The sequence below is a fragment of the Oryctolagus cuniculus genome, chromosome 6 (assembly GCF_051225735.1).
Source record: "Oryctolagus cuniculus isolate XC-2025 breed Fujian yellow rabbit chromosome 6, ASM5122573v1, whole genome shotgun sequence".
NCBI classification, from domain to species: domain Eukaryota; kingdom Metazoa; phylum Chordata; class Mammalia; order Lagomorpha; family Leporidae; genus Oryctolagus; species Oryctolagus cuniculus.
Genome location: NC_142872.1, coordinates 4579744 through 4861457, shown reverse-complemented (window position 1 = coordinate 4861457; position 281714 = coordinate 4579744). Strand labels below are relative to the sequence as shown.

The window sequence follows — 281714 nt, the reverse complement described above, 5'->3', positions numbered from 1 at the left end:
GTTGCCCACAGGTGCTTACAAGCCCTATCAATCAGGCAAACCGAATCCGGGTCCTCTCTTCGCCATGTTGTGAGGAGGTTTTTAGGCGCTGATGCGTGCCTGTGTTCGGTGCCCTGCAGCACATGCTCTGCTCTGCTAGAACTGCCTGCAGATGCTTACAAGCCCTACCAATCAGGCAAACCGAATCCAAGCCCCCTCATTGCCGTCTTGTGGGGAGACTTATTGGTGTTGATAACGTACCTGTCTTCGGTGACCTGCAGCTGCCCACAGGTGCTTATCGTCTTACTAATCAGGCAGACCGAATCCAAGTTCTCTCATTGCCGTGTTGTGGGGAGGCCTTATTTTTCTCTATTTCTCTATCTCCGGGCATTCCTACTTCTCCTATTTTACTTCTATCTGCCAGCATTCCTATTTCTCTCATTTTACTTCTAAACTTCTGTTTCTCTTATCCCAGCGGCTTCCCGGTGCTCGCCCCGAGGCAGCTTCTCGGCGCCTCACCTCGAGGCGGCTTCCCGGGTTTGCGCGCACTCCGCGGTCTCCGTGCCCCTTCGCGCCCGCACCACGGCCTTCATGCTAGCCCCACGTTCTCTCTATTAGCGCCCCGTGCGCTCTCCCCATTCGTGCCCCGCGCGCTCTCTCTGCGCGGCAGCTTCTGCGAATCACACAGCCTAGCTCACGTTTCCGCCACCGGTATTCAGTCTAAGTTCCCCGGGCTAACCTGGCGAACGCAACCTAGCTCACGTCTGCGCCTTTCGGTTTGGCTTCCCGTCTTTTGCTCCCTGGGCTAATCTGACAGATTCCAACCTGGCTTACTCGTCTCCGCCTCTGGTTTTAGCTCTTTGCCTTTTGCTCTCCGGGCTGACTTGAATCCCAAGCTAGCTTACATCTTCCCTCAGCCTGCCCCCGCGGCTTCATCCTAACATTTTTCTCTACCCGGTATGTTTCCTAACTTTTCTTCCAACAATATTCCCCTCTCCTTTCTCCTGGCTTCTCCCCACAGTCTGTATCCGAGTCTGTTTGTTCTAGCTTTCACTTTCGCTTTCAATCTCCTAGCTTCCTCCCGTAGTCTGTATCCGAGTCTATGCCTAGGCTTTCGATAGCTTCTTCTGGCACCTTTTCCGTCCGGCTTTTCCCTAGGCTCTTTGCTAGTCTCTCTCTCGGCATTTTCCCACTTCTTCCCACTTCTTCCCTCCTAGGTTTCCTATCCGAGTCATGGCACCATTATGTCGCTCCCCCTCTTTGTGGAGGAATGACACTAAACCCTGCCTAGGCTTCATATCCGAGTCACGGCACCATTATGTCGCTCCCCGTCTTCGTGGAGGAACGACACTAAACCCTGCCTAGGCTTCATATCCGAGTCACGGCACCATTATGTCGCTCCCCGTCTTCGTGGAGGAACGACACAGGACCCTGCGCTGTTCTTTTGTCTGCTCGGCCCTCCCCGGGTTTGCTGCTGGTTCTTCCCGGGTTGGCTACCGTCCCTTCCACCTCTGTGGAAGGGCGGTTCCCCCTGCCACTTTCCCCACTTCCGCGGGGGAGCGGCACACCGCCGGCCGGCTCTCTCGGGGGCTGCACAGGTGTTCCTTCAGATAGATGTTCCTGGTGCATGTTGTCTCTCTCCTCCTTTATAGTCCTCTTCCACCAATCCCAACTCTGCTACCCACACGCCGAGTACGCTGCTCTCCTCCAATCAGGAGCAGGTCCTGCTGTTTATTGGTTGAACTGGAGGCAGCTGTGTAGAAGCTGTTTCCTCCTCTCCCAGCGCCATATTGTGGGAGAGCAGATGCATAGAATAAGTCTTAATTCCAGTAACAGTCTAGTCCGAGTTGCTCCCCACAGCCGGGAGCATTGCTGCTTGACTGGCAGGGGTACCCAGGTGGCCCCGCACATCTTTCCCTGCGCCGTGCCCCTCCCTTCTCTAGCTGTTCAGGCCTGAGACCATTCTGGGGAGGAGGTGCCCAGCGTTGGGTGAGGGGGGCCTCACCTCAGAGGTGCATCTGGGAGGTCAGACCCCGAACAGGCTGAGGACGGTGTCTGTGGAGGGCTGTAGGCTGCCACAGGAAGCCAGGCCTGAGCCGGGTCATGGTCGCAGCCCAGAGGAGCTGCACCACAGCAAGAGGTGCCCAGTGCTGGTCTCAGAGCTTGCACAGTGTGAAGAAGACCCTGCTGCAACCGTGGGGTGGGATGTCGGCAACTGGCCTTCAGATGGTTCAGGAGGAAAACTCTCGGTACAGGCCACACTTCTCTAACAAGGGCCAAAATGGCCCTGCACTCTCAGTACAGGCCACACTTCTCTAACAAGGGCCAAAATGGCCCTGTACTCTCTGGGCAGGCCACACTTCTCTAACAAGGGCAAAAATGGCCCTGTACTCTCAGTACAGGCCACACTTCTCTAACAAGGGCAAAATGGCCCTGCACTCTCAGTACAGGCCACACTTCTCTAACAAGGGCCAAAATGGCCCTGTACTCTCTGGGCAGGCCACACTTCTCTAACAAGGGCCAAAATGGCCCTGCACTCTCTGGGACTGCCACGTGTCCCACACCATTGAGCTCGTGGATGCCACCCCGTGCTCCAGCTTAAAATCTTAAATGATTCTGTGGGTAATGCTAATTGCACTGCTGATGCAGTTCTCTGAATTACTCAGACAACAACGTCTGTTTTAAGAGAAAGTGTTCTAGACTCTCTGGAGTACACTGGGGCAGATTTCTTCCATGATAAACATCACAGGTTAGTGGATCAGTCTTAATTTCTCTTTGCTTTAGAATAAAGGTGTACATGAGCATCTTTCATAATAACCCCATAAATCTACTTTTGGTGTTTTTTTCTTAATAATATTTGAAGAAAGTTTTTTGAAATGCTTGTAGTAGTACCATAATCAACTTTCTTAAAAAAAGATTTATTTATTAATTTGAAAGTCAGAGTTACACAGAGAGAGAAGGAGACGCACAGAGAGAGAGAGAGAGAGGCCTTTCATCTGCTGGTTCACTCCCCAGATGGCCACAACTGCCGGAGCTGTGCTGATCCAATCTGAAGCCAAGAGCCAGGAGCTTCTTCTGGATCTCCCATGCAGGTGCAGTGTCCCAAGGACTTGGGCCATCTTCTACTGTTTTCCCAGGCCATAGCAGAGAGCTGGATCGGAAGTGGAGCAGCTGGAACTTGAACCGGTGCCCATTTGGGATGCCAGCACTACAGGCGGCAGTTTTACTCCCTATGCCACAGTACCAGCCCCCATAATCAACTATTTATTTGTGTTACTTTGCCCATGCTTTTTTTTTTCTTCATAACACATAACATACCAATCTATAAATGTTGTGAGTGTAATAACAACCTATAATCAGTTCATGCCCAACTTTCTTAATTTTGTACATTAAAAATGCTATAAATCCCACTTAGGGCTAACATTACAGACTACTTTTTAAAAAAAATTTAGTGCTATCCTCCCCAAAGTAGGGGAATTTGGGGTTTGTTTTTCTCCAGTTTCCTGTATTTGAAACACTAGAGTGTGGTCTGAAACAGCCGTGGCGTCAGCGCACCTGTGTCTTCACAGTGCCTTGCAGCAGCATCCCTCCACAAACATCTTCTTCACAGACAGAGAGCAGTTTCCTTGTGTTCACGTTTCTAACAGGCAGCGACGGTCCTTTGGGGTGGAGGTCTGAACTGGTGATTTATTTGAGTTCTGTAATTCTCCAGGAAGCATTACAGCCCTGTTGGTGAGTCGTTAGAATGAATGCCCTCTTTATGAGAGAAATCATACTTTCTGGTTAGAATGGGGCTATGTGCTACCCAGCCTGGTTGACTGCTGACTGCTTCAATCTGCTTTGTGAAGTCCTCACGAAGCATCCTCCCTGCCCAGTTTCATGCTGGCGTCTGAAGAGCCTCAGGTGCTCAAAGGTGGTGCTTCAAGGGAACCTTGACAACAACGTCTGTTTTAAGAGAAAGTCTAGAACTCTGGAGTCAAGGGCACCTTCAAGGGGAGGGGGTAAAGAGGACTGGGAGAGGCATTGGATGACCTAGAATGGATCCAGTTCTCCTCATTCCCTCACTGAGCAAATACAGCTGGGATAATATGTGATTGACTTAATAAGCTTCTGTGTTGGACTTGACTTGTAGGAAGTACTCCATGGCTGAGGAAAGGGCCCCTGAGCTAGTGTCAGTTATAAATGGGAATTGGCCATGCTGAAATACAGTAACTGGACAAAGCCATTTGAGTGGGAGAATATGTGACCCGCAGCTAGCTACAGAAGAGCAAGATCAGAGAAAATGGCAGAGTCGTCTCCCAAACTAGCAAAAGTGTTCAGAGTCAACTTTTGCAGACTTCAGAAAGTAACCAAAAGTGTTTCAGCATCCTAGAGTGTGTTTCTTCAAGAAAAACAGCAAAATCTAGGTAAAACCATTGAGGTCTGTGGCATTCAGACTTGCTCCATTTCTAGCTTTCCTCTCCAGTTGCACAGCAGCCTTGAAAAGCACCTGTCTTAAAAAAAAAAAAAAAAGAAAAGAAAAGAAAAGAAAAGAAAAGAAAAAGAAAAAAGCACTTGCCTGCTATTACGGTGAAACTGGCAGCCTGGTAGCCCCCAGGAGAGCCATAACATAGTTAGGCCTCCTTCAAAGACTCATGCCCAAAGAACTGATGTTACTGGACCTGTCTGGTTGTTCCCAAGAAGGCCTCACTAACAAGACTTTCTTGGTCTGACATGACTCAGCATGGAGTTCACCTAGTGGGAAAGGCATTTGTGAGCATTCCGGCACACTGGGTTCTAGTCCCGGTCGGGGAGCTGGATTCTGTCCCGGTTGCCCCTCTTCCAGGCCAGCTCTCTGCTGTGGCCAGGGAGTGCAGTGGAGGATGGCTCAAGTCCTTGGGCCCTGCACCCCATGGGAGACCAGGATAAGTACCTGGCTCCTGCCATCGGATCGGCGTGGTGCGCTGGTTGCAGCACGCTGGCCTTGGCGGCCATTGGAGGGTGAACCAATGGCAAAGGAAGACCTTTCTCTCTGTCTCTCTCTCTCACTGTCCACTCTGCCTGTCAAAAAAAAAAAAAAAAAAAAAACACAAAACACAAAACAGAGACAATTCTTTAACCTGAGGGCTCCCAGAGGGGATAAATAACAGTTGGGGTAAACAATAGGCTAATCAAAAACTTAAAAGGAAAAGATTAGGAATAAGATACTTTAGAGATTTTGAAAAATTCTTAGTACTAGAGATTTAGGAGGTCACGTACATGCTTAGGGCTGTGCATGACCAGGACTCCATCCTCAGGAAAGACCTGGGAAATATCTGGCTCTCACTTCCGGATGACCTATGCAGGAAGGAAGTGAAGGCTAAGGCAGAGTTGTTAATTACCTGGCTGAGTGTGGAAGGCGGGTGTCATCGTGGACACCAATTCCTTGGCAAAGGCTGAGAGAATTATTGCTCCCAGCACTTAAATAAATCTGTAGCCAGTTATTATCTGACTACTCAGCTCACTGATCAGACTTCAGTGGCCACAAATGGCACAGGCTATAAACTTTATCAGAGTATTTTAGAAAAGTCACTAAAGAAACAACAATAGAGCAACAAACCTGGCAAGGGAAGAGAATCTGACTTCCAGAGTTTGCAGAATATATTATTTAGACATGCAGATTTGAACAAAAAAGATTATGACATGCTAAGAAACAAAATATGCCCCTAAATGAGGAGAGCAATTAGGAACGGCCTTTAGGATGCCTCTTAGGATGCCCATATCCCACACTGGAGCACCTGATTTCTAGTTCCAGCTTCCTACTTGTGTATTTCCTGGGGGCAGTAGGCGATGTCTCAAGTCCTTTTGTCCCTGCCATCCGTGTAGGAGACCTGAGTTCTGGGCTCCTGGTTTTGGCCTGATCCAACCCTGATTGTTGTGGGCATTTTGAGGAGTGAGCAGGCAGAGGGAAGGTTTCTCTCTTTCTGTCCCACCCTCCACCTTTTTCAGAATGAATGAATAAGTAAAAATAAATAAATAAAAAACAGCTAATAAGAACTGTGCCTGAAGAAGGTCCCATGTTGAAATTATTAGAGAAATACTTTTTATCAGATCTCAGCTGATAAACACATATAAAGATGCTCAGCGTAATCAGTGGCAAGAAAACGCAAACCAGAATCACGGTGAATTACACATCAGACCTACTCAGATGACACGGTAGACAGACAGCTAATAACACGTGTTGGTGAGGACCTGGAGAAAGTGGAACCTCACACGTTGGTGGGAAAGAAAATGGTGCAGCTGATTCAGAGGATAGTTGGAAGTTCCTCAACGCTTCCCAAGGTTACCCTGTAATATTTCATGATTGGGGTACTACATCAAACAGATCGGAAGGATATAGTATCTGTCCTTTAGGAATAAACAGCTAAAACCTGGCGTGGGTTATGGGATAGCCAAAAGAAAAGGAATTGGGCATACATCAGGAGGAAGAGGGAAGAATAATAGGAATTTTCTTCATGAAACTTGATTTAAGAAGAATGACTATTTTGATAAATTTAGCTAAACATGTTTCCCTGGATTCCAGAACTCAAAGCATGTTTTAAATGTATAATTCAGCTATTGTTTGATTAAAATGGGTTGTGGCGCTGGACTGGACAGTGTTATTTTAATGTTTTCTACAGCAAAAATATTTTTCAATTTATGTATCGAACAGTTCAATGGGCTTTTAAATTATGACCCATTTTTAAGTTGGAGCTCTCTGTGCAGTGATTTCTCCACAGTTGTCCATAAAATGGTTTTACTGAAAAATAAAACTAAGGTTTATTGCTTTATGCTATAATAAAGATATTGGTACTTCAAAAACCAATTCCAACAATGCCACTGCTTGGTGTATACTCAGGAGGACTGAACCTGTGTGTTGATCTAGAACTTTTTACTGAATGTTCATGGCAGCGTTGTACTCAGTAGCCACAAGGTAGAACTCCCCAGCTGTGCATCGGCTGATGAACGGATGAACGAAATGTGGCCCGTCCATACAATGCAGTGTTACTGGGCTGTAAAAAGGAATGAAATATTGATGCGTGACACATTGTGGATGAACCGTGAAAACATTACACTAACTGAATGAAACTAGACACAGAAGGCTATACATCGTGTCGTTATGTCTGCAGGAAATGTCCAGGGTGGACAGATCTACAGAAACAGGAATTAGTTAGTAGTGTGGCCAGGGGTTGGGGTTCTCATGGACATACGATTTCTTTCTGGGGTGATTAAAATGTTCTGGGGTCAGATGGTGGTGATGGTTGCATAACTTTATGAACACAACACCCTCCAAATTGTATGTTTTAAAAGGTTGAATTCTAGGATTTGTGAATTATAGTTCAATAAAAAATAAAATAAGCCACAGCCTGTTTGGACCATACTAAAACTATTTTAATGTGAATATGGGAAATTCTGGTTTTAAATATGACCCTGTGAAGAGGAAGAGTAGTAAAGGAGAAGAGTATTCAGTGCATATCATTTAGGTACGAAGCATTGTGCTGGGTGCTGAGGACATTGAGGGATGCCTTAAAGGGTCGGTGTAGAAAGTCTAACAAGTATGAGTCACAACACAAATCAGGTCGTGCTGTCCAAGAAAACACGGGTAATGAAATGAAAAGACAAGTCACAACCTAGAAGAAATAAATCACATATCTTGTACGACCCTTGTATGCTTACTATATGAAGAGCTCTCAAAATTAAAAAATCAGAAAAAAAACAATTTAAAAATGACAAAAGATAAACACATGCTTCACCACAGAAGATACACAGATGAAAAGACGATCAACTTGACTGATGTCATTGAGGAAATGCAAATGGAAACCACAGTGTGATGTCAGGACAGATGTTGGAATGGCCCTCAGTCCAAGGGCTGACAAATGCCTCTTCCCCAAAACATCCATGTCCTGAACCATGGATCCTGCCACTGTTACCTTATGTGAAGAGAAAATAAGAGGCGCACTGGGTCTTTGATGATGCGAAGAATCAAGGTGGGGAGATTGCCCAGGGAGACCTTAGCTGCGATCACAAGTGCTTTTGAAAGAGAGGCATAGGCTGATGTCACCGACTGGAAGAGGTGGCAGTGTGACCCCAGGAGCAGGGCCGGGGTGCTGCAGCCACGGCCTTGGAAGGCTGAAAGAGGCGAAGATGGTCTCTCAGAGGACATGTGGCCACCAATACCTTAATTCTGGGCGAATAGTGCCAGGCTTGAGGCGACAGAGTGTGAGAGGATGTGTTCCTGTTCTCTTGGGCACCACGCGGCCGTATTTGAGAGAAGCCCTGGGACCTGATACACTGCCCATGCCTAGTGGGAGCCGGGGTGAGGAGGAGCTGGAACACTCACATCCTGCTGGTAGGTGTGCAACATGGAATAAACAATTTGGAAAATAGTGGCAGTTTTTTAAAAAAGCTCGACACACAGCTATTATATGATCCAGCCATCCCAGTCCTAGTTTTTTACTCCAAATGCATGAAAACAAATAACCTCAAAAGACCTGTACATGAATATTGGCAGCACATAGTCAAACTGGAAATAAATGTTTATCAACAGGTGATTATACAAACAAATGGGCTATACTATTCAGATACACAAATAATTGAAATACTGGTGCACACCACAATGTGTATGAGTCTCACAATAATTAGCTGGGGAAAAGGAGTGTATGATCCTTTTAATGTAGAATTCCATTAACTGCAAACTCATTGATAGTGACAGAAGGCAGGTCAGCGGGTGCTTGCTTAGGGGAGGGTGTGGGGCAAAGGGTGCTTGAGGTGATGATACCGATTGTGGTGATGGTTTCACAGGTAAATATATGTGAATTCTTCATCCCATAGTTTTAAGTGTGTACAATTTACTGGATATTATGCATCAATAAAATGGCTAAAAAATTTCAACGGTATCAAAAAGACACCCACAGGGAGCTGTGTGGTGTGGACAACAGGCACCCTGGTGCTTCTGAGGTTCCAGAGGTCTCGGACTTGCTCATTCAGCCTGGTTCTCTCAACACTTTCATTCTAGGAATGAAGCCTGCTTTGAGCCGGGGTCAGAGGTCGGAGCCCTGACATTCCGGAAACCAGTCATGCTCACAACACTGGTCTGATGGCTTCAGACAACCTAGGATGCTCAGATTCCACCTACCCACTGGCCTACACAAGCAAGCCCAGGCCCTGCCAGTATTTGCAGAGCAGTGACCTAGAGAGGAAAAGCATGCAGGTAAGTGACGTCAGAGCTGGAGTGGTGTAGGCCCAAAACTTGGGCAAGGGCAGGTGGATTCAGGGCCACAGCACACAGCAGTGGAGAGGCAGGGAAGGCTGTCAGTGAAAACAGCCCCTTCCACCTGGGGGCTGGTCTCTGTGTCTCTGTGGTGGGATAGGGCAGAAGAATCGCAGGTGCCTGGAACATTTGAGGAGGGCTGGGTCAGGGAGTTGCCGGCCAAACTGAAAGGAAACCAGCACAGAGCAGTGGTTTGCCCAGTGGGGTTTGCACACCCAGGAATGTATATGATGATTTATTTTTCCTTTGAATAAGAAAGAAAATTAAACTTTAGTCATATTAACTATGTGGGTAATATTATTAGATATATTTATTTTGAACACATATGAGAGCTTATGTAATTTTTAAATTAATTGAACATGCAGTCAAAATCATTTGGAGCCTCTCTCTTCTTCTCACAACAGAGTTGCTTTCTGTGTAGGACCCACACTGGCCAAGAGGCAGCTCTGATCTAGGTCTAGCCCACCCGAGTCCAGAATTAATGGGAGAGAAACTCCCTGTTTTCCCTGTGATCATGACTTCTGCGGTTGTTTCTATCAGGGATGAGGAAGTGTGCATTCAAGAATAAATCCGAGAAAGAAGGAAGTGGAGAGAGAGAGAGAGAGAGAGAGAGAGGACATCCTTGCATCCAGATGTGCACGAGGTGAGTTTTGCTCTGCTGAAGCTGCCATGCTGGACCATGAAATGAATCCCAGTCAGTGTAAAAGGATTAGCAGTGTACAAGGTACGTCCTCTGACTGCAAGAGAATTAAGTTAGAAATCAGTAAGAAAAAGATACCTGAAAAATCCCAACCCCAGGGAAGGCAGCAGCCCTGCTCTCAGAGCAGGAGGCAGACAGCTGTTCCTCCTGCTCTTTTCTTCCGGGAGGCACTGATCCCGAAGCACCTCACATCCTGCTCATCATCCCGTACACCCCGATCCAGTTGGCAAAGGACAGTGAGATTCTGGCGATTGGCTGGTTTCAAGAGGGGCCCATCCTCTCTGAAACCATTAAAGTTGCAAGGGAGGGAGGGGAAATGGGAGGGAGGAGGAGCGAGGGAAAGCTGAGTAGGCGCAGCGCCCCAGTATGATAGACTGCTTGTGTTTCAGGCTGATCAGTCATCTGAAACACTTTTTGAGTAGACGAAAGCCTGAAAGATTGTGAGGGAACAAGTGTGTGTGAATTTGTGTTTTCCTGTATTTATTTACATGTAGAAGGAATAGATACCACTTAATTAGTGAATCTTTTTTTTTTTTTTTGACAGGCAGAGTGGACAGTGAGAGAGAGAGAGACAGAGAGAAAGGTCTTCCTTTTGCCGTTGGTTCACCCTCCAATGGCTGCTGCGGCTGGCGCACCGCACTGATCCGATGGCAGGAGCCAGGTGCTTCTCCTGGTCTCCCATGGGGTGCAGGGCCCAAGGACTTGGGCCATCCTCCACTGCACTCCCTGGCCACAGCAGAGAGCTGGCCTGGAAGAGGGGCAACCGGGACAGAATCCGGCACCCCGACCGGGACTAGAACCCGGTGTGCCGGCGCCGCAAGGCGGAGGATTAGCCTAGTGAGCCGCAGCGCTGGCCCTAATTAGTGACTCTTTATACATGGATTTCTTTGCATATGGATGCTGAACTTGAAAGATAATTCAGATAGTTCAGTTTGACCCTAAATGAGAAGTTCCTACTAATTTCATCAAAAAGACAAGTACGGAGAGATTTTAACAAGCCAGTAATCTCAACATACTTATTCACAGAAATAACAAGGATTTTAAAATAATACACGGAACCATCCAGTGTAACTCTGACAACGGTCTTGAAATGGTGATTCACACTTGCTCAGAGGCAGCACGTCCTGCATTCGTGGTGAAAGGAAAGGCCACCAAAACACACCAAACACAGGAGTAAGGGAAAAGGTTTATTGTCGGGTGGGGGGACCCGACAGGCCGCCTCCCCGTGCATGAGAGAACACAACCTGTGCTGGGAGAGCAGGTAAGAAAGTGGAAGCAGCAAATCCTGTTAGGGTGGGGGGAGCCGATGCTTGTGATTGGACCGTTTGGTCACCTGACTTCTAGTGGGCCAGGCTGGGCTTGGGAAGATGGTACCATCTTCTAACACCTGGGAGGGGTTTGTTGGGGAGCACTGGATTAACATTGCGATCTGCATGTCATCATGATTATGGGAAATGATTTTATCTCTTGTAGACTAGTAAGTGAGGTAACTGGCCTGGTTCTGGTCATGACACAAGGACTCTGACCCACAGTCGGATGACATGCTTCACAGACGTCAGGTCCGGTGTGTTGATGGCTCTGTTGAGAGCTTCCACATCCTTACTGGGTTCCTGCTGGTTCTGTCAGTTACCCCAGGAGGAGTTTGAGCATCTCCCACCGTGTTCTGGCTTCTCGTCTCCCTTTCAGTGATGTCCGTCTTTGCCGCGTGTTTTGGATCTCAGCAGAAGCAAGTATATTTCAGCTGGTATCTTCTTGATGAACTGGCCCCTGTCGAGTCCTGATCGCCACTGGAGAGAAGCCTTGCCACTTCCTCCGTGGGGGTGGCTCTGCAGAATGATGGCCTTCATTGTGACATGGCTGTCGGAACAGTCACACAGGACAAGTACATTTGCCTCCTGTTCGGTTTGCCACTCTGAGCAAGCCCAGATGTAATGGAGCTGTGTGCGTCTTGATCTGTGCCCCCCAGGCCTGCCCACGGGAGGGGACCATGGGACCTAACTAAAGGCTGTTGTTTTTGTTTTTAGATTTATTTATTTATTTGAAACTCAGAATTACAGAGAGGGACAGACAATGAGGGAGCTCTTCCATCTGCTGGTTCACTCCCCAAGTGGCCACAGCAGCCAGCGCTGGGCCAGGCTAAAGCCAGGATCCAGGGTCTGGGGGTTTCTTCTGGGTTTCCCATGTCGGTGGCAGGGGCCATCCTCTGCTGTTTTCCCAGGCCATTAGCAGGGAGCTGGACTGGAAGTGGAGCAGCTGCACCTGCTGTGCCGCAACGCTGGCCCAAGGCCATAGTTTCACCAGCTTCTCTTCCCAGGAGCAAGTACCTCCTCTCGGGCTCACACTCTGCAGCTGCCCACTCCGCAGCGGGGTGCTGGATGGGCCGCAGGTGCTCCAGCAGCCCTTACAGCCCCAGCACACTGCCACCACATGGTTTGTCTTTTCCGACTTTTATTTTTCTTGCTTGAAAACTGGGAATGACAACAGCTTCTCTAAGGCCGGGAGCTGTGAGGGTCAGATGGGAGAATGTACCTCGAATGCTCTGGCAAGTGTCTTGCTGAAAGAGAGCAGCATGAGGCTATTAGAAGTGTCTGTGGTGTCCACACCATGAGCTTGATCCATGCAGAGAGCCAGGACAGTCCCAACAAGGTATTTTTTTTTTTTAAATATAGATCTTCAAAGATTGGGAACATTTCTAAAATCATTTGGAGGGAAAAAGAATGAAGATCCAGGCCAAGAGTGATTGACATAAAAGAAATGGTGGAACCTTATAGAAGCTGTCCAGAAAGAGGACTTGGATAGAAAGGCCATGACCGTAGCTATCTTATTATTTGTTTCAACTCATCAGACAAGCTTTAGTTTGATGAGTGTAACTTCTTCACTTTAGAGGCAGCGAAATATCTGTTAGCATTCAGGGCACTTCCTGGCATTCTCTGAATTACCCTGAGAACCCACAAATCACGCTGATGTGTCCCCAGAGCATTTACTTAAAAGAGCAGAGAGAGAGTACAGGATAATTTAGTGGATGCAGCGCCACAGGCAGTTTCCTGAGACACGCATTCCTTGCTGTGTATGCTCGACCCCTCTTCATCACCAGGAACCCAGGTGCCGGTTGCATGATTCGCTGGCAGCTCAGAGGACGGGCCGGCAGACTGGCGACGCTCTGTCTGGTGCGCCAGGATCTGATTCAGTCCGAATGCGGAGGTGCATACTATTTAGCTTTACGAGGTATTATTTTGATTTGTAAAACTGGTTACCCTCTTCAGCTCTAGGCTATTGTGCGTTTACGTTCTTCTCAACAAATGAATCAGTACTTTCTGCAAAAGGTCTGACAAATGCTGTGACTGCATGGGTTAGGAGATGCCAACAAAGGCACTGGACTATAAACCACCCTAAATACAACTTACATATTAAAATGAAACATGCTTTAGGCTTCTACTTAACTGACAAATGTTAGTAGTCTCCTTCTAGGTCTCTATTGGAAGTTAAGCCTGGTAATGCAAATTCATTGGTCAATTTTAATTCCCCTCGAACAGCCCTATTATTCCCTGATGTCGTGCACTGTTGCTAACTGAGACTGTATGTCAGCCCCTGTTGTGTGAGGGATCCTGGCTCTGACAAATGGGACAGTTGCCCTCTGGGGCAGTAAAATGCATTCAAGCGTTGCCAGGTCCCTTCAGGTGCTTGACAAGTTGAACCATGACTCATTGTGCTTTTTACTTAAAGAGGGAGAACATTTTTGTTAAACCAGACAAATTTCTTTCCACCTTTTGCATTTGATCGTTAAAATACTTATTGGGAACGTTCAACAAAAATAACCACGGTTTTTATTTTTCCTGGTATACCTACATCTCAGTAAGTACAGCAGTTGTTTGGAGGTACGCAAACGGTGTCTTCCAACTCAAAGTGGAGAGCGGGATTCAAACTGGCGCTAGCATCAAGACAGAAAAGCTCGGGCGAAGGCAGTGAGCTGGCGCAGGATTCTTCTGAACAAGTGTTCTTTATTGTTGCCTCCAGCTTCTTCTAATTTGCACACCTTGCTCTGCAAAAATAAACAAACTCAGGAAACAAAAACAAAAAAAGCAGAGCGAGAGAGAGGAGAGTGCTGGCACATTTAGTTGGCATAAATCCCACTCATGTTGGGTGCTTTTGAGGCAGTTCTTTTTTTTTTTTTTTTTTTTTTTTTGACAGACAGAGTGGACAGTGAGAGAGAGAGACAGAGAGAAAGGTCTTCCTTTGCCGTTGGTTCACCCTCCAATGGCCACCGCGGCCAGCGCGCTGCGGCCGGCGCACCGCGCTGATCCGATGGCAGGAGCCAGGAGCCAGGTGCTTTTCCTGGTCTCCCATGGGGTGCAGGGCCCAAGCACTTGGGCCATCCTCCACTGCACTCCCTGGCCACAGCAGAGGGCTGGCCTGGAAGAGGGGCAACCGGGACAGAATCCGGCGCCCCGACCGGGACTAGAACCCGGTGTGCCGGCGCCGCTAGGCGGAGGATTAGCCTAGTGAGCCGCGGCGCCGGCCTTGAGGCAGTTCTTTACTGCCTTCAGAGGATTTTCTTCCCTGACCAACCCCTCCAGGAGCTGTTTTTTTTTTTTTTTTTTTTTTTTTTTTTAACAGGCAGAGTGGACAGTGAGAGAGAGAGACAGAGAGAAAGGTCTTCCTTTGCCGTTGGTTCACCCTCCAATGGCCGCCACGGCCGGCACGCTGCAGCCAGCGCACTGCGCTGATCCGATGGCAGGAGCCAGGTACTTCTCCTGGTCTCCCATGGGGTGCAGGGCCCAAGGACTTGGGCCATCCTCCACTGCACTCCCTGGCCACAGCAGAGAGCTGGCCTGGAAGAGGGGCAACCGGGACAGAATCCAGCTCCCTGACCGGGACTAGAACCCGGTGTGCCGGTGCCGTAGGCGGAGGATTAGCCTATTGAGCCGCGGCGCCGGCTCAGGAGCTGTCTTAGCACCCATCCCCTGCCCCCCAGCACCTGCCTTCCTCTCCCTGAGCCTCAGAGCCCCAGGCTGTTGGGGCCAGGGTGATGAGTGAAGAGTGCCTGGCACCCTGCCTGCAAGCCCACTCCTTGCTTTATTTCTCATTTGCTTTTCAAAAGCTCCAGACAAATGGAATGAAATTCAAGGACACTTTGACTGACACAGACTCAGCTTAATAGTCTACAGTCTATGACCTCCTTCTTGCCCCTCCCCCAGGTACCCTATGTGGAGTCCCCTCAGCCATGGCAGGTATGTCCTGGGCATAGCACCCTCTCATACTGGTTGATGAGGAGTAAATAATAGGACAGGGACAGGCCAGTCGGAATCCTCAGAGATCATAAACAGACCCTGAGAGATGGCCAGTATTTCCAAGGACCACTTATGCCCTCTCTTGGCCACTTAACAAACAGGCTCTGGAGACCTCATAGGGGTGTCAGGGTGTCCCCTGCTGGGGGCATCTCTTCTGGCAGACTTGGGGGTCTGTGTCTCTCGCTGCACCTCCCAATTATGGGCCCTGCCACCGTCGTCTGCTGCTGCTGTTGCAGTACTGGCCGGAGTCCGCAGCTCCAACCGCTCAGGTCTGTGTCTGCTCCCCCAAGAAATATGGCAGCTTCTTATTTTTGCTGGAATTTGTAGAAACGGTGACCTCCAAGGCCCCTGGAAAGGGAAGGAAGAAGCAAACGTGAGGTAACCCTCCAGGAGCCCTGAGGGAAGGGGAGAAGGGCTACATACACGATGTCATTTTCGGATGTTGTTGCATCTGGCCAGTGGACCTGACTGAGCACTCTGAACTTCTTGCAAATGGGGTTGCTCCAATGTCAGTTCCCGGATTGGCTCACGTAGAATACATAATTAGCATACATCTCGACCAATTGGGGAGAACTTCTTGAGAAACATAAAACATATGCTTGGTGCCAGCGCCGTGGCGCACTAGGTTAATCCTCCACCTGCGGCGCCGCCATCCTATATGTGTGCCAGTTCTAGTCCCGGTTGTTCCTCTTCCAGTCCCGCTCTCTGCTGTGGCCCGGGAAGGCAGTGGAGGATGGCCTAATGCTTAGGCCCCTGCACCTGCATGGGAGACCAGGAAGAAGCACCTGGCTCCTGGCTTCAGATCACCATAGCTCCGGCCGTTGCATTTGTTTGGGGAGTGAAGCAACGGAGGGAAGACCTTTCTCTCTGTCTCTCTCTCACTGACTGTAACTCTACCTGTCAAATAAATAAATAAAATCTTTAAAAAAATAAACATACGCTTGAGAAACATAAATGTCCAAGTCAGGCAGCATGGACAGGCATCCCTCTGGGGCAGACAGCAGTCCAGGGCAGGAAGCCCCTTCAGGACAGGCACCCACCTAGCCCCTCGCCACCCTCCCAGCCCCCTGCTGCAGAGCTTTCTCCGCTTTGTACATTAAACGTCCTTCCCTGTGCTCAATCCTTCCCCGTCTGCGTGCCTCACGCTTCAGGGTCACAAGACAGAGAACCCGGCAGAGAAGAGCAGCAGCCACCTGGAGGAGCGCTGCTCAGTGGATCCTGCAGAGAAGGGAGGTTGGGATCCAGAGGCTGCAGCGCGCCACGAACCGCAGGGAGATTCTGTGACCCTGGGAGTTGGCACACACAGAGGAGACGCTGTGGCCCAGCAGAGGGGAGGGGCTGACACAGAGCTGAAGGATCCAGCACCGAGAACCTGCTGCGTCTCTCGGGGACGGGATGCAGACCCGAGACGGAAGATCTCACTGCGGACCGGAGTGATTGAGGCTCTGCCTGCCCCTGCTCCTGCCTGTGCTCTTGCCTGTTCCCCAGACACCTTGTTCTCCGTTGTAGTGCCCACCGCTCACAACGCCAGGTCCCTGCCCGCCCGCCGGTTAAACGCGCCCGTCTAAGACTCAGTCAGGCTCGCCGAGAAAGGCTGGATCAGCCCGCTCTGTGCTGACTCAGCTTCCTTTCGCGGGCTCGGCCTGTCGCTCAGACAGGCGGGAAGTCTTGGAAGAGCTGGAGGTCTCGGGCCAGGGCAGCACTCTGGGGTTACTGAAGACTCCGGGACAGGACCCCAGACGCCAACAGCCCCTCAGAGCGCTGGGCTGACACGGCGACCTGTCTGCAGGGGCTGGAGATGGCAGGCCGGGCAGCTCCTCCCCGGGATCCGAAGCCTCCCCGCCTGGACCTGGACTCCAGCCGCCCATCAGGGGTCAGGCTGCAGTCTGGAGTCTGGAACCCGCGCCCGGCCCAAGCCACTCGGCCTCCTCCACGCTGCCTCCTCTTGTCCGCCGTGCCCCACAGCCGCTGACTGCCCTTGCTGTACACGGCCTGTGAGAGACCAAGGACCAGAGGAGAAGCCCCCTGCTCTCCTCGAGAGACTGAAAAGGGCCCTGGCCAGACGCACCTCACTGCCCCGGCTCTGGGGGCACAGGTGCTTCTGCAGGACGAGTTCTTCACCTGGTCAGCCTGAGATGCTAGGCAAACGCTCCAAGAACACGCCCCAACAAGGTCCGAGAGCACGTTAGAGTCTTCTAAACACTGTCCCCCCCCCCCCACCTCAGTCTTACACTGAGATCAGAGGGGGCCCAACAGGGAGGAGAGCGGAGAAGAAAGGCTGCGGCCCCACCCCCTGACAGATGCCGAGGCCTCCAGGGTGCCTTAATTGTGATCAAATGGTAAGTTTCAGAAAGGTGTGTCCACAGTTCCACCATCAATGGAGGCCACTCCTGCAGGGGGAACCACTGGAGAGCTGGCTGCGTTCAGAGTCCACGGTCTCCGGGTCAGTTCCCCTCTCCCAGACTGGAGACCTGCTTCGGAGTGCCAGCCTGATGAGGACAGCCTGTTTCCATGGGCTCCCTCTCCCTCTTCCTGGGCCCTCTTTTCCTGTAGAGATGAAGGAATTCTATCTCTAGTTCAATTCAGAGAGAGGGAGGGACCAGGAAACGTGGGCCTTAAGGCAGTTGCCCTCCAAAATGTTCAAATACCTTTCCAAACTCTGAGTAAATCAAAAGGACGCGTGTTAGATGAGTCGATGCTGTGCTGGTTGGCTGATGGAAGCCTCTGACACGACTGAACTGAGTCTTTGACTTTGGGATTTCCGCTTGGATCCCTGGAGCCCTCCAAGGAGGAGACTCTCAGTTGGGAAAGGCAACTCATACTGTGCTTCTGTTAGGGTCTAAAACCTCTCCCATCTCTAAAGATGCGGCAGCAAATTGAGTTCTGTCTAGACTGGATTCTAAATGAAAGGACCTTAAGCTCCCATAGTTCCAAAAAATGTGTATTTCTTTCTAAAAGGAAAAGAGCCTCTGAGCTGAGTTTTCTGCAGGCTCTGGGGCAAAGGTCTTCCGGAGACTCCGGCCTCCACTCTCCTTGTCAAATGTACTCTGCTTGTTAGGATACGGCTAAGTCCCAAACACAGGTGTTAGGATTCGGCTAAGTCCCAAACACAGGTGTTAGGATATGGCTAAGTCCCAAACACAGGTGTCAGCATTGAGTAGAAGGGAAAGCTGCAGCCCTCCTCATGCACTTGCTTGTTCCGCAGCCTCACGGTCCAGAGCACCTGTTGCTGAAAGGCTTCGGGAACAAAGCCGTCTGACTGTGGCTTACAGGACATCTGGCCCTGGGTGCCACAAGGGAAATGTGAACGTTGTCCTCCGGACTGCCCTTCTGTGCTGCCTCTAAAACCAGCAACATGGTTTCTTGCTTGGGGTGGTTGAGAAACTTGCCTCTTGGGTTTTTCTCTCTCAGACTCAGGTCCTTCTCTTTGCTGCTAGGGTTAAGAGCCTTTCTCTCTCTCTCTCTCTCTCTCTCTCTCTCTCTCTCTCTGATTGCCCTGTTTAAATCGGTCATGAGTGTTTGAGGTTGCTGTGTGATTGGACATTGGTTTCATGCACCTTTAACCTGAGTGCCTGGAGTCGGGGTAATGGTGCATGGGGCAAGTGTTTTGCTATATCAGATTTTTCTTCTTGTTGTGGAGATTTTAAAAGATTGTTGCAGATTCAAGAGGCCAAAAATAGGAAAAACTGCAGCTACTGCCTCTACTTGTCACATTTCCCATTCAGTCGGTAACTCTGTCACTTCTACTCAGCCCCTTCCTCTTTCATGGTTCTGACTTTGTAATCATCCCATAACTTGGATGATTCCATATGCTCTTAAATTCTGTGTGGGAGAGGTTAGTTGTTTTTTTCTTTTCTTTCTTTTTTCTTTTTCTTTTTTTTTTTTTTTTGACAGGCAGAGTGGACAGTGAGAGAGAGAGACAGAAAGGTCTTCCTTTTCCATTGGTTCACCCCTCAATGGCTGCTGCGGCCAGTGTACCGCGCTGATCTGAACCCAGGAGCCAGGTGCTTCTCCTGGTCTCCCATGCGGGTGCAGGGCCCAAGGACTTGGGCCATCCTCCACTGCACTCCCTGGCCACAGCAGAGAGCTGGCCTGGAAGAGGGGCAACCGGGACAGAATCTGGCGCCCCGACCGGGACTAGAACCCTGTGTGCTGGTGCCGCAGGCGGAGGATTAGCCTATTGAGCCGTGGCGCTGGCCGAGCGATTAGGTTTTAAAGGTCCTGTAACTACAATTAAATCTGGGCTACAGGCCGGCGCCGCGGCTCAATAGGCTAATCTTCCGCCTAGCGGCGCCGGCACACCGGGTTCTAGTCCCGGTCGGGGCACCGGATTCTGTCCCGGTTGCCCCTCTTCCAGGCCAGCCCTCTGCTGTGGCCAGGGAGTGCAGTGGAGGATGGCCCAGGTGCTTGGGCCCTGCACCCCCATGGGAGACCAGGAAAAGCACCTGGCTCCTGGCTCCTGCCATCGGATCAGCGCGGTGCGCCAGCCGCAGCGCGCCGGCCGCGGTGGCCATTGGAGGGTGAACCAACGGCAAAGGAAGACCTTTCTCTCTGTCTCTCTCTCTCACTGTCCACTCTGCCTGTCAAAAAAAAAAAAAAAAAAAATCTGGGCTACAACTGGTTGACTGAATGGATGGATACCTATTTTGACCAGATATTTTATGTCCTCTTGGCATCTTTGATGAGCTTTCTGAAAATCAAGATTCTAAATTCTTCAGATTTTGATGTTTTCAGTTGACACCCTGGAAATGTCCAAGGTTATGTCTCTTATCTTATAGAGATAATGACTAATTAGGCTGTCTGGATTATGTTAAAGATAGTATCAAGATGTAAAATGAGGCTAAACTTTAAGTTATGCTAATATAAAAATGTTACTGATATAATTGTCCCAAAGATTATATAAAAGCCATATAATGTTCGATGATCCTGTTGCTCATTAATGTGACTATGGCTGTTTAAAATCTCTCACCATCCATGGTGTTGTACTCTTCCCTGAAGGGACAATCAGATTTAAAAACAGCCTCCAAATCTGGAAAACATCATGCTGAGTGAATTAAGACAGTCCCAAAGGGACAAATATCATATGTTCTCCCTGATCGGTGACAACTAACCAAGCACAAAAAAGGAAACCTGTTGAAGTGAAATGGACACTATGAGAAACAGTGACTTGATCAGCCCTTGTCCCAACTGTTGAGGTTCTATTTAATACTTTATCCCTTTTAGTATTTTTTTTTTTTGGTTCTACTTAATACTATTGGTTGACTCTGTAATTAACACAATTATTCTTAGGTATTTAAATTTAACTGAAAAGTGATCTCTGTTAAATAAGAGAGGGAGGAGATGTACAATTTGGGACATGCTCAAGCTGACTGCCCCAAATGGTGGAGTTAGAAATGTGACAGGGGATTCCAATACAATCCCATCAAGGTTGCACGTACCAATGCCATCTCACTAGTCCAAGTGATCAATTTCTGTTCACAATTGATCATACTGATAGGTATAAGAGTCAAAAGGATCACATAAACAAGACTAGTGTCTGCTAATACTAACTGATAGAATAAAAAAGGAAAAGAACAATCCAACATGGGAAGCGGGATACACAGCTGACTCATAGAATAGCAGATGTCCTAAACAGCACTCTGGCCTCAGAATCAGCCCTTAAGGTATTTGGATCTGGCTGAAGAGCCCATGAGAGTATTTTAGGCATGAAAAGCCAAGACACTCTGGCAAAAACAAAACAAAACAACACCTAAATGAAAGATCTCTGCGAGTGAGATCCCAGTAGAAAGAACGGGCCGTCAAAGAAGGAGGTACCTTTCTCTGAAGGGAGGAGAGAACTTCCACTTTGACTATGACCTTGTGTAAATATGATCAAAGTTGGTGAACTCAAAAGGCTTCCTTCCATAGCCTTGGCAACTCATGACAAGAGCCTAGGGTGATTACTGACACCATAAACAAGAGTGTCAATTTATTAAGTCAGCAACAGGGTCACTGTGCACTTACTCCTCATGTAGGATCTCTGTCCTTAATATGTTGTACAATGTGAATTAATGCTATAACTAGTACTGAAACAGTATTTTACACTTTATTTTCTGTGTGGGTGCAAACTGTTGAAATCTTTACTTAATATATACTGAATTGATCTGTATATAAAGATAATTGAAAATGAGTCTTGGCTGGCACCACAGCTCACTAGGCTAATCCTCCGCCTTGCGGCGCCAGCACACTGGGTTCTAGTCCCAGTCGGGGTGCCGGATTCTGTCCCGGTTGCCCCTCTTCCAGGCCAGCTCTCTGCTGTGGCCAGGGAGTGCAGTGGAGGATGGCCCAAGTGCTTGGGCCCTGCACCCCATGGGAGACCAGGAGAAGTACCTGGCTCCTGCCATCAGATCAGCGCAGTGCACCAGCCGCAGCACGCCGGCCGCAGCGGCCATTGGAGGGTGAACCATCGGCAAAGGAGGACCTTTCTCTCTGTCTCTCTCTCTCACTGTCCACTCTGCCTGTCAAAAAAAAAAAAAAAAAAAAAAAAAAGAAAGAAAGAAAGAAAAGAAAAAGAAAAAGAAAATGAATCTTGATGTGAATGGAATGGGAGATGGGAGGGTTGTGGGTGGGAGTGAAGTTATGGGGGGGAAGCTATTGTAATCCATAAACTGTACTTTTGAAATTTATATTTACTAAATAAAAGTTAACAAAAAAAAAACAGCCTCTAACAATGCCTTGCATACAGGTTTTCTGGTAACTTTAAGATCAATGGATTGACTGGCATTTTGGACAGGAGACATAAAAACTTGGCTGTGAACAGTGTTCTCCGTTGTGCTCCACCAAGGCGATTTCATAACTTCCTGAAGGAGAAGGGCTACAAAGTCCCAACGTCCCAGACTCAGCTCTGCCAGCCCTCTGTAAACTAGGTCTGAGTTTATTTGCAGGAACCAGTAAGTAGGAAAGAAAGTGGAGAAAGCTATAAGCATGAGAGTTTATTCTTGGTGATAGAAGGTTCAGAAAGAGGATTTTGATGCAAAGAACTTTGGATCGAAAGGTGAAATGAGAGAGCAAGCATGTTGTAGGAGGTTTGTGGAAGCTGAATGTTCTGTAAAAGGAGGATAGACGAGGTGAGGAGGAGAGGCAAGTCCTGGAACGAGGGACCTGCAGAGCGGGATGTGCAATGGCTGCCCTAGAAAGGACCTCTGGGAGTCCTCCTCTTTCCCGGGTCCAAGTGCCCAACCGGCGAAGCTGACGAGGGCCCTCGAGCTGAGCAGAAGCAAGAGGGTCAACGCTACACAGACCCCAAGTGTGCTTCCCAGGCCTCCGTGCCTGCATGGCCGGCATCTGGAGGGAGAGGCACTTTCTCACGGCAAACAGGTGATATCTCAGAGCTCTTCAAGAGATGTGATTGCTAATCTCAGTGTTTCTTTCCCAGGAGTGGCCTTTATGTGCGGAAAGGATGTGGAAAAAGGACCGATGAGAGAGCTGAGGGAGACCGATAGCCAGACCTTGCAACCAAATCCATGGTGCAGAGAGATCAATGGCCAGACCTTGCAACCAAATCCATGGTGCAGAGAGATCAATGGCCAGACCTTGCAACCAAATCCATGGTGCAGAGAGATCAATGGCCAGACCTTGCAACCAAATCCATGGTGCAGAGAGATCAATGGCCAGACCTTGCAACCAAATCCATGGTGCAGAGAGATCAATGGCCAGACCTTGCAACCAAATCCATGGTGCAGAGAGATCAATGGCCAGACCTTGCAACCAAATCCATGGTGCAGAGAGATCAATGGCCAGACCTTGCAACCAAATCCATGGTGCAGAGAGATCAATGGCCAGAACTTGCAACCAAATCCATGGCACAGGGAGCTCCCCTCCCTGGAGCAAGAGAAACACCTTTAATCTGGGAGGACTCCTTGCGAGGGGTAGGGCCCCAATAGTCCCCTGATGCAGTGGACACTCTGCGAGGAACACGCTCTTCAACCTTCAGGGTAAGTGCGGTTTAAGGAATTTTCCTGATTCCCACAAGTTAATCTGAAGTCAAGGCTCAATTCTCAGTCATCTTATGGGTAAATGTTTTACATCACTGAGAAATTTCGACAGATTTCTGGGTGGACAGAAAATGATGATGGACTAAAGAGAGAAACTGCAGCTTCCACAGAAAATTTAGCTTTAGATGGCCGGCGCTGCGGCTCACTAGGCTAATCCTTTGCCTTGCGTTGCCGGCACACCGGGTTTGAGTCCCGGTCGGGGCGCCGGATTCTGTCCCGGTTGACCCTCTTCCAGGCCAGCTCTCTGCTGTGGCCAGGGAGTGCAGTGGAGGATGGCCCAAGTCCTTGGGCCCTGCACTCCATGGGAGACCAGGAGAAGCACCTGGCTCCTGCCATCGTATCAGCGCGGTGCACCGGCTGCAGTGCGCTGGCCGCAGTGGCCATTGGAGGGTGAACCAACGGCAAAGGAGGACCTTACTCTCTGTCTCTCTCTCTCTCACTGTCCACTCTGCCTGTCAAAAAAAAAAATTCAGCTTTAGAAAAGTTGAAGTGATATTGTTTTGTGGAGCAGGGTTGTTGACTGGCTCGCCTCCTATACATAATCCTAGAACACCTATGGTTGGAGTTCATGGTTCTGACTTGTGTCTGCAGGAACCTACTGCTTGAGAGCGGCAGACCAGCTGCACTGAGAGAAAGATTGTCTTCAGTGCTCTTGGAAGAAACAGCTGCAAAGCCATTCCAGCAGCAGACACCTGGGAACTGGAAGAGGTGGGCATAGGATGGATGGCTTGGTTGCAGATTGTTGGTAACACACCAGTGTCTGTGACCAAGGTTCCTTTGTTCCTTTCTTAGAACAGTGTGTGTGTGTGTGTGTGTGTGTGTCTGCCACAGTGTGGGTGGTGCCGGGAGTGGCAAGCCCACCAGGCAGGGTCCTGGGGCTGGAATGTGCCACAGGGTCCCAGGGAAGTGAGGCGGCCTCGTGCTCACCTTATTCCTTGGAGGGGAAGATCAAGGGACAAGATGAGCATTTGTGAAATCAAGTTCCTTTGTGGCTACACACAGAGGATCATGGGAGGGAGAGACACTGAGTCACGTGGCCACTTTGTGCTTCCTCTGCAGCACCTGGTAACAGCACGCAACAACACATACAGGGGGCCAGGAAGGACAAGGCAGTAGGAGCCATCTACTGGAGGCAGAACTTCTTGTGGCTAGTACTGCAGGCGCAGGGGTCTGTACAGTCCCCCTTGGAGTCCAGCATAATGTACTGAGGGATACAATGAAAGGCCACCCCTCTGATGGTCATGGCCCTCAGTGTTCCTTCTTCTCTTGCTCTTGGAAGCCCTGAATCTCATTCCTTGTCTCTTAAATCTTCCAGCTCGACACATGTGCTCTTGTTCAGTCAATCAGGCTTCAGATGGTCATGCATTCAGATGGAACCTCGCGTGGAAACTCCTTCTACCAGGGACCCCTGGATAGGCCTCTGGGAGGGTCCCGACTGCCACCCCTCAACACCACCCCTTTCAGCATGAAACAGTAGGAGCCATGGCTGCCCTTTTACTAAGGACAGTTAGGGTTACCTCTTCGGAGGGACTCCAGGGACCCTGGAAAGGAAAGGGGGTAACGCACATGACGTAATCCTGCAGGGGCCCTGAGGGAGGAGGAGAACGGAGAAACATGCAATTTTCAGATGTTTTAGTAACTGCCACGGGACCAGATTGAGCACTCTGCAAACTTCTGTGCAAGGCAGGCTCCTACACTGTCAGTTCCCTGATTATTCAGTAGACTACCTCAGTGGCATCCCCGTCAACCAACCAGGGAGAACGTCCTGCTTTGGAAGCATAAATGTGGGAGCCTGGCAGTCTTGAGCAGCAGCTCCAGGCAGGCAGCTCTCTGGGCAGGCCCTTCTGGCTGCCACAAGGCTTTCTGCTACTTCCAACAAAAGCCCACGTTGCTCATCTGTGTGCCTCATTCTCTGTGGTCACGAGACAGCCAGGCAGAGAGGAGAAGCTGCAACACAGAAGGCTGCAACACTCTGAGGAACCCAGCAGAGGAGCAGCTGTGACCCCACAGGAGAGGAGAGGCTGCAACACACAGAGCTGCAATGCAGGTCAAAATAGCAGAGGTCAAAAAGCTGTAACACAGGAGCTGTGCCATCCCCAAAGAATCCAGCAAAAGGACGGATCTGTCACACTTCTTGGGGACAAGACACAGAGCCAAGTGATTGGAGCTACAGAGTCCTGCCGCTCTACAACACTTCTGCCAGGATGTCTGCCCAGCAACTGCCCATCCAGCCTCGGACCCTCTCTGCCCTTGCTACTGATCCTTGCAGCCAAAGATGACCATTTCAAAAACAGCCTTTGCAACCCTCCTCACTTTGCCTTTAAGAACTTCCCCTTGCCTCCTTGAATATGTAACTAGTGTACCGGGCATATGGGTTCCCAGTGCTGGGCCCACCCTGAGTGAGTGTACCGGGCATGTGTGTTCCCAGTGCAGTGCCCGCCCTGAGTGAGTGTACCGGGCATGTGTGTTCCCAGTGCAGTGCCCGCCCTGAGTGAGTGTACCGGGCATGTGTGTTCCCAGTGCAGTGCCCGCCCTGAGTGAGTGTACCGGGCATGTGTGTTCCCAGTGCAGTGCCCGCCCTGAGTGAGTGTACCGGGCATGTGTGTTCCCAGTGCAGTGCCCGCCCTGAGTGAGTGTACCGGGCATGTGTGTTCCCAGTGCTGGGCCCACCCTGAGTGAGTGTACCGGGCATATGGGTTCCCAGTGCTGGGCCCACCCTGAGTGAGTGTACTGGGCATATGGGTTCCCAGTGCTGAGCCCACCCTGAGTGAAATCATTTTCATTGGAGAATCTCTCTTCCTTTGCTATTGAGGCTTTTACAGGAATTTTAGTTTCACAGCAAAATTGAGAAAAAGTAGATACTCCACACGCCTCCTGCCCACACATGGCATAGCTGCCCGTCGTCAGCATTCCCCACACGGAAGTTCCAGGACAGTGAGGCTACTCTGCATGAAACCGTGATGGTGGACACCTGTAAATCTGTCCCAGCCCAGAGAGGGAACCCTAAGGTGAACTATGGGCTCTGGTTGATTCAGCTGTGTCAGCATGGGGTCACCAGTTGTCACACATGTGTCACTCTGGTGGGGGACATTGATAGCAGAGGTTATGTATATGGGGGGCAGTGGGTATATGGGGAATCTGTACTTCCTGTTCAGTTTTGCTGTGCACCTAAAAGTGCTTAAAAAGAAAGGAATGGAGTCTGTTAAAAACACAAAGCCCCACTTAGAATGGCCAACATAAAAAATGATGACAATACAAATGGTGGTGAAGATGTGCAAGAACTGACACTCACATGGAGCTGGTGGGAGTGGAAAAGGGGCAGGTACTCTGCAAATAGTTCATCAGCTTCTTAGAAAACGAAACCCACAGCTACCACCAAGTAGTCAGGCTCCTCACAGAGAGATGCCAAGTGCATTCACAACACAGAAGCTTACACGTGAATGTTCATACCAGTTTCACGCACAACAGCCCCAAACTGGAATCAGCTGATATCCTTCAGAGAGTGACCAGCTAAACTGTGCCACATCTGTGCCATACCATGCGCTCTGCAGTGGAAGGCGGCAGTGCCAGGACACATAACAACCTGGAAACATCTCCAGAGAATTGTGCTGGGTGCTAACAGCCAATCCCAGGATGTTGTCTCCTTGTGATTCCATTGACCTGATGTGTTTACAGGACGGGACAATAGGTTAGTGGTTGCCGGGGGCTAAGGAGAGTGGTATTGGGAGGGGAATGGGTGTGTTTATAAAAGGGCTACCTAAGGGATCCCAGCCCTCACGGGAATGATGGGAATGCTCCGTGGTTGGACTGTCTCAGTGTCAGTATCCCAGGAGTGCCACTGTATACTACCATCTGGTAAGATGTCACCATCAGGAGAGACTGAAAGGTTAAAAGGTACCTATTGCAACTGCTTATGAATTAGTTATTTTAAAACAAAGTTTAAATTTTAAAAGAAGTTATTATGTCATACGGTCTTCTATATTATTTACTTTTTGTTCTAATAGAGATCAGCTTGTCCCTTTAGTAGGCTTGAAACCACCCGAGAGCAGGGGCCTCCCTCTGAGCTTGCTTCCTGGGTGCTGTTTGGCATCAGATAGCGCTTGGACAGCGTCTGCTGAGGCTGTACTGTTGAATGAATGCTGTCTTGTTCCTGGGATAGACAGATACAAATAAGCACAAGGCTTGATCTCACTGATGGAGGGAATCTGCCTAATATCCATGCCATAGCGCTGCTACCAAGGGAAGGACACAGCAACCCAGCAGCCACTGCAGCCAGGCAAACCCCACCCACTGGAATGTTGCAAGAAGAAGAAATGAGGTAGGGTATGTCTCCATACTGTCTGTCCTGCTTGGAGAAGCAGTGGAGGGGCTTCTCACGTAACCTAACAAAGTAAGAGAGTTCACAAAGCTCCATTTACAAATTTAGAACAGAGAATAGCAGCTGTGGTGTCAGCTCTCACTGAGCTGCTCTGCAGCTTCTAAATGCGAGAATGACAGACCCCGTGTGCCTGGTCTGGGATCAGCCCCCAGGGGCTCCTGAGCTGATATGAACCAGAATGTTCTTAGGACTCAATACAGTTTCCTTTGATTCATGTTTCTAAAGCTCAGTTTAGGGAAACCAGGTTTATGTTTTGCTGTTCTTTGTTATTTTTACCTCCTGTTGCTTAGCTTTTAGTTTTTGTATATGTCTGCATTAAATCTTAGTATCTCAATACTAATAAAAGTAAAAACACTAATTGGGCCCTAAAATAAAGTAATGAGCAATGGCAATAAACCCATTACAAAGTTCAAAGATGTGGTGACCAGTTCTATGGGTGGCTAACTTGTCATATAATTAGATGGAAATTTATAACTCAGATATTAATTTGTGCTTCATTAAGTGACCCATATAATAGGACATAAAGCACGATGGTGACCTCACAGAGCTGCAGGCACATAAAAACAAACGCGTCCCTGCAGCAGGAGCTTTAGTGGGCGTGTCCACGTGCTGTGGGAACACAGGAAAGGCGGAGCATCACTAGCCATGTACTGGCTAGTTTCAGACAGTCCTAGAATCCTTTGCTTTTCAAAAGATCTGAGCTTATTTCTCAGTTCCAAAGTTGTTTATTTATGCATGAGAAACTATAGGAAACCATGTAGCTTCAAAATTTAGGATGTGAGATTTGCAGTATTTCTGCTAGCATGACCAACCTGTCCGAAGTCCAGCCATTTCCGGGTACTGCCCAGAGAATCGGGTGGAGTGAAGAGCCCAGTCTTTTTATCCAGATCTTGCGTTCAAATCCCAGCTCTGCTACTTATTAACTGCTCAACCATAGTCAGGTTATCTAAAGTCTCCGGACGTCACTTTCCCCGGTTGTTAAGATGGAAGAAACAGTAGTAATATACCCATCACACACTAATTTTTAAAACCAACCATGAATCTAAATGGTGTAGCATTTATTGCATTGTATCCATGCTCTATTACTTTCAAACATTGGTACGACTTTTGACTTTTGTATGAAATTTATAGTACGATAATTATAATCCACAATTTGATTCTCCATCTATAGGTTGAGTTTCAAGTTTCTCAAGTAGTTCATGCAACTTTTTTTTTTTTTTTTTTTTGACAGGCAGAGTGGACAGTGAGAGAGAGACAGAGAGAAAGGTCTTCCTTTGCCGTTGGTTCACCCTCCAGTGGCCGGCGCGGCCGGCGCGCTGCAGCCAGCGCACCGCGCTGATCCGATGGCAGGAGCCAGGAGCCAGGTGCTTTTCCTGGTCTCCCATGGGGTGCAGGGCCCAAGCACCTGGGCCATCCTCCACTGCACTCCCTGGCCACAGCAGAGGGCTGGCCTGGAAGAGGGGCAACCGGGACAGAATCCGGTGCCCCAACCGGGACTAGAACCTGGTGTGCCAGCGCCGCTAGGCGGAGGATTAGCCTAGTGAGCCGCGGCGCCGGCCCAGTTCATGCAACTTTTTAAGGCCCCATGCAAATGTCTGGATCACAAGGCTATATGCATGTTTGATAAAGAACAAAAGAACTGTTTTTTGTAGCAGTTGGAATCCACAATGAATTCAGGTGACTCCAAGAAGCTTTTTTTCCCCCTTTTTTCTTTTTTTGACAGGCAGAGTGGACAGTGAGAGAAAGAGACAGAGAGAAAGGTCTTCCTTTGCCGTTGGTTCACCCCCCAGTGGCCGCTGCAGCCAGCACACCGCGCTGATCCGAAGCCAGGAGCCAGGTACTTATCCTGGTCTCCCATGGGGTGCAGGGCCCAAGCACTTGGGCCATCCTCCACTGCACTCCCAGGCCACAGCAGAGAGCTGGCCTGGAAAAGGAGCAACCGGGACTAGAACCCAGTGTGCCGGCACCGCAGGCAGAGGATTAGCCTAGTGAGCTGCAGCACCGGCCTCCAGGAAGCTTTTAAAAGGAACCATTGAAACACTCGTGGGAGGGTATAGGGAAGCCACAGGAGGCTGAGCAGCAGCTCCCAGGGTGAGCAGCAGTGGGCAGCCATTGGGCAAGAGGAGGGAGCAGCGCCGGAATGCAGAGAGGGCTGCACTAGGGCCCTGTTACCCTTGTAGGGTTATGGCAACATGGCAAGAGATCTAGGGAAAAGGACACCTTGATCTCAATTTCCTCTCTCCCTGTGATTGCCTTTGGGGTCCCCACATTGACCAAACCCAACAGACAGAGACCAAGGGAATCTTTGAGGCCAGGCATACAGGTCAGCTTTCCAGGGCTCAGAGCAAGGCCCATGAAAGAAAACCAGTACAGAAATCCTATCGTAATGACAATGGAATGAAAACAGATTCAAGAGCTGCTGACAACTCGTCTGTAACTGACTTCTGAGACTGAATTCAAATCCACAGGAAAACAGCCGCACAAGCTGAGAAGCGTCCAGGAAGCGCTCCCTCCCAGTGCTCACTGCCAGACCCGGGTCACAGGGCGTCTTCTTCAAGACGTGCATCCAGGAGCAAGGCACACTTCATGAGGAGGATTTCCCTGGAGGGCAGAGAAACTCCTGGGCAGATGAGCTTCATTCCTACTGTCGACAGGATAAAAAAAGAAAAAAACAACATCTGGGTTGTTTGTAACTCCCATCTTTCCAGATGGGAGATTTATTGCAGTTACCCTGTTTCTTCTCTGACCGTTGTTCAGTGGGCGCATGTAGCATGGATGTCTTAATCTGCAAGCATAAGTTTACAAGATCACATGTGGAAATGCTGAGTTTGATCTGGATGTGCTACTTAGATGAGGGTATAGGGTTTATTCCTTGGGGGGAAGGAATAAGTGAATTCCATATGAGATGAATATATGAAAGTAAGGAAACATGTGAACTTGTAGAGTCCAAGGGGTGGACTGAGGCAGCCACTATGGACGGCCTACCAAGAACCTCTCACAAACCTCTTTGCCTTGCCTTTCTCTACTAAAGAGATGGAAAATCTGGAACACACACCTTCCCAGACTTCCTTGCAGCTCTAGATAGCACAGCCATGGACACTGCAATACAGAACGAGGTCTTTAGGGATAGCTCCCTTTCCTTATTTTTCTTTCTTTCTTTTCTTTTTCTTTTTTTTTTTTTTTTTTTTTTTTTTTGGACAGGCAGAGTGGACAGTGAGAGAGAGACAGAGAGAAAGGTCTTCCTTTGCCGTTGGTTCACCCTCCAATGGCCGCCGCGGCCAGCGCACCGTGCTGATCCGATGGCAGGAGCCAGGTGCTTCTCCTGGTCTCCCATGGGGTGCAGGGCCCAAGCACCTGGGCCATCCTCCACTGCACTCCCTGGCCACAGCAGAGAGCTGGTCTGGAAGAGGGGCAACCGGGACAGAATCCGGCGCCCCGACCGGGACTAGAACCTGGTATGCCGGTGCCGCAGGCGGAGGATTAGCCTATTGAGCCACGGCGCTGGCCCTTATTTTTCTCTATAATGTAAATACAATGCCTAAAGTCGGAGCAGTCATCTCCTGATGATGATGAACTCTGCATACTAAAGATTATGCAGCAAGATAGATGGCTTCTTGATTATAACTTCACAAGATTTTCAGTCATTGTAATCATAACTGATACAGACTTACTCTCCATGTAATATCCAGCTGAATGGCATAACAGCTCTTTGAAAGTTATATTGTGTCTTGGACAATAATTCTTTTTGTTGTATTCGTAACTTTTTCATACCAAAACACACAAAGTAGACATACCCTAAGAAGTGACATTTGATTTTACAGTTTCAGGCAAAGAAACAGATAAACGCTTAAGAGAATTATAAATCAGAGACTATGGGTCAGATATGAATTGTGCACAATGTTGGAAAGGTTAAACTCATTAAAATATGTGAAGTATGTAGGACAGTGCCTATCACATAACAACACAGGCAAAGCCATCTTCTTGGGTCCCCTAGGTCCCAGGGCATACAAGGGTCCTGCACTTGGCTTAACACTCTGCTGGTTTAATGTTCTGCTGCTACTGTCTTAAATAATTTTATCATTGACTCTGTGGACCATAAATAAACTCTAATGGAGCAACAGAGCGTGCACCTGCGCAGGGAGCTGCCTGCAACGTCTGTGTCTTCCGCTCCTCGCGGCCTTGCTTGCAGATCGCGTCCATGATGCCCCGCAGGCACAGAAGAGTGGTCGACCCACGATGCGTGAAAGTTGAGCAAGAACAAAGCAAGCATGTTGTATCTACAACTGAGTGAATGGAGGTATCGACAGACCCAGGGAGCCTGGTGTTCTGTTTGAACAAAAACTTGCTTCAAATACAGAAAGACGGCAAAGTTGTTCCCTGTATTAGGTAATCACTTACATGGACAGTTATGACGTGGCAAGATGGGGAAGGAAGGATGCCCGTAATTCATTTCCCTTTTGGTCCTCCCTCCTCACAGTAAGGTGAAGATAGAGAGTATTGGTAGGATACACATGTACCCAGAAGCAAAACAACACCGGGGAGTCTTGTGCACTGTTTATCCACTGTTGTGGTAAGAAAAAAAATACATCTGCCTATACTGGGTACAAAAATACTGTTTGTGAAATTTCAGTGACCCTATACGTAAGTTAAATGTTAAACTGGCATCACAGAATGTAAAAATGAATGGTAAATTCATGGTAATTTAAAGTTTCAGTTTTTACTCAGAATGATATTAAATGGAAATTTTAAAACACAGAATAAGTTGAAAAAGGGACCACAGAAGAAAAAAGCTTTATATTTTAGTGCCTTCAATATCAGTCTTTTCTGTTTTTTTTTTAAACCAGAAGTCTGCATTGTCATTTTATATTGTGCTGCAAATGATGTAGTTAGCTGTGAACACGATGTGCATTTACACACAACACATGAACTGTCAGGATTAACCTGCTATCATAAATACTAATTGTGTATCTAATTAGCAATAATGCCCTCCAATAGAGGGCCCTTTAATAGAGAGAAAGAAGAGAACACAGCTTTGTTAAGAGAGTCTGTCCTGGCTGTAGTATATAATTTAGCCAAAGATCCAGGCCCTGCAACATCTGATGCAAAAACAGTTTTGCTCCCCAATCTAACGCTGGTACAAGGAGAAGGGCAGAGGCAAGAGCCCTGGTTGAAGCCACCATGGGGCCTGGGGAGGGCTGGCTGTGCAACAGGGAAAGTCCCTTTCCCTGACGGTCCGTGGATGTGGCTTCAGAGAAGATGCAACTCAACGGTTGCTGCCCTCTCTCAGCCTGTTGTCTTCCATTGCCCTGCGGCAGAGGTCGAGGGTGGCATGGTACTGGCAGAGGCACCCAGGCCTCTCAGTTGGATGAGGGGCAGATTCCATGCCCAGATCTATGACTCTTGGTTCCACGGCTTTCATTCATAGCCCTTGGAATTGAACTTCCCAAGTTTACTAAGGAGTCACATGGTCATGGAACCCTAAGTGTGTGTCATCCAACTTGATTGCTCAACCTCCTTAACTCTCCAGAATCCACACCAACGTAAAGTGCTCCGAGAAAAACGGCGCAGCTCCCAGAAGACAGCCCCAGTCCCCACTGAGCTTCTGGGAGGTCGCAAGGGAAGAAAGCAGAAACAGAGGTCATGGAAATCACGGGGCAAAGCCTGAACCCCAAGGAGCAGAAGCTGGCGCAGTGGCCGGCAGACGGAGGACTGCCGAGGCATAGGGGCCTTGCCATCGCTGTCCTGCAGCAGTGGGTACACGCTGTGGTCCTGGGACTGTCCTGCTCTTCTCTTTCCCAAATGGGAGCTGTGAGGGAGCTGTTCTCTCCTCTCCTGCTGGTATGTTTGATGGGGTTAAACATGAAGAGTTACATTTGAAGAAGGGATGGGTGTCACCCAGGGAACCCCAGAGGTAGAGCTGGTTGAAGCACGTGGTTGAAGCTCTGGAATTAGCTTCCCTTGGGGGTTGGCATGAACCAGCTGTTGTCCTGAAGAGTCCTGGGAGAATCTACTGATGTCCTGGCCACAGGTGCTGCCGCCTGACCGCCCCCACCCCCAGCTTCGTCGCCGGCTGCATCGGCCCCTTCAGAGTTTACAGAGTTCTGAGGCCAAGCCTTGCCCTTTCCCCACAGGGAGAGGCCCCATCCCCAAGCCTGATGCAGAAGCACTGCTGGTGGCATCCCTGTGTCTGGGTGTCACGGAGTCCTTGTTGGAAACAGCTCCTTCGGTGTCTGCCTGCAGCTGCTCTATGCTGAGACTCAAACCCAGCTGGTCTGTGGGGTGGCCTAAAGGGGCACCCCCAAACTGCCCTGTTTCCTTACAACATCCCCTTTTCCTGGGGAGGTGGGCACCCGGCCTCCCTTCTTTTTCAGCCAAGAAGCAAAGCAACCTTGCCTGAGACAGGCCCGCCCTCCAGCTCAGCCGACAAGCCGGGTCCTGCCCGCACCCCAGCCGTGAGTCACTGCAGTCTGTGCCCCCAAGGTGGTGGCGGGACAGAGCAGAAAACCAAAAGGACAGGAAGCTGACTCGGCCCTGACGTTGAGGGTATGACGTTAGATGTTCATAGCAAACGAGTGTTATGGAGGCCCCACACAAGGATTTCAGAAATTCTACATCAAAATAAACTTACCTTTCTAATTCCATTTACTACAAATATGTCCTCCCGTATTAACGAGCAGGGGTAAATAAGTCCCAGAAAAAATGAGATTTTTCTTAATTTCACTTGAGGCCCAAAGTTGAGGACAGATAGCAGGTGATTCGTGTTTTAAAAAGAGACTCAGACCACGTTCCTAGGACAGGCCAAGAGGTGACCACCCCCACCCTCCCAGAGTGACCAGCTCCGGGGTCAGTGTGAGCTTCAACTGAGGAACTCCTGAGTCGGAGGGCGCCGAGCTCCGTGCTGTGGCCCTGGCCTGCCGGTGGACAAGCGGGAGGGTGCGACCCCGGCCCCCACAGCCCAGGAAGGGGCTCCGGAAACCTGCGGGAGCCGCGGCGGGGCAGGCAGTGCTGGACGCGTGACTCCCGGGCAGATGGCGTCTGGCGGCCTGACTCCCGTCCGGGCACCTCCGAGGGCCGGAGGCCAGGGCCGCTCTGCGTCCCTCAGGCGCCTGCGAGGGCGGCAGGCGTGAGCAGCTCCCGGGGGGCGGCAGAGCGGGTCGGACACACAGCGTCCCCCGGAGACCCCGGAGAGGCGGGGGCCACGCAGCCCGCAGCCCTCGCCCTCGCCCTGCCTCCACGGCCCTGAGGCCTCCGCGGGGCGCAGGGCGTGAGCAGCTCCCGGGGGGCGGCAGAGCGGGTCGGACACACAGCGTCCCCCGGAGACCCCGGAGAGGCGGGGGCCACGCAGGGGGGCGGCAGAGCGGGTCGGACACACAGCGTCCCCCGGAGACCCCGGAGAGGCGGGGGCCACGCAGCCCGCAGCCCTGCCTCCTCGGCCCTCAGGCCTCCGCGGGGCGCAGGGCGTGAGCGCGGGAACGCGCGGGAGCCGAGCGGGGCCCCCCGAGGACCGCAGCAGGCCCAGCCCGCCCTGCCCACGCTGGTCCGCGGCCGGCGCGGCGGCGCCCGGAGAGCCCCAGGCGTGCGGCTTTGTCACCCTGGACCGCTCAGCGTTCGGGGCATCCCTGGGACTTGCTTCCGCTGCCATTGAAGGCGGCCTGAGGCCGGACGGCGAGATTGCCCCGCGGCCTCCCTCTCCCGCCCACACGGCCGTTCTCTCTCGGGTCGGGGTCGCTGTCGGCAGGCCCCAGCCCGGCGGGCCGCCTCGTGCTTTCCACAGAGCGCAACCAGATCGATTCTACCTCAGGGAGCCACCGCTCTGAAGAGCACGGAGTGGTTTTAGCTCGGCCTTCTGCAGCATTTTCCAGGTAATTTCATATTTTTGGAACGTTGTAATGAGTTTATAAGCATATCCAATAAAAGTATCTAGAGTCCCAACACCTCTTCTCACTTAGCAACAATGAAGTGCCCAGACTTCAGAGCTTATTCCTTTCACTTATATTCTAAGAACCAGAGAACCAGTCGAACTTTTTAAAGTCTCACGATAGTTTCATTCTGACTTTGTGATAACTCAGTGTAATGGATTTTTTTTTTTTTTTGGCCAGGCAGAGTTAGACAGTGAGAGAGAGAGACGGAGAGAGAGTTGTAGACAGTGAGAGAGAGATGGAGAGAAAGGTCTTCCTTCCGTTGGTTCACCTCCCAAATGGCTGCTGCAGCCTGAGCTATGCCGATCCGAAGGCAGGAGCCAGGTGCTTCTCCTGGTCTCCCATGGGGTGCAGGGCCCAAGCACCTGGGCCATCCTCCACTGCACTCCCTGGCCACAGCAGAGAGCTGGCCTGGAAGAGGGGCAACCGGGACAGAATCCGGCGCCCCGACCGGGGCTAGAACCCAGCGCCCATATGGGATGCTGGCTCCGCAGGCGGAGGATTAGCCAAGTGAGCCAGGCTCCGGCCAGTGTAATTGATTTTTACTAATTAGAACTTAAGTAATGTTTTGCTCTGTGAAGCTCAGGGCTTTCTTGATTAAAAAGGCAATTTTAGTCCAAAGCTGATCACTTCTTTATTTGTCATCAAGAGCTCGTAAATGAACAATGTATCCCACGAGGCTTCATGAATTATTATTTTATTACTTTTCATTACGCAATTTGTTTAATGGTAGTTCATTTTCCCCTTCTGGATTGTACATGCTACATGGAGAGTAACTTGGTTTGGAAGGTAATTTCTGATTCAGAATTCTTACTTGGCAGAATAGCTGGTTCACGACAGGGTTCAGTTGTGAGATTTTATCAGGACGGAGTCAGGGCAGAGTTAAGAAAGCACAGTAGTGCTAATTCATCGGCGAGATGGTTCTGTGGAACTGTAGTTCTGTAAAAACAAATATAGTTTCAATGTCCAAGAAGAGGAAAACTGTTAAAGGACCCCTGGTTCCTCTCCAGCGACGCATGAGTATTAAACAGTGTCCCTGCACCGGCCTGTGTTTAGGAACCTGTCTTGTTCTGTTCACTGTGTGTAGGGTACAGTGCAGAAAGGCGGCAGTTTTAACTTTGTTGTGTTCGAGTGTGTGGCCACATGTCTTTCAGCACAGAGATCTGGGCTCCTTCCCCAGTTGCCTTTGGCAGTAAAACCAGCAGCGATGCTCTTCGTGACCTCATTCTGGAATTCGGCTTGAGTGACCAGTTTCAGTCAAGCTGAAAATAATGCCCCTTTGTCTCCTGGGGAACAAATGGCGACAGACCGGCTCTTTCTGCACAGCTCATCTGACTGGCTGTGCTTGAAAGCTTTGGAAAAGTGGGGAATACAATTTGAGGAGCTAGTTGTGTGTGAAAAATCTTAATGAACTCAGTCACCTTGTAATTTAATGGCCAGCAAGCAGCTGTCAGAACAGATTAGCTGTTCAATCTCAGATACTGGCTGCCTTGACCTTAATTTGCACATTTTAAAACCCGGATTTTGCAGAATGCAGTGACTTTCTGAGCCAAGCCAGGAGTCTGGGCACCACCTGGTTCCCGCTGGCCAGCCAGCCAGGCTGCACAGTGGAAGCTCGCTAGGTCACTGGTGGGACAGCCAAGGTGGCACTGCTCTCCTTCGTCCTGCGCAGTGTTATTAGATTGAACCTGTGGTGTACAGTGAGCAGCAGCTTGTTGGTCACTTTCGTTCTCTGAGAAGCTGAATTAGCATTCGTCTGTCAGCACTGATGGTGTTCCTCAGTTTTACTGTTTCTGAATGCAGAAATGGCAGCGGTGCAGGGATAAAGAAGACCACGGATACAACAGCACAGACACTAAACAGTGTTGGGAAGGAACTGTGGGGAGCCGAGGGGAGCCGTGTGTGGTGGACGCGGGCAGAGGCTGCTGGTGGCCTCCGGAATGGGAGCAGAGTCTGCTCAGGGCCTGTGGTGCCAGCCAGCTCCTGGCAGCTGGGGAGGCCAGGCTGGGTGTATTCCTTCTGGGGAATGAACCCCACCCCCAATCTGTCAGCTGCCATCTGTGTTTGGTGGTGAGGAGCCGTCTGTAGCCTAACCGCGGAGAAGGGGCCAGGATCCCTCCCTCCAGGGACTCGTCATCCCAGCTCTGTCACACTCACATGCCCCTCGGCCACCCCTGCTTTATTTAAGTCACAATTACTTGGGATCTTTGTCTTAATAGCAGATTGTATCCTAAATGAACGCAGCATACAGGGACAATTGACAGGAGTGGGCGAAGTTCCTGAGGCAGTCGAATGCAGACTTCAGGAAACAGTGTGCACAGTGAAGCACAACAAAGCAGGAGTGCATTGCGCCCCTCGGGTACTCATACTGATGTCACTGACGGGCCGTGCGGCTCCGGCTCTCAGCTGTTTTCTAAGGGCTGAACTCCAGGACGGCTGTTGCACTGCCTCACACCGTACACTTGGCCTGCCCCAGGCCAGGCTGTTCAGAGGTAGCTCTGCCCGAAGCTCCCGGCCTATGCCTTTGGGTCCTTCATTATTGCCTGATGAATTGATTGTGAGACCAGAAACACAAAACCAAGGGGCCACAAGAGAAGGAATGTGAGGACACACAGGAAGGAAATTGCCCCAGAGGGGTGGGTGCAGGACCATCCCTGGCTCTGTGGAGTCCTGTGCTGCACAGCTGTTGGGAGCCTGTAGTTGTTGAAGGAGTCTGATGCTCCACCAGCAGATGTTACCGTTCCTTTCCCCAATGTGCACACAGGTGCAGTGTGGCTGGCATTGGTCTATAGGAGGGGTTGGCATGGCTGGTGCTAACGACCGAGGGTGGGCGCTTTCCTGGGAATGGAGAGAGAGAATGTGGCATCTCTGGGAAAAGGTAAAGATAAGTGAGGGCTTGCAGTACTGAGAGGGCCCAAGTTGCACAGCCCAAAAGGGGGCAGCCTCTGTATCTTGCGAAAGCCCTGGGGGCGGGGGTGGCGTCACTCAGAGGAAATGGCAGTGCCGTGGAATAGACAGTGTGTGGTGTTCCCTGTGGAGATCGCGCGCTGGCTACTCAGGTCCAGTGGGGCTGGGAAGTCGTGCTTTGCTTAGCGCACACTTTGTAATCAATTGTCAGATTGTCAGAAGGATGACATTTCACAATAAAACTGGGGTTAGAAGCTTCCTCTTTGAAAGCTGGAAAATGGCAATGTTGATCTCAAGCGCCTTTTTGGAAATCATCAGATCTGAGTAGAGGCAGCCTCCTTTTTAAATTTGAAAGGCAGAGAGACAAAGAGAGGAGAGAGAGGGAGAGAGAGAAAGCACTCCCATGTACTGGTTCACTTCCCACATGCTTGGTTGGGAGCTGGAAACTCAACCCAGCTCTCCCACGTGGGTGGCAGGAACGCGCTTAGTGAGTCATCACCACTGCCTCCCAGGGTCCACAGAGTAGGAGCTGGAGCCGGGTGTTGAGCTCAAATGTGGGACACAGGCATTAAAATCCTGCCCCCAAGACGCTGCTCTTCTGGCTACCCCAGTTCCCAGCTCCACCTGGCCTGCCCCATGACTCTTCCTACCTGGCTTCCTTAGGCACCCGACTGCTGCATTTGGAATGGGGACATCATTTCCCCAACATGGACACAGTGTATTGTTTGCAAAATGTGTGCTTTATAAGCATTCATTGAAGAAAGGATGAACTAGCCAGTCAACAGATGGGTGGATGGGTGGGTGGATCCTGCCTGAGGCTCTAGAATAAGCTGTGGACCTGGGATGTGATCACTGGCCTGGGTCTTGGCTTTAGGCTGGGAGACAGGTGAACCATCTGAGCCAGATGTCCAGAATCCTCCTCCAGGGAAGTGGCTTCTGCAATTGTTCCTGATGACTGCTGAACACAGCCTTCCTCCTCCTCCTCCAATTATTTAAAACAGAGAGAGAGAGAGAGAGAGAGAGAGAGAGACCTTCCATCTACTGGTTCATTCCCCAAATTGGGGCTGGGACAGGCTGAAGCCTGGAGCCTGGATTTTCATCCAGGTTTCCCACACGAGTGCAGTGGCCCAAGGACTCGGACCATCTGCTGCTGCTTTCTGCAGCTGGGACTTAAAATGGCATGCGTGTGGGGTGTCATCATTGCAGGTGGTTGCTTAACCTGCTGTGCCACCATGCCAGTCCCTTGGCTCTGCATTCTTATTTTTTTTTTAAGATTTTATTTATTTATTTGAGAGGTAGAGTTACAGACAATGAGAGGAGAGACAGAGAGAGAGGTCTTCCTTCCACTGGTTCACTCCCCAATTGGCAGCAATGGCCGGAGCTGTGCTTATCCGAAGCCAGGGGACAGGAGCTTCTTCCAGGTCTGCCACACGGTTGCAGGGGTCCAAGCACTTGGGCCATCTTCTACTTCTTTCCCAGGCCATAGCAGAGAGCTAGATGGGAAGAGGAGCAGCCAGGACTAGAACCGGGGCCCATATGGGATGCTGGCACCGCAGGCAGAAGATTAACCTACTGTGCCATGTCGTCCGCTGCATTCTTATCAAAAGTTGTTTTCCCACTGCCTGCAGTCCCGTATGCAGGGCCCATCCATGCGAGGCGCTTCCTGGGCCCTTCTGTCTGTGTCTCTTTGAAAAGCTGCTTTACACGCTTTGTTCAAGACAAGATGACTTTTCCTGTTGGCCTGATTTTGCTTCCTGCTTTTCCAACAAGTCTGTGATTTCAGTTATTTCCTCAGGAAACTGTGTTTAATTCCAAATGAAACACTTAAGTGTTTTATCTGGACACAACACACAAAGTATGCCAAATACACTGACTTTATTTACTAGGCATTTAGGAAAAGAGCTGGTACAGGAGAACCGGAAAGAAAAGCAAGAAAGGAGGGAGCAGCTGAGGTGGTTGTGTGACCTGGGCAGGAGCAAAGGGGACTTGAGGGAATTGTGACCTACGCTGGCAAGTGGTAGCATGGATTCCAAACACACACGAAAAAGTAAGCACCAGGCTCCCAGCTGCACTGACTTCAGGCGCTTCTCTCCACACCTGAAAGAAATCAAGGAGGCATGGAGGTGTGCAGGGAAGTGGGACTTACTGAGGGAAAAAGTACACACTCAAGAACTAAGTGTGGGCAAGCTTGAGAGAGGGAGAGAACAAGTAGGCCAAAGAGAAGCCTTCCTCAACAAGGTTCGGGAAGTCTAGGAGGTGGTTCTGGGGTGGAGCTTAATTGAATACTCAAAGGGGGCAGATATTTTGTGGCGGGGCTGAGTACCACCCATTTCTCTCTTGGAAATATTGAAGTGTTATGGAGTCAGGTGCATGAGGGGAGTGGGAGTGCCCCCCTTGGTAATTTTGTTATAATGACATTTTAATGACCTATGATAACACATCCTGCAGCCATGCTGGTACTGGTTCTGTGTTTGCAACGTCACAGAACTTGTGGGTCTCACTGCATGGAAGAGGGGTGGAGAAAGAGACGCCAGGGTGCTCAGGAAGGAAAGGGAGTTTGGATGACGCAGATGGAGCTGTCCCAGGGCCTGGCTGGGCTGTCGCACTGGGGGTCCTGCCACTGTGTGGCTCTCTCGGGCTGTCCAGCCCAACCCCTTTCCCTAGCTACCTGCCTGCCCCCATCAAACCCATGCTTTTGGGCAGAGGCCTCTCTGATTCTGGTTTTATTATTCTGCCATTTTGCTTGTTCCCAACTGCGATTCTGCTCCTGTTTGTGGTAGTTGGAACAAGAAGAAATCTCCCAGAGTTCTACAGGCAGCTTCTTGGATAAGGCAGAAGGGATGTCGGAGGCCCCCCAAAAGGAAGTGGTGGCTAAAGGAGTGTTGGCAGCATTCTGGCTGCCTCAGTGTCCCAAGTGCCACACACATGGCCTCGAAGAGCTCCTAACAGCTCCCTCAGTGCAACGCAAGAAGCGCTTCTTGCTCTCACCTCAAGTGCACATTTTCTGAGCTTTTTGCTAAAGCCCAACCTTTAAGGGAGAGCTCTCCTGCCCTGTAACTGTACTGTCTGGTGTGTCTGTGTCCTGGCTGTGGAGAGGCCGGGATGTGCTTGGAGGAAGCTGGGGAGGGACCACAGGTGAATCAGGTGATGACGTGACTCCATCCAGAATCTAGGCCTTGAGGGAGATAAAATTTATACATTTTACTCATCCATTTATCCCTCATTCATTTATCCATTATCCATAAGGCATTTTTTTGTGTTTTGTTTGTTTGTTTGTTTGTTTTGACAGGCAGAGTAGACAGTGAGAGAGAGAAACAGAGAGAAAGGTCTTCCTTTTCCATTGGTTCACCCCCCAGTGGCCGCTGCGGCCGGCACACTGCACTGATCCGAAGGCAGGAGCCAGGTGCTTCTCCTGGTCTCCCATGGGGTGCAGGGCCCAAGCACCTGGGCCATCCTCCACTGCACTCCCTGGCCACAGCAGAGAGCTGGCCTGGAAGAGGGGCAACCGGGACAGAATCCGGCGCCCCGACCGGGACTAGAACCCGGTGTGCCGGCGCCGCAAGGCGGAGGATTAGCCTAGTGAGCCGCGGCGCCGGCTATTGCTCCACTTCTAATCCAGCTCCCTGCTAATGGCCTGGGGAAGCAGGAGAGGGTGGCCCAAATGTTTGGGACCCTGGACCCATGTAGAGACCATGATGAAGTTCCTGGCTTCGGCCTGGCACAGCACTGGCTGTTGCAGCCATTTGGGGAGTGAGTCAGCAGATGAAAGATATTCTCTCTCTCTCTCTCTGTAACTCTGCCTTTCAAATAAATAAATCTTTAAACAAACAAAAGAAGACATCTCAGTTTTACTAAAGATCAAGGGAGAGGCTCACTGAAATAAGAGAGAGTATGTTGCACACAAGGTAGCAAAAATATTTTTAAAAAATATTTATTTATTTATTTATTTGAAAGGCAGAGTTACCGAGAGAGAGAGGAAGAGACAGAGACAGGGAAATCTTCCATTTGCTGCCTCACTCCCCAAAAGACTGCAATGGCCAGGGCTGAGTCAGGCAGAAGTCAGGATCCTGGAACGCCATCTGGATCTCCCATGTGGGTGCAGGGGCCCAAGCACTTGGGCCATCTTCCGCTGCTTTCCCAGGCAGATTAGCAGGGACCTGGATGGGAAGTGGAGCAGCTGGGACTCAAACCGGTGCTCATATGGGATGCTGGCATTGCAGGCAGGAGCTTGACCCATGTGCCACAACACCATCCCTGAGTTAGGAAAATTAGCAGGAGCTGGTGAGGAGGGAAAAGTGCCAGAGACTGGTTGTTATTAACAGTGCACACATCCCCTGTCTTGGGTACATTTAGACTCTGACTCACATGCACGCGGGGTTTACAGGGTGAGGACTGTGTTTGGGGAATCAGGCGGGGTTTCCTCTGGTAGAGAGGCATCAGAGGCGAAGGTGAGGAAGACCGGAAGTGAGGTTTCAGAAGATGCTGACTGTGGACACAAGGGTGTTGGAGGCGGGGCGGGGATCGCTGGCCATGAGTAGTAGAGTGCACACAAGAGGATGAGGGCCTGAGGAGGGGCAGCCAGCCCAGGCCAGGGGAACTCCCCCGCCCCTCCGGAGGTCAGGTCAACAGCGAATGCTCAGGGTCAGGACAGTCGCATGCCAGGGCTTAGTGGGTCGAGGTGAGTGCAGTCCCCTGCATTAGGCTGTGAGGTAGCTGAGGCTCATATTCAGCTCTTCTTCCCTTTGGTCAAACATCTCAGGCCTTCCTGCTCCCCTGGATTCCCAGAACCCCAGACCGCAGGGCCTTGGCACCCCGGCCTCCCTCCAGCAGGAAGTTGTGGGCAGGGCTGGGATTCTCCTGCCTTAGATCCTGTTCCAGCCTCTCTGGCCTGGGTATGTCAGGGAGCATTCATTTGCCCTGCGCTTCATCCAGCCATTAAAGAAGATAATAAACTAGCCCACACTACAATATACAACATGGGACGTTGCTGGTGCCAGCTGTGAACCCGGGAATGCATTAGTGACAGGGCAACTCTGGGGTGGGGCGGTGTGGAGAGCTTTTGGAAAGCCGACTTCCAGGTCTGTCCAATCACACGGCACAGGCAGCCACCTTGCCCAGTGGCATAAAGCAGGCTCCTGGGGACCTAGATGAGGTGAGAGGTTAACAGGCTTGCTCGAGGTCTCTGGGCTGGAGTGTAGGGGAGCATTTCAGAATCTGGTCTTGACTCACCGGCGGTTGCTCTGTGCATCCTTCCTCCCCACTGATGGATGTAGCAGCCTGGCAGGCACTTTGCTCAGTGGGGGGAAGGTGAAGACGGCCAGTGAGGTTTTGTCGCACGGGCGCTGCATGCTGTGATACAGGAAGGTAGGAAGTGCCACGAGAACCTGGGCGGAGTCACTGGGTTGGCTGGGCCGAGGGTGCGGCCATCTTCTAGGGGAAGAACTCTGACTGCAGTGCTGAAAACCAGCAGGAGAGTTATAGGTGGGGATGGGAGAAAACAGTTTTTGGGAAATGATTAAGCATTTGGGTTGAAGTCCTAGCAATGGTTTGGGTCTTTGTCCCCCAGTCCCCAAAGTCTTATTAATGGTGTTGAGAGAGGAAACCCAACTGTGGTTGAGTCTAAAGAGGCAGGGCCTTTGGGAATTGATTGATAGGTCGTTGGGGGGGGGGGGCTCCATGATTGACTGCTGGTGACTACCAGGGGAGAGAGAGGCTGTGTAGACACAGACACACACACTCCCTGGCTCTTGCCATGTGATGTCCTGTGTTGCCTTGTGCTCAGCCAGCAAGAAGGCCCTCACCAGAGGCTGGACCACTGGGGTGCATCTGACCCTGTACCATGAACCTCCAGAACCAGGAGCCAACATAACCCAGTTTCCTGGAAAAGATGCTGAACGTCTTTGTGCCTTAATGAGGGTAATGATGGTTTCATTCAGAGCTCTGGGAGAAGGGGATGGGGAACTGCAGGGGAAGCCTCCAGATGGGGCTCACAGACGCCGTGGAGGGGGCAGTTGTCATCGTGACTGACAGCCAGTGGTTGTCGTGGCTGAAGGTGAGTGGCTGTTGTCAGCATGATGGGCGGGGCAGGTGTTGTGGTGCTGCAGGTTAAAGCTGCTGCTAGCGACACTTTTATCTCATACTGGAGTGCTGGTTTGAGCCCAGGGCTGCCCTGCCTTGAAGCAGCAGATGGTGGCTCAAGTACTGGGGTCCCTGCCACCCACGTGGGAAACCCAGATGGAGCTCCTGGTTCCTGGCTTTGGCCTGACCCAGCCTTGACTGTTGAGGATATTTGGGGAGTGAAGTAGTGGATGGAAGCATTCTCTCTCTGTTTGCTTCCATATCTCTTTGTTTTTCTGCCTCCCAAATAAACAAAAATAAATAAGTGAAGATTGAAAAAGGAAAACACCTAGAGTTTTCATTTATAATCTAATATACCACTTTTTAAAAAATAAAAGCTCCTGAATAAGCTTTCTGTTCACAAACACCAACCAGAGATATTGAAAAAAAGTCACATTGGCACGATGGATTGTGCGCCTAAATTAGAAAGAATGCTTTATAGTCGTTTCCAGAGAGTATATATGTTACTAGTGTACCTCACATACACACATGATGTGTTCCTCTTATATGCGGTAATAACAGTAGGTTCTCAGTATTCACACACGTGTGTATTCCGTTTTCCTCCAGAGGAGAAGCAACTGTGGGCACGCACAGCTCTTGGGGCTGGATGTGCTTGTGTGACAGTCATCCATGCAGAGGACAAAGGGACTGAAGTCTAATTGCCTGCCGAATAAATAAATAAACAGATGAAGTGCTGTGTGCCTAGTGAAAGTAAACATTGGCCCTGACACCATGTGCTTGCTGGGCGTCGGCTGGGGTGAGCAGGCAGCTCTGCTCCTAGCATCCGCCTCCAGCGGGCAGGGGCCTCCCTGGTCCTGAGCCAGGGCTGGGAAGGGCCATGTGGATCACAATAGGGTGGAAAGTGACGCCTAGCTTCCGATGGTCCCTTTAAGTCAGCTGGAAGAGCGTGAGCTCTCCTCGGCTGTGCTTGGTTTCTCAGGCGTAGGCACGCTCCCCTGAGCACTGCCCAGACACGGTCCAGCATGTGTGAATGCAGAGACACGTATGCTTGTCTGGGGCTGCACCCTGTCCAGGTTGCCGCACAGTAGCAGATTTCCAAGGGGAGGGAACCGCAGAGCCAGGGCCACACCGCTTAGCATCGGCCATCCTTGAGAGAGTGTGGCTCTGACGGTCTTTGGGAAGACGCAAAATGCCTCAGAATAGTGGTGTTAGCCTGGGACAAGTGCCAAGATTCCGAGTGTTTATTAAGGCATCAAATCGAAACATCAATGGCAAAAGCCAACTGGGAGCAATGACCATTTAACTGACACACTCTGGGGGGAGTTCAGGAAGAAGCAGGCCGGGCATGGCTGGAGAAGAGTGAGGCTCCCACACAGTGCAGAGGCTGAGCTTTGGGGATCATCCGGGCACAGCCTCTTCCTCTCTCGGGCTGACCCACTCGGCCATGCACACTGCTTTTTTGGAGTTTGGAATAAGTTAATTAACTAATTAAGAGCTGTGGATATCTATGAGGGAACTTCAAGAATTCCTGAAAAATGGAATTAAAAGATAAGCTATTTTGGTGCCAAAAAATTGAAATCCATGCATAGTTTTTTATACAATACACATTTCCCATGAACTCTTCCAGGTCCCCTAGAATTTAGTGCCATGTAGTGTCTCAGGAGCTGTCTCCACCCTCAGGCAACCCAGAATCTAATAGGGAAGAGAGATAATACATTTGTTAGTTGCAGTGTCACAGTGAGAAAACAACTCAGCCAAGAAGAAAGTTCACATAATGGTGTTTTACAGTCCTGTTTGCACTTTTATTTCCTGTAATAGCCAAACTTAGATGGATACGAGCCGAGGGCCACTGTGTTGTGAGCCTGCAGCCTCCACGAGGGTTTGCTCACTGCCCCGTGGGAGCACAGTGAATCGGAAGGGAGGCTGGTCCAGCAGTGAAGTGCGATGAAGCGGGCGAGCGAAAGGGAGCTGAGCGGCGTCCATCCCACGGAAGGTGGGCTGTGAATAGACGGTGAGGACGCGAGGCTCGGGCGACCGTCAGCCTGCAGCAGGCTGTCAAACAATGCCCTGTGCCTAGGCTGCCGCTTGCACAGCGGACGTTACAGCTGCCAGCTGCCTGCCTGCTTTCTGTGCTCCAGTTGCCTGCTGATTCCTTCTCAGTGGCTCTTGTTTGGGGGCCAGTTTTGCCTGTTGTTGTGGAAGCATTGTTTTATAAAAAGGTTTATGTATTTGAAAGGCAGAGTTACAGAGAGAGAGAAATTGTAGGGGACGAGGCTGAGGTCAGGGCCAGTGTGGCCACACGTGGAGGCAGCAGAGGTAAAAGAACACAGAAAACTGGAATCAGTGTAGACGATGCTGTGAACTTCATAGACAGGGAGGCAGTAAACCCCGATATTTTAAAGATTGGATTGATTGGGCTTCCAAAAGTATCCTGGCATCACTTACTTACTGAATACATAAATGATATGATTTTTCATATATATCTGCTCCATGAATATATGTACCTACATCTCTCACATTTACCTGTGAATGTGGTATGAACATGGGGATATTAGTAACATTAAGTATGTTATTTCAGCAGAAAAGAGTAACATGATACTTTTTTTTTAGATTTATTTTATTTATTTGAAAGAGTTACAGAGAGAGGTCGAGCCAGAGAGAGAGAGAGGGGTCTTCCATACACTGGTTCACTCCCCAACTGGCTGCAACAGCCAGAGCTGAGCTGATATGAAACCAGGAGCCAGGAGCTTCTTCTGGGTCTCCCATGCGGGTTCAGGGGCCCAAGGACGTGGGTCATCTTCTGCTGCTTTCCCAGGCTATAGCAGAGAGCTGGATCAGAAGAGGAGCAGCCAAGACTCGAACTGGAGCCTCTATGGGATGCTGGCACTGCAGGCTGAGGCTTTAACCTGCTGTGCCACAGTGCTGGCCCCAACATGATGCTTTTTTTTTTTTTTTTTTTTTTTTTTGACAGGCAGAGTGGACAGTGAGAGAGAGAGACAGAGAGAAAGGTCTTCCTTTGCCGTTGGTTCACCCTCCAATGGCCGCTGCGGACAGCGCGCTGCGGCCGGCGCACCGCGCTGATCCGATGGCAGGAGCCAGGAGCCAGGTGCTTTTCCTGGTCTCCCATGGGGTGCAGGGCCCAAGCACCTGGGCCATCCTCCACTGCACTCCCTGGCCACAGCAGAGGGCTGGTCTGGAAGAGGGGCAACCGCCCCGACCGGGACTAGAACCCGGTGTGCCGGCGCCGCTAGGCGGAGGATTAGCCTAGTGAGCCGCGGCGCCGGCCAACATGATGCTTTTTAACAGCCTATTTCTTCCATCTGCAAGATGACCTTTTTCACATGTTAACATTTCTGAAACTGGGGTGTGTGCTATAATGATGGTATCTTCAATTAGAAGTGTATTTCCTAGTGGCAGATAAAATGACAGTTACTTATGTAATCCATGGTGTCTTGGAGTCAATGGCATGCAGTATTTGATTACGATTGGATACAATCCCTCTTTTAAGTAGTGCATTACCTTACCTACAACCTGAACTACATGTATTCAGGTGTACACTACCAAAATATGTTGTATAAGGGTACTTTAAAAATTCATGGGAAAATTAAAAGATAAGTTGATTTTAGTGCCAAAAGCTTTGAAATCTGTGCATAGTTTTTTCATAGTAAGCATTTTCCACAAACTTTTTGAAGAATTTTCTTATGTGTATACAATGAAGTTTTAAATTAATTCCACACTTCCCTGGAGTTCCTGTAGGATTGGCTTACAAAAATCAGTGAATTAAAAATGAGAAGAATGGGCCAGCGCCGTGGCTCAATAGGCTAATCCTCTGCCTTGCGGCGCCGGCACACCGGGTTCTAGTCCCGGTCGGGGCGCCGGATTCAGTCCTGGTTGCCCCTCTTCCAGGCCAGCTCTCTGCTGTGGCCAGGGAGTGCAGTGGAGGATGGCCCAAGTCCTTGGGCCCTGCACCCCATGGGAGACCAGGAGAAGCACCTGGCTCCTGGCTTCGGATCAGCATGGTGCGCCGGCCGCAGTGGCCACTGGGGGGTGAACCAACGGAAAAGGAAGACCTTTCTCTCTGTTTCTCTCTCTCACTGTCTACTCTGCCTGTCTCAAAACAAAAACAAAACAAAACAAAACAAAACAAAACAAAAAAAACAACTAGAAAAATGGACAAACACTTGAGGGCATTAGGGGTGGGGGTCCGCTGGTCAAAGCCAACACTGTCAAGAATTGGATACTTTATTTTTTGTGTCCCAGTAACTTTCTCTGCAGTGTAATTAAGGGTCAGGATTAGGTTATTCCAGATTCCACAGGCTATGGGCACGATGTGACCGAGTTACCAGTTTCCTAATCACTGCCACCACCAACTATAATTATAATGTCAATAAAATCCGCTCTAAATGTGAATTGATTACATTATGGAAGGCCTCCTGGTCAGCACGTGAGTCCGTGCGTACGTCAGCACGGCTGCTAACGGAGTGCACGGTTACCACTCGTCCCTTGGTGTTGTCTCAGCGCCAGCTCCAGCACACACTCTACCAGCTTTCAGCATTTGTTCAGCACATCTTGAGCGTGAACTCAGGCCTCCACATTTGCACAAGGAAGGTCTGCTGTGTTTGCTGCTGCCTCGCTGCTCATCGGGGGGAATTTTTACAGAATACGAGAGAATACAAGCTTCTGGGTTCCAAGTACCAGTCACAGTCAGGCATGCACAGGGCCCCAGCAGCCTCAGGGTGAAGTGCATGTTCCCGAAAACAACAGCCGCTTTATGCTGACTCCAACTCTTGGTTACCGCATCCACAAGAGCTACGTCTGCGTCACAAGACAGAGAGCTGGCATGGTAAGAGCTGGCTAGAAGGGGATCGAGCCACAGCCCAGGTGGAGGCAGTCAGGTGGAGCGTATACAGGCCATCTCAAGGGCCCACTCGACGCACGTTTGTCCAGGGCCTGTGCCCATCCAGCGCTGTTCCAGATTCTTGAGCTGCAGCAAAAGTCAGACCTGGCCCTGATGTTGTGGACTTGGGTTCAGTAAGGGGTGGCAGTGTTGCTGTTGATTACACCTGGGACCCAACCTACACCTGCGAGTAGGAGGGAGAAGCAAGTGGGTGCTGAGCAGTGAGCAGGACCTCCTTCCCCACTGAGCACAGGCAGCAGGTGGAGCTGTCAGAGGAGGAGGTGTGCAGGCTGAGGAAGCAGCTCACAGGGGAACGGTGCGCATCAGTGATTAACGGGCCATCGCTGGCACCTCTTCTGTGTCGCGTGACCTGGTAGCCAGAGTTTTCCTGGCAACTTCCTCCCTTGTTTGATGTGCTCATTTCACCCCTTATATTCTGTCTTCTGTATGTTATAAGATTAATGCTTAAAAAATGATCTGGCCTCAGGAGTGGTAGTCAAGGTAGGAAATGTATAAAAATAAATATAAATCATAGACACAAACCCAGACTCACACAGAGAATTGCTGTTGATATTGTATACACACGGTGACTTCAAAATTCATGGAAAAATGGAATTAAAAGGTAAAAGTATTTTGATGCAAAAATATTTGAAATTGGTGCATAGTTTTTTCATGGTATGCATTTCCATAAACTTCTTGAAGATATCACATACAGGCTCAGCCCTGCCCATTTAGAAGACCATAAATAATACTTTTTAAAAGATTTAAAAATGTGTGTTTACGTAATGACTAGGTCACACATGCATAGAGTAGGAGGATACAGTATTCCAAGTGGTATGATAGGAAGTCAGGCCTGTCTATTTTAAGTGTATCTGTGCTATTGTTTGACAAAGATTACTTTCCAGCTACTGAATTTCTGGATCAGAGTGTCCACATCAGATTGTATCAGTGACAAATTGCGCCCCAGGAAGCAATCTGCAGTTCTGCCAACAAGATATCCACTTCATCCCACTCTTGCCAGTCGCTGGAGTCTCTCAACGATGTTCATCTGTTGTTTAAAACACATAACCAGCCGGTGCTGTGGCTCACTAGGCTAATCCTCCGCCTGCGGCGCCGGTACCCCGGGTTCTAGTCCCAGTTGGAGCACTGGATTCTGTCCCGGTCGCTCCTCTTCCTGTCCAGCTCTCTGCTGTGGCCCAGGAGTGCAGTGCTTGGGCCCTGCACCCCATGGGAGACCAGGAGAAGCACCTGGCTCCTGGCTTCGTATCAGTGTGGTGCGCGGCCGCAGGCACTCCAGTCAACAGGGGTCCAGGGCCTCGTACTTAGAAGAGAGGATAGCAGGCCCCAGCCTGCCTGTGGAGGGAGTCAGAGGGCTGGATGGCCTTACAAACTGGATGTGCCCAGGCGTGGAGTAAAGAGTGAGGTGCCCAAATGCGACAGGCGGCAGTGGGATGGCACAGAACCAGGTCACTTAGCAGTGATTTTGAATCTCCGCAGGGGATTCAGATCTCATTTGCTTGATGTTAACTTGATGGATGAAGAATAACAGGGGACCCACGGTGAAGAAGGAAATTTTCCCTGGAAAAACCATCCATGGGAAATTCAGGACAACTTTTTAAAGCACCCTGCTTTTTTTTCAGGCAATTTTTCTTCTTCTTCTTCTTCTTTTTTTTTTTTTTTTTTTTTAAAGATTTACTTAACAGGACTGGCACTGTGGCATAGTAGGTTAAGCCTCTGCCTGTGGTGGCAGCATCCCATATGGGCACTGGTTTGAGTCCAGCTGTATCACTTCTGATCCAGTTCCCTGCTAATGGCCTGGGAAAGCATGGAGAATGTCCCAAGTGGGAGACCCAGAAGAAGCTCCTGGCTCCTGGCTTCAGATTGGCCCAGCTCCAATTGTAGCCACTTGGGGAGTGAACCAGTAGATGGAAGACCTCTCTCTTTGTCTCTCCCTCTCTCTGCTGGTAATTCTGCCTCTAAGTTAATGAGATTTATTTATTTAAAAGGCACACTTATATATAGAGAGAGGTCTTCCATCTGCTGGTTCACTTCCCAAATGGCTAGGGCTGGACTGGGCCAAAGCCAGCAGCTTAGAACTTCATCCAGGTCTCCCATGTGGGTGGAGGGGCCCAAGAACTTGGGCCATCTTCCATGCTTTCCCAGGCCATTAGCAGGAGGCTGGATGGGAGGTGGAGTAGCAAAGACTCAAACCCACACTCAGCTTAATCCGCTCTGCCACAGTGTAGCTCCTGGCAAGACAATTTCTAGAGCAGCTGTTGGCAAAGCATGAGTGTCACCAGCAGCACCAGCCGCCCTGGGAGCCCGCCCAGACCCCAGGACTCAGAACCTTGTGGGTGGGGCTGGGGATCTGTTCTGTCTGATCCCCCAGGTGATCTGGCTTTCTGGCATTTAAGAAATTAATGATTTACTGGTCTACTGCTGGGGCTTGTTTGATTCCTGCATTACATTTAACTTTTCTGAAGCTTGGGAGATGTAAAATTATAAAAAGATGGCAGAAGACACGGATTATTTCAATGTATCTTCCTCAGGAGAGCAAGGTGCTTTAAAAAGAATTCTGTGTCTGGCGTTTTGAAGCGTCTCTCTGTAAGGAGGGTGGGGCTGTTCTTTGTACATCGAAATCGCTTCCTCTTCCTCCAGGCTGAGGGTCTGGAAGCCGATGCAGATGGTCCACATATTTCCACAGAACTGCGTCCATTCTGAATTTGTTTGCCAGTTGACTAATTTACATAAGCCTATTATTATGACAAAATATCATCTTGACAAAAAAATCTGAAAAGAGATCAAAGGCTTTGACACTAAAGCTTTAAGTGGAGGGTATTATGCTGTGCACATGTTGAAAAATTACATGATTTTCCTGGAAAAAACATGTTTGAACAGCATCTTGTTAATTTATTTCTCTGGAGAGCAAAGAAAACCTTCCTCCAAAACCTTATGGAGGGGACTAGCATATTTCAAAATGTGGGTGGAAAAATGGAATTAAAAGATATGCTTATTCTGGCACCAAATTTTTGAAATTCGTGCATATGAAGGGTCTTCAAAAAGCTCACAGAAAATTCCTATTATGAAAAAGCTGTGCATGGGTTTCAACATTTGTTGCACCAAAGTAGACTTATCTTGTAAGTCCATTTCCGTGCAAATGTACTGAGGTGCCCTTGTATGTGTTCAACTTTTTAGGAAACTATCAAGTTGTTATCCAAAGTGGTTGTGATATGAAATAAGTAGGCAGGAAGATCAAGTAGGAAGCAGGAGACATCATGATGGCCAGATGGAAGCTAAGCTTCACCTGGAAGTGCCGTGAAACTCCCAGAAGGCATTAAACTCACTAATCTGCACCTCATTTGTATATTTAATTAGGGCACCACCCCCAGTGTATCAAAGAGACTGATACCTCTGGGAGGCACCCATTTTTCTCTTTTGGCTTCTGGACCAGGCTGTGCATCCATTTCTGCCCTCCTCCACAGCCTCCTCTTAGGTAACTCTCCTTGTGGAGTGGCCCGTGCTGGCCTGTGAATGTATAGTCTCTCTCTTTCAATAAATCCTGTTCTCACTTGCACATTGTATTTATGTCCCTACTTTGATTTACCTCTGTGGGAGCAACAACCTGGAATAAAGATGAAGGTATAAAAGCCCCTAACATTTGTACCATGTCACATACACACCAGCAGCATATGTGAATTCAAACTGTCCCACTTCCTTACTCACAGTATAGCGGTATGGTCGCCATTCTGTTGGGTCTGTAGTGGTGTCTTATGGTGATACTCATTTGCATGTTTCTTTTTTTTTAATTAAAAAAAATTTTTTTTTTGACAGGCAGAGTGGACAGTGAGAGAGAGACAGAGAGAAAGGTCTTCCTTTGCCGTTGGTTCACCCTCCAATGGCCACCGCGGCCAGCGCACTGCGGCCGGCGCACCGCGCTGATCTGATGGCAGGAGCCAGGTGCTTCTCCTGGTCTCCCATGGGGTGCAGGGTCCAAGCACTTGGGCCATCCTCCACTGCACTCCCGGGCCACAGCAGAGAGCTGGCCTGGAAGAGGGGCAACCGGGACAGAATCCAGTGCCCCGACCGGGACTAGAACCTGGTGTGCCGGCGCCACAAGGTGGAGGATTAGCCTAGTGAGCCGCGGCGCCGGCCTCATTTGCATGTTTCTAATGTCTAATGGTCTTGAGCATATTTTCGTGTGCTTATTTGCCACTTGTATATATTTTTTGGAAAATCTTATTTATTTGATAGGCAGAGAGAGCACTAGTTCCCACTCACTGGGTTACTCCTCAAATGCAACAGCTGGGGCTTGACCACGTTGAAGCCAGGAGCCAGGAACCCAGTGTGGATCTCACATGAGAGTGCGGAGGCTCCCAGGGTGCACACCAGCAGGACGTGGAGTCCAGAGCAGGGGTGGGAGTTTTACCCAGGCACTCCAGTGGGATGAGGTGTCCCAAGTAGCATATTAGCCATGAGTCCAAACGCCTGCTGCTGCTCTGTGTATGTTCTGATTACAATTCAATTATTGTAAGAGAAATGAAAGTCCATGTCCATATAGAGGTGGATCCTCACTGGAGACTGAATCCTGTCTCAAAGTTCCTATGTGGAAGGCCACACGCAATGTGACTGTACTTGGTAACAGGGTCCACAAGGAGGCAATACAGGTTTAATGAGATCCTGAGGGTGGGCTGATAACGTGGGGCTGGTGTCCTGATGAGAAACATACACAGAGAGAGCCAGGAGAGCACACAGGAAGAAGGAGGCTGCCTTGAAGCCGGGAAGAGGCCTTCCAGAAACAGACCATGCTGGCACCGTGACCCTGGCACAGCCACCCTGGTCCTGCAGCCCCCAGAACTGCCAGACAGTACGTGTCACGTAAGCCATCAAGTGGACAGTGCTGTGTGCAGCTCAAGCAAACCACAGCAGCTTGGTTTGCAATAGTCACACCTAGAACCCTCCCACCCAAGTAGAGGAACAGCCTGTGGCGTGTGCCCATGAGTACAATGGAACACCAGTGGAGGAACCACTTACCTGCACAAGTGGGTCCATCCAAAGAACTCTGCCAAGAGGGGCCGACACTGTGTGATCCCCACAGAATGTGGACCGTGCGTGAGGGACAGACAGCGGCAGACCTGTGTTTGCTTGGGAGAGGAGGTGTGGGAGGAAGGGGTGGTGGTGGTGCAGAGACCACCCCATGGCCTGGCTGCGGCGACGACTTCTCCACTCATACAGGTGTCAGAACCTACCAAAGTAGACTCAGCATGTGCGGCTCATTGGGTGACAGTTATCCTCAGTAAAGCGGTTTTTATGAAACCTTGTGGAATCCTCCCATTTTCTCTAGGAAGCGCTGATTTTGTGAAGCTCTGTTCTTGGGTTCCTGATCAGGCAAGTCCGAGAAGGCTGCGGTGTGTGCGGGACCTGCCCCAGCCCCAACCCTCAACCTCTCCATTGCCACTGCAGGCAAAGAACAAACCAGGAATTAGGATCAGAAACAGGTGGCGGCGACACGCAGAACTGGGAACGCAGGACCGCACGCGGGCCTTTTCCCCGTCGCTGCGGGATCTGCGGGACGCCAAGGCGGATAGGGCGCGGATGGGGCGCGCGTCTGCTCGGTCCCCTTCCCGGGGCCTTCGGAGCCGGGCGTTCGGAGAGGCCAGGCCGGCGCTGGCAGGGCGGCAGTCGGAACCCGGTGTCCGATGTCAGTCGGGCCACCCTTGCCAAGTTGGACTCGGGATTGGACCCGAAAGTCAAAACCCACTTCGAAGTCACAGAGCGCTTGGAAAATAAAACAGGATTTTTTTTCTTAAATATTTATTTTAGGTCAAGTTCATGCAAGTTTGTAACAAAATGCCAATGTGCTAGGTTTTCAGCCCACGTTTACAGACGGCTGCCTGGCGGACTGGCTGGGACTCAACACCGTACCTGGCGGCGGAGCCCTTCCTTCCCTCTCTGGTCCTCACTCGGAGGGAGACGCGCCTAGGAGGCCGGGGTCTGCCTGCTGCACCTGCTCCGGGCCGCCGGCCCCGGCGTCCGCCGCCGCCGCCCGGCCACGGCTGCCTGTGCGCGGCGCCAGGGCCCACCAGGGGTCACTGCAGCCCGGAGCCTTTGTGCCCGCCGGTCCCCGCCGCGCGGAGGGCGTGGGACTGCGATCGCCGAGCGCCCCGGGTCCTCGCGCCAGCTTCCCGGTCTCCCGGGAAACCGGCACAGAGAGCCCGGGACCGCCCCTCGGCCCGGTGGGCCCTTCGCGCCACGCCCGGGGCCACCTCCGCGCGGCGCGCGCACCGCTGAGACCGGCCGTGGAGGCTGCTGCCGTGTTTCCTCGGCCTCCCGCGCACGTCTGGGGCGGGCCCCGCCGGCCCTGGGCTGCTCCCGCCCGGGTGCCGCCCTCGCATTGCCTGGAGAACTTGGGTCGGCGCTCTCGCGGCCTGGCACGCCCGGCGCACCCCGGCCCGCGCCTCCTGGACGCCGCGCGCAGGCAGCGCCCGCCGCCGCCGGGAGCAGAGCTGGAACTTGCCCCCGTGCCCCGGGCGGTGAGGCCGGGGCCCCCCGCACGGGAGCCGCACCCCGCGACGAGCTGAGCTCCTCTCGGCGGTCCCGGTAAGGAGCGCGCTGCCCCGTGCGACCCCTTCCGGCTTCGCGGCGCCTGCGGGCGGGGCGCGCGCAGTCACGACCTCGCCGCTGCCGCTGCCCCCCTGGCGCAGGGGTCGTGGGCGCCCCAAGCACAAAAGAGAGCGAACGCTCCTGGTGGGCGGACCGGCCCGGGCTGCGGGTGCAGGGGAGGCAGTCCCCGGGCCTCAGGGGCTCCCGGGTGCTGGCGGCCTCGCGCGCTCGCCCCGGCGCCCTCCACTGCCCGGCGACTTCTGTCTTCCCCAGGACTGCGGGAGGGGCCGCGGCGCCCCCGCCCTCGGAGGAGCGGATCCGCAGGATGCGCGGGGTCGCGCCGCCGCCCTGCGCGTCCAGGTCGGCCGGCGCCGACTGCTGGCCCCGCCGCTGACCCTGCCCCGCGCTGACCCGCCGGAACGCTCACCCCGGTCCCCGGTGCTGACTTCCGCTCTTCTGGCTTCTCGCTGCCCGCGCGGCTCGGCCCCGGCCCTGCCGGGAGCTGCCCCTTCTCGCCCTGGCCGCAGCGCGGACCGCGAACGCTTCGCGCCTGAGCGCTGGGAGCCGCCTGGCCGGAGACGGCCGCAGCCGACATGGGCTGCTTCTGCGCGGTTCCCGAGGAATTTTACTGCGAGGTTCTGCTCCTGGACGAGTCCAAGCTGACCCTGACGTCGCAGCAGCAGGGCATCAAGGTAAGCGTGCACGCCGCGGTGGGGGTCCCTCCGAGGCCCCTGGAGAGGACGGGACGGCTCGGAGCCGGCCGGGAGCCGATGCGGCTCCCTGCTGAGACCCAGCTCTGGCTGGAGGCGCGGAACAATGTGGGCTGTGTTCACCCTGGGGCTCAGGCCCCGCGTCCTCACCTCCGTGGGCAGACTTGTCCGGGGGGTGTGGGGTGGCTGGGGAAGGCACCCAGGTCCCGCGTGCAGGCGCGTCCCCCGCGCGCGGTGACTGCGTGGCCCGGGTTGGCAGTTGGGTGGACCTAACCCCGAGCTCCCTTCCCGCGCGCGACGCCCCTCGGAGCGGCCTGGGTGCAACAGAGTTCCCTTGTGCGGGGCATAAAAGGCTTAGCTGGTGCTGTGAGCCCCGTGGGGACTTGGCACGAGAGGTGTCACCTGCAGACCCCGGCCCGCTTTCTCGGTCTCCCTTGGGTTTGTCACAGGGGCGCTGAGGAGGACAGAGCTAGTCTTGGGGAGCCGAGGGCTGCAGGGTCCCCTTGGGGTCCGGCCACCTCCGAGGGGCAAGGCGCGCCGTTCAGCACTTGCCACCCTCAATTCCTAGCTGTCATTCAGGGGAGCAGGACAAAAGCCATCGATGACAGCGGCGAGACCGATAACTCTTCCCTTTAGGAAACTGCAATAACCCAGAGTCACTCAGAGCCTCAAGCTCGTGTCGGTGGGACCTGGTGTTCTTTGCTAATTTCAATTTTCTTTGTGTTCCAACCCGCCTCCTGGCTCCCTTGAAACTGGGAGAAGAACTTAGTTTTCAGGGTAAGCAGTATTCTTTGCATGCAGGGTTTCTTTCCATACACAATTTTCTTTCCATGCGCGGTTTTCTTTGGATGCAGAGTATCCTTTGGACTGCTGGGCGAATACTGGAGGCAGCACTGAGCCCCCACCCTGGATTCTGATCTCCTCCCACGCAGGCTCCCTGTGAGGGTGTGTGTGTGTGTGGGGGGGGGGCAATTAGGAAAAGGTAATTGATGCTCTGATACAAAGGCAACAAAGAAGTCTTTCTGAAGTGCCAAGTCGGGGTTCATCCGGAGTCTGGAGTCCCGTGGGGTGGGCGCTTCCTGTGTGCTGGTAAAAGCCCAGGGGCAGCGGCCACAGCCTGGGGCAGAGCAGCCTGGGCTGGGAGCAAAGGGAGTGGCTCAGTTATTTCTGATAACCCGATGGAGCTTATCTGGTTTTCACAAATGGCTTAAGAACCGGAGTGGAAAAAGGCAGCTACTTCACCGTCTTGTTGTTTTGGATACACGGAGCGTAGTGTAATGAACCAGTAAGGGTTTTGTCGGAAGTAATCATTTCACAACAGGTTTGGCCTCTTTCCGTGTCACAAAAGCACACCATGATTATTTTGATGGCCACGTGTGTAACACAGATGTTGTCTGCTGAAGCCAGCCATGCTGCCTGCACCTGCCTTGCTGCTGTAAGGGTGTATGTGTTGAACACGAATTAAACATGCTTGAGTCTTTGTCGATGCTGTAGTGTATGAAAAAGTAGATGGTGGCCGGCGCCGCGGCTCACTAGGCTAATCCTCCACCTTGCAGCGCTGGCACACCGGGTTCTAGTCCCGGTTGGGGCGCCGGATTCTGTCCCGGTTGCCCCTCTTCCAGGCCAGCTCTCTGCTGTGGCCAGGGAGTGCAGTGGGCCCTGCACCCCATGGGAGACCAGGATAAGTACCTGGCTCCTGCCATCGGATCAGCGCGGTGCGCCGGCTGCAGCTCGGCGGCCATTGGAGGGTGAACCAACGGCAAAGGAAGATCTTTCTCTCTGTCTCTCTCTCTCTCTGTCCACTCTGCCTGTCAAAAAAAAAAAAAAAAAAAGTAGATGGTGTTCAGTCACTGAACCAACGCGATGTTATTGTTCTGGACATAGCTGGTGTTTCCCCTAAGCTTCCTATGTTGTGCAAGGGGACAAATAATGTATATTGCATTAATTAGATAAAGTTGACTTCTGCTTTGGGAATGAAAAAGTAAACAATGACTTCAGAGTTGGGATAGACCCTTGATAATTTAATCATTGCCGAAGACAAAGGCAAGCAGGTCACATCAAAGAGCCCATTTTCCCCTGGAACCGAACTGGGAAGGAACACTTTACGTTTTTCAAAAATATGTCCTGATGTTTATTTCGTGATGACCCTTTTTCCTTCTCCATTTTCCTATTCTTAAAGGAGAAGAGGACAACTACTTTTGCCTTAAAATTATTCACACATCCATCCCTTAATAGAAGGAATTGAACCGATTCCTGGGTGATTGCTTAAGAATTTGCTGGTATTATTGTTAGAAAAATGCTCTGCAAGTTAGAGCGACATTAATTGTAAGCAGAGGTGGAAGTATGGTGCCATTCTGAAAAACACCCTTTGGGGATTTGTTTGTGTCAAATTAGAAATTACAAAATTAGTTATGAAGTAATTTTTTTTGCAACTTAGATCAAAGTTTTCCACCACCTTTAAAAAACAAATCTGTGTTTCCATGGAAGACATTTCAACCTGAACACAGCATTTTTGCATTTTATAGAGTGAGATGAGTATCATTAAGTGGAGGATGATTTTCCTTTAAAAATAGCTACAGAAATGAAACACAGTGTCCTTGGGTCCATGTCACGTCAAGTGGGTGTCTTCTTGCCTTGCTTTGGAGGAAGTCCTTTCGGTGGCGCTCACTCTGAGCCCCGTCCCAGGCCTGGCGACCCGAGCCTGTGCGCTGCGAGCCTTCGAGCCTTCGTTCTCTCCTGCTGCCCTTTGTTGTTTATTCAAGCAAGCGTTTCTGCTGTGGTTGCTGTGGGTTTTGTGAGTAATGTTTGTTCTGGGAAGCTTTTGTTAGGTCTTCTGCATGCGGGGCAGGGGGAGGGGAGGGTGGAATGGGCAGGGAGCAGGTAAGGGTCTTTCTTTTCCATCTCTTAGGAAGCAGAACTTCAGTGTGGTTCATATCACTCCTGCGGGTTGTCATTCTGGTAGCAGAGGGTCTTCAGGGGCAACACACCACAAGCTCTGATCGTTCAGTTTAGCCCTCAGAAGTGCTGGTGCAAGTACGGGGTGGATTTGTGTTTTTGTTTTGCAAGCCTTTTGCCCCCAGTGTGGTGATGTGCTGAACGCTGACTGCTCGTTTCTCCCGGATGTGTCAACCAGAGTAACGCAAGGCATGTGACAGCCAGACGGACACCTCACTCACGGCTTTTAAGTCTGTTGAGGTGTCCGGCGCAGTTCACCCACCCAGTCCATTAAATACGTTCACCCCATCATGCCCGACTTCCTGAGAGACTACTGCCAGTTGGCTTTGTTGCTTTGATCAGAAACTTCTCGGTACACCAGAAAAACAATTAGAAGGTGGGGACTTAAATTATATGCATCTCACATACCAAGAATTGTAATTTTCATTCCATTTGGACTGTTAAGGAGACCGTCTCAGAGGATTGGTTGCTTGTGGATTACATTAAGTGTGTACGTGAATTCCTGTGTCTTGTGGTATCAGACATATGAGGTCCGAGTCAGGCCTCACGTGCACAGGTTGAAGGTGGTAATCCTGCCGTTCCACTTCCATCCCTGTCACCTTGGCCCCTCCTCCACGCCCCATCCAGCTCTCAAAGCATATGTGATGGCCTTGCTGTGGCTGTAGGTAATGAAATAGTGCTTAAACTATACCCATTCCAGGTTTATAGGAAATTTTGCTTTTCCTTGAAAAAAATTTTTTGAAAATATCATCATGGATGGCTGAATAGGAGTGAAAAACCTGGGAGGGGAAAGCACTGTTTGTCACCTCCCGCAGTCTGTGGCTGTCTCTCTCCAGGGGCTGGGGACGCTCTTGGCTGAGGGTGGACTGCAGTGTTTGCAGCCCCATGAGTGAGTGTGCAGCGCCTGGGACACACGCAGTGCTTGTGTCCTCGCTGGGTGGTGACAAGGCCAAGGCCAGGTCTACATGGCAGGGACAGAAGTCAGAGGTGATGCCCGCTCAACTCTGCAGTCGGTGGCTTCTTTTTACTAAGTCACAAACAAGGTGGGAAATGTGGCTTTTGTTCAGTGGTCTGTGCCAGGTTTTGTCCCAGATGATAGGGCCAGGCAGTCCTTGTTGGATGGTGGGATCCTCGGTGCCCTCGGAGATGCCAGGAGCTCCCTCCTCTTACCCCGCTCTAAACCACCAGGTTGTGCCCAGGTGTAGCCCCATGTTCCCTGTGGGAGCCAGGATGCCTCTGCTGGCCGCCTCCTCCGCCCCTGGGTCTTGGCTTCCCCACCCCGAGTGCAGGGGTGCGTCGGGACGGCCTCTGGTTTCCCCCTCCCGCCTCTGGTGTGGTGAGGTTTACCCTCGGGTTCAGTGAGCCCGGGGTGGTGCCCGGGTCCATCCACGTGTCCTGTTCTTGCCATGGGGGCCGGGCACTGAGGTGCCGAAGCCGACCTCCAGGTCATGAGTTTTGGGCCCACTCAGCGCTTACTCGCCGCAGGGCCTCCAGAGGACGCCTTTGTCCCCGAGTCGTGTTCTCCCACCTGGAAGATGGAGCTGGATGGAGTTCGTGGGTGTGCGGTGTCTGCATGTGGCGAGTACCCGGGAATGTTGGCTTTGTTCTCCCCTCTCCTCATCCTTCCCTTCCTCTGTGGTGGCTGCTTCCCGTCCACGGGCAAAGCCTGGCCTCGCTCTCGGACCCAGCACCGGTCTGCCGGTGACTTCTCCCCTTCTCATGCATTCCAAGTGCTCTTGCAAGTCTGTGTGCAGGATTCCCGCTGACGGGGGCACGCTTCTCTCTCCCCCTCCCCACACCCGTTCTTTAAGACTCAAGTCAAGAGCCCAGCTGCTAGGGAGCCTTTGGCTGAGCCTGTCCCAGCAGCTGCTGCATGGCAGGTGTTACGTCTGCGCTCACCCGTGAGCTGCTGCTGCGACCCGGCAGCCTGAGCTGTGTCCCTGCTGCAACAGATGCTTCTCAGCCGTCGTCCGAGCAGGGGAATGAAGGGTGTGCTGCCGCTTAGGAGGCATCCCGGAAATCTCCAGCGAGGAGAAGCAGGTTTCTTTGCCATTTTGTTTTTACCAGGAAAGCCCCTGAACAAAGGGACTCTTGCTGGGGAGAGTCTGTGGCCCAGGCACTCATTTTTGTGTTGGTGGGGATGGGGTCGGGTGGCTTGGACAATGCATTGACGCGGTGGCCACGCTGCACATGAAGAGCTGACTCACGGTATGCACCGCCCGTCTGGTCCAGCAGCTCCCGGGTCCCTGGCTTCTGACTGTAACTGGCCTCCCAGCCTGGGAGTCTTCTGGAACCTTCTGGAGAAGGGCATCTTTGGTGAGTGGTAAAAGATGCTCACACTTTCACGACTTCCCTGCCTTGTCTCCTGTACGCTTGGCAGGGTGAGAACAGGTGCTTTCCAGGGTGGGTTTCACCGTCAGGCCCAGCGCTGTGTTTGTGACCTGGTTTCCCCTCCCAGTTTACTCTGGAAGCTGCCGGAAGGCCTCACGGGAAAGACGAAGTGCTTGAGTTAAACACTGGGGTTCCCATTCCCACGTGCAGTGTGTGTGTCTGAGGGGCGGCTGTGCCCCTCCTGCCTCTGAGACTGAAGCTTCGGCGGGCTTCCTGCTGTGTTTGCCCGTGCACATCTCCCCTGTGTGGCTCCTGCTCAGCCACCTGGGCTGTAAGGACTGGCTGCCCTTTGCATGGTGTCCCAGTGTCCTGAGTGATGAAGCTGCCACCTGTCTTCCCAGGTCGTGGACGTGGGTTGCTGGTGTGCTAAGTTCGAGAACCGGTCGGTTTCCTTTGTGACTCAGAAAGCTTGTCTTGCCGTTCCCAGTGTGGCTTGCATTCCTGAGCCCTTGGAGCCTGTGTGTATTTCCTGTTTGTTCTTTGTCTTTAAGTGAACGGCCTTTCTTCCCAGTGCCATCTGTCGTAACCGAACACTCTTGTGACTGCGAGCGCTCCTCTGCCGGCTCTCCCGGGGCCAGCTGCCAGCGGGAGACTGACAGGCAAGAGAGATCGGGACGGCAGGGAATGGCAGGCAGGGCGGGTGTTGGCCATGGGACAGCAGGAGAAGGTCAGATGGCGGAGACGGGCCGGGTTCTGGGCGATGCCCTGCGGCCGGGTTCCAGAGGGTGGTCAGAAGACATTTTATGCAGAGCACAGGGAGTGAGATGGGGTCAGGCCTTGGCCTTTGTGCAGACCCAGCCTTGAGAAGCCAGCTCAGACCCTCTGCTATCTACCGCGTGGCTTTTCTCCCTGTGTTTGCTGCTGCTGCTTGTGCCTGAGCCAGGCTCTGAAGTGGGGTGCTGAGGCCACCTGGTGTCTCCCCGCATGCTCACTGCCTGGTCTGCCCCATCGTCACTGGCACCACAGCTGAGCAGTGCCTCAGGCCCCCGAGCCAGCCTCAGCCCCTGCCTCTGTGAGCTGAGAGCCGAGATACCTGCCTCGGGGGAGGGTTGTGAGGAGCCGCGAAAACTAAAAGGACAAGAGGTGCTGAATATGTGCTGGCCATCGGTGTGTTCTCTGCTTCTCACGGATGGGTTTTTCTGAATATCCCAGCTTGGGATACCGGTCCCCTAGTGGGACAGCTAACACAGTGGCACCACCTTGCCCTTGCCCTGTGTTCTGATCCCTATCTCACAAGGGTACTGATCGACACCGACGCCACTGTAAACCGGAAGCGCTATCGCAAGTCTTTCTGGTAAGGTCGGGAAGACAAGCAGGACCCCATAAAGGAACGCTGTGGCACAGGCCTGCACCGGCTCCCTGCTGATTCGTCCATGTGCAGAGTCCTGCCTCCTGCTGCCCTGCGCAGGAAATCCTCGTACAAATCTCGTCCGCCCCATCCCGAATCCCTTCTGTCAGTGAATTCTTCCATTCCTGTGTGGAGCTTCCGAGTTCATTCTTCAGTCTCAGGATTCCTGCTCAGTTTGGGGACTTGACCTGTGCTGCTGACTCTCAGACATCCCCTCCACCTGCTCAGGGCACCCCCAGCTGTTTGGCAGGGGTGGGTCTGGGTGGTGTTCCATATTTGCGGCTAGAGGCCCCTCCGTCAGATTGCTGTGTCTGGAGGAGAGAGAGCTCCCTGTTCCAGCTCTGCTCCTGCTCACCTTGCCTCTGCTACCTAGGATGCTGGAATGCCTCGGCTGCAGGTTTAGGCCTGGCTGCCTTCCTGTTACCTGGTCTGTGCTTCTGATTCCTTACAGGCTGTGTCACGCTGGATGCCGGAGCTGCCGGCACTACCCCTTCCCCCCAGACCTGGTTCTTTCCCTGTACTCTGTTGGGTGAGCCGTGCCGCGCCGGCTCTGTCAGTTAAGATGCTCTGGTCCCCCGTTAGAGATCCCATTGCAAGGTCACCCATCGGGAAATCTGGAGGGCAAGGAAGGGTCCAGGCCAGTGACATGAAGGTCTGTGAGTCTCCCCGTCTCTGCCTTCCTCAGGCTACAGCAGACGGTGACAGAAGGTTCCAGAGATGAGCTAGCCCCGTGGAAGGAAAGGGCTGTGCAGGAACAGTCTCTGGGGAGGGGGCAGCTCCCCACTAGTGCTTTCCCCACGTCTTAGCCAGGATGAGGAGCCACAGTGTCTGTGGGGCTGCTTCTCCCTGATGCCTGGGCTCAGTCTCCATGTCCTTCTAGGTCTCGGAATTCCCTGTTCCCAACCCCCTCCCAAATTTACCCAAATGCATTGCTTCTCCTTGCTCCTGCCTGGCCCAGGCCCTCCCCGGTTCTCAGCTGGATGGTGGGCAGCAGCCTTGGGTCTCTAGTGGCCCCTGCTGCCCTGTAACCCCCGACTCTGTCTGGAGGGGTCTCTGACTCTACCTGGATTCTGCAGTGGCTCCGCTGCTGTGCCCAGGGTGAAACCCCCAGGGGGTGGGGGCGGCCCTGCCCCTCCAGCTCCCATCTCCTTTCTGTCCTTCTCCCTCCTCCTCCCCAGTGAGGCGGAGCTGCCTCCTCTTGTCTCTGGGTCCTGCAGGTCCCACCCCCTACCCTGCCCTCATCCTGTGAAGTCTCAGCTGCAGCAGACAGAGCTCTGAAAGCTGGGGTTCCTGGCTGGGAGCTGAGGACCCCTGGGCCCGGACACGCACAGAGGTGTCTGTGCTTCCTGCCCGCTGTGCCCTGGCAGGGTGGGGCGGGGGAAGAGGCTTTAGGTCCAGGTCAGTCTCTCGCTTGCTGGTTCTGTAAGTGGGGCCAGGTCCCCGTCTCCGAGTCTGCAGCCTCGCCTGTGAAGTCAGGGTGGGTGGGCTTGGCCCCTCATCCTGAGGCTCTGTCCCTGGCAAGTGGCAGCAGCTGCTGCTGCTGGGTACGGGAACTCTGGGGAGAGGGAGGGTAGGATCCCCAGTCAAGCCCTGCCCCTCAGGAGTAGCAGGTGCCAGTGGATGGGAGCTGCTTGGTGCCTTAATCTGAATCAGAAAAGGCACTGCCCTGTGACCGGAGCTGATGAACAGGGGAACAGACACAGCCCAGCCTTTCACTTCCTGGGTACATGGAGTGCACCTGCTGGATGTCTCAATTTATTATTTATTTCTTTTTAAAGCAGCTTCGTTGAGATATAAATCACACAGCACACAATTCACGCATGGACAGTACCTGACTCAGTGCATTGTCGTATATTCCCAGGGTTGTGCCAGCATCACCACAATCGATTTTAGAACTTTTTTGTCCAGAAAGAGATCCCATGCCATTTGTGGTCACTCGCTGTCCACACCCCTAGGCAGCGCTAGTCTGTGTCTGTAGACTGGCTCTTCCGCATTTCATGTCAGTGGACGCGATGACACGTGGTGTTCTGTGACCGTCTTCCTTCACCCAGCTTCACGTTTTCTGCTCTCACAGTGTTCCATTGATTAGTGCTTTGTGCATTTCTGCTATTGAATAATATTCCACTGTATGGATGTACTATATTTTATTCATCAGTTGGTATACTTCAGAATGTTTTCACTTTTTTAAAGATTTATTTATTTGAAAGGCAGAGTTAGAGGCAGAGGCAGAGAGAGAGAGAGAGAGAGAGAGAGAGAGAGAGAGGGAATCTTCCATCCGCTGGTTCACTCTCAATGTTTTCACTGTTTGACTGTTGTACTTAACTGCTGGGACAGGTGCTGTTGGGCAGTGGGTTAAGCTGCTGCTTTGGATGCCAGCATCTGGTGTCTTGAGTGCTGTTTCTAGTCCCAGCTGCTCTGCTTCCAGTCTAACTTCGCTAATGCACCTGGGGGCAGTAGCAGCTAGCCCAAGGACTTGTGTTCCTGCCACTGTGGGAGACGCGGATGGAGTTCCTGGCTCCCGATTTCAACCTGGCCCAGTCTTGACTGTTGCAGCCATTTAGGAAGGGACCCAGCAGATGGAAGATCTCTCTTTCTCTGTCTCTCCCTCTCTCTGTCATGGCAATGGCCGGGGCTAGGCCTGGCCAGAGCTAGGAGCTACTTCTGGGTCTCCCACCTGGGTGTCAGGGTTCCAAGCACATGGGCCATCTTACCATGGTTTTCCCAGGCGCATTAGCAGGGAGCCAGATCAGAAGAGAGCAGCAAGAACTTGAACCAGTGCCCATGTGGGATGCCGGCATCACAGGCAGTGGCTTAACCTGCTACGCCACAAGGCTGGCCCCGGGCGTCTGTTTTGATTTCTCTTGTGCGTGTGTGTACCACAGCGTGGAATTGCTGGGCCACGAGGTTTTACAGCTTGAGGAGCGGCCAGATGGTCTTCCACGGTGGAAGCATGCAGCGTGGACTCTGACCAGCAATGATAGGACGCCACATTTTGCAGTTGCCTTTTTGGTGAGCACGGTTCTCTGGTGGTGAAGTTGAGGTGGGGTCTGCACTTTGACCTGCACTTTCCACTGAGGGCTGCAGGGGTGGAGCCCACTTGGAGGTCATGGGAGAAGTGGCCGCTGGGAGGCCTTGCCACTTTTCAAGGGTGGTCCTTGGCTGATGCCTGAGTGGGAGAGTTCTCAGATGCACTCCGTACACAAGTCTCCTGTCAGATCTCTTCTCCCGTGCTGTGGGCTGGCTCTTTACTTTCTTGATGGCGTCTTTTCGAAGTTTTTTAATTTTGATGAAGCCGAGTTATCTTTTTCTATTTTGTTTCTTGTGCTTTGAGGGTCTCCTGTGAGAACTCACTGCTTAACTCAAAGAACAGAGACTGACACCCATGTCTCCTACGTTCAGGTCCAGGATCCAGGCTCCTTTTGTGGGTAGGTGGGTTTCTGCATTTGTTGAAAAGACACTGTTCTTGGCGTCCAGATGAGAGCGTGAGGGTTTGCTCCTGGACCCTGCAGGGTGCTCTCCCCCTGACTGACTCTATGCACCTGGTCTGTTTTCCCCGGCTCCTGGATGAGGTAGGTGTGTGTAATTCGGCAAACGCGCCTAGTTAGAAACTGAGTATTCTGAGAAAAGCTTCCTGCAGACTTCCCGAGGGCAGTGTCTGCTTTACCCTCTGCCAAATCGGGACCCTGGAGCGCCAGGCACGCGTGCTGCCCATGCCTACAGGGGAGGCACTTGGGAAGGGCTCTTCTGGCCTTGCTGCCGCCTTTACCTTTGTGGCTTGAAACCGTGCTCTGGCCTTTTAGATCCCAAACCCTGTGCAGGAGCTTTGAGCGCTGGAGTTCTGCTCTGTGGAGGACTCGCCTGTGGCTCTCGCGGCTCCTCTGCGGATCACTTGGTGGAAGATTGGATGAGGGCACAGTGCTTTGGTAGTTTGGACAGGTGAAGATGTTAGAAAATTGGTATCATTTAAATGGTTGTGTGGTTTTTTCTAAATTTATTTGTTTGAGTTACAGAGAAAAGGAGACACACACACACACACACAGAGATCGAGAGATCCATTTGCCATCTTCTGGTTTACTCCCCAGGTGGCTGTAATGGCTAGGGCTGGGCCAGGCCAAGGCCAGGGGCCAGGAGCTTCATCTGGATCTCCCACTTGGGTGGCAGGGGCCCAAGCACACGAGCCATGTCCTGCTGCTTTTCCAGGCCATTAGCAGGGAGCTGGATCGGAAGTGGAGCGGCCAGGGCTTGAACTGGTGCCCATATGGGATGCTGGTGCTGCAGGTGGTGGCTTTACCTGCTGTGCCACAGGGCTGGCGCTTGTATGTGGTTTTTATCTGTTGTCTTGGACATGTTGAGGAACTGCTGCAGACTGGTTCCGAGCAGTGCCGCGTGTGTGCCTCCTCCTGGGGACGAGTGCCGCACACCCTCCCCACGGCTTCCCTTGCGGCTGCTCCTAGGGTTCCCGGCAGGTTTGCAGGTCGGCGCCTGGGGAGCAGCCCCGGCTTGGTGGGCTGGACTGAGGACGACTGCAGCAGACCTTAGTGGTGTGGAAGCAGGTGAGGGAGAAGCTCTCCAGGCTTGTCTGCATTGTGGTTTTCTCAAGTCCGAAGACTCAAACCCTGGGCGAACCCAGCAGCGGTGCGGGCCGCAGGGCATGGCGTTTAGAGAGCACCTTGACTCCACGCTGCTGTTCCCACGGACTCGCTCCTGCTCGTCACTGCTGCTTCTGTCAGCCGCTCACTCTTCTGCCCCACGGTTTCACCCCCGATCCTCAGCACCAAGCCAGCTTGTGGTGATTTGTCCTTGGTGACCTTGGCCCTGGGATGTGGACAGGCAGCAGACAGCATGGAGAGGCTGGAGGACATGACACAGGCACAGTGGGTAGAGAACTTGGAGCTTTCTGCCTGCAGATGGGGAAGTAAAGCACCAACAAAGCGCACCCCCCCCCGTTCTTCCCAGAGCGTGGCCGTGTTGCCCGTGTTCTGAGCATGCGCACCTGGGAGTCGCGAGCAGGAGCCCGCTGGCTCACGGTTGTGTTCAAGGCCTCGCTGGTGCTGCTGTGAGAGTGTGGCTCTCATTCCAGCTGGTCTCTCATCCGTGGACCGTTTGTTGACACTGCCTGGGGCCATTCAGCCACATTTCTTGTGTTCTGTTGTGTTGGGTTTCTAGGCAGAAGAAAGGACTTGGCTGCTTAGAAAGGTGTGTGATTTGGTAGCGCTTAGCAGAGGTTCGGCCCGTGCGTTGTGGTGTCTGTGGCTGTACAGCATCTCGGAAAAGCCTCCAGAACTGAGGAGAGCACGCTGGGAGGGGCAGCTCCCTGAGTGCAGGGTGAGTGGTGAGCGTGTCAGGTGCGCATTCTGGGCAAGCTTCACTTGGAGCCGGTGAGCTCCTTGCAGGTGCCTGAGTCTGGTGGATGCGCCTGAGGTGGCTGGGGGTCAGGGGCGAGGGTGCAAGCCTGGGTGAGGTGCCACCGTCCCCTTCTCTATGCCCACGTCCCATGAGGACGGCGTGTGGCTCTGCAGTTCTGCTCACAGAGTGGACAGACGGCCCAGGAGAAGCAAGGACGTGTCCTGTTTCCCACAGCCTGCAGGATGATCTGGAAGGGGAGGAGAGCGACGCTGTTGGACTTCTGTGGCTTCAGGAGCATTTGACTTAATGACACCGTCAGTTTTGTTTTTTAACGTGTCATTTCCTTTATGAGGACAACTTCACAGAGTAGCTCGTGTGTAATGAAAAGCTGCCCGTAAAGAAAAATGAGCCGGTGGAGTCAGGGGCAGCTCTGACAGCCCTGCCAGGGCCCAGGTGTTTGTGTCTGGGGTCACACGTGGCTTCCGCTGGTGTTCGGTAGGTGTTGACTCCTTCCCTGGACGCCAGTCGGGCTGTGAGGGGGACACGGATGAACGTGTGTGAAATTGTAAGGGAGCAGCTCACCCAGACAAGGCTGGCAGTGTGATCCTGAGTGGGTGAGAGACGGGGCAGTTGTGTCTTGAACTTGACCTTCAAGGGTAAGTGGCTGTTGCTGTGCAGGAGAGGGGCTGCCCAGGGGAGGCCGCGGGGAAATCCGGCTGGCTTCAGTGGGTGCTGCTGGGAAGCAGAAAGGGTGCCTAGGCCGTGGTGTGTCAAGCAGAGGTGAGCCCTGGTGGGAGCCTCTGCAGACTGGGTGGGAGCTTGGGGAGCCGGGAATCTGAAACGTGACTGAGAGGTGGCGACAGCTGGGATTCAGCGGTGGCAGGGGAGGGGAGGAAAAGAGATTCTAAGGATGTTTTAGGGATTCGTTCATTGAACAGTTGCATTTGGAGAACTTGTGGGTGCCGGCACGGTGCTGGGCTCCCTGGGTGCAGCCTTGAAGCCAACAGATACAGTCCCTGCTGGTGGAGCATATGACTTGGTGGCAGCCAGGACGGTGAGCACACGGCTCTGAGGAGGAATGGCAGCCGCTGCAGTGACCCAGGGTGTACTCCAGGGAATTGGATGGAGCAGGAGGGGAGTGCTCCGAGGGAGGGATGTATGGCCTGCATGGGGTGACATGCAGGCAAATGTTCCTGGCAGAGGTGGTGGCCTGTGGGCAGGACAGCCAGAGAGCTGACTGGCAGTGGTGGTCACAGCTGTGCTGCGGGGGCTGCTGATGGACACTGGTGAGTTGGGGGGTTTGGCTTGGAGCTCAGTTTCTGTTTGTGGACTGCTCACACTCCCAAGCCCGTGTGCCTCGGCTCCTTCTCGGGGACACTGCTTTGCCTAACTGCGATTCTGCCTGCAGCCGGCGTCTCGTTTTCTGTGACGCGCCTGAGCCACGGAGGCTGGATTCAGACGTGCTCCTTAGAGGGTGTCTGTTTTCTAGAGAAACTTGCCCTCCAAACGGTGTTCATGGGCTGGGCTGGCTGCTTGACACGTGAAGGCACTTAGGTTGGTTCTTGAAGAGAATTCTTTAGAGACAATAAATGAAGCAGATCGCTTCAGATTCACGAAGTCATCAGGGGGAACGTCTGTGCTTCTACACGTGTAGCCTGATTCTGCCTCGGGCCTCAGCACCTGCTGTGTCTTCTGCTTAGAACGCTCCCCCCACCCGGCCCCAACCGCCCGGCTTCCCCTCCCTTCAGGGGTCTGCCCAGACGCCTCCTGTGCCTGAGTCCGTCAGAGACTGCCTCTCCCGGGGGCTAAGCTCTCCCTCCCTGTCTCTAGTCAAGTGCTGCCGCCAGACTGACTTTCTGTTAAGGGCAGGCTTCCTTAGCTGCTTCCTTCCAGAAGACGCCCGAGCCAGGTAAAGCCACCGTGCTCAGACCTGTGACGTCCGGTCTCGTTCTGTGAACACTCACCGGGTTCTGAGTGGGTCACGCAGATGGGCCGGCAGTGAGGGAAGGATCCCTGGAGCTGCTCACCGTGGAGGGTGAGGGCCCTCCCCGCACCGCCTGCTGGGAGATGTAAGGAAGACCATTTTCTTATGAGCAAAAATTTTTTGTGTGTGTTTTTTAAAGATTATTTATTTATTTGAAAGGTGGAGCTAGAGAAAGAGGGAGAGAGCAGAAGGGACAGACAGGGAAAGGCTGAGAATGAAATCTTCCATCTCCTGGTTCACTCCCTAAAAGGCCGCAACTGCTGGAGCTGGGCCAGTCTGCGGCCGGGAGCCAGGAGCTTCATCCCAGTCTCCTATGAGGGTGCAGGGCCTCAGGCACTTGGGGCATCTTCCACTGCTTTCCCAGGTGCATTAGCGGGAGCTGGAATGAAAGCAAGAGCAGCCAAGACGTCAACTGGCATCTATATGGGATGCAGGCACTGCGGGCAGTGGTTTTACCCACTATACCGCAGCACCGGCCCCTGTTTTTGTGTTTTATCTCCACTGGGGAAAAACTTATTTTTTAAAATAACAGTGACTATTCCATGCAGGAAGAGGTGGAACTAAGTTCCACCTGCTGTCCCGGTGGGGCTGGGGCTCCTGCTCCTGGCAGGTGTACTGCGGCTGTGCTGTGACAGCCGTGTGCACCTCTCGACTCTGATTGTCCCCAGCTCCAGGCAGGGTTTAAAGGCTTGTTTTCTGGATGGATGCCCCGTGGATGACGGCCCCCAGGAAGGCTGCTGAGCTGGGCACCATGCTCTGCCCTCCCCTCCCCCTTGATGAGGACTGACTGTCTCCCTGTCCCTTCGCTTATGCACCTGCCAAGCAGAGGACAGTGACACGAGGGGACTTCAGAAGTTCAGGGAAAGTGGAGTTAAAAGATTTTGCTGCAAAAAATTTAAAGTCCATGCATAGTTTTTTTTTTCATAATGTTCATTTGTCATGAACTTTTTGTAGAGGATTTTTTTGGTAAAAGCCATTGTTTCCATTTTTACAGCAGGTCTGTCCGTTGTTGATAAAATAGGTGGTTATTTTCCTTTGTCAATGGGACTCCCCGTGAGCGGTTTCCTTGGGAATTCTCCTGACATGAACACTCAGTCATTCTGTTGACACCTGTTGGTCACTGTGGCGTAAGCGATGGCCGTCAGCTCTGTGATCCTCCTCCGCTTCCAAAGCGGGGGCACTGAGTGGTCCTGCACCTGAGTGGTCAGACGGCCCCGTGGCTGCACACCTCTCACACACCACTTGCCCTGTGGAATGCTGGCTGACCTGACAGCTGGGAGGCCTGTGTGGTGGGGAGCAGAGGCCCCTCGCCAGCCCTGTTGGGTCTCAGTGGGCCACAGCCCTGGCCGATGGACCCTTGTGACTTCATGGGCGCCCCTGGCCGATGGACCCTTGTGACTTCATGGGCGCCCCGGAGCCAGCCCCGATCAGCTTTACCCGCTGCTCCTGGATGCTGACTCTCAGACGCTGTTTGCGGTCCATGTGCTGTTTAAACCATTCAGTTTGGGGGTGATTTATTACATAGCAGTCCTCCTCTTGCGTCTTGTGGATGTCTGGTTTTGCTCACTGCTGAGATAGGAACCTGACATGACATGTTCTAAAGCACCCTGTGTTGGGAGGAGCCTGCCTACTGAGGCACCACAAACCACACGTGTGTAGCAGGTGCATGGTTGCCCGACCGTGGTGTTCTCTCACGCCAAGCATTGCATGACGCAAATCTATCTGCTAGAGCTTAGCTATCGAAAGTTTGGGGTTGGAAACAGGTGCTTTTACATCTTCAGCACCCACCCCTTTTATATTATTTTTTTTTAAGTTATTTGGTTCGTTTTTGAGAGGCAGCGAGACAGAGAGACAGAGAGCCCCTCTCACTGGTTTGCTTCCCAAGGGCTGGGTCAGGCTGAAGCCAAGAGCCAGAAAATCCTTTCATGTGACCCAGGTACTTGAGCCATCATCTGCTGCCTCCCAGGGTGCACATTAGCAGGAGGCTGGACCAGAAGCAGGGCGGGGACGCGATCCTAGGCACTCCGATCTGGGATGCAGGTGTGTCAAGGGGCAGCTTGCCTGCTGTGCTACAGCGCCCACCCCCAGCATAGACTGTAAGTGCTTAGTGGTACAGCATCAGCAGAACACACCCCATCACAGGAGGTGGGCATATGTTTGGCCTCACAGTGAAGGTGCTGTGTTCTCATTAGTGCACCTGGGTTCAGTGTCACCTGTTGTGGTAAAATGAGAAGACCATGCTAAGATGGCCGCTGGCAAGGGAGAGTCAGTTACTCAGGAATGGCTTCGAAACCCACCTGGCAACAGGCTGTGATTGGATGGCTTTGGAAACCACATGGCAGCAGAGCCTGACTGGCAACAGGCTGTGATTGGTTGACTTTGGAAACTGCCTGGCAACAGGCTGTGATTGGTTGGAGCATAGACCACCCCTTGACCGGATTGGCTGCCTTGGCTATTTAAGCTGCTGTACCAACTGAAATAAACGAGTCTGCGGGCTGCTGGCCTCTGGCCCACTTTCACTCGACTCCCGGGGTCTGTGTGGCGACTCTGCACCTCTTGCCCCCACCACACTCCTCCTCTCAGAACACATCAACCTCAGTATCTGGTGCGCCAGCGTGACTGAGAGAGAGACAGCGTGTTGGACTCAGCGAGGTCCCTCCTTGATTTCGGCAAGTAGGCCCCTTGGTGTTTTGTGTGCTGTTGGGTTCTGTGAGGGTGAGCACAGAACCCCCTACTAAGCCCTTTCCTTGTCCTTGTCCTTGGTCTAAGTGACCCCAGATTAGCACACACTGCCCAGAAGCGTACGTTGCTTCTCTGCTCCTCCTTTTACTTTCAGTTCGCCTGGCAAATTTACATAAGGGACTGATCATCCCAGAATTCGGAACCAAGTCATCTTCCCTCATTCAAGAGAGATGATGCTCCGGAGACACTGTGTGGGCCTATGGCCTTGACCTAACGAATCAAGGAAGTCCCCCACTAAGCGCAGGACATACGTACGACCTGATACACCACTGTCTGTTCGTCTAACATAGGGAACCCCTGCATAGTGCCATCAGCCGCTGAGGTGCTGGGAATTTGTTTTGTTATGGCAGCAGTGCTGTGCGTGTCTTTCCTTTGGCTAGAGCTGGTGTGGTGCACCGCTCTTCAGTGCTCAAATGTGGGAAAGATACCCCCCCTCAGAAGCTGCACAAATTACCAAACACAGTGAGTCTGTGAGTGATAAGAGCCTGTCGCTCCAGGCCGCTGCCTCACGGGCAACAGTTGATGACTTGGGGAGAGAGAGCTCAGACAGATGACATGACAGCAAACAATGTAGCACACAGCGCAGCAATGCCAAGTCAGCCCCCCACCAAATACTTGTGGAATGAACTTAGAGGACGTGGAGGCAATAACCCAAGCGAGGTCATCCCACCCGCACCCAGTGAAGATTCCCACATTTGTGGCAGTCCCGGGCACCCCAGGCTCTCAGGGCAGCCACTGGACCCCATCCCACCCACATGTTTGCCTTTAACCTCCAAGTGGACACAGAATTCAGGCCCTGGATTCCAACGCCTGTAAAAAGGCTTGGGCTAACCAAGGGCCGAGGATATGCTTGTGTCTTTCCAGAGAATGCAAATGAAGGACAACCCATTTGGGTACCAGCCAGAAACATCAAGCCTGCAACTGACAGCCAACCAGAACCAGCTGAACAAGACTGAGAGCCTGCCTTGTTAGCTGACGCACCTGCCCTATCATCCGACCCTTAGAAACTGCCCATAGCCTCATCCACTACTGTTTTATACCCCACTTAGCTCTGGACAGCCACTCAAATGGCCCACAGCCTGTGTGCGGTCATGCCATTTCTGATTACCATTGTTCCTCATTCCTACCCCAATCTGAGCAAGCAATCCCGTGGTCTCCAGTTTTGAGGGCTGGTTAGTCAATGACGGGTAAGATCCCCTGGGGGACAACCTAAGACAGGCACAGCCACGTACAGAGACCACATGGAAACGGGGTCAACAATGGTATGGCCAAGAATCATGCCTCCCGTTGCTCAAAAATAAACGAAAAGGGGGAAATATGGTGGAATGAGAAGGCCATGCCAAGATGGCTGCTGGCAAGGGAGAGTCAGTTACTCAGGAATGGCTTCGAAACCCACCTGGCAACAGGCTGTGATTGGATGGCTTTGGAAACCACATGGCAACGGAACCTGCCTGGCAACAGGCTGTGATTGGATGGCTTCGGACACTGCCTGGCAACAGGCTGTGATTGGATAGGGCATAAACCGTCCCTTGACCGGATTGGCTGCCTTGGCTATTTAAGCTGCTGTACCAACTGAAATAAACGAGTCTGCAGGCTGCTTGCCTCTGGCCTGCTTTCACCCGACTCCCAGGGTCTGTGTGGTGACTCTGCACCTCTCGCCCCCACCACGCTCCTCCTCTCAGAACGAATCGACCTCAACACTCCATCCCTAACTCCAGCCTCCTGCTAAAATGCACCTTGGAGGGGACAGTGGTGATTCCTCAAGGAATTGGGTTCCTGCCACATGTGTGGGAGGAGACAAGGAGCCAGTTACAGGCTCCAGGCTGTAGTCCTTGACTCAGCTTTGGCTGTTGCATTTGGAGAGTGAACCAGCAAGTAGATCTCTCTCTCTCTATTCATCTCTCTCTCTAAAAAAAATAAACAAAAATCAAATAAAATCCATTATATTTTAAAGTACTAAAGATGTTAGTTCAAATCTCTCCTAATATAGGGATGTCAAAATTTTGAATGTAATAATGTTCTCATGTTTGAAAGTGTTAGTTTGCTTGCAAATGATTGCACTTTGTTTTGTTTTGTTTTCTTGTCCTGCTGCTAAGCCCTAGACGTTGTTTTTTTCTTGTGCGGACCAGCACCACTCCTGGGGAAAGAAATCACTTTAGTGGAGTTCACAGCTCATTAAGTTAATTTGAGAACCAACTGCCTCAAAGGCCCACAAACCAATAATTGACTCCTTGGTGTGTGTTTATGGTTGAGAACTCACAGTGGTGGTTAAAGAGGAGGAGTAAGGGCCCTGGAAGCTCCTTGGCTGGCTGAGGCTATCCGGGCTCTGTCCGAGCTGGGGCACCAAGCAGGTTGTCATGAGGTCAGCTGTCGGCACCCCAGGTGGTGCCCGGGTGGTGGAGTGGGGGTAGCAGGGAGCTGTGGGCTGCCCTGGACGAGGTCACTGCGCAGGTGGAGGAGACGCCAGGGGCAGCTCTTTGCAAGTTCACTGCGGGGGTCACAGCAGGGCCAGGCAGCCTCACCGGCTGGCTCTTCCAACTCTGACCCTCCCACGCTCGCCCTCCCCCTCACCCTGTGGTGCTGACTCCTGCATGCACAGTGGGGGAGCCTTGGAAATGACTGACCACAGAGATCCTGATTCCTGGGGTCCCAGGTTCGAGGTGAACCACTCCCCTGCTGGTTCAGGCTCTCAGCAGAGCTTGAGAGCCACCTGGGCTCCCCCCACCTCCGCTTCACCCCCACTTCCCCACGTGTGTATCAGGTAAGGATGGTTCTGGCTGGCATCAGCTCTGTGTTGAATTTCCAAACAGTGACCTTGAACCGCCAGCCCTTCTAAGAGGTGGGAAGGAAGACTTTCTGTGAAAAGTGGCCAGCGGTAACCAGATGCCAGGAGGGTAAGTGTTTAGTTCACTGCCCTGTTGCATTGGGAATTAATTTAATGATCTGTGACTTTCTGCTGAAACAGCTTGGCATTTCTGTGTCTCTGTGCTGTGGACCCTAGAGGGGCACTTCTGGGGCTTGGAGTCTTAATGATTCCTGGTGTCGCAGGAGCAGTAGCAGAAGTCTGGGTCTTGTTTCCAAGAAACGTGGCGGCTGCTCGCCGGATTCTGCACTGGCACAGCTCCTGAGCTGCAGCCTCTGCTCCCCAGGTTCATCCAGGAGTACTGCAGTCTCTCCTCTGCCGGCTTAGGAGGGGCCGTGTCCAGGAGTTTCTAAAGGTGGAAGTTTGTCTGACTGGTGGAGGTATGTGCTGATGGAGCAGTCCCGGGCCTGACACTGGAGTAACCTGTTTGGCATAGAAGTTCGCAGAGTGCAGGAGATGGGCGAGCCGGGCGGGCAGACGCTGCATCTGAACAGACTGCATTGTGACACCATGTGTTTCCTTTCTCTGCTTTTCCTTTCTCAGGCACAGACCGAGGACTGAAGTGCTTCACTTCCATATTCCATTCCTATTCCTAAAAACCAGAGGGGTTGCTTTTCACACTTTTTTTTTTTTTTTTCAGTAGGAAAGAGAAGATTAGGAAAGTGTGCACCACGAGTTCCGAATCGCTCTCCTAGGGTTAATCTCCTAGTTTCTCTTCAATGTGACTGTTAATAGTGCCTTGGCACTGTAATAACAGGACAGCCAGTGGAGCTGACTGAGGCACAGCCTCATGTACAGGTAGAACCTATTTGAAATCACAGAAACTGCATGTTGCCCCAGATGTAAATATTTTGCAACTTAAAGGAACACTTGCAAATTATTTAACACAGTTACTTCAAAGTGTTGCCACCTGGCACCATCCAGGGCGGTTCTGTTCCAGGTGGTTCTTCTTTACCTGAACACTAGGGGTGTGGGCCCAGGCCTGGTGGTCTGTCTGCCCCAGGAGATCCTGCCTTTACCTCTGCTTGAAGCTGGGGTCCCCCAGGTCAGAACTGGAGGCTGGTGCCAGCAGATGTCACAGTGGGCCTGGAGCCCTTTTTGAGCAGAGTCTGAGAGGGGTAGGCCAGGGAGCCTGCGGGCCCAGATTTGCAGGGTGTGGCCTCGAAGAGCCCGAGGTGCTTCCTGACCAAGCCACAGGGCAGTGCTGCAGCTGGGGCCTCTGCTGGGCCTGGGTGGCTGTGGTGGTGCTGCCCTTGGTGCCGGTGTGGGGATGCCTGCTTCCTCCTGTTTCTGTGTTGCAGGTGAGGGCCGTGTCTTTGGGGCGTGGTGGGCTCTCCAGGTGGACACGTGTGTGCGTGAGGTTTCCAGGTGGGAGCTTTTCCTCTTGCCTTCTTGGCTAAGGCGGGGCCCCCTGAAGGCACCTTGTCATGGTGAGGACAGCGTGGAGGGGCAGGGACTTTCTTCCTGGTCCAGTTTCCCAATCCTGCTTGGCGCCAAGGTCCCGACCAAGGAGCTGAATTCAGAACCTGAACTTTGAGACGTGTCTTATGTTTTTGATCCTGAGCATAGGATTAAAACGAGATTCAGGGTGAGCCTTTGGCAGAGCAGGCAAGGTGCCGCTGGGGACTGTAGCAGGAGTCTACAACGCAGCTTCTGCGTCACAGCCCCACGTGAGGCAGCTCTCTGGGTCGCAGCCTCTCCTTCCTGCAAGGTCATGGAGGAGTGTGGCCTGCGTCTGTGTTACAGCTTCTCCTGTTGGCTGTGTTCTTTGCCTCCTGACCACAAAGCAAGAGGCACGTGGACAAAGAATGAGCAGAGCTAGAAAGGGCAGGAGGGGGTCTCTTGGGGGTGGTTAGTGAAGGCTGTGACTAGAGGTTTTTATGTTTCTAAAGGAGGAGGCTCATGTGTTGATCAAGGTTATGCTAATGAAGCATACAATGTGAGCCAATCCAGGAGTTGGCAGAGCCCAAAAGTGATTGGTTCAGCCAGGAACCAATGAGCAGTGGCTTAACATGATGCTTGTGTTACATAGGGAAGTTGTGTATGTGTGTGTGTGTGTGTGTGTGGGTGGGTGCTCAAATGAGTCTCTGACAGGCTAGGCCTGGTCAAAAGCAGGAACCAATGAGCAATGGCTGGATGAGGTGCTGGCAGCTCAGAACAGCCATCAAATTGCAAATGTTCAGGGCCCCTTGGCCAGGTGCCTGGCCCCCTTTATCAGGATGCCCACATCCCACATCTGAGCCCCTGGGTTTGAGTCGTGGCTCTGCTCCCAATTCCAGCTTCCTGCTAATGCAACCTGGGAGGCAGCAGGTCATGGCCCAAGTAGCTGGATCATTGCCATCCATGTGGGAGCCCACTGGCTCCTGGCTTTTAGCCTGACCATGGTCCTGCCTGCTGTGGGATTTGGGAGGTAAACCAGAGATGGGAACTCTGTCTCCCAAGTAAATAGATGGATAAATAATAAGATACCTGCTTAAAACCCTCATTTCTACAGACTCTGCTGAAGTTAGTGCTCACTCCAGTCTGTTACGTGCTCTGCAGGCCAGAGCCTGACAGTTAAGCCCAGTAATCGCTTGTGGATTAGAACAAACTGGAGCATTCCATTACCCAGAAAATCCCATTCCCTGTACACCGTTTTCAGTGTTGGGCTCCACAGAATCTCTGTCTTCCGTAAGATGGGTGCTGTAAATGTGCAAGCCTTTAAGACTTCCCAAAGTCAACTTTGTTAATTTTTAAGCTAAAGAAATGCTTTGCTGCAGCTGTGACGTCCTGTTGGAGATAGCCTGGGATCAGACACGAGTCGTTTGCTCTGGAGATATTTTGTGTCCGCTTTGAGCGGTGTTGTGGGTGGGGCTGACGAGCCTACAACTCAGGGGCTGTTTGATCTTCAGCAGACATTTCTGGGGTTTGCGTCTGCAGCCGGGACCCAGTGCCCCTGCCGCGGCTTCCGGGAGGGTGACCAACGGCCCGTGCACCACTGCTTGACTCCATTACGCCTTAAAACTCCGAGTGCTCGGGTTCAGTTCTTCAGTAAAGTAGCCAGAAATAAGTGTAATTGCAAGGACTAATTAAGCCATATTAAAGAGCTAATTACCTGGCTGACTGTGCGCTCACAGCTTTATTTCTGAAGCAGTAGGGCTTCGAGGGGGAGGGTGGGGCCGTGGTCTCAGCGCCTGTGGTCCTGGTTTCCAGAAACACTCTGCCGAGCCGGTCACCCCCAGGAGCGTGGGGCGCTGGGGCATCACTGTCTGAGCGATCGGTCTTTGATGGTTTGAGAGGCGAAAGCTGCGTTTGGATTTGAACGCGTCAGAGAGGTTGAACGTGACCAGTATCCATTCCCTTCTTGTGGGTTTTGGGTCTCGTCTAATGGGGTCTCCCTTGAGATGTTCTGTGTTGGGGGTGCCTGCCCTCTCAGACTCAGGGTACACATTGCATTCTCTTAATTCCAGCAAGGTGGGAGTGTCAGTGATCCAAGCACAGAGGCTGCTGGGAGGATTTCTTAGTGCTTGCTTGGGCTTCGGCTGGTAGAATTTATTTTCTTCTCCAAATGACGAGTCAGGCTGGCAGTTTAAGGTGGGTTCCGAGGCTTTATTGGCGTGGGGCTCTACACTGGCTCTCCTGGGCGTTTCCTGGCTTTTTGACATCATGGAGAGTTGATGGCTCGTTCCCAACTCCAGGAAGGGCACCCTGTGCTGGCTTCTCTCTTGTGCTTGCTTTCTTGTGCCATTTCTTAGACTTCCTCCAGGTGACCCTGCTGGAGTTGCTGGCCCCTGCCTGATACAGATCTGCCTCTTTTTTAATCACAGGGTGCATTTTCCCAGGGACAGGCCGTGGAGGGAGAGAGAGGTGGAGCCACTCACAGGGCTCATCTGTGTGCCTTCCTTCCCCGCACAGAGCAGCATGGCTGGAGCAGTGATCAAACCAGACCAGCCCCACCTTCAGGGGCTTGTGAGCACTCCTGGGTGGCTTTCCCAGCAGGTGCAGAGAGCTGGGGGACAGCTATTTCCTGCCCACAGGGAGGGTCTGTAACCTGAGACAAGTGCCACTGTGACTTGGCTGTTGTGCTCCTACAGAATAAACAAAGGAGCTCCAAGCAGGGCTGGACAGACGGGACCATTTTTTCATTATTTTTTAATAAAGTTACCGTTGGTCTGCTATGTTAATTGTGGCCACACATTTTTCATTTTTTGCCTTTAGATTAAAAATGTTCTAGTGACATTAAATCTGTGGTTATTTTTCTGTGTGGACTCATACTATTTTTAAGTCAAAATCCTCCTTATTCAGTGAAGTTGTGTGTATTTTCATTTTGGGGTAAGGGCTTTTTATGTAGGATTTGTGTAACATGTCGTTTACCCTTTAAAGTGTGCAATGTGTTAGTTTTTCTGTCTTCAGAGAGTTGAGTAGCCACTGCCACAGTCAATTTTAAAGCACTTTTATTCCTAAAAGAAATCCCTGTCATTGGCTTTGTTTCCCAAGGCCACTCCCCACCCCAGTGGCAGGCTGCGAGGGACCGACTTCCTGTCTCTCTAGAATGACCTATTCTGGGCAGGTCACATCGTGGGTGTACAGGGCTGTCTTCTGTGCCTGGCTTCTCTCACTGAGCAGAGTATTTTCAGGCTTTGTCCGTGTGGCATGTGTCAACCAGGATTGCAGTTTTAGAGCTATCTCCATCTTTTTTTCACATGCGGCTTTGCTGTACATAGATTATTTGATGTTATTTATTGACACATAGCTTTTTGTCCTACCACAACCTGATGACTGTTCTTTCATGTGTAAAATTTCAAGGTCTCATAGACAGGACTTACTTCAGTGCTTGGTCCATTGCTGTGCCAACAGTTTGTGCCATGTTTTTCTTGGGTGGGCATGGCATGCTGGTTAAGATGCTGCTTGTGGCGCCTGCGTCCTATGTTAGGATGCCTGGGTTGGGTCCTGGCTGTGCTTTGGATTCCAGCTTCCTGCTGATGCAGACCCTGGGAGAAGACAGGTGATGGCTCATATAGTTGGGTCCCAGCTACCCACACGGGCGACCTGGATTGAGTTCCTGGCTTCTAGCTTTGGCCTGATGCAGGCCTGGTTATGGTGGACATTTGGGGAGTGATCCAGTATGCAGGTCTCTCTTTATCTTAGTCCATCTGTCTCTGTACGTCTCTCTCTCTCCTCCCTCCTCCAGACCTTGCCATGTCTCTCTGCCTTCCATATAAATGGAAATAAATGTTTTTCTCTTTGATGTGGGCAGCACTCACTCTCATAACGTCTTTGAATTGGTCTTCAGTGTTTTAGCAGTTCTCTTGTGGGTTTTGCCTTTAAATTAAACCTTGAAATACTTTCTGTCATTCTGAAAATTCCCATTGTGATTTCAATCTGATTGGGTTAAGCTAATAATTCCATTTGGAAGAGCCAGAAATTCAGACTTTGTTTTAACAAGACGCTGTGCCTCTTGAGTCACATTTTTTTCTTTCTGTAATGTTCTACAGTCTACTGTCATTGAAAGCTTACAAGTTTCTTTTTCATCAACTTTTTAAAGTTCACTTATTTTTATTTTTCACATAATGGGGCCACAGAGTCCTGGGGTGAGTCTCCAGACAGAGGGAAGGTTGAGAGAGTTTCCTGCTGTGTCTGGTGTCGGAGCCCAGCACACGAGTGTCAGGGCCACACGCTGTCTCCGGGACGTACCTGGGCGTTGCTTCTGTGACCTGGCCTTCCCGGCCCTGCTCATTCTGCCAGGTGCCCCATCCACGCTTCCAGAACATGGCTCCTCTGCTGGGGTTGGTGCCGTGTGCTTTGTGTGGCGTGCATCCAGGAGCTGGCTGGGGATATGGGCTGTGAACAGATCTTGGCTCACATTCCAGTGCTTTCCAGGGTTGGCTTTGGGCAAGGCCCTTAAGCTTTGAACTCTATTAGTACAACCTTGTAGTGGTGGGGAAAGGGAGAGGTGATGCCCGTCAGATGCATCGTCTCCCGCAGCGGACACCTGGTGAGTGACCGGCAGTCACTTCATGTCCTGTGGCAGCTGTATCCCTCCGTGGCAGTTCCAAGATAAGAAGCTCTGGATTCTGCAAGTGTATGGCGTGGCCAGCCTTGGGCGGGTCTGAGGGAAAGACACGGTCCAGGGTGCGGTGACTCGGGCTCGCATAAACATCCCCAGTGCTAACTCCAGAACCCCAGCCGCTGCTTCAGCCGCTCCGAGAGCTGTGAAGCATGGTGGGAGTGCCTGGCAGCTGTTCCTGAATGAAAAGTTTGTGACCTGGGCCGGCGCCGCGGCTCACTAGGCTAATCCTCCGCCTAGCGGCGCCGGCATACCAGGTTCTAGTCCCGGTCGGGGCGCCGGATTCTGTCCCGGTTGCCCCTCTTCCAGTCCAGCTCTCTGCTGTGGCCCGGGAGTGCAGTGGAGGATGGCCCAGGTGCTTGGGCCCTGCACCCCATGGGAGACCAGGAAAAGCACCTGGCTCCTGGCTCCTGCCATCGGATCAGCGCGGTGCGCCGGCCGCAGCGGCCATTGGAGGGTGAACCAACGGCAAAGGAAGACCTTTCTCTCTGTCTCTCTCTCTCACTGTCCACTCTGCCTGTCAAAAAAAAAAAAAAAAAAAAATGTTTGTGACCTGAAGCCGTGCGGCCCCACCAGCCTGGGGGAAGGGTCTGTGAAGGGCTGAGGGCAAAGTTACTGGGGCCCTCAGGAAGGAGACAAGTGGTTGAGGGGTGTGTGTGTGTGTGTGTGTGCACATGCACGTGCATATGTTTCTGTGTGCACACATGTGTGTACATTAGTTTACCTGTGTGTGTAGGGGCTGGTTTCTCTGACTGCTTCTAGTACTGAGGTTATGCCCATGTCATAAAACTAGTTGAGGGCATTTTAATCTTTTCTCCATGCTTTGTACTAATTACATTATCAGAGGCTCACTCCTCTGAGAGGGAGAGGGAGAGGGAGAGGGAGAGGGAGAGGGAGAGAGAGAGAGAGAGAGAGAGAATCTTCCATGTACTGCTTCACTTCCCGAATGGCCACAGCAGCTGGGGCTGGGCCAGGCCGAAGCGAGAAGCCTAGACCTCCATCCAGGTCTCCCACGTGGGTGCAGGACCCAGCACTTGGTCCATCTTCCACTGCTTTCGCAGGCTATTAGCAAGCAGCTGGATCAAACTGGTGCTCATATGGGATGCTTTCATCGCAGAAGGGAGCTTAGCCCTCTGGGCCACAACGCCAGCCCCTGACTGTGTTCTTTGAATGAGTATGTGCTGAAAATTCTCTGGAACTCGTCTTTTTTTTTTTTTTTTTTTTTTGGTCTTTGAGCTTATTCTCTGAGAACTTGAGACAAAAGTCTTCCTTGGTGATTATCTACTCAAGCCATGTCTTCCCGCACAAGTTCACCTGTTGTCAGAGGAGTTCAGGTGGCAGCATACGGACAGGAAGTGCACAGCTGTGGTCAGTTCCTGGCTACTGTTTTAGTTATTTTGACATTTAGAGTATGGGAGAGAGGAGACATTTTATTTAAATGTAGGTAAGTAGATACCCTTGGATACTTTTCTCACTGATCCATAATTGTTTTCAGTCACTGTTTTTTAAGAAAATTGAGAGGTGGTAGCCGGGGCAAGAGAGAGAGAGATCTCCTGTCTCCTGGGTCATACCACAAATCTGCTCTGGCCAGGGCTGGGCTGGACCAGAGCTAGGAGCCCATAACTCAATCCAGGACTCCCACATGATGGCGAGGACCCCGTTACTTTGGCTGTAACCTGCTGCTTTGCAGGGTGTGTGTCTGCTGGAAGTTGGAATCAGCAGCCAGAGCTCAGAGTAAGACCCAGGCCCTCTGATGATAGATACGAATATCCTAAACCTCTAGGCTAAACGGCTGCCTCTCGGGACTTCTTAACCTGCATTTCTCTCGGGATTTGCTTGCATGCATTTTTCATTCAGTGCTGGGTACTCTTGGCTCCATGTCTGGTCCCTGGCTCCTGCATGTGTCCCCAGGGACCAGGTCTCTGCTGGCCCTCACCTCCCCTGCAGTTGATGGCAGTAACTGCTCCGAAGGGTGGATGATTTTGACTCTAAGCTTTGTGCTCCTATCAAAGATCATAAAGCAGAGATTGGGTGGCTTTCAGTTTCCTGAAATTAGCCTTCATCAGCACGAGTAGGTCAGTGCTTCGAGCAGCAGGCAGCTCAAGGTGCCGCTCTCAATCTTGTACGATTACAGGGACTAACGGGTCTTGGTGAAAGGGGATTGAGCCTGGATTTGGCCGTGTCCTGGGGGCAGCTGCCCTGACGGCAGTCACACTTGGTGCTGAGACTGCGCCGTTCCCCCCGGTAAGCACGAGTCCCAGGTCTCCTACAATACGGCAGATGCTGACCCGTGCCGGTCAGCGTGGCCAGGTCATCCAGGAGACTTGCCAACTTCTGCAGGTCACTGCTCACGGCTGAATTTTCCCCTCACGCCGCACAGGGCACACGCGCCTTTCCACCTTTCTCCCTCGGTCACAGCTGCTGTCCCTGATGCCGGGCCTCACTGACCCTTGGCTCTGGTCTCTGGGCACCTGACTTTTGGTTTCACGAAATGCCCTTACAAAGGACGCTTCAGACCTTCATCCTGTTTCAAAGGATGTTTTCATGCCCTTGTCTCAAGCTGGGATACAAAGTTCTATTTTGTAATCAGTGGATGTAGAGATTCTGCCTATGTGGGCAGGATGGGGAGTACAGTCTTGTAGGTTTAGTACGCAATAGAAAGTTCCTAACAAGTTCTGACAGTAAAGCAAGGTTGTCAGTGTCTGAGGGGGAGGCCCGTGCTCCTTGGGCCCCACTGCTGCCCACTGAAAGCTGAGAGTTGGTCTGGCTGCCCCGGGGTGCTGGCTCCTGGGGATCCAGTGTCTGCAGAGACTGAAGGAGCAAGATGGTGGTGCTAGCCCTGGGTGCCCCACCCACACCTGTGCACATCCGTGTGCCTGCACGCACCTGCCCGCACCCACCCACTGAACAGGTGACCTACAGAGCATGGCACAGCGGAAGGCCTTCCACTTCAGCCTCTGATGCGAAGGTAGTGCTGGTTTGAAGCAGACGTACCATGCCCCTGAGAAAGGCTCCAGTATGCAGCTCCCCCCACCCCGCCCCAGCCGTTTAAACAGCCACATTTCCTCCCGCACTGGCCGGCATGCGGGAGGAAGGGAGCTGTGTTTAGAGGACACGCATGGAAGGCGCCCTGGGCTGTGCAGCGTGGCTGCAGGGTTTGCTGAGGAGAGGCGTCTGGGGCGGGGAGACGATGCTGGCTTCTCCTGTGCTGCTCATCTCCCCCTGCCCCCTCCTCCATCTGTCTGCTTTAGTTTGTGTGGTGTGGTTTCCGTGCATTACAAGTTGTGTTGTTTAATCCAGGAAACTCCCTTAGGCTTCTCATTTAACACAGTTCATCTGCATTGTTGAGACCTCACGGTTTGTCCTGAGGGTCTGGATCTTTTACCTTTTCAGGTTATTCCAGCTCCTGAGCTCCTGACTCCTGTGGCATGCCGGGAGTCTATGGTGGAAGTGCAGGCTGCAGGGCTGGGCAGCTGTCCTCTGATCTGGGCCACCTCATAGTCTTAGGAGTGACCACGATATAGCAGAGCGCTCAATCTGCTTCTGTAACCATGAGAGGCACTGGACACAGTCCTCCCCAGGATGGGGTGTGGAAGGCAGCACAGCCTGGCCTGTGAGGGTTTTGTTCCTTGGAGCACAGGGAGCCTCCCGCCCCTCCACACAGGACGTGCCACTCTGCCAGGGGGCGTGGGAGCCCCCTTTTCTGGATGATGATGGCAGCAGCTGACAGCTGGCCTGCAGGCTCCGGGCCGACGCCGTGCTGAGAGTGGCCGTGGGAATCATTGGCCTCAGCAGGCCTGCTGGGTGCTCCTTCTGTACTGAATATCAGCTGGTAGATTGCTGGGACTGGTGAATCGCTGATTGCTAGAGCTAAACACGGCCAGTAAACGAAACCCGGACTCCCCACGGGTCGCCGCTGGGTGCTGGCTGTTTGCAGCCAGGGCATAGCAGCTCAGTGATCTTCATGTAAATATAATTACATCGACGGCATTGTGATGCACTCTTAGGATGTGGCACAGGGCCACCCTGCCTCCATCTCCCTCTTTCCTGTTGGTGACCGGGGTCTGGCGTGGTCCAGCCACACATGGGGCATTTGCAGCTCTGTGGGCTCCTCAGGTTGTCCTTCTGTGGCCACTTCCTAAGCTCTGGTGGCCTCTGCCCTGTTCTCTCCCTCCATCAGGTTAGCATGGCAAGGGTGCCGAATCGGGGCTCCTCCCTGGGCAGTGGCCTCACCTGCAGGCCCTCGCAGGCATCTGCCTGGCTCAGGCGCTCGTATCCTTTCACTGCTGAGCAGCGCGTGATGCGTGGGCCATGGCTTCCTTGACCCTTCACCTGGAAGGACATCTGGGCTGATGGTGGCTTTGGCCTCACGGATAAAGCTACTGAGACATTGCTGTGTAGGTTGTCTGTGTAGAAATGGAATCTGGGGAGCAGGTGTTTGGGGCAGAGGTTAAGATGCTGCTTGGGATGCTGCATCCCATACTGGAGGGCCTACGTCTGAGTCCTGGCTCCGCTCCTGGTTCCAGCTCCCTGCTAATGCACACTCTGGGAGGCAGAAGGTAATGGCTCAAGTAGTTGGATCCCTGCCACCCACGTGAGAGACCTCGAATTAAGTTACCAACTCCTGGCTTCTGCTCAGCCCAGCCCCAGCCAATGCAAGCATGTTGGGAGTGGGCCAGCTTTAGGAGGTCTCAGTCTTGTCCCTTTGCTTTCAGATTAAAAGAATAAACCTTCACTTGGGTACATTCCATGCGGTTTCTGGGTTGTATGTCAATTGCATGTTTGATTTTTTCAGAAACTGCCGCATTATTTTCCAAAGTGACTTCCAGTTCACAGCCCACCAGCTGTGTGTGCACCTCCTCACCAGGATTTGCTGTTGTCCCTGACTGCCGTCCTGTTAGATTTCCAGGACTGCCTCACTGTGGTTTCACCGGCATCTCCTCGCCTGCTAATGGTGTGGACTTTGTGCACTTGACATCTTGGGTCCTCCTGGGAAAGGTCTCCTTACGTATCGTCTGTTGTGGGGCTGCTGATTGCAGCAGGCTGCTGGCGTGTGGACAGGGCCCTCGGTGTGGACGTGGAGTCTGCTCTGTCTGCTGTAGCTCAGCTTTTCCTCCTCGTTCCAGAGTATTTTGTGGAGCAGGAAAGATTATTGAGGGAATCCAGTTCACCGGTTTCTCTCCTGGTGACTGCTGCTCTCACAGTGAGGCGAGAGCCAGCCTTGTCAGTCATCCAGCCCCGGGGACATAGGTCTCCTTAGAGATTCCTGGCTCAGGGTCCCTCAGTCCCCTTCAGCAAGGCCCTGGGCCCCTCAAGCCCACAGCAAAGTACGGTGAGCAGGTTCAGGAGGCCCCATGTGTTCTCCAAAGCAGACTCCCGCCCTGGACCGGCCCAGGCCTGCACGGCACTGCCAGCCAGCAGTGAACCCACTGCCGGGGCGCAGCGGGTGTGACGCCTTTCTCCTGGCTTGTTCAGCGTGCTTGTAATTGCTCATTGAAGGCTTTTCATCTTACTATGTTTTAAAAATTATCCGCCTCTAACTCATTTTCTGAGGTGGTGAGAAGTGAAAGCCACAGGGGAGCCCTGGCCTGTCCCCCTGCAGGGCAGGGTTTGCCTGATAGAAAAATCGTGTGTGAAAATCTTGCCCCCTCTCCACCCCAGCAGAAATGGAGGCCAATCTTTGTGGAGTTTACTTGCATTTTTAAAGAAGAAAAAAGCCCGGAGAGGACCTTGCACTGGAAGCTCACCTCGTGGAGGGTACCCGTGTTAGGGGCGTGCTCCTGTCGGGGTCACGGGAACTGTTCAGAGATGTACCTGTTGGGGCCTGTTTGCCACTGTTCTGTTATGTAACCCAGATGATGGCCTGTGGCATGATTCATCCTTACCTGGAAGACTTTACCCCTTTCCTCATCTTTAATTGTCAAAGTACTTACTCCTTTTAACTGGAGCTGTTTCATATAACGCCGCTTTAAGATAAACTCACAGCTCTGGGTGACGAGAGTCCATGGCTCTGAGTCCCAAGCTTCCAGAGGGCTTCAGTTTGTTCCTGGAAGCTGTGGGCCGAGGAGGACGTGCCCAGCCCTCCGCCCACCGCCGCTCGCGTCAGCCTGGGTGGACGCTCTCCTTCGTGGCTGCCGTGTCCGCCTTCAGCTGAGAGGTTACTGCACAGCGATGCTTCTGCCGGCTGCGCCGGCCCCGAGCGCTCGCCCCACACTCAGGCTGTCCTCTGCGGGCAGTTCTGCCCCGCGGGCTGCACATGTGTGTGCATGCTCTGCTCGCTGACTGCACACAAAGGGAGCAGCGGAACGTCTTCCCTTCTGCACGTATTAATCAGCTTCTGGACGTGGGCCAAACGGAAAAGCCTGTGTAATCGCAGCGCTGTGGAAACCGTGTCAGCATCCACTCGAGCACTTGTGCATGAAGCTGTAAGTTGGGTACCGTCTTTCAATCGAGCCTTGGGCCTTTTTGTGGTTGGTGACTGCTGCCGTTTTGTTTTATTCTTGAAGAACATGGCTTTGAAGCCAGTGGTCCCGATCCTGGGACAGCGGCCCCACAGCCTGGGTCCTGGTCCTGGCACTGCCACCTGCTGTCTCCCTGTCCTCTCCCGTGTGATGGGGAGAGGGTTTTCGGGGTGCATCCCGTGCTTCCATTTCCTCGCACCTGGGTCTGCAGGTTTCTCCTCATGGATCGCGCTTGTCAGTAAGTGTCACTGTTGACTGGTCATCTCCCCTGCCAGAACAGGTTCCCCCACCTCCCGCCTCCGGGGCAGTGTTGCTGGCTGGCTTGAGCCGGTGTGGCCTTGCAGCCTCGCTGGGCTGCTTTGTCCAGTGTTGATGGCCCCAGAGTCTAGAGGTAGGCGGCTGCTGCTCCCTTCCCTCCCGTCTCCTGCTCCCAGCCGCTGGCTTGCAGTGGGAGCGGCTTCTGGTGGTAATTCTGGCAGAGGCAAGCAGGCATGGCGAAGACCACACAGCAGCCTTGCGCCCGTGGGTGGGTCAGACTTGGGCCTCGGCCCTCTGACTGGCATGGTAGAGCATCCTGCATGTGCTTTACAACAGTTTCAAAAATCAAGTTGACATATTTTTACAGGGAAAATTCCTTTAAAATCCAAGAAAGATATAGAATGCTGTCTATAGATCCAGACCGTTGTGTGACCCCTGGAGGACAGGACTGTAGGGAATTGAAGCAGGAGCAGCCCTGCTGTGGAGGGGGCGGGGTCGCTGTGGGAGGCGGCAGGCACAGGGGTCAGAGGCTGCTGCGGGACCTGGCCGCCAGCAGCCCTGCCCGTGCGCCATGGCCTTTGTTCCGGGCTGGAATGGGACTCGGCACCGTGCTCAGGGTCCTCTCGCTCACCCTGGCGTCTCTGACTGCACTCTGCCTCCCCTGGCAAGCCGGTCATTTCTCATCGCCACTGCTCTGTCCAGTGGAGATAACGCCACTCCCTTGAGAGCTGTGCCAATGTTAAATGCGCCAGTGAAAAATTACCAGCACAGCTCATGGGATTCATTATTATCAGCAAGTGGTGATCAAATCCCAGCTCTAAAACATACTAAGTGCCCTGGGCCTTGGCCCATCTCAATAGGGAAACCTCTCAGTGAATGGATTCGGCATCTCTCAACGTTGAACCAGAAGCATGTCATCCTGCATTGTTCACTGTAAACAGCGCGTGCACACAAGGTCACGGGCCCTGGCTATTTCAAATGTCACTCGCACATACCTTCGTCAGATTATCCTGTCCGCTCTTGAAAGAAACGTCACAGCTGGACCTGGTTATGCAGCTATCCCTCCTGGTCCTGGGCAGGATCCGCACAAGAGGAACGCCTTCCTCTGGAAATCCATGGAATGAGAACAGTGGAGTGTGCTATTGGTGGTAATTTGGGTCTTGTAGTCTTGTTTGCAGCCGTAACGAAGAGTGAGATTGTCTTCTCATGACTCATCACGGCGTCTGCCTGCTTGGAGAAGTTCCGTAGGTTTATTTCATTTGAAAGCTGCAGACACACACACACACACACACACACACACATACACACAGAGGATCTGCTGGTTCTCTCCCCAAATGCTGGCAACAGCCAGGGCTGGGCCAGGCCAGAGTCAGGAGTTGGCGCTCCATCTGGGCCTCTCTCTGCAGGTGACAGGGACCCAAGTCCTTGAGTGGTCCTTGCTGCATCCCAGGTTGCGTGTTAGAAGAAGCTGGAGGAGAGCAGAGCTGGGACTTGAACCCCAGGACTCTGACGTGAGACAAGGACATCTTGGGCAGTGGCTCAGCCCCCTGTGCTAACTCCACCCTTGTTTACCTGTAATCTCACCGAAGCCCTGCTGGTGTTCCAGAGCCCATCTGATGTTTTTAATCTCAGTAACTGCTGCTTTGGTAAGGCCAGTTCTGTTTTTACGGTGCTGCAACACCGGGAACACTTGCTGCACCCCATCCGTCCTCTGCTGCGCTGCCCACTGGGAACACAACAGCGAATGGGACGCGTCCCCGCACCCTGCACATCTGGCGTTTGCGAAGGTAGTGGCACGTGGGCAGTGGCTGCACTGACCAAGCTAAGCAGACTTCCTAGGGAGGGAGACAGGAAAGATGACTTCCAGGGAGATCAAGCTGCGAGAACAAGAGCAGAGTGGACAGCAGCTTAGCGTTGTGGGATGGCGGGCAGGGGTGAGTGCGGAGAAGGGGCCGGAATGGCAAGGGTGCAGGGTTCCCAGGGCGTGTGTGTATTTCAGCTGATCTTGCTGGGGGCGGAGGTGGTGAGGTGAAGGGGTTTGGCCCAGAAGCAGGGGGCTGGGCAGTGCTCCAGGCAAGACATACGGACCTGAATTGATCCGGGACTTGGCGTGGGAAGGAAGGGACTGGTGTCAATATTTAGGAGGTAAAACTTGGAAGGTTCATTAGTGACAGGACATTGGACACGAGGAGGGGGAGGTTCAGGCTTGAGATACTGGTGGGATACCTGCCAGTGAGCGGGGAAGACCAGAACATTCCAGAGAAGCAAAGAGCAGAACAGTAGCAGTGGGCAGGCGAGGCTGGTGGCATCAAATGTGACAGAGACCTCCTGGTCAACCGCAGGGTGAAATGCGTCAAGGGGACATGGCAGCCAAGAGCCGGGCAGAAGGGTGGGGTCTGGCGTGGGCTCGAGGAGGGGAACATCAGGAGTTGGGGACAGTGGAAGCTGAGCTGTGAGCTGTGTCCTCTGGGAGAGCAGGGGAGAGACTGGGTGGGGGGTGGGTGCAGGGACTTAGGGAGTGCCAGGGAGTGTTTTGTGTTAGTGGACTTGAGTGACAAAGGCTATGGGCTGGCTGGTAGGAAAGAGCCAGTCAGTGGGCACTGGGTGGTGGCAGCGGAGAGGGAACCACCATGGTCAGGGGCCCACAGATGCAAAGAAGTGGCCTCAGAGGGCCCTGGTGTCCGCGGCATGTTCTGGGGAGGGAGAGCGGTGGATGAGAAGAGTGCCTGTTTTCCAAAGATTGGCTGCTTGCTTCTAGTATCTTTAGAGAGAAGAATGCATGGAGTAATAAGAAGATTAACCAGAGACTGACAAGCTGTGAAGAAAGTGTTTCTGTTTTTCCTTGTTGCTTTTCAGTTATTTGTACCCTAAGCTTTATAAGCTGTTTCCCCCCAAACGAATCTCTGTGTAACTGTGTAAGTTGAACACAGTTGTCGATCGTCTTCCTTTGTGCCAACCACGTTGGACTGCCTGCCCCGTGTTCTTGGTGAGGTCACCGTGGCAGCTCCAGGCTGCACCTCTGCGGAGCTGTGGTGTTGTCGTCCTGGGTCTTGCCTAGCAGGAGGTTCATTGGTTGTGCCAGGGACTTCGGACTTGACAGGCAGCACTCATGTAAATGCCACTCCTGGGTCCCTGGGGTCCTTCAGCCTTTCACGTTTTCACTGTGTGTCTGAAGAGGGGAGCAGGTGTTCTTAATTAAGGGCAAAGCCACCGGCACAGCTGGTGAGGCACCTGCTGTGAGGATGTTGCTGGCCTGGGAGGAGGAGGTAGAGGAAGGCGTTAGCCGTGTCTTGGTGGGAGCAGGTCCTGGGGCCCTGCCGTGGGGGGAGGGGGGCGGCGTGGTCCAGCAGGGGCGCTGATGGTGGGCAGTGAGAGGAGCCACATGAAATGCAGGAGCTTGGGCCTCTCCCAGAAGGTTTTGGAGACCAGGAGGTTCACCGGCTCTTGAGCGAGGAAAGGTGTTTGAAGAAACGCAGTGCAGCTTCACGTCCTTCTCTCCAGAGCTGAGGCCCGGCCTGGGGTTTACGAAGTCCGGGGCAGGTTGCCCCAGGCGTGAGGGTCTCACTGCTCATGGCCTAGACTGTGGTGCGGTGCCAGGCAGGGCCACCATCCAGGGACATCTCGAGCCTCTTTGCAGTGCTGGGGTGAGTAACAAGCGACCTGTTCTCTGCTGGGGGAAGGGCCAGCCTCAGGGCTGCTGGGCCTGCATCCTGGGTCCTGGCAAAGGGCCAAGCTCTGAGGGGCGTCCCGTGTGCATCCCTGCAGCAGAGCCATGCTGGGATAGCTGAGGTAGGTCTTGACCTGTGGCTCTTGTCTCAGGTGCCACTTGAACAGCGCCCAGGTCCTCGTGGGCCTGGAGCCTCTGCCGACAGCCAGGGAGGTGTCCAGGTAGAAGTAGTCGTGTGAGCAGGGCTGGTTTCCTGAACTGTGTCTGTTGCTTGCCTCTCAGCCTGGCCTCTCCACTTGTGCCTCCGTGGCCACATTGAGCCCTTTGCTGTCTGGTCCCTCTGGCTGCAACCAGGGGCAGGTGCAAGCAGGGCCAGGCAGAGGACAGCTGTGCTGCCGACCGCCGGAGGCTCACAGCCGTCCCCAGGCACTGCCGTCTCCGAGGGCAGTCACGCCTTCCACCTCCAGCTTTGGTGGACCCGGCCCTGGGGCTGGTGTCCGAGGGAACTGCACTACCTCTTGTGGGTGTCTCCACCTGCACCTTCTAGATCCTTCTAGAAGGCTCTTTAACCTGTTGCCAGTTGCTGCTGAGACCTGACACTTTTCTTTGTCTGAAAATGATTAGAGCTTGCAAAAAAGGGCCGACACAGAACGGGGAACACAGGAGAGAGGGGTGGTGTCACTGCAGCGGTGGAGCCAGCCCTCTGGGAGACCCAGCGAGATGCTCAGTGGTGGCTTCCCTGGCTGAGCTGCTTCCCTCTCTGTTCCTGGCACTGTGCATTGTTTGTTGAAGGCCAGACCTGCTGTCTGCTATCAGAAATCTTTGAGCTGAACGTTTCAAAGTCTGATGTTTTCAGAATCAGTCTTAGAGGAAAATGTAAGACAAACTCAAGCCAAGAGACCTTCTTCAACCCGGTACTTCCCATGCGGAGTCTAAGAACGGGAAGAGGAAGGAGAGCTGATCAGGAAATGTGACAGGGGAGCCTGGGCGGATCTTGGATATTTAGGAAGAGCCCCTGAAACCCAAATCAGATGAGATGCTGGGAGCCGTGTGTGGGCAATGTGACAGTGCACCATGCCAGCGTGAGATGCTGGGAGCCGTGTGTGGGCAATGTGACAGTGCACCATGCCAGCGTGAGGCACTGAGTGGCCACGTGCAGGCATTGTGACAGTGCACCACGGCAGCATGAGATGCTGGGAGCCACGTGTGGGCGTTGTGACCCTGCACCACGGCAGCGTGAGATGCTGGGAGCCACGTGTGGGCATTGTGACAGTGCACCACCACAGCATCGTGAGATGCTGGGAGCCGTGTGTGGGCAATGTGACAGTGCACCATGCCAGCGTGAGGCACTGAGTGGCCACGTGCAGGCATTGTGACAGTGCACCACGGTAGCGTGAGGTGTTGAGTAGCCACGTGTGGGCATTGTGACCCTGCACCACCACAGCATCGTGAGATGCTGGGAGCCACGTGTGGGCGTTGTGACAGTGCACCACGGCAGTGTGAGATGCTGGGAGCCAGGGACACGGGGACTCTGCAGCTTTTCTGTACATGTAAAGCCGTTCAGAAGTCAAACATTTACTTAGCAAGACTGTCTCTAACATCCAGGTGAATTGGTATTAAATCAGAAATACTTTATTATTAAAATATTTATGTACTTTGTTGTAAGCCCAGTATTTGAGGATGATAACAACAATCACACCCAAAATGAAGTTTAAAATTCATGATATTTCATTTATTAGTACTTGCTTTTTACTGGGAACTGAACAAGGCTTGGGGACTCTGGCGACGAAGACGACAGAGAGGGTTCCTTGGGACTGAGAAGCAGAAGTCTCTTGTTTGACTTCTCTGGATAGTTATCCTAATTCTCAGATTTGTTTTACCCCAGCCTGTGGCTCTGTGTGCCAGTGTTAGGTACTAGACGGGCCATGAATGTAAGGGCATCTGGCATAAATTGAGTTTAGACCCAGCATACCTGTTGCATATTTATTTTACAGTTTGGGTTCAGTTTAAGAAGTGAGCCTAGACGTGGGGGTTATCCTTTCACTGAAATTATGAATTGGGAAATATTTGAGCTAGAGTTTGTTTGATGCAATGATTATACAAAAAACTCGAGGTCTGATGAGTTTTGGCCGTTTCCTCGGGGGTCGGCACTTAGGGAGAAAGCCTTCGGAGGACATCAGACGCGCTTTGTCAGGCAGATTGATTTGCTAGGGACAGCGTGCTCTGCTCGAGCACATCCCGCTGAGTGCGCGCCCAGAGCGCCCCTCCCCCGAGGCTCCCAGCCTGCCCTGCTTTGCTGCCGAGAATGTGTTCCCATCACACAGGAATTCGGCCCTGATGCCAGCGTTACTGGTGCGTAGACGGTGTCAGCAGCAATTCCAGACCGAGGCGGTGAAACCGGAGCTTAGACCTTGTGGCGTGGGTGCTGCTGCACGGTTTGTGTGTAGTGAGTGCACGCGCAGGGTCATCGTTGCCTTTCCTGGAGCTCGTGCTAAATTCACTGCTCTTTGGAAAGAAAAATTCATTACTTAGTACTTCTTGGAGTTCCATCCTAAAAACTTACAGGGAAAAATGGTGTGAATGGTTTCAGAGTTGAAGTGGACATGTGAAGTCAGGGGAACACTAATTTGCAATTTTAATAGAAATTCTGTTGAATGTGTGTACAGCTGTGTTATGTAGCAGTTTAATCTTAAACTGTGAACTTAGCATTTAAAAATTTTAATAGAAACTGCTGATTGTGTATACAGCTGTGTTATGTAGCAGTTTAATCTTAAGCTGTGAACTTGGTAGTTACAGTTTTAAGCAGTAAGAGTAGTCAAGGATAGAGATTCATCCATCCTCTACTTGTAGGAGACAGCATAAACCCTTCGATCAGATTCGGGATGGGCAGTGGTGTTGCAAAGATGGTTTGTCTAAAGGATGCTGTGTGTCCAGGACAGAGTCTTACGTGAAGATCTGGGTTCATGGTTACCTTGGGGAGCCCCAGCTGAGAGCAGAAGATTTCTCTGTGCTGTTCCACACAGTTTAATGTGGGGCTGTCTTACTTTAACCTTTGTGGAACCCATGTTAATGGCAAACTGAGGTGTTCGGCTGACTTGCACAGTTCATTCTCTGGTTGTTTTATAAACTTAAAAGAGAATCCCTGGTTTGCTGACAGCAGGCTCATGTGGTTGGTATTGCCAGGAAGCCCAAGAATTTAAAATTGTTACCCTTCGTAGAGTACAAAGTACAAGAGAAGAAAAAGTCAACGTAAGAAAACACTTTTGAATCAGATTCTTTTGTATTCTCCGATAATTACTTTTAGAATTTTTTGGATTTCCATTGCTTCTCCACCCTGGATAAAATAGCTTTTGGTTTTTAAAAAACGTACATGCTTCAGTGTTACAGATCGTTTTCGTCTTGAAGCATGCAATGGAAAGTGACGATGCCGTGTCATAATCATCGGAGCTCGTGTGACTTACATGCTAAACAAACTCGCCAAGCTCCCAGGAGCATTTTCCCTGTTTATCTCTTGAGACGGAAGAAGGAAGTCGATTGTTTCACATTAAGAATTCTCTCGGTAATAATTGTGATTGCATCCATATTTGCATTGGAAGAGCTTAAGGTGGCAGAAGCATTGACCCGGCTGGTGGCCTGAGTCCTTGGTGCCCCGGCAAGGTGGGAAGATGGAAGTTCCCAAGCAGGCACTCACACATTTTGGAGTTCTTTGTTGGATCACAGAACAGCACCTCTGCTTTGCCTTCTAGGAAGCATGGACATAGACGCAAATCTTTCAAAATCAGTTTTATTGAGATATTAGTTGAACATCTGTGATCTGAAACCAAGATGCTCCCAGATCTGAAACTTTTTTTTTTTTTTTTTGACAGGCAGAGTGGATAGAGAGAGAGAGAGAGAGAGAGAGAAAGGTCTTCCTTTTGCTGTTGGTTCACCCTCCAATGGCCGCCGCGGCCGGCGCACCGCGCTGATCCGAAGGCAGGAGCCAGGTGCTTCTCCTGGTCTCCCATGGGGTGCAGGGCCCAAGCACTTGGGCCATCCTCCACTGCACTCCCTTGCCACAGCAGAGAGCTGGCCTGGAAGAGGGGCAACCGGGACAGAATCCGGCGCCCCGACCGGGACTAGAACCCGGTGTGCCGGTGCCGCAGGCGGAGGATTAGCCTAGTGAGCCGTGGCGCCGGCCCCAGACCTGAAACTTTGAGCACCATCATGAAGCCATAGGTGGAAAATGCTGCACCCGGCTGCTGTGACAGGTCGCAGTGAAAACACAGGCTTGAGGGCCGGCGCTGCGGCTCAATAATCCTCCGCCTTGCGGCGCCGGCACACCGGGGTCTAGTCCCGGTCGGGGTGCCGGATTCTGTCCCAGTTGCCCCTCTTCCAGGCCAGCCCTCTGCTGTGGCCCGGGAGTGCAGTGGAGGATGGCCCAAGTGCTTGGGCCCTGCACCCCATGGGAGACCAGGAGAAGCACCTGGCTCCTGCCATCGGATCAGCGCGGTGCGCCGGCTGCAGTGCACCGGCCATGGCGGCCATTGGAGGGTGAACCAACAGCAAAAGGAAGACTTTTCTCTCTGTCTCTCTCTCTCACTGTCCACTCTGCCTGTCAACAACAACAACAACAACAACAACAACAAAACACAGGCTTGGGGACTGGCTCTGTGGTGCAGCAGGTAAAGCCTCTGCCTCCAATGACAGCAACCGACATGGGTGCCTGTTCAAGTCCCGGCTGCTCCACTTCTGATCCACTCTCTGCTGATGCACCTGGGAAAGCAGTGGAAGATGACCCAAGTGCTTGGACCCCTGCACCTACATGGAAGACCCCGGAGAAGCTCCTGACTCCTGGCTTCAACCTGGCGCAGCTCTGGCCATTGTGGCCATCTGGGAAGTGAACCAGTGGATGGAAGACCTCTCTCTCTGTCTCTACCTCTCTTTGTAACTCTGCCTTTCAAATTAATTAATTAATTAAAAAAACCACAGGCACCGCAAAAATGACAAAATTTCCCTCAAACTGTGCATATTAAGGACTAGATAAAACATAAGTGAATTTTGTGTTTAGATTTTGTTTCCTTCTCAAGGTATCTCATTATAAATATGCAAATGTTCCAGAAACAAAATCCCAAAACTGAAACACTTCTGCTCCTAAGCATTTTGGAGAAGGGGCACTTGACCTGTCTGACAGTGATGTTCACAAGTCTTGCACACACAGCTGGATGAACTGTGCACGTGGAAGCTGTCTCGTATGCACTGTGCAGTCTCTGTGCACTGGAATGCAGCAGGCAGCAGCCGGAAACAAAGGAATAGCAGCCACAGCCGGGGGCGAGAGTGTAGAAGTGTGTTCTGGACCTTTGGAGTTGGCTTTTCTGGTGTTCCTTAGTACTGGGAAAGCATTTTCCCAGAAGGTGTCTTTCTGTCAGACCAGTGAGTGTGGCACGGCATTTCACTGGGTAAAGCTGCACCGTGAAGGCGTGGCTGGAATGGGCTTGTGGTAGCTGTTCCCCAAGACCTGTGTGTGCTCACGGACCGAGGAGGTGATGGGGATGACGGCTACTGGGGAAACGCTCTCTGCTGTTCTGCTGGGGTGAGGCATTGCTTGTGGTTTGCCAGCCACGGCCATTCCGATCGTAGCAACTCAGACTCCACGGTCGAGGAGACCCTGCTCCGACTGGCACTTCTACCAGGAGCTGAGTCTATTTATTCCAATACATTAAAAACTGCCAAACAGCCACAGGCTGGGGCTGTGGGTTTCCTGGACCCACTGCGCCGAAGCCGCGTGGACCCCCTGAGCACAGGAGCCTCCGTGCTGGTGGACGGTGGTGGCGCAGGTCTCTGGCTCCGTGCTGCACAGTGGTTTCAGAAGTAGAAAGATAGGGATTGTTCTTTGCGGGGATGCAGCTGACTGTGTGTGGTGCACGTTTGTTTCTAGGGTCAGTGTCTCTCCACGTGCATCTGAGGAGAGCACCCTGGGGCAGGACGCCCCTGGGGAGACAGGACTGGGATCCTTTTGCTAAAGGTGGTTCCCACAGAGCTTGGGAGACGGTTGTGTCAGGAGAGGGTAGGAAGAGCGTTCTTGTCTTCATGCCTTCTAACGGCCTCGAACCCTGCTCTTAATGAAGAACCAGGAAAAAGAACCTGCCATGCGGGAAACCCTACCTGACACGAGCGGTCTATGCTCCAGCAGCAGGAGGAGCCAGGCTGTGAGCCGGGAAGCTTGCTGCGAGAGACGGCTCGTGTTTCTTGTTCCCATGAGAGTAACTTCAGTCTGTAAAGAAATGCCTGATCGGGTGAGAGGGACAGCTGTCACCCTGATCTGATCATTACACAATGTATCCCTGTCGCAGAATGCCTCCCTGGTCCCGTAAATGCAGTTACTCTGTATCCAATAAAGAATGAAATTACAAAAAGGAATAGAAGAGATGAAGAACTCGTGTGTGTGGAGCAACTTCAGTGCATTATGCTAAGTGAGAAGGAGCCAGACTAAAAAAGTCAGGCCTAATTTTCAAGTTCCTGCTTAGATAGCACTTGATCTGTATGTGATTCCAACCACGACAGCTTTGCAGGATCCATCTGGAGATAGCTTTGAGCTCCCGGTGCCTTGGCTTAGTAGTTGTGAATAAGTGAGAGTACTTTATTACTTCTTTAGTGAGTTCGTGAAATAGATTTTCTGAGTGTTACAAATGAAATTTGAACACAAATCTGGATTCATGTCTTTATATGAAATTCTAGAGAATTAGAAAAAGCTGCAACCTGAGGCAGTCGTTGGTGATTAAGTTTCCAGGCCTCTCCTACCTTTTTCTGGTTATTTTAGTTTTTTTTCCCTTCTTCCTTTTGTTTGTTTTGGTACCTGTCCTTAAATCCAAAAGAAGAAAGAAAAAGAAATCTTGGCAGAGTCACACCTAATAGTCATTCTTCTTGCTTGAAGTTAATATGATGCTATTATTAATGGCACTTGTGTTCTCTGAGACTTATAAAAAATGTAGTTAAAATGCAAATAAGACGGGATTTCCAGCAGACTCTTGGCATATGCAAAACTGCGACATGAGTTAGTGTGGATCATGAGTTAGGAGGTGTGCGCGGGTGCTGTGGGGAGGCAGCTGCTGCTTACGGAGCCCTGACTGGAGAAGGCTGTTTCTGGGAACTTCTGCTTGCCTGGCCATTTGCTGTTCCCTGCGTGGAGCAGAAGCAGTGGCCCTCACCCTATCCGACCAGCCCTCGCTTTCTCCTGTCCCTCAGTCTCTGAGCACGTCCCCAGCCCGTGGCTTGGCCAGGCAGTTCTGCGCTTCCTTGGCTGCCTCTCCCAGGTTTTCCCTTCCCTTTAATTTCTGTTTGGTCTCAGTCTCTGTGCCCTCAAGAGTGTCCGTTGTGGATGCCTGGGTCCCTGCTCAGCACAGAGTGTTCTCCTGCAGCTGCCCTGGGCCTTGGGGACGTGAGCAGTGGCTGTCAGTGGGCACCCTCACAGTGGCCTGTGAGGCAGGCGCTGGTGTTGCCCCACTCTGCGGGAGAGAGTGTTTGCTCAGACAGCTCGGGAGCGACAGAGCTGGGTCCTGAGCTCATTCAGAGTCACTGCCAACACTGTGCAGTGACAACAGCAAACTGTGCCAACACAGTTCCCAACCGCAACACCATGGTTTTCAAACGTGGCTCTGTGTGGGAACTTTCAAGCATGCTGGAGTCTGGAACACACACCTGCCTAATTAAATCAATTTCTCAGGAGTGACACTGAGGCACCTGTTTTTTAAGTGTATTCCATGGTGCAGTGCAAGTTGAGAACATTGTTCTACAACTGCACTAAATGGCATGGTAGCTTCTGCTGCATGTATGTATTTAAACAAACAGATTAGAATTAACGGAAAACCTCGCTCTCGCAGGCATTCGGTGCCTGTGTCCTGGGGGATGTTCTGTTGGATAGTGCAGCACTGCACCTGCTGTGTCCCTCCTTGGCCCAGGAACCTCCTCGCTGTGTGTACAGCAGCTTAGACATGGATAAACCCTGTCCCTGTCTGCACCCGGAACTTGTCCACTTGGCAGAACCTCGCAGCATCTCAGTCCCAGCTGAGCAGAGCCTGGCTCTGCTGATTTGTCCACCACCTCAGCCTCTGGCAGCTTCCTCCCTTTCCTCTCCGCTGTGGACCCCGTGGGGTGTGGACATGCCCTCCAGCGTCTCCCTTTTCCTCTTCTGCAGCACCGTGATCCCCGCCTTGCTCGGAACACCGCTCTGCCCGGCCCCCGCCTCCCCCAGGGCAGCCGGCGGCCCTGGCTCAGCCTCTGCCCCTGACCTGGAGGCGGGGCTGCTGGAATCCTCTGCTCTCCCCTCCGCCTGTGCTGGGCCCCCTCTCTTCCGGCCCCTGGGCACCTCTCAGCTGCTTGTCTGAGCCCCATCTTCCTGCCAAGTGTCTCTCCTCTGGGCATCTCCCTGGTCCCCCCTTTTCCTGTCTCCATGTACTTCTGCTTCGTTCACCCGTCTTTGGTCTGGCCCCCAGGTGTCCCTGACTGCAGGTGTCCATGCCAGCCTGTGCCCTGTGGGGCCATGCGAGGCATTGCCACGCCCCTGTCCTGGAGCCGCGCCTCTGTGCTCTTCCTGTGCCCGCTGTCCTGCCTCCCCTGGCTGTCACCTGGTGCAGCACTGCCGTGGGGATTTGTGCCCTGCCTTTCGAGGACCCCTGCCTGCACCGTGCCTGGGCCTCTGGCCCGTGGTGCACACCACGCTCAGGAACAGTGTTGGGTGAGATGAGGCTCTGGCTGGGCTCTGCACAGAGACTGAACGGTGGGGAGCACCTGACCCCACTTGTGATGTGTGTGTGTGTGTAGCTGGAGTACACGGGTTGAGCCCCTGATAGACAGGGGTTCATCGTCTCTCTCCATGAAACATCTGAACACGAACCTGTTATTCCCTGTCAGTCGCCTGTCACTCAGTGTCTCACTGGCACACTGACTGTGCTGACCTGCACACTGACCGTGCTGACCACGCTGACCTGCACACTGACCATGCTGACCACACTGACCGTGCTGACCACGCTGACCTGCACGCTGACCACACTGACCATGCTGACCTGCACGCTGACCACGCTGACCTACATGCTGACCACACTGACCACGCTGACCACACTGACCACGCTGACCGTGCTGACCTACATACTGACCACGCTGACCACGCTGACCACACTGACCTGCACACTGACCACGCTGACCACGCTCGCCTGCAGGTGGAGCATGCCCCTCTGCTGTCTTGCTGATTTCCCACTCACCCTGCACAGGGCTGCTGGGGACTTGACTCTGCACTAGGTTCTACTGTGGCTTAGACATGTCCAGAATTGCTGTTTTTAACCACTTTAGTGCTGACAGATGGCTTTCTTTAAACTAGGTTTGGGCTGTGTGACTTAGGTATGATATCAGAACATAGTTTTAGAAGTGCGTGAAGACTGTGTTCTTCAAGACGCAGAGAGAAATGAAAGAGGAGAGCTGTCGCTTTGGAGGAAGTTGTACACTGCTGGGAAAAGGCCGTACGTGAGGGGGCTTCAGAAAGGTTGTGGGCAGGAATTGGAAGATGTTGATCTTGATGCGAAAATGATTTGAAATCATGCATATGAAGTCTTCAAAAAGTTCATGAGAAATATATATGAAAGACTATGCATTAACTGAAAAATTTTGCACCAAAATAAATTTGTTAATTTCATTTCTGTGACCTTTGAAACATTATTTATGTATTCATTTAGTTATTTACTTACTAGCAATGAGAGAGAGAGAGAAGGAGAAAGAGAAACATACAGAGGGCGCCATCGACTGATACACTTCCCAGGGGCTGAAGCCAGGAGCTAAGAACTGCTGGGTCTCCATGTGGGTGCCGGGAACCCAATTACTGGAGCCCTCACTGCTGCCTCCCGTGCAGGAAGCTGGAGTTTGGGAGCCAGAGTCAGAGTGAAGCCCAGGCTGTCCGATGTGGGACGCGGACACCTGGGTGCTGGGCCAGAGGCTGCCTCTGCAGTGCTCGTGTGCTGTTAGTTCTCACAGAGGGTTCGTGGGGGGGTGGGGTGGGAGGGGAAGTGTCCCACAGGTCCGTGGAAGAGAGAACTTTGAGAGCACCTTGAAGGGTGGTGAGGAGGCAGTGGGCAGGCTGGGTGAGGGCGGGTGACATGGGTTGAGGTGACATGTGCTGGCGCATGTGGGAGGCGTGCAGAGAGCTCTGATGCAGACTGGTGAGGGGCTGGGTGTAGGGGAGCCCCGGGGGTTTTCTTCTCAGAGGGGGGCTGTGGTTCAGCCTCTGAGAGCTCCGGGCAGGGCACCTGTGGCTGGGTGGCCTGGCGGGAGCCATGGCGATGACCTGGTGGGAGACACCGGCTCCCCTTTCCTCTGCCCACTCTGGTGCAGTGGCCTGTGGCTGCTCGGACTCTTGAACTTCCTTCCTGAGTTCCTGCTCGCTCAGTCTGTTCTTGAGCTTTTCCCACAGCCGCACAGCTGGGTACCGGGACTGTCACAGTGAAACTGCCCCATGTGGGACCCGCCAGGCTCCTCTGAGTGCAGCTGAGGGGCTTGCTGTGGCCAAGGCTCGAGTGAGTGTGTGCGAGGGGGAGGTGATGGTTTTGTGTTGTTGACGTTCAGTCTTGGCTGTTTTGGGTTAGGGCTGTGACGTGACATGATGGCCCTGTGCCTGCTGTGTCTCTGCAGCCCAGGACGTGGCCACCACGTTTCTGTCGGCTGACATCTTTCCCGTGTGTTCACATGGTTTGGCTCCCTTCAATTTGGGCACATTCACTGCTAGGCGTGCTGTAAATTCTTTCTCTTTGGTGAGGTGAGGGTGTGACTCACCTGACTTTGAAGGGTCTTGCCTAGCAGTAGTGTTTGTTGGCAATACAACAGGTAGACCTGCCTGTGTGATACGGTGTGACCTCCACACATTCGGAGTCTTGAGAGGGAAAACAGAACTAGCTGTGGTGTGTGGCCGACTGCCTTGTTCCTTGCACCCTCGTAATGTGAGGTGACTGCGTTGATGAGCTCAGCTCCTTGTCCTCGGCAGTGAGATCATTGACCTGTGTCCCATTCACCTCATTCTATAAAAATAAGGAGAAATGAAAGCTCCTTCAGTTACATACACATGCACGATCCTGCTGGGGAATTTGCAAAGCACAGAGAATAGAACTCCCAGGCTGCCTGGTGTGAGTGCACGGTGTTCCCTCAGCATCCCTGGGGGACTGGTCCAGGACCCTGAGCAGACGGAGTCTACCGTGCCCGAGTTCCTTACCAGACTCACAGGATGTTTGCACTTAGATCCCATGATCTTTCCTGACGCCTTCAGTCACCTCTGGACGACCCGCAATGCCTAACACTATGTAAGCACCATGTAAACAGTTGTCACCTCGTTTAGAGAGCGATGACCAGCAGAGAGGCCCATGCAGGCTCAGGACAAATGTATTCTTTCCCTTGAATGTTTTGGACTCGTGGTTGATTGAGTCCATGGCTATGGAATCCGTGGATAAGGAAGACATCTGTGTCTACATCTGTGTGTTTGCATGTGTGTCTGTGTTCTTTGTGGTATGTGTTTGTTTGCATGTTGTGTGTGTGTAGACTCTCAGGGCGTTAGGTAATGTTATGGATTGATGAGATTTCTGTTTTTATTGGACTGTGTATTATGCCTGTGTGTGTGTGTGTGTGTGTCTGTGTTCCTTGGTGTGTGTGTTCTCTGTGTGTGTGTGTTTTTTTTTTTAATTCAGTAACATTTATTTTTTGTTGCTTTCAACAAGCCAGCATATCTTTGTAGCTAACAAAATGTTGGAATGAGATCAAGAAAATTTTCTCTTGAGGTGGAACATCTCACTTTCCAGAGCTGGCGTGGAGGCTCTCGGCAACTGGCGTCCCGAGCCGTGGGCACCCGTGCCCTCCGTGTGGGTCCCGAGCCGTGGGCGCCGTGCCCTCCGTGTGGGTCCCGAGCCGTGGGCGCCGTGCCCTCCGTGTGGGTCCCGAGCCGTGGGCGCCCGTGCCCTCCGTGTGGGTCCCGAGCCGTGGGCGCCCGTGCCCTCCGTGTGGGTCCCGAGCCGTGGGCGCCCGTGCCCTCCGTGTGGGTCCACCGTGTCCCTCTACTTCCGGAAGTTTCCTCTGCCGTTTCTTCCCTAACTCTTCCCTGAGACTACACTATCTCCACTTTTATTGAACTGTATTCTCCTGGACTAGATCAGTAAGCTCCCTCCCTATTCTGCCATCTTGGAACTGCTCTCTCTCTCTCTGTTTGTGTCTGTGTGTGGTATGTGTGTGGTATGTATTGAGTATGTGTGTGGTGTATGTGTCTAAGTGATGTGTGTGTGTGTTTGTGTGTTCTGTGTTACCTAAGAGGGCATTAGGTAATGTTATGGATTGATGACATTTCTGTTTTTGTTGGACTGTGTGTTACGTGAGTTTACACAATGGTCAAAACTCAATGAACTCTGTTCTTAAGGTTTGTACATTTAACTATATAAAATTATCTTTCTGGATGTCAACAACAACAAAAACAAAGGAGGTATCCTACAGTCTCAGTGCCCAGAATCTACACTGGCTAACGGTGGTTAGCTTAGCCTCATTATTTTTTCTCAGAACTGAGATCTTATCATGTATACAGAGTGCCTGCTTTCTTTCTTGTTTTTTTTTTTTTTTTTTTTAAGAGATTTATTTTATTTATTTGAAAGGTGGAGTTACAGAGAGAGGTAGATACAGGGAGAAATTTTCTATCCATTGGTTCACTCCCCAAATGGTCACAATGACCAGGGCTGGGCCAGGCTGAACCCAGGAGCCATGAGCTCTGGTGCAGGGGCCCAAGCACTTGGACCATCCTCCTCTGTTTTCCCAGGTGCATTAGCAGGGAGCTGGATCAGAAGTAGAGCAGCCAAGACTTGAACTGTTGCCCATATAGGATGCTGGCGCTGCCGGCTGGGGCTTTAACCCTCTGCGCTACAGTGCCAGAGTGTCTGCTTTTTAAAAATAACGTTTTTGAGTGTTTCTGAACATCAGTAAATGTTTTAACATATGAGATTCTTGCAAAAAGTACATGGGAAATGGAATTAAAAGATGGGGTGCTTTTGAAACAAAGACTTTGACATCTCTGCGTAGTTTTCTCATCAATGCATTTTTGGCAAGCTGCTTGAAGACCCTGGCCGCGTCTACCAGCCACTGTCTGTTCACGGGCCAGGTGTGCCACAGGCCCCGGGAATCGGCTCCTGCTGCTGCATATTTAGGTTCACACCCTTTGTTCTTGTGAAAACCGCTTCGGAAGTTCACACGGTTTGCCCTCAGCTCTGGATTTTTGCTGTGTGTGTCAGTTTGCTTTGACTCGGTTCAGTTCAGCTGCATTCAAGAACCTGTGCTTGCTGGGGTGGGGGAGGAGGGGGCTGAAAGTCATTGGCTGGTGGGACAAAGGGGGAGGGCAGTGAGAAGAGTGAGACGGCATCCGCATGGTGTTTGGTGAGTTCTGCCAACCGTGAGATGGTGTTGGGCAACAAGGACATGTGACCAGAGTTCTGCTGGCTGAGGCTGCTGACGTGGTGGGCGCCGTGTGAAGATACTTCTAGTGCTTTCCCTCGGGGGCCCTGCAGAGTGACAGGGTTGAAGTAGGTTGCATCCGTTAGGGTCACCAGTAGGCGAGGCCTCCACAGACTGTGAGGATGTGGCTAGTGTCATCTGGGGCCGGCCGGGGAAGTCTGGCATGGCGGTCGGTCAGAAAGGACAGACAGGGCCGAGCTGCCCTCGTCCCAGGACTCTCAGTTCTGCTTTTCGGGTCTTGACACCCTCGTGGTCCCCTGCTGCTGCGGGGGTGGGGGCCAGCTGAGGCCCTGCCAAGGCCACTGTGCATGGAAATTGAGGTTAACTAAACCACAGCAGGCTGATGTTCAAGTAGTTCATGTTGCATGGCCTGCGCATGATGTGACAGACACCCAGACAGCTCTGGGCAGTAAAAAGCTTCCAAGCTGTGGCCTGGGGCCCTTAGTGCATCTAGGACACGTGCCGCAGCGGCACCTGAGTCCTGCCTGTTTGATGGCCTCAGCGCCGACCCTGGGAGTAGTGTAGTGAACCCATGAACCCACACCACAGCCGGGAACCTGTCTGGCCTCCTCCAGCCTTCCCTCTGCTCCTCACCTTCCTGCAGGAGCAGACCTGCCCATCACACCTGTTCTTTCCATCCTAAGGCTTCTGGGAGTTTTGTGGCCAAGCACTGCCTGGAGAGATTTCCTGATGACAGAATATTCTGTATCTGTGCCAGCCACATCCAGCAGTGAGACCGTGGGGCTAACTCTCACTCCTACTGAAGTTTAATGAATTGAAACTTAAATAACCTTATGTTGCTGTGGGATTGGGGACTGCAGTTTAGGAGATAATCCACAATCTCATCATCTAGCCAAAAGTTTAAGAGTAATTCTTTAATGTTGTCAAATTCCAATCAGTGTTCAAACTTCCAGTTGTTTCATAAATGAAAATTGTATTGTTTTTCATTTTTCTTTTTTTCTTTTTCATTTTTTTTTTACAGGCAGAGTTAGACAGTGAGAGAGAGAGACAGAGAGAAAGTTCTTCCTTTTTCTGTTGGTTCACCTCCCAAGTGGCCGCTATGGCCGCCGCACTTTGGCCGGTGCTGTGCCGATCTGAAGCCAAGACCCAGGTGCTTCCTCCTCGTCTCCCATGGGGTGCAGGACCCAAGGACCTGGACCATCCTCCACTGCCTTCCCGGGCCACAGCAGAGAGCTGGACTGGAAGAGGAGCAAGCGGGACAGAATCTGGCGCCCCAACCGGGTCTAGAACCTGGGGTGCTGGCGCTGCAGGTGGAGGATTAGCCAAGTGAGCTGCCGCGCCGGACTGTATTGTTTTTAGTTTTAAAGATTTATTTATTTGAAAGGCACAGGGGGAGTGAGAGAGAGAGTGAGTGAGAGAGATGGAGAGATGGAGAGATGTTCCATACTCTGGTTTACTCCCCAAATTGCTAGAACAGCCACATCCGGGTCTCCCATGTGTGTGCAGGGGCCCAGGGACTTGAGCTGTCTTCCACCGCCTTCCCAGGCACATTAGCAGGGAGCTGGATCAAAAGCAGAGGTGCTTAGACTTGAACCAGCGCTCTGAAATGGGATGGAGCAACAGAGTCAGCCTAACTGGCTGCTCCATAATGCCTGCCTCTAAAAATTGTGTATTTCTGAATGGCTTGTTTGATGGCTATTGGTTTTTGTGCCTGTTTTTTTAAAAAAACAATAGGTTTTATCCCCATTCTGTTATTTATTTACTGAAAAATTTGATGATTTATCTTTGCTAGATACTGTGTCTCACTCATTTGATCAGTAATTTGATGAAGGTTCTGTTTGGTAAGCAGAGTTCAGAGCCAGGTCTGACTATTCCATTTGAGTTCTCAGTCTTTCCTGAAAGGATGACGGCAGTGATGTTGATGGTGGTGAGGATAGTGGTGATGGTGACGGTGTTGGTGGTGATGGTATGGTGAGGATAGTGGTGATGGTGTTGGCTGTGGTGGTGATGCTGATGATAGTGGTGATGGTGTTGGCTGTGGTGGTGATGATGGTGATGATAGTGGTGATGGTGATGATAGTGGTGATGGCGTTGGCTGTGGTGGTGATGCTGATGATATGGTGATGGTGTTAGTGGAGGTGATCACAGTGATGATGGTGACGGTGTTGGTGGTGATGATGGTGATGATAGTGGTGATGGTGTTGGCTGTGGTGGTGATGGTGATGATAGTGGTGATGGCGTTGGCTGTGGTGGTGATGCTGATGATAGTGGTGATGGTGTTAGTGGAGGTGATCACAGTGATGATGGTGACGGTGTTGGTGGTGGTGATGATGGTGATGATAGTGGTGATGGTGTTGGCTGTGGTGGTGATGGTGTTGGCTGTGGTGATGATGGTGATGATAGTGGTGATGGCGTTGGCTGTGGTGGTGATGGAGTTGGCTGTGGTGGTGATGGTGATGATAGTGGTGATGGCGTTGGCTGTGGTGGTGATGGTGTTGGCTGTGGTGGTGATGGAGTTGGCTGTGGTGGTGATGGCGTTGGCTGTGGTGGTGATGGCGTTGGCTGTGGTGGTGATGGAGTTGGCTGTGGTGGTGATGGAGTTGGCTGTGGTGGTGATGGTGTTGGCTGTGGTGGTGATGGAGTTGGCTGTGGTGGTGATGCTGATATGGTGATGGTGTTAGCAGTGGTGATGGCGGTGACAGTGATGGTGATGAAAGCAACAGCAGTTGGAACATAGGCCCCCTGGAGTGCTTGCTGTGTGCCAGACACTCCTTTAAGTACTTTACACAGTTCCTCCTCACGGCAGCCCTGGATTGTAGGTGTTGTTGCTATTCCCATCTTCTGGAAGTGTCAGGTGACCTCCCCAGTGTCACAAAGGAGCTGGTACACACCAGAACCGAGATTCAAACCCAGGCAGTCTGAACCCAGAGGCTGAGTTCTTAACCACTGTGCTACATGGTCTTCACACTGTTTCTACTTAAACATGGGGAGCAGGAAATGCATCTGGACGTGACTCTTAGGAACCTGGACACGTTTCACACCATGAAGCGGAATGATTTCGTTGGATTGATTTTAACTTTTTGGTTAACTGTGGCGTGTGCATGTCTGTGGGTTGCAGTGAAGTGTTTCAACACGTGTACCCAGTGGAAGCTGGTCGAATCGGGGACTCGGGGTTGCCATTTCCTCCTTTGCCTCACGTTTGGAGCATGCCAGCACCTCTGCTCGTCTTCCTGTGGTGTGCAGCGCTGGGGCTGGGGCACTGGAGCTTGTTCCTTGTGTGTTTTGGTCCCGTTCTCCAGCCTCCCTCTCCCTCCCCAGCCTCAGCATTCGCTGTGTTCAGTTCACATCAGCTTTTCTTTCTTTTTTAGGTTTCCATATACAGGAGAGACCATGTGGTATATGTTTTTCTGCGTGTGGCTTATTTCACTTAACATAAGGATTTCTCATTTTATCCATTTTGCTGCAAATGGCAGGGATTATTCTTCTAGTGGCTGAATAATATTCCATTGTGTGCATGCTCCACATTTTCTTTATCCATTCATCCACCAGTGGACACCTGGGTTGGCCCCATACCTTGGGTCTGTGCTGTGGTGAGCCTGAGAGTGCACGTGTCTCTTTCGTGTGCTGATTTCAGGTCCTTTGGGTCTATACCAGATGCGGGAGAGCTGTGTTGTGCGGCAGGTCTGGTTTTAGTGTTTTGGGAACGTCTCCCCGTTCTCCATAATTTGCATTCCTGCACCAGCAGTGTGTAAGGGTCCCATGTTGTCCACATCATTGCTGGCAGTTGTTACTCTTTGTCTGATAGTGGCCGTTCTAACTGGGGGGAAGAGAATGTCTCATTGTGGTTGTTTGTATTTCCCTGATGACCAGGGATACTGGGCATTTTTCTTGCATTTTTTTGGCCATTGTTTCTCTTCTTTCAAGAAATGTCTATTCAGGTCCTTTGTTCCTTAACTGGATGGTTTGTTTTTCGTTGCTGTTGAGTTTGTTCAGTCCCTGTTATATTCTGGATACGAGTCCTTTGTCAGATGTGGAGTGTGCGAATGTTTTCTCTTGTGCTGTTGGTTCCCTCTGCACTCTGTCGATCGATTGTTCTCACTGTGCAGAGGTGAAGCTGGACCTGACCCGTGTTCTCAGGCTGCAGGGGGAGCAGAAGCAGTGAGTGGCCACTGACTGCACTGACTGCTGTGGGCCATGTTTGCTTGTCTGCAGGTCGCCTGCCGCCGCACCTGGATTCTTCTCTGTGCTTTGGGCTTTGGTTGTTTTCACGTGGACTCCGTTCCCACAGACATGTTCTGAACAGGAGATTCTGATTTAAGTCAGTGTACGCGGTTCCCTACAAGACCTGTCCGGAAACTGCTTTGTCCGAAGCCCTTTGTGTAGGGTCTGGGTGGTTTCTTCTGGGTAATGAGAGAGTTGTTTGTGCTGAAGAGATTGACAGCTAAGCTGTGCTGTTCTTGTGAGCGAGGGCTTCAGAAGTGCAGAGGGGGAGGGAGAATGGGAGAGCAAGAGGGCACCTCTGTCCAGTGCCTCTTTCCCCAACTCTCCGCAGTGGTTGGGTCTGGGCCAGGGCTGACGCTGGAGCTGAGAACTCAGTCCAGGTCTTCCATGTGGGTGGCAGGGACCCCGCTACTTGAGCCATCGCCACTGCCTCCAGGGTGATGTGCTAATGCATTAGCAGGGAGCTGGGATCAAGACTGGGTACTCCAGATGTGGGATGTGAGCGTTTTAACCACTGGGCTAAGCCCCTGTCTGCACTTTTAATTTGCACTCAGAACTGTTATAGTGTCTTTGCATAAGCTATGATTGCATACAGAATTTTGGATTTCTGTACAGCAGCTTTTTCCAGGATTTTTTGATATGGAGCTCTACCTTTAGTTAATCATGGCATGTAATTAAGGAAGAACAGTTCAGTTTTCAGCATTTAGGATTGCTTCCTTTTGGGATTGTTGTGTGTGAGCGATCAGCACGGATTTTTAAATAGTTTACACGGCTCACTGATTCATGAGTTGATGAACTGGCATTAGGGAATCCTGTTATTGTGCTATTTCTGTTGACAGTTAAAGCACCAGACATTTTAAAGCTACATTTTAGCATCTCTGCTGTTACAGTAACTTTCTGGATTACCAGTGCCAAATGCATGTGCTCTGGGGCCTTTCTTCATTGAAGAATGGGTTGTGAGGGAAATAAGCCGCATTTGTGTCAGTTTTAGGCAGGAAGGTTAACGTGTTCATCATCCAGCACGATGAGTCGTATGTGGGATTTTTAGAAGTTGACAAGGATTCAGTTGGCAAACTCAGTGACGGCTGCTGAGTGCCTGTGGGCCGGGCTCGGGGCACGTCATGAGCTGTGTCACCGCCTGCGTGGAAGCTGCTGTGACGGAGGCCAGGTCATCAGGGAAAGGGCCGGCACGGCAGCGTTGGGGAAACGCAGTGGGGGGGGGCCCAGGGTCTGGGGTGTGCAGGGGTCCCTGCTCAGGGAAGGCCGTTCTGGTGAGTGACAGCGCCCTGGCTGCTTGATGCAAGGCGGAACCACTCTGGGGCGTGAGGAGCAGCCAAGGCATGGGTGGTGCTGGTCCCTGGGCAGTGTTTACCTGGGTCGTAGGGCTGTGGTTTGGGGCTTGCTGTCTAAGGTGACTGCATCCAGCGGGGAGGCACCCATCACTGTCCATGGATCACTGGTGAACAAGATTCATATTACAAAATACAACAGGCAGGGGCACCTTGTAGTTACGTCGGAACTAGTTTGGGTGAAAATAAAGCCTTAACGTGCTCTTACACATTGGTGGTCTGCAGAGGTGTGGTCTGTTTTGTTACTATTAAATCTATGGGAGAACATAGAGAATCTTTTTTCTTTTTAAAGTTTTATTTATTTATTTGAAAAGTATAGTTATATAGAGAGGGAGAGACAGAGAGAGATCTTCCATTCACTGGTTCAGTCCCCAAATGGCCGCAATGGCTAGGGCTGAGCCAGACCAGAGCCAGGAGCTGGGAGCTTCTCCTGAGTCTCCCACATGGGTGCAGGGGCCCAAGTACTTGGGCCATTTTCTGATGCTTTCCCACATGCATTAGCAGGGAGCTGGATTGGAAGTGGAGTAGCTGGGACTTGAACCAGTGCCCATATGAGATGGTGGCATTGAAGGTGGCAGCTTTATCCACTATGGCACAATGCTGGCCCTGAGAACCTTTTGTTACAGAAGGAAACAACCTCAGCGGGACTTCCCATGCTTTCAAACAGGTGGCCAGAGCAGGAGCGCCAGGTGAGACAGGTGTCCCGAATGCCACAGGATTGGCCGCTGTGACACGTCACCACAGGTTCCCCGTGTGTGGCCCTGGACCCGCAACACCCACACCACTGGGGAACTTGTTCAGCTGTCCTGAGCCCTGGACCCTTCAAGAAGGGTCGCTGCTCGGAGTCGCTCCCTGACTTGGACGGACGCGGGCTGCTGGGCAGGAGCCTTGGGCTTGTGCCTGTTGTGATGGGGACGTCCCTGGAGTCCGTGCCAGCCTGGGCCATGCTCTGCAGGCCCCCGGGTGCAGTCTTCCGTGCACCTGACAGCTGTGGCTCTCGGCCGCATTCTCCTCCTGGAAGTGGCAGTGACTGGGAGGCGCCTGGTGCAGCCCCAGTGCCGGCCAACGTTTGGAGAATCGTTTCCTTGAGCTGTTTTCTCTGCCACGGTTTGATGCTTGGCTCTGCCCAGTGGGTGTCTCCAGACTCTCTGACCCTTCACCTTTCCTTTTCTTAAACTCACTGTTGATGGTGACTGCAGGCGAGTGGGTGCTGGGAGTGGGTGCTGGGCAAGCTACCTCTGTCGGTTCAGAGCAGACACAGACAGCATGTGCATGAACACAGCACATCTCAGTGTGCACAGCACAAGTGTGAACACAGCATGGCTCAGTGTGCACAGGTGTGAACACAGCACAGCTGAGTGTGCACAGCATGAGTGTGAACACGGCACAGCTCAGTGTACATAGGTGTGAACACAGCACAGATCAGTGTGCACAGCATGAGTGTGAATACGGCACAGCTCAGTGTGCACAAGTGCAAACACAGCACGGCTCAGTGTGCACAGCATGAGCATTAGCACAGCATAGCTCAGTGTGCACAGGTGTGAACACAGCATGGCTCAGTGTGCACAGGTGTGAACACAGCACAGCTCAGTGTGCACAGCATGAGTGTGAACACGGCACAGCTCAGTGTGCACAAGTGTGAACACAGCACGGCTCAGTGTGCACAGCACAAGTGTGAACACAGCACAGCTCAGTGTGCAGAGGTGTGAACACAGCACAGCTCAGTGTGCACAGCACAAGTGTGAACACAGCACAGCTCAGTGTGCACAAGTGTGAACACAGCACGGCTCAGTGTGCACAGCATGAGTGTGAACACAGCACAGCTCAGTGTGCCCAGCACAAGTGTGAACACAGCACAGCTCAGTGTGCACAGCACGAGTGTGAACACAGCACAGCTCAGTGTGCACAGCATGAGCATTAGCACAGCATGGCTCAGTGTGCATGAGTGTGAACACAGCACGTCTCAGTGTGCCCAGCACGAGTGTGAACACAGCACGTCTCAGTGTGCACAGCACGAGTGTGAACATAGCATGGCTCAGTGTGCACAGGTGTGAACACAGCATGGCTCAGTTTGCCCAGCACGAGTGTGAACACAGCATGGCTTAGTGGGCCCAGCACGAGTGTGAACACAGCATAGCTCAGTGTGCACAGCACGAGTGTGAACACAGCATGGCTTAGTGTGCCCAGCACGAGTGTGAACACAGCATGTCTCAGTGTGCACAGCACGTGTGTGAACACAACATGTCTCAGTGTGCACAGCATGAGTGTGAACACAGCATGGCTCAGTGTGCACAGGTGTGAACAGCATAGCTCAGTGTACACAGCACAAGTGTGAACATAGCACAGCTCAGTGTGCACAGCATGAGTGTGAACACAGCATGGCTCAGTGTGCACAGGTGTGAACAGAGCATGGCTCAGTATACACAGCACGAGTGTGAACACAGCACAGCTCAGTGTGCACAGCACGAGTGTTAGTACTGCACGGCTCAGTGTGCACAGCACAAGCGTGCACACAGCATAGCTCAGTTGCATAGTGCGAGGGTGAACGCAGCATGGCTCAGTGTGCTGCCTTCCGGGCTCCTCAGAGGCCCCGTCTGCCAGAGAAGTGTTGATGCAGAAAGAGAGCAGGTGACGTGTGTCTTGGGGATGCGGCGCCAGGTCTGCTGTCAGGATGCAGCAGTCAGGAGAGCGAGACCACGGCTCACGCAGCGTGAAGGCGCAGGCAGGTATGGGCAGAAGGACACAGACCAGACAGGCGGGTCCGGGAAGTGGCCGTCTCCCCGGGCGTCCCGCCTGTCCATTTCTGAGAAGGGGGCCAGCACACTCGGCAGCCGTGGTGGTGTCCACTCTGCCTGCTGGCAAGTGTATGTGTTTAATATTCATCCACACAGCACCCCACGGGGCCTGGTGTCACTCACCTGGCTGCAGTTCCCCCTGCGGACCAGCCGCGAGGAGTCTTGATTGGCAGGCGGGGTCAGCACGGGCCATGCGCCTTCCCAGTGCTTCTCTCCCCTTCTCCATCTCTCCTCCCTGTGTTTATCCTGGAGGGGCCCAGCAGAACAGGAGGAGGTGGGAGTCTTGCCTGATAAATGGAGCCTGCTCACAGGAGGCTCCTTCCGAATCCGCGTTCTCCTCCGACCCCATGGGGGACGCCCCGTTTCCATCGAGGGGGACAGACAGCCCGGCAGTGGGGGCTGAGTCAGCAGAGGGGCTGCTGTGGTCCCCATGTCCTCAGCACGCACAGGCTCAGACCCTGCGGTTTCTGACACTGAGAAACCGATGTCCGTGTTCTCTGGTCTCCCATTGCCGAGGGCCGTGTGCTGTGTGCCTGGGCTGGACCTGGACATCAGTCCCCTGGATGGCTGTGGCATTACTCTCCACAGAGCAGAGGAGGAAAGCATCTTGTTGCTTGTAAATGGCTGCACACAAGAACGAGAGCGTGCTTTGTGGGAAACGCACGATTTGAAAAAGCCATCATTGCCGTGTCTGTTTTAACGGTCAGTGACGTCTGTTACCCTGAGAACTGTCAGCAGGGCACACAGTGCTGCTTGGTCCCAGTCAGGTGCAAGGCCCAGGAGAGAATGCACGTGAGGCGGGAGCAGCGAGGGGGCGGTGGAGCAAGTGCAGACCCCGGGAGGACCGGGCTGTCCCAGCCCCCTCACCCTGAGTTTCAGAGACCGGGCCGTCTGTCAGAGGTGGTCTCCATGAGTCCATGGCAGACCTTGGCACTCCAGTGACACAGGGTGTGACGAGGGCCTGGGTGGCCCCAAGCCAGGTAACTGCTTCAGATAAGGGCCGCAGGCGTGTCTGCTGCAGGTTGCTTCTGCAGGAATGAGAGTGAGTGGGGAGCGGTGGCTGCGTGTTTAGGAGCAGGGAACTGAAAGCCACGTCTGTCGTACGCATCTCCCCTCAAGACTGTGGGGTGGGGGCCTCAGTGGGAGCAGTGGTGCCACCCTGGGGGCTGAGGGAGGGTCACCAGTGACGTTGCCTTCCTTCTTGGCCCCATCACAGGACTGTCCACCCTTTCAGCTCTGTCCCTGGGCAGTGTGGTTTGAGAGGAACTGTGTGGTGCCAGTCCTGGTTCTGGGTGACAGATGCTTCTGCCCCTGGCTGCCAGAGGCAGTCCCTGATGGCACTGGTTGGGGGGTGCAAGACTGGTATTTTAGAAAATGCCCCAGGGCTGGCACCGTGGCTCACTTGGCTAATCCTCCGCCTGTGGTGCCAGCACCCCGGGTTCTAGTCCCGGTTGGGGCACTGGATTCTGTCCCGGTTGTTCCTTTTCCAGTCCAGCTCTCTGCTGTGGCCCGGGAAGGCAGAGGAGGATGGCCCAAGTGCTTGGGCCCTGCACCCATGTGGGAGACCAGGAGGAAGCACCTGGCTCCTGGCTTCGGATCGGTGCAACGCACCGGCCGTAGCAGCCACTTGGGGGGTGAACCAACGGAAAAGGAAGACCTTTCTCTCTGTCTCTCTCTCACTGTCTAACTCTGCCTGTCAAAAAAAAAAAAAATGCCCCAGAAGCAGGCACCCCACAGGGGTGTGGGAAATGCACCTGTGTCAAGGAGGGGACCCGGTGGGGATGGGGGCAGCATGCCTGTGTCCTGTGGAGGGACACCCTGTGTGTGTGTATGTGTGTGTATGTGCCTGTGTCGTGTGGAGGGATACCCTGTGCGTATATGTGCTTGTGTCATGTGGAGGGACACCCTGTGTGTGTGTGTGTGTATGTATGTGCCTGTGTCGTGTGGAGGGATACCCTGTGCGTATATGTGCTTGTGTCATGTGGAGGGACACCCTGTGTGTGTGTGTGTGTGTATGTGCCTGTGTCGTGTGGAGGGACACGTCTGCTTGGCCTTGGTTAGGGATTTGTGAGAACAGACCAGACCGACAGCTCCTTGGTGTACTGGGGTGAGGTCTGGTTCATGAGATGCACATGGGTGGGGAGATCTGCGGGGGTGGGTAGGTGGGGAGGCAGCTTGCCTGCCCGTGCCCCTGCTGCTCACTGCTCTCTGCAGAGTTGTTCCCTGGCCATTGTTTTCTGCTAAGTCTCCATCAAAGTGTGCATAGTGAACATGTGTTGGTACACTGATCCAAAAGTGTTATCCTTAAAAAATGCTTATTTTGGGGGCCCAGTGCCGTGGCTCACTTGGTTAATCCTCTGCCTGCGGTGCTGGCTTCCCACATGGGCGTTGGGTTCTAGTCCTGGTTGCTCCTCTTCCAGTCCAGCTCTCTGCTGTGGCCCGGGAGTGCAGTGGAGGATGGCCCAAGTGCTTGGGCCCTGTACCCCATGGGAGACTAGGAGGAAGCGCCTGGCTCCTGGCTTCAGATTGGCACAGCGCTGGCTGTGGCGGCCATTTGGGGGGTGAACCAACGGAAGGAAGACCTTTCTCTCTGTCTCTCTCTCTCTGTCTGTAACTCTACTTGTCAAATAAATTTAAAAAAATAAAATGCTTATTTTCCTTTACTTGAAAAGCAGAGAGAAGAGAGGAGAGACAGAGACAGACAAGTGGGAGGGGTGGAGATCTTCCATCCGCTGGGTTACTCCCCAAATCACCACAGCAGCTGGGGCTGCACCAGGCCACAGCCAGGAGCCTGGAACTCCCTAGGCTGCTCCTAGGATGCGTTGGTGGGAAGCAGGGTTGAAAGTGGGGGAGCTGGGACTTGAGCCAGGCACCCTGGCAGGGGACATGGGCACGTCCAGCAGCAGCTTCACTGGCTGTGCACCACAGCTGCCCTTTCCTCTTTGTGCTGCAGAGAGAAAGCCCGAACGTCAGAGGTGGGACGGCACAGTTAGAAGCACGGTCCCCGTAGCCCGATGGCTGGGCCCAGCCCTGTCTCTTGCTTGTCCCGCGTCAGGCATTGAGCTAGGTACCCCCTAGTCTGTTTCCTCGTCTGGGACATGTGCTGTTCTGATGAATTCTGTGATAATAGAGCAGTGCCCGCCGCTTCATAAACACAGGGTGCATGTAAGCCGTCACTCATCTGAATCCTTTTTTTTTTTTTTTTTTTTTTGACAGGCAGAGTGGACAGTGAGAGAGAGAGACAGAGAGAAAGGTCTTCCTTTGCCGTTGGTTCACCCTCCAATGGCCACCGCGGCCGGCGCGCTGCGGCCGGCGCACCGCGCTGATCCGATGGCAGGAGCCAGGAACCAGGTGCTTTTCCTGGTCTCCCATGGGGTGCAGGGCCCAAGCACCTGGGCCATCCTCCACTGCACTCCCGGGCCACAGCAGAGAGCTGGCCTGGAAGACGGGCAACCGGGAAAGAATCCGGCGCCCCGACCGGGACTAGAACCCGGTGTGCCGGCACCGCTAGGCGGAGGATTAGCCTAGTGAGCCGCGGCGCTGGCCTTGAATCCTTTTTTTTAAAAAAAGTTTTTTAAATGTGAATGTCGTATTGGCCATTACTTTTTCTCCCCTTAAAAAGTAAATGAACTTCGCACAGTATCAAAATGTGCCCGGTTTGTCGTGCTCTTTCGGCTCTGCAGGGCCTGTGACTGCTGCCAGCACTTGGAGCAGCGGCGAGGACTCTGCCTCCCCGTGGTCTTCATGCTTTGACAGTGTCCACTGGATTCCTTTGATCTTCCCAGCCAGCCTGTGAGGGGCTGGCAGGTGTTATTAATGAGTTTTGCAAGGGAGGACACCCATTGGAAACTGGCTCGGCAGCTTTGCTGAAGGTCATACAGCCTTGCTCAGCCTGGAGGTGCCTGGTGCTCGGCCTCCCTCCCTGGGGCACAGGTGGGCACCTGTTGGCACCTGCAGGGGGAAGGCCCTGTAGCCTTCAGCTAGGGGTGTGTGTGTGTCCCTCCCCGTGGGGTAGGCATGCATGGATCCATCCCCACATGCGTGTGTGTATTTGAGTGTGTGTGTCCCTCCCCGTGGGGTGTGTGTGGATCCATCCCCACATGGGTGTGTATGTGTCCCTCCCTTTGGTGTAGTGTGTGGATCAATCCCCGTGTGTGTGTGTGTGTGTGTGTGTGTGTCTCCCTGTGGGGTGTGTGTGGATCCATCCCCACACTGTGTGTGTGTGTGTGTCTCCCTGTGGGGTGTGTGAATCCATCCCCACATGTGTGTATGTGTGTGTCTCCCCGTGGGTGGGCAAGTGGAGATCTGTCCCCTCCTGTAGAGGGAATCAGGCTTCATTTGCAGGGTGGCCCTGGGAGATGGAGATGGACTGTGGGGACCTCTACATCTTCAGTGTTTGGGGTGATGACTTGGGATTACATGATCTCAGGACTGGGACCAGAGAGGTGAGGCGGCAGGTGCAGGCCACCCAGCCTCCTGGGAGCAGACCCCGGCCTCACAAGGAGGGTTTGCAGTAGGGGTCAGCAGTCAGGGTGGCCACATCCTGTTCAGCTCAGGCAGCCTGCTCTCCACGGCTGAGTTGCTTCAGCAGGCAAAGCCTCACTGGGGGCTAGCTGTTAAAAATACAACCCGAACCACACGTGTAGTTAAGAAAAGAGACGTTGATGGTAATGATTTTATTTAAACCAATATACCTTAAGTACCATTATCAATATAAAAACTCAATTCTGGGGCCGGCGCTGTGGCGCAGCAGGTAGGGCCTGCAGTGGATGCCTGCAGTACTGGCGTCTCATAAGGGCGCCGGTTCAAATCCCAGCTGCTCCACTTCTGATCCAGCTCTCTGCTATGGCCTGGGAAAGCAGTGGAAGATGGCTCAAGTCCTTGGGAGACCCAGAGGAAGCTCCTGGATCCTGGCTTCAGATCGGTGCAGCTCCAGCCATTGCGGCCAATTGGGGATTGAACCAGCAGATGGAAGACCCCTCCCTCTACCTCTGCCTCTGCCTCTGCTCTCCTTCCTGCTATGGCCCGGGAGTGCAGTGGAGGATGGCCCAAGTGCTTGGGCCCTGCACCCCATGGGAGACCAGGAGAAGCACCTGGCTCCTGGCTTCGGATCAGCATGACGCGCCGGCTGTAGTGCGCCTGCCGCGGTGGCCATTGGAGGGTGAACCAATGGCAAAGGAAGACCTTTCTCTCTGTCTCTCTCACTGTCCACTCTGCCTGTCAAAAAAAAAAAAAAAACTAAAATAAAAACTCAATTCTATTTTTCATGTGGGTATTTTATATCCAAATGTGCCTCAGTGTGGATCAGCCACATCCCAGGGGCTTGGGGCTCATGGTGACTGTGCTGGGCCACACAGGGCACAGAGGGCAGGGCCTGGGTAACACATGCTGTCTGATGGCTTCAAACAGAGACCGTGTCTCTTGCCAATATTTCACCATCCATTTTGGCTAAATTTGCTTAGAATGGAGAAGGGATGAAGTTGAAGAAGTGCCACAGGAGAATCTCAGCTTTTCAAAAAATGTGATTCAGGAGTTGGCTGTGCACATCCTGTATTGCCTGGCTCTTTCCCCCATGCCGGTGTCCTGCTCTTGTGCGTCTAGGGGTGCAGGTGTCAGGGGACGCGGGGCAGCCCCTGTCCAGCTACTTCTCAAAGACGTTGTATCCGTGCCAGCGCTCATCAGCCCCGTGAGTGCCATGTTTGTGTTAGATCCTCCTGTCTACTTGTGTGTGCTGTGTGCTGTGACTGTGACTGTGCTGTGTGGTGTTACCGTGACTGTGTGCTGTGTTACTGTGACTGTGTGCTTTGTGGTGTTACTGTGATGTGTGTGGTGTTGCTGTGACTGTGCTGTGTGGTGTTACTGTGATGTGTGGTATTACTGTGACATCTGCGTGGACTTATTGTGAATGTGTACTGTGTGCTGTTTGGTGTTGCTGTTTCTATGCTGTGTAGTGTTTTTGTGACTGTGTACTGTGTGGTGTTGCTGTGACTGTGTACTATTACTGTGACTGTGCGCCGTGTGTTGTTACTGTGTACTCCTCATTTGCCTGTGTGGTCAGATCCCAGTGCTCTACCCTCAGCATTCACATGGGATTTCTTAGACATTTATTTATTTATTTATCTATTTGAAAGGCAGAGAGAAAGAGATACCAAAATCCATCTCCCATCCACGGGGTTCATTCCACAGATGCTCACAATAGCTGGGCCTGGGTCAGGGCCAGAGTCAGGAGCAGCAACTCAATCTAGGTCTCCCACGTGGAAGCATGGAACAAGCACTTGCTGCCTCTCCGGGTGTGCATGAGAAGGAAACGAGTCAGGAGCCGAGCTGGGACTCAAATGGAGACATCTGATGATGGGCTGCATGCCCCCCAAGCAGGGTCTTAGCCGCTGAGCCAGTGCCTACCTGGATGAGCGTGGAATTTCTTTGCTTTTCCTCCACTAGATACTTTCTGTGCAGCTGTAATTACAATTTCTAGATCAAGATGCACAAATTAAATAATAAGCGTTCCCTGCCTGGGCTTTACTGAAATGGGTTAGTATTTTTCGTTGTCATCTTTCTTGATAGTACACTGTCCCCCTTAATCAGCGGGAAATCATGGATTCCGTGGCTTGGCGGCTTCACACGGCTGCCTTCTGCCGCTTCTCCTCTCTTGTCTGTCTAGTTGGAGCTCTTTCTCAGGATTTCAGGCAGCTTATCCGTCCTTGTGTGTGAGAAATGTTGGTTGTTTGCCCTGACAGCGAGTGATGTTTTGGCCGGGGGCTTTCAACTAGTTGGCCTCGTGTCACTGGGCCCTGATTTCCAGCATTGCCGTGGAGAAGCCTGGTGCTAACCTGATTCTTTTCCTCTAAGTCTTCTGTTCAGCTCCCTTGACTGATGACATGATTTTCTTGTAATGTTCAGTGTCTCTGCTGACTCCCTGGAAAGATTACAGAGAAACCTACAGATAAAGCAAAGCCAAGTTCATCACTTACTGCAATAAGAGGGACTGTTTCATTGAGCATTTCAGAGGAGGAAGGACAGAGGTGGGAAACGTATGAGGACTTTTAAAAAATACGTATTTATTTATTTGAAAGAGTTACAGAGAGTGAGCACTCTGTCTGCTGGTTCACTCCCTAGTTGGCTGCAAGAGCTCATGCTGGGTCGGGCTGAAATCAAGATGTAGGAGCTTCTTCCATGTCTCCCACATGGATGCGAGGGGCCCAGGCACCTCGGCAATCTTCCGTGGCCTTTGGATTGGAAGTGGAGCAGCTGAGACACAAACCGGCACCCGTATTGGATGCTGGAGTCGCAAGTGGCAGCTTTGCCTGCTGTGCCACAGTGCCAGTCACAATTACGAGGATTTGAGGTCTGATCTGAGGCAGGTTGTTCAGCGCAGGGCCGTGGAGTCAGTTTCTGATACAGTAAGATTTGTGAGGCTGAATGGGGTCAGTGTTTAATAAGGAGAAGTTGAGGCATTGATCCAGATACGTAGGCTTTCGGAAAGTTCTGACACAATGACAAAGCGGCTTTGACGTGAGCTTCCCGACACGGTGGAGTCACGCTGAGGCCCACGGTGAGCTGTGTGTGCACAGGGCCTCGGGGCACAGGTTGGGCGTCTCACCAGGCCCAGGCCTGCGTGTTTCCTGCCTGATGCTGTCTGGGCTTCTGGGATGCTTGCAGGCTAGGGGATTTCCCTTTCTTTCCACGCAGGGAGGTGACCGTCTGTCCTGACTCCCCCCTCCCGAGCCACGCGCTGTCCTCTGTTCTGTCTTCCGGGTCTGTGACAGTTCAGCTTCGACGTGGGATCCTGGTGGGGACCTCGCCCTTTCGCTTTGGTCTGCAGACGTGCTGACGCGGAGATCTTGCCATCTGCCCTGCTTGGACGTCCCTGACACGTTTCCCCCTCTCCTTTCTCTCGCCTCTGTCACAGGTGCCACTGCTGCTTGGTTTCCCTCTTGGTCTCCCTTGTGCGGTGGTGGAGTCCTTTCTGGGGGTCACGATTTCTGTTTGTCTTTTAAGGGGTGCCTGTCCCTGGGCAGGCTCACAGCTCTGCAGGCAGCAGGCAGTCCCCAGCCTGGAGTGTGTGTGTCACAGTGGGTGGCTCCCGCTGCTGAGCTGTGGGCAGGAGGCTCTGCCTGACCCGGAGCTGTGTAGCTCGGTGGTGTGGGGACCTCCGCGGCCCCCTTGGGCGGGAATAGGCAGTTTCCTTGGGGACCAGCCACAGCGTCTCCCCAGGCGGGGTCAGCTTAGACTTCGACCAGTTCACTTTAAACGCCGAAGGTAACCGTGGCTTGTGTGGCCCTACGTGGAGCTTTGCAGGTGTGGCTCAGACTGCGGCCCATCCAGGGCAGTGCCAGTGCCTCTAGCACACAGCTCCCCGAGCCAGCCTGGCTTTCCGTCCTGGCTGTGTCTGGGAGCCCTAGGCCGGGTTCTCGGCCCGTGGTTTCAGTGAGCTCCCCTGTGAAGTGAGGGGAATGTGAGTACCTGCTTCCCAGCGTTGCAGTGAGATTGAAGGATTTCACACTCGGAAAAGGACGCAGTGTCGGGGACAGTGCCCCGCAAGTGGGGTGTCCGTCACGATTAGCCGAGTCGTCCCAGCCCGCGGGACTGCGTGGGGAGGCAGTGAGTCCACGTATGCAGAGTACTGGTACCCGCCAGTAAATGCTGCTATTGGGTGTGGTTTCGTGACACCTGTGATTTTAAACTATTACAGCTTCATAGAAATGGTCTTAAGACTTCACTGTATTTTTTCAAATTGGATTTTTCTCCAAATTAAATGCATTTTATAGAACACAGTTTGAACGCTGTGAGGCTGAGTGCCACAGCTGTGCCAGGGGGTGCAGCAGCTGGTGACAAGGGAGAGCCACCATCGCAGGGAGGGGCAAACGCCTGTGCCGAGAACCTGTGCAGCAGAGTTCAGCAGTCACCACGTGGGTTCTTAGGTATTTGTAGTCACCGGACGTTCTAGTCACCGGACGTTCTAGTCACCGGACTCGTGCATTACTTTTGGGGTGGTATTCTGATTCCATCGTTCGTTTTTGTGCTCAGGTTGCCCCAGGCTTGAGCAGTAGGAGGCCCTTTGGGCTGTTGCCTGTGGACTGTTGAAGCATCCTCGTTCTTTTTGGATATCCCCTTCCTTCTGGGAACAGTGTTTTTTCAGGTCTTGCTCTTTCCTGTCCTGGTCTTGGTAGCCATTTGTTTCCCAAGGAGTAAAGAATGACCTGGCACTGGGTGTGGTCGTTGCTGTCCTGTGCTCTTGGTTGGAACACCTGGAGGGTTGGTGTGTACACATGATGTGTGTGCACACAAGAGCGTGGGCATGCAGATTGGTGTGTGCAGAAGAGCACAAGTGTGCCTGTGCACAAGAGACAGGTGTGCAGGCTGGAGTGTACTCGGTGTGTGCATGCATGTGCAGGCGGGAGCATGGCCATGCAGGCTGGTGTGTGCACATGGTATGTGTGCACGGGCATGCAGGCTGGTGTGTGCACATGGTGTGTGTGCATGTGTATGCATGCAGTAGCATGGGTGTGCAGTTTATTTCTGTGTTTATATAAACACATCAAACCATGTATTTGTAGTTGATTCTTCTGTCTCCGCCAGGTTCGTGCTGTGTTCCCCTTTTCCGTATTTCTGAGTCCTTTGTCTCACAGAAGAAACCTGGTTCTTATCATTGTCGATAGATTCTCTGTGGTGGTTGGTGCGATCGTCAGCTTGACCGGGCCCAGGGTGCCCAGGTGCTTGGTTGGATGTTCCTCTGGGTGTGTCGGCGGGGCGTTTCTGGGTGAGGTCACAGTTCAGCTGATGGACTCAGCGAAGCAGTTTTCCTCCCCAGTGTTGCAGGGCCTCAGTCCATCTGGGGAAGGCTGAGTGGGAGGGGAGGGCGAGTGAGGGAGATTCCCTCTGTCTCTGCCCAGCTGTCGTCAGGCTGGGATATCCGTCTCTGCTCCATTCTTGGGTGGAAACACACACTCTGGGCTCTCCTAGGTCTCCGCCTGCCAGCTCTGGATCACAGCACTTCTTGGCCTCCCTAAGTGCAAGAGCCAGTTTGCTCTAACAGATCATCTCCTTCGTGTACACACACAATTTCTTATTATGAATGCCTTATACATACACAGCTTCTTATAGAACCCTTTTATGTATATACATATACATAGATAGTGCATGCATATGGATAGCTCATTTAGGTAGGTATATATGTCCATGAGTGCACTTATATCTTTTTACAGATCCTGTTGGGATGCACACGTATGTATGTGGTCTTCAGAAAGTTCATAGGAAATGCACATGAAAGAACGATGCATGGATTTCTATTTTTTATATCACAATAAACTTACACTCACTATAAAACGTCTGAGCAGAATCTAGTTTGAGGTGTTAAGAAAGATGACATTAACTTGCAGAGAGCCCGTCTCAGAGCAATGTGAATTTGGCTAAAACTGAAGTAAGAACAGACACCACGCTGATGGTGAACCTTGCAGAAGGATGGAGAAATCACTGATGCTTATGAAAAATCAGTGAGGACGCTGCCCCGAAGACCTCAGGGTTTATGGGTGGGTAACTCGTTCTGAGGTGGGACGAGCCCACGCTGAAGACGAAGCCCGCAGCAGCAGACCCCGCGTGGCCCTCCATGGTGAAGGCGTGATCACATGGCCGTCTGTGATGAAGGCGTGACTGCACCGCCCTCCGCGGAGTGGACCCGCCGCCATCAGCAGCACAGACAACAACAGCACTGCCGCCAGCCCGCCCCATCGGCCCAGCGCACACAGCTGCCACCAGCCCGCCCCGTCGGCTCAGCGCGCACAGCTCTGAGTGCAGCAGACTTGCCGCATATTGGATGCCGAGACTGCTGTGTCTGCATCAGCGCAGACGAGAGCAGAGCTGTCAGTGACATTTTTATATTTTTAAAAGATTTATGTATGTGTAAGAGATAGGCAGAGAGAGACGAGGAGAGAATGCCCCCCTCTGCCGGTTTCCCCCCAAAGCCCTGTGCCAGCTGGGGCTGTGCTGGAGCTGAAGGGGCCCTACTCGGGTGGCAGGAACCCACTGACTGAGCCATCCCCACTGCCTCCCAGGGTCTGTATCAGCAGGAAGCTGCGGTCGGGCACCAGAGTCGGGATCAGACCAGGATGCAGGCGTCTCAACTGTGAGGCCGAGCTCTTGGCCCGCGTTGGAAATGAGTGGGGACGGGCTCCTGATGCTGTGGTCGGGAGAATCGCGGCAGAGCACGAACCATGGCTCTGCTGGGATGGAGCGAAGCATGACGAGAGCCACTGCTACCACGAGGCGGAAGAGGCCCGCTCGGAGCAGAAGCCGACGCTCGATACAAAGGCCACAGCTCCGGGTTGTGGGCGCTCCGGGCCTCTTGCTTCTTGGCTTTCTGGAGGCCTGAATAAGGATGCCTTCTGCTATGGAGAGAGTGTTCCGAGAAGGTTACCCAGAGCCGGGACACAAACACGGCCCGGGGCCTCCCCAGAGTTCTTCTCCCGTGCAGGCAGGCGCCCTGGCTCCTTCCTCTCATCACACAGGGCGGTTTTGTGAGAGCTCCCAGAGAAATCGCGAGGCCTCCACCTTACAGTCCTGATTGGGCTCCTTCTGACGTCTTTCTTTTTCCTTATTAAAAAAATTCAGGGGGCCAGCGCTATGACACAGCGGGTTAACACCCTGGCCTGAAGCGTTGGCATCCCATATGGGCACTGGTTGGAGACCCGGCTGCTCCACTTCCTGTCCAGCTCTCTGCTATGACCTGGGAAAGCAGTGGAAGATGGCCCAAGTCCTTGGGTCCCTGCACCCACATGGGAGACCCAGAGGAAGCTCCTGTCTCCTGGCTTCGGATCGGCGCAGCTCCGGCCGTTGCAGCCAATTGGGTAGTGAACCATCAGATGGAAGACCTCTCTCTCTCTCTCTCTCTCTCTCTCTCTCTCTCTTTCTCTTTCTCTTTCTCTGCCTCTCCTCTCTCTGTGTAACTCTGACTTTCAAGTAAAATAAATAAATATTTTTTAAAAATTCAGGACTTCTGCTTTTCTTCAGTGGATGATGTAGAAAACCCTGCACAGACATGAAATCCCCAAGACCCGCGGAACTGTGGGGGTGGCCTAGTGGCCATCATCGTTACTGAGAAAAGTGGCTTGGAGTGTATACTGAGAAGTAGTTTGCAGTTTTAATTTTTATCTTTTAATCCCATTTTCCCACCGACTCTTTGGTGCCGTGTGTATCACCCAATAGGACCTCACTTCGGGGAAGGTTGTACCAAGGAGGGTTGTGGCGCAGGAAACCAAATGCTGTTATTAAACATTAGCAGTGGAGACTGTGAGAGCTTGAGATAAGAGCTGGTGCCACACAGGCTTCAGGGTGTCCCAGAAACCAGGGCAGCAGGCGGGCTATGCTGCGGGGAGGTTGGAGGTGAGCATGAAACGTTTTGGCTGCAGTTTCCAAGGCTTTCCTGCCTCCCCGCAGCAGGAAGACAAGGATCGCTCATGTTTGGCCTGTGCTCTGAGAGCGTTCAGTTCCAGGCTGGTGGCATCGCGCTTCACCCTGAATCCTGTGATGACAACCTGCATGAGTTTAGCAGCTCACCGTCACAGGTCAGGACACGGAGCCAGGCTCGGCTGGGCAGGTTTTCCCATGTGGCGTTGACTGGGGGCACTCTTCAGTACTGACCGGTCGGTGAGAGTGGCCTAAACCGTCTCCCTTCACTGCCCGAGCCCTCTGGCCCCACTTCTGATCTCTCCACAAGTGTCCCTGGCAGAGCCGTCAGCTTCCGTCAAGTGGCTCGGGGGTGCACAGCACCAAGGAGGAAGCAGTCGCTTGCTTTTACACCCAGGCGGGAACTTCTGCGACACTCCACGGGGGGTGGGGGTGGGGGAGCAGGCATAGACTGGCCCAGAACCAGGGAACAGGAAGTGGATCCCCTCTTGTTGAGAAGAGAGTCAAAAAATGTGGAGGAATCTTTGCTGTTCCACACCTTGAAACAATTAGGAGAAGACAAATGGATTTTCAAAACTTCCCAAACCTTTTGTTTAAAAAAGGTTAATGTTTTTAGTATGAACTTTTAACTGCTCGCATTAAACATAGTACATTTGTAGGATCTGAAATCCCTGTGGGCATTTAGCCCAGCAGTTGCACACCCACATCACAGTACCTGGGTTTCACTCCAGCTGCTTGCCAGTGCAGGCTGGGAGGCAGTGGTGATGGGTCAAGACACTGGGCTCCTGCCACCTGCGTGGGAGGCCTGGACGAGTTCCTGGCTCCCAGCCTCAGCCTGGCCCTGGTGCGGCCACTGGGGGCGACTGGGAGAAGTGGCCTAGCGGATGGGAGCTCTTTCTCTCTCTGTCACTCTGCCTCTCAGGTAAGTCAATAAAAATGAAGCAAGATTGTGAGTTACATCTTTTCTTCATTCAAGTTAGTGTGCTGAGGACTCTGCCTTCAGTGAGGACGTGTGTTCATAATGCACAGGTCCTTGTCTTCACACATGTTCTCCTGCTGGATGAGGCATGTGAGCTCGGAAACTCACCATGTGAGCGTCCGTCACGGAATCCTCCGAAGATCCGTCTCGGGGTGTGTAACCCATTTTCTTTTTCCTTGAAGACTGCGTTGTGGAAACGTCTCGCTGCCCAGCATTTTGGCAGCAATGTCACGGACTGTGATGAGGGAACGGACACGTGAGGGTCTCTGGAATGCACCTCATGCTACCCATGAAGCTCTTTTAGCTCAAAAGTCAATTTCTGGCCGGCACTGTGGCTCACTAGGCTAATCCTCCGCCTTGTGGCGCCGGCACACCGGGTTCTAGTCCCAGTCGGGGCACCGGATTCTCTCCCGGTTGCCCCTCTTCCAGGCCAGCCCTCTGCTGTGGCCAGGGAGTGCAGTAGAGGATGGCCCAGGTGCTTGGGTGTCGCTCCCCCTCTTCGTGGAGGAACGACACTAAACCCTGCCTAGGCTTCATATCCGAGTCACGGCACCATTATGTCGCTCCCCCTCTTCATGGAGGAATGACACTAAGCCCTGCCTAGGCTTCATATCCGAGTCACGGCACCATTATGTCGCTCCCCCTCTTCATGGAGGAATGACACTAAGCCCTGCCTAGGCTTCATATCTGAGTCACGGCACCATTATGTCGCTCCCCCTCTTCGTGGAGGAACGACACTGGACCCTGCGCTGTTCTTTCGTCTGCTCGGCCCTCCCCGGGTTTGCTGCTGGTTCTTCCCGGGTTGGCTACTGTCCCTTCCACCTCTGTGGAAGGGCAGTTCCCCCTGCCACACTCCCCACTTCCGCAGGGGAGCGGCACACCGCCGGCCGGCTCTCTTGAGGGCTGCACAGGTGTTCCCCTTAGATGTTCCCCTTAGATGTTCCCCTTAGATGTTCCCTGGTGCATGCCGTCTCTCTTCTCCTTTATAGTCCTCCTCTGCCAATCCCAACTCGGCTGCCCACACGCCGAGTACGCTGCTCTCCTCCAATCAGGAGCAAGTCCTACAGTTTATTGGCTGAACTGGAGGCAGCTGTGTAGAAGCTGTTTTCTCCTCTCCCAGCGCCATATTGTGGGAGAGCAGATGCATAGAATAAGTCTCAATTCGAGCAACTTAGTCTAGTCCGGGTTGCTCCCCACACTTGGGCCCTGCACCCCATGGGAGACCAGGAGAAGTACCTAGCTCCTGGCTCCTGCCATCCGATCAGTGCGGTGCGCCGGCCGCAGTGCGCCGGCCGCGGCGGCCATTGGAGGGTGAACCAACGGCAAAGGAAGACCTTTCTCTCTGTCTCTCTCACTGTCCACTCTGCCTGTCAAAAAAAAAAAAAAGTCAATTTCTGAAAACTACCTATTGAAATAAAATCAGACTTGAGCTGTGAAGATAGAATTTCTGAATGGCCTTCGCCTGCTTTTCTGATGTTGACTTTGATGGACTGATCTCGCTGTGTTTATCAAAACCAACATCGATCCAGTGCTGGCAGCTGAGGCACAGGTTATTCTGGGATTTTGGCGGTTCTTTCCAACGACACCCTTTTCTGTTCCAGAATGTGATTCAAGATACCTCGGTGCCCTTGGAAAGGCCCGTTTTTAAAGCTTGTTCCATGTCCGAGATACACGAGAGGTGAACATGTGACCTCTGTTTCAGGCAGTTGTATTTCCTGAGATTCGATGCTTTAGTGCAAACTTGATGAAACCAAATAGTGGCCTTCGGTTGGTGCTGAAAACCCGCCCTGCACCTGCACTGTGGGCTCTCTGGTTCCTGCCATCTGTGATTCAGCTTCTGAGCTTCCCTGTGGACTGCCTGTTCTTTTTTCCTTCTGTTTCCACTTTGTTGCAAGTTCTGTAAGAAACTGGGAGAAGATGAATGCCTGCTTGGTGCTGCTGCTGCTGCCCTGGTCCTGTCCCCAGGTCTCTGGGGTGCTGGCCCTGTGGCCTGGGGCAGTGCAGCCATCTCCTGGTCCCAGTCTCACCTGTGAGCCGAGGAGGAGGGGCTGGCTTACAGGGCGCTCCAGGTACCTGAGCTCCGGGAACTCTGCCTGCTCTGCAGTACGGGTCAGGACTGAGCTTTGGGCCAGGCGTTTGGTGCACCAGTTGACGCCTCTTGGATTGCCCACCTGTTGGTCAGAGTGCCTGGGTTCATGCCCCAGCCCCTCGGCCCCTGATCCAGCATCCTGCTGAAGCACACCCTGGGAGGCACGGCACGATGATGGCTCAGGTGCTCGGGTCCCTGTCGCCCAAGTGGGAGACCCAGCTGGAGTTCCTGGCTCCTGGCCGCAGCAGGCTTGGCCCTAGCTGCTGTGGGCGCCTAGGAAATAAATCAGCAGGTGGGAGATCTCTCTCTGTCTCTCTAACTTGCAAAGAAAAACAAAGAAAAGAGCATATTTTTGCCTTTCATGGGGTGGAGCAATCCTCAGACCCTTTTAGTCTTGGGATCCCTTACGTGTTTTCAATTGATTGAGAATCTCACAGAGTTTTGTTTATATGGGTTATCTCTGTGAAGTTGACCATTATTATACATTAAAACCAAGAACTGTAAGAAATTAGTTCATTAAAAGTATAAGAAATTAATTAAACACTATGAAAAGTCATGATTCTATATTTTTGCAAAAACCGCTATAATCTCTAAAACACGACCGTTTTGGCGGGAAGAGTGCCACAGCTTTGCAGCTGCTTCATGGCAGGTAGCTGGATCCTTGCCTGTCTTGTGCCTGGTCTGTGGTGATGTCACACCCCAGGTAACCTCCAGAATGCTTTGCTTGTAAGAGGAGAGCAGACGATGACGAGTGCCAGTAATGACAGGAATATCCTCCTGCCTCTGCGGCCCCAGGATGTGTGCTCCGACCTGCTTTAGGATCACTGTGCAGTGGAAGGAGGTGGGGCTCCGAGGACAGGTGTTTCTGGGCCGGATCCTTCCTTAACCACTCACCACCTTCCGTGTTCTGTAACCAGACTGCGCATCCTCTGTAGCCCTATTTGGAAAATGGGAATAAAAACGCCAACCTTCCACAGCTGTTGTGAAGATGAGACAAGTGCAGTGCGCCCTCCGTAACCACGAGTCCACCAGCCATGGGCTGAAAATAGCCAAAAGGGGTGGGCGTCAGGTGCAGTGGATCAGACACAGCTTGGGACATCCACGTCCTATGTGGGAGAGCCTGCGTTCCAGGCCTGGTTCTTCTCCAGATTCTAGCTTCCCCATTATGCATGTGCGGGAGGCAGCAGTGGTGGCTCGAGTACCTGGGTCCCTGCTGCCCACGTGGGACACCTGGATGGAGTTCCTGGCCCAGCTTTGACTATCGCAGGCATTTGAGGAGTGAACCAGCAGATAAGAGATCTCCTTCTCGCTCTGCCTCTGTCTGCCTTCCAAATAAATAGGTTAATTTAGAAATCTTTTTAGATTGTGTCTGTCCTGAACATGTGCAGACTTTGTTCTTCGTCAGGATTCCCTTATGCAGTAAGAGCGACAGCACCTGCATAGCACTCGCCTTGCATTAGGTGTGACAAGCCATCCACCGATAGTCTAGTGTACAGGAAGGTGTGGGGGGCTGGGTATAGACACAACACTACTGCGTGTCGGGGACTCCAGCACCTGTGACTTTCAGAGTCCTTGGTGGAGGTGGAGGTGGGGTGGGGGTCCTGTTGCCAGTCCCCCCAATACCCAGGCAGCTGTGTAGGAAAGCCCCCCCCCCCCCGATCCTGTCAATGCACACAATGAGAGTAACTCACCGTCATTTTCTTTGTAGCTTGAAATGTCCTGGAGAAGGCGAGCGGGGTGGAGGGAAACATCAGGGAGAACAAAGGCACTGCCGTGGGTGTGTGCCCAGGTGGCACCTGCCACTCCTCCCCTCCCCCGCCTCTCCCGTCTGGGCTGGCCCTGGGGCTGGCTTTGGTCATTGGAGCAGAACAAGAGTGCTGCTGGGCCCAGGTCCCGTGTGCTGGCCTCAGGCCAGCCTGCTGGAGAGAGATCCGAGCAAATGGAGCCCGCCTCCCCAGTCAGGTGTCCTGGGGAAGGGAGCCGCCTGGGTCCCTCAGCCTGGCCAGCTGCCGAGACCCTCACCACCCCTTCCAAGCCCTGGCCAGATTTTAGAAACGTGAGCAAACTGTTGCTGCTTCGAGCTGTCCATTTTTAACGTTTTCTTTCTTCTCTTTGGTTAATGTGCAATGACTGTGCACATGTGTGACATTGGTACATGTGTATAGTGTGTGATGAACACGCCTGTTTCAGCATCGCTTTATGTTGGAGGCCTTGGAGTTCCTCCCTCCTGGTTTTCACGCGGTGAATAATGTGTTATTTCAGACCACAGTCACCGACCTGTGTGGGCACCAGGCGTGTTCCTCCTTCTGTGGCCTGCTGCTCGCCCCCCACCCCAGCAGTCATGGTTCTGCTTGCTTCCACCCAGATCAGTGTTCCGAGCTTCTATGCATGAGAGAGAACACACAGCTTTTGTCTCTGCGTGTCCTGCGGTGGCTTGTCACACGCGGTAGGTGGCAGAGCCGTTGAAGTCTGAGAAAGCTTGTTAGATGTTTGTCAGTGTGAGTGAAGCAGGTGGCACCTTGGGAAAATGAGCGCCTTTTGCTCATGGTGTTCATGAGGGTTTGTGGGGGCGGCACTGAGTGCAGCCCCCCGTCCCTGACCCCTTCTCCCTACAAGCCTAAGCTCAGAAGTCTCGCGAGCTGATGTGTTCCCGGGGAACGTGGACTCTGTTGTTTGATTGGTGGCACAGTGCATTTTTGAGTTTCCTGTGGGGTTCGTCACGTCTGGCGGGAGTGAGCCCTGTGTCTGCACTGAAGGAGCTCTCGTTCTGCTCAGCTGGCCGAAACCTGCCTGTCGGGCGTGTGATGTCAGGTTAATCGCAGAGGCGTGTCACTCACCGCGGAGGGATTCTTTGTTCTCGTTGAAATCCCCACAGCAGTGTTTTCAAAGGAACTTGAGCTGCCGGGAGTCTTCCTCTAAGACTCTAAGCCTCTTGTGGCTCAGTTCCGTCCAGAAGCAGCAGGTGTGCGGTGCTGGGAGTTAAGTGGCATGTCCCAGGTGTTAGTCTCATCTTGAAGGATGCACTCTGCAACCTGTAAACGAAGCCTTTGCCGGTGCTCACAGAAGGCTGTATGCGTTCTTGATTCATTTTCTTAACTGTCTCCTATTCAGTCTTTTTTCTTTTCCTAATGATGGAAATCCAAATTCCTGCCAGATTCAACTCGTGGAAGAAAATTGTATAACTTTCCACAGTTTCATGTACAAAATTTAGTATCAGGTTTATTGTCTGAAATCTTACACATTTCAAATATAAGACATTTATTCCTTGCACCAGCTCTGGAATATATTGAACCCATTGAAATTACGTATCACTGAAACAGGTATATATTTTTTAACCAGAAGTACGCTTTGTGTCAGTTGAAATAAAAGGGTAGGCCGGCGCCGCGGCTCACTAGGCTAATCCTCCGCCTTGCGGCTCCGGCACACCGGGTTCTAGTCCCGGTCGGGGCGCCGGATTCTGTCCCGGTTGCCCCTCTTCCAGGCCAGCTCTCTGCTGTGGCCAGGGAGTGCAGTGGAGGATGGCCCAGGTGCTTGGGCCCTGTACCCCATGGGAGACCAGGAAAAGCACCTGGCTCCTGGCTCCTGCCATCGGATCAGCGTGGTGCGCCGGCCGCACGCAGCGCGCCGGCCACTGGGGCCATTGGAGGGTGAACCAACAGCAAAGGAAGACCTTTCTCTCTGTCTCTCTCTCTCACTGTCCACTCTGCCTGTCAAAAAAAAAAAAAAAAAAAAAAAAAAAAGAAATAAAAGGGTAAATGAATCTGCCCTTCTTTCTCTTTTCTTGTATAAACCTGGTCAGGACAATGAAGTCTTCCCGGGGACAGGCAGCGAGGTTTAATTCGCCGCTGCTGTGTTTGCGCCGAGGCCTTCCCTGTGGCTTTGGCCCCTGGTGTCCCTAATTCAGGTCCTCCTGGGTGTCAGTGGTTGCACCTCGTGGAAGGGAAGAGCTGGGGAGACTCAGCACCTCTTCCCGAGTGTCTGAGCACCAGCAGGAGAGTCACGGGTGGGCCAGTCTCAGAAGCAGGCAGTCAGCACTCTGCAGGCGCAGGGGAGGGACAGGGCGGGGGAGGCTCGGGGCCGAGGACAGGCTTGGAGGAAGGCGGTGTGGGAGCTGACCCCGAAGGAGAAGCAGGGCTCTGTCCATGACAGAGGGCGGCAGAGGTGAGCACGGGGGCCTCCGGAAGCCGAGGCAGAAGACTGGGCGCTGGTGCCGGGGGTCTCTGGGGCTCGCCTGCCTCAGGAGGCCTCGGCACGCTGCCCAGTGTGGTGGCACCGTGAGGAATTCCACGCTGTGGCGGAGATTTCTTCTGTGTTAAAGACAACCCCACCTGTGGTTTGTTCTTTGCTGGGCACTGAAAGGCGATAAGAATCACGTTTCTTCAGATTTCAGGTCACACGAGTCTGGAGCCCGCAGCCTCCTTGCTGGTCCGGGTTGGCCTGGGGTGGCTCGGTGCCCCTGGGAGCTCAGGAGAATTCAGTCCTGAAGGGGGTGGGGCGTGTGATGTGCAGCGCACGTGTGCAACCATGAAACGTGGCTGGCAACCTGCCGGCTGAACCCACCTGCTGGCTGTGTCTGAGCATTCGTTTACTTAGCACCTCGTGGTTCCCAAAGCGAACCCCCAAACAGCTGGCTGCACAAGCAAGAGGCGGGACGCTCAGCGTTGGCTCGCCGTCTTTTTCTTCCTGAACGCGTTCTTGGCCAGGTCAGACCCACACCTGGTACCTGGCCACGCGCACAGAGGAGCTTCTGACGGAAGCCAGGGCTGTGCTCGGCTCACTTGGCTGAGGACGCTTGGGAGACGTTTCCTAGCCAGCCCACACAGCCCTGCTGCTTCTCTGGGGTCTTGTCTTGGTCTTCATAGAATAGTCTGGGTGCATCTTCTTCTTCTTCTTTTTTTTTTAATTTAATTTTATTTATTTGAAAGACAGAGTTACAGAGAGAGGTAGAGACAGAGAGTCTTCCATCCACTGGTTCACTCCCAGATGGCCACAATGGCCAGAGCTATACTGATCCGAAGCCAGGAGTCACTTCCACGTGGGTGCAGGGGCCCAGGCACTTGGGCCATCTTCTACTGCTTTCCTAGGCCATAGCAGAGAGCTGGATCGAAGAGGAGCAGCTGGGACTCGAACCGGTGCCCATATGGGAGGCCGGCATTTCAGGCCAGGGCTTTAACCCGCTGTGCCACAGCGCTTGCCCCTGGGTGCATCTTTCTCCCCGCTGGTGCTGTTGACTGCCCACTGTAGCATCGACACTCCATACATACTTGCAGAGCTGAAGCCATGTTTCTCTCGTAGCACCCCTGGTGGAACCCGCCCTTGCTCTCCAGGCACGGACGCTGGGACTGGCCTTGCCTGCTCCTCCTCCTGTTTCGCCTCTCCGTTATTTCTCTGTCAGGTCTTAGATTTCTACTCAAGGGTGATTTCTTTTGAACCTGAAGACTTTAAACACAAACTCAAAAATACAGAGCCACAGGCAGTGTCCATGGAAAACTCATGTGAAGAACAAAATTATCCATAAGTCTGAGAGCGGGAGGCGTCACGCAGGCCCCCAGCAGGCCCCCAGCTTGGGGGAGAGTTACTGGAAGCCACGGGGGCAGGGGTGTGGGCAGCCGACCTGCAGCCGCACCCCAGCAGCGATCCGGGCTGGCACCCGTGCGTGCTGGGTTTTGTCACAGGACAGTGTCGGAGACAGACGAGATGTTGAGAGGTTTTCATGTGCAGACTTGCTTGACGTGGTGACAGAAATACAGTGTTTCCGAGGCTCCCTGGCCCTGCTCCCAGGGTGTGTGGACGCGCCCGTGTGTGCAGAAGGCTGCCGAGGGAGTCACGAGGGTCTCGTTTGCTCTCAGGTCAAAGCACTGGGTTCATTGCATGGTGCTGGTGCTTTCCTTGTGGTTTCTTTGTGGTGGACGAGAAAATCTGCTGCAGCCCCAGGTTTGTGAAGGGGCCTCGGCTCCAGGGGCTCTGCGAACACGGAGTGACAGGCTCTGTCCTGGTGTTTCAGGAATGAGAGTTCAGGACATGGTGATTTCCTCCTATGCGTGACATTGTTGCGATTTTCATACTTTCCGCACTGCTTGCCTTTTGTATATTCTTCACGCGTGGAATGTGGTGTTCTTTTTCTGCTTTAGAAATTGATTATATGTAGGAGAAAACCCTAGCATTTCTAGTGGATGTGGAAGCAAGAAGTCCTTTGTGTACGTTTGTTTGGCCTGCGGTTGAGACACTGGTGGGAATGCCTGTGTCCCAGATTCGCCTGGGGTCAGTGCCCCTGGCTGTAGCCCTGACTCCTGCTGCCTGCCCCTGCAGGCCTGGAGACAGCAGTGATGGTCCCTCCGTTTGTGTGCGAGACCTGGAGTGTGTTCCTGGCTCCCAGCTTCAGCTCCGACCTATCCTCCACCATTGTGGGAATTTGGAGAATGATCCATTGGATGGGAGTCCTCTCTGTCTTGGTGTCTTTCTCTCTGCCTTTGAAATAAAAGAAAAATAGAGAGTTTGCACAAAGAAGCCTTGGTTTACACATGTCAGAAAACCATGGGCCATTTCACTGCTGGAACTGCAGATGTCATCCTTGCCTGCTTGGGATGGGATTAGGTGGGGCTGTGTGGCTCTGGCTGCTCTAGGTTTTCCCTGTGTGCCTGCCGGCACCGGGCAGGAGAGAGGACAGAGATGGGGATGGGAGATGGGCCTCGGAGCCGGCCTTTCAGAAAGATTCGGGAGTGGCAGGAAGGGTGTGTGTGTACTTTCTGCAGCAAGTTGGGAAATAGGGAAACTCTTTTAATGGATTGGGAATTATAAAAAAAAAAAATTCCTCAAAGGCAGAAGGCAAATGAAGGTGAAGACATGGGCAGGGGATCCGTGGGGAGGTGGGAGTGAACTCTGTGTTCCCAGCTCGGTGGCTGTGGTTGCAGCTGTGTGGGGCTCAGAAGATGCCCTGGTGCCCGTCAGGGTGATGTCTGCAGAGCCCCGAGTTGGTGTCTTGCTGATGATTCTTCTCATGGTTATGTTAGCAAAAACCAGCTTTAAGAACTCTGCCTGATGCACTTAGGTTCCCAGGATTAGCTGTTGGTATTCATGATGATATTCTTTTTTTTTTTTAGATTTATTTATTTTTTTTTTGAAAGAGTTACACAAAGAGAGGAGAGACAGAGAAAGAGAGAGGTCTTCCATCCGCTGGATCACTCCCCAATTGGCCGCAACGGCTGGAGCTGTGCTGATCTGAAGCCAGGAGCCAGGAGCTTCTTCCAGGTGTCCTATGTGGGTGCAGGGGCCCAAGGACTTGGGCCATCTTCTACTGCTTTCCCCATAGCAGGGAGCTGGATTGGAAGTGGAGCAGCAGGGACTCTATCTGGCGCCCAAATAGGATGCCGGCACTGCAGGTGGCAGGTTTACTTGCTAAGGCACTACACTGGCCCCTCATGATGATATTCTTAATAAATAGGTGGCTGGACCCAAGTGCTTATTCTCTTACTCAGGGTTTTTGCTGGGGACTCTGGTGTGGGTCTTGGTCCACACAGGCATATTCTGCACTCCCCTAGAGGGAGGGAAAGAGGGAGGTTCCCTGGTGCTTCCTGTTGACCGTTTGAAGAAGGCTGGAAAGTCCAGCTCAGAAGTCAGCCGGCAGGCCTGCGGGTCCCAGCCGGTCCCATCTCTGGGGACCTCTTGCTGGACCTGCCCCAGGTCCCCAGCTCTCCCTTCACCGTTGCCACAGCTTTTCAGAGTGTTTGGCCCAGGCTGTGCACCTGCGTCTCCACCCCACCACCCTGCGGCCAGCACCCGCACAATGGTGAATTCTGTCCACACAGGGAGCAGCCGGTGCTGTGGACCCAGAACAAAAGGACTAGGACGGAAACGCCTGTTAAGAACATTTGACGGTTAAAGTCTTTTGGTATAACTCACAGATGAAAAGACAAAAGTCATAATCATCTCAGAGTATCAGAAAGAAGTTGATGTGTCTCTCACTCCTGATTAAAAACTAAGATAGTTGAAACAAACCAAGCCTGCAGAATGTGGGGTCTCCTGTGTGATGGGGCTGTGTCAGGGCCCTGGCACCTGCCGTTACTAGTGGTGAGGTTCTGGAAGCAGCCCCGCTGGGGGCCAGCGCTGTGGCACAGGGCTAAGCTGCTGCGTGCTATGCCTGCATCCCATGTGCTGTACCGCTTGCAGTCCTGCGGCTGTGCTGCTGATCTGGCTCCTGCTAAGGTGTCTGGGAAAAAGCAGGCGATGGCTCGTGTCCTTGACCCCTGCCACCCACAGGGAGACTGGGGGACTGGCGTTGAATTCCTGGCTCATGGCTTCAGCCTGGCCCAGCCCTGGCTGTCACAGCCATCTGGGGAGTGAACCAGTGGATGGGAGACCTCTCTCTTCTTCCCCCTCCCTGCCTCCCTCCCTGTCACTCTGCTTTTCAAATACATAGGTCTTACTAAAGGCACATAAGCGGTCCCACTGAAGCCAGGAAGAAGAGAGGAGGCAGACTGCTCTGACCCTGGTGATCTTGTGAGGGAGGCCCCACCAGCTCAGTAAGGAAGGAGAATCGGCGTCAGGGAGGCGTTTTGAAAAGGAGTGGCTCGAGCAGTGTGTGTGATGATCTCAGACAACTCCAGAGACAAGCTGTTTCACTTGATAGGCGGTCAGCAAGATGGCTGGAGAAAAGAGCATTGTGCAGAGTTACTTGCTTCTGGTACCTTAGCAGTAGGCAGCCAGAAGCCGTCAGGATAAGCATCGCCAGCATAGAGTGCCTGAGAATAAGCCAAGTCAGTGTCAGTTTTCTGGGGGCACCACACGTTAGCGTGAACGCAGTGCTTAGGTGCACCTCCACCCGGCATCTCGTGGATCTGCAGGGTGTGAAGGGCTCAGGCTTGCTTGCCCAGGCCAGGGGTTGGCCAGCTCGGGTCTTCTCTGAAGATCTGGGAGGGCTCTGCTGCCAGGCTCTTCCAGGTTGTTGGTAGAGGCCCCTCTTGGTGATGGCAGGGCCGGGTCTCCTTGCGGGGTGTGCTGGGGGCTCCCCTGGGCTGCTGGAGGCTGCTTCTCTGATGGCCTCTCTGTCTTCCCCAAGGCAGGGCATGCACGGAGTCTCCTGCCGTGAGGGCCTGTGACCTCCCTTTTCCTGGAGAAAGTGCTGTGCATTTCAGGGTGCCTGTGGCTAGAGGAGGTCAGCTGTGCCATGTGACCCAACACATTCTGGGAGCGGTGTCTCCTTGTCTTCTGCTTCCAAGGTCAGGGCAGGCATCTGGGGGAGGGAGGGGTGTGTGTGTGTGTGTGTGTGTGTGTGTGTGTGTGAATTCTCTCAAACCCTAAACAGGGCTTTGTAAAGCTCCTTGTACTACATGGAAGAAAACTGTAGGCTTCACTCTGTAAATACCACGTTATTTCTCCCCACCAGTCATCTCGTCTGTTCACTCAACTTCATTCCTTTAAATTCCCCAAAAGAATTGTTTACTTAACAGGCAAGAGGAATCCAAGATTTCTTTCAGTAGAGAAAAAAAAGTCTAAGAATTGGCGAAGACAATTTTGAGAAAGAACAATGGCCATTGAAGAAATTAGATTACTAACATCTTGGGGGCGTCGGTCCTAGAATATCCCCGTTAGCAGATGTTGAAGTTGTTTTGGATCTGAAGGGAAAGAGCAGCCTTTTTGTTGAGTGGGGGAGCAGGTGTCTGCTGTTCGGACGTGAAGAGCTGCACCCACCGAGTGTGCCTGTGCAGCTCCCTCATGAACTGGGGTCACTTGCTGTCCACCCCAAAAGTGCCGATTGCAGTGGGCTCCCTTTCCCCTGCCGTTACTGCTCAGCCAGTCCAGGTACAGGCAAGGATGTAGGGAAACAAGTGCCCTTGTGGACCGGGCTGGGAGGGTCTTTCAGACAGTACCCACTACAGTTCTAAGTGCGTACAAGAGTACCTCACAAAGCTCACAGGAAATGGAATTAAAAGATAAGCGTATATTGGTGCAACAGTGTTTCAAATTCATGCATAAGAGGGGGCCTCTATAACCCGATGGAAAATGCATGTTACAGAAAAGCTGTGCGTGGATATCCAGCTTTGTCTGCACCAAAGGCGGCTTAGCTTTTAATCCCATTCCTATGGACTTGGTGCAGTGGCCGCTGCTTCTACAGATGAGTAACCAGCCTTCTAGATTTTTCTGCAGGGAGCTGCACAGGTCAGTGAATGAGCGCAGGGAGGTGTACACTGGTGTCCTTACCGTGGCTGTAGTGTCCGGCAACACGGAGCTCTGTCACGGACGAGCTTTTTAGTTATAAGTAAGTTAATGGAGTTTTTTTTTTTTTTTTTTTTTTTTTTAAGACACCATGAAATTTAACCAAGGTAGTTAGAGGAAAGCAACGCACTCCGCGTCTGTGAGAGGAGTTCCTCCCCCAAGAGTGTGCGTTATCACTCATCCTTGACGCTTGCACTCAGAACATCCCCCTGCTGTCAGGGACCTGTTTGCTGCAAGCTGCGCCGTGGTCGGGGCCTACCTTTCAGGGGTGAGTGTACTTGGTAGGCACTGAGGGCAGGTAGCGGGAGCAAAAGCCCTATGTTGTCGTCCCTGTGTTTGACTTCGTGAAGCTCTCTTGGATGGCCGGGGATGGCTGCCTGAGAGGGGCAGAAGCCAGGAGCAGTCCAGAGCTGTCCTGCCGCGCCTCCCAAGCAGATGTCTTCAAGATTAGTGTGGCGGCGGGTAGCCCTTCTTATCATTGACATTTGATATGCTAAATGACGAGAATCTTAAGTGAAAGACTGTGTAAATAGTAGTGGGGCGTGGGGGATGAGAGAGCTTGGCTTTAGGGACCAGAGCTTCAAAAGCAGCCAGAAGAAACGTTTTCTTTATGTCTGAGCTTGGTGAGAGGTGAGGTGAAGTAACGTCCCAAGGGCCGCTCAGAACATTCGCTTTACAGCTTTGATCTGGGGATTGGAAGTGAGCGCTTTTGCTGCTGTCATTTTAATTTGATTTATCTTTGGTATGAGTTATGCGAATAATCCTGGAGGTGAAAATTGCTTTCTAAAAATGAAAGAACTGTGGGGTTTTTAACCAGAGTGTTTCTTGCTGAATTACTGGATATTTGTCATACCAAACTTATATCTTTACTAAAAGAATATTGTCCTGAGGATAACTTATAATCCCATAAGAAGAGAAGCTTCTGTTCACCTAAAACCCTCTGCAATTTAAAAATTCTTTCCCAAAGCAGTTACTTCAACGTGCTTTACTTTGAGTCGCATTCTTCTTTGTACCTGAGGCCACCTTTAAAGAAGGAACCGTGTCTAATAAAAATGCTCCCCTCGGCCGGTTGTCATGATGGGGTGATGGGCCGGCACTGAGGAAGACGAGGTGCTGCTGAGGAAGTAAGAGTGCGAATTGTTTTTGCAGAAGTCCACGAGAGCCTCCGTGGTCCTGGAGCACGTGTTCCGTCACATCAACCTCGTGGAGATAGATTATTTTGGGCTGCGCTACTGTGACAGAAGCCATCAGACGGTAAGTACCGCGGCTTCCTGGTGATAAAGGCCACTCTCATCTCGGCCTTTCCTGGCGTGGCTCGAGGTAGTTCGCTCTTTGTAACCGAGGGTGACTTTCTAAACCTCCAACGTAGTTTCCCCTGGTGATGTCCTTGCATTCCCTCTTCTGCCCATAGCCTGTGGAGTGCTGGATTGGCAGGTAGCTATGCAGGGTCCATCCTTGCAGCACGGCACGGTGAGCTCCGATGGCTGCTGGGGAAGTGTGGGATGCCTCCCTTGGCGTGTGTTACACGCCTGGGCAAGCTCTCAAAATGACAGGAGGCATTGCCTGTTAGATAGGAGACAGTTAAAGAGAAGAAATCCATAGTGTCAAGAAGGGGTCCATGTAAGTTTTGAAAGTGGCTTGGGCAATAACAGCATATAAAACAAGAGGGGTTTTCATGGGAGAAATTGATGAGTAGGGTAGGCGAGACAACCTGGGCTTTGGTCCATGTGAGCTCTTCCTGGGATCACCCCCACTTCCTGTCTGGGCTTTGGAGCTCATGTCAGCTCTTCCTGGGATCACCCCACTTCCTGTCTGGGCTTCGGTTCTCATGTGAGCTCTTCCTGGGATCACCCCCACTTCCTGTCTGGGCTTTGGTCCATGTCAGCTCTTCCTGGGATCACCCCCACTTCCTGTCTGGGCTTTGGTCCATGTCAGCTCTTCCTGGGATCACCCCCACTTCCTGTCTGGGCTTTGGTCCATGTGAGCTCTTCCTGGGATCACCCCCACTTCCTGTCTGGGCTTTGGTTCTCATGTGAGCTCTTCCTGGGATCACCCCCACTTCCTGTCTGGGCTTTGGATCTCATGTGAGCTCTTCCTGGGATCACCCCCACTTCCTGTCTGGGCTTTGGATCTCATGTCAGCTCTTCCTGGGATCACCCCCACTTCCTATCTGGGCTTTTGTCCACGTCAGCTCTTCCTGGGATCACCCCCACTTCCTGTCTGGGCTTCGGTTCTCATGTGAGCTCTTCCTGGGATCACCCCCTCTTCCTGTCTGGGCTTCGGTTCTCATGTGAGCTCTTCCTGGGATCACCCCCACTTCCTGTCTGGGCTTTGGATCTCATGTGAGCTCTTCCTGGGATCACCCCCACTTCCTGTCTGGGCTTTGGATCTCATGTCAGCTCTTCCTGGGATCACCCCCACTTCCTATCTGGGCTTTTGTCCACGTCAGCTCTTCCTGGGATCACCCCCACTTCCTGTCTGGGCTTCGGTTCTCATGTGAGCTCTTCCTGGGATCACCCCCTCTTCCTGTCTGGGCTTCGGTTCTCATGTGAGCTCTTCCTGGGATCACCCCCACTTCCTGTCTGGGCTTTGGTCCATGTGAGCTCTTCCTAGGATCACCCCCACTTCCTGTCTGGGCTTTTGTCCACGTCAGCTCTTCCTGGGATCACCCCCACTTCCTGTCTGGGCTTTTGTCCATGTCAGCTCTTCCTGGGATCACCCCCACTTCCTGTCTGGACTTTGGAGTTCATGTGAGCTCTTCCTGGGATCACCCCCACTTCCTGTCTGGACTTTGGAGTTCATGTCAGCTCTTCCTGGGATCACCCCCATTTCCTGTCTGGGCTTTGGATCTCATGTGAGCTCTTCCTGGGATCACCCCCACTTCCTGTCTGGACTTTGGAGTTCATGTCAGCTCTTCCTGGGATCACCCCCATTTCCTGTCTGGGCTTTGGATCTCATGTGAGCTCTTCCTGGGATCACCCCCACTTCCTGTCTGGGCTTTGGATCTCATGTCAGCTCTTCCTGGGATCACCCCCTCTTCCTGTCTGGGCTTTGGATCTCATGTCAACTTCCTGGGATCACCCCCACTTCCTGTCTGGGCTTTGGTTCTCATGTGAGCTCTTCCTGGGATCACCCCCTCTTCCTGTCTGGGCTTGGATCTCATGTCATCTCTCCTGGGATCACTCCCACTTCCTGTCTGGGCTTTAGTTCCTATGTCAGCTCTTCCTGGATCACCCCCACTTCCTGTAGGGCTTTAGGTCCGATGTCAATGCTTCCTGGTATCACCTCCCAGGGTCTCCCTTCTGGGGAAGGACGGGGAGGTATTGAGTGGAAAGGGTTTGGAGGTGGTGACTTTGTGGAGCCTAAGAAAGAGCTTAACCTCAGATGGAGATCGCCCGACTGCTTACCCTAAATACACTTTCTACTTTTTACTTACTATGCTTCCCATCCTTTCCTGCTGTGGAAGTAAAGATCTCTCCTGCTTCCTTTGGGGTCTCGCAGCCTTCCCTGGGCTGTGGGGTGCATGCTAAGGGGAGCGTGATTCCCTGAGAGTCCTAGGCCTGACGGTGGGAGGCTATTGCTGCTGATGGCTGTGGTCCTCCATGGGCTGCAGCCATAGCCTGTTCTGTTGTACAGGAGGGTTTCGTGAGACGAGAGGAAGACTGTGGGTGTGTGGGACAGCTTTCCACAGACAGGAAAAGCTTTCCACAGGCCACCGTCGTCAGCACACTTCCTGCAGAGGCAGTGGGTGTGTTGGAAGTTCATAGAGGTCTGTCCCGTGCGGGCCACTGCAGAGCTGTGCTGGCAGACTCAGTGGCATGCTGTGCCGGGCTTCTTGCGTCATATCTGTGCTTTTGAGATAATATTTTTCTTAGCAGGGAAAACAGTTTCTTATCTGATATGTCAGGCGTTGTCTGGAAAGACTGTCTTGCTAAAATGATGCAGATCTTATCTTGCCTCTGTCCCTTTTTCCCCTTTGGAGGAAAAAAAAAAAAAAAAACCAAAAAAGTTAAAGAATTCCAAACAATGGCCCTTCCTTATTGTTGCAAAAGAATTAGCAGTCAGTGTTGATAGCTTGTTGAAAGTTTTGTAGGGCTTATATTAAGGCCAGAAATTCTCTCATCTTTACTCATAGGGTTTGACATTTGTGATAACGTTTACAGTACAGGTTTTGGGAGAAAATAAGGTTATACATTCAGAAGGAAAGAGCTATTAAGTCGTGTTGTTTAGATGTGATGAGAGCGTTGGGTGTAAAAATGACCTGAAAAACGTACTCCCTGCCTCGGAATTCCCTGCCTCGGAATTTGTGTGACTTTCTTCGTGTGAGCACAGATACAATGGATGGTGTGTGAATGTCGCTGTCTTTGCATGTTCAGATGTGGTGTCTGGTTGCCTTACGGTTCCTTTACTGTAGACAGCTGTGAGAATCGTCCCAAGAATCCCGCACTGCCTCCAGCTAACCTCTTCACCCACGGCCCGTTGGAAGGAGAGGCGCGGTACAGCCCGCTTGAGCAAATATGAATTTAAACAATAACTCAGTGTTACGACAGAACCGGATATGGCGAGATCTCTGTCTCCAGACCCAAGCCCTGGTTTTCGTGAATGCTGCCTGGGTTACTGTCCGTTGGATTAGGTTTGAGGGACGCTTTGCTTTCTCCGTGTGCCCAAGTGTATTTTTAGTGGGAAATGCTTGTGTCACCGTGCGGTGTGCTGTGAAAATCCACATAGAACAGGGAGAAGGCAGGAGATGCGTGGATGAGAGCAGCGGGGGAGACAGCTCACTTCCGTGGAGAGCCTTCCGCCTGGTGCCATCGTCCCTTGCTGCTGGCACCAGGCTGCCTCGTGCCTCGCCCTGTGTCTGTGGGCAGTACCCACCTCAGCTTCACAGTGTTCGGGGTGCTTCGTACGGGAGAGGGACGGTGAGATCCGTCCGTGACAGGCAGAATGTTGAGATGGCAGCCCAGACTTCTTCACTTTGAATGATTGGCGGCTTGGAAAGAATCCGAGGCTGGAAGGAAGGTGAGGCAGCTGCTGGCTTTCAGAAGTTGTTACCAATGGGGGTGGGGTGGGGGTGGGGAGCGGTGGGCAGAGACGCTGCCTCTGGAGCCACAGGACGGGTCTGGGTCTGCTCCTGACTGGTGGTGAAGTCACTTCATTTTTCTGAATCTTGATACCCTTCTCTGTGAATTGAGAATCAAACACCTTTGCCATCTGCTGGTTCATTCCTCAAATGGCTACCACAGCGGGTTGGCCAGGCTGAGCCTGGAATTCCTCTGGGTCTCCCACATGGGTGCAGGGGCCCAAGTGCTGGAACCACCACCTGCTGCTTCCCCAGCACAGGAGCAGGGAGCTGGACTGGGAGCGGAGAAGCCGGGACTGGAAGCAGCACATGGTTATGGGATGCCTGTGCCATCAGCGGTGGCCCAGCCTCCTGCGCCACAGAGCTGGCCTCTTTGTGTCACTGAGACAGACAGAATATTCCCCCTCTCCCTCCTTTCCTTTCCTGTCAAAGTGGAGGGGTCCCGGTGACCCCGATTGCATCTTTTCCCCTCTCCTCCTCCTCTTCTGGGTCTTGAAACTCACCTCTGCTCTGTCTTTCTCATCTGGGTTTGGGCTCGGTCGAGTCTCTCCAGTTGGCACCACCTTTCCCCACTGCCACGCCCTCCTCTGCCTGCTGCCGAGTGCCGGCCGCTGGCACCACACCTCACCTCCCCGACCTCCTCGTAGTTCGGCTTTGGTCGCTGCCGTGCCACTGGGCCTGCCTTGCTCGCCTCACCGCCCTGTCCGTCGCACTGACACCATGGGCTCCATCCTGGGATCCTCTCGCTCTGTTCTCGGGACCCCTCGCCCCTTGCCTCCTGTTTGCCAGTCCTCTTCAAGGTCACTTTCCCTCTCCCTGTGCCATCCAGTGTTGGCAGCCACCAGGACTGAGTCCTCCACCCTCTTCCCCGCTGAGTCTCTGCACCTCACACATTTAATGCGAACTCTTCCGGGACTGTTTGCCTGGGAAGATGTTTCCTTAAATGTTGACCAGATCTTTGTGTGTTTGTATTCTCCCCTCTGCACAAAAATCCCATCGCCTGATTGCCTGCAGGCAGCTCTGCTCTGCCCTCTCGGCCTGGGTCACGCGTTCTGCGTTGTGAGGCTGGGGATTGTGTGTCCTGGCATCCGGGGATTGTGTGTCCTGGCAGCGCCGCAGGAGCTGATAAATGTGTGGAGGTAACCGCGTGCGTCCCGCTGCACGGAAGAGAGGAAGACCGTCACGCTGGGTGATCGCAGACCCAGCTTCTCACCATCTGCGAAGTCTTCAGGCACCTGGTCAGGGAAGAGGGCCAAGGCCACGGGGCGGGAAGGCCGTCTCGGGCATCCCCTGGACTTCAGGAAGAGCGTTGTGAGCAGCGCAGTGCCCGTGAGAACCAACGGCCGCGCGGACAGGGTACCTGAGAAACCCATGCCATGGCGGTGCTGAGTGCAGGGCCTGGACGGGGGTGTGGCGCCATCTCCCTGGCTGTCCTGGTTTTCTGCTGGTGAAGCTGCCGCACAGCCGGGCAGGCGTCTGCGCCTCCGTCTGAAGCCCGGTGGTCGTTGCAGCCCAGGGCTCCCAGGGGTCCCCTGTGCACAGTGAGGGACTCCCTGCCTCCTGGAAGGCGAGCAATGGGGTGTCCCCGACCTCCAGGCCTCGGGCCCCCCGTTTCTGCAGCAGGAGAGTCACAGGTGGTCGTGGGCCTGCAAGGGGTCGCGGTGAGGCAGCCTCGGCGTGCTCTGGGCCGCGTGGCTGCTGTGGTGTCAGCTGGTATCACTGCGTGGACGCCTGTGGGCCCTCCAAGGGCAGAGGAGGAGCCACTGAGGTCTTCGCCTTCCCCTCCGAGTCTCTCTTCTGCAAATGTTCCTGAGGCAGCGCTTTTCAAGAACTTTTCAGAAACCGTGCACCTGTGTGTAATTTCAGGCTGAAGGGAAAAGTCAGTTGTAAGTTTTGGTAGATGCAAATCTGTGGTTTATCGGAGACACTGATGTTATGAACTCTGTTGCCTTTCTTTTACGTATACTCAGTGAATCCACGGATCATAGCAATTTGGATGCATTGTCTGCCTTTAAAAATATGTGAACAGGTTCTTCAGGAAAACTCAGAAATTGTTATTTATTCCTTTTTTTGTTCTTACACTTGTATTTCTATTTCACTTTCTCCATAAAATTTTCTGATGTTTTTATTTTTATTTTTTATTTATTTGAGAGGTAGAGTTATAGACAGTGAGAGGGAGAGACAGAGGTCCTCCACCTGCTGGTTCACTCTGCAAATGGCCGCAATGGCCAGAGCTGAGCCGATCTGGAGCCAGGAGCCAGGAGCCAGGAGCTTCTTCTGGGTTTCCCATGTGGGTGCAGGGGCCCAAGCACTTGGGTCATCTTCCACTGCTTTTCCAGGCTATAACAGAGTTGCTGGGACTAGAACTGGTGCCCCTATGGGATGCTGGTGCAGCAGGCAGAGGATTAGCCTGCGCCACAGTGCCGGCCTCCTGATGTTTTTATTAATAAAATGTTTGCCCTTAACAACGTCACACACGCAACTTGAGGCTCTAAAGGTAGTTTCCCGAGACCTTGAGCTCCAGTTGTTACCAAGCATTAAGAGTAGTTGTTGTCATGGCTCTTATGCACGGTGGAGTCTGCATTCTCATCATTGCAGCCACGGAGCGCGTGTGGGAGACGCGGCCCTTCCTGAGGGGTGCCGCGTTTTCTCTCTGGTTAGGCTCTGGGTCTCTGACGATTGCAGCAATCCCTGGGTAGGGGTTGGGCTGGCGAGGGTTTAATTCCTACTTTTTGTCTTTATGTGTATGAGCCCTGCGCAGCCTTGTGCACTAAACCACAGGGAATGGAAGATTTCTGAGGCCGGCAGTGCCCTTCGTCCTAGGCCCTGGGGTCCCTGAGGTGCACGTGGTCACCCTCAACCCTGACCTCTCCCTCCCTCTAGGCTGCTGCTGTGGCTTCCCCTCCAACTCGGCTGAAAGTGATGAATTAAAACCCACTGCTTTGCAAGCAGTTGAATGAAGTGTGATGATAACTCAACTCCACAGTTTCTAGGAAATGCATGCAAAGTGTTTACCAAGGCTTGTCAAACTATTTTACATTATGTTTTTTCTCTTTTATTTAGAGGTACTTGATTTATTACAACACAGAAGGGATTAGGAAAATTTAAAAATCATTCATTTTGGCTGGCACCGTGGCTCACTTGGCTAATTCTCTGCTTTCAGCGTCACCGGCACCCCGGGTTCTAGTCCTGGTTGGGGCGCTGGGTACTAGTCCCGGTTGCTCCTCTTCCAGCCCAGCTCTCTGCTGTGGCCTGGGAGGGCAACGGAGGATGGCACAAGTGCTTGGACCCTGCACCCGCGTGGGAGACCGGGAGGAAGCACCTGGCTCTTGGCTTCAGATCGGCGCAGCGCTGGCCGTGGCAGCCATCAGGGGAGTGAACCAACGGAAGGAAGACCTTCCTCTCTGTCTCTCTCTCACTGTCTATAACTTTCTCTCTGTCTCTCTCACTGTCTAACTCTGCCTGGCAATCAATCAATCAATCAATAAAATAAGTCATTCATTTCGACATACATTTGCCAGTACAAGCTTTTTGGTGCTGTGCTCTTATCCCATTGTGTGCTTAGTATTTTCATCAGAATTGGAGCTGCAGACTTAGCTCTTTCAGGTTACAGAAAATGAACACGTAGTCCCCGGGCAAAGCCAGTCATCGGTAAACCACCCAGCCGGCCAGCTTGCTTTCTGCTGTTTGCCCACGTGGATAAAAGCTGTGTCCTGTGGAAAGTGCCTCACCTTGGAGTTCTGGGCCCTGTTCGTCACCTGCCCTTGGTGGACCCCACAGGACTTGGGCTCCCGGGAGGACTTTTCCTCGCGAGCCGTGCATGTGCTGATAGAAGCTGAGGGTGGAAGATGCCAGAAATGACTCCTTCTGCCGCCTGCTCTACACTCTGAGCTGTGGGCTTCGAATTCCGAGGCTTTGCCTGTCCCTGCACAAATATGCGTGAGTGGGGAAGGAAAGCGCTCTCCCTTCTCGTCTGTGGCGTCTTGTTAAAGGCAGCGTTTGTCCCACTGCTTACAGCACGCTCCTGTGTTTCCCCCGGCGGCTCAGGCAGTGAGAGATGCCTTTCTTTGGTAAATGGGGATGGCAGGACTTTGGTGGGGGGCGGGGGAGAGCCCACGGGACGCCCTCACTCAGTCTGTCCGCAGGTAGGTCCATGCGGGAGTGCCTGGGCACTGGGCGTTGCGTTCCCGAGAGCTCTCTGTCACCTGTGTGCCCCGCAGGAAGTCCCAGGTGCTCTTCCCGGAGCTGCCTGCACCCGTGTGCGCATCGCTTAGGAAGCCTCGCCGCCTACCTGACCACCCAGGAGGGATTCCTGGGTGCCTCCCAGCACCCCCCCCCCCATAGCTAAGCAAGCAGAGTCCTGTTGGTTCTACTCCTTCATACTTGGAGAGATCAGGTAACTCGCCATCCAAACCAGGTGCTTTTAATTGGCACGCAATAACTGTAGGTATTCATGGTGTGCAGTGTGGTAACTGAACACCTGTGCCTGATGACCGTGCGATCAGATGGGCCCAGGGACTGTGAAAGAGGCGCTGCCAGTCACTCAGCTGGGACAACTGGCGTACACAGACACAAGGTCCCCTTCTCTGAATTTGAGATCTGGTGCCAGCAGGTTGGCCTGGGGTCCTGTGGAGGCCTCTGTAACTCCCTGAACAGCCCTGAGGAAGATGCCAGCTGCTGAGCCGGCAGGGTCCTTCCAGGCATGCGGCCCTGCTCACGGCTGAGCTCCGTCTCCTGCAGTGCAGCTCCTGGTGCCCAGCCAGCCGCACCCTCTGCCTGCGCCTCCCTCCCTAGACACCCTTCTTCCCTTCCCCGCCTCGTTTTTACCCTCTTAAGTACTGCTGTTCCTAACCTCCCAGGTCAGATGTCTCTGATGCTTCCCGTGTCACACACAGGGCCCTGTGTTTGCCTTTGTTCTCTCTGAGCACCTGGGCCCCTGCAGAGTGTGTGACCTGTGATGCTGCTGAGTGCGGGCCTCTCACCTGGCCGAGTGGGCCCCGGAGGTGAGGGCCTCGGCCCCTGTGCCCTGTCTGGGTGCTGCCGGTCTTTGAACCCAGCACCTCTCATGAAAGGCCTCTCCTGATGTTCGTCTTCACCAGATCTCACCTTTATTTAAGAAAAGATCAGGGAAAGCTTGCTGAGACACTAGGCAGGTAGGTTAGAGGTTTGCTGAGTATAGGGCATTTATTCCGATGTTGCTAGCGTGCTGGCGGCCCCTGGAGCTGCGGAGAATGCTCTGTCTGGTGAGAGATGGGGTCAGGTGGCGGTGACAGAAGTCATCGTGTGGGGATTGCAGCCCGGCCCGCATCGCCTGAAGCTGTGTGGTGTAGATCCCACAGTGGAGTCACTGTTTCTCCGTAGCTGTTGAAGACTAGTGAGGAAGGAGGAGGCTGTGTTTTCCTGGGAGCTGCTGTGTCCTGAGCATCCAGGAGCTGCTGGCGCGGGCAGCCCGCCTACGGCACCCGCAGTGTGCGCTGCTGCCTTCCCCTCTGTGGCCCCGACACCAGCAGAGCAGGCGTTGCGTGGCCTTCAGATCTCTGTTGATTTTGATGTGATGCAGAAGTGCAGTGGGAAAGCCTGGATTTGTCTAGGGCCAGCTCCCTGACACACCTGGACCTTGGTGTTCAAGTTCAAGAAGACTCTCTTCTCAGGTGGTCGGTCCCCATCGGCATGCGTGGGCCTGGCGTGGATCGGGGGTACTCCAGTGTCTTCCCCCATGGCTCTCGTTAATCTGCTGTGTTGTGGTTTAGAGAGGCCAGGGCTGAATTTCGTGCTGGATAGAAACTTCTTTCTTCATTAAAGGTAGCCAGTGCCCAATTTCCACCAACGTGACATTGAAAGGAAACGCAGATGAAAATAATAATAAAGGTGCAAAATCTTTCAAAACAAAGCTGTCGTTAATGGAAGGAGCCTCAACATGCATCACTTATGTCTCTGAAAATTTAAACATCCGTCTGTGTGTGACAGGGCGGGCAGCGACGTGGGATGTTTCTGCTGTCAGTAGAACAGGTTCCTGGGACATTTCCCGGACCCACAAGTTCTCAATTGCCATAATCACAAAAGGAGTATTGCTGGTTCCCTTATCATGAACATTTAAAAAACTAGACTGGCCTTCTCCCTGGGTAAATCAGAGTGAACTCTCAAGGAGAGTCCCAGATGGTTGAGCGGTAGCTCGTGGAAAAGCAGTGGTTTTTGATCCACGACGCTGTCTTGATCACCTTAGGAAACTAGTTTCTTACGTCTGGAGTTTTGATAAAAACCTGTGATGAGTTAACTCTGATGTGCCCTTGTTCTGAATCCCAGGGGCATTTTTCCCTGTGAATATAATAAGGGGCTGGGTTGGGAGGAGCCCACTGGTAGAATATTTCCTGTGTTGTTCTTCCATGGGGTTTTATAAAATTTCTGGCATATTCTGTGCTCTGAGAGCAAAGATGACTCAGTTGTGTGATTTTGTGGGGCCTGTTCCAGTAAGTGGGGTGCGCCAGGCACTGTTTAAAGTTGGGCACATGCCGTGAGAGGGTGGGGTTGGAGTGCACCCACTTTTTCTAATGGACATGGGCCTTGAATGCTGCCTGATGATTTAGCAGAAGTTGGCCTTTTGCAAACCGATGATGTACAGAAGCTTAGTGGTTTTTTTTTTTTTTTTTTTTTTTTTTTTTTTTTTTTTTGTATGAGGTCTCTGATTTGGGGCTGGGGAGCTGCGGTATGTTTTATGAGATGTGAATTCAGGAGGCTTCCGTGTAACATCCTCTGTTCTTTCTGCACTCGGGTCGGCATTTGCTGTTTCTCGTTCCCACTCAGTCCAGCTGCAAGTGTTTCCTGGGCAGCCTTGTGCGCCGGAAGTGGGGCGTGGGGACAGCTGCCTGGTCTCCCCGGAGCTCACATCTCAGACAGACAGAACTTCAGTGTGTTCAAGTGTCAAGAGTGACAGTGCTCTGAAGAGAGACCGGGAGGCTGCCACTGGGGGTCAGAAGAGGCCTCCTGAGGTGACACTGAAACCAAGGCTTGAGTGATGGGCAGGGGAGGGCAGAGGGACAGGCTGGTGCCGTGGCCCCGAGGCAGGCCCGCGTCTGGGAAGCCCAGCGATGTCGGACGCACCACACACAGGGCCCAGCAGCCTGCAGCCAAGTCCTGGGCTCTGACTGCGGTCAGAATGGGAAGGAGAATCTGGACTTCTGCTTTGGATGTGTTGGGCTTAAAATGTCCATTGGACTTCCCAGTGAGAGGTTAGCATCACTGTTCAGAGCGCCCGGGTTTCTGCAGTCCTGAGGCCAGGTAGGGTCCTTTGGGGAGGAGGTGACGATGCAGAGGAGCAGGGCCAGGGCTGTGGCGTGTGGCTGGCTCGCCACGTAAGAGGCCTGCGGGTGCTTGGCTCCACCGAGTGCGGGTGTTGAGCAGGGGCCCAGGCCCTGCCTGATGCATAAGCCCCTGCCTTCTGTGCAAGTAACACGGGCAGCTTCAGGAACAAGCTTCAGCAAGTCTTCTTTAACCAGCTATGGACGTGTCCGACTCGGGGCTAGAGTTCCAGGTGAAGTCGCGGCGATGCGCTATTGCTCAGCTTTTAGGAGCGCGGTAACGTCATTACCTGCAGCGTGGTGAAGCCCGCTGGGGCAGAGCTGGCGTTCACGAGCAACCAGGACCGATGACCGCAGTGTCCACGCGCAGAATGCGGCACTTTTCTCGTAGAAGCCATCGTCCCTACAGGTGTGTTCGTCTTCATCCGAGGAGTGAGTCCAGATGCACTGGCCCTAAGAGATTGAAACCGTAGGGCAGCTCTGGTGGGGCCAGGCCTGGGCTCCCAGGGGGTCAGATGGAGGGTCCTCGTGTTCCTCTAACAAAACAACTCGTGATCAGCCGCTTTATTTGTGATGAAACCTGTGGGCTTGGGAGTCAGACGTAGCAGGACAGATTCTGGAAACCCTGTGGCCCGCGTGGGAACGCACAGGTTAAACTGAAAGTGAGGTTGGCCCACTGTGCCTTGCAGAGGCAGGCGTGTTGGATGACGTCCACGAGGAGCAGCGTGGCCTGTGGGTGTGTCCCGTGGCTGTGGCAGTGCCAGCACCTGCTGTGAAGACAAAATGCGACCCACGAAGTTCAGGAGGCACCAGCGCAGGAGGAGCAGCAGGGCTGCTGAGTGCAGAGTGCGGATCCGGGAGGTTCTGAAGTCGGGAGTTTTCCTGTTGTTCTTGCCTGCAAAAAGCCACCCCCCAGTGACCACACAAATGTGGGTCACGCCTCTGTGAGGTGGACTGGCCTTGGTGGGGACAGCTGGCCTCAGCTCCCACGTCTGCGCCTGGGTTCCCTAAACCTTGAGTGCCCTAGGGACCCTTTGTTACTTAGGAAGAGGTCTGCGTGGTGGTGTGCAGAGCTCCTGAGGGCGTGGCGGTGTGCGGACCTCCTGAGGGCGTGGCAAGGGGGTTTACATTTGTCTTTGCCTAGAGCCACGGGCTGCCTTCTGCCGAGGGAGCAGGGGAGACCCCGGCTCCTTCTGATTCATGAAGTCTTCTTGTTTTCGTGTCTCTTCGCCCTCTCCTCTTCCTTTCCTCATAGCAAGAGGGGGCCGTGGCACTTTGCCCAGCTGGCCGGAAATCTCCCACCTCGGTCAGCCTGTATCTGACATCCCTGTCCAGCTGCCCCTGCCTGGGAAGGCCGCCTCCCCTCCTGCTTCCCATCGCTCTCCCTCTGCTCTCCGGTAGGCCCCTCTGTGAGGGCAGGGGGCCCAGATTGTGGGGGTCTCAGTGGCCCGCAGAGAGGGGGCGGATCTGGCTGGCTTGGAAGGACGCTGGGTGACAGTGGCCCCAGAGCAGTGGGCATTTGTCAGATTCTGTCTGTTTTGGCACCGGGGGCCAGTAAGGTTTGCAGAGGGATGGCAGAGGTGGACAGTGCCCACAGAGGGAGTTCTGTGCTTTAGAGAGACAGGGCCCACAGGAGAGCAGGTGTTTGTGGAGGGAGTGCAGTCATTGGTTCCTTTTGGATGCGTCAGTAACACGCCATGTTGCAGATTCTGGTGGCATTGAGTGGAGCTGTCTGGTAGGCAGCTGGACCTGGGGGAGGGTTCTGGTCTATTGATGAGTTTGGTGTCTGCTGGAGGACCCAAGGTGGCATTTCCAGCCCCGGGCAGACCTGGCCTTTCTTGGCTGGGGAGGTAATGAGCAGCCAGGAGGGAGACCGAGAAGGTGTGGCTGGTGAGGGGGGAGGAGAGGCAGGAGGGAGGTATCTAAGCACCTGTCGGGTGATCGAGGGAGCCTCTGCTTCTGTCTTGGGCTCAACAGCGTGGAGGCCACTGCTGTGGTGGGCTCAGGTTGGGGCGAGAGAGGCAGAGTATAAAACCACTTTTTTTTTGTTTTCCAGAGATTTACTTATTTATTTATTTTTAAGATTTATTTATTTTTATTTATTTGAAAGAGTTACAGAGCAAGGCATAGACAGAGAAAGAGATCTTCCTTCTGCTGGTTCACTCTCCCAGATGGCCGTAGCGGCTGGCATTTCGCCAATCCAAAGCCAGGAGCCAGGAGCTTCTTCCGGGTCTCCTACGTGGGTGCAGTGGCCCAAGGACTTGGGCCATCTTCTACTGCTTTCCCAGGCTATAACAGGGAGTTGGATCGGAAGAGGAACAGCTGGGACTAGAACTGGCGCCCATATGGGATGCCGGCGCTTCAGGCCAGGGCTTTAACCTGCTGTGCCACAGCGCTGGCCCACAGATTTATTTTAAAGTACGGAAGTGATAAGGGGAATCAGAAAGCTTTTTGATTTTCTTGGTCATAGAATTATGCTGGAAATTACTTTGTAGAAAGGAAACTTGATGGTGAAGTAACAAGCAGGCCGTGTCCCGGGCAGGTGGGCAGGGCGGGCCTTTGGTGGAGAGGACAAGGACACAAGCCCGGGGCAGGCAGGTGGTGGGCGGGGTGGAGTGCGTGTGTGGTACGTCCGCTTCCTCCATGAACTGGCGAGATCTTCAGCTGAAGGGGAGGAGGGGAGAGGAGAAGCCGAAGTCTAAAGACGCAGGGGAAAGTGACTGAGAATAGAACGTGTCAGGCTCTGGGTTCTCTTGGATCTTGATAATGACTTTGGAGTGCTGAGCTGTGGTGATGCAGTGTGGTGAGAGTGATGCCGATCCTCAGGTGCCTGCTCTGAGAGGCCAGTGGCTGGAGGTCTTCCTCGTGGGTGCGAGTGGGGTGTGTGTGTGTGGGTGTGAGGGAATGGGGGACATCTGCAGGAAGAGTGAGGACCAGGTCTGGGGGTCTGCTCTTCCTCGCTCTGATGCAAGTTGTTGGCACAGTGGTTCTTTGCTTACAAAACTGTTAATTGTAGTGGCTCCTACTGCACAGAATATTGAAGAGGGTTAAGTAAGCACGTGAAGGGAAGGCTCCGGCAGTGCCCGGCTGTTCCTCTCATTGTTTCTAGAGCCCAAGCAGGTGTGTGCTCAGCGGTTAAGTCACCTCTTGGGACACCTGTGTCCCGTGTTGGAGGGCCGGGTTCCAGCCCTGGTTCCACTGTTCCCACTTCCTGCTAATGTGCACCCTGGGAGCCAGCAGGTGATGACGCAAGTATTTGGGTCCCTGTCACCCAGATGGAGCTCCTGGCTTCTGGCTTTGACCTGGTCCAGCCCTGGCTATTGTGGGCATTAGGGAGGTTAACCAGTTGATGGAAGATCTCCCTCTCTCTGTCGGTCTGTCTCCTCCTTTCAAGCAGAATGAAAACGCAGTCTACAACCTGTAGAGCGGTGCCAGGGTCGCTGGGTGAGGACTGAGGGGTAGAGTTGTGCCAGGGTCACTGGGTGAGGACTGAGGGGTAGAGTTGTGCCAGGGTCACCGGGTGAGGACTGAGGGGTAGTGCTGGGACAAGTGACTCTTCTTGGGGAGCCAGGCAGCCTGACAGTGGTTCACTGAAACCCACGCCTGCTAAAGAGTGGGACCCACTTGACAACCTTGTGTCTGCTGTGCGTGGCTCCCCGCAGTGCCCTCACCCAGGCGCCTGGGGCTTCGCAATCCATACCAGGAGCAAACTAAGGCTGCGTCCTGCTGCTGTTGTGTGGCGGGCCCGCGACCCGTTTCAGGGGCAGAGGGAAGTGCACAGACAATGCCCACCACAGCCCTGGCTCCCGTGGGATCAGGCCGTGAGTCCCGCAGGTCCCCAGGGATCACCTGCCATGTCCGTGGAGAGCCAGGTGGCTCCCTTGTCCCCGGGAGACGCCGACTGTTTCTGCTCCCTGTGCTCGCGGGCTGCTCTGCCCTCTCAGCAGAGCCGTGTGTGCTGCTGCGGCCCCGTTCGGGACCTGAGCAGTGCTCTTAGTTCTCGGCAGGAGACTCAGCGGCGCGTCCAGCGTGCAGGCGGAAAGTAGACGCGGCCGCACCTCCCACCCCCTGCAGTCCTGAGCGTGTCTTCTGGAGGGCAGTTCCACCCCCAGAACGTGGGGGGCTGCCCGCGGACAGCTGCCAACAGGAAGGTCAGACTCTGAGCCTTTTGAAGGCGAGGGTGTTGATTTACTGGACGGTGTTGGAGGTCGGAAACCTAATTCTGTGGACTGTTACCTAGGAAACGGATGACGCAGTGGAGGAGAGAAGCCCAAGGCGTTCAGCCATGGCTGTGAGAGTCAGAAGGGCCTGTCGCTTCTCTCGGGGCTGCGTCGGTGCCACGACTGAGATGGACAGGGCTTCCGGGGCGAGGCTGCCAATCTGCTCCCTGCTGAGGGGCACAGCAGAGGCCCTGCTGTGGCTCCGTGGTGACTGGGTGTGAGGGGGCATGCGTTAGCTCTCCTGGGTGAGGAAGCAGATGGTGAGAGCTTAGGGCACCGGAGCAGGCTCTGTCCTGGCTAAGTCACTGCCTTCCTATAAAACGGGGTCCTGTGCGGCCGTGAGCGCGCACTGACCACAGGGTGCACATTGGGTCAGAGACAGAGGAGCAGGGAGGGGGACGTGACTGACAGAGAATGAGCCACGTGGATGTTGACAGGGAATGAGCGAGATGGTCCCGACCCCCGTGGGACGCCTGTGTTGACCCTGGGTGCACCCCAGGGCCGCTCCCTGGTGGCCCAGCACCCCTTGCTGTTCCTACATCCCCCACTCTGGTGGGGGGAAAGTCATAACAGACTTAGTCTGATTTCTGCTGATAAAACATCAACCTGCGATGGGTAACATTCAAGGAGAGAGGTTCATTTGGGCTCACGGTGCTGGCGGCTGAAGTCCAGGATCAGGCAGCCGCCTCTGGTGAGGGCCTCGCGTTCCCTGGTACCCTGGCAGACAGCAGAAGGGCAAGCGATAGGGTGTGGAAGAGAAAAGAGGCAGCCGCACTCGTCAGCAGTTCACTCTGCGGTGACGAATCCCATCTATGGGACTGAAGACTCACTCACCCCAGGAGAATCAACACAGTCCAGGAGACTGGTGTTAACCCCCGTGTGTGGGCAGTGTGCCCTGGCCTCCTCACCTCCTGCAGGCCCCACTGCCTCTCACACTGCTCCCGCACGGTGCCATGTGCGAGGCAAGCTTTGGAGGGGACCGACCACGTCCAAGCCACAACGTCCTTGCCTGTTGAGCTCGCCGCTGAGTATCTGCTGGGCCTGGGGCAGCACCGACTTCAGGATGGCGTTTGATTTAGGACTTGGGGTTTTGCATTCTTACTGTCACTTAGCAATGCACATGTTTGCTTTAGACTCCTGCTTTATAAAAGCCCAAGGCCGTGGTCTCCTCCACCGATGTGTTTTCAGGAAGTGCTTGTCTCCCTGAACTCCTTGTTCAGTGGTTTTCTTCTTCAGTGCAACCTTATCCACATCCCCAGAAGAGTCCCTTTTTTGTACATAATTTTATTTATTTTTTAAATAAAAGTTTTATTTATTTGAAAAGCAGAGTAACAGGGCAGAGGTGGGGGTGGGTACAGAGACAGAGAGAGAGAGAGATTTTTCATCCACAGGTTCACTCCCCAAATGGCTACAGTGGCTCAGCCTGGGCCAGGCTGAAGCCAGGAGCCAGGAACTTCTTCCAGATCTCTCATGTGGGTGCAGGGGCGCAAGCACTGGGGCCGTCTCCTGCTTTTCCCTGTGCATTGGCAGGGAGCTGGATTTGAATAGCTGGGACTCGAACCAGTGCTCATACAGGATGCTGGCGTTGTGGGCGGCGACTTAACTGGCTGTGCCACAGTGCTGGCCGCTGCGGCTTGTTTTGATATCCGTTGTGCCCTCGCCTGCACACACACCACTGTGTTGCACTCTGCAGCAGGTTGTGGTCATACATGCATGTGTCTTCTGGTGGCGTGGCTGCCTCCAGACTGGGCCAGGTCACAGAGACCCTCATCTGTGTGCTTCCGCTCCATCCGGGATACACAAAGCCACCTGCAGGGGCACTGCAGCCACGGCAGGGGGCAGGGGAGGGAGCCGTGCCCTGGGTTCAGAGCCCCACAGCCAGAGTGCTGGGAGCAGCTGTGCCGGCTCTGCTGCTGCACTCACTGCAAAGTCCTCGCTCATTCCCCCGCGGTTGCGGTGTGACCGCCGGGCCTGTTCCTCTGGGCCCCAACATGTGTGTGTGTTGTTTGCCCGTTGACAAGGGCCGCTGCCACTCAATCTGTGGTTCCAATGGAACGTTGTTCCCTTGGTTGAGCGTTTCAGACCGTGGCTTACGAGACCTGGTGGCTGTGTTTATTATTTATATTCTGGGGCAGCTGTCATTGGCCTCCATAACCCCCGGCTCCCAGCTGGATCCAGGGAGGCTTTGCCCGTGCCTGGGTGATCCGAGACGTGTGCTGTGGGGGCGGGGAGCTGGGCGGAGCCCCTGACTGCCGCTGGCCTCTGCTGTGTCTCGCTGCAGGATTGTAATTTCTGACTCACCCCTGAACCTTCTGTGTAGCCTTCACCTTCCCAGGGTAGCCACTCTACAAGCAGGGGGTTTGTTGTAGACTGCACAGATGAAAAGTGAGTGAGTTTTTTTGCCAGGTTAACCCGTCCTTCCTGGTCCTTTGAGTGAAAAGCAACCTTCCTGTTTTCCTGGCTCTCTGGACGACTGGAAGACCTGCTGGAGACAGGAAGACAAAAGATGAATTGAAGACTCTGTAAAGGTTGTCTTCCTGGGATGGCAGTGTGAGGAGGAGGCGGAGGAGGGAGAAAGCTGGCCTCCGACTTGCTTTCCCGGCCTTGCCAGGGTCGCGATGAGAGTGAGTGGACAGCAGGAGGGCCGGCGCCCCACCCCTGCCGACCCCAGGCTTGCACGTGGTGTGAGGCTCGGGAGACCCAGCACCTGAGCGCGCCGCCCTGGGGAGCTGGGAGGCCTCTGCCGGCCAGTTGGCAGCTCCCCTCCCCCACTCGGTGCTCTCGCAGGTGGGCTGTGGGGCCAGACTCCCAGCCCGGCCTCTGTGCCTTGGAACCCCCCTGGCCTGCCAAGCTCTGAGCTGCTGAGCGGTGCTGCCAGGAGCCCTGGAGTTGGCAGTAATTGCTCTGGCCGAGGAGGAGCCTGCTGCCGGAGTCGGTGGGCCTGTGTGCTTGTTCGCTTTGAATGATCCAGGGGTAGCCAGAGCTTTGCACGTCACGTGGGCGGCAGAGGCAGCCCGGCTACCGAGCATCCCTGTTCACGGGAGGAATCTGTGCTTTGCATTCGTCGAGGTTTAGCTCTGCCCTGGGCCTGACGCGCGGCCTCACACTGGGACTGGAGGAGCCAGGGTCTCCCTGTGGACCGTCCTGACGCCAAGGCCACGTCTTTTATCACTGAGGGCTCCCAGGGCATTTCGCTGCTCGCAGCCTCTGCCCCAGAAGCCTCTCCTGTTTTGGAAGGAAGTGACTCTGACCTTAAAAAATGAGACATGAAGAGCAGGATAACAGCCATTGGTTGCTGTGCTTATCCAAGGGTGTTCAAAAACTTGTTTATTAAAAGCCTGGCATGGATTTCCAGAGTTTTTGCACCAAAATAAATGTATCTTTAAAGAAGTTTTCATTTTGTTTGAAAGGCAAGGAAACAGAGACTTCTTTGCTGATTGACTCCCCAATGCCTGTGACACCCAGGTTGGGCCAGGCCAAAGCCAGGAGCTGGGAACCCAAGCAGGTCTCCCACATGGGTGGCAAGGGTCTAAGGACCTGAGCCATCAGCTGCTGCCTTCGCCAGGTGCACGTTAGCAGGAGGCTGGATCAGAAATGGGGCTAGGACGTGAACCCAGCCACTGCAGTATGGGGTGTCGGTGCCCCAAGTGACAACTGCCGTGCCAGCCGCCCACCCCGGGCTCATCTTTTAATTCTGTTTTTCTCAAAACTTTCTGACGTATCCTCACACAGATTGAGGTGAGACTGCTGTGGCAGTGGGAAATAGTGAGATGACATCCACGTGAAGAGGGTTTGGTACTGGATCACATCTCACAGTCGCGTGACTACAGTATCTGTGCGGTGTGGATCATTGGCCTCGTGCACAGTTAGCCGTTAGAGGTAAAGGCCCGTGTTTGCCGCCTGTGTGTTTGGGTCTCTGCGCAGTCAGCACCCAGCCCCCTGTGCACAGCTCTGTGCCTGTTGCCTTCCGGTGGTTTCGTGGCTACTTTTTTTTTTTTTTTTAAGGGAAAGGGTTTACTGGGGAACACTCTACAGACCGGAGTGAAGGGGCGGCAAAGGAAAAAGAGAAGGAGACTGTAAGAGAGAGAGACAGAGGAGGGAGAAGAGAGATGAGAGGAGGCGAGAAGCCAAGAGAGGCCAAGAGAGCGCAGGAGAGAAGGGCCGAGAGAGCATTCAGGAACAGGCCCTTTTAAAACTTCGCCTGAGGGGGGGCAGGGAAGCAGGAGCAGCGAATCCCATTAGGATGGGGGTGGAGCCTGGCTCAGGTAGCTGGGCCGTGCGGCCACCTGGCTACAACTGCGCCAGTTTCCTAACATTCCCCCCTTTTGTTTTTAATAAAGCAGGATTTTTATGGGGTTACATTAGTCCCAAAGTCCAAGAGAGGTAGAGGGACGATGATCTGTCTTTAGAGCTACTTCCTGCTGACATGGGGCGATGTCTCAAGCCACTGTCTCCTGGGTGGGGAGCGGAGTATCTCCCTGTAGCAGCATTTGGTTGACCGCCTGGTTGCTGAAGGTTTGGTTCGTTCCATTGTCACCTGCTGTAAACACTTAGACACTGTAGTATAAAAGACAGGGTGAGAATAGTAATCAATGATCCTAAGAGTAGCATTAACCAGGTAACGAGAGGATTTTATAGAGGAGAGGAAATGGGAGGGGGTCTCTGGACCCTTACGGGGACAGTGTGTGCTTTTAGCTGATTCCAGCCAAGACTGGGAGAAAGGCCACTCAACTTTTGTAGGTAGCGGGGTTTGTCTGTAGAGAAATTTAGAACAATCATACAACATTAAGTGGGGAAGAGGACCATCAGTACACACAGGTTGGGAGTAGAGCCATTGACGGTAGAGTAGAGGCTATGGTTACAAAGGAATGAGGCCTAAGTGGGCTAGACAGGGTCTAGAACAAAGGACAGAATCATTAGAGGAGCTAAGAAAGGTGCTGTCTAAGCTACAAAGAAGTTTTCTGATTGAGAGGCAAATAGAACCCGACAGAAGGGGCTTGATAATAATCTGGTGGGCTTCAGGCCTTGTAAATTAGGAGGCCCAGACTCATCTATCTCTTCATAGGGTACATCCTAAGGGAGGTGAGAACCTCCTTGGGGAAGGCACCCTGTTGACTTCCATTGCCAGCTGGCCTGGGAGGAGAGCTGGCCAGGTAAAGGCAGGTGGCATCTCCAACAGGAAGTACACAATTCTGCCTGCAAGGTTGCTGACCCTATTTGCCATTTCCTCTGTTGCAGTGGTCACTTTGGAAGCTGGGCTGAGTGAAGGGCTTTTCAGCTCAGAGCCAGTGAGGTCTGTGGCTCTGACCTGGGCGTCCTTGACTCCAGGGCAGGTCCATTTCCAGTGATCCAACTCTTGGTAGAGCTGCCAGGGCTCTCCACAAGCTGACTTCTGCTGAAGCCCAGGCTTGCCACACTGAAAGCCACTGCAGTGGACTGGCCTGTTGGGTCTCCTTGAGGGCAGAGCACTGTACAGGGGTGCATTTAATAGGCTGCCACCCACTGCTTCTGATGCCTAGCTTTCTTTTCCTCCTGGGTTTTGTTAAACAGACCAGAGGATGCAAGTCAAGGGGGTGCTCAAGTCCCATCTCTAATCTTGGTGGCCTAAACTAGAAGCCTGTAGTCACAGGCATGTTCTGTAGTAGTTTTTCTAAGGCAGACAATGCCCATGAGGAAAACTATATTCTCACTTTAAAACTTTCTTTCCCTTTGTTCTGAAAGGGAGGCTTTTCTGTTTACCTCGCTGATGGCGAAGTAAATCTAGCTAAGAAATTATAATTTAAGCTCTTATTTTGGCTATGCTATTACAGAAAAATGTTAGCCATCTCTTTTATAAGATCTAAAATCAAATTTTGAATCTTGGAGATTCCTTCATAATAGAAATAGTTTCCTACCTTGAAGAGAACAGGGAAATGAGAGAAGAAGTCGGGTTTTGAATAAAGAAATGGGGGTGCCAGTCCCAGATCGCTTACTGACAATAGCCATATCACATGAAAACTTAGCAAACAGTTTCAACCATTAGATAACAACTTATGAAAACATTTACCAGAAGGTCCAATGCCTTCCATAAATATTAAGAATACATATATTTGGAAACATCTCTTAAATATCTAACATGGTGTAGCTTGTTTAACCAAACTTAAGCACAAGCATATAGAATGTCTTTAGTTTTTTCTACCAACACATTTAAAACATATGATACAGAGATTCAGGTCACACGAATTAAAATGTATCTTTGATTAATTTTAGCAGCTTAAATTTATGGGCGATCTTTTATCTATAAGCCAATTAAAATAAAACTCTTAAATTTTCCCATGTAGACATACAATATGTATACATAAATAACATAATAGACCAGTATAGCAGTTTTAATAGCTTTTTTAAAATTTTTTATTTTTAAATTTTTTTAAACTTTTATTTAATGAATATAAATTTCCAAAGTACGGCTTATGGATTACAATGGCTTCCCCCCCATAACGTCCCTCCCACCCGCAACCCTACCCTTTCCCACTCCCTCTCCCCTTCCATTCACATCAAGATTCACTTTTGATTCTCTTTATATACAGAAGATCAGTTTAGCATACATTAAGTAAAGATTTCAACAGTTTGCTCCCACACAGAAACATAAAGTGAAAAATAATAGATGATTTTTTAAATGATGATGAAATCAGATCAGACCTATTGTCATGTTTAATCCCAGTGAGAGTCAAGTTGGGAATTGATAATTTTTTTTTTTTTTTTTTTTACAGAAGATCAGTTTAGTATATATTAAGTAAATATTTCAACAGTTTGCACCCCCATAGAAACACAAAGTGAAATATACTGTTTGAGTACTCGTTATAGCATTAAGTCTCAATGTACAGCACATTAAGGACAGAGATCCTACATGAGGAGTAAGTGCACAGTGACTCCTGTTGTTGACTTTACAAATCGACACTCCTGTTTATGGCATCAGTAATCTCCCTATGCTCCAGTCATGAGTTTCCAAGGCTATGGAAGCCTTTTGAGTTCTCTGACTCTTATCTTGTTTAGACAAGGTCATAGTCAAAGTGGAGGTTCTCTCCTCCCTTCAGAGAAAGGTACCTCCTTCTTTGAAGACCTGTTCTTTCCACTGGGATCTCACTCACAGAGATCCCTCATTTAGGTCTTTTTTTTTTTAATCTAACTTCTGTTTGTAAATTACCAATTGATTTCAGTTACTTTCTGTTTTTAGTAACCTCAGTTAACCATACTTTCTCTCAGTTGGTACCTTTAATACATTATTGGCTTCATCTGTTTACAGAGTCATCCCAAAGTACTGAATACAATAGAAGTGGCTGGAAAAAGTTCACCAGAACCTATAGGAAGACAGCTAAACCCAGAACCAACAATGCTTTAGTTCTATGAGCAACAAATCTGATAAATAAAACTGTAGATGACAAAAGACTAAGTTGCCATGTTTAAAATTATAAACTTATTAACCAACAAGAGGCACTTGCTTACTTCACACAGTAGTTTTGAAAGCACCTGTAGGATTTTACAAAGCATTTAACCCTTTAGGCCTCTGGGGCTTTCTCATTAAGATAACCATCGTATTAGAAGTACTGTCAAGATGTGAAGTGGTGCTAAATGTTAAGTCTATAGTATAAAATGCTACTGCTACAAAGGTTTCGTGGCTACTAACACTGGAGTCTTCCACCTGTCCTGAGCTGACTGTTGAGAACTGCGTGGATCCGGGTCTAACTTTTCTGCCTCTGGGTGTCCAGTTTTCCCAGTACTGTTTGTTGAGCAGACTGTTTTTTCCCTGTCATGTGCCCTTGGTTCCATTGTTGAAAATGGCTTGGCTGTAAATGTGTGGATTGGTCCCTGTGTCTGTGTTGGTGCCAGTACTGTGCTGTTTTGTTCCTGTAAAAATAGGACGATTACTGCTCATGATTGCTGCCTCACAGCAGAGCCGGCGTGAGCACCCTCAGCTAAGAAGGGAAGGGAACGGCGGTGGGCTCTCTTGGACTCCTCTGGGGGTTCTGGGTGCTGTTCTCCCTGGGGCACATCAGGGTGCTGGAACCAGGGGCCCGGGCTGAGCCAGCTCCCACCTCCCCGTGGAGAATTGTCCTTTCTTCACTCAGGAGCATGGGGGAGTGGAAGCTGGGTCGTTTGGGCCTTGGAGTCCCAGCACTTGGTGGGTGGTAGGGGAGCTCAGCTTGCCCCTCCCCTGCCCTCCAGGGAGCTGCCCCCTTGCCCTGTGTGCAGCCCTCTTTGCGCTCCCTGGGCTTACCCTTGGGAGACCCCTGGCCTCTCCGTCCTTTGACATCGCCAAGGTGCCATTTCAAGGAAAGGCTCTCCCTGGGGCCCAAAACCCACCCATCAGTGCTCGAAATCATGTTGGCAGATTCCCTTGTGTGGATCAGCAAGTGCCGTAGACGGGTGCAGGGCGGGCATCGGGAGCGCCCACACGTGGTTGAGGTCACCACTGTGCTTGGTGTGGGCGGGGCTGCTCTGAGTAATTTGCATGAATGAGCTTGCTTGGTAGGCAGCCTGGAGGAGGCTCAGGGCTGCTCAGTGCTTGTCCCCAAGGTGACGATGGGGCTGTGCCCAGCTGGGACCTTGGCCCTGGAACGGAACTGCTCTTCGTTAATTCGTGTGCTTGCTACCTAACACTGCACTGTGTGCTGCAGGGGAGGGGCTGGAAGTGAGGTGGTTGGGGACATTTTGGAGACTGGCACAGTCCTGGGGGTGTTGTGATGGGGACTCTGGGAGGAGACTTGGAGAGCGTGAGAGGACGGACTCCTAAGCTGGACGGGTCGGCCTGGTGCTCAGCACCCACCTGCCAGGCCTGCTCCTGACCACAGCCTCTCTCCCACTGTGTTCTGGCCACGGAAAGTGCTTGTGTGTCTGTGTGTGAGTGTGTGTGTGTAGGATAAATGAAGCGTTTGGCTTAGCCAGTGTTTAAGTGTAATTGAAATCACAGTGTGCAGGTATTCTTGAAGTAAAAGGCAATGCCAACCCACTAATGTCTGTGACCGCCCCTTTCTTCCTTGCAGTACTGGCTGGATCCTGCAAAGACCCTTGCTGAACACAAGGAACTGATCAACAGTACGTATGCCGTTTCATTTTGTTATGGGCAGCGTGATGGTGGGCCCCAGCCTGTGGTTCGTGGGTGCAGCAGTGGACTTCAGTGCTTGTATGAGCGCCGGGTGTTGTGTGCAAACACTGCGCAGAGTCTGGTGTCCTGGAGCTCAGTATTGAATTTGTCCTCCGGGCACGCCTGAGCTTTCTCTGTTGTCTTTGCAGTTTGACCTTGAAACTGAAAAGGCAGTGAGGCATTGATTGAACAGAAGGTGATGTGCAGGTTCTTGGGTCTGAATTTCTAGGTTATGAAGTGGTTTTGCACTTACGGCACTCAGTTTGCAAGTTCCTGGCTCAGGGGTGCCCTGCACCCTGAAAAGTTGCTGTGGCTTCAGAGAGATGGTCTATCTGCTGGGCTAGCTTTGGAGTTTGTCCGTGGGACTCTTACTAGGATTGTGCTCTTTAATCTTAATTTTGATAAACCAAGTTTTTTAAAGATTTATGTATAGGGTTGGTGTTCTGGCATAGTGGGTAAAGCCGCCATCTGCAGTGCCAGCATCCCATATCGGTGCTAGTTCGAGTCCTGACTGCTCCATTTTCAACCCAGCTCCCCACCAATATGCCTGAGAAAACCGCAGAAGATGGCCCAAGTACTTGGGCCCCTGTGCCCGTGTGGGAAATCCAGGTGAAGCTCCTGGTCCCTGGCTTCGGCCTGGCCCAGCCCTGGCTGTTGCAGCCGTTTGGGGAGTGAACCAGCAGATGGATGATCTCTCTGTCTCTCTCATTTATTTGAAAGTCAGACTTACAGAGGCACAGAGAGAGAGCCAAGAGCCAAGAGCATCTTCTGGGTCTCCCACATGGGTGGCAGTGGCCCAAGGACTTGGGCCTTTTTCCACCGCTTTTCCCAGGTCATTAGCAGGAAGCTGGATCAGAAGTGGAAAAGCCAGGACTTGAATTGATACCCACCTGGGATGTCGGCATTGCAGGCGATGACTTTACCTGCTACACCACAACGCTGTCCCAGATCACTCAGTTTTCCTTATAAGTACACACACACACGCTCGCTCACTCACTCACTCACTCACTTCTTATGTTGAAAAAGAATATCCTTTAAAAAAGTTGTTTTGGAGGAGGTAGGGGGTTTGGCCTATCAGTGAAGACCCTGGTTCAAGTGTCTGCCTCCCACATTGGCATGCGTGGGCTCAGTCCCCAGCTCCGGCTCCGGCTCTGGCTTCCTGCTCATGCGGACACTGGGAGGCAGCAGTGACGAGTTCCAGTTCTGGTCATTGCAGGCGTTTTGGGACAAGTGAGCCAGCAGGTGAGAGCTCTGCCTCCAGTCACTCTGCTTCTGTGCCTCTCCACTTTTTAAAAAATGTTGTGTGTTTAGTTTACAACCTTTTTTATTTTGGTAAAATACACGGAACATCAACCTTAGCGTTTTAGCCATTTCGGGGCACAGTGCAGTGGCAGGAAGCACGTGCTCACTGCTGTCTAGCTGGCGCCACCGTCCATCCCCCGGCCCTCCTCGGCGTCCCAGCTGGACCTCTGTGCTCCTTGAGCCACGTGTTAAGATGTGATTCGCTGCTGGTCAGGCACTCGCTGGCTCTGCAGCCCTCGCACCCCATCCTGAGCCTGCACTCTCCACGTGAGGGCTCGATCCCTGTGGGATGCTGGTCACAAGCACTCGTGGGCATGGACGCAGGCCCCTGGCTGAGCCTCAGAAAGGCACAGGGGTCCCGGATCCACAGAGCCATCGGCGGCTGCAGCGCCGTCTCTGTGAAAATCAGCATCGTTTTTGTTTCTCTGTGCACTGCCTCCCCTGTGCAGAGACCATGGGGCTTGGAAGTTACAGCTCTAGCCCCCATGAGTCGACCTCAAAATGCCAGCTGGAAAATTAGAAGAATTTCAGCAATGATGATTTTAGCATAAACTCAGTTTCTTTTGTGAGTAAAATGTCAGAGTTCTGAAGAAAAATGTAAATTATTTCAAGGTGCATCATTAGTGTTCTATACATATTTAAAGTTTCTGAATATATAAAATATTCCAGTTTTTGAAATATTTTACTTAGTTAGAAGGCAAAGTTACAGAGAGAGACAGAGAGAGAGAGAGAGAATATATCTCCCATCTGCGGGTTTACTCCCCAAGTGGCCACAGTGGGTTGGAGCTGGGCTGATCTGAAGCCAGGAGCCAGGAGCTGCTTCTGCACCTCCCACATGGCTGCAGGGGCCCAAGGACTTGGACCATCCTCTGCTGCTTTCCCAGGTGCATTAGCAGGGAACTGGATCAGAAGTGGAGCAGCCGGGACTTAAACTGGCATCCATATGAGGTGCCAGTGCCGCAGGTGGCAGCTTTACCCGCCATGCCACAGCACTGGCCCCAAAATATTACATTTAAATATCACTGTAAAATATAATCACCTTTCATCCTAAAAAATGCAATACTTAAGAATTTGGTGTACAGTAAGAATAAAACATTAGTACAATTGAAGAACTGTGTAACTCAAGACTACTTAGCTTCACCAGTGCGTTAGTTCATTAACTAGTGAAGGAGACTGGCGGGAGATCTCCGTACATCAGTCAGGGGGATGTCCCTAAGAAATGACAGAGCATTCCTCTCGGTCCATCTCGATTTAAATATCGTGGCGCTCTCCTCGTTATTGTTAAAGGCCTGGAAATTAGTCTTCACAGAAGGTAGATCCGAGAGTCTGTTCTGGGCTGCTGTGTGTGTTTGTTAGAGTGAAGTAGAACACCAGCTTCAGTTCACATGGGGGCTTCCTCAGTGTTGAGTTTGTGGAAGGACACAGAGTCAGAGGGTGGTAAGTTTGTAACTGGCTCCATCAGCACTTGATTTTGTGGCTGTCCCAGGACAGGAAGCCGAAAAGCGTGCTGCTAGACGTCTCTGCCCTTGCTCCGAGGTGTCCACTTCCGCAGCCGTGGTGGCAGGGAGGGCGCGCCTGCCCACTCGGAAGGGTCTGGGTGTGGTGACTTGCTTCCCTTGGAGGGGCCGTGTGGCTCCTGCTGAGAGAGCAGGGACTCCGGCTCCCAGCAGCCTGGCCTCGGCCGAGCGCAGACAAGCGGCTCCACTTCCCGGATTTCACTGCCACACAGGTTGCCAGGTTGTGGGTGGGCGCCCAGTGTTGGTGACACATTTCTGTACGTTCTCAGATGCAGTGAAATGGCCGTGGTGCCTTATATTCAGAGCACATGCCATTGTACATGGGATAGGGAGATGGAGGGCTGATTTGAGCCAAAAGTACTTAAAAAAGAATTGGCCCTGGCCAAATGCTCTTCATCGTGCAGTTTTCGAAGCTCTGCCTCACTGCTCCTTGCTGAACGCGTGTGCCGTGGCCATGCTGGGGAAAAAGCAGCTCTGGGCCTGGAGGAGGTCCCTCCCTTTGTGTCCTGGCTGGGAGGCGTCTGTGGGTCACCCTGGCCCTGCGGAGCCGGGCTGCAGCTGCAGGCTCCGGAACACAGCGCCCCGCTGCCACGGACGGCTCAGACAGGACCGACTCCTGGCTCTCCTGCGTACTTACTAGTCTGTGCCTGCCTGATGCCCGTGTTCAGGGAGGAGGTGTGTCTGTCAGTCACAAACCCAGTGGCCAAACGGTGAGAAGTGGTGGCACGTTGTTTAGTTTTCTAAGAAGCTCTGGCGTAGGGAATGCTTCACGAGGAGGCAGAGCAAGGGCAGGAAGCTGGGCCCTGGGCTCGACCACCATCTCCACGCCAGGAAAAGGACCCCCGGGTACCAGAGACAGACATAGCACGTGCATGTGCCGTGAGGTTGGCCCCCAAGAGGCTGCTGTTCGCGTGCACACCGTGAGCGTTGTTAACTATTTATTTTATGTTTGCCCATGAATGTATAATTCCTCGCTTTGTCTCTGATTTTTCTTACATTTGTAGACTCAATTCTTCTATGTTTGGGAGATGAATGACATGATAAATGTCTGCTTACATGAGTAAGAAAGCATTTTTAGATTCAGAAAAGGGCAAAAAAGAAATCTTGTCTTTATTCTTACTATATAAGCCTCATTGATGATTTTCTCTTTTCTCTTTTTCTTCCTTTTAAAAAAGATTTATTTATTTATTTGAATTGCAGAGTTACAGAGGAGGGCAGAGAGAGAGAGAGAGAGAGAGAGAAAGAAAGAATCTTCCATCCTCTGGATTCACTCCCCAAATGGTCGCGATGGCCAAGGCTGGGCCAGGCCGAAGCCAGGAGCCAGGAGCTTGTTTCAAGTCTCCCGCACGGGTAGCAGTGGTTGAGCGCCCAGACCATCTTGCACTGCTTTCCCAGGCCATTAGCAGGGAGCTGGGTGGGAAGTGGCGCCCATGTGGGATGCCAGCATTGCAGGTGGCAGCGTAACCTACTACAATACCCTACCCATTTTTTAAAAAATAGTTGAAAAGTATACACATGATAAGAAAATCCATTACTAATAAGTGTAGAGACTGAGTTTCTAATCTCAGCTTCTAAAGTTTGCCACCAGTAGTGACTTCTTGCGCATTGTGTTGAGCCGGCACTGCTCGTCCCCCAGAGGGAGGGATGACTGCTTTCTCCCGCAGTGGCCGCTGCAGGTCTCCTTCCGGGGTGCCAGCCTCCAGGTGCCAGCCTCTGGGTGCTACCCTCCGGTGCCAGCCTCGGCCTGCTCCACATGCAGGGTCTGTGGTTGCCGTGGACTCGGGTGCGCCACCCACTGCTTGGCTCTTTGCAGATAGGTGTCTAAGACTGATAGTTTCTTGTGATAGTTGAAGTGATAGGTGGATATTTTTAAAAACTAATGACTTTATGTCAATACTATTTGTTCATTATGAAAAAATACTACATATGTGTTGTGGAAATGTGAAATACAGCAAAAATATAAGCAATAACAAACGTGTTTTACCGAACAAGAGCTATGAAACAGCAACATTCTGGTGCATTTGACTGTCTTTCTGTTTTTATTTGTGTGTACACACACACAGATGTATACACACATGTGTGCATGCACGCATGCGTAGTTGTTACCTGCACGATGTGTATACACATATGTATAGTTATGTGTGCACACACATGTGAACATACATGGATAGCTGAGGTCCTGCCATCACACAGTTCTCAGCAATGCTTTTTCCATCTTCTGATTTTTGTATCATTAGAAATACCTGGTGAATATAACCCTTAGTAGCTGTAGAGTATCTAGTATTTTGACTAATTTGTGATGTGACATTTGATTATTTTCTTTTTTTTTATTTTAGCTGGACCTCCATATACTTTGTATTTTGGTATTAAATTCTATGCTGAAGATCCGTGTAAACTTAAAGAAGAAATAACCAGGTACAGTATGGACTTGATTTTTGAGCAGATGCATGTATGGCATATACAAAAGACTTTACTTCAATTAAGACCAGGGTCAAGTCTTTGGATGCATTCTACTTGCATTTGGTAACGCATTCCTTGTGAGAGTCAAATGGAAACCCACACTGTGTGAGATAGATCTGTGTGTGATGACAAATGTGTTTGAAAGTGAACGGGGCCAGCGCTGTGGCAAAGCGGGTAAAGCACTGCCTGCAGTGCCGGCATCCCTTAAGACTGGTTCGAGTCCCAACTGCTCCACTTCTGATCCAGCTCTCTGCTGTGGCCTGGAAGGCAATGGAGGATGGCTCAAGTCCTTGGGCCCCTGCAGCCGTGTGGGAGACCCAGAGGAAGCTTTTGGCTCCTGGCTCCTGGCTTTGGAGCGGCACAGCTCCAGTCATTGTGTGCATCTGGGAAGTGAACCAGCGGATGGAAGACCTCTCTCTCTCTCTCTCTCTGCCTCCGCCTCTGCTTCTGCCTCTGCCTCTCTCTAACTCTGCCTTTCAAATAAATAAATAAATATTGAAAAAGAGTCCATTTAAACATTTAAAGAGATAACTCGATCCTTGGAGAGTTACTTGTTTTTCTTCACTTTTTTTTTAAGATTTACTTTATTTTATTTGAATGCAGAGTCACATAGAGAGAGAGAGACAGACAGACAGACAGAAAGAGAGGTCTTCCATCCACTGGATCACTCCCCAGATGACAGCAATGGCCAGAGCTGGGCCAGCCTGAAGACAGGAACCAGGAGCTTTTTCCAGGTCTACCATGTGGTGACTGGGGCCCAGCACTTGAGCCTGCTTTCCCAGATGATAAGCAGGGAGCTGGACAGGAAGTGGAGAAGCCAGGACTGGAGCTGGTGCCCATATGGGATGCTGGTGCTGCAGGCAGCAGCTTAACCCACTACACCACAGCACCGGCCCCAGCAGATTTTATTAAAATATTATTAATTTTGAGGCTGTTGGTAATTCCTTTGTGCCTCTGTTTCCTCAGCCGTAAAGTTCCAAGTCTTTGTAACTGTTCACTGGACTCAAGCGAGTGAGCTGTCACAGTCGCGTTTGGCTCACGGCCAGGGCTCGGTCCTTGCTAAGGTGTTTCATTCTGGGCTGTCCTTGCTCTGCAGTGCAGTGGGATTACAGCTTCGGGGATTCAGGGTGGACGGGGGAAAGGGACCGTGTTTCATACAGCGTGGCTTCACCCCAGCCAGCCACGTGTCTGCAGTGAGCACGACTTTCCATCAGCCTCCACTGTTACAGCCCCACCCTGTCCTCACTGCACCCGTGTTTCCTCAGTGTCAGACCAGAACACGTAAGAACCAGAGGACACAGTCACGTACGGTTAGAGGCCCTGATGTGTAGTGATCACTTCATGGCTTGCTGGGTGTGGTGTCAGGCCGGTGGGCTCCTCTTGTGTCCCTGCGCTGCCACTGGTGTGTGGCACGTGCAGTCTCGACTGGCAGGAATACGTGTGCTGGAACGCACAGGCATAGTGGGCCCAACAAAGGAAGTCAGTTACATGAGGTGATTCAGCAAAAGTAAGAATGAAAACCCCAAACCAGTGTTCCCGATGGGCTGTTCGCCATTAAAGCATACTCGGGCTACGATTTTCAAGTTGGCTGCTTATCTTGATTGAGTTCTTTGGAAAATTTCCCCAGCATATACTGTATTGGCTGTTAAATGGTTAATGACCTTTCGATGTGAAAGATACGCTCTATAAATGTGTGTATATATGACCTTGTCACGTGTATGTTTTTCCTTTTGACAGCCATACTACTTCATGTGTGCTGGGTGGATCTCTTCCCTCCTGCATAGTAGCCATGGTTTATTTAGCCTTGCCCTGTGGGTAGCCATTCCAGCCATTCTTCTTGTTTTTAGTCAAAAATTATAAATACTGCTGGAGTGCGTTTTGTCACACACATGCATATATGGTCATTCTGGATGCAGTATTTCAGGACATTATACTTTGCAAAAGTTGGATATACAGGAAAATTAAGTTCAGAGTATGGAACATGTAAGTTCATAGAACCATAGCAGCTGGGGGGCTGTACTGTGTGTTCTGAATTGTTTGCTGGAATAGAAGTTGGTGACGCTGAGCCCATGTACTCCGGCCTCCACCCTGGATCCCTGATGTAGCAGCCAGCTTCCTCTTCCGCGTTTTAGATAGGAAACCGATCCACCTTGAAAGCAGTGAAACAGTCAGAGAGAATTCCCGGGCACTTCCGTCATCAACACCCGGTTTTCTTCCTAAGTCTACGCGGAATAAATGTAGTCCGTCTTCTCGTCAGTAGTCCTTTAAATAGTTCCTGCTCTCATGAGGCCTGTGAAATTTACCTTCAGTGTAATTCAAAATATTAGGCATCTTTTTCTCTATTTTATGTCGTTCCTAGCAGATTACTATGCAAATTTGACGAGAGTCACACATGTTGGTGAGAAGACACTGTATAGAGTCAGATGGCCACAGTTTGCATCCATCCTGGCTTTGTCACTCTCTGGTTTTGTAATTCAGAGAAGATGACCTAACCTTTGTTTTTAAAAGAGATTCATTTATTTATTTGAAGAGCAGAGTTACAGAGAGGCATAGGCACAGAGAGAGAGAGAGAGAGAGAGAGAGAGAGAATCTTCCATTCGCTGTTTCACTCCCAAGATGGCCACAATGGCCAGAACTGTGTCGATCCAGACCCAGGAGCCAGGAGCTTCTGCCAGGTCCCTGATGCAGGTGCAGGAGCCCAAAGAATTGGGCCACCTTCTACTGCTTTCCCAGGCCATGGCAGAGAGCTGGATGGGAAGTGGAGCAGCCGGGACTCAAACCAGCACCCATCTGGGATGCTGATATGATAGTTGGCGGCTTCAACCACTACACCACAACTTTTAAAGTCTTGGTTTTCTCATCTGTACGATGGAATTCCAGTGTTTTTTCAAAAAGAAGACTGTATCTGTGTGTGTTGCAGGCAGAATACATCAAGCAGAGATGTTTAGTAATGGTGAGGAGAAATGGAGATGGTGATGATTATTTTGTATTTTCAAGTTATTGAAAATAGGAGAAGGCAGAAGTGGAGCCGAGATAGGAGGGGTTGGTGCGTTCGTGAGAACTCCCTGAGTGTCAGTGTCCGCTGACTGTGAGCAGTCATCCTGCAGCCCTGCCCTGGCCTGCACTTCTGGGGTTTGTGTGTCAGGACGGAACCTGCTCAGCCACAGAGCTTCAGGCAGTGCTGTGAGGAGCACCAGGTCCCCGTGTGATCCCGTGGAGACCAGGAGAGCTGGTGCCCACCACCTGCACGGGGCTCTGGGCTCACTGGTAGCCCTGACTAGGACGCTGTTGGCATTTCTCTGAACTTTTAAGGATCTGATAACTCTTAAGAACATGGTAGTAACAAATGACGTGTTCGTGGTAAACACTTTTTACCTTCTGAAGTCTGTTTTTTTCTAGCTTGTCTTTTGTTTGAGATTGACACTGCACTCACGAGTTACTCTTGTCTTTCTTTTTGTGATCCTCTCTGTGTGGGAGCAGCTTGTTTTAGGGGCTGTGTTGGCCGGGTGGGCTTCGCTCACTTCCTGGGTCGTCTCCTCCTCTGGGTGCACTGGTGGTGTTTCTGGGCTCTGGGCTGTGGAGGGGCCACGTTTCTGTGGACCTGACAGGCAGTCAGTGCTGTTTGCTCCCATGTGTAACAGAAGTGTTTTCCTGATCCTCCTCACTGCTTTCTCAAGAACTGCAGCAGCTCCTATGTTTTCCTCCTCTGTTTGCACCCACGCAGCTGATCTTCACCTCCGTGTTTCTCCGGCTCCACGCTCGCCTGTCCCCAGAAGCGAAGCCCTTGTCCCCTCGCCACCTCTTTCCTCTCCAGGCCCGGTCCTGGGAAGGTGCCCTTCGGGCCTCTCTGAGGGGCATTCATTCGTGACTGGCTGTGGCCACAGAATGCGCAGGAACCTCTGTCTGGGGCTCCTGGGGGCAGCTGCCTCTGCCCTGCTGTGCGCTCTCCTCCGTCGCCCACTGCCGCGTGGTTAGTGGTCCTTGCAGCTTGTGCGTTCCTGGTGTTAACTGGGCTCTTTCCAGGGAGTGTCAGCCACCCGGAGAGTGTGAGGCCAGCAGCCGAAGCCCCTCCTTCCTGCCCTGGTTGTGGTGCTGTGTGCGGAGTGTGTGGGGACGAAGCCCCCAGGCTGCTCCCCCAGGTCTCACAGGCTGGCTTGGCACACACACGTCAGCTTGTTAATTTACAAGAGAAATGACCGGGATTTGCTTTATGAAGCCTCTGCCTTAATACCACAATTTGATCTGGAAACTTCCTTGTTAAATAGGTTATTTTGATTCGGCCTGTTTTCCCCCACAGGGTACTGTGTAACGAGGATCACAATAGAATTTGTTGTCTGAACCCTGACACTCTAGGGCAGGGTTGGGGAACCTTGTCCTCAGGGACCATTTGGATATTTGTAGCATCATTCATGGCCGTAGAAAATGATCAGCTTCAAATGTGAGCCAGCTACACATTTATCAATTCTGTCACACCTGCAGCTGCCTTGGCAGGACCAACCCAGGATAAGGCCCATGGGTCAGACACTCCCCACCCCTGCTCCAGGGAGCAAAGAGGGAGGTTACTGATGAGCGTGCCTGTAATAGGTGTGAACTAGAAGTCTCCTAGGCTGGGCTGTAGGTCACCTTGGTTAAAAACAGAGATAAACAAAGATATAACCATTCAGCTTTAATCAGAGAGACATAGAAGGAAAGACCTAGCAACTCTAAACTTTGTAATTTGTATAAAATAGTAAATTGTACTTGAAGTCCCCTAATATAGACAAAATAAACTGCGAACAGTTAATTTAAAATAAGCCCTACAAGACTATGTATAAATGGCTAGCATAGGAATGATTTGATTTTACTTTATCATAAATTTGTCTTAAATGAGTATAAGGTGCTTGCTATGGTAAAAATTAATCATATCCTAATTAAAAATAGTCGGCTTGCCTCCATCAGTTTTGGTCATCTTTTTCCTTTTTCATGCAGTGACCTAAGGAGCTCGGTGTCTGTGAAAGGCTGCCTGGGGCAGCTGTGCCAGAGCTGCCTTCATGTCGTGAATGGCTCAGACAGCGCGTGTGCGGTGTGTTCAGTTCGTTTGCTCACATCAGCTGTCTGTGTGTCCACCTTCCTTTTGTTCCTGTCTGTGTGTCTGTCTGTCATGTGTCCATCTCTCACACATGGCTGTGTGTCTAGCAGCTGCCGTGTGCTGAGTACTGTCCTCTGGGAGGGTGGTTCCTGTGTCCATCTGTCTTTCAGCCCTATCTGTTTTTTTTTTTTTTTTTTTTTGACAGAGTTAGTGAGACAGAGAGATAGAGAGAGAAGTCTTCCTTCCGTAGGTTCACCCCCCAAAATGGCCAGGTGCTTCCTCCTGGTCTCCCATGTGGGTGCAGGGGCCCAAGCATTTGGGACATCCTCCACCGCTTTCCCGGGCCACAGCAGGGAGCTGGACTGGAAGAGGAGCAACCAGAACTAGAACCTGGCGCCCATATGGGATGCCGGTGCCGCAGGCGGAGGGTTAACCAAGTGCACCACGGCGCCGGCCCCTCAGCCCTATCTGTTCTCGTCTCCCTGTTTCTTTACCTTTGCCCTTGAGGCAACCACTGCAGGAGGAGTTCCTGTTTGTGTACTTGGCACGGGACTTCAGTATCTGGTCAGATGCTGTGAAGTCCTAATAGTGGAAAACAAATATGCTTCTGTGACCCATTTCTTTAAAAAGTGCATTTAGGGAAAGGAATTCTAAGGCCCAGGCCGAGGGGGTGCAGCAGAACCACGTTCCTGTTCCCGGCAGCAGTGGGATCCTGGCAGCCGTGGCTGTGGGGTGGGAGCGTCCTTGCTGAAGTTCCCCTCCTTTTCCAGAGGAGAGAACACTGCGGAGTGGGTTTGAGACCCCAGGCGAGCGCTCAGGGACTGGAGTTGAGTGGGATGGGAGGTGTGAGCACAGGTCAGGGAGCTGAGTGGTCACAGGTCAGCAGCCACAGGCTCAGTCCAGAGGTAACCAGCAGTCCTGTGCCGTCGCCCCTCAGCGGGGGATTGGCTCCAGTGTTGCGGGGGAGTGGCAGCGGGGGTCTCCGTCCTGTCCCGAGAACTCTGGCAGATTCTTCTGTTCCCTGGATTCTTTAACAACAGTGCGGTTCCTGCCTTGCAGCTCCTCGTGCCACAGCGCTGTGTCACAGCCTCCGCTCCCAGCCGGTCCCGGCTTCTCGCTGCCTCGTTCCCGAGGCGCGTTGCCTCTTCTGTGTTACAGCTTCTCTCCTCTGCCAGTTCTTTGTCCTGTGACCTTGAAGAACGAGCACGTGGAGGAGGGAGAGTGAGAAAAGTGAAGGGAATCCACTGAAATGGCAGAGAAAGTTCTCCAGCAGCCGGCGGGGCCCCACACATGCTGCTGCGCAGGGCTGCCTGGTGTGGATTTCTGTGCGTTTCTGAAGGAGGAAGTTTACCTGATTGGTTGACGTGTATGCTAAAGAGGTATTCTATGAGAACCAGTCAGGGACTCAGCAGAACCTGAATGTGATTGGCTTGGCCAGGAACCAATCAGCAGTGGCCTACCATGGAGCTCAGGTTACATAGGGAAGGTAGGCCTGGGCTCACACAAGCCCATGGTGGGCAGGACCTGGTGAGGAGCAGGAACCAATCAGCAACAACCAGGAGCAGTAGCCGCTGCAGGACCACTGCCAGCATCAAGCTGCCAAGTTCTGGGCTGCTCAGCGGGGTGCCTGGGCCCTCAGGGATCTCATATGAAGTGGGGTGGGGGGCCATTTTCCTGTAACCTCGAGTCCTCTAGAGGATGTGCCGTGCCATGGGCGGCATGACTGCTGTGTGCATGGTGGCCACCTGCACCGTCTAGCCTGTCCATGCCCTGTTCAGACGCATCCTTGTTTCCAAACGCTGTCATCCACGGTTGGTTGATTCCATGGGTGTGAATCAGCCATGAGCCACCTGTAAGGGGATTGAACTGTATGCTGTGGGTGTTCTCATCAGAGGGCTGACCTGGTGCTGTTTATCCCTGAAGGATGCTGGGTACCCTGGGGGAGAGTGGAAAGGAGGTGAGGGTGGTGGGTGGCAGACCTGTTAAAGGGGATGACGGCCTGGACTTGGTGGTTCCGCGCTGATGCCAGGAGAGTGGAGGGTGGTGGTGCCATTCCGCGAGGTGGTGGTGGGAAGCCTGGGGCTGGCTGGTTTCACCAGAGCCGTGGCTGTGGTCAGAGCGGGGACTGCGGTCAGAGCAGTGATGGTCCGTGCAGCAGTGGAGATCCCGGCTTCCTCGCTGGGGCTTGGGCTGGGAGTGTTTGGAGATGAGACGCAGCAGGGCCAATTTGCAGAGTTCACTCACTCTGCCTTCCTCTGCCTGCTGTCAAGAGTCACCTTACAAAGGAAGAGCTATCTGAAAGCCCAGGGGGGCGTGAGAGTGCGACAGTGCCCGTGTGTGGACAGTGGCGGCCCCGTGTGCTGCCGATGCTTCCTTCCCACCAGCGGGAAGGGCGAGAACGGAGGCGGGGCATTGGGCCAAAGAGGGTTGTGGGTCAGACTGCTCGGGGGCAAGTCCAGCTCTGCTGCTTGCTGGTGTGAGATCTTGGCAAGGTCCTTCCTGCCTCTGGTTCTTTCAGTTCCCTCGCGTGTAGAATGGAGGTAATTGTACCAACCTCATTTTCTTTCTTCTTTTTTTTTTTTTTTAAGTTTGTTTATTTACTTGAAAGAGTTACAGAGAGAGGGAGAGGCAGAGAGAGAGAGAGAAAGAATCTTTCATTGGTTGGTTCACTCCCCAAATGGCTGTGAGGATAGGAGCTGGGCTGGTCTGAAACTAGGAGCCAGGAGCTGCTTCTGGGTCTCCCACGTGAGTGCAGGGGCCCAAGGACTTGGCCATGCTTTCCCAGGTGCATTCGCAGGGAACTGGATCAGAAGTGGAGCAACAGGGACTGGAACCAGCACCCATATGGGATGCTGGCACCACAGGCAGTGGCTTTACCCACTACATCACAACGCTGGCCCCACCCACCTCATTGTCAAAGCCTTCCCCATGTTTCTGTAAAATGCTTGGCATGAGCTGTGTTTTTACAGATTGAACCCCTGCAGTTCACACTCAGGGTCTTCATGAGTTGGGGGATGGACATACCACCCCTGTGGTCCTGTGTGTGACTTAGGCCTTGCAAACAGCACTGGTGCAAGGGGCGGCCCCTCCTGGAAGGGGTGTTCTGCAGTGCCAGTGGCGGGGCGGGAAGAGGCAGTCACACACGTGGCTCACGTTGGAGCTGCACAGCAGTCCCACGGGGAGGCGCCGCCACTGCGTGGCTCGTGCAGGTGAAGAGGGTGGCTGGGACAGGGCTCAGGTGGCAGCCCAGGGCCACAGAGGCCGTGCGGGGCAAGGCCAGGATATGTGCTGGGCAGCCTGGCTGGAGAGCCTGGACTTCTGAGCTGTGTTCCCCCTCCGGAAGGGGGCTGTCCTCCCTGGTGCTGCCCGCCCGAAGCCCCTCCCGGCAGAGTGCAGACTGGCCCTGCGTGTGCTGGAGATTAGTTGTCAGTCCAGTATCAGGGTGTGGCGCCAGGTGTGTGCAGTACAAGCTGGCTGGCTCCATTTCCCGTTTCTCTTTCAGATACCAGTTTTTCTTGCAAGTGAAGCAGGATGTCCTCCAGGGCCGGCTGCCGTGCCCGGTCAACATCGCGGCTCAGCTGGGAGCCCACGCCATCCAGGGTAGGTGCCCGGGTGCACACCCGCCTCCCCGGGTTGGGGCAAACGTTGCTTCTGTCAAGTTCTCCTTTTCCAATGACAGTGTGTGGAAATTGAGTTCAGTTCAGATCTGAGTTTGGGTCAACGTCCTTTAGGATCCTTTGAGGCAGACTGTGTGGGTTTTAGCTGCAGGAGCCGCGTGGTGCTGGGTTCTGTCCCGTTGGAGCTCAGGGGCCTCTGCCCGCCAGCTCTGGCCATTGTGTCTGGAGATGGCTCTGCACCAGCCAGGCTCAGAGGGAGCACATGTCGGGTGCTCAGGGCACACCAGCTCCTACTGACTGGGTGGCCGGGTGGGGGCCGCCTGCACCCCGTTGGAGCTCAGGGGCCTCTGTCCGCCAGCTCTGGCCATTGTGTCTGGAGATGGCTCTGCACCAGCCAGGCTCAGAGGGAGCACACGTCGGGTGCTCAGGGCACACCAGCTCCTACTGACGCGGTGGCCGGGTCGGGGGTCGCCCGTACCCTGTTGGAGTTCGAGGTGGAGAGTAGTTTCACAGATAAGTGTCGCACGCTTCCTAAGGCTGCAGCTGCGTACAAGGGAAATGGGACAGCAAGGTCCTTTCTCTTGGGCACTCCGAGTCCAGGAATTGTTAATAAATACGGGTCATGTCCCATAGAGGGGCTGGCCTGGGGCTTGGAAAGCTGCTGACTGTGGGGAGGAGATTGACTCTTTCCAGTCCGTTTGCTCCTCATGTGGGCTGACGCAGGCGTGCGAGCTGCCTCGGGGGTGCAGAGCCAGTTGAGGTTCCTAGAGCACTGCCTGGGTGTCACAGGGTGTCACATTCTAATCACACTCGGTATCCGGTCATTGTCTGAGAGACGGGTCGGGGTCATCGCATCTACATATGGTTATTAATAAGACATTTGAAGACGTGTTTAAGCATGATTTTTTTAGAAATATTTTTAAATGGAGAAAAATTACAATTTCTTTCTTTTTTTAGCTGAACTTGGAGATTACGACCCATATAAGCACACTGCGGGGTATGTGTCAGAGTACCGGTTTGTGCCTGATCAGAAAGAGGAACTTGAAGAAGCCATAGAAAGGATTCATAAAACTCTGATGTAAGAGTCCTGTCTTCCCTCTGTAGCTATGGGATAAGGCAGGGAGCCCACTGCCGCCCGAGGTAATCCTGCCTTCCTCCCTGTCAGGCACATAACCGCTCTGCCGGGGTGCACCTCCCCTCACCAACTCCCCTTCCAACCTCAAGAGGCTGGCAGCTGCACGAGGTGTGCGCGCGCTCTCTCTCTTGTTCGTTCCCTCTCTCTCTTGTTTGTTCTCTCTCTCACTTTCTTTTTCTTTATCTCTCTCTCTCTTTCTCTCTCTCTCTCTTTCTCTCTCTCCCCCCAGATGAGGATGAGCCAGAGTGCTGAGGCATTGTCTCTCTCTCCTTCCCTCCCCTCCCCTTTCCCTTCCAGGCCCTGAACTGTGTGTGTGTGTGTGTGTGTGTATTTCCTCACCATTATTTATTTTTTAATTAATTTATTGATTTGAAAGAGTTACAAAGAGAGAGAGATTCCACCTACTGATTCACTCCCCAAATGAGCACAGTGGCTGGGGCTGGGCCAGGCCAAAGCCAGGAGCCAGGAGCTTCTGCTGGGTCTCCCATAGGGGTGAAGGTCCCGTGGACTTGAGCCATCTTTCACTGGTTTCCCAGGCCATTAGCTGAGAGCCAGGTTAGAAGTGGAGCAGCTGGGATGGAGCTGAATCAGAAGTGGAGCAGCCGAAACGGCGTCCACATGGGATGCCAGAACTTGAGATGGTGGCTTAGCCTGCCCTCATAGCACTGGCCCTGCCTCCTCACTGTTTGAATAAACTTGACCCCTGTATCGTGTACCTGTACTTAGAGTGCTTATCTAGGTGGACGGTAAGGACCTGGAATAGGAATCTAGACCCCACCTCTCCCACAAACGAACCATCTCTCAATCATGTTTTGCTGTTGACAGTCTTACGTTTCTAGACTGCTAATTCTTCACCTATGCCTGGAACATTTAGCTTTCTTTTTATAGTTTCTTACTGTTTGTAACTCTAAAAGGCTTAGTGAAAACTTCAACAATTTGTAAGTACAAAGGAGAAAGTAAACTGCTGTGGGGAAGTCACGATAGTTTTCTTAAAGACCACCCAGGCCTCCCTTTCTGCATTGGTCCCCGTGGAAAACATTTATTTTGTATTCATTCATGAACTACAATTTTACATAAGTGGAATTATTCGGTAAATATGTGATTTAGTTTTTATTTTATTCATCAACATCTTGTGGGACTTATTTCTTAAACTGTGATTTTTAACCACAAAAGGTGCTCTAGATTTACTCCATCTTCACTATGCAGATTCTTTTTTTTTTTTTTTTAAGATTTATTTACTTATTTGAAAGGCAGAGTTACAGAGAGGAGAGGGGGTTCTTTCATCTGCTGGTTCACTCCCAAAATGGCTGCCATGGCTGGAATTGGGCCAATCCGAAGCCAGGAGCCAGGAGCTTCTTCTGGGTCTCCCACGTGGGTGCAGGGGCCCAAGGACTTGGGCCATCTTCTACTGCCTTCCCAGGCCGCAGCAGAGAGCTGGATTGTGAGTGGAGCAGCGGGGAGATGCCGGCACTGCAGGTGGAGGCTTTACCTGCTACGCCACAGCGCCGGCTCCATGCAGATACATAACAGTTAGAAAGCAAAGCTCCATCCAGGCTCTCAGAGCAAAGGTGCCAACCCGTGAGCCCAGCGTGGAGCCCCCAAGGGGGTTGTGCTGACAGCACACGCACTTCTGAGGGAACCCGCACTCCCCAGCAGGCTTTTGCAGGTCAGTGTGGACCCTGAAGTTACCATTTCATCACAGTTATCTTGGTTAAATTCTGTTTACTGATTAACTTTGCTTTATTGCCTCTTATGTGAGATTCTCTCTTGAATACGCTTGGTTCCAGATCTGTTGTAGTTAAGAATGTAGGATTAATCTGGCCAACAGAAAACATTTGCCCAGCGGGTTTGTTTCCATGCATGGGGAGCGAAGCCAGTTGCTGAAGGGCAACGGGAGGAACCGTCTCCCCCACCACCCGGCCTCCCTCCGGCCTGGGCTGCAAGACCCCGCGGACGTGGGCGTGGATGCCCGCAGAGTGCTTGTCACAGCCGCACGGGGTGGCGGGGTGCAGGGCACGCTCTGAGTGTCCTGCCCCTGCTCGGGGTCCCAGAGGACCACTGTGTGTTGAAGTGAGCAAGGAGCTTTGGCTGGGGGCCGTCCTCCATGCTTCGTGTGGTGTGTTGGCGGTGAGCCTGCCTCTCTGGGAAGGACGCGCCATCAAGGTTTGGTAGCTTTCTCGTGTCTGATCTGTGATGAGCGTTCTTCACGGGTTCAAGAGCGCAGGCGTTGCTGGGCTCCCAGTGCCCGGGGCCGAATGCACTAAGGCAGGATCTCTTGGTTTAAAGAATCCACAGCTCTTTTCTTAGCTGGCAGAATCTCCTTGCCCGCATGAACGCACATGCGTTCCACTCAGCACCAGCGCTCCTGAGAGACGGTCGCTCGCTAGGAATGGAGCTCTTCTGTGTTACCACCAGGGAGGACGGGGGGGATTGCTGTGATGCCTGCCTGCTGTTAAGTGTTCATGGTCCCACGCATGCTCAGGACGTGCTGGGGCCCTGATGGCGTGGAAGGCCTCCCTTCCTCCTGGGGCACGGAGACGCGGGGCTCTGCGAGGGAGGTGCTTTGTAGTTTAGGGATTCTCATCCTCCCCCCTCCGCGGGGTTTCTGAAACTGAGAATTTTTCATTTATCCTGGGACATCGTGGGTAGGCTATCGTGAGCAAGAATTGATTTAGTAAGTGATATGAATATAAGGGACCCTCAGGTATAAAATGTTGTCACCAAGAGGGCAGAGGCCCACTTGAAACCCAAGGACACGGGGTAGCATCGTCACCAGGTGGGGGGCTTTCCCGGAGAATGTCGCCGGTGGCGCAGCGGCTCTCGGTAACGTGAGGCTCTCTGTTCCTGTGTGTGCAGGGGGCAGGCTCCTTCGGAAGCTGAGCTGAGTTACTTGAGGACGGCCAAGTCCCTGGAGATGTATGGTGTGGATCTCCATCCTGTCTATGTGAGTAATGTGTAATCAACACAGTGTTTTAAGCTGCTAACATTTCCCTTGAACAGTCGCTTAGACTCCCAGAGGAAAGCCACAGGGCTGTTGTTTAGCTGGCTTCATCTGTGTTTTTCAAACACGAGGCGGATCCTACGTGGGCTAAACCCTAATGAGTTTTGCATAAAAGAGTGATTGTATTTCCATGTGTAGAAAGCAATTAACTGAGCTGGCAAACACAATCTGGACAGCAGCTCCGAAGGGCTTAGCCGCCTGTCAGAGGAATTTAACTCGGGTCTGTATTTGATCGTGGTAGACAGAGGCCAGGAGCACTTTCCAAAAATGATTTCATGGTTGAAAAACATAAAGTCACCTGCCAGGTGAAGCAGGTGTCAGGTGGCAGCTCAGGTGGTTCTGGGCGGGACGTGCCGGTTCCCTCGGCAGGAGGGCAGCTGCCCGCCCCCTCATCGCCGCGGTAGTGGAGATGCTCCTGCAGATTGACCTGGGGCTCATGGAACTCGCCGAGGATGGTTGGCGAGCAGCTGCACTCAGTCTGTGGGGAGTGTTCTGCGTCCAGCTCTTAGCTTGAGCCGCTTCCGTTAGACTGACAGCTGATGGTTCTACACCGGGGAGACCAAAATGCCTTTGCCTTTGGTTTTGCATGAGTGTAGTTGGCAATGCTCACATTTAGTTATCTGAGAAAATGAGCCAGTGCCTTATTCTTCATGGGGAATGAATAGCTAAGGAGTGTATACGGGCTAAATGTTTGTCAACTGGATCGTGGGACTCAATTTTAAAATAACCTGGGGAAAAACTATGCAGTTCAGATAACTCACTCAGATATTCATTTGTAATGTCTTTTGCCCATCAAGGTTTCCCTAAAACAAGAAACCATCTCATTATTTCAAAGGAGTTAGAATTTCCATCTCTGAGGATGCAGTCAGTGTGGCAGTAAGAGTTAATAGATTGGGGGGAAGTGTCAGTTACCTGCTATATATGAGGGTACTTCACGAAGTCTGTGGGAAAATGCAATTGAAAACTAAGTTTGGGGAGACCGTTTAGTGGAGAGGTTAAGAAACCTGCATCCTGTGTCCGAGTACCTTGGGTTCGGTCTCCTCCAGCTTCCTGCTGGTGCAGGCCCCGGGAGGCAGAGGTGACAGCTGCCCCACCTGGGTCTCTGACACCCACGTAGGAGACGGGATTGGATTCCCAGCTCCTGGCCTTGGCCAGCCCAGTTCTTGGCTACTGCAGGCACCTGGGGAGGGAGCCAGTGGGATGGAACCTCTCTTTCTCTCTTTCAAACACAGAGGTTACTTTGGTACAAAAAATTTTGAAATCCATGTGTAGTTTTTTTCACAATAAGTATTTCCATTAACTTTATTCACAATGTTTTTACACCCAAAGTAAACTTATCTCTAAGTTGCGTTTTACACGAGCTGCCTCGATTCCAGTCTCAAGAGATCGTTCATGCTCCCAGCTGTGTCCCTTGAGTGTGTCTCAGAAGACTGCAATGTGTGTGCAGTGGTTCTCCCTTTCCCTTCCGCTCTGGTAGGCGGTTAGGTTTTCAGGCTTTTAAAAAAACGTGTTCTGTAGGAAAATTATAAAGAGCGACTCCTGAGAAATGCCTCTGCGTTTGTGTAATGTTTATCCTAACTCACAATCACGTGCGCTGGAGGAATTCATGGCCCATGACCGAGCTTTGTGAGAATCTTCTGTACATTCTTTACGTTGAAGTGTTGGCACTGAAAGCATGCAGTAGCTGGTATTCCGCGAGTGCGGCTTTGTGGGCCGTGGCCTTCCTCCAGCTGCAGCGGGGAGAGCATGCAGGCCAGCTGGCTGTCCCGTGCACACCCTCGGCGCCTGCTCTGTTTGTGACGTTTGCGAATCAGGATTCCATTTTCTTCATTGGAATTTATCATTGCCCGGAAGTAGACTCTCGAGCCTTTACGAGAAGAGATTGAAGTTGTAAGTGGAGGGAGGAAGGACCGGGATAGGTCCTGAGCTTTCTGGGGGGAGTGCGGTGGGACAAAGCCTTGTGGTCGTCTGTATCAGAAAGCCGCCTCAACGCGAGCCCTTTGAAGGCACCTGTGACGGCAGCAACGTCCTCGGTCCTCGGCCACCCAGGAGGACCCCCGAGGCTTTGTGTGTTTTTGATCCTTTGGTGTCTTTGCTGAGTTTGCCAGTTTCCGTAGCACCCAGGCGCCAGCGTGTTAAGCCGCACAGGTGATACAAGTTAACACGCCACCGGGGTTGATCATTGCTGTGTACAACAGCACTGGATCAGGGACCTGCTTGGTCATCCAGGTCCCTTTTAATGAGCTGAAGTCACAATTAGGAGTTAGTCCAAGACGGAAAATGTCTCTTAAAAACTGAAAGAATCGAGCAGCAAGCCCGCTGCCGTCGTAGCCCAGCCGCTTTCTAAGTCGACGTCCCTCCAGGATTCAGTCCCTGTGAGCTCAGCAAATCGCGTTTGCGTGGCCAGCTGCATTGGGAAAGCGCTTTGATGGGACTGCCTCCGTGCTGATGGGCTTCGGTGTGTTTCTGCAGGGAGAAAACAAGTCGGAGTATTTCCTGGGATTGACTCCGGTTGGCGTTGTCGTCTACAAGAATAAGAAGCAAGTGGGGAAGTATTTCTGGTAGGTGGGACCTGGATGCCGTATGTGTCAGGCTGTGCGTGAGTAAAGAGCTGGGGACAGAAAGCAGGTGCATTTCTCGTGGTTGATAGACAAATGGGTGAACCTGGGTGTGAGGTGTTCTCCCAGTGCACCTTCGCGTGTGTGTTTTCTCCGTAAATTCCCAGCGCAGAGACTCTGGACTCTTGTCCACGGAAGCTGTGGGGGCAGATTTTCCCACCCATCCCAGCGTGGGCTGGCTCAGCCAGACCTACTCTGGTTTCAGTTCCGCGCAGGGAAGGATGGCAGCGCCCGGGGAGTCTGGGGGTCTGGGAGGGCGGCACTCCCGGGCCCTGGGATCCAGGCTGGAGCGGACATGAGAACGGGGCTTCCCAGAGCAGAGACCCACGGGGAGCCGGGGTCGTCACGGCGGCATCTCTAGGAGCCAGGAGCTCGCCAGCGTGCTTCCATGGACACGTCCCGAAGCGCAGCAACACCACTGCTCTGTTTTCCAGGCCTCGGATCACCAAGGTGCACTTCAAGGAGACCCAGTTTGAACTCCGAGTGCTGGGGAAAGACGTAAGTGCTGCAGACACCTGGCTTGCATGAGAAGCGGGTCCTCCCTGCCCGCTCGTGGTCGGGAGGTGGGGGCTGCACTGGGGCCTGCAGCCACCCGTCCTCATCTTGGGCTGACGCAAGCAGAGGCACCTGGTGGGGGTCGCGCTTCTGCTGTTTCTCCAGCGGAGCGCTGTGCACAAGCCGAGGGGCTGCTGGCGGCTCTCCGGGGTGCCCGGCCCTGGCCCACGTCCTCACACCTGCAGGGGCGTTCATGCCTGGACAGAAGCCAAGGACGGGAAGGCTTCCTCTTGATGCCCCCTGTGTTACGGGGGAATGAGTGAGGGTCTGATGCTGGAGAGTCGGTCCTTCTGTCTCTGTGATACTAGCTCTCCTTAGAACAAAAACTGGGTGAATGGGCCTGGATTGGCTTTCTTTTTTTATTTTATTTATTTATTTATTTTTATTTTTGACAGGCAGAGTGGACAGTGAGAGAGAGAGAGACAGAGAGAAAGGTCTTCCTTTACCTAAAATTGGTTCACCCCGCAATGGCCGCTGTGGCCGGTGCACCACACTGATCTGAAGCCCAGAGCCAGGTGCTTCTCCTGGTCTCCCATGGGGTGCAGGGCCCAAGTACTCGGGCCATCCTCCACTGTACTCCCGGGCCATAGCAGAGAGCTGGCCTGGAAGAGGGGCAACCGGGACAGAATCCAGCGCCCCGACCGGGACTAGAACCCAGTGTGCCGGCGCCGCAAGGTGGAGAATTAACCTAGTGAGCTGCGGCGCCGGCCTGGATTGGCTTTGTTTATGTAAAAAAATAAAAATCAGTGGGCACTTGTGCATTCACACGCCATCGGGGTTGGCCTCACGTGTCGGGGTTTGTCCGTCTGTGGCAGTTGCTTAATCCGCGGGCTGATGGACTGAATGCACTGCCAGGCACTGCTGCATGTCCCCCGACTGGAAAAAGCCGCCTGCCTGGGGCTGGTGCTGTGGTGTAGCGGGTAGAGCTGCTGCCTGCAGTGCCGGCAGCCAGTTCAAGTCCCGGCTGCTCCACTTCCGATCCAGCTCTCTGCTATGACCTGGGGAAGCAGAAGAAAGTGGCCTAAGTCCTTGGGTCCTTGCACCAGTGTGGGAGACCTGGAGGAAGCTCCTAGCTCCTGGCTTCAGATCAGTGCAGCTCTGGCCGTTGTAGTCATCTGGGAAGTGAACCAGTGGATGGAAGACCTCCCTCTCCCTCCCCCTCTCCCTCCCCCTCCCCCTCTCCCCTCCTTTTCCCTCTCCCTCCCCCTCTCCCCTCCTTTTCCCTCTCCCTCCCCCTCTCCCCTCCTTTTCCCTCTCCCTCCCCCTCTCCCCTCCTTTTCCCTCTCCCTCCCCCTCTCTCCCTCCCTCTCCCCCTCCCCCCTCTCTCCCTCTCCCTGCCTGTCTGTAACTCTGCCTTTCAGATAAATCAATCTGAAAAAAAAAAGAGGCCGACTGTCCACCCTGAGCTGTGTGGCATGCCGCCATGTATTGATGTGATTAAAACTGGATTTCCAAGAGTTTTAACTTTCAAGGAAGGGAAATTCCAGCTTTTTGAAGAAGTGCCAGTCTCCTTTGCAGGAACTCCTCTGCGTTCCTCAGCGCCCGGGTAGCTGTGGCAGTTTCAAGAACTGTGCCCTGCGAGGCTGAATGAAAAGCCCTGAAGAGGTCGAGTGCGATTAGGCAGCAGGGTTCTGGGGTTTTCCCGCCGTCCCCTGCCGAGTTGTCTCACGCAGCCACACAAGGAGCAAGGCCTGTTAGATCCACAGATCCACGTGGAGCGAAACGCGAAAAATCCACGGAAGGTGTGCAGGAGGAAAAACGATGTGTGGATTCACGTCTCCTCCCACCTAGAGCATCTTATCTCTCAGTTCTGTTTTTCCATCAACTTTTCAAAGGCCTCTTGCACTGAAAATGTTTCAAGTATTTCTAGCAGAGCATGAGAGTAAAGTGAGACTTTTCATGGAAACCGTTAGGATGAGTATTGAAAATGCTCTCTCTCCTTCCACCCGAGACAGTTCTGGGAGCCAGTCCTTTGTGGACTTCTTTCCACTGTGTGGCATGCTGTGGGTGTCTTGTGTCTCGGGGTGAGCAGTTGATAAAGGCACAGTGAGCCCGACTGTTCAGCCTCTTCGAGTCTTCGTTGTTAGATGAAGACGGCAGCACGAGATCGAGCGTGACGGTGTTCTCCAGGGCAGCCTCTGTGGCTAGGAGGGTTTCCCGCATCCCCTGCCAAGTCCCCACTCCACAGCATTGAGGGGCAGGTGCAGGGGAGGCCTGAGGTTAAGCCTAGTGACCCTGATCCTCAGTGAGGTCACCTATTGCAGGTGGCTCAAATCCAGGAGACTGTAAAAATTGTTATTAAATAGAGCACATTAATTTAACCAGAACGTTCTCCTTCCTGGACACCTGGCCTGCTAGCCTTCCTTCTTTCTGTGAGGTGGTGGTTTGCATCATGGTGGGACTAGGTTGATGATCATGGGGGCCTCACTATAGTCACAGACTGAATTAAGCACCCAGTGCCCGGCACCTGGCGCAGGATCACATCCAGTTTGAAATGGTTTCCAGGCGAATTCTGGTGCTTCTGAGAAAGGGGCTCCCCTGGGCGTGTTCAGCGCCTTGCGACAAACTCAGAGGCACTTTTAGGCCTTATTTAAACTTCAGAACAGGTGCTGCGGCCTAAGGACTACCTCACAGAAAATCCAAACTTGTTGAAGATTTATTTATTTACTTACTCGTTTGGAAGGCACAGTGACAGAGAGAGAGATCTTCCTTCTACTGGTTCATCTCCAAATGCTGGCCACAGCCAAGTCCGGCCGGGCCAAAGCCAGGAGCCGGGAGCCAGGAACTCCATTCAGGTCTCCCCCTTGGGTGGCAGGGGCCCAAGTCCGCAGGCCGTCATCTGCGGCCTCCCGGAAACATGAGCAGGCACTGGACTGTCAGCAGAGCAGCCAGGACTCCAGGCAGGCACTCAGACGCGGGACGTCTGTCTGCATCACCAGCGTGGCTTAGCCCGCTGTGCCGCAGGGCCGGCCCCGATCTAAACCTTCAGGAGAAAGATCTTACAGGTGAGGCTGTGTCACAGCCTGGGACACCTGCTGCAAGGAAGTCAACATCGCCCATACCGCAAAGGGCAGAGGTGACGATTCTTGATATTCTGGTGCTTGCGCCCAGATTTTGCTGTTAGCGCGAAAGTGTAAGTGACACGGAGATCGTCCCTGTGGACTTCTGTTCAGGGTCTTAGACTTACTCTCATAATTTCTGCTTTTACTGTGTTTACTCACATGTGCCTTCTTGCTGTTGTGAACACACTCTTTGTGTTGTATCTTTAAAAAAAAAAAGAATTTGTTTATTGGAGAGATAGAGCTACAGAGAGAGGGAGAGAGGGAGAGACAGAGAGAAAAGTCTTCCATCTGCTGGTTCATTCCCTAAATGGTTGCAACAGCCAGAGATGAGCCAATCTGAAGCAGGAGCCAGAAGCTTCCTCTAGGTCTCCCATGCTGGTACAGGGGCCCAAGCACTTGGGCCATCCTCTGCTGCTTTCCCAGGCCATAGCAGAGAGCTGATCAGAAGAGGAGCAGCCAGGACACAAACTGGCCAGGATGCCAGCACCACCGCAGAGGCTTAGCCTGTTACACCACAGCGCTGGCCCCGTTTCTATTGCATCTTTAACTGCAGTTAGCTAGAAGCAGCCATGGAACGAATGCCACGTGCTTATCTCAGGTCTCTCCGTTTCGCTGAACTCTTGTTCCCGTCAGGAGTTCTCAGCTGAGTCTCATGAATGAATATTTATAGCTATGTAACCGCATCATGCCGTAGGCTCTCAGAACTCCAGTGTCTCCGGAGCGTAGGGGCGTTCTCGGATGTAACCACAGTGATCAACTAGCGACTTTACACTGCTGTCCTGTGACACCTGTATTGTCGGCTGACCTCATAATCTCCTGTGGCGCTGCCCCTCAGTGTGGAATCCAGTTAGCCTCGTGTGACCGGGAATGTTTTCATGGTGTTTCCTCATCTTTCAAGACTGTAGCGTGTTTTACAAACAGTTCTAAGCCCCCTGTGCTTTGACAGAAACCTCTCCTTTCATGTTTTTCTGCTGGTTCCTTGGGACTGGACTGGGAGTGCCTGCTTCTAGCTGCGGGGCTGTGTGGGGGAAGCGGTGCCTGCCTCAGGCTGTCACGTGTGCATACACACGACGGCCATCTGTCCCTCCTGGATTGTTAAGTTTGGTGTCCCCTGTGTAATTCCCGGTTGGGTTCTTCTTCTCTCCGTCCACTCTGTAGTCGGGTGGGAGACGCTTTGCTGGTGCACGTCCTTGCTCCTCTTCAGACCCTCCCCGCAGGTGAGCTCACGGGGGCTCCGCCTGCGCCGTCCCTCACTAAGTTGCAGGATGTGGGTTCCCGGCGGAGCAGTCGCTCTGGTCAGCCCGCTGCACGTGACACCCTGCCTGCTCTCGTTCATTCGTCTCTGTTGCTGGCACAGGCTGTGGACTTCTCTTGTCGGAGGTGGAGCTCCGATACTTCACCCAGCCTGATGCTTACGTTGTCCTAGCCTTGGTCAGCGTGGCCCCTTTGGTCTGGCTCCCTGCCCTTTGTGCCCTGTCGTCTTGGGGCACTCGGCTCTTCTGTGGGGCAGTGGGATGTGTCAGGCGCATCTCGTGTCTGCCCTGCGTCCGCCCCGGTGCCAGCCGTTTCTCCACAGAACCCAGTTCCTTTCAGTGGGAAATGGCTAAGATGTCGGCACTCAGTGCGGCCCTTGCTGCTGGTGTGGCTTTGCTTCTTGGCCTTTTCTGTGGGCACAGCTAGGGAACGTATGTGTGCATGTACATACGCCTGGAACACAACACACAGGGACCATGGCACACCTACAGGGAACATATCACACACACACACACAGAGAACATAACACACAAACACCTTCATTTTAACAAACTTAATTGTTAAGAGGCTTTTAAGAATAAATACGTAAATGATATTTTCCGAGGGACGTTGTGGTGCAGTGGGATAGGTTGCCACTTGAGATGCCTGCATTCCATCCTGGAGCGCCTGGGATTGGGTCCTGCCTCTGCTTCTGATCTGGCTCCCTGCCAATGCTCCTGGGAAGCAGTGAATGATAGCTCAGATACTTGGGTATCTGCTACCCACGTGGGAGACCTAGATGGAGTTCCTGGCTACTGCCCTAGCCTGACCAAGCCCTGGCTGTTACGGATATTTAGGGAGTGAACTAGCAGATGAAAGATCTCTCTTCCTCTTTGTCTCTCCTCCTCTGTCACTCTTTCAAATAAATAAATAAAACTTTAAAAATGAATAAATTCAATTAATCAATTTAAGGGACAGAGAAATGTTTGAGAGCTCCCTTCTGCTGGCTCAACCACTCCCCAGATGCCTGCAACAGCTGAGGCTGGGCCAGAGCCAAAGCTGGGAGCTGAGAACTCCATCCAGGTCTCCCATGTGGGTGGCAGGAACCCAAATACTGGAGATAGCACTGCTGGCCCCCAGGGTCTGCGTTAGCAGGAAGCTGGAGTCAGCCGCTGGAGCTGGGCCTTGAACCCAGGCCCTGCAGGGTGGGCTGTGGGGTCTTAACTGCCAGACTAAATGCCCATCCCAGACTGCTTGTTATGTTTTTAAGGTTGAGAATAAAAGTTACTTTTTATTTAGTTATCATTCAAACACAAGTTACGTGTAGGAGAGAAACATCGACTGCTCTGAGGAGCAAGCAAGGAGGACAGAGAAGCAGACACAGAAACCCAGCCTGGATGTCCAGATGGCACCTGCACACGTATGAGATTTCTCCTGGTCCAGCCAAAGACGCTGCCCAACTTGGGAACTTATTTGTGAAACCCAGGGAAGCGATTTCATCGCCAGACAGGAAGCAGAGCAGCTCAAGAGAGCAGTTGTCAAAGTTTACGGAAATATGATGTAAACGTCCCCTGACATCGGGCTCATCTTCTGCTGTTTGCAGCACGATCTAACACACCCTTTGTAATTCTGTAATTTGTGTTTCTGTGAACTAGGGCGATTTGTATGCAACTTCTCATCAAGTGGTCAGTTTGTTCATCTGTAATATGGGTTTCACATTTGTTACATATTTTGAAATGGAACCCACACAGCTGGAAATCAGCGCTGAGATGTTTTTCTGTGTTCTTTAGCTTTGCACAAATGGAAATTGATTTTACTCTCCAAGTGCTCTGTTGCAATGCAGTGTGATTTTTAGTTAAAACTAAGGGGTGTGTGTGTGTGTGTGTGTAGGGGCTATTTCTGTGAGGTGCAGTATTTTCTAAACAGGGTATCTAAAATACACTTCCTTGAAGCTCTTGTAAATTAGGGGAATGAGTAAATTTTGCTCAAGTAAATTAGGGAGCAGCGTGCTCTGGGCTTCACACGATAGCTTCATGAGCACAGGGCGAGGTCTGCGTGCCTAACCCACTTCTCCCCGTATTTACTGGACCATGCGCCTCTCATGCTGGTGGTGCAAGGTGGCAACGTTGCGAGGAACCTTCTTTGGGGGCATATGAACCTCCTGTGGAAGGCCGAGACGGTATTTCACTGAGTGAGAACCAAACCAGTTGCTTTTTGTCGCAGGGCTCACGGTGGATTCCTTTGCCAGGTGTGAGGTCAGGATTCTGAGCAGTGGCGACTGCGGGAGCCACTCCGTCAGACACCGCCCAGTGTCTCCTGTCACCAGCGCAGTCTGGTTTCAGAACTGCGCTCATCCAGTCTTTCCATTTGGAGTTTGTCAGAAGCCGCTGCGTTTCCTCTCTCTCTGGCATCTGTTTCCAACTGAAGCATGCGTCTTCTGATTCCAACGATCGCCTCTCTGAGCCGTGTCCATAGCTAAGGACCAAGTGACTGTTGTCCTTTGCTGTGGGGCCCCTCATTTTTGGCGTCAGTGCCTAAGGTCAGTGAACAGTGGCTGTCTGGTACAAGTCTGTGTAGGCCGAGTGCAGATAAAGGAGGCCGAAGGCCCCACCGTGCTGGAGACTGGAACCTTCACACTTTACTTCTGCCTGGGATTGTGGACAGGAGCCCCTCTGCTGCACGCCTCGCTGTGTCTGTCAGTGATGGCATCTCACCACTGCCAGGCGTTCCAGTCACTTTCTCCTCAGTAGCCACCTGCACAGGGCACTGTGGTCACTCCCGGTGACCTCAGGTGTGGGGCAACTGGATAGTGAGTGAGTTGAGAAGCTGATTGTCTCCGTGGATCCCGGGAGCCGAGCAGGCAGCTTGTCCAGGCGTGGCTGCTTCTAAAGCAGAACCAGGGAGGAGCCGGGTAGAACACGGGACTGCCTGGCCACAAGGGTTGTGTGACAGGGACAAGGCACAGGAGAGGCGGCAGAGCAGGAGTGGCGAGGGGAGGTGGTGGCCGCGCCACGTGCCGTGTGAGCCCTTGGGTGGTGGTCAGTAGTTCTTATCCCCTCAGGAAGAGCTGTTGGCTCCCGAGTTTGCCTGGAGAGCCCCGGCCAGCCAGATGGGAAGAGGCAGAGGAAGTGAGGCTGGGAGTTTGTTGACAGGACGCAAGCCCCGGATTCAAACGCTGCGGCTGGGGTTTGAGCTGTCTGTGAGGGACCCGTGGGCGATGCAATCTGAGTCAGCAGTGGCTTACCTCTGATTCGTGTACAAAGTGGGAAAGAACTCGATTCAGGCGATGAATGAAGTGACCCAAGGTACAAAGGAGTCGAGTCATTTTGCAAAAAGCAAGCACTGGATGCATAGATAAGGTGTTTTACCAGTCGGCGGAATGAGCTGCTTCAGTGAACTAGTGGGGTTCACACGCGTCGGGTGTGTGTGAGTGGGATGCACACTCACACTGTCCACTTGGGAAGGGGTAGCAGGTGGAAGTGGTGGAAGGAGGCCTTGGCAAGGCCGATGGCCACACTCGTGCAGGGGTCCTGTGTTACCCTGTGTGGGTCCCGTACTGGCTGTGCTGGCCCTCCCTGGAGAGTGTGGGTCGTTCTGCTGGTGATGGGTGAGGGAGGCAGCTTGTCCTAGAGCCCTGTGTGAAAGGAGACCGGCTCCTGCTGTCAGGGGCAGTTAGGGGGGCCTTTAATGTATCTCTACCAAAGGAAACTTGAGCATAACCCAATTCTGGTCGGTTTTAAAACACCATTTATCCTTTATGAGGTGCTGGTGGTTAAAAAATGATGAACGAGAGATACCCTGTGACCTGATCCCTACTGGAATCGGGAAGGGGCGTGGGCGTGGGCGTGGGCGTGAGAAGCAGGAGAACCCTGCCTGAGCGGAGCTGGAGATTAGGACGAGGTAGATACCGTTTTGTTGCCAAGACAGAACGCCTTTTTCTTCTCCTCCATTTTCGGAAATCTAGATTATGTGTAATTAAATAAGTTTCTGGAGTTGAATTTAGGCATTGAAATCGTGCCTAATTTGTGGACGCCTTCGTTAAAACGTGACTTCTCCTGTCACTGTGCTTCTGTAGTTGAGGGAAGCAGGCTGTGGGAGGAGGGGCAGCGGGTCCTGGTGCCACCTTTTCCTCAGTTTACCCTGAGGGAACATGGACACGGATAAACTTTCTGGTGTGTCGCTCCCCCTCTTCGTGGAGGAACGACACTAAGCCCTGCCTAGGCTTCATATCCGAGTCACGGCACCATTATGTCGCTCCCCGTCTTCGCGGAGGAACGACACAGGACCCTGCGCTGTTCTTTTGTCTGCTCGGCCCTCCCCGGGTTTGCTGCTGGTTCTTCCCGGGTTGGCTACCGACCCTCCACCTCCGTGGAAGGGCGGTTCCCCCTGCCACTTTCCCCACTTCCGCGGGGGAGCGGCACACCGCCGGCCGGCTCTCTCGGGGGCTGCACAGGTGTTCCTTCAGATAGATGTTCCCCTTAGATGTTCCTGGTGCATGTTGTCTCTCTCCTCCTTTATAGTCCTCTTCCACCAATCCCAACTCTGCTACCCACACGCCGAGTACGCTGCTCTCCTCCAATCAGGAGCAGGTCCTGCTGTTTATTGGTTGAACTGGAGGCAGCTGTGTAGAAGCTTACTCCTCTCCCCAGCGCCATATCGTGGGAGAGCAGATGCATAGAATAAGTCTTAATTCCAGTAACTTAGTCTTGTCTGAGTTGCTCCCCACACTGGTGTTCCGGTGACCCGGGGCGGGCATTTAGATGAGCAGATGAGACACTGGTTAGGGTGCCTTGGCTGGGCACCCGGCCTGGCTGCTGACTCTGGCTTCCTACCAGTGTGCACCCTGGAAGACAGCAGTAAGGGTTCAAGTACTTGGGTCCCTGCCACCCAGGTGGGAAGCCTGGAGTGAGTCCCTGGCTTCCAGCTTTGGACCCCAGCTTGGCCTGGGGTCAATTGTGGGTGTTTGGGGGAGTGAATCAGTGGATGGGAGAACGCTCTCTCTATTTCTACCTCTTAAATAAATGAATTCTAAATGCATGACTTAGGTGTCATATTCTGAAACAGTCCAATGACCTTAAAGACGCCTTTCGCTTACACCACTGTTTGCCCTGGGGAACAGAGCTGGGGCCCATGATGGCTGCACCCACCTTGTGACTGTGGGCTGGCGTGCTGTGTATGTGTTACATATTCTGAAAAGTAAAAGACATCAAATCCTCCCCAGTGCCCCCCTCTCCGGCTGGGAGCCGGGCTTTCCCACCCTGCCCCTAGAAGATTCTGGATTTCCTCGGGGGTCCTGCCTGGCCCCTCCCCGGTACCCCAGTAGTCCCCTGACTTCCCTTCCTCTTCTCCTGTCTCGTGATACCTGCACCTCTGCAGAAGTCCCCGCAGGTCTCCCTGTGACACCACTCGCCCCTTTTGAGCCCGGTTCCACCTTCCAGGGTCACTTGGGGCAGATGTGCTTGCTGCCCACCCCGAGACACCCCTCTGACCTGTCTCGCTTCACCTGCAGGCGGCCCCACTGCCATCGGCCCTGGGTGCTCCCTGAGCAGCCTCGCGCACTGTCTCCCAAGAGCTGCACCTGCTGGCTTCTGGCCCCCCTGGAGACCTCAGCATCGCAGGGCCACCCCCTGAGCCTCCTGTCCATTCCCTTGCCGTCGAAGCCCCAGTGTTTCCTGCACGCTCTGTTTTAGTCCTTAGCCTCCCACGCTGGAAACCTGGCTCATGCTGACCCTCGCTGCACCGCAGGAGGTTGGGCATTCCTGCCAGCCTCGCTGTCACATGCGCTCACTGACCTGTCACGTTCGCTTCCCTGGGTTTCACAAATAAGTTCCCAAGCTGGGCAGCGTCTTCGGCTGGACCAGGAGAAATCTCATACGTGTGCATGGTCTGTGTGTGGTCAAGGCTGGGACAGTCTCTGCACTGACAGCTCTGTGATCACAAGTTGGCCAGACCTCAGCCCAGAGGCATTTCTGGATTGAAGACATGGGTGTTGGCTTTTCAATTTGAATTTGAATTAGCAATTACATAGCATTAGAGTGGTTGATTTCAGCACTTGTATTTTGCTTCATTTTCTCTTGAAGACAGTGTTTTCTGCAAAATCAGAATTTCTTTTAATAAAGCTTTGGTTTCTTACGCGTCACTTTATTGTCTCCTGCCTGCGTGGCCTCATCCAGTGACGAGGTGTGGCCTGGAGACGCTGGGATCAGAGGTGCTGGGCCCTGGTGTGGGTGACACTGCCCTGGCACTCTCTCTTCCAGCAGCTGCTCCTCAGGCCCTCCCAGCATCCGTGCAGGTGTGACCTGTGCATCCCCGCAAGTGACGCGGTGGGGAACCGCGTGACAGGCGTCTCCTGTTCCCCAGGGGCTGATCCTCACTCTGGGCCATTAGTGGCGGGGACTTGGTGGCGCTCAGTGCTGTCACGAGGCTGTCCACTCTTGCAGGAGGTGGAGCTTGGGTAATAAAGGTGACTGCGTGGAGATCCTCGTGGGGCTTGTGTCTGCAGTGTTGATGGTGGAAAGTGATTTTCATGCTGTTGTCCAAGAAGAGCTGGCGAGAAACCAGTTTCCTTCGTGTTAAGGGTCATGCTGGCCTCTGCTCGCTTTCTGCCACCCTCACACTTTCTCTCTCCCCCAGTGCAACGAAACCTCCTTCTTCTTCGAAGCTCGGAGTAAGCCTGCTTGCAGGCACCTGTGGAAGTGCAGCGTGGAGCATCATACGTTTTTCAGGTAGGTTAATGTGAGCGTGTTGTTCATTCTCCTGATACATGAATGTGGCATTTGCTTTTATAGCAAGAACTCCATTCTGCCAACAAACAGAAATTTGCAAGTTCTGTTAATTTTTTTTTTCAATTATCAAGTGTCTGTATTAACCCAAACTCTGCACACATAAGTGCATATGTGGTATGTGTCCACGCATGCACAAATGTGTGTATTGCCATACAGATGCGTGCATCCAGGTGTAGCATCTTCGCTCACACTATTAGAAGGGTGGGCAGAGGTTTCAGGTTCAGGTAGGGAGTGCTGTTTTGGCAGTGCCGTGTGGCCTGGGTAGAACCCTGGCGCTCTGCATGGACGTGGCGCACCTGATGTGCCTGTTGGCTGTGCAGCCGAGGGCATGTGAGGCAGTGATGGACGTGGCTCCCAGACACCGAGGCGGTGATGTGATTTCAGCAGGCGTTTAAGACAGAAGGGGCCCCTGTGGGAGAAGTGCAGAGAGCGGGAGAGAGAGGGGAGAAGCGGGAAGTGGGCACTGAGCCTCGCAGCCCTCCTGCTCCTAGAGGGCAGCGCGAGGCAGCCCAGGGGCAGCGTCAGGTGCCGACGAGCCAGGGCGGGTGGTGTCCTGGCGAGGAGGGGCAGCCAGGCCCCTGGGCGGTCCGCAGGGCCCCTTTCTCTGTTTCAGGCCTTAGGTTGTGAAGCACAGCTGTAGCAAGTGCTGTTGTGAGCTTTGTTTTCTACGAGCGGCGCAGCGTTGGCGTCTGCCCCGTGTTCCCACTTGCGGTGCCTGGAGCAGTTTCCAAGCAGCGCACCGCCGGGGCAGCCTTGGCAGGAAAGCACCAGAGTCCTTCAGACCCTCGTGCTGGGGGCTGGTGTGGCTGGAAAGCCCGTGGCCCTTCCCCCGGGTCAGTGGGGCCGGGTCAGGAGCTCTTTCTGGGTGTCTTTAGACACCAACTGGGGAGACCTGGAGCCACCGTCCCAGCACGAGGGAGCCCTGATGAGGTTAACCGCCTCGGGAACCATGGCGTGAGCCAAGCAACAGTGACAGCGTTGCCAAGACGATGAGTCTTCCCAAGGTGACAGCGTCTTATGGTCTTCAGAAGGTAGTGATACTTGAGGTTTTATGTAACACATGCAACTGGGCTGTGGTGGTGCCGGTATTCACTTAGAACGACTGATGACCGCCTCTTGCCAGCATGTGGGACAACCGTTTCCACTAGCTCTGTTAAACGGTGTTGCACTGTTATATTTTCTATGTAACTTTATGCACAAACGATGCACAAGAATCTGTATTTATAAGTCTTTAATTTTCTTGTAAAAATTAATTAGAATGCCAGAAACCGAATCAAATTCATTGACAAGAAAACTCAGCAAGTTTGGATCCCTCGGCCACAAGCACCGGTTCAGGTGAGTGGCATTGCCTGGGAGGAGGGTGTAGATGAGTTAATTCAGCTGCCCGCATCAACGCGCGGTGATGCTCACAATTTATTTTTTCCTCTTCCCCACACAGAGCTAATGTGTTTTATGACCATAAAAATTTTCTGAAGCTGTCTTTCTTGAAAAAATAGATTCTGCAGATGCACTCATATGTAACGTCGCCACTGACTGTGTGAAGTCGAGGGCTTTTCGAATGTAGTAGAGCTGTGATGGTCAGAATCTGATCGGCACGTGGTTAGTGCCTGTTTCTCTTTGTAATCTGTGACGGGGAGGAGCAGCAGCTGTCCTGAGGAGTGGCTGGCTGCGTTCCCAGGACGCTCACTCAGCCCCTGCTGTGACATGATGCGCACTTTATTTTCTCACCACACCACGTTTTTCTGCAGAATGAAGCTTGCGCAGAATAATGCTCGCGACTCTGTCTCGCCGTTGCTGAGTAGTTCCTAATGCCACGTGCGTGCTAAGTGTTTTCCGTGTGTTGCTCCATTTAATCATCACAGCGTTTGGTGAAAGCCTCCCTGCTAGTACCTGGGGACACGCAGGCTCAGAGAGGCCGCGTCCCCCTCAGGGTCACCCTGCCAGGCAGCAGAAGGGGGGCTGAAGGAGCAGGAGGACTCTCAGCCAGTCGGGGATGAGCCTGAGCTCCTGCGGCAAGATGGACGTGTGTATCTAGCACCAGCATGAGACATGGAGTGAGTTCTGTGTTTTAAACAAGAGTTTGTTGTGCTCAGTTCCTTCTGTCAGGGAGAACGCGTGATGCATGAGTTGTGGTGTTGGGGGCCCAGCGATGCCAAGAACCAGGTCAGACACCCGTGCTCCCAGTGTGTTCTGGCTGCGAGGCAGGGCCCCAGCCCTTGTCGAAGCTGAGCAGGTGGAGATGGGGTGCTGGTGGGACAGGTCCCCTAGACACGTCTTTGAGTGAAATGCTCTCCTGGGTGACATAATGGTAAGGCCAAGTCCCCCATGGCTGGGCGGTGATATGTGACGTCTCCCTCCCTCTTTTCCATGTGACCCACTTTGGGGGTCCTGAAGTGGAGACCAAAGATACTCAGGAAAGAGTGGTTGATGGCACATGTTCAGTGTGTGCACCACTGTGTGTTGTGCACCTCACAACAGAAAACGGTGTCTGTGGGGAGCAACTCGGACTAGACTAAGTTACTGGAATTAAGACTATGCATCTGCTCTCCCACAATATGGCGCTGGGAGAGGAGTTAACAGCTTTTACACTGCTGCCTCCAGTTCGACCAGTAACCTGCAGGAGCTGATCCTGCTCCTGATTGGAGGAGAGCAGCGTACTCGGCGTGTGGGTAGCAGAGTTCGGATTGGTGGAAGAGGACTATAAAGGAGGAGAGAGACAACACGCACCAGGAACATCTAAGGGGAACACCTGAGGAACATCTGAGCAGCCCCCGAGAGAGCCGGCCGGTGGTGTGCCGCTCCCCCGCAGAAGTGGGGAAAGTGGCAGGGGGCACCGCCCTTCCACGGAGGTGGAAGGGACGGTAGCCAACCCGGGAGGAACCAGCAGCAAACCCGGGAAGGGCCGAGCAGACAAAAGAACAATGCAGGGTCCTGTGTCGTTCCTCCACGAAGAGGGGGAGTGACAGGTGTCCCTGTGTTACAGGTGCCCCTGGCGCCTGTATGAAGGCACCACTGATGCCTAAATATGCACCCTTCGGTTTTCATGGCTCCCCCTGATGCAGTGATATGATTGGGGGAAGCTTAAAGCAGAACTTAGTTCTATCTTGAGAGGAACAACTCACAGCCATTGTTTGGGTTGTAGAGGGGCCAGCACTGTGGCGCAGTAGGTTAAGCCTCCATCTGTGGCGCCGGCATCCCATATGGGCACCAGTTTGTGTCCTGGCTGCTCCTCTTCTGATCCAGCTGTGCTATGACCTGGGAATGCAGGGAAGGTGGCCCTAGTGCTTGGGCCCCTGCACCTGCCTGGGAGTACCAGAGGAAGCTTCTGGCTCCTGGCTCCTGGTTCCTGGCTCTGGATCAGCCCAGCTCCGGCTGTTGCAGCCGTCTGGGGAGTGAACCAGCAGATGGAAGGCCTCTCTCTCTGTCCTTCCCTCTTTCTGTCTGTAGCGCTACCTCTGAAAGCTAGGCTTGCAGAGAGAATGTGTAAGTGTGTGAATGACTGGTTGCCAATTTAGAGCTGGAGAAGGTACATCTGGCCTAATGTTCACGCTATTAAAGTTGCCATCATGCTGGCTCCCATACCCCGCAGTTGGCTTCCACAAGTTTCTGCCATCTGTAGAAGTGCAGATCTGTGGCCACTGGGAGTTTCTGTTAGCAAGTTATTGGCTTTGCATATTAAACATCATTTCTCCTACGACAGTGATGGAAGGTAACCTCGGCGGAATCGGGGCCCTGGCTGGCTGTTCTGATCTCAAGCTGATGGTGACTGCCTAGTTCATGAGGCTGGAAGCTGCGCGCTTAGATGCAGCAAACACTGGCATTGCCCCACCCTCGGGAGCAAGAGGGTGTCATCGCCCTGCCCAGAGCTCGGTGGCAGGAGTGGGGCTGTGACTGCTGGGTGGGCGTTAACACAGGAGTGTTTGTGATCAAAAGATGATAGCCCTGGAGCTGGCATCATGTGCTTGTCCTTCTAAAAACTATGTTATTTATTTGAAAGACAGAGTTAGGGGTGGAGACACAGAGAGAAGAATCTTCCTTCCATCCGTTTGCTCCTCAAATGGCTGCGGCAGCTGGGAATTTGCTGGATTGAAGCCAGCAGCCTGCAACTCCACCCAAGTCTCCCATGTGGGTGCCAGGGCACGAGGACTCAGATGACTTTCCACTGCTTCTCAGGCACATTAGCAGAGAGCTGGATCATAGATGTAGCAGCTGGGACTTGAACCGGCATCCTGCTATGGGATGCTGGCTTTGTGGGCAGTGGCTTAGCCCACTGCACCACTGAGCCAGCCCCAGTACTTGTCCCTTTCCTGAGACATCCTGGAAATAGCCTGGCGTGAAGCTGAGCTCTGGGAGCACAGGCAGCCCTGCCCTGAGCCCCTGGCTTCTGGAGCTGCAGTGTCTCTGTGTGGGCCTGTGTGTGCCCGTGTGTCACTGGGTTTCATGTGTGTGTGTGTGTGTGTGTGTGTGATGGAGGAAGTCGGAGCTGCAGTGTATCTGTGTGGGCCTGTGTGTGCCTGTGTGTCACTCGGTTTCGTGTGCATGTGTGTGATGGAGGAAGTCAGAGCTGCAGTGTATCTGTGTGGGCCTGTGTGTGCCCGTGTGTCACTGGGTTTCATGTGTGTGTATGTGTGTGATGGAGGAAGTCGGAGCTGCAGTGTATCTGTGTGGGCCTGTGTGTGCCTGTGTGTCACTGGGTTTCACATGTGTGTGTGTGTGATGGAGGAAGTCGGAGCTGCAGTGTATCTGTGTGGGCCTGTGTGTGCCTGTGTGTGTCACTCGGTTTTGTGTGTATGTGTGTGATGGAGGAAGTCAGAGCTGCAGTGTATCTGTGTGGGCCTGTGTGTGCCCGTATGTCACTGGGTTTCATGTGTGTGTATGTGTGTGATGGAGGAAGTCGGAGCTGCAGTGTATCTGTGTGGGCCTGTGTGTGCCCATGTGTGTCACTGGGTTTCATGTGTGTGTGTGTGATGGAGGAAGTCGGAGCTGCAGTGTATCTGTGTGGGCCTGTGTGTGCCCATGTGTGTCACTGGGATTCATGTGTGTGTGTGTGATGGAGGAAGTTGGAGCTGCAGTGTCTCTGTGTGGGCCTGTGTGTGCCTGTGTGTCACTGGGTTTCGTGTGTGTGTGTGTGATGGAGGAAGTCGGAGCTGCAGTGTACCTGTGTGGGCCTATGTGTGCCCGTGTGTCACTGAGTTTCGTGTGTGTGTGTGTGTGTGTGTGTGTGATGGAGGAAGTTGGAGCTGCAGTGTATCTGTGTGGGCCTGTGTGTGCCCGTGTGTCACTGGGTTTCATGTGTGTGTGTGTGTGTGTGTGATGGAGGAAGTCGGAGCTGCAGTGTATCTGTGTGGGCCTGTGTGTGCCCGTGTGTCACTGGGTTTCATGTGTGTGTGTGTGTGTGTGTGATGGAGGAAGTCGGAGCTGCAGTGTATCTGTGTGGGCCTGTGCGTGTCCGTGTGTGTCACTGGGTTTCATGTGTGTGTGTGTGATGGAGGAAGTCGGAGCTGCAGTGTATCTGTGTGGGCCTGTGCGTGTCCGTGTGTGTCACTGGGTTTCGTGTGTGTGTGTGATGGAGGAAGTCGGAGCTGCAGTGTATCTGTGTGGGCCTGTGCGTGTCCGTGTGTGTCACTGGGTTTCATGTGTGTGTGTGTGATGGAGGAAGTCGGAGCTGCAGTGTATCTGTGTGGGCCTGTGTGTGCCTGTGTGTGTCACTCGGTTTTGTGTGTATGTGTGTGATGGAGGAAGTCAGAGCTGCAGTGTATCTGTGTGGGCCTGTGTGTGCCTGTGTGTCACTGGGTTTCACATGTATGTGTGTGTGATGGAGGAAGTCGGAGCTGCAGTGTATCTGTGTGGGCCTGTGTGTGCCCGTGTGTCACTGGGTTTCATGTGTGTGTGTGTGATGGAGGAAGTCGGAGCTGCAGTGTATCTGTGTGGGCCTGTGTGTGCCTGTGTCACTGGGTTTCATGTGTGTGTGTGTGATGGAGGAAGTCGGAGCTGCAGTGTATCTGTGTGGGCCTGTGTGTGCCTGTGTGTCACTGGGTTTCGTGTGTGTGTGTGTGTGTGTGTGATGGAGGAAGTCGGAGCTGCAGTGTATCTGTGTGGGCCTGTGCGTGTCCGTGTGTGTCACTGGGTTTCATGTGTGTGTGTGTGATGGAGGAAGTCGGAGCTGCAGTGTCTCTGTGTGGGCCTGTGTGTGCCTGTGTGTCACTCGGTTTTGTGTGTATGTGTGTGATGGAGGAAGTCAGAGCTGCAGTGTATCTGTGTGGGCCTGTGTGTGCCTGTGTGTCACTGGGTTTCACATGTGTGTGTGTGTGATGGAGGAAGTCGGAGCTGCAGTGTATCTGTGTGGGCCTGTGTGTGCCCGTGTGTCACTGGGTTTCATGTGTGTGTGTGTGATGGAGGAAGTCGGAGCTGCAGTGTATCTGTGTGGGCCTGTGTGTGCCTGTGTCACTGGGTTTCATGTGTGTGTGTGTGATGGAGGAAGTTGGAGCTGCAGTGTATCTGTGTGGGCCTGTGTGTGCCTGTGTGTCACTGGGTTTCACATGTGTGTGTGTGTGATGGAGGAAGTCGGAGCTGCAGTGTATCTGTGTGGGCCTGTGTGTGCCCGTGTGTCACTGGGTTTCATGTGTGTGTGTGTGATGGAGGAAGTCGGAGCTGCAGTGTATCTGTGTGGGCCTGTGTGTGCCCGTGTGTCACTGGGTTTCATGTGTGTGTGTGTGATGGAGGAAGTCGGAGCTGCAGTGTCTCTGTGTGGGCCTGTGTGTGTCCGTGTGTGTCACTGGGTTTCATGTGTGTGTGTGTGATGGAGGAAGTCGGAGCTGCAGTGTATCTGTGTGGGCCTGTGTGTGTCCGTGTGTGTCACTGGGTTTCGTGTGTGTGTGTGATGGAGGAAGTCGGAGCTGCAGTGTATCTGTGTGGGCCTGTGTGTGTCCGTGTGTGTCACTGGGTTTCGTGTGTGTGTGTGTGATGGAGGAAGTTGGAGCTCTGGGCTCACTCTTTCTTGAATTTTGGGAGATTATTACACCTTTGGGAAAACTGATCATTACCTAAGCCCTAAGGGGAAGATCAGACTTTGGTAGTGATAGAGGATATTCAAATTTCAAAATTAAATGTATGATGCAAGGCTGAGCTGAAGTCTGACTTTCTGATTCTTTTGTTGTTTTATCATCAGAGACCAGCAATCTAAAGGGGGAGAAACGTCCTTGAACCTTTGTGAAATGGGAGAAAACGTCCTTGAACCTTTGTGAAATGTGGTATCTCCGTCTCTGAGCTCCTTGCAGATGAACCTGGCCTCCCCCGTCAAGTCTGTAGGGCCTGCTGGCTTTGATGAAGGAGTGAGCTCTGTAGAGTTTCTCCGCAGAAGTGAGAGCAGGGCCTGGGAGCCCCCTGGGATAGGACTCAGGTCCCGGAGCTCAGGTGGGATTTCTTACTTCATGAACCGAGAGAGAGCAAGCTCCCCCAGAGCCTCCTGGGTGAGTTATGGTGACTGCTGCAGGGGGTGCCACAGCCCCATCTACACAGGGAAGCCAGAGGCCTGCCTGAGAAGTGAGCACAGAACTGAGGACCCGAGGCCGCAGGTGCAGGGCTGGGATTTGAACGCGGGCTTCTCTGCCCTCGTCCTTTCCCTCTCCTGCTGGGTGTGTGGGCCAGAGTGTGGCAGGCAGGCAGGCAGGCAGGCGGCCGGCAGCCGTGGACATCAAACTCGGCTGCCACGGCAGAGCCACCAGACACCCACGGGGCTCCCGCCGAGCAGCCCTGTGCTGGTCAACAGTGAGAATGTTGCATCCCTGAGCTGTGCGTTACTGTAGCGGGATGCCTGAGGCAGGCTGCTTCTAAGGAAAAGATTTGTCCTGCCTCACAGATCGAGAGGTTCACATTCCAGACTGCACAGTGCAGGCTCCTGCGGGCTGCATGGACGAGAGTGGAGTATGGGAATCTGTGTCTGTGTCTGTCCAGACTGCCCAGTGCAGGCTCCTGGGGGCTGCATGGACGAGAGTGGAGTATAGGTCTCTGTCTGTGTCTGTCCAGACTGCACAGTGCAGGCTCCTGGGGGCTGCATGGACGACAGGGTGGAGTATGGGTCTCTGTCTGTGTCTGTCCAGACTGCACAGTGCAGGCTCCTGCGGGCTGCATGGACGACAGGGTGGAGTATGGGTATCTGTGTCTGTGTCTGTCCAGACTGCACAGTGCAGGCTCCTGGGGGCTGCATGGATGAGAGTGGAGTATGGGTCTCTGTCTGTGTCTGTCCAGACTGCACAGTGCAGGCTCCTGGGGGCTGCATGGATGAGAGTGGAGTATGGGTCTCTGTCTGTGTCTGTCCAGACTGCACAGTGCAGGCTCCTGGGGGCTGCATGGATGAGAGTGGAGTATGGGTCTCTGTCTGTGTCTGTCCAGACTGCACAGTGCAGGCTCCTGCGGGCTGCATGGACGACAGGGTGGAGTATGGGTATCTGTGTCTGTGTCTGTCCAGACTGCCCAGTGCAGGCTCCTGGGGGCTGCATGGACGAGAGTGGAGTATGGGTCTCTGTCTGTGTCTGTCCAGCTGCACAGTGCAGGCTCCTGGGGGCTGCATGGACGAGAGTGGAGTATAGGTCTCTGTCTGTGTCTGTCCAGACTGCACAGTGCAGGCTCCTGGGGGCTGCATGGATGAGAGTGGAGTATGGGTCTCTGTGTCTGTGTCCAGCTGCACAGTGCAGGCTCCTGCGGGCTGCATGGACGAGAGTGGAGTATGGGTCTCTGTGTCTGTGTCTGTCCAGCTGCACAGTGCAGGCTCCTGCGGGCTGCATGGACGAGAGTGGAGTATGGGTCTCTGTGTCTGTGTCTGTCCAGCTGCACAGTGCAGGCTCCTGGGGGCTGCATGGACGAGAGTGGAGTGTGGGTCTCTATCTGTGTCTCTCGTCTCCAGTCCTCTCCTTACAGAGCTGCCAGGGCTCAATCACGGGGACTCTGCTCAACTGACCTAACCTGTGAACACCACAGTCCGACCGAGTCCCCGCCCTCTTTGTACCATTGACATCAAACTGTGGGGACTAAGCTCCTGTGTGAGTCTTTGTTGAGGGCAGGGGGTGGAATCACATTGAAACCAGTGACTTTCATACAGGCGTAGTTGTGCTGGGACACAGCAGGAGCAAGTGGAGAGCAGAGTGAGGCTGCGGAGATGTAGAATCTGAACCTGGGGCCGGCGCTGTGGCATAGCGGGTAAAGCCGCCACCTGCAGTGTCAGCATCCCATATGGGTGCCGGTTCAAGTTCCAGCTGCTCCACTTCCAATCCAGCTCTCTGCTATGGCCTGGGAAAGCAGTAGAAGATGGCCCAAGTCCTTGGGCCCCTGCACCTGTGAGGGAGACCCAAAAGAGGCTCCTGGCTCCTGGCTTCGGATCTGCATAGCTCCAGCTATTTTGGCCAATCGGGGAGTGAACCAGCAGATGGAAGACCCCCCCCTTCTCCTCCTTCTTCTCCTTCTCTCTGTGTAACTCTGACTTTCAAATAAGTAAATCTTTTAAAAAAGAAAAGAAACAACCTGCTGGCAAGACCAAGCTGGGTCTCCAACAAGGGCGGGGCGGACCCTTGCCCGCAGGGCTGAGCGTGCTGCCCAGGCTGCTGTGCCAACCAGCTGGCTGTAGAAAGTGTGTTCTGGGCCCAGGCCTATGTCATCTTAACCGTGTGATGTGTTTTCCCATTCCTTGCTTGTTCCCGGGGGAGGCATCATGGAATAACAAAGTCAAGTCTGGCGCTGCACTGCCTCAGCTGTCCACATCCGGGGTCTGCGTGCCTCCCTGCAGGGAAGTGCACGGCCCCGTCTTCTGGTGACAGCGAGCCTTGCAGCAGGCCTCTGCACCCCCAGCCGTGTGTGCTGGCAGAGTTTACTCTGTGGATGTCAACTGATTAGAAATCTGTGTTCCTTTGTGTACTTAGCAAAGAATAAAGTTCAGGTGAAAGAGACCCTGGCACAGCTTGGTTCCCTCTCCCCTGACTCACATGGGCATCCCACCCTGGGATGGCCATGGCACATGGCTCTCCCAGTGGCCGCCCCAGCGCTGTCCCCAGCAAGCCTGACGAGCAGGCACTTCGTGACCATTGCTGGCCTTGTTTTTCTGATAAAGTGGACGGGGTCATGACAAGGGGGTCATTCCCAGACATGCAGAAGAGACGGGCTTCTCTTTCTACGTCTTGTCACGTCTGTCTGGGGGAGGCAGCCACCGTGTCCATTCTACAGACATAGGGCCGGGGCAAGCCCTTGTCCTCCTGGGCTGCTATGCGTGCACCGCCTCAACCGCGGAGGCACAGAGATGGGGTTTGCCCGCCCTGAAAGGGTTTCCCCGTGGGACAGCCGGGGCCGTGCGCTGGTGTCCACTGTGAGGCGAGTGTCCACTGAGGCTCCTGGGGTCGGTTAGCCCAGCCTCAGGGAAAGATCTCCCTCCTGGCTCGCCCTGGGGTCTCCAGAGCTGTCACACCGTGTCGGGTTCCCGGGCGTGCTCCCCGTCCTCCCGGGCACCTGGTCTGGTGAGGAGAGGTGGGCTCACAAACAGCTGGTTGTGCCTCGCAGGGTTCAGAATGAAGCCTGCCACTTGGTCCCTGGGGCGCCTCGCAGCTTCCAGCTTGCCATGCGGGAGCGGCCGCCCAGCTGTCCCCAGGGATGCCTCTCGGGTTGCTCTGCCGCCACGCAGAACCCCTGCCCCCTTGATTGGGCCCAGTGGAGCCTCTTGATCATTTCGTGCAGTCCAAGGCAGTCAAGCAACCTTTATTCCCTTCCCCCTGCTCCATGGAAATCCAAACCTCAATCCTCTTCCTCCTGTCCCCATGACCTCCCTGTGCCTGCCGGCCCCGCCCTCCCTGCCCCTGACCACCTGTCCGGGGTCAGTGCCACCTCCATGGCCAGCACCGAGATGAGCGTCCCTCAGGGCCCCTGCTTGTTGGCGGCCGGTGGAGTCCCCATGGCTCTGCTGCTCCCCGCCCTTGGCCGATATTCTGCAGGAGCCGCCGTTTAGCTTTGTGGCTTTGCCAATCAAAGTGCTATGTTTTCAAGTGGCAGGACGGCTTCGCAGATGAGCAGAGACCTTTCCATCCAGCTCCCGCGGCCCGACCAGAGTGTGGCGAGGAGTCGGAGCAAGACGTACCCCAAGAGGGTGGCGCACACCCAGCCTGCAGGTGAGTCCCAGTGAGCTGCGGGCGGGGAGGCGGTTGCCCCAGGTGTCTGTGCTGCTGTTTTCTTATTCGGCCCTGAAGACATGTAAGGAATCGGATTACCAAGTCGACCCGCAGTCCCCCACGTGTCTTCTGAACGCGGTTCACTTTAAGTAAGATCCCAGCTGAGTGATTTCCAAGTCTTGTGTATCTGAGATGCAAACTGAGAAAGAAACTTTTAGCAAAATCTTTAAAAAAGCAGACTGTTAACATAATTTGCACAGAATCCAATTTTTTTCTCGTTTTGTGGCTCTTTCATTATGAAATGTACATACAGAAAGTGTATGAAATGTGCATGTGTGTGGCCATGCACGTATGTGTGAGTGTGTGTACACGCATGTACATGCCAAGTCTCACAGGCGCTTTCACATTCTCACACCTGGGCCCTGACCCAGCGGAGACCCTGCCTGACATGGGGGCTTCCTTGCGAAACGCTGTGAGTTTGCACCACGCGGAGGCTGAGTTCTTTGCAGGTGGCCGTGTGTGAGTGCTGGCGGGCGTCCGTGTCTCCTGTTGTGAGGGTTCTGGGTGGTGGTGGACATCTGTCCATCCTGCTGTACCACAGTGCTGGCCCCTTCTTTTTGTTTTATTTGAAAGAGACAAAGAGAGCTACCTCCCATCCATCTTCCCACAACAGCCAGGGCTGGGCCAGGTCAAGAGCGGGATCCTGGAACTCAGGCTGAGTCCCCTGTGTGGGAGGCAGGGACCCAGGTACTTGAGCCATCTCTTCCTGCTAGGTGCACACTAGAGGAGCCGAGACTCAAACCAGGCACTTCGCCGTGGATGTGGGTGTCCCAAGCAGTGTCACCCGCTGCATCAGACGCCTGCCTCTCGTCCATCTGTTTTAATCCATGCTCAGTACTCAGAATTGCACTGTGGAGGCGCCGACTTCAGGGTGCGGCTTATACCTTATCAATAACATGCCCTGAGCCCTGGGAGGTGGAGCAGGCCGTGAGTGTGCTCCCATTCCGCAGGCGAGGAAGGCCTGGCCGGAGCTGGGCAGGGGCTCAGGGATCCTGGGGCTTTCTGCCAAGGTTTGGGAAGTGAATAGGATTTTTAATAGCCGTGATTGACGTCTGACTGTTGTGGGAAGTTGACATAGCATCTGGCTTCTGCTGTGTCACTGAACCTCACACCAAGCCGGTGAGGCAGGCCTGGGTTGACCCTGTGAGCAGGTCACCTGACAGATGTGCAGGGCATCACCTCGTCTCCTTGGGCCGGGGGGGTCAGATCCTTCTGTGGCAGCAAATATCGAACAGGATTGAAGTCTGCAGTAGGTGACCTCGCCACGTCCGTGTCAGCTGACGAGGACACTGAAGTGTGAGAGGCCGTTGGGCGGGAACTGCCATGGGGCTGGCACATGGCAGACACGTTCTAGCTCACCCGAGTCCCCTGGGATGGACTCACGGTCACAGGAAGTGGTTTCTCCCTCACACACGGCAGGAGGCACAGCAGCCAAAGGCCTGAGGACGCAGGACGGCTGCTGGGGCAGGCCGAGTGTGCACTCATGGCCTCACCTGCACCGCAGCCCCCACCCCCCAGGCGGCCCTTCTGGTTGTGCACCTCGGGGCCCCGCACCCTGCTGGGCTGGAGCTGGGAAGAACGTCCTGCTTTGGGGTAGCGAGGAAGAAAGCCCAGGCAGTCCTGGGTAGTCCCCCTCCAGCTCAGCGCACAGAGCCCAGGCCCCCTGTCTCAGGACACCGCCTTCCCAGCATGCTCTGCAGTTCCTCTCGAGCGCACCTGCTGTGGCCTGACACAGAGGAGTCAGTGCAGAAAACCCAGTCCCTAACTGCCCAGTCTTGTGCTACATCTCGAGATCTTGGTCTTGGTCTCTATGTGGGAAGCCTGAAATCTCATCTTGATCAACTGCACCACTGTTGTAATTAGTAAACAGACCTCTAAACCCTGTGCAGTTTCTGAAACACCTGAAACATCGTTCTGAGACCTCCTGGGGCTGTCAGAGCTGCTCTGCTCTAAATCAACAATGGCGGGGGCCAGGGTTGTGGCACAGTGGGGTACGTTGTCGCTTGTGAGGGCAGCTTCCCAAATGGAGTGCCAATTCCAGTCCCAGCTGCTCCTCTTCCAATCCAACACCCTGCTAATGGCCCAGGACAGCAGATGGAAGATGGCCCAAGTGCTTGGGCCCTTGCATCCATGTGGGAGACGCGGATGGAATTCCGGGCTCCTGGCTTCAGCCTGGCCCAGCTCTAGCTGTTGCAGCATTTGGGGAGTGAACCAGCAAATGGAAGGCCCCTCTCCTCTCCTCCCCATCCCGCCACCACCTGTGTTGCTCCACCTTTCAAATAAACAAACCAATCTCAAAGAGAAAACCAAGCGGACTCTTGCAGAAGCCCACACCTGCACAGGTGCCTGTTTTTCCTCCCCTCGGGAGTCTGCCCCTCCCGCGCCTCTGCTTTGCGCCCTCCGTGGGAGAGAGTGCCACAGGCTGATTCTCTAGGGACCCATTTTCTGTTTTCTGTCTGCTTCCCGTGGCTCACGCAGGCGGGGTTGAGTGCAGTTCTGTCAGAGGAAACTGGGGCTCCAGGAAGGCGTGGTGTCCATGTTGACTGAGCCTGGGGCCGGCCTGAGGGGACAGCCAAGGGCCTGCAGAGCTGTTCTGCGGAGCTCGGTCACACACACGCCTCCTCAGTGTGTTCGGGGGGCCATGGAGCAGTACGCATGGCCCCGCTTCCGAGGGTGGCCTCTGGGTGTCAGGCAGAGCTCTGAGAACGTGGCTTGTGCCATGCTTTCCTCATTATGAAAGTGCATGCTTGCTCTGCAAAACTTAGAAAACCGAGAACCTTCCCTCCCCAAAAGACGACTGACATTCAGTTCCGTCTCGTAGTGGCAGCACCTTGCTAAGCAGCCTTTTGCTTGCTTGTCTTTCCCACAGAGGTGGCGTCATCGGGTTCACACCTTGCATCTCTTAGGCATTTGTAAGTGTTCTTTTTTAAATTTTTTGTTTCTTTGTAAAACAGAGTTACAGAATGGGGGCGGGGGGGGGGGGGAGATGGAGATCTATCTGCTGGTTCACCCCCCAAATGGCTGCAGTGGCCAGAGCTGGGCCGGGCTGAAGCCAGGAGCCTGGCGCTTCATTGTCGTCTTCCACATGGGTGCAGGGACCCAAGCACCTGGACCGTCTTCCATGCTCTCCCATGCTCATTATCAGGGAGCTGCATTGGAAGTGGAGCAGCTGGGACTTGAACCGGCGCCCTTAAGGGATGCCAGCATTGCAGTTGGAAGCTTAGCCTGCTACACCACAGTGCCAGCCCTATAAATGTTCTTCAGCAGCACCACTGTAATTTCTGCCTTCTTGATATATAGATGTGATGTAATTTATGCACCCGGTGTTTCCTTCTCTGATATTTAAGCTGTTACAAGCTATCGGTATAACTAAAGTGGATATCCTTGTGGTCTTTTTTTAAAAACTTTTTTGTTGTTGTTCAGAGAGATCTTATACATTTTTTTTTTTTTTTGACAGGCAGAGTTAGAGAGAGAGAGAGAGAGAGAGAGAGAAAGGTTTTCCTTTACCATTGGTTCACCCCTCAAGTGGCTGCTACGGCCGGCGTGCTGCACCGATCCGAAGCCTGGAGCCAGGTGCTTCCTCCTGGTCTCCCATGGGGTGCAGGGCCCAAACACTTGGGCCATTCTCCACTGCACTCCCTGGCCACAGCAGAGAGCTGGGCTGGAAGAGGAGCAACCGGGACAGAATCCGGCACCCCGACTGGGACTAGAACCCAGGATGCCGGTGCCGCAGGCGGAGGATTAGCCTAGTGAGCCACGGTGCTGGCCAATCCTTGTGGTCTTTACCCATTCATAACTGCCTATGATACATACGTAAATTTAAGCGGTGGTGTATAGCCATCATTTTTATTCTAAAAGGAGGGCTGAATGATGCTGTCTTACAATCTAGGACTTTGCCGAGCGCGTTTCTCTCTGATTCTAGCCTGCCTGTGCAGGCCACGCCCTGGCAGTGAGCATGTGGCAGCTGCTGTCTCCTGCACGTGGAAGATTCTGTGAAGCCCCCGCATTTCCTGTTCCCTAATGGCGGCGAGCTCTCCCCCAGCCTCGGTTGAGCCCGGCTTCTGGAAAGCCAGTCTGAGCCGTGCCCGCTGGTGAAGTGGGGGCCTTCTAGTCTCCACCTGCGTCCAGCGCGTGTGCTCCCGTCCCAGCCCATGGAGCCCTACGCAGCAGGCAGCTGTGCGTGAGGCTGGTCTGGGGCGTGCGGAGGGCACTCTTTGATGAGGCTGGGAGCCCCGGGCTGCCTGCCCCTGCACCGCGCCTCACCTGCCACCCTCCTCCCGCGAAGCCCTCCTGAGCAGCCCAGTCCAAGGCCCCTGTTTGCCCCCAAGACTCACTCCTGGGGTGCGGCTGGGAAAGGAGCAGTAGCTTGGTGTTTAAAAGAATATTGTTTACTGACCAAAGGAGAGCAGACGTCTTCCCTTAATAAATTACCCTGCAGTGGTTACTTGAGTTTTTGTTTAAAATGTTAGCGATTAAAATAGTGGGAAGTTTATTTTACTATGTTACTTTGCTAAAATAGACTTAAGGTTTGAAAAAGGAGTTAAGTTTTTCTCTCGCAGGCAGCTGTTACCTCTCCTAGACTGACTCCTGCTGCTACTCGAACACAGATACTAGAACTGAGGTTTCCAGAATCATTAGCACACGTTAACGCTTCCATCACCGAAGACGGAGGTGTCGGTCCCTCTGCTGGCTCCCGGCTCATGGGGATCGGGTGTGACACAGGACTTCTCCTGCAGGAGGCATTCCTGTTTCCTGTGAGACGGAAGTCGTCCAGCCACCTGGCCGGCCGTGCCCTCACTGGCGTCCGGGCTCCCTGCCAGCTCGGAGCGCCTCTTGCTCACCTCTCAGGCAGGCACAGCACATGCTCGGAGCAGAAGGCCTTTGTGTGTGTTGGGACCTGCCAGGCGAGGGGCTGGGCACCCGGAGGAGGAAGTGCATTCCGCAGCCAGGAGGCCTGGCCCAGCCACTGCCCGCCCTGGGAGCCGAGCGCCGGGGCGGCGGCCAGGACATTCCTGCGCTGCCGAGCTGCCTCCGCGGAGCTCAGCTGGGGGGCAAACGTGCGTCTCTCAGCAGCCCTTTCTTGCCGGGTCTCCATGGCTCCTGAGGGTGGGTTCTGGTCAGAACTTCCAGGGCCAATGAGAGAATGTTGGATCTGAGCCGTAAGAGAAGTGGCGGGAAGGGGGTGCAGTGGGTGGAGGCGGCCAGGATTCGGCGCTGCGGCACTGTGACTGCTCCTGGCGGAATCTTTGGGTTCCTGGAAAGCCAGCTTGGCATTCCCACTCCTGCTGTGAGGACGGGCCACAGCACGGGGTCTGGGGTTTTCCTGGTGAGAACGTTGTGCCGGGCACCCACGGGCGGCTGCTGCTGGGCCATGCAGTGCTCTCCGTGCAGGAGAGCAGACTCCATCCCGAGGCTTCCAAGTGTTTCAGGAGATGTGCAACGTTTGGAAGTTTCCAGAATTTAACATGCCTGCACTGAATTTCATTACCAAAAATCTTTGTGCTAAATTAAACATTTCTGAGGAAGATTTGGCTTGATGGCCACTTTACCCCTCAGATTGAAAGGGCCTGGGGCTCGCAGTGGGGTCCCCAGCCACGTCTGGGGTCTCTCTTGGTTCCTGGCATCTGCAGGCCAGGGCACCACCTCCCAGCAGGATGGTGCCACTCAGCTCTGGCCTCATAGCTGGTGGGTCACCTGGCGCTGCTGACCTGCGCCTGCACCTGCACCTGTGCAGGTGTACCTGGTGAGCCCTGGCAGGAGGGGCAGAGGAGCGCCAAGGCGTGAGGGGCGTTCCCACCTGGAGCTGTGTGGCTCTGAGAAGCAGCAGTGTTGAGCACCTGCTCTGACTGAAGGGCGCAGTGAGAGAGATGTGAGAGTCAGCAGAAGCCCAGGTGGGCTTGTGGCAGCCGGGCAGGTTCCACGGACGGAGACCAGGAAGCTGCATCTGCCAAGGGCAGGTCCTGCTGCAGCCATCCCTGTTCTGAACAGGCCTTAGACACTTGCTGGACACGCCTGGGCCTCGAGCCCTTCACCTCTCAAACAGGACTGCCGACGGTGTGGCTGGCCTCTGCCAGGACAGCATCCTCTTCCTGCGCAGGGCATAACATGATTGTCGGGGAGGCTGGGCTCTGGGGAGGACATCAAGTGCAGTGGGTTGTGCACAGGAGGGAAATTGGTTCTGTCCCTTTCTTCTAGAAGATTCTGTGGGAATGGAGTGTGCAGGAGGTGGGCCAGCATGGCACCCTGTGCTCGGAGCACCCCGCCCTGCCGGCTCACGGCCTGCAGCTCCAGGGAGGCTCTCGGGAGGCTGTTGGGGGCAGGGGTCTTCCTTGCTCTGGTCCTAGATCAGCCGTGAGGCCCAGTCGGTTTTGTTCTGTGTGACGTTCCCTTGGCCAGCCTGCAGTGTCAGGTGTGTTCACATCTCTAGACTTTACCCAGGTCTCCCCTCCCACAGCCCTGACTTTCTGTGATCTTGACCATGCCTGACACTTCCCTTGAGTGGGGTCGCATGGTGTCCATTGAAGCCATTGTTCTTCTCCAGCATTTTACACTCCTGCCACCCTCCCCTGCTCCTCGCCCCAAGTGCTCACTCGGGGTTTTCTGTGACTGTGGACAGGAAACGGCAGCTGGCAGCCCCTCCGTGACAGGTGCGAGAGGCTGGAGTGGGTTTCAAGTCTACACGGGCCGCTGTTCTGTCCTCCATGGGAGATGCTCTTCCCACTCCAGTGGGCCTCCCCAGGTGCCTGTTCTGTGGGAATGGAGAAGACCAGGCTGACAGCTGTCAGCGGGAGGCAGAGTAGTTGAGTGAGCAGCACCAGAAGCCAGGGCTCTGGACTGGGGCTTCCACCAGCATGCCCCAGCCTCGGAGCCTTTCGGGAAGTTAGGAGCCCACAGCTTCAGTCTGCAGGTGAGCCGCTGTTGCTGTGTTGTCTGCCATCACGGGGGGAGGGGAGGACTGTACCCCCAGCAGTCAGAGGGCATCTCTGTTAGGTCTGAGAGCAGGCTCCAGGTCAGTCCCACTCCCCAACCACAGGGAGCCCCAGGGAGAGGATGTTCAGGACCTGAGACGCCTGTGCCTCCCCGTGTCCAGGTGAGAAGAGAGGCTGGGCCTGCTCTGGGCCACAGAGCTGGGGTCGGAGCCCTGGTCAGCGAAGTCCACAGTGTGGAGAGGAAGGCAGGCCGGCGATGACTGTGTGTGTGCCGATGGGGACTGGCCCCCAGGGACGAGCGCATGGTGGGGTGGAGGTGTGGGACAAACGGCAAGGGTCCTGGTGGTGCCTGACCTGTTCCTGTTATGCAGAAAGACCCGGATGAGTCGGGGGGAGGGGCGGGCATAGGCACAGGGACACCTGCAGGCAGGACACAGTGGGGAGGGCTTCAAGGGAGCAGGGGTCAGGAGAGGGATTCATTTTTATTTGAAATTTTCCATGTTGTAATCTTTTTTAGAGTAATTTATTTATTCACCTGTTGATTTAAAGGGCAAGGTGACAGGGAGAGGGGGGAAAGGCAGAGAGAGAGAGAGAGATCTTCCATCCACTGGTTCCCTCTCTTGATGCTTACAACACCTTGGCTGGGCCAGGCTGAAGCCAGGAGCCCGGAACTCCATCCTGGTCCCCCGCATGGATGGCAAAGACCCAAGTACTCGAGCCATCCCTGCTGCCTCTAAGGATGTGCATTCGTAAGAAGCTGGGCCGGGAGGAGAGCAAGGATTTGATCCCAGGCGCTCTGACACGGGGTCAGGTGTCCCGAGCTGCAGCTTAGTCGGCACCACAGTGCCCGCCCCCATGTTATAATTTTAAAAAGCTCTAGCACTAACTATCACGAGAGTGTTAAGTTCACAAAATAGTTAAGGATACACACTCACATTTTATTTTGCTCTTTCTTTTTTTAAGAAAGTGACTTTTTTTAGAGGGGAAGTCATAGGGAATCTTCACATTCTTTTAAAAATGTATTTATAAAAGGCAGAGGTACAGAGAGGCAGAGGCAGAGAGAGTTTTCCATCTGCTGGTTCACTCCCCAGATGGCTGCAATGGCCGGAGCTGCATCGATCCAAAGCCAGGAGCCAGGGCTGCTTCCAGGTCTCCCACGCGGTGCAGGAGCCTAAGGACTTGGCCATCTTCCACTGCTTTCCCAGGCCACAGCAGAAAGTTGGATAAGAAGTGGAGCAGCCAGGACTCAAACCTGTGCCCATAGGGATGCCTGCACTTCAGGTGGCAGCTCTACCCACTACACCACATCACCGGCCCCGCATTCACATTTAACAAAGATAGTACCAAAAGCTCAGAAATGTGGACGCTGATGTTAAACTAGGAAGATGCAGTGTGGTCCACAGAAAAAGAAATGGAGCCACTTGAGGTGGATCATACAGAATTCCAGTGTCAGGGATGTGTCCTGTGCAGACATCCCAGGTAGAACCCAGGACACGTTCACATCTGAACGTTAATGTGGGGTAGGGTGCAGCTGCCGTGTGGAGGGCCCCAGCCAGGGCATGCTGGGAAGTGCAGGAGAGCCAGTTTTTGTTGTGGGTGAGGAGCCTGAGTCCCGAAGATGGGGAGTAGCTGGCAAGAGCAGCAAGGTCAAGGTCTGGAACGCTGGCGAGGCTCCCTGGGCGCTGGGGACCCCTGCAGAGGGTCTGTTGCACGGTTTCTGTACGGCAGCGGGTCTGACTCGCTCCTGCAGGGGTTCTTGACGAGAGGAGCCGGCTTGTGCATCGAGCTGCTGTTGAAGGGAACGTTTCAGTTCTTGGGACCTTCTCCTCACAGAGATGGGAGAGGTGTCAGCCGTGTGGACCACACGTGTGAGAGCTCAAGCTGCCTCCTTTCGTGATGCTTTCGTCCTGCCTTGAGACTGGCACTGGTTTTCATTCTGTTAGAGATGTATCAAAGCCTGGCAGGTCTGCTTGGACTTTCTCTGAGAGTTAGCACTTCCATTTTTCTTGGGAGTGTTTAGCATTCCATGCATAGCTACTAGAATTGGAAAAGCTTGCACAGCGGAAGACTGGGTCCGGGTTCCTGTTGAAAGCATTGCTTCGGTGAGTTACCCGATGCGACACCTTCTCACTTTCCCATCTTTCTTTCTTTTTACAGTTGGAGATGTTAAGCCACTTCAGTAGCTGGAAATGTGATCTGTTTTTATTTAGGCTTCGTCTGTTCTGTAATAGCTGCAGTGTCTTTGTTTGTTGCTGTAATTACATTTATTATTTTGTTTGTTGCTGGAATTACATTTATTATTTTGTTTCTTGCTGGAATTACATTTTTTATTTTGCATCCAGTATTGCAGTTTGCCTCAGTTTTCCTTTCTGGTGTATTCCTTCCGAATTGTAGGGTAGAAGAGTTTCTCTTACCGCGATAGTGCTTCCCCCAGGGCGAGGGATTTTCCCTGTGACTTTGTCTTGCCCTGAGGGATACAGGCTACCACATCTGAAGGGGCTATGGCCAGGCTGGCCCGTGCCCCTCATGGTGTCCTTAGTTAGGACAGAGGAGCACTGGCGTTAGAGCGGGGGCTCCACGTTCTCCCACGTGGCCCCGTCCTGCCTGGGCCACAGATCTGACTCCTGATTGCCGACCCGTGGGCTGGCAGTGGCAGGAAAGCAAGCCCCGGGGCCGTCTGGCTGCCTCGTTCCTCCCTGTGTTCTCAGTGGTTCCTGGCCTTTCCATCTTTCTCACGCCGTTTCACAGAGCACAGGGAACGGAGTAAGACGTGGCCCCTAATCTATAGGAACTTCATCCTGTGAAAATCACACACCATTCATTGATTAGTACTGCTGAATGCCAGGCACTGGGCTCAGAGCTTTCTGGAAGTTGTCTACATTATTGATGGTATCCCTATTTGACACATGAGGCCCAACAGAGTTTAATTAACTGGTGTAAGATCATAAGATTGGTGCACCTGGGGTAAACTGGCAGAGCTAGGGAACAAGTCCAGGTTTGTCTGACTTGTAGCCTCGCATACTTCACCACTTTGTAAGACTAGAGGGGTAGAAGCGAATTTAGACATGAGCTGGGCATGGCAGGGTGTGGGCAGAGTGTAGGCAGGGAGTGGGCAGGGCATGACAGGGCACAGGCAGGACGTGGGTAGGGTATGGGCAGGGCATGGCAGGGTATGGGCAGGGTGTAGGCAGAGCATGGGTGGGGCATGGGCAGGAGTGGGCAGAGCATGGGCAGGGCTGGACAGGGAGTGGGAAGAGCATGGGCAGGTTGTGGGCAAGGCATGGCAGGGTGTGGGCAGAGCACGGGCAGGACATGGGCAGGGAGTGGGCGTGGCTGGGCAGGGAGTAGGCAGAGTATGGGCAGGGCTGGGCAGGGAGTGAGCAGGGCGTGGGCAGGGCTGGGCAGCGAGTGGGCAGGGTGTGGTCAGAGCATGGGCAGGGCATGGGCAGGGTGTGGGCAGGGCGTGGGGAGGGCATGATAGGGCATAGGCAGAGCATGGCAGGGAGTGGGCAGGGCGTGGGCAGGTGTTGAAGGAGGATCCCACTCAACGTCCTGTGTCCAGAGGGTGGGTTTTCCTGTGGCGAGTGCAGTCCCTGATGCTGGAGGTGGGGGAGGGGATGGTTTTCCAAGGACAGGTGGATCGTGGCTGCAGATCTCTAGCGGGGGTCCTCACTCATCAGCAGGCTAACTAAATACTGGGGCCCTGGTAATAGATCAGCAGGAGGAAAGCACGCACCTCTGTTTCCTGATAAGTAATTCGGCACAGGATAATGAAGACGGAGGGAAGCAGCTGCTGTGTGTATTTCTAGGGACAGCCATGCAGAAACGGGATGGTGACAAACCGCATAGCTCAGTGAGTTTGTTCATGTCTTCCTGGTGTCCTGGTGACGTTCCCTCCCCTCCTGCACTGGGGCAGGGCACCTGTGGCACGAGGGGTGGTGGGACCTGCAGTGGGCGAGCACGCCGGGGGCAGGTGAGCAAGGCCTTGTGTGTCCTGATCCCCGTCTGTGGGAAGGGCTGCCCCGGGCTTGCTAAGGGCTGTGTGTGGTTTTGATGCAGTCAGTTTCCAAGCTCGATGCTCTAGCGGAATCTCTGTCTGCAGCATGTTGAAGCAGGCCATTGCTGGTTCTCAAGGAGAGCCAGAGACACCCCCTCCGTGTCCGGGGTCTCTCCTCCGTCACAGTGCTTTGTCCGTCAGGGTTGCATCTCCTGGCTGGTGCTGGGGAGTAAGTGCCTGATCACCGTCCTTTCCTAAGTCTGTTTCTCACATTGGCTTGCAGTAAAGTTGAAGATTTGTCACCTGATAGAACATTCCAGATAGCATTGACTACTGCACCACTACCAGACTTGTAGCACTGAGAAGTTCTGTGGGACATTGGTGGTGTCCTCATAACAGAATTTATGCTACCATGAGCACTTGCTTAGGGGACCAAGATTTCTCAGCGCTGAAAATCTGCCAGAATCAAAATAGGTATAGAATTATTGGGACGCTTTCATTCTAGCAAAACATATTCTTGGGATATAGTGAAACTGGCCATTTCATCTTACTAAGAATTAATATCCAATGAAAATTTAGTTTTATGTTTAATAAGTATTTTATCCACACTGGTGTGGTTTAATAATATTCTACTAACTTTAATGACAACTTATTTCAAAAGAAATTTGTAACAGAAGTACGGTAAGGGAGGGAGCTCATACAAAACTTGCAAGCACAAAACATTAAGGATGGGTTTATGCAGGGGAGTGGGGTTGATACACAGATACAAGGAGAAACAAGAAGGCTGTGAAGTCTCTAGTTGCTAAGCCATGCGGTTCATGTATTTTTAAAATAGGTAACATCAGATTACTGTGGTGTTTATGAGACTCACGAAACAGTTCCAGTTAAAATTGTTATTATTTGCTCTGCTACAGATTACATCTAGTGAAAATATTTTAGCTTTTGATTAAAAATGTTATGTGTCATCTTTTTAAATATTATTTTTATGTACTTTTTTGGAGTGGTTTAGGAGGGTTTTTTATTTTTATTTTCATTTTTTTTTATTCATTTGAAAGGCACAGTTACACAGAGAGGCAGGGAGAGAGAGAGATCTTCCATCGGCTGGTTCACTTCTCAGTTGACTGCAATGGCCAGGGCCAGACCAGGCTGAAGCCAGGAGTTAGGAGCTTCATCCAGGTCTCCCATGTGGGTGCAGGGGTGCAAGCACATGGCCCTCCTCTGTGCTTTGCCAAGCACATTAGCAGGGAGCTGGATTGGAATTGGAGGAGCCAAAACTTGAGCTGGTGTCCTCATAGGATGCTGGCAGTGCAGACAGCAGCTTCACCCATTGTACCACAGCGCCCACCCCTGTGTGTCATCCTAGAAGCATACAGCGCAGTACATAGTTTTTCGAATTCTTTTAGTGAGTGCTTGTGTAAGAAAAGTTTAAAGACCATGAGTTAAGACCTGGGTAGACACTCAGACATGAAAGCAGACAAAATTAAAAATGTTCCAGTTTTGCCTTATCCAAATAAGCCCTTTGAAAGCAGTCTCTATGTGTTACCACGTGCGCATTTATAGCTGCATCTGCTTTGTGTACTGTTAAATGGCGTCAGGCAAAACCCTCTGTCCGGTGGTCCAGTGCTGCCTTCTCAAACAGCCCTCAGTCTGGGTCTACATGAACGGTCCCTGCCCTCACCCCAGGGCTGGGAAGGTTTGGTGTGTGCGGCCTGGATGGGGCCTGAGGGTGGGGCTGGGAGTCACCAGCAGGATCCCACGGGGCATTTCTTCAACTCTCTGCCCTCAAATTGTGTCCTCCGATCCAGGTGCCTCATGACACCTATTGATTCCAGACAGCCGTTCTCAGGTGGGTGTGGTCATCGGCCCACAGGGGGCTTGCAGGAAAAGTGAGTGCCCTGTGCTGTCACCACATCCAGCAGCGCTTTCAACACCAGTGTGGACGATGCATGTAGGTGGTGGAGCTCCTTGTGCCCTCCTGGTGTGCAGGCTCCCAGGTGGACATGTGTGGGTGGTGGAGCTCACTCCCTGTGCCCTCCTGGTGTGCGGGCTCCCAGGTGGATGACGTGTGAGGGTGGTGGAGCTCACTGTGCCCTCCTGGTGTGCAGGCTCCCAGGTGGATGATGTGTGTGGGTGGTGGAGCTCACTCCCTGTGCCCTCCTGGTGTGCGGGCTCCCAGGTGGACGTGTGTGTGGGTGGTGGAGCTCACTCCCTGTGCCCTCCTGGTGTGCAGGCTCCCAGGTAGATGACGTGTGTGGGTGGTGGAGCTCACTCTGTGCCCTCCTGGTGTGCAGGCTCACAGGTGGACGTGTGTGTGGGTGGTGGAGCTCACTCCCTGTGCCCTCCTGGTGTGCAGGCTCCCAGGTGGATGATGTGTGTGGGTGGTGGAGCTCACTCTGTGCCCTCCTGGTGTGCAGGCTCCCAGGTGGATGACGTGTGTGCAGATTGTAGAGCTCACTGTCCACTCCCCTCAGGCCTTCAGAATGCACAGGTGTCTTTCCCAGCTCACATGTACCTCTTGTTTTTGAACCTGGTGGTCTGACCCAGCAGCGAGGGTGCCTGTGGCCACCTCTCATTCAGACTGTGTGTCACTGTAGCTGTGTGTGAGGGGCAGAGGAAGAAGCAACCTCTGTCCACCCGAGTCCGGCAGGTGCTCCAGCAGAAAGCAGTGGGATCCGGGAGAGGGCTGGGCAGGAGGAGGGAGCTGGGGGCAGTGCAGCAGGCAGAGGGATCCGTCTGCCAGGCCCAGACTCCCGGCGTCTTCACATCCAACCTCCAGCTTCTCAACAGAATGCCTTATTTGATCTTGCAGCTGACATGGAGCAAAATCTGTGTTAAAATTCTGTGTGTTTGTGGTCAAGAGGTAGCTGCTTAGGTAGCAGGCTTGGGGCTTTGAAGACAGAAATATTGAGAAACCCAAGGGCCTGGCTGCCTTTTGGGGGTGAATGGGCCGGTGTTGGGCATTTGAACTTTATGTAACTCAACACTGGGCATAAAGCATCTTTATTTCCCAAATTGTGTGTTTTGAAACTCTGTTTTGTGGTTTAATGAGTGTCTGTTCTGTCAAGTATACAACTTTCCATGATGTTAGGCAAAAACAGTTTCCTTTTGGCTATTTTGCTATTAGACTATAATTCATGGCATTAAAAATAGCGTCATTTGCTGATGTACTGTCTGCCATTTTTTCTACAGTACACCGTATAAAGTTGGTAAAACGAGGCAGAGTGGAATTGCACTGTGTGTGAAAGTGAATCTAAGATATATTTCTGCTTATTATCCTATTTTAAATTCATGAATGTATTTCTTCCAGTAAGCTGTACCATGTTAGATAATGCAAATCAGACTTCCTTTATTGCTAATAACATATTGTGGTGGGAATGGTTATAATGTGTCCTGATGATTTGCCTGAAGCATTGGATACATTTTTTAAGTTTATGGGAGAAAATAGAAGGTGATTATGAAGTAGGATAGGATTTAACCTGGAAGTTTACAAATCTCTGTTGGAGAGTTTCTGAAAGAAATAACTTGTATATCACGGTGCTGCTTTCCCATATATCACAGTAAGGTATTCTCTCTCACCACACGCAGGGCTTCATCCACTGTCAGGCATTCGCTAAATATTTAGGTTGATGGTGTCAAATTGAGTTATGAATTTTGTACAATTTGTAATACTGTTTAAATGCAAAGTATTTTATAATCAAAGTGGAGCAGCCAGGACACCAGTCAGCGCCCATGGGAGACGCTGGCATCGCAGGCAGCGGCTTTACCAGCTAAGTCACAATGCCAAACTTAATTTTTAAAATTAACTTTATTGTATATATAACTACTTTGAGAAGTGTAAAGTTGGTATTTCTAGGTAACAGGTGTATTTTAGGCAGAAGGCAACTATTTAGCTTTCTCTAAAAGGGAAAGAATTGCCTTAGGGGCCTGATGCTGTGACATAGCAGGAGACCACTGCCTGCAGCACCAGCATCCCATATGAGCGCCAGTTCTAGTCCCGGTTGCTGCACTTCCAATCCAGCTCTCTGCTGTGGCCTGGGAAAGCAGTGGAAGATGGCCCAGGTGCTTTGGTCCCTGCACCCATGTGGAAGACCCAGAAGAAGCTCCTGGCTTCGGATCAGCCCAGCTCTGGCAGTTGCGGCCATTTGGAGAGTGAACCAACCAATGGGAGATTCTCTCTCTCTCTCTCGCTCCACCCCTTCCTTCCCTCCCTCCCTCTCCCCCCTCTCCCCCCTCCCACCTCTAACTCCATCTTTCAAAATAAATAAATAAATCTTGAAAAAAATAGGATTGCCTCAAATGGGTTGATTTGTGTTGTGTAGGAAAACCCCCTATGTTTTGATTCTTTTTTTTTTTTTTTTAAGATTTATTTATTTGAAAGAGTTACAGAGAGGCAGAGGCAGAGAGAGAGGGATATGTCTTCCATCTGCTGGTTTACTCCCCAGGTGGCTGCAACAGCTGGAGTTGGGCTGATCTGAAGCCAGGAGCCAGGAGCTTCTTCTGGGTCTTCCACGACAGTGCAGGGCCCAAGGACTTGGGCCATCTTCTACTGCTTTCCCAGGCCATAGCAGAGAGCTGGATTGGAAGTGGGGCAGCCGGGACTGGAACCGGCGCCCACATGGGATGCTGGTGCCGCAGCAGCTGCCTTGCCCGCTTTGCACAGTGCTGACCCCCGTGTTTGATTCTTGAAGCAGGCAGTGGTGGAAGAGCAGTTTGCCCTGTATTATTTGTGGGCTGTTTGTGGCTGTGGGCTGTAGTCTTTTCTGTATGTTGGTGATCATTTGCAATGGAGGAGGAGCATGTCTGTGTGTCTGTAAACTATGTGTGTAGTGTATGTATGTATATGTGTATGTGTGTATGTATATATGTGTATGCATATATGTGTAAACATGTATATTGTGTATGTATATATGTGTGTGTAGTATTTGTATATGCGTATGTGTGTAGTGTATGTGTGTATATATGTGTATGTGTGTAGTGTATGTATGTGTGCATATATGTGTGTATATGTATATGTGTGTAGTGTATATATGTGTGTATGTGTGTAGTGTATGCATATATGTGTATGTATATATGTATATATGTGTGTGTAGTCTGTATATATGTGTATATGTGTATGTGTAGAGTGTATGTATATGTGTATGTGTGTATGTGCGTGTGTAGTGTATGTATATGTGTGTGTAGTGTATGTATATGTGTGTATGTGCGTGTGTAGTATATGTATATGTGTGTGTATGTGTGCATATATGTGTATGTGTATATGTGTGTAGTGTATATATGTGTATGTGTGTAGTGTGCATATATGTGTATGCGTGTATATATGTGTATATGTGTGTGTAGTCTATGTATATATGTGTATATGTGTATATGTGTATAGTGTATAGTGTATGTATATGTGTGTGTATGTGCGTGTGTAGTGTATGTATATGTGTGTGTGTGTGTGTATGTGGGGGGGGGGTGGAATTCTCCAGCCTCCAGTCTTCAGCAGCAGAGCCTAAAGCTCCAGTGCTGCTGGTTAATTTCAGTTAACCTTTGGCCTCTCCCTTCCCCCTTCTAGAACAGAGCTGCGTTGAGGCACTGAGTGCATGCTAAGACGGGGCTTCCTGAGCTCGCTTCTCTGCGTGAGACCTGAGCGAATGCAGGAGAGACGGTTCTGAGGGGAGGACAGGTGTGGGAAGGGAGCTCGGTGCTGGAAGTGCGTGGTGCCCAGATGGGAGGCCAGCAGGCCTAAGCCCGGCTTCTCCTGCTGTCTCGCCTTGGCAGCTCCATGGGACTGGGTGGCACGTGTGGCGCAGCCCCAGCGGAGCAGAGGAAGCTGGTGAAAGTGTGGTGTTCTGGAGGAGCAGGGACTGCGTCCAAGGGCGAGCTCAGTCACATGAAGAAAGCCAGTGCGCGTGGCCTGGCGGCCGTGCTTTCAGAGGGCGCTGAGTATTGAAGTGGGTGCTAGCTTAAGCGGGTCCCCCATGTGGGCTCGTTTTTACTAACACGGCTTTTAGGACCTGGAACTGTGTAGGTAAGAGAAAGCACGTGGGAACACCCTCAGGGCCTGTCAGCAGCATTGCAGACGTGAGACAGCAGCTCCCATTTGGATGTAGGGGAGCGGGCATTAGATGGTGTCCCGGGGACACCCATGTCACTGTCTGGGTGCTGGTCACTTAGTCCTGAAAGTCCTGTTTTCTAGAAGCCTCACAATGCTTTTTGTGAGTTTTTTTTTTTTTTTAAGGAGTTATTGATTTATTTGAGAGGCAGAGTTACCAACAGAGAGAGAGAGAGACAGAGAGACAGAGAGACAGAGAGAGAGGTCTTCCATCCACTGGTTCACTCCCGAAATGGTCATAATGGCTGGAGCTGGGCCTATCAGAAGCCAGGAGCCTGAGGCTTCTTCTAAGTCTCCCACATAGGCGCAGGGGCCCAAGCACTTGGGCCATCTTCCACTGCTTTCCCAGGCCACACCAACAGGGAGCTTGATTGGAAGTGGAGCAGCCAGGACTTGAACTGGCACCCATATGAGATGCCAGTGCCACAGGTGGAGGCTTAGCCTACTATGCCACAGCGCCGGCCCTTTTTTTGGGTATGTGAGAGAGAGTGAGCAGGTGCGAGGGCTTGGGAAAGCCATCCATTTAGTGTCTCATCTGAAAAATTATGATTTGGGTATTATGTATAACCAAATACTGGGTTCTTTAAGAAAACATGTAGGCCGGCGCCGCAGCTCACTAGGCTAATCCTCCGCCTTGCGGCGCCGGCACACCGGGTTCTAGTCCCGGTCGGGGTGCCGGATTCTGTCCCGGTTGCCCCTCTTCCAGGCCAGCTCTCTGCTGTGGCCTGGGAGTGCAGTGGAGGATGGCCCAGGTGCTTGGGCCCTGCACCCCATGGGAGACCAGGAGAAGCACCTGGCTCCTGCCATTGGATCAGTGCGGTGCGCCGGCTGTAGCGCGCCGACCACGGCGGCCATTGGAGGGTGAACCAACGGCAAAGGAAGACCTTTCTCTCTGTCTCTCTCTCTCACTGTCCACTCTGCCTGTCAAAAAAAAAAAAAAAAAAAAGAAAACATGTAGACATGACTTTCTGTTTTACAGTGTTCTTCAGGGTTTTTGTGTATGTGTTTATTAATTTTTGGAAGGAAACCAGGTGAGTGAGTAAGCAGCCTGAGCAGGGGACAGGGAGCAGACGGGGCTGGGAGCCGCCCAGGTTTGTGCTGCAGCTGGTTCTGCGTGGCTGTGGCTAACGTGCCATTCGTCTTTCTCTCCCTTCCATTGGTGTTGCTGGTATTGGACTCGCTTCTGCTCCTCCCCCAGTGTGGGGGAAGCAGCCCTGTTGAGGAAGGCACCGTTCACTTATTGTGTAAGTCAGTAAAGCCCCGATGAGAACAAGGCCTTATGTCAGTGAGCTTATTAATAGAACAGTCACGAGAATCCATGTTGGGCGCACAGACCCCTCCGCTCTCAGGGCTGGCGCACGTGGAGTCCCACCTGGGGGCAGCAGCCTGCGGGTGTGAGACTCTGCCGTGTGACAGCGGGGTGCTCACGTGGCTGGTGTGAAAGCAGTGGAGACGACGCCTGGGGCCACTGCTGGGGCTGGGCCACTCCTGGGTGCTGCAGGGGAGCGGCCTGGGCTCCGTCCTCACCCACTGCTGTTCCCCCGTGGTGCCTGTGTTCTGGATGTCATGTAGTCCTTGGTGCTGGCTCCCCGCTGAGCCTGCCTGTAGGACCACATTGCCCTGCAGGGTCACATGTCCAATTCAGGATCCCAGAACAAAAACAAGATTTGGAGACTAGACCCACGGGGGAGTCCATAGAATAATGGCTCTGAGGCTGCTGTCTGAGCCCGGGGCCTCCCGCCGGTGCATGCCGGTGCCTGTCGTTCCTCATGGGGCTCCAGGCCTGTCTCTCGTTCCCAGGAGGAACAGGGTCCCTCCCTCAGTTGCTGTTGTGTGTTCTCCTCATTGGACATCCCTCCCACAATCCTCCGGTCAACATCTGTCTCCCAGTGACCCTGGATTAGAGTGGGGTGCAGAGAAAGTGTTGGGCTTCTTAGAGCCGAGTCCTGGGGCCAGAGTACTTGGGTTCACACCTGACCGCACTGCCCTCAGGCCGAGGTCCTTGGGAAAGGCCAACCTTTGTGGTCATTTTTAAAAAAATTTTCATTTTAGCTGACATACAGGAATGTGTGCGCGTGGAGTGCTGTGTGATGTTCCTGTCCGTGTGTTCACGGCGCCTGGTCCAGCCAGAGTGGACAAATCTACCGCATCAGAGGTGTTTTGTATTTCTTTATGGTGGAAGCCGTCAGGATCCTTTCTCTGGGTTCCTTTCTATTTGGAGAAGCATAGACTGCGTCGTCATCGTGTGCAGTCCCCCTGTGTGACGCCGGAGCGTCTCACGTGCAGCTGTGGCTTGGTGCTGTCAGTCACCTCCGCCCCACTGCTGTTGTTTCCTAAGATGACAGAATGTCAGTGTCCTCCTCAAAGGGCTGTTTGAGGGGCACGTGAGTGACTAGAGGTGAAGTGCTTGGGACGGCGCCACCTGCAGCGAGCGCTTTGATCTGCAGGGACCCCGCTCCCGCTGCACTCGCATTCAGGTCTCTGGCCCTGGACCGGCCCCAGGGGCGTCTCCCGGGAGCAGGCACATGCATGCCTTGCAGACTGGAGTGAGCAGGCCTGTGGGCGTGCACGCTGGCAACTCCTCCCGGTGCGAGTGTGTGCGGAAGTGTGGTCCCAGGCGCCGCATACCACACTCCTGCAGGCGGCTCCTGGCGGCCCAGGCACTTCCACACCTTTATTTGGAGCCTGGATTCGGGCGCTGTGTCCGCCGCAGGCTCCCTCTGCTGGCCCACAGGCGTGTGTGCAGATCTGTATCTAAATTTACTTTTTTTGATTTTTAGAGGTGTTTGCATCAAGACACAATCGAACCCCTTTTTGGTTAATGAGCAATACCAATCACATCGGAAATACTCCCTTTTGCATTCACATTTTGAGTTGTGACCTGCAGAGTTGCAGTTGGAACTTGCAGAGTTTTTGGTCACGGTGGTTCTCATACAGTGGCAGCTGTGACACGCTAAGAAGCTTCTCCGTGGCACAGTGGCCTGGGTGAGAGCATCGTGCTTCGTTTGCCAGGCTATGGTGCCGGCTGTCTAGCATCTTGCTGTGACTCTTGGTGCCGACCGTCTAGTGTGTTGCTGTGACTGTTGGTGCCGACTGTCCAGTGTGTTGCTGTGACTGTTGGTGCCGACTGTCCAGTGTCTTGTTGTACCAGTCTCGGGCAGAGACTCCGCTGTGAGAGGAGTGAGCTGACGGTTTCAGAGGCTAGGCGGGATGTGGTTAAGGTACTCCTGGGACACGATTGACCGCGTGTCAGAAAACAGCACCTCGGATTCGCTGGGTGGGGCGTTATTTATTTGAATATATCAGTAAGCTGTGCCATGATGTCCCTGTGCTGTCTTTAAGGTGACTGACTTGCTTCTTTGCATTCTCTGTGTTGCGTCTCCTTTCCTTCCCTCTTTCTGCTACCAGGATCCAGCAGCATAAATCGGGTAACTGCAAGCATGGAGAACGGAGAAAATGAAGAAACGACCACAATTATCGCACCGTCCCCCCTGAAGAGGTCAGTGCCGCCAGCCGAAGAGGCCCAAGCGAGTTTTCCTGTTGCAACACTACACAGCCTCTCACTCGGATAGTTAACAGATGCTTTGGACCCGCGGGCTCCAGGAAATAATCTCTGGGTGGGAGAGTCCCTGAAGCGGCCATGGAACAGAGCCCCGCAGCACTGCCTCTCTCGGTTGGAGACAGTGCCCTCGTGGTCACAGCGTGGGGAGCTCAAGGCCTGGCTGGGGGCTGCCTCTCAGTGGCCAGGGAGGTTCCACGTGTCTTTGAGAATAGCAGGATCTGATAGAGTAAAGGCATTGCTCTCCCAGTGTAATGGGCTGTGCCCACCACAGCCGTGCAGTGGCCTGTGGTCCGGGAACTCCGAAGCCGGTGTCCGTGCACATGCGACAGCTGTCGCAGCCCCGTGCAGGCTCCCCATGGCATCCCCTGCTGGAGCACCTTTCTCTTAGTGAATCACCCGACAGTTCCCCTGGAAGGCCAGCGTGCCTCTCTTGTTCCTGAATCCAGTTGAGCTCACCAGCAGCACCTGATACGTGGGGAGCGGCTCGCGTGAGCTTGGCTTTCCTCGCGAGGCTCCAGGCAGGCACCTGCGTAGGCTGCAGACATCTACTGAGGTCCTCAGCTCCTCTTGTGTGGGCCGCGGGGCGGCTACCTTGAGCTACTTCGTGACGTCTCGGCCGGACGGTTGGAAGCCGCGAGGGTCTCGCCGGCGACGTCCCCGCCGCCCTCCCTGTGTTCCCTCGTCGTCAGTCCCAGGACTTTGCAGATTCTCATCCTGCAGGGACAGGGCCTTTCCTTTCACACCCCACACTCACCGCCTTTGCCTTGGCCGCCTCACAGCTCTGCGTAAGTGGGCAGCAGCCGGGGTGCACCCGTGGGGCGCCCACCCTGCAGGTGGTTCCGTCCCCGTGGCCTTCCGGCGTGCTCGGGCCCCTGCAGTGGCCTTCCTGCCAACCGTGCTGACGGCCACGCGGTGAACCTGCCGCCCAGGCATCCGTTACTCCTCACCTGTCGGCTGGCACAGGCTGTGCTCATTCATGGACAGATGTAGGAGCTGCAGTGCAAGGTTGTTTTCTGTTTTTGAAATGACCTTGTTGTTGTGCCTCCCCATTGGCTGTTCTTTTTTAATTAATTAATTAATTTGAAAAGCAGAGTCAGAGAGTGCTTTTATCTGCTGGTCCACTCCCCAAATGGCTGCAATGGCCAGGGCTGGGCCAATCCGAAGCCAGGAGCCAGGAGTTTCATCTGGGTCTCCCACACAGGTGCAGGGACCCAAGCACTTGGACCATCTCCTATTGCTTTCCCGGGCCATTAGCAGGGAGCTGGATCAGAAGTGGAGTAGCGGGACTCGAACACTCATGTGGGACGCCAGCACTGCAGGTGGCAGCAGCTTTACCTGCTGGGCCACAACGCCTGCCCCTTGTTGGCTGTTCTAAAGGGCCCTGATGCAACCATGTTCTCGGATAATCATGTCGAGAAACGGGGTTCAGAGCAGACCAGGACTTCAGTCGGGTGCTCTGTCATTTTCCAAAGCTGAGAAGCCCGAGAAGTGAGTGGTGACGCATACCTCCCCGCCCCCGTGCCCTGAGATGGGCATCTGCTTGCAGGGCCCTCCCCATGCCTCCCTGTGTTCCCAGGACAGTTGGTTGGGGTTGGATAACAACCCGGTTGCATGTACATTCTAGGCACTGAAAGATGGTCCTGGGTCAGGTGTCTGAAGGTCGTTCTCTGTCGCTCCCCCTCTTCGTGGAGGAACGACACAGGACCCTGCGCTGTTCTTTCGTCTGCTCGGCCCTCCCCGGGTTTGCTGCTGGTTCTTCCCGGGTTGGCTACTGTCCCTCCACCTCCGTGGAAGGGCAGTTCCCCCTGGCCACATTCCCCACTTCCGCAGGGGAGCTGCACACCGCCGGCCGGCTCTCTCGGGGGCTGCACAGGTGTTCCTCAGGTGTTCCCCTTAGATGTTCCCGGTGCATGCCGTCTCTCTCCTCCTTTATAGTCCTCCTCCGCCAATCCTAACTCGGCTGCCCACACGCCGAGTACGCTGCTCTCCAATCAGGAGCAAGTCCTACAGTTTATTGGTTGAACTGGAGGCAGCTGCGTAGAAGCTGTTTTCTCCTCTCCCAGCGCCATATTGTGGGAGAGCAGATGCATAGAATAAGTCTTAATTCCAGTAACTTAGTCTAGTCCGAATTGCTCCCCACAGTTCTCCTATGCGAGAATGAAGCCAAGATATTGCGGAAGCTGGGAAAGGCCAGTGTGGGTGGCCTGAGCCTGGCCGGAGCTGGAGCCGAGCAGACCCTGACCCCTGTTACAAGGCAAGTGCCAGCCAGGGCCTGCGTGCCTGACTCCCTGCTGCCCAGCTCACCTCCAGCCTCATCTCCGTGGTGGCGCTTGCCTCCTGTCCAGCAGGTGGCCTCCTCTGAAGTCTCCTGAGGATGGCCCTGGCTTCCGCTGGCTCAAAGCCGTGAGCTGGGAAGAGAAGGGGCCAGGCCCCAAGGCCCGTGCGGAGCCCTGTGTTCTGGAGGCTGCCTCCTGTTCCCTGTGGGGTGGATGCCAGGATGAGCAAGCCAGGAAGCGCTTATTCTGACACTCGCTTGGTGTCTCGCTGAAGAAAACAGTGTGTACGTCCACTTCCTTTTATGTTCTCCTTAACCCATCTCCTGCACTTTTCTTTAATTACAGCTTTAAGAAAGCAAAGAATGAAAACAGCCCCGACGTCCAAAGAAGCAGACCCCGTGCGCCGTGGGAGGAGGATGGCCCGCAGGGGTAAGGGGACTCCTTGTCTCGCAGAGCCCCGTGTAACGGGGATGCACCTCTGTGGCTCCCGCAGTGGGGGCCGGCAGCCCGGGGCTGGCTGCAGCTTGCACTGGACACAGGAGTCAGGTTCCTACATCAGCGCCACTCGGCGGGGGGGGGGGGGGGGGGGGGTTCTCAAGTGGAGACCAATAGTGTGCTACTGCTTTTGTCATTTTTAAGCTTATTTATTTATTTGAATGGGAGAATGAGAAAGAGAAATAGAGGTCTTCCATCTGCTAGTTCACTCCCCAGATGGCCCCAACGGCTGGGGCTGGGCCAGGCCAAAGCCAGGAGCGTCATCCAGCTGTCTCACATGGGCGGCAGGGGCCTAACCACTTGGGCCACTTTCTGCTGCTTTCCCAGGTGCATTAGCAGGGAGCAGGATCAGAAGCAGGTCAGGCAGGATTCGACTAGGTGCTCTGACACGGGCTGCTGGTGCGGCAGGCCACGGCCGAGCTTGCTGCTCCACGAGCCTGGCCCCGGCAGCCTCGTCTTACAGGCAGTGTGTTCCCGGGAGGACAGAGGGAAACAACTGGAAAAGAAGCAATTGCCCAAGTGATCATTGTGATAGAGTAAGATAATACGGGGGTCTCCAAAAAGTCCATGGAAAATGTGTATTGTGAAAAAGCTGTGCATAGATACCAAAATTTTTTGCAGCAAAATGAACTGGTTTTTTAATCTCATTTTTCCATAAGCTTTTGGAGGTGCCAGGTTACATTTCTGAGAATCCTAAATGACCTGTTAATGATAATTTTTCTTTTATGTAATTCCTGTAAAAACTTCCACTGAAAATCAGAGCTGATGAATAGTGATGCTAGGAGACTTTCATTTCTAAAAATATGGATCTGTTGGGGCTGGTGTCGTGGCATAGTGATCAAGTCACCACCTGCAATGCTGGCATCCCGTGTGGGTGCCATTCAAATCCCGGCTGCTCCACTTCCAGTCCAGCTCTCTGCTAATGTCCTGGGAGAGCAGCTGAAGATTAACAGCACAAGTGCTCGGGCCCCTGCACCCACCTGAGAGACCTGGAAGCTCCTGGCTTTGGCCTGGCACAGCCCCAGCCATTGCGGCCATCTGGGGAGTGAACCCGCGGTTGGAAGATTTCTCTGTCTCTGGCTCCCCGTCTCTCTGGAATTCTGCCTTTCAAATAAATAAACAATATGTCTCTTTTTAAAATATGGGGTACTGAGTTTCTCTCTGTTCACAACCAGCAAACCAGTCACAGACCCACGTGTCCAGGTGTGATAGCCCAGGGGTCCAGTGTTGGCTCGGCCACCTCCTAGCTGCCTTCCTCGGGCCACTGGGTGAAACATTCTGTGTTTCTGTTGTCTGTGACTGTGTCTCAGTGCTGAGGGTGACATGAAGATGAGCTCTGTGCTGTGGTCAGCTTTTCGTTACTGCGGTAAAATGCCCAAGACAGCTGCCTGAGAGCGGGGAGGTTTAACTCTGCTCACGGGTGCCGAGGGTCCCAGCCCCGTTGCTCCAGCTTCCGGTGAGGCGGGAGGACGGGTGTGGCAGCGAGCGTGCCGAGGGACGACTGCACGGTGACCAGGGAGGCGGGCAGACAGGCTGCGCCCAGCTCTGCCTCTACACCCAGCCGTCTGTGAGACCCTCCCTCCGAGGGACCCTGGGCCCCCCGAGGCCCTCTCTCTGCCCCCCCCCCCCCCATGCCACCGTGGCTGAAAGTTTCCACCCTCACCGTGCCTTCACCTTGCGTGACCCGAGTTTGGAGCCGCATCCCATTCAAGCCACTGCACTGATGGCGAACAGAAAGCCTGGGCTAGTCCCTGCTGGCTGCTGGGCCGGCGCTTGGCAAGCCTCAGTGTTACTGTGGTCATTCGGGTGTGTCTGTGTATCCGTGCCTTCCTCCTGAAGGCCAAGGCTACTGGGGCAAGTCTGCTCCCGCAGAGTCCCGGCTGTTGTGCTGTGACTGACAGCTCTGGCCCCGCCCTTCACTCCCTGAGTCTCCTGCAGAGAGAATTGTGTAGCCAGGAGCTGGTCCCCGGTCCCCAGGCCTGGCTCAGGGGCACCTGCTCCTTTGGGTCTGCCGGGCCTGTTGACTGTCCTCTTTCTCTCCAGCGGGCTCTACCACTGTCCCAACGACCGCACCCGGTCCCCGAAGTTCCCCTGCACGCGTCGCCGGGCCCCCTCCTGCGGGAGCGACAATGACCCTGCACAGCCCCTGAGGAGGAGGTAAGCAGAGCCCAGCCGCTCGGGAGACTCCTTCCAGCAGGAGCCTGGAGCACAGGCTCGCCCGCCTTCCTGGGAGTCACCAGGCCGGTGACTCTCCCAGCACCACTGCTGCTCCAGAGTAACAGGTGGTGCTCGGTTGAGGTACAGTCAGCCAGGGGTCCTGAAGCAGCCGGGATCTAAGAGAGTAATGTCGTAACACATCGGCAGGGGCTTGCTTTTTGTATTTTCATTAAGATGGGTCAGTTAACAGCGCGCGTCTCGGTCGTATCCTAGCAGTCCATCGCGTGTGGTGTGTGCCTCACGTGGTACCTGAGGTTCATGGTTGCTCTCTGGGAAAACTGCACCTACACGTCAGGGTCTGGGCTGCAGGTGGGTGACGTGACAGAGCGTGGGTGAAACCCTCTGGGGCACAGAACGAGAGCCCTGTTGTGTCTTCCTAGCGGCTCAGAAGTCTCCTGTGATTGCAGCTGTGTCTGTACCTCGTAAAAATAGCTCCAACAGGCTTGGGCTCTGCAGAGCAGGCTGGGCGTGGAGCGGGTGCGAGATCTGGGATGGCCTCCCAGTGAGGTTCCTGCCCCTCGCGGGTTGTGGGGACTGTGTCTTACCCTGGCCACCCGGTACGTAACTGACCTTTACCAGTACTTTTATAGCTGCAGGAAGCTCCGGTCAGGCCGTCAGGTGAGCCTTGAGGCTTGACGTGACTGCTGCGGGCCAGGAAGTGGTTCATTCTCACCCGATTGATCTCTTCCCAGAGCCTTGTTCCCCAGCTTCCTCGGACTGAGTCCGACTTCACCGTCACACAGCTCAGGGCCAACACAGGTTAGACGGAAAGGCGGGCAGTGGTTGGCATCGGCTTGGGGTTTGTCGTGTTCCCAGCACTGAGGTTCACAGATGAGAAAACCGGAGCTCAGGGAGGTGACTGCTTTTGACCTGCGACCCAGGTCTGCAGGTCAGAAAAAGGGGCATGTGGAATCTGCATTTAAGCAAGGCGCTGCCCGGCCCTCCTGAGCTTTCTCCTTTGCTACAGCAAGGTTCATTAGAGTCCACGTGTGTGTCCACACGTGTGTGTGTGTGTGCATGCTTCTGTGACACTGCGTGCACACATGTCCCTGTGCCTGTGTGTGCCTTGTGTGCACACATAAGCGTACATGTGTGTCTCTGATTTTTATCATTTTTCATCCTTGATTGATAGTATGATTTATAAGCACTCCACAAATAAAATTAAAACGTGTTAAGCAGATAACTGTTTTGATCTTAACACATTTGAAAATGAATTTATCAAGGCTTGCTAAACTATGCAGACGTGGACGTTACTGTTTACAGACTAATAGCACACAGTACTGCGGAGCGTGCGCAGCCCAGCTGCAGACTTGCTGGCCCGTGCACCGAGATGTGCTTTCTGCTGGCCTCCTGGAAGCGCAGACGGGAGCTTGTGAGGCCTGGACAGGGGCCCTCTCGTGGGTGTCATCAGGGAAAGGCTATTGTGATTTGCCCAGCAGAGAATCATTTCGCCCAAGTGGCCGGGGAGACTCCGTCTGGTTCTGCCCCCACTTGAAGGCCCCCTTCGATCCACTGGCCTGGAGGCAGAAGTGCCTTCTTCCCTCTGTCCTTGCTGCGCATGCAGCCCTGTGCCTGCCCATCCACTTCAGCGTCACGTGCTCTTCCCTTGTCCTGGACACAGGTCCCTGCAGGCCGGATGGACTGACACTTACACCCAGCTTTGTCAGCTGCATGGAAGAATCCCAAGGACTTAGGTTTGGAAATGCCTTTGGTTGTCGGATGCCAGGGTAACGTGCTCTGCCAAAGGTATCCAGATGCCTGGTTTTGCCAGCAGGATGGCGTAAGGTCTCAGGTGCTGGCCGAGTCCGGGCAGTGGCCCTCTCGAGTCCAGGGCAGTGGCCCTCTCGAGTCCGGGGCAGTGGCCCTCTGCCTCTTGGGGTGACCGAAGCCTCTGGGGCTCTGATGAAACCTTGGACTCGGTCCCTCAGGGACAAAGACCCACCCTAATGTGCCCATAGGCAGTTTCATGCTGTTTCCAGGGTTTATGGAGCCCCTCAAACCTGCTTGGTTGACATCCCTGCTCTAGAGAAAGCCAGTGTAGTTCTGGGGTACAAAGTCCCTGCCCCTTCCTCCTCCATCTTTAGACCCAGAGGGTTTACTGAGTGCTGCATTCCCGGCAGTGTGTGTGACAACCCCCAGCGAAACCCTGCCCCCTGGTGAGCAGAGGTCTTGAGCGTCTGAGATCACGGTGCTTTGGGAAGGGAGTCTGGACTGAGGGGGATTAACCTTGCAGGAAGCCTGGTCCACCTGCCCTCAGTGAAGCCATTGGGAGCTATGCACAAACAAGACCCCTGTGCAGTCAGCGCTGTTGGTGAGGGTTCCCAGAGCTGGATTCTTAAGCCAGGATCTGACATGGAAGCACTCAAATAAGAAAGACTGTACCAGCCAGGGGCAGGCGTGCACAGCCTTGGGCTGGAAGGGAGTAGGGAGCAGTGAGGGAAAGGAAGGCAGACCGCTGTTGCTCAGGCTCTGAGAGCGAGCAGAATGTGCTGGAAACGAGCCCCTGGAGAAAGACGGGGCCAGAGAGGATGCTGGTCTTCAGAGCAGGGAGGGGAACCCTGTGGTTGCATTTGTGCTGGCCAAGATGGCCCTCTGTCCTGTGGAGAGTGGTAACGGGACCCTGGGGGTGGAGAGCCAGGCTGCAGACGGTCTTCTGAGTGTTGGCCGCTGGGGCTGGGCGTGGACAGCTGCTGACACCTGGGAGGTGTAAGCCAGAGGGTGGTCGAGAGCCGTTGGGAGGTCTGAGGGCGCAGGAGATGTGGAGACTGAATCCCAGGTTTCCGTGATGCAGGAGTGCAGGGGTGATGCACGGGCGGGAGAGTCACCAGGACCAAACGCTCGAGAGGCTGTGTGCTCTGATGTCGCATTTGTGGGACTGAGAGCTCAGTGTCTGACCTGTCACACGCGTGGGACCCTGGGCTCAGCGCCTGTGATGTCACACGTGTGGGACCCTGGGCTCTGCACCTGTGATGTCACATGTGTGGGACCCTGGGCTCAGCGCCTGTGATGTCACACCTGTGGGACCCTGGGCTCAGCTCCTGTGATGTCACACACATGGGACCCTGGGCTCAGCGCCTGTGATGTCACACACATGGGACCCTGGGCTCAGCACCTGTGATGTCACATGTGTGGGACCCTGGGCTCAGCACCTGTGATGTCACACACATGGGACCCTGGGCTCAGCTCCTGTGATGTCACACACATGGGACCCTGGGCTCAGCACCTGTGATGTCACACACATGGGACCCTGGGCTCAGTGTCTGTGATGTCACACCTGTGGGACCTTTGGCTCAGCACCTGTGATGTCACACCTGTGGGACCCTGGGATCAGCTCCTGTGATGTCACACCTGTGGGACCCTGGGCTCAGCTCCTGTGATGTCACACACATGGGACCCTGGGCTCAGCACCTGTGATGTCATACACATGGGACCCTGGGCTCAGCGCCTGTGATGTCACACAGATGGGACCCTGGGCTCAGCTCCTGTGATGTCACACCTGTGGGACCATGGGCTCAGCTCCTGTGATGTCACACACATGGGACCCTGGGCTCAGCGCCTGTGATGTCACACGTGTGGGACCCTGGGCTGAGCACCTGTGATGTCACACACATGGGGCCCTGGGCTCAGCTCCTGTGATGTCACACACATGAGGCCCTGGGCTCAGCGCCTGTGATGTCACAATTGTGGGACCCTGGGCTCAGCGCCTGTGATGTCACACACATGGGACCCTGGGCTCAGCACCTGTGATGTCACACACATGGGACCCTGGGCTCAGTGCCTGTGATGTCACACACGTGGGACCCTGGGCTCAGCACCTGTGATGTCACATGTGTGGGACCCTGGGCTCAGCACCTGTGATGTCACACACATGGAACCCTGGGCTCAGCGCCTGTGATGTCATACACATGGACCCTGGGCTCAGCTCCTGTGATGTCACATCTGTGGGACCCTGGGCTCAGTGTCTGTGATGTCACACCTGTGGGACCCTGGGCTCAGCTCCTGTGATGTCACACCTGTGGGACCATGGGCTCAGCTCCTGTGATGTCACACAGATGGGACCCTGGGCTCAGCGCCTGTGATGTCACACAGATGGGACCCTGGGCTCAGCGCCTGTGATGTCACACCTGTGGGACCCTGGGCTCAGCACCTGTGATGTCACACACATGGGACCCTGGGCTAAGTGCCTGTGATGTCACACCTGTGGGACCCTGGGCTAAGTGCCTGTGATGTCACACACATGGGACCCTGGGCTCAGCTCCTGTGATGTCACATGTGTGGGACCCTGGGCTCAGCTCCTGTGATGTCACACACATGGGACCCTGGGCTCAGCGCCTGTGATGTCACACACATGGGACCCTGGGCTCAGTGCCTGTGATGTCACACACATGGGACCCTTGGCTCAGCACCTGTGATGTTACACCTGTGGGACCCTGGGCTCAGCGCCTGTGATGTCACAGCTGTGGGACCCTGGGCTCAGTGCCCAAGATGCCCCATGCATGATTCCTCCAGGAAGCCCACGTGCAGGCCGTATGTGGGTTTAAGTCAGGAGCTAGGTTAGCCGTGTGAACTGAGTGGGGGTTTCTTGGCGATTTTGGTTACAGTGTGTCTCAGAGATGAGGCAGCCTGGGTGGATGGTGTGGCCCAGGGACGAAGACCAAGCCGGTAGCAGTACTGTGAGAAAAGCCAGCGTCAGGAGGCTTGGTTGAAGAGTAGCTGGCAGAGGGGACTGAGAAACAATGTCCCTGGGAAACATCCAGGTAGTGGACCTTTGCCGGCCCGGGGGCGCCCTCCTCTCTGCACTTCCGAGTGCGCAGAGCCAGTCTGCTGCCTCCAGGCAGGAAGGTAGAGACCACTCTCAGGGTGGACAGGTGCAAGAAGAGAGGCTGCCAGACCCCGATTTCACAACAGCCCCGAGAAGGGCTGCCACTGCCCCCCGAGTGGCCCCACAGCCCAGGGGAGTGGGGAGTCCATGCCAGGTAAGCAGGACTGGGAGGAAAGGGGAGGGGAGAGGAGTGAACCCACAGATGGGCACCCAGGCTAGGACAGGGTGGGTGGAGAGTCCAGGAGTGTTCCCAGGCCCAGGGCCCACCATGTACCAAGGTGGGTGGAGAGTCCAGGAGTGTTCCCAGGCCCAGGGCCCACCGTGCACCAAGGTGGGACAGGGTGGGTGGAGAGTCCAGGGCGTGCTCCCAGACCCAGGGCCCACCGTGCACCAAGGTGGGTAGAGAGTCCAGGGAGTGTTCCCAGGCCCAGGGCCCACCGTGCACCAAGGTGGGACAGGGTGGGTGGAGAGTCCAGGGCGTGCTCCCAGGCCCAGGGCCCACCGTGCACCAAGGTGGGTGGAGAGTCCAGGAGTGCTCCCAGGCCCAGGGCCCACCGTGCACCAAGGTGGGACAAGGTGGGTGGAGAGTCCAGGGCGTGTTCCCAGGCCCAGGGCCCACCGTGCACCAAGGTGGGTAGAGAGTCCAGGGCGTGTTCCCAGGCCCAGGGGCTGCTGTGCACCAAGGTGGGACAGGGTGGGTGGAGAGTCCAGGAGTGTTCCCAGGCTCAGGGCCCACCATGCACCAAGGTGGGTGGAGAGTCCAGGGCGTGCTCCCAGGCCCAGGGGCTGCTGTGCACCAAGGTGGGACAGGGTGGGTGGAGAGTCCAGGAGTGTTCCCAGGCTCAGGGCCCACCATGCACCAAGGTGGGTGGAGAGTCCAGGGCGTGTTCCCAGGCCCAGGGGCTGCTGTGCACCAAGGTGGGACAGGGTGGGTGGAGAGTCCAGGAGTGCTCCCAGGCCCAGGGCCCACCGTGCACCAAGGTGGGACAGGGTGGGTGGAGTCCAGGAGTGTTTCTGGCCCAGGGGCTGCTGTGCGTCATGGCAGGGACACATTTTGTCCTCGTAACCATTCCGAGAGGAAACTAAGGTACAGGGTAGGGGAGTCACTTGTTCAAGTCACACAACTGGGGGGGGGGGGGGGCGTGTGAAGGTGACCACGAGGAGAGCAGTGTCTGGAAGGGGTTCCAGAGGGTGACCAGGTGTGGCCATGATGTGGGGTGCAGACTTGTGGTGGCAGAGGTCTCCAGGGAGGGGATGAGGGGACTTGGAGCCCAGAGTGGCGAGGGCGTCCAGGTGGGAGCTGGCCGTGGTTACTCAGCCACCGTCAAGAGTTGCAGGCCGCAGGATGGGGGCTGACCCCCGAGGGCTGGAGGGCAGCCCAGAGGCAGGTTGTGTGTGCAGTGTACTTGGCACTGGGCTGTCGGCGGCCTGGACCCAGCTAGTGTTGTGTTACCTCTCTGGGCTCTGTGGAGCTGGGTGTGTACGGGTGACTTAGGTGTTTGCGAGTGACCAAGTGGCAGACGTTAAGTAATGAGCGAAAGGCGTCCTGCTGTGCTGTCCCCAGGTGTGGGACAGTGCTCTGTCTTTGTCCCTGTCTTCGTTGCTCTCCGAGGCAGTCCCTCAGCAGTAGTGTGGATCAGAGGGGTCGAAGGGGTGGGAGACGGGCACAGAGGGGCAGACACTCACAGGGTGAGCAGCACTTGCGGCTGACCGGGAGTGGGCTGTTTTTCCTTTGTGAGTGGCTGCTCTGAGTGTTGTTCTTTCTCTCTCTCTCTCTCTCTCTCTCTCTCTCTCTCTCTCACTCACTCTCACACACACACACACACACACACACACACATGCAAAATCCAGTTTTGGCTTCTGCTGCTGTCCGTCTCCCATTCTGTCACACCCCACCACTTTCTGCTTTTCTGTCCCCTGGGTTTCGGTGGGCCCCTCGGTTTCCCACGGCTCTCAGCACCTGCTCTGACGCCTGGTGGCTTAGGGCGCAGCACCCTATCTCATGCAATTCTGTGGATTGAATGCAGTTCCCGGCTGGTCTTGTTCAAGGTCTCACGTGAGGCTGTGGTCAGACAGTGGCTGGAGCCATGTTGTCCAGGGAGCCGTTCTCTCTCTCTCTCAGTGCTTGGGCTGGCCGTGGCTTCTGCAGGTGGGCCCTGCGAGGAGGAAGACGCTCCCTGTCCTGTCCAGGCCGGCTCTGGGCTGGCCGTGGCCTCTGCAGGTGGGCCCTGCGAGGAGGAAGACGCTCCCTGTCCTGTCCAGGCCGGCTCTGGGCTGGACGAGCATCTGCTCCTCAGTCTAAACCAGGACCCCTGCAGATCCAGGGCAGGGGATGGACTGCACCTGTTTCGATGGGGGCAGGCCGGGCAGGGCTTTGCATCCACACGTGATACCAGGGCTGGGACGGGGTGGACACAAGTTTGCATCCCTGTGTAGTCACCATGGATAGGGACGGGGGAGGACAGGGCTTTGCATCCACATGTGATACCAGGGCTGGGGACGGGGTGGACACGAGTTTGCATCTGTGTGTAGTCACCATGGATAGGGACGGGGTGGACAGGGCTTTGCATCCATGCGTAGTCACCAAAGAGAGGGACAGGAGTGGACATGGCTTTGCATCCCCGTGTAGTCACCATGGATAGGGATGGGGTGGACAGGGCTTTGCATCCCCGTGTAGTCACCATGCATAGGGACAGGGTGGACAGGGCTTTGCATCCCTGTGTAGTCACCAAAGACAGGGACAGGAGTGGACAGGGCTTTGAATCCATGTGTAATCACCATGGATACGGACAGGGTGTACAGGGCTTTGCATCCATGCGTAGTCACCAAAGACAGGGACAGGAGTGAGCATGGCTTTGCATCCGTGTATAGTCACATGCATAGGGATGGGGTGGACATGGCTTTGCACCCAGGTGTCGTCACCACGGATAGGGACGGGGTGGACATGGCTTTGCATCCCTGTGTAGTCACCATGGATATGGACCAGGTGGACAGGGCTTTGCATCTGTGTGTAGTCGCCATGGATAGGGACGGGGTAAACAGGGCTTTGCATCCGTGTGTCGTCACCACGGGAGCTCACAGCTTTGCTGTGTCATGGTTTTGTTGGAAAAGATTGATTTTTGAGGTCTTTTCTGGGAACGTGATGACATCTGCCTTGATCTGCTTTCATGTTCCCTGCGTTGGAGTGTGCCTGAGTTCAGAAACACCGCCTGGGAGAGGGCCGTTGTACGCTTTATGTCTGGATGAGTTACTGTACTGCATAGTTAACTCCAGGCGACCACCATGAACCCCTCTGTGATGTTGCATCTGTCCTAAGCGTGGGCTTTTCTTCTGCTCTTTTTGTTATCTCCAGGTCACGCTCACGCTGTAACACAAGCAGCGGCAGTGAGTCAGAAAATTCTAGCAGAGAACACCGGAAGAAGAGAAACAGGTAAAACACACGTCTGCTGCTTCCCTGGAGCCCTGATACAGGACGTGCTGTGCGGGAGCCGAGTGTCCCGTGTCTGCAGGCCGCTTCCCTCGCCCGCGTTGGGGAAGAGCCTGGCACTATTTGAGACATTAATTGAGGAAACCTCGGGTAGTTGAGTTGATTTTTCTCGACTGTCAGGCAACTACAGAACTTGACAAGGAGGTCTTCTTACTTTTTAAATGTTCTTTATTTTTTTTTTTTATTTTTTTTATTTTTTGACAGGCAGAGTGGACAGTGAGAGAGAGAGACAGAGAGAAAGGTCTTCCTTTGCCGTTGGTTCACCCTCCAATGGCCGCCGCGGCCAGCACACTGTGCTGATCTGATGGCAGGAGCCAGGTACTTCTCCTGGTCTCCCATGGGGTGCAGGGCCCAAGGACTTGGGTCATCCTCCACTGCACTCCCTGGCCACAGCAGAGAGCTGGCCTGGAAGAGAGGCAACCGGGACAGAATCCGGCGCCCCGACCGGGACTAGAACCCAGTGTGCTGGCGCCTCAAGGCGGGGGATTAGCCTACTGAGCTGCGGCGCCAGCTAAATGTCCTTTAAATCAGTGTATGAATGAATTCGTCCAGGGCTGGAAGGAAAGTTGACCATTTGTAGAGAAAGCCTTCTCTGAAGTGTAGTTTAAAATTATGTGACTTTATTTTACCCAAACAAAACCAAGACCTGGTATTCTGTGGATCCCATAGTTGCAACCCCATGAACATATGAGAAATACCAGGTGCTTGCATCCCAGCACTCACAGGTGAGTTACCAGGTACTTAACACCACAGCACTCACAGGTGAGCTACCAGGTACTTAACACCACAGCACTCACAGGTGAGCTACCAGGTACTTAACACCACAGCACTCAACAGGTGAGCTACCAGTTACTTAACACCACAGCACTCACAGGTGAGCTACCAGGTACTTAACACCACAACACTCACAGGTGAGCTACCAGGTGCCTACATCCCAGGTCACACAGGTGAGCTACCAGGTGCCTACATCCCAGGTCACACAGGTGAGCTACCAGGTGCCTACATCCCAGGTCACACAGGTGAGCTACCAGGAGCCTACATCCCAGGTCACACAGGTGAGCTACCAGGTGCCTACATCCCAGGTCACACAGGTGAGCTACCAGGAGCTTACATCCCAGGTCACACAGCACACACAGGTGAGCTACCCAGCATGTGCAGGTGAGTCAAGGGCATCAGTCAGCGTCTCTGACTCCCTGTCTAGAGTTGTTGGTGACATCATTAGTATGTACTCAGTCTGGTGGGGGCTTCCTGCTCTGACCAGCTCTTCCTGGTTCCAAGATACTTACCTGAAAGCAGCCAGTGTTGACGAGGGTAACAGAATGAGCCCGGGGTTGGGCGTTGGAGGTCTTGGCTGTCTGTCCTGGTTTCTAGCCCTGTGGCTCTCCCCAGCCCCTCCCCAAGGACATTTGGCAGTGCCTGGAGACGTTTGTCATGTCACCCTTGGGTGGGGGCTGCTGCTGGCCAGGGACGTTGCTGATACCCTGTGGTGCCCGGGATGGTCTAAGATGGATGTGCCGTGTGGAGCCCCCACTTTGATTTTGCAGCTCTGGCCTGGGCGTCTCACGGTTCTGGGCTGTCTTCCCTTCTGTAGGACGAGGACGCTGGGCTGAACGGGGCCTTGTGCTGGGCGTGAAAGCAGCCGGCTGCTCTCTCCAGGTACAGACTGTACCCGTAGCCCAGGCATCAGGGTCAGAGCCCCTCTCTGTCGAGGACAGCTGTCTCCGGGGGTCTCTGTAGCTAAGGCCTGGAATAAACCGAGAGGGGAGGTCTCGGACCCCCTGCACTCCCACCTCCCTCTAAGAGAGCACGGCCTGGAGAGGAGGCGACGTGGGGGCAGATTCGCTTTTCAGCCACCCCGAGTCGGAGATGTGCTGGTGGAGGTTGTGCATGGGCACTGGGACGCGGTTGCTCTCGCACGTTTTTCCTGGTGGATTTTCCTTGTTTAACACACGGGCCGCCGTGTCCCGTGGGCCTGAGACCACACGCTGGGTGGGAGTGTGGTTTCAGTAAACAAAGGCAGCCCGTGGGTGTTTCAGCTGCTTTGTTTCCACGAATGAGGATTTGAACATGTCCCATTTGGTGGGAAGAGAAACTAAAGTTCTAAGAGAATGTTTACGAATCAGCAGCACCCGAAGCAGGCTTCTAACAGCCGTGGAAGAAACTTGATGGCCGCCAGCTCTGGAAGGCTGACGTTAGAAACCAGGAGTGCTGTCCAGTTCAGCTTCACTTTCAGGAAAGTTCAGCCGAGAATAAGCACCTGTGTCTGCCCCTCCGCCCCCCACCTCTGCCCCGGGCCTGGGGCTCCCCACAGGGCCTCCCTGCCCTGTGTTGAATGTTCCTGTTCTGTTCGGGCCCCTCTCGGGCGTCCCTGGGGCAGCCCTATGCTCCCCACTTGTTGCTCCTTCTCTGCCCTCCACTGTCGGGGATACGCCCTGCGGTTTGCTGGGCGTTGAGGTTTGAGAGCCTTTATGGCCAGGAAGCTGGGGAGTGGCATTGTCAGCTGAGAGCACAGCGCCCTGCCTGCCTTGCTCCTGGGCGCGTGTCCTCCTCCCCTCCACCCCCGCCTCCCTTGCCTGGTCCCTTTCCTTCGCTTTCCCGGGCTTCCTCCCCACTGCCTGCGTTCCTCCGTCTTCTCTGAGCTCTGTGTCCACGAAGGAGCCAGGCACAGGTGCATCACGGCGGTTGCGGTGCTGCCTGTGGGTCACCTCATTTAACTAGTACCGAGCTTAGCACCGGTCTTTATGGTGGCCGAGGGACTGAGCTCCGACCTGTGTTGCTGAGCGAGTTATGTGGGGGTCACGTGAAACCTTGGAGGTGCGGTGCTCTGGGGTTCAGACACGGATGTCCCAAGCCCAGTTCTGGAGTCGCTGCCTCGTCTCCCCTGTGCTGTCTGCCTCCTGCCTTTCCTGCTTTGCTCTGGGTCCTGTCTCCTGTTCTCCCACCTTTACTGACTTCGCACATTGACTTATTTTACACCACATGTTCTTATTTTTATTCACTTGAGAGGCAGGCAGAGGAAGGGAGAGGGAGAGAGGGTGAGCTCCCCCGTCTGCTGATTCGCTTCTCCAAATGCCTGAGCAGCTGGGACAGGACAGGGCTGGAACCAGGATCCAGGAGTTCCATCCGGGTCTCCCATGTAGTAGCAGAAACCCAACTGCTTGAGCTATCCCTGCTACCTCCCAGGGTCTACACTGGCAGGAAGCTGGACTCAGGAGCCAGAGCTAGGCACTGTGATATATGGAATGCGGGCATCTCACCCACGAGGCTTAATGCCTGCCCCCATTTCAGGCATTCTTAATCTTTGATTCCTGTGTAAGTTTTAGGGGCCTCGTATGTAAAACTGTGTGTGCTTCAAGTCCACAGTGTGCCGGAGGCCCAGTCTGTAGTCTCTAGCAGATCCGGAGGGCTGTTCATGCAGGATGCACTGTGCTCTAACCGTGATGGGTAGGTCGGCATTGGGGAAGGAAGTGAGTGTTTCCACGGTAGCGTTAAAAGCTCAAATGTTTAAACTTCCTGTAGAGATTGCTTCCTTTGCTACGCTCATTGATGAAACAATTGGTTCAGTTACAAACATCAAACCGGAGCTTCCTAAGGGCAGGCACAATGAAGTCAGTGACCCGGTGGATGTTAGCTGGTGTGCATTTTCGAGGTGTGCAACTCTTTCTGGTGTCCCCGAAGGTAGGGGACAGTTTCTGTGGCTGAAATTCTGCCCTGTAGCCAGCAGGGACGGTGCATCGGAGGAGGACAAGTCTAGAGGGCAGTGGTCTTGTGGCATCCTGCTGGGAGAGCCTTGCTTGTCTTTGCACCACAGGGAGAATGAATGTGTTTGTGGTGTCAGCACACTCAGGCCAGTGCACATGTCATCTGCAAAACTTGAAAACAGCCGTTTCTCTCCTGCTCTGCTCTGGGTCAGGGGCTGCAGACAAGGGCACCATTGTAGGTGTGGGGCGGGCCGGGCTGGCTGTGCGGCAGGTGCACGGGTGTCTGATTTCCACCTTCACAGGGCGGACAAGACCTGGACGTGGAGATGGGCGGTTTGGGGCCTCTAGAGCATCACCAAGTGGACAGCACTGGGGAATCCTGCCGCATCGCCGAGGGGGTTTCAGATAGGAAGCACGGGGCGTTGGAAAGGATGTTTGCACAGAGTGGCTCATTTTAGTCCGGGAGCATAAGCAGTGAGAGAGACGGAAGCACTTGTAAGAGCAAATATGCAGATTCCCTGGTGGTGCGGAAGGTGGGCAAAGCAAATGAGTTTTTTGCTTGCTGGTCTTAAGGGAGAGTGTGGACAGGTGGCCAGAACCACGTAAATTTCTCCAGGGGAGAAAAACTACCAGGATAAAAAAATGAAGATTGCTTTCTAGCAGGGATACAAAATGCGCGCCGTCGATGAGCACGGTCACAGTGGCAGGACCTGCCTGTTTAACTGCAGCAGTGCAGTGGCCACCTGGGCTGTTGTGGCACAGATGAAGAGCAGAGGCTGTCTCAGTGTCGGACAGGCTGGGGAGAAAATGCGAACAGGGAAGCATTCCGTTGTTGGGTTTTTAAGATTTATTCAGAGAGAGAAGGAGAGACAGAGATCTTACATCTGCTGGCTCGTTCCAATTGGCCGGAGCAGCCGGGGCTGGGTGAGGCCAAAGCCAGGAGCTTCATCCAGGTTTTCCAAATGGATGCAGGAGCCCAAGCGCTTGGACCATCGTCTGCTTTTTCCAGGTGCCTTAGCGGGGACCTGGATCAGAAATGGCACAGCTGGGACATGAACTGGCACCCAGATGGAATGTGGGTGTTACAGGCAGTGGCTTAACCCCACTGTGCCACAATGCCACACCCTTCCTTACACGTTAATAAACAGAAGCCTTGTATGATACCCTGCCTACCACAGGTACAGATGGGGCAGTACTCAGAATGTGATAAATGTAGGCTTACTGGGTCCAAGGGCACAGTGGAGAAGCGTTGGGTGGGCTCCTGAGGTTCACTTTGAAATGCAACATTTCAAAAGAGTACTCGCCAGTGTTGGCTGCAGTGGATTCCTCCCCCAACCCCGCCTCAGGGCTTGAATGGCTGTGACGTGAGAGCGCGTGCTACCTTCTCAAAGGTACTATGTCAGTATAGGGACTGCAGTACTTTATTCTTCATGATGTAAATCTCTACCTCAGAATTAAACTATAGCAGGAAAAGAGCAAAAACGCACAAATCACTAATAAGCCCTGTGTGTCCCGGACCTAGGAATAAGTAGGCTCGGTACAGAGGACGCGCGTCTCCCATGCACAGCTGCGAGGGCCCAGTGTCCTTGGTGCCAGGGCTCCAGGCAGCGCCTGTGTCTCCTGCAGGGTCCAGCGGTGGAGGAGGTGACACTTTCCTGCTTGTAATGAGGGCCTGTTAACCAGAGCCCTTTTGTCTGTGTGCAATGTCATAGCCGCCCCACCCAGCGCTCAGGAGGCCCTGCGGCTCTGCGGCTCTGAGCCGGCCTTACATTTTTAATGCACCTGCCTGGAATATTAATGAAGTGGCGTCCCCAGGAGAGGGTGCCTGTGGCCTTGGGATACTAACTGGGACGGTTTCACTTTTCAGTTAGAAAAACAGAAGTTAAAGATGCGTGGCATCATCTGAGATCATTTCTCATCGAGTTCTTATTACCAGAAAGGTGGGAGGGAGAGATGTGCCTCTGTCTCGGGAGCTTTAGTTCTTGCCCTGAGTGTCAAGGTGGAGTCCACCAGCACGTGAGAAGCCTGCGTCTGGGCGGGAAGGGCTGCTGCGACTTCAGGAAGTGAAGTGAGGGAGTTTCTCGGAGTGCAGAGGAACTGTGGTAGCCGCGAGGAGCAGGCAGTTGGCCTCGCGGTTGGGACTCCGATTAGTCGCCCGTTTCTCACGTTCCCAGCTCTGCGCCTGCCAGCGCAGACTCGGGGGGCAGCAGGCGATGGCGCCGACACTTGTGGGAGACCCGGACTGAGTCCCGGCTCTCGACTTCCACCTGGCGTAGCCCTGGCTATTGCAGGCATTTTGTGAAGAAACCAAATAAAAGATAAATTTTTCAAAGTTTGTGGAAAATGCTTATTATGACAAAACTATGCATTTCAGTTTTCTGAAACTAAGGTAACTTATCTTTTAATTTCATTTTCCCATGAACTTAAAAATTTATTTATTTATTGGGGGCGGGGGAGAGAGAGAATGCTCCCATCCACTGATTCATTCCTCAAATGCTTATAAGGGCTGGGGCTGGGGCTGGGGCTGGGGCTGGGGCTGGGGCTGGGCTGCGGCCGGAGCCAGGAGCCAGGAACTCAATCCAGGTCTCCTGTGTGGCGGCAGGGACTTGGTTATCGAGTTTCCACCACTGCCTCCCGGAGTGCACCTAACAGGAAGGTGGAGGCGGGTGGAGCCAGGTCTTGAACCCAGGAACCCAGTGTGGGACATGGCTGTCTAACGGCTGGGCTAAACGCACCCTTCCCTGTGGTTGTCTGAGTCTGACCTCAACCTTGCAGGTAGGTCTGACCTCTCAGAAGTGTTGAAAGGTCTTGACTTCCTGATAAAAAGATTGTGCAGTAGGGGCCAGTGTTCTGGCTGGTGCAGCAGGTTTAGCCACCACCTGTGGCACCAGCATCTCTTATCAGGGCACAGGTTCAAGTCCCAGCTGCTCCACTTCCATAATGTGCCAGGGAACACAGCGGATGATGGCCTAAGTGCTTGTCTCTGTCTCTCTTTCCCTGTCAATTTGCCTTTCAAATAAGTAAATAATCTTTTAAAAAATGATTTCACATTGTAAAAGGTGGTCCTGCGCATGACCTGGGCAGCACTGTCACTGGGTTTGTCTTGTCCCAGCCCCAGCTGTCCAGGCCTGGGTTCCTACAGGAGGGCCGGTCCCACCTTGCCTACTGGACGCCTTCCTATTGCCTGTCTCTCCCGAAAATCCTAATCCCTTAGTCCTGGTGGGTCACTCACTGTCACTTTGGACAGAAGGTGACCTGGCTGTGTTCTGACCGTGAACATGTGTGTAGTACATGCCCACACGCGCACACACACGTGAACATGTATGCATATGCTCAGCATTTTCCAACGGGAGTGTGTGTTTCAAAGAATGATTGATAACTACAAGCTCGGGCATCCCCACTGTCAGGACCCATAGCAGTGTGTGTTCAGATTTAACTGGGTCTGTGCTTGTGAGGGGGGAGGGGCTCTGTTCTTAAATCTGTGGGAAGTACCAGGACTGCGTCCTGCCCACGTCCAGATAGTGTGGCTGGAGGGCCTGAGCAGGGGAGCAGGTGCCTGCCCGGTTGGAGTGGGTCACGGGCTGTTGTTGCCTAACGCAGTCCCCTGTCATCGAGGGTGGTTCAGACAGCTTCTCCCCGTGCGGTGCTGTCTTTTCAGCTCGCATTCTCTGTGCACTACCTCTGCTTAAATGGCTGTGGAATGGGTGGGTGCCAGCCGCCTGCACGTCTGTAAACAAGTCCTGACGTCACGCACAGCCCCTGCTCAGGGCTCTTCGGAGGGCGCAGGGACTCCGGGCTCTCTGGTCTCTTCCTGCTGTCTTGGAGCCGGCTGCCCTGCCGCTGCAGCCCTGTGGGTGTCTGGCCATCGTGGGGGAGGGACGCTGACTGGCGCAGCGTCCTGAAGAGCCCCCGTCGGCTGCTCAGATGACAGGGCCCCAGTTTCTCCAAGACCCCCTCGGGTGTGCCCGCGTCACTTGAGCCTTCCATGGCGACAGTGTCACAGGCTCCTCCAGTGCTTGCTGCATGGGGCCCGCCCCCCCCCCCCCCCCCCCCGCCCCGACCGCCTCGCCCTCGCCTCCTTCTGGAAGGACCCCATGCAGCACACGTCCAGGACTTCTGCAGGCTGACAGACCTGCAGCGGCCTTCGTCGCAGAGCGCTTAGACTGGAATTGGTTGTGGCGCTTACAAAAGCAGACCTGTGGATTGTTGAGGATTTGGTTCTCTCCTGTGCTCTCACATAACAGCCATCTGTGGCTCCCCCCAGTGCTTCCTCCTTTCCTGTTCCTGGCTGGGCCCTGGCCGTGTGCAGGGTGACCATGTGAGTGGCCCTGGTGGGAACGCCGTGTACTCAGGTAGCTGCGAGTGCGCCGTCCACCGTGATGAACTCCAGTGTTCTATTGTAAAACAGTGAGAATTATCCTTGGCACCTGTTGTCCATGGAAACTTGAACAATTACTGTGACTTCATAAAGCTCATTGAAGTGAAATTTTACTACTGTTTTAAGTAGCACTTTTCAAAAAATGATTTTGTTTCACTGTTTAAGATTAGCAGTTTAGCAGACACCACAGTTTCTTTAGTCAAAACTTAAAGATATTTTTCATTGATTTGTATTTTGCATGTCTTTTTCTGAGATTTTTAGGATGGATGTCTGAAAATAATATGTATTTACATTATATAAATATTATAATTTTGTGTGTGTATATCTATACCTGTGAGGGGACTTCAAAAACATTTGTGGAAAGATGAAATTAAAATGTTTATTTTCATGCAAAAGTGTTTAAATCTTTGCATAGTTTTTTTATAATGTACATTTCCACAAACTTTTTGAAGACCCCTGTGTGTGCATATCTCATCTCCTATGCGTATATTAATCCAGTCGATACATTCTTAGCTTTCATGATTATAATAAAATTGCTGCTGCTTAAGTGGGTCTTCAAAGCAAGTTTGGGGTGAGCGGCACACAAGACACATGTGTGTGTGCTGACCTCCGGTGATGGCTTTTCTTTTCAGAGTACGGCAGGAGAATGACATGATTGACTCAGCGCCTCAGTGGGAAGCCGTACTAAGGAGACAGAAAGAGAAGAACCAAGTGGACCCCACCAACCGGCGCTCCAGACATCGGTCCCGCTCGTACGTGGACCCCTTCCTACCTGATTCAAGACTGCTCTTGGCAGCGGGGGTTGGGCACGGAAGTTAGGCCTGGCCTGGGACATCTGTGTCTCCTGCGCGAGTGCCTGGTTTGAGGCCCGGCTCTGCTCCTGGTCCCAGCTGCCTGCTGGCGTGCACCCTGGGAGGCAGCAGGGGATGGCTCAGACGCTTGGGTCCCTGCCACCCACGAGGAGACCTGCGTTGAGCGCCAGGCTCTTGGCTTCAGCCTGAGCCAGCCCTGGCTCTTGTGGGTTTATGGAGAGTTTATGGAGAGTGAACCAGCAGGTGGAACATCTCTCTCTCTGTCTTTCAAACAAAATAGAAATTCACACAGCAGCAGCAGCAGTGTGCTTGGTGCAGCGTGCAGGTGCCCTGCGCTGTCACGTGGTTTGGTTCAGCCACGGTCAGCCCACTGTGTACTTGTCACATTTGCCCTCTTTTGTGACATCCGTAGACTATATTTGGAGCTTAGAAGCTGGAGCACAGCTGAATCAAAATGTCATGAAAACAAGGCTAGCAACACCGTATGTTTGCTTTGTTGGGTGTCATTTTTAAACAAAAGCATTCTCGGCTGAATCCATAGGAGCCGTCTGCTTTGTGCGGGAGCCAGGCTGTTGCTGAAACACCTGCTGCTCCTCTCAGCGGGAGGCTGCCGGGCTCTCGGAATCTCGTTCCAGACTGAGCCAGATGTGAGTGTCTTCTGGGCGAGCCACCCTCTGCGCAGTGGTCAGTGAGCGATTCATTCGCCCCAGGCTGGGATTTGTGCGTTCCTCCTGTTGCTAGGCAGTAATGCTGTGTGAGCACCGTTACCCCTCAACAGTGAGACTGCTGGACCTGCAAATCAGCTCTCTGTGAACTGGTAACATTTATAGACATACATACACATAGACACACATGCACACGTACATGCATACACATACACACATATACTCAGATATTTATACACATACACATAAACACACACACACATACTCATGTGTGCACACCTATACATACACAAATACACACATATAAACATATACATACATGCATGCACATATGTATGAATGTGCACACACATGAACATCTATGCATGCACACATGCCTGTGTGCACGTGCATGTATACATACGCGCACATGTATGAACCTGTACATGCATGTATTTAAATCTCTGCATCATCAAGATTTAGACACCCCAACCCCACTGTCTGCTTAAGGTGAGCTGTTCACACCATGGACCCCTTCACGAGATCTGGACGGTGGCTGTGGTGAGGGGCAGGAGGGACTCGTGACTCAGCGCAATGGAGGGCAGTGGAAGGGCAGTGGAGGGCAGTGGAAAGCAGTGGAAGGCAGTGGAGGGGAGTGGAGGGCAGTGGAGGGCAGTGGGAGGGCAGTGGAAGGGGAGTGGAGGGCAGTGGGAGGCAGTGGAGGGCAGTGGAGGGGAGTGGAGGGCAGTGGGAGGGGAGTGGAGGGCAGTGGAGGGGAGTGGAGGGCAGTGGGAGGGCAGTGGAAGGGGAGTGGAGGGGAGTGGGAGGCAGTGGAGGGCAGTGGAAGGGGAGTGGAGGGGAGTGGAGGGCAGTGGAGGGGAGTGGAGGGCAGTGGAAGGGGAGTGGAGGGCAGTGGAAGGGAGTGGGAGGCAGTGGAGGGCAGTGGAGGGGAGTGGAGGGGAGTGGAAGGGGAGTGTAGGGCAGTGGAGGGGAGTGGAAGGGGAGTGGAAGGCAGTGGAGGGGAGTGGGAGGGGAGTGGGAGGATGTCAGGAGTTGGTGCAGAGACAAAGCAGGGAGGAGGTGGGCAGCCCCAGGGGAGCCAGCAGGGGAGGCGGGCTGTGAGTGGCAGATGAGGTTAACCCCAGCCCTCTGCATGCGTGGGACTCTAGGGGACACTGCAGAGCGTGGCTTTCCCTGTCCTGGAAAAGCTGTGGTGGCTGCAAAGCAGAGGGCGCCCCCTGGAGTATTCACGACTGCCCCAACCGACCTGTCACTCGCTGTAACAGAAGTTGGTCAAAGCAGGGGTTACCTGTGGGAGCCTGGTCTCCCGGAAGTGCAGAGCCCGTGCTCCGGGGCACCTGGCGGTAGCAGGTGCATGAGTGCCTGCTCCACGCAGGTCTTCCGTCTTTGGTTTTCTCTTCTTGCTCATCTTAGCTTTTGCAGTAGGCGTGGGGTGGTGTCTCCTTGTGGTTTGCATTAGTATTTCCTGGTTACTAGCGATGTGGATCACGTGTTTTTGCTTATCATATATATGTAGTTTTTAATTGTTCAAGTTATTGCCCACTTTTTTTTTTTTTTGACAGGCAGAGTGGACAGTGAGAGAGAGAGACGGAGAGAAAGGTCTTCCTTTGCCGTTGGTTCACCCTCCAATGGCCGCCGCGGCCGGCACACCGCGCTGATCCGATGGCAGGAGCCAGGTGCTTCTCCTGGTCTCCCATGGGGTGCAGGGCCCAAGCACTTGGGCCATCCTCCACTGCACTCCCTGGCCACAGCAGAGAGCTGGCCTGGAAGAGGGGCAACCGGGACAGAATCCGGTGCCCCAACCGGGACTAGAACCCGGTGTGCTGGTGCCACAAGGTGGAGGATTAGCCTAGTGAGCCACAGTGCCGGCCTATTGCCCACTTTTAATTGGGCTTTTAAAATTATTTATTTGTAGTGTTTTTTTTTTTTTTTCGTAGAATTCTTTGAAGACTGGATGTAAATACTCCTTTGTGTGTCAGACGAATACGTCTTTCCAGGCTATGATTTCCCTTTTCGTGTTGCTGAGCCAACATTTTACATGGTGGTGCAGAACCAGTGTACCTTGCTTTTCCGTTTATAACTTTTTCTTTTATCTGAGTAGTGTGCGCCTGTCCCTGGGTCACAGAGGTGGTGTTGTATCTGTCTCACGGCTCTGCAGATGGTGACGCGTGGAGAATTAACTGTTCCGTGTGTGAGCTGGAGACAGAGATCCTCCCCGTGTTTATTTCAGAGCCGTGGGTTGAGAAGACCTTCACCGAGCCGCCGAGGGCCGTTGTTGGGAATGCGTGGACCGCTTGTCCCTGGGCTGATTCTGCCTCATTGATCTGCTTGTCTGTTTCTAAGCTACCACGTTGTCTTGGTTACTGGAGCTTCACAGGAGGACTGGAATCGGGCAGAGTAAACTTCTCCAAACTGTTGGAGCTGTTTTAGGTCCTTTGCATTTTTCTGTAAATTCCCAAGTCAGCTTGTCAGTTTGTACTGCTCGTCCCCCAGAGAAGACTGTGGGCATTACCCTGGGGTTCTATTGGCTCTGTAGGTCACATTGGAGAAGGTGAATGTCTCACCCATCCATTTATCCTTTACCCCTTTCAGTTTCAGAGTTATGCATTTACAGTACTCCGTTACATGTAGCCCTAGTAATATGTTAATAGTATTGTGAAGTGCATGTTTTAAAATCTGCTAGCGTGTAGAAAAACTTGGTTTTTACGATATTGTATCTGCTGTCCTGCTGCCTTATTAAGTTCCCTTAGGGTCTTGCCCTGTTTGGGGTAACCTCGGGGACTCTACAGCCGCAGCTCTATTGCTGTGACTAGAGGAGTTTCCCTGATTTCCCATCTTCCTCCTTTTATCTACATCTCTTCCCTCACTGCCACGCGGCCTCCACTCGTGCTGGCTGGGACGCTGAGTGGAAGTGTGAGATGGCGCGCTCGCCCTGGCGCACCTCACAGCCTGAGCGCGAGGGCCAGCCCTCCACTCCCGGTTTCCCGAGCGTCAGGCTGCATTCTCATTTTGTGATCAGCCTCTTCTGCGTCCGTTGAGGTGACTGGAAGAGCTGCACTCATGCGGTTTTAGAGAGAAATCCTGCCATTCCCAGCATGAGACCCCCATGGTCGTGCTGTTCTGTCCCGTTTGTGAATTGCTCAATTCCGTTTGACATTACTCTGTTAAGGTTTTTTTCTATATTGATGAGGAATATTATCTGTAATATTCTTTGAGATTTATTTATTTATTTGAGAGGCAATGGCTGGAGCTGTGCTGATCTGAAGCCAGGAGCCAGGAGCTTCTTCCGTGTCTCCCACATGGGTGCAGGGGCCCAAGCACTTGGGCCGTCTTCTGCTGTTTTCCCAGGCCATAGCAGAGACCTGGATCAGAAGTGGAGCAGCCGGGACACAAACCGGTGCCCACATGGGATGCTGGCGCTGCAGGCAGAGGCTTAGCTCACTACACCACAGCGCCGGTCCTTGTTATTTTCTTGGAGCATTTTTGTCAGGTTTTTGGTTAAAGGGTTCACACTAATTTGGGAAATGTCCCTTCCTCCAGTTTTCTGTAAGAGTTCCTTAAATATTTGATAAATTGACCAGTGAAACTGTCTCTACCTGGAAGTTTTTTGTGGGATGTTTTCAGCTGCAAACCCGTCTCTAACGCATGTGATGCTGTTCGCATTTGCAAGGTGTTCGGCGTGGGTTTTGGGAATTTGTGTTTTTAAAAGCATTCACATGCGTACCTCCCAGTCTCTTCAAAGTCTGTTTCTGGTGACTGCTCTCCCCGCCCCACGCCCTGCAGATTGTTGGTTACGTTGTCCTGACACGTCCAGTCCGTTGTATTGTATTTTGAAGGTTTGTGGTAGGAGGCCTGGCTTCTGCTGTCTTTTCGTAGGAAGGGTCAGGTTTTTTTCCTGCAGGCTGATGATTGTTGAATCCTCTTGACTGCAAGGTTGGGTTGCACGCTGTCGTACGGTGGGGCTGTGCAGGTTCTGTCTTCACCATGGGTGACCGGCCGGCGTCCCCATCTTCGAGGTCCCTGCCAGCTCTCGGCCTGCATCGGCTCCTCCCCGCGAGGCCTCCCAGTCTGGCCTGTGGCTGTTCAGTGAGCACACTCAGCCACACAGGAGAGCTCTGGGGTCCTGGAGCAGCCCTTGTTGCCCTGAATTTCAGTCTCATCAACAGCCTCAGCTTGTGCCCTCAGGCTCCTGAGCTCCGTGAGACCATTGCTGCCAGAACGTTAGGAAAATGCACCAGGCAGGGCCGGGGGCCGGGGAGGCTGGGCACCGTCACCTGTGCCTTCCTCTCCTGGGGGGGCGGGTGTCTCGGCCCTTGCACCTGCCGCCCAGTGTGGAAGCAGCTGCTTTAAAGGGTGGAGGGTGGAAGGCACCTCTCAGGTACTCCCTTTTGGCCACAAGCAGGAGTTCAGGAATATTCTTTTGAGGCTAGAGGTACCGTCCAATCAGGTATTGCCTCTCTCAGCGCCATGGGGACCAGGAAGAACACCTGTTGGAACTTTAAAGTCTCCTCTCAACATTCCGTTAGTCTCGGTTCCGCGATAAAGCTGTCAGCTCCAGCAGATCAGAGCAGTGCAGTGCACGGGGTGACCCCGGTGAGAGCTGAAGTGTAGCTTTCCAGAACTTCTTTTTTAAATGAGCCATGGAAAGATGGAGCAGATGTTGGGGATGCCTGGTAACTGACCTTGATTAATTGGCTAGATGGCCGATAGGGCCAGGGTGCAGAGAAGACAGACAAGAACGTGGCCATGTGAGGAGGAGCGGCCAGGGCCGGGCAGCCTGGGCAGAGCGGGGGAGGCGACAGAGCAGCTGGGGCGTGCAGTGCTGGGCGGGCGGTGCTGGGGTGTGCAGTGCTGGGCGGGCGGTGCTGGGGTGTGCAGTGCTGGGCGGGCGGTGCTGGGGCGGGCGGTGCTGGGGTGTGCAGTGCTGGAGTGTGCAGTGCTGGGCGGGCAGTGCTGGGGTGTGCAGTGCTGGGTGGGCAGTGCTGGGACGTGCAGTGCTGGGCGGGCAGTGCTGGGCGGACAGTGCTGGGTGTGCAGTGCTGGGACGTGCAGTGCTGGGCGGGCGGTGCTGGGACGTGCAGTGCTGGGTGGGCAGTGCTGGGGCGGACAGTGCTGGGCGGGCGGTGCTGGGCGGGCAGTGCTGGGTGGGCAGTGCTGGGGCGGGCAGTGCTGGGCGGGCGGTGCTGGGGCGTGCAGTGCTGGGTGGGCGGTGCTGGGGCGGGCGGTGCTGGGGTGTGCAGTGCTGGGCGGGCAGTGCTGGGCGGGCGGTGCTGGGGCAGGCAGTGCTGGGTGGGCAGTGCTGGGGCAGGCAGTGCTGGGCGGGCGGTGCTGGGGCGGGCGGTGCTGGGCGGGTGGTGGTCCAAGCTCAGAAGTGATGAGGGAGGGGGCATTGTTCTGGAAGAGAGCAGTGTGGGGGGAGTGATGACGCAGGTAGGAGCCCTCAGCTCGGGAGAGGCCTTGCCGCTCTCCTGGGCCAGGCTGGGCCAGGCCAGACCCGAGACAGCAGTCGCGTGGAGACGTCGGGCGGGCAGCCGAGCCGCGGTGGATTGTTCTGTCCGCAGCACACAGGCCCTGCCTTTCCGAGGGCTGTCGGCCAGGAGATGTCTGGGGCGCTGTCGTCAGACCTGCTGGCTCCGGGGCTCCCAGTCTCGTCTCGGCACCTCGTGCGCCTGTGGTGCTGTGCTCCGAGGTCACGCGTGCTCGGCTGTGTGCCTGTGACACACTGAGCCTCACCTCAGTCTGGCTTCAGCGACTCTTAAGTGTTCGCTTGGTTCCCCTTGAGACGAGGAGGGGGAAGGGGTGAAGGGAGTCGACCGGGTCAGCGGCCGCGAAGGCCTTGAGATCGGCGTCTGGGCATTCAGCCCCCACGGCCCAGTCAGCCACAGCGGGCTCTGAGGAGTGGCCCGTGTACTCTCCAGACGCAGGAGTCCACCCATCTCAGTTACTCCTGTAGTCCTAAGTCCCTACCGCAGGGCCTACAGACTCCCCAAATGGAAGGACCCACTGAGGCCCAGGATGTGTGGGACCGTGCTACTCCCTCCGGGTATTCCAGATCCCCACTTAGAGCTTAGAAAGCATGTTCAAGACTCAGCGGCGCAGGTACAGGGCAGCACAGACAGACCCTCTGTCCTTAAGAGCAGTAAGGGGAAGTGCAACAGCCCGTGGTCCGGTGAAACGTAGGGTACAGTTCCGTCCAGCGCGTTTCTCAGCTACAGGGCCGGTCACCGATTCCATCCTAAAGTCAGCCTTCCCATGTGGGTGGAGCCTGGGTGCCTGCCTTGTGGGGCAGGGCCTGGTCGGCCAACAGTGCCTTCCCTCCTTCCACCTGAGTGGCGTGGGCTCCCCCTGCTGGCAGCAGTGGCTTCTGGTTTTTCTTTTTATTGATAGACACCGGCGACGCGGAAGATGAAGTTGTCAGGGCAAAGTGGTTTCCCAGGTGAACACAGAACAGAAGTGTGGAGCATGTGACAGGGGTTCTCCCGGAGCTGCTGGCTGTGCACCCCAGGGCTGGCTGGGCTGGGGCTCCCGCAGGCTCCTGTGGTCTGGAGAGAAGGGAGGCCAGGACCACGGCATCTCCTGATCCTGTTTACCCTGACCACTCAGGGGTGCCTTGACTTCCTCAAGCCGTCTGGTAAACTTACACGTTTTCAGTCTAAACTTCCTTTTAGAACGGTGCTCAGTATAAGAACTACAAAATAATAGAAGCCAAATGCCACTCAAGATTTTACTTTTCATTTGTATTTAGGAGATTTACTTCTCTATTGGAAAGGCAAAGTGGTAGAGAGAAGCAGAGATCACTCTTCCATCTGCTGGTTCACTCCCCGGGTGTTCACACAGCCAGGGCTCGGCCAAGCTGAGGCCAGGACCTTGTAACTCCATCCGGTCTCCCACGTGGGTGCCAGGGACCCAAGCACTTGGGCCACCACCTGGTGCTGCCCAGGAGCATCAGCAGGAAGCCGCATTGAAAGGGGAGGAGCAGGACATGAACCAGTTTTCCGACATGGGGCGTGTGTGTCCCAGGCAAGGGCCTGGTTTGCTGGGCCACTGCGCCGTGGTTAAAGTGAAATATCTGTGTCATATGTGGCTGAGGGCTGCTTTAGAAAAACACGGGGTAATAATGGACTGCCTGTTTATTTCTTATATATGTTATGTCCTGGTATAACTCAAGGTTCCGTTGTCTTCGGAGAGTTTAAGTACCTGCTTAATTAAGGACCTTTTCATGAAGAAAAATGGCTGAAAGTCCCACAGCTGTCTACAGCCACAAATGATATTGACCTGCAGATCATGAATTTATTCCACATTTCTGATTAAATGAGTGCAGATGAGAGCCTAAAAATAACACACTGCTCATTAGTGCGTGGCTTGTGTTTGCCGAGCTGAGACACAGGTGGCTGGGCAGTCGCGGGAAATCGGCATTTTTTAATCTTTGGAACGCTGGCCTGCCTTAGTGCTGTTTGAAACTGCTGGTTGTTACAGAACTCCATCTTGTGAAAACACATCCTGTGCTACAGAGCTCAAAACGCAGACGAAGCCCCTGAAGCTTTCAGGAGCAGTATTTACGCTGAAGGGCTGATGCTGTCCCTCAAGCTGGGTCCCCTCGTGCGGATTCTTGTGGGAGGGGAGTGAAAGGCATTTCCTGTAGAATTACAGAATTTTCTGTGGAACTACAAATTGAAAGCTGAATACATGGAAACACCCTTAATTTTTCCCGATACTTACTGTAAAATAAATTCTCATTAGAAAGGATACAGAGGTATAATAAGAAAATAAAGGCGCCTGCAGGGGCTGGCATTGTGTCGCAGCGGGTTAAGCGGCTGCTTTCAAAGCCGCCATCCCATGTCAGAGCGATGGCTGGAGGGCCAGCTGTTCCACTTCCAACCCAGCTTTCCTGCTCATGAGCCTGCCAGGCAGCAGGTGACGCTCAAACACTTGGGTGCTTGATCCCATGTGGGAGACCCAGCTGGGGCTCCTGGCTTCAGCCTGGCCCAGCCTTGGCTACTGTAGCCATCTGAGTAGTGATCCAGTAGATGGAAGATCTCCGGCTCTGTCTCTGAATAAATAAAGTAGATCTCTGAAACATAGAAGCCCTATGATTTGAACACTCAGCAGTCTCTGTCGTCTGCAGTCTTCCGTGTGCTGTTCAGCTCACCAGGTCTCCCGCTGGGCCAGGGGTGGTGGTCCTGGGGCTCCTGCCCTGCTGGCCCTCATCACGTGTGCTCCTTCTCTGTCGCCCTGAGGGAGCATTTGGCTCAGAATCTCACCGCTCCTCCTGCAGCGTCAGCCACGCCCTGGCACACGCTCCTCCTGCAGCGTCAGCCACGCCCTGGCACACGCTCCTCCTGCAGCGTCAGCCACGCCCTGGCACACGCTCCCCATTCTGCTGAGGCTGAGTTCCTGTCTCAGGTCACTTACTCCCAGGACACCTCAGTGTTCAGAAATGGATCTAGACAAGCACTTGGCCCCTCCCTTCCACCACTTAGCCTTGGCCGCTGACTTCCAAGGCCTCCCTTGACTGGTGTTTTTACCCAGGGAAAGTCCCCCACCCACCATGGGCATCTGGCTACGCTTGAAGACGTTTGCGGTTGTCACAGGGTGGTGGTGTTGGGCTTTGCTACTGGCACCTGGTGGGTAGAGGCCTCGGCGCCATCGGGCGTCTCACAGTGCACAGGACAGTGCCTCCAGAAAGCCTTATTCAAGCCAGCAGCACTGAGGGGGAGAGACCCTCATACAGCCTGAAGACAGCAAGTACCCTGCCTCCCTGTTGCACCTTCCTGAAGTAAGAATGATTGTCAGTGAAACAGCCTTCTTTTTTTATCTTTTTTTTTCCTGACAGGCAGAGTTAGTGAAAGAGAGACAGAGAGAAAGGTCTTCCTTTATCCGTTGGTTCACCCCCCAAGTGGCCGCTACGGCTGGTGCGTTGCGGCCGGCGTGCTGTGCCAATCCGAAGCCAGGAGCCAGGCGCTTCCTCCTGGTCTCCCATGCAGGTACAGAGCCCAAGCACCTGGGCCATCTTCCACTGCACTCCCGGGCCACAGCAGAGAGCTGGCCTGGAAGAGGGGCAACCGGGACAGAACTGGTGCCCCAACCGGGACTAGAACCCAGGGTGCCGGCACCGCAGGCAGAGGATTAGCCTAGTGAGCTGCAGTGCTGGCCCTCCTTTTTCTTTTAAGATTTGTTTCTTTGAAAGGCAAAGTTACAGAGAGGTTGGAAGAGACAAGGAGTGAGAGATTTTTCATCTGCTGGTTTACTCCTTAAATGGTCGCAACGACCAGGACTGGGCCAGGCCCGGAGCCAGGAATTCCATCTGGATCTCCCATGTGAGTGGCAGGGCTGTTGACTTGCCAGGTGCATTAGCAGGGAGCTGAATTGGAAGTAGAGCAGCAGGGACTTGAACCAGCACCCAAGTGGGGATGCCACCATCGCAGGGGGCGGCTTAGCTCACTGTGCCACTGAGAAGGCTGTTAACTTATGCTGTGTAACACTTTGAGCTGACCAGGTCAGATCTGGTGTCTCCACTGAGCCCTCGCTGCCTTGGGTCCGAGTGACTCCCTGGGTTTTTTAATGTTAGTGCCTTCTCTGACTGTGTCATCCAGTGAATGGGTTGATGTACTGTCTCGTGAATCCAGGAGATGTGGGAAAAGTAGATTCCACACAGGAAATCCTCCCAAAGATGCAGTTTTATTCCTACAAAAACAAAATCAGTGTTGAACAATGAGACCCAGGTCTTATCCCCTACCCCGCTTCCATGCTCTGACTGCCGAGTTGATTGAGAGTTCTTTAGACAGGTTTCTTTTCCCTACAGAGGAAAACCCGCTTCGTTGATTCAGTGGCCAGAAAGTAGCTTATTGTATTCCTTCGACTCAGAAGGACTAACTGAACACCTCAGTGGTGCCCTTACGAACTGAGGGAGACGGTGGCGTGTGCCGCCAGTGCTCTGGAGCCCCCGTGCCGGGCAGATTCCTGGGATGAAGCCCCAGAGTGTCATTGGCTTAGCTTGCTCTGGGCATTTTCATTGCTAGGGTCTGGGTCTTTCCTTGGGACTGTTGTTTAGACCCCTGTTCTCTTGAAGGCACTGGTGGAAGCCGATCATGTTCTCACTAGGGAGGGGAAATCATTGTGTGGCAAGGAGGCGGTGATAATAGATCCCTGGTATTTACTGCCACACTGGGGAGTCATGGTTAATGCCAGGGAGAGTATGAGCTAATGAATGCTGGCTAAGTGGTTCTCACTCTTTTTAAAAAATGTTTATTTTATTTGAAAGACAGAGTTTTACACACACACACACACACACACACACACACACACACAGAGAGAGAGAGAGAGAAAGAGAGAGAGAAATCTTCCAGCCGCTCCCCAAATAGCCACAGTGGCTGGGTCTGGGCCAGGCCAAAGGAGATGCCTACAACTCCATCCGGACCTCACACACGAGTGGCAGGGACCCAAGTACCTGGCCATCTTTCCCTGCTTTCCCAGGTGTATTAGCAGGGAGGTGGATCAGAAGTAGAGCAGCTGGGACTCGACCTGGCGGTCCCATATGGGATGCAGGAGTCCCAAGCATCACTTTAACCCTGTGTACCCCAACGCCAGCCCCTGGATTTCTTATTCTAAGAAGTTGAAGCATAGAGGTGTAGTTTCCTCTCCAGTAGTTCCTGGGGAAGGGATTTATGGGGTTGTGGGGTTGACAGTTAAGGAGACAGAGTAGCAGCATGAGCAGAAGCCAGGTGACCTCCAACATTTGGAGCCCAGGTAGTGCTGCAGAAATGCACTGTCAGATGGGACATGGGAGCTGGACCCCGGGCTCACGAGCTGCCACGTGGCACCCCACTGGTTGCCTTCTCTTGTGGCTGTTGCTTCTATTGGCGAGTCACAGCTAGTGCTGGGCTTCTCAGAGTCATGGAGTCTGGATGGACGCACGGTGGCCACACTGCGTGTGGCCCTGCAGCTCTGAGCGCTTGTGTTGGACACAGCGCTAGTATGGCTGTAGAAAGCATACCTGTTGTCTTTATGCCAGCCTCCACGAAGCTCCCCCGGCCCAGCCTCCCCCCGTCTCATCTGGGGCTGCGGATGAGAAAGGCCCGGCTGGAGAGGAAGCCAGCTGGCTGGGAGCGTGGTGGGTGATGAGTGTTGTTTTCTCCATTGCAGGAGAAGTCCTGACATCCAAGCAAAAGAAGAGTTATGGAAGCATATCCAGTGAGTACCGCTTTCCCTTCCTGTTGCTTAAAGCCCAGAGTTTTAACACAGTTGCAAGAGAGACCTGTCCTTGGGGAGGGAGCTGCGTCTCATTCGTCATTCTGTGGCACTGGCGGGGTGGCCTCACCAGGCTGGCAGCACCTACAGGCAGCCCTGGTGCCTCTCCTGAGGCCATGTGGCTCACCTGCTCACAAGTGAACCTCGAGAAAATTAAATTCAGAAGCAACGACAGCCAGGCAGGGCAGAGAAGCAAGCGTTTCACAGGGAAGGGGGGTGGCTGGGGTCTGGATGTGGAACAGTGGGAAAAAGGCAGGAGGGGTCAAGGGGATTCAAGGTTGACCTCTTTATTCTTGGCTTAGATTTCTATTTGTTTTGCAAACATTGTGTTTCGGACAAGGTGGGAGAAGGAAAACGCACCTGTAGATGGTGAGAGGTGTGTGCCAGTGTCGCGACTTGTACTCTGATTTCCTTCCAGAAAGGAGCTCGTGGACCCTTCTGGCTTATCGGAAGAGCAACTGAAGGAGATCCCCTACACTAAAGTGGAGTGAGTCTGGTTCTGAGTCTTCCCCCAAAAGCTTTCTAGTGCTGAGTGTCCGCTCAGACCCTCCGGTGTGCTCGTGCAGTGTTTGGAGTTTCAGTTGTTAACTAAAATTGACAGTGAGTGTTGGGAGGGAGGTAGGAAAGGTGGGGTGACACCAATGACAACCACCGAGCCTGTTAGCCGACTGTTAGCCGCCCATTTGTCCATGATAGGTGCAGGAGGGCATTTGGTGATTGTCAGTATTAAATTGAGATTATTTTTTAGTGATTAGTTACAAACTTTATTTGTACTCATTATTTTAACACCAAGAGAACTGTTTACCACAAAACCCCGCGACATCAGCCCAGGCCGGTGCCTGTCATGCGGGAGGTCACAGGGCTGATGAGGCTTCCTGACAGCAGAGCGGGACCCTGTCAGCGGCCAGGGTGGCTGCAGCACAGCTGTGTGCCCTCCGTCCTGCCGTCCGGGTGCAGAGGGTGAGGGCCTGCTCACTGCTCTCCCCTCCTGCACCCCTGCTGCGTTCCAGCCCAGCCTTCCCTGGCACCCGTGGATCTTTAGGCAAGAGACTGAACTTTGTTATTGTTAGCTGTCAGTACAGCAGCCACACATAGTGATGGCGCATGACACGTTCTGATGTGTACATTTTGAAACCATGGAATTAAGCTACCGCTTCATCACCTCAGCTGCCCGTGCGTGTGTATGTGTGGTGAGAATATTTAACATCTACTCTCCAGGCAATTTTCAAGCAAAGCTTAAGTTCCTGAGACAGGCCAGTGATCAGCTGCTTCGCGTCTGCATTGCGGCCCTTCCTCCCAGGCCACTGGCAGAATTACCTCAGTTGAAGTTTGGGGGCTCTGTGAATACACACACCTGTGCATACAGGGTCTGTGCAGAGCTCCGCTCTCATGCGTGGTCACAGGCGCATTCTCCTCTCGTTACCTTGTGACGTTGGAGCCTCGAAGGCTGGGTCGGATTGTGAGACGCCTCTAGAAGCGGTGGTTCCTCTGTGGTTCAGTCCAGGGAAGGAGGAGCTGCCCGTTGCCCTGCTCTGACGCCCGCGGGGGTTGTTTGTCCCTTCAGGACTCAGGGTGACCCTGTCCGCATCAGGCACTCACATTCGCCACGGAGTCACCGCCAGTACCGCCGGTCCCAGTGTTCGGATGGAGAGCGGTCGGTTCTCTCAGAGGTCAAGTAAGTGGGCAGCCCTGAGCACGTCCGTGCCCTGGTGCTGCAGAGCAGCCCAGTCTGAAAGAACTTTCCAGAGCATTCTGTATCTGCCCAGGAGCCCTGTTCCTGCTTGGATTCTGATTCTGGTACCCCTAAAACTCTCTCTGTAGTGCAAAGACAGACCTGGTCCCGCCTCTGCCGGTGACGCGCTCCTCGGACGCTCAGGGTGCTGGAGGCGCCACGGTTCATCAGGTGGGTGCCGAGACGTCCGAGAGGCCACAGGCTGCAGGCTGAGGGGCCTCTGAGCTCTGGAGAGCTGCGCTCGTGACTCGCTCCCTCCCAGAATGTTTTACCAGGACGTGTAGGATCCAGAACCAGGGCACCCCGTAGAGCAGAGCTGGCCGTGGGGTGGGGTCTAAAGTGGTCCAAAGCCCGGGCAAGGCCAAGGCCAGGAGAGCCAGGATTCTAAGGTTTAAAGACGAGGTTAAGGAGGGCTGTCGGGGGCACAGCAGAGCAGCACTGCTGCCTGAACAGAATGAACCTAGAGCCCAGTGAACAGGGCCAGGCAGTGCTGTAGCTCACGTGTCCAGCCCGGTGTCTGACGTCATCTCTCATGGGGCATTTTTTAGTTAAGATGGAAAAAATGGGGGTTGAATGAAGCAGGTAGGTGGCTTCACGCCTGCCTAAACAGCCATCCCACAATGCCGGTGACACCTTGACTGAACAGGGTCAGCCCACTGTGTGCAGTGCTGGGGTTTCATCGTCCGGACCGTGGATCCTGTGGAAATTCAGTCACGGCTCCCGTGTCTGCCCATACAGATGTATGAGCACGGGCAGTTCTGTAGGCAAGTTCGGGCAGCCCACGGCCACCTGGGCGAGCATCCGGCCGGCGGTGTCTGCTCTGACGCCCTTTGCTTGCCCAGTGACTCGAGCAAGGGCCGTTAAAAAGAGCGCGTGCTGGTTCAGTGTAGCGTAGGTTCCCTAGGACCAGATTGGGAGATGGAGAGTCACTCGCGGCAGCCTGCTGGGAAGGGGTGCTGCACAGCGGACGCTGGTGTGGGTGGAGGGGAGTCCCAGGGGAGTCCCGGGCTGACCCCCGGGGGACACCGGAACTGAGACTACCCTTGAGTCCACGGCGAGACTAGAAGGCCGGGCCTCAACTTGCCACACTCACCAAGTGGCTGTTGTTGGCGAAGGGGCACTCCTGGGAGACGGCTGACTCTGGGTGAGGTAGGGTGGCTCTCTCCAGCCAGAGCAGTTGCTGGGAAGGGCGCAGTTGTGACCAAAGACTGGAGGAAGGAAGGGACACCTGAGCTCAAATGCCCATCTGAGCAGTGGGCAAGGCAGCTGACCAGCCTGCACGGCACATGAAGGAATGGGTCCAGGAGAAAACAACAGGTGTCTACTCAGTGCTGATAGCACCACTTCAGATGCATTTCCAGGACTGACGTTTAGACTTTGCATTCAGACCTGCACCTGTCATATGTGACGGGCAGGATGTGGCCCAGAATCTGGCCTTTTGCAAAAAATTTTTGCTGACCCTGGCCTACACACATAGTCTATAAAAGGAAACAGAATAATCAAACCAGCTGAGCTGATGAAGATCCAAGGCCTGTAAGTGCAGAGTGGGCTCACTGCAGGCACACAGGGCAGTCAGAGACCCTCCCAGAAAGCGGCACAGGAAGCTGAGACCCAGGCCTGGGTAGCTGGCTGTGTGGCTCAGAACCCAGAGGCAGGAGAGCTGGTGCTGGGCAGCGCAGAGAACACAGGACCCACAGGCCAGGACTTTTAGTCCAAGTGCCAAAAGGAGGCAGCAGTTTGGCTGCCGTGAGTAGGTGCTGTGGCCAGGGGCAGGAGCCACATGACGACACTGGTGGGCCTGCACCTCACTTTCCCTGTTATGCAGAAGGCAGCTCAGGGAACCCACACATTTCCCACTGCGTCTCTGATCCTCCTGCCTCCCTCCCCAGTGTGCCTAGGCTGACCTGGACACAGATTATGCTGGTCATGGCACAGACAGAAGATTGCTTCCTTAAGAGGGACAGTGCCGACCATCACATGTGAGGCTGCCCTCTGCGAGTATAGCCAGTAGCCTCATCTGCTGGGGTTGCTGGGAGGTCGCCAGCCATCCTTGGGGCTGCTACCTCTGGAAATACCAAGGACCCAATAACACAAGTTTCGGGGTGTCCTGCATGTGACTGTCAGACTGCTTGTTTTGCAATTAATGAGTATTTGTTGAATATCTTTTGAAATTAACTTTGCATGGTTATAATTTGATGTCATAACTATGAAAATACACTTGATTTGTCTATTTTGTTCTTCTGAATCTTTTTCTCATTTCAGCGAAGAAATGGGTCTAAAGATAGCCTGATTGAAGAAAAATCTCAAACGTCTACAAGCAACCTGGCTGGAAAACACCCAGCAAAAACAATAAAGACTATCCAAGCTTCCCGCCTCAAGACAGAGAGCTGATGCTGGTGGAGGGCCAGGCCCGTGGGAAGGGCGTGTGCGCCACTGGTGCTGGAAGCTGTGAAACTGGGCTTCATCCGGACACCTCAGACCTGCAAAGGTTTCTGCAGCCGGAGGACGCTCGCCTTTCCTCTTCTAGGGTGAAGGGCAGACTTGTGCTGAAGGACTTGTGTCTTAACTGGAAGGACAGCAGTCTTCAAAAACTCCCTGGATGCCACACGCTCCTTCCCGAACAGGAAAACCCCCACTCCACTGAGCGCCGGCCTCTGCCATCTGTGCCAGGCCAGAAGCTCCTGACTGTGCTGGAACCCTGGGCTGCACCCGGCTTGCCAGGCAGCAGGATGCCCAGTGGCAGGAAGGCCAGATGCCATCAGAGGCATCGGATGGACTGCAGACATTGTATTCGTACATCAAGTTCTCTGTAATACTGTACGTTGTGGCATTGAGTTCACTGGTTATTTACAAATATGTAAAATTTTTTAAGTATTGCTTTTAATTTCTAAAGTGTCCTTGTGTTCTCAAAAAAAAAAAACTAAGTGTGAATTTCAGATAACCTCTGCCCCTCAGCTTCAAATGGTTTCTCTACCTGCCTGCCCTCTGCAGAGACTTGCAGGTTTCCTGTCCAGATAACTCTGCCGCCTACAGGTGAGAAAGAGTGCTCAGGTAGGACACCTATCTCCCTCACCAAAGCTGCCAGCAACCTTGACTCTTCCCAGCCCCAGCCGGCTCTACTGGTCTGTTCTGTGTTCATACCTGTTCTCAGCCGGACTGCTACATGGTTTTAAATGTAACCACACATCCCTCTAGCCACTACCATTTCCCTCATTCTTGGCAGTCCTTGTCTATAGCTCTCTCCAGTTAGGCCTTTCCTGCAGCCGTCTGTGGCCTGCCTGATGGAACCTCATTTGGCTTCTGCTCTTGGGAGCATGCTTTGCAGCTCCACTTTTTTTTTTTTTGTTAATTACTGGAATCTCAAACCTCAGGCCCAGGAATTCAGAGCCACTGTACTTGCAAGTGTGCAAGCTGGACATTGCCTAGTAGCCCAAGGGCCACTTTCAGGTCTTGGCTTTGTGCTCTAGTTTCAATCTTACTTCACCACCCCCTGGCCTAAGCTGGCCCTGTGTTGCTTAGCCGACCGCAGTGGCCAGTTAGCCTGCTGGCTCTGATCTTTCTAGATTTTCATTCCTTGCTTTAATAAAGCCTTAAGCAGCCTGGCCTGGACCTACCTCTTCAGCTTCATTTGGCCACCACACCAGGTCATGAACCTCACTGAGCACTCAAGTCTAGCCCAGGGAACGCAGAGGAAAAGCAGCCAAAACTGACAAAGTGGACTCAGCCCACACACTCCCTCAGCTGCCTTGCAGACCCGATCCCATGTATCTCAGCCCTGCTCTCAGGTCTCCCTGTCGGGTCCCATCACGGGCCTTATCTCATTCAAGGATGTTTCCCATCTGTGGCTTTATTCCCTCCACTAAGCGTTAAGCTTCCAGAGAACTATGTCGTGTTTTGCCGTTGTGTTCCCAGCTTAGTCATGTTTTCAATAAATTTCTTTGAATGCCTAAGCACTTTGTTCTTTCCTGCCAAGTAAAGGCACAACATGGGCTAATGGTAGGTGCACAGTGGCCCAGGCATCAACTTTTCTAGCTCTAGCTAGCACGTGAGTCACTTTTTTAAAAAGGACCCTCTCTATTTATCTGACAGTTACTGACAGACAGATCTTCCTTCCCTTGGTTCACTCCCCAAATGGCCACTACAGATGGAGCTGCGCAGATCCAAAGCCAGGTGCCTCCTCCTAGTCTCCCATGCAGGTGCAGGGCCCAAACACCTGGGCCATCCTCCACTGACTTCCCGGGCCACAGCAGAGAGCTGGCCTGGAAGAGGGGCAACCGGGACAGAATCCGGCGCCCATATGGGATGCCGGCGCCTCAGGCAGTGGCCCCACGAGTCCCTTTTCTTTAGGCCTTGCACAAGTTTTCAAGGCTGTCCATGTCCAGGATTTACCCCACTGAAAATTACTCTCAATTGCTGACAATTTCTGGGGGTGGGTGGGTGGGGGGCGGCGGCACAGACTCTCCCTTTGAGCTCTTCGGGAGGAGGAAGCCATTTCCTGGCAACGAACCACTCACAACACTAAGCTTTAGCAAGCACATCAACTTTTATTCGCAACTTGTCTATTTACCGGCTGTCCACAGGCACGCATCTTAGTGCTCTTCAGAGTCCGCAGGACTGATTCACACAACTCTTGTGAGTCCCGATTTCCAGAATCTTCACGAAGGCTGTCCTAAAAACGAGGAGAAAAGACTGGATTAAGAGCAGTACCGTGTCTCGGGCGCCCCCTCTTGGCCGGTGACGCCGGGACGCACTTCCCCTGCCGCAGCTTTCGGCTGTAGCTCGCGCAGCTCCCGCACCCAAGGCACCGCACCAGGGGCAGGAAAAGGCTGCCAAGCATTCACTGTGCGCCTTCTTTGACACCACATTCGCCAGTTTGCAAGAGCGAACGGGCAACACGAAGGCTACACGGCCCCCGCGCGCCGACCCCAGCCGCGGGCCTTCACGAAAGCCGACACGCGAGCCCGGGGGCCAGCGGCCCGGTCCACACCGGCTCGAGCACTCACCGGCTCCGACTCGCACCCCGCCGCGGAGGGCGAGCGTGAACGCGGGGCACGGCGTGGGGACCGGGCCTCCGGGCCCCGCGGCCGCCTCCCCCCGCCCGGTCCCCGGCGCGGCGCCCCAGGCGCGGCCACCACACGTCCCGGCGGCGCGCGGAACCCAGGAAAGGCCGCGCGGCCCTCCCACAATGCTTTTCTACGAGCGGGAGGGCCCACTTGCGAGGGGCGGGGGGGAACGGACCGTACCATCGGCCGCTCTCGCGAGACCGCGCGAGAAGCGCCAAGCGGCTGGTCCCTAGCGGCCGCGGGCAGCGCGGGATTTTACCTCAGTCTCTGGCGGTCGTCAGACCGCGTTTCGGCGGCGGCGTTTTTAAAAAATCAGTTTGGTCTCATGCGTCCCTCCTGCGGGGCAGGAGCAGCCCGAGGCCTCTGTACCCGGCCCTGCCCTCAGCGCCCGGGCGTCGGGGGCGCGGGATCGGGCGGGAAGGGCCCCGCCGAGCGCCGCGGGCAGCCGGGCGGTGGTCGCGCTGCCCTGCCGAGGCCGAGGCTCAGGTTGTAAACGCCATAAAGAATCAGGTTGCCTCGGTGTTAACCCAGCTGAGGCTACGCGGTACCGCGTCGAAAGCTTCGTGCGGCGTTTGGCCGCCCTTTATTCCTACGAAGTCCCCCGAGCCCGGAGCCTGGCGCGGTTTCCGCACGGAGCCGAGCCCCGCAGCGCAGCTGGCCCTCGGTGTGCGGGCTCGGGTCCTCGGGCCCGGCCGGGGCCAGGAGACCCCGCGCTGGACACGCGCAGGGGCGAGTCAGGCAGGGCTCAGCGGCGGCGAGGAGCTGCGGTTTGACGCGGACACTTTGGAGTTGCCTGATTGCCGCCACAGACCTAAAGCAAAGGTTGTGAATCGGCTGTTTTCCCTGCGACCACCAAGCGTGGCCGTGACGCGGACCGTGTCCCTGCCCTTCACGTCCTAGCGGAGACTCTTCCAGAGACCACAGCCGCTTCCTTTGAAGCGCTAAAAGAGAGAGAACTTATTCCCAAATTCTCAATTGAATACCTAAATAACTGCAGCTTTTATGAAATCTCAATTATACCACGATAAACTGGTCTGAAGAAATAGGAAAAAAGAACAACATGCAGCAAGCAGACGAGTAGTCGCCCCAAGAACTAGCTTGGGTGATGACGAAGGGTGAGGCCCTCGCAGGAGACGTAGTGTGAAGGGGTCATGAAAGGTGGATGACTGCAGGCCTGCGCTAGGACGTCACTGCGAGGTCTGGAACAAGGGCAGTGTCGGGAAGGAGGGAGATACCACCAAGACGCCAGGACACCGAAGGGAAGGGAGTGGTGACTGCAACCAGTCCTGAGGTTGCCTCCTTGCTAGGGGAAGTCGGGGAGAAGCCTTTGACTTGGGACAGCTAGCACACCTGTTGCCTTGAGTAAATGGCCATCACGTTGAGCCCCAGTTGCTTCACTTAACAGGGAGTAACCATGCACCTGTGCGACGTGGTTGACGAGTTCAGAGGCTCTGGGAGTATCTAGCACTGGGGATGGTACATAAATGACTCCGTGGACGAGGCTCTTCCTCCGCTCGCATGGGAAATCTTGGATTGATTTCTTAATTTGGGCGCAGTGTGCTGCTGTTTTCCCTCCAAGGTTTACATTTGCTCCCACTTTCCCCCTCTTCTTCTAGATCTCCTCCTAAACAGTTCAAGAGTAAGTAAACACATTCGTTCCAATTATTACGTTAGTGTTGGGTGTCAGGAAGTCAGTTTTTCTTCTTCCTATCTGCTTCAGTCCCATACATGCTGGCAAGGAAAACCAAGAATGAAATACAGGTAGGCAGAAGGAACCTGAGAAGACAGGAGATGTTTCCTGCTTGGTCTCTGCTCCACGCTGCCTGTAGGGCTGAGGCGCTGTGTGCGGATGTACATGCTGCACACGACGGTAGTGCAAACACGGGACAACCTCAGGTTCCCTGTGTGGCCGGCAGAGTAGGATCCCCGGAGATGAGCCTGTCCTGACCCCAGAGCCTGTGAGCGTTCCATGGCCCAGCACAGGGGCTCTGCAGGTGTGGTTAGTGTCAGAGACCTTGCGATGGTGCCATCTGTGGTTTACATGTGATTTGTCCCCCAAAAGGGTCCAAGTGTTGGAAGCTTGTCCTTCAGTGTGGTTGTGTCGAGGTAGTGGGACCTAGTGGGAGGTCCTTGGCCAACTGGGGATGTGCTCTTTGAAGAGTTTAAGGTATTTCTTGTGGGGACCCAGTTAGTTTTCGTAATTGTTATGAAAGTCTGAGCTTGGCTTTCTCTGGCTTTCTAACTGAGATGTGATCAGTTGCTCCTATAACTGCTCCCCGTGTTACAGTCCATCACCATGGCTCCTCAGCAAAGGGGAGCCAAGCACTTGAGTCTCTAAAAAACCTGAATAAACCTCGTAAGTGGCTTGCCTCGGTGCTGTTACAGTGATGAAAAGCAGGCTAATACAGATGGGGAGGTAAACATGGAAGAAGGCGGGAGAGTTAGAGATCTGGTAGCAGAGAAGGCAGTGGCACTGAGACGTTAGAGGAATTGACCCTGCATTTCTGGCCTTGAAGAAGAGAAGAGGCTACAAGCCCAAGAATATGAGCAGCCTCCAGCATCCGAGGATGGCCCTCCGCTGACAGCAAGGACGTGGGTCTTTGTTTCTGCAGCTGCAGGTGGCTGAATTATGCCAATGACCTGTTAGAAGCAGACTCCCCACTAGAGTCTCCAGAGAGAACATGGCCTTGCTAATGCTTAGATTTCAGCTCATTTGTTCCAGTTATTAGGTTAGTGCTGGGTGTCAGGAAGGGACTCAAACCAGGCTTAAGACCTTGTAGAGCTCTGCTGTGATGCATTTGTTAACATTTATGTTGTTCTAAGCTGCTCAATTCGTGTTAATTTGTTATGGCAGTAAGAGAAAATTAGTATACCCTAGAAAGGGTGGAGAGTAAGTGAGCTTTATCTCTTACTCTAGCCTTTTTGTTTCTTCTCAATTTTCTTTTTCTTTCTCTTCCTCCCTCCCTCCCTCCCTCCCTCCCTCCCTCCCTCCCTTCCTCCCTCCCTCCCCCCTTTCTCTCTTTCTTATAAATTTAGATATTTATTTGAAAGTTAGATTTACAGAGAAAGAAGGAGAGACAAAGAGATCTTCCATCCACTGGTTCAGCACTCAGATGGCTGCAACAGCCAGGGCTGGGCCAGGCCAGAGCCAAGAGCCCCATCCAGGTCTTCCCCGTGGGTGGCCGGGGCCCAAACACTTTGGCCATCTTCCACTGCTTTTCCCAGACCATTAGCAGGGAGCTGGATCAAAAGTGGAGCATCTGGGACATGATCCAGCACCTGTATGGGGTGCTGGAGTTGCTGGCAGTGGCTTTACTCACTATACCACAATGCTGGCCCCATGGTCTCAATTTTCTGGTTAGAAGTGTAAATGAGATTTTTCAGACAAGCTACACACATTTCATCTGAAAACACTTAATGCATAATGGAGTTGACTTTTGTTTGTAGTGAGTGCTAGCATCTGTGAGATTTTTTTCCATTTGGATAACTAGTTGTTTTAAGGTGGTTAAACAGCCCATCCTTTCTGCACGGGTCTACCATGCTACCATAGTCATATATCAAGGTGTTTTCAGTTAGTTTGTTTTTCGAATAGGCTATTTATGTTATGTCTATTCTGTCCCACATTATCTATCATCACTCAACAGTCCACTGTCTCAATTACTGTGTTTTATAGTAAGTCTTGATACATGGAATGGCAAATACCTGAACCTCATCTGTATCACCACTCAGGCACCTCGATCTTTCTCTAGAAAGTCTTGGCCATTATTGTCCCTTTCCTCTTACACATTCAATATAAAACAAATTACAAATTCAATATAAAACACCATTGAGATTTTCATCGGTATTGCCTTGGGTCCATGATAAACGGGGGAGAGCGAAGGCAGTGTACGGGATGGTTAATTTTACGAGTCACCTCATCTGGATCACAGGATCCCCAGCTGTCTGCTTGACGGTATTTCTGAGTGTGTCTGTGAGGATGATTCCAAAAGAGGTGGGCATTTGAGTCAGTAGATGGACTAAAGTGGATTTTCTTCCTCAGGGCAGGTAGAGGAGGGGAGTATCCACTGGCTCCCCCTAACTGCCTGAAGTGAAACGTCCAGCTCTGCCCTGTGGCTCCTGGTGCTCGGGCCTGCAGGCGCTCAGTGCGATCTGCACCGTCTGCTCCCTGGTTCTCAGGCCTTTGAACTACACCACTGGCTTTCCTGGGCTTCCAGCTTAGACAGCGGATTGTAGGGCTTCTCAGCCTTCATAATTATGTGAGTCACTAACCTGCACACACACACAGTGTGTAGTGTGTGTGCATATGTGCAGTATTCCTTGTTATTTGTGGGAGACTGGCTTCCAGGAAACTTCATGAATACCAAAATTCATGGATGTTCCAGACCTTTATATAAAATGCTGTAGTCCTTGTATTTACATATAATCTATGCACAAACTCCAGTATTCTTTAGATTACTTATAATACCAAGTGAAATATGAGTGATATGTAAAAAGTAGTTATACTATATTGTTTAGGGGATAAAGACAAGGAAAGATGTGTGTACATGTTCAGCACAGATCCTTTTTTTTAGATGTTTGATTTTGAAGGTTGAATCTGAGGATGCAGAACTAGTGGGTCTGGAGGGCTGACTATATCTCTAAATAATTTCTGTGTCTATATCTCTATCTCTGTCTTTGTCTATATATCTACACTGATATCTTTATCTATCTAAATCTTTTCTGTTTCTCTGGAGAAATCTGAATAATACAGAATGTCATTGCATTTATTTGTCTCTTCAGGATCCTTCAAAGTTTTATAACATTTTGCTATAAACCTTGTACAATTTTTTGTTAGGTTAATTCCCAGATCTTCTTATTCTGTTGCTATTGCAAATAACTTAAAATTAAATTTTCTAACCAGTCACTTCCAATGTATATTAAACCTTTTTCTTTTAAATATTATTTTTTAAGATTTATTTATTTATTTGAAAGTTAGAGTTACACAGAGAGAGAAGGAGAGGCAGAGAGAGAGAGAGAGAGGGAGAGAGAGAGGTCTTCCATCCGCTGGTTCACTCCCCAGTTGGCCGCAGTGGCTGGAGCTGCGGCCCTCTGAACGCAGGAGCCAGGAGCTTCCTCCAGGTCCCCAACACGGGTGCAGGAGTCCAAGGAGTTGGGCCACCTTCCACTGCTTTCCCAGGCCATAGCAGAGAGCTGGATCGGAAGTGGAACAGCAGAGATCCAAACCGGCGCCCATATGGGATGCCAGCACTGCAGGTGGCGGCTTTACCCACTATGCCACAGTGCCGATCCCTTAAATATTATTTAATTTAAGTAATTTTCATAACTTAGAATAACTTGTAGATCCTTTCTTGGTTTTCTCCTTAAGCAATCATACTGTCTGCTGAAGCATTATTTCTCCCTTTTCATGTCTCATACCTATTTATGGGGTGTGTGTCTGTGAATGCTTAGCACAGCACTCTGAGTAGACTGTTGATAGCAAGTGTCATGTTTGCTCTTGATTTTATAGGGTGATCTTAATGTTTTGGTGTGTTTGTATGATGTGTATGACATTTTTATGCCTTTCCTATTGTTTACTTGGTTAAGTAAGTTTCCTTTTTCTTTTTTTCTTTTTCTTTTTTTTTTTTTTTACAGGCAGAGTGGACAGTGAGAGAGAGAGACAGAGAGAAAGGTCTTCCTTTGCCGTTGGTTCACCCTCCAATGGCCGCCGCGGCCGCCGCGCTGCGGCCGGCGCACCGCGCTGATCCGATGGCAGGAGCCAGGAGCCAGGTGCTTTTCCTGGTCTCCCATGGGGTGCAGGGCCCAAGCACCTGGGCCATCCTCCACTGCACTCCCTGGCCACAGCAGAGGGCTGGCCTGGAAGAGGGGCAACCGGGACAGAATCCGGCGCCCCGACCGGGACTAGAACCCGGTGTGCCGGCGCCGCTAGGCGGAGGATTAGCCCAGTGAGCCGCGGCGCCGGCCCTCCTTTTTCTTTTAAAAATTTTTATTAACAATAATTGTACATAATTATGGGTTACAGTATGACATTTCAATGCATGTATATCCATATTTTCAATGTATGTAAACAAAGTGTACTTCCCCTTCTTTGATGTTAGTTTATGATTGGAGCATCTTTCTTCTATTTGTTCATATAATATTACTATTATATAGTAAAAACAAAAAACATAGTCTCCCTACTATGCTATGTACAACTAGGAATTTATCCCTTCAATTGAACTCCAATTTGGTACCCATTATCTAAACTCCTTCTATCTCTACTCCTCCCAATCTCTAGTAATTACTCTTCAGACAGATGTTTTATTTTTTGATTTGTGTTTTAGCATCCACCTATAAGGGAAAAACATGTGATATTTGTCTTTCTGTGTCTTTAGTTCTGTCCATTTTGCTGGGAATGACACGATTTCATTTTTTTATGGCTGAATATTCTTTTGTTTATATGTAGCATTCTTTATCCATTCATCTGATGATGGGCACCTTGATTGATTCCATATCTTAGCTGTAGTGAGCAGCACCACAATTAAATGCAGCAGGGAGGAGCCGGCTTGTGGCGTAGTGAGTAAAGCCACCGCCTCCAGCATACCACGTGGGTAACTGGTGGAGTGCCACTTCCCATCCAGCTCCCTGCTAAAGGTCTGGGAAAGCATTGGAAAATGGCCCAAGTGCTTGGGCTTCTGCACACATGTGGAAGACCAGGAAGAAGCTCCTGGCTCCTGGCTTTGGCCTGGCCCAGCACTAGACATTGGGACCCTTTGGGGAGTAGAACATCTTTCTCTGTCTCTCCCTCTCTCTCTCTATAGCTCCGCCTTTCAAATAAATTAAATAAATCTTTTTTTAAAAAAGTGGAGCAGGTATCTCTTTGATACTGTAATTTATGTCTTTTGGATATATAGCCAGTATTGACATTCCTATGGCAGTTCTATTCTAGTTTTTTAAAAAATTTGCATACTGTTTTCCATAGTGGTTAGAAATTTACATTCCCACAAATAGTGTATAAGAGTTTGTCTTTCTCCTCATCTTTGACAGCATTTGTTACTTCTGTTTTTTTCTTTTTTTGATAATAGCCATTCTAATAGGAGTAAGGTAATACCCCATTATGGTTTTGATTTACATTTTCCTGATGACTAGTGATATTGAGCTTTGTGAAAATATATATTTGTTCAATATTTTGTTGACTATATATATATATATATATTGAGAACTCTCTGTTCAGGTCCTTTGCCATTTCTTAACTGGATTGTTTTTGTTATTATTGAGATTTTTGAGTTCCTGATACATTGTAGCTATTGTTCCTTTATTGGATAAGTGGCTTGTAAATATTTTCACTCATTTTGTCAGATGTGTCTTCATTTTGTTGATTGCTTCCTTTGCTGTGCAGGTGTTTGAGTTCTGTATAATCCTACTTGTCTAGTTTTGTTTTTATTGCCTGTGCTTTTGGAGTCTTATCCAAAAAAGCATTGCTTACACCAATGTCTTTTTTTTTTTTTTTGACAGGCAGAGTGGATAGTGAGAGAGAGAGACAGAGAGAAAGGTCTTCCTTTTGCTGTTGGTTCACCCTCCAATGGCCGCCACGGCTGTCACGCTGCAGCCGGTGCACCGCGCTGATCCGAAGGCAGGAGCCAAGTGCTTCTCCTGGTCTCCCATGGGGTGCAGGGCCCAAGCACTTGGGCCATCCTCCACTGCACTCCCGGGCCACAGCAGAGAGCTGGCCTGGAAGAGGGGCAACCGGGACAGAATCCGGCGCCCCGACCGGGACTAGAACCCAGTGTGCCGGCGCTGCTAGGCGGAGGATTAGCCTGTTGAGCCGCGGCGCCAGCCTACACCAATGTCTTGAAGTGTTTCCCCTATGTTTTCTTGCTGCAATTTCATAGTTTCAGGTCTTACATTTATGTCTGTGGTCTATCTTGAGTTGAATATTTGATATACATTTTATATGGTAAGAGGTCGAGATATAATTTTATTCTTCTATGTGTATATAACTATGCTGAACTTTTTCCAGAAATATGTATTGCAAAGATTATCCTTGACATTTTTGTCAAACATCTGTTAGCTGTATGTATGTGGATTAATTTCTGGATTCTCTATTCTGTTCCATTAATCTCTGTGTTTGTCTTCATGCAAGTACCATGCTATTGTAATTACTATGACTTTGTAGTTTGCTTTATTTTATTTATTTATTTATTTGACAGGCAGAGTGGACAGTGAGAGAGAGAGACAGAGAGAAAGGTCTTCCTTTGCCGTTGGTTCACCCTTCAATGGCCGCCGCAGCCGGCGCACCACACTGATCCAATGGCAGGAGCCAGGTACTTATCCTGGTCTCCCATGGAGTGCAGGGCCCAAGTACTTGGGCCATCCTCCACTGCACTCCCTGGCCACAGCAGAGAGCTGGCCTGGAAGAGGGGCAACCGGGACAGAATCTGGCGCCCCGACTGGGGCTAGAACCCGGTGTGCCAGTACCGCAAGGCGGAGGATTGGCCTAGTGAGCCGTGGCGCCGGCCTTGCTTTATTTTTTAAAAAATATTTATTTATATATTTGAAAGGTAGAGTTACAGAGAGAGAAGGAGAGACAGAGAGATCTTTTTCCATCCACTGGTTCACTCCCCAAATGGCTGCAATAGCCAGGGCTGGGCCTGTCTGAAGCAAAGATTCTAGAATTCCATCTAGGTCGCCCTTATAGGTGCAAGGGCTCAAGCACTTGGGCCATCTGCTGCTTTTTCCAAGTGCATTAGCAGAGAGTTGGATCAAAAGTAGAGCAGCCAGGACTTGAACTGGCACTCATATGGGATGCTGGTGCCACAGGCAGCACTTTACCCTACTGTGCCACAGCGCCAGCTCCTGTAGTATGCTTTAAAATCAGGTATTATTTGTCTCCAGCTTTATTGTTTATTTATATGTTGCTTAGGATTGCTTTGGATGTTCTGGGTCTTTTATGGTTCCATATAATTTTTATGATTTTTTTCCAAATTATGTGAGGAATGTCATTAGTGCTTATTGGAAATTTTATTGAATCTGTGGATTGCTTTAGGTAGTATGGACACGTTAACAATATTAATTCTTCTAATCCATGAACAATGGATATCTTTCCTTTTTTGTGTTTCCTTGATATCTTTCCATTTTTTGTGTGTGTCCTTGATAGTTTCTTTCATCAGTGTTTTATAATTTTCATTGTGGAGATCTTTCACTTCTTTGGTTAAATTTATTCCTAATTTTTTGTAGCTATTGTGATTAAAATTTCTTTCTTGACTTCTCTTTCAGCAAGATCATTATTGGTATATAAAAATGATACTTTTTTGGTATGTTGATTTTGTATCCTACAACCTCAGTAATGTTACATGCTCCTAATTTTGATGTCTTTTATTTCTTCCCTTAATTGCTCTTGCCAATACTTCTAACAGTACATTGAGTAAGAGTAGGGAAAGTGGACATCCTTGTCGTGTTCTAGATCTGAGGGGGAATGTTTTCCACTTTTCTCCCTTCAGCATGATATTGGCTGTCTGTTTGTCACATATAGCCTTTATAATTTTGAGGCATGTTTCTTCCATACCTATATATTAGTGTATTTTTTTATTATCATGAAAGGGATATTGACTCTTACCAAGTGCTTTTTCTGCATCCATTGAGATGATCATAATGCTGCAGGTGTTCCGGCGTCAGTGTTGCAGGAGTAGTGGCAGGAAGAGTCTACAGCTCCAGTTGCTCAGGTCAGGGTACAGAAATGGCATAGCTCCCGTGTTATAGCTCCCGTGCTCTAGCTCTTTGTTTTGCTGTTCTTGGTGTTGCAGCTTGTTGTATTACGGCCTCTCTTCTCCCATTGAGTCACAGCTTCTCTTATCTCCCAGGTTCATTGGGCATTGCAGTCTTCTGGGTTACAGCTTCTCTTCTTGGCCAGGTTCCTTGTCTCATGACCATGAAGAATGAGGCACATGGACAAGGAAGGACTGAGCAAAGCAAAAGATGTTTATTGAAAGACGCAGGGAAAGGTCTCCAGCAGCCAGGAGGGCCTGCCGTGCGAAGAGCTGCCTGCCCCAAAGGGCTGCTTGCTCCAAACTGCTGCTGAGGACTGCCTGGCTCAGATTTTTCTGTGTTTCTAAAGGAGGACGTTCACCTGCCTGGTGGAGGTATGTGCTAATGAGGTATCATATGTAAACCAAGCATGGGACTGACTGACCTGGTAGACTTTGTTGTGCGGAAGCTCAGAGTGCTCAGGTCCTTTGGACAGATGGAAAAACATCTGAAGATTGCATTGTATGTTTTTATCTTCTCCCCCTCTCTCAGGACTCCTGCAGGTTGTATGTTTCCTCCTTTCCTGTCCAGGGCCCCCTGGAGTTTCTTTTGGTAAGGGTTTGCTCTTCGTTCTTTTGATGTATTTTGTTTATTGATTTGCAAATACTGAACCATCCTTGAATCCCTAGGACAAATCCCAGTTAGCTGTAGTATATGAGCTTTTGAAAAATATTTATTTATTTAAAAGGCAGGGGAAGAGAGAGAGGGAGAGAGTGAGAGAGGGGGAGGTGTCTTTTATCTGCTGGTTTGCTCCCCAAATGCCCACAACAGTCAGGGCCATGCCAGACTGATGGCAGGAAACAGAAACTTCATCTGGTATCCCGTGTGGGTGTGTTGCCAGAGTAGTTGTGCTGCATTACTGGTGTC

At 53.1% G+C, this 281714-nt stretch overlaps 1 protein-coding gene, 2 long non-coding RNA genes and 1 other non-coding gene across 16 annotated transcripts; 2 read left to right on the top strand and 2 right to left on the bottom strand.

The window, feature by feature from the left end:
• Window positions 1-9710: 9710 nt before the first annotated feature.
• On the top strand, window positions 9711-12459 carry LOC149125986 (uncharacterized). 2 transcript variants are annotated; one of them, XR_016235020.1, is made up of 3 exons: window positions 9711-9890; window positions 10974-11208; window positions 11634-12459. It is a non-coding gene; the product is annotated as an uncharacterized LOC149125986 (long non-coding RNA). The 2 variants fall into 2 exon arrangements; XR_016235019.1 differs by having other exon boundaries at window positions 11574-12459.
• Window positions 12460-12584: 125 nt separating this feature from the next.
• On the bottom strand, window positions 12585-18285 carry LOC149125985 (uncharacterized). 2 transcript variants are annotated; one of them, XR_016235017.1, is made up of 3 exons: window positions 17884-18285; window positions 15348-15583; window positions 12585-13986 (listed from the first exon to the last, which is right to left on the bottom strand). It is a non-coding gene; the product is annotated as an uncharacterized LOC149125985 (long non-coding RNA). The 2 variants fall into 2 exon arrangements; XR_016235018.1 differs by lacking the exon at window positions 17884-18285 and adding an exon at window positions 17304-17869.
• A 37193-nt stretch (window positions 18286-55478) lies between these two features.
• EPB41L4A (erythrocyte membrane protein band 4.1 like 4A) lies at window positions 55479-269954 on the top strand. 11 transcript variants are annotated; one of them, XR_016235026.1, is made up of 24 exons: window positions 55479-56044; window positions 56321-56739; window positions 141467-141571; window positions 165933-165984; window positions 171189-171267; window positions 179883-179980; window positions 180955-181075; window positions 183989-184076; window positions 186606-186694; window positions 187186-187249; window positions 198235-198326; window positions 199644-199721; window positions 209409-209530; window positions 212460-212502; window positions 230019-230109; window positions 232794-232877; window positions 234987-235100; window positions 243335-243412; window positions 252181-252300; window positions 264168-264215; window positions 264691-264759; window positions 265837-265947; window positions 266094-266175; window positions 268267-269954. XR_016235026.1 is itself a non-coding variant. In XM_089334776.1 (24 exons), coding segments are annotated over exons 8-24 (1461 nt in total). In that variant the 5' UTR covers window positions 75730-75885; window positions 76334-76417; window positions 76673-76766; window positions 141467-141571; window positions 165933-165984; window positions 171189-171267; window positions 179883-179980; window positions 180955-181073; the 3' UTR covers window positions 268396-269954. The 11 variants fall into 11 exon arrangements, 10 of the variants coding, with proteins under 10 accessions (XP_008246624.2, XP_089190904.1, XP_089190902.1 ...); XM_089334776.1 differs by lacking the exons at window positions 55479-56044; window positions 56321-56739; window positions 212460-212502 and adding exons at window positions 75730-75885; window positions 76334-76417; window positions 76673-76766; XM_008248402.5 differs by lacking the exon at window positions 212460-212502 and having other exon boundaries at window positions 55546-56044.
• Window positions 269955-270774: 820 nt separating this feature from the next.
• Window positions 270775-270907, bottom strand: LOC127487808 (small nucleolar RNA SNORA13). The gene has a single exon (XR_007915002.2). It is a non-coding gene; the product is annotated as a small nucleolar RNA SNORA13 (small nucleolar RNA).
• Window positions 270908-281714: the final 10807 nt, after the last annotated feature.

Excerpts from the sequence above, each read along its gene's own strand:
- EPB41L4A (XM_008248402.5), top strand. The coding sequence starts at position 56,641 with ATGGGCTGCTTCTGCGCGGTTCCCGAGGAATTTTACTGCGAGGTTCTG. Across the intron at positions 186,695-187,185 it reads CAAGTGGGGAAGTATTTCTG|GCCTCGGATCACCAAGGTGC; the intron begins GTAGGTGGGACC and ends TCTGTTTTCCAG. Across the intron at positions 209,531-230,018 it reads GGCGCACACCCAGCCTGCAG|GATCCAGCAGCATAAATCGG; the intron begins GTGAGTCCCAGT and ends TTCTGCTACCAG.